This window comes from Aulonocara stuartgranti (assembly GCF_965226115.1).
Source record: "Aulonocara stuartgranti genome assembly, chromosome: 1".
Lineage (NCBI taxonomy): Eukaryota > Metazoa > Chordata > Actinopteri > Cichliformes > Cichlidae > Aulonocara > Aulonocara stuartgranti.
The window spans coordinates 27,827,997-28,084,056 of NC_138939.1; the positions used below are offsets into that span (position 1 = coordinate 27,827,997).

A 256,060-nucleotide genomic window follows, 5' to 3' on the forward strand; every position below is an offset into this window, starting at 1 on the left:
ATGACCTTAACCCTGGGGAAATGCTTTGGCATGACCTTAAGTGCAAATGTGTCTTGGTGGGGGGGATTTTTCCAGGCTGCCCCCAAATAAAGGCTCTCTTGTCATAACTAGGATGAAAACCAGACTATTTTGAGTAAATGCATGTTTGTTTTCAGGAGGACAGAAGTTAGAATACACACTGTTTTCTTATCATACTTGGTTAACAAGCTAATTAAACTGCATCTGAAAACTTAAAACGCTGTCAAAGGAAAAACGAGACTTCCCACTCGTCAAACACCGGCCCCTCCCGGGTTGAGGTTTCACTCCACCTGATGCCTCCGCCTCTTCTGTGAGCTCTCCTCCTGCACCAGTAGCTCCTGTTGCATGTAGAGCTGCTCCGGAAACGCTCCAGTCCTCATATCGACCTGTTTTTACGCTCGAATCGATTTCATAAGCTATTAAGGAAATTTAGAGCGCAACCGTATTTTATTATTATTGGTATGAATGAACTGCATGACCCTGTCGCGCGGATAAGAGCTACAGGTAGGTTTGAACTGATGATTTTTGCCAAACAAACACCTCGTTGGAATACGATGCTGTCCTAAAAGGTAACGCGCAGTAAGACAATGAGCAGCGTTTTTATTTTATTTTGGTATGATTTGACTCGATTAACTAGCAGGATAATTCCTACTGTCGCTTTTTTGTATTGTTTTATTTTTGTAAGTTGAAGCCAATCCTGCACTGTTTGAATACATTGAAGGCAACGTGATAATCGAGTACTGCTTTAACGATGTGTCTTTATAAAGGGAGCACGTTCTCATATCAATCAGTGTCACCAAATGCCACCAAACAGCTTTGGAAGAAGCGGCTAATGTGATCCCTTCTGGACCCTCTCTGTTAGCCATCATGGGATGTGGCACCTCTGTCGCCACAGAAAAGCAAGGGGAAACACTGGAGCAGGGTAAGCATGTGTAGATGGTTTAATGCTGGAGTACACCGGACATTGGGATTTTTATTGCCCCCCCCCCCCCCCCCCCCCTCAAAAATATACTGTAAATGGACTGATTCTTATATAGCGCTTTTCTACTCTCCCGGAGTACTCAAAGCGCTCTATACAACATTCACACCCACTCATACAAGCACTTCTAAACTCAAGTGCTACATTCATACTAAACTAATCATCTAAACTACATTCATACTCCGATGAAGGCATCGGAGGGCAACTTGGGGTTAGTATCTTGCCCAAGGATATTTGGCATGCAGACTGGGGGAGCCAAGGATCGAACCACCAACCTTCTAATCAGTAGCTGATCTGCTCTACCACCTGAGCCACAGCCACCCAATACTATCCCCAGAGAGATTTGTTCCTCCTGTGAAAGGTGGGAAAAACCCACATGCAAAGACGTCACACACACAAAACACTAATTGGAAAGCAAAGCTCATGTGATGTTAAACAGCATATTTATTCGTGCTGTGTAATACTGCAAATTTTGGTATAGATCCAATACTAAGTAAACACTGCCAATGTTACCAATACTAATACTTTTAACTTATAAAGAGCTTATGTAGGGAAAAGCAGCGACTTAGCAAATGATTAACATAATTCAGTGAGCTACATACTGAACAAAGAAGATTGAAGCAAAGTATCGATCCCATCGTGCTTGTACCAATACCGATACCAGTGATGATATCGATTTTTTTTCTTTTAATGGATCCACCCACCTCTACTGTTTCTGGGCCCTTACAGAGACTTTTATTTCCCCTTACTCGAGTACAGGATAGTGTAATAAAGGATTACACATCAGGCACATACAGTTGCTCCTTATTAAAAATGACTGCAGTCAGTTCACCTAAATTGCAGGGTGTACTCCAGTTGTTACTGAGTGCTTGTGTTTATGCAAAGGCATTTTGTAATGCTAGTACTGCTACTACTATGCTTTAGTAAGTTGCTAACCTGTTCTGCTGCAGCAAGGTGATGATAGCTATTTTTTTGCTGCAGTAAATGTGCCTCTGATTTTGACAGATGATCCTTTCCCTCCTTTGCAGTCTGTCTTTTCTTCTCTTTAATGAGTGCTGCTGCTCCCAGAAGCTTGTTTAATTTGCTTAGTTTTCCCAATCCCACTGTTGCACACGACCTCCCTTGTGTCTTGTTATTTCTCATACCGTGTGTGTGTCTGTATATGCTCATTTGCACACAGTTTTATTCAATTACACGTTTCACGTTTTCTCGCTGAATTGTAGTTTTCCCTTCATGCAGATGAACCAGTTAAGACTCCCAGCCCGGCTCTGAGTAAGACCCCGCTCATCCTTAACTGCCAGGCTTTTACTTATGTGGCATCTGTGTTTGTGTGCTTGTCTGTCTGCATTTTTACATTTTGCAAGAGTAACGGAGGATTCCTGTGGCCTGTGGAGTTCTGTAGAACTAAAAAGAAAACAATGGGTAAATAACAGCTAAAGAGTCATAGGCATCTGAGGTATGAGTTGTTGAAGCAGTAGTATGGTTTCATGCTATGAGTGAGCGCTACAAATGGGATGTTTGCTTTGAGTGTGCTGGTGGAGATGTATGGGGAGGTCAGAAGGAGCTTCACTTTCTCTTTGTGGATCTAGAGAGGGACTGTATGAGGAAGTAAGGAGCGGCAGAGAAGTATGTTAGGGTGGTGTAGGAAGGACAGTGAGATGTGGAGTAGGAGTGGCACAAGGGTTCAAGGTAGGGGTAGGATTACAGTGGGGCAAAAAAGTATTTAGTCAGCCACCGATTGTGCAAGTTCCCCCACTTAAAATGATGACAGAGGTCAGTAATTTGCACCAGAGGTACACTTCAACTGTGAGAGACAGAATGTGAAAAAAAAATCCATGAATCCACATGGTAGGATTTGTAAAGAATTTATTCGTAAATTAGGGTGGAAAATAAGTATTTGGTCACCTCAAACAATGAAAATCTCTGGCTCTCACAGACCTGTAACGTCTTCTGTAAGAAGCTTTTCTGTCCCCCACTCGTTACCTGTATGAATGGCACCTGTTTGAACTCATCATCTGTATAAAAGACACCTGTCCACAGCCTCAAACAGTCAGACTCCAAACTCCGCCATGGCCAAGACCAAAGAGCTTTCGAAGGACACCAGGAAAAGTATTGTAGACCTGCACCAGACTGGGAAGAGTGAATCTACAATAGGCAAGCAGCTTGGTGTGAAAAAATCAACTGTGGGAGCAATCATCAGAAAATGGAAGACATACAAGACCACTGATAATCTCCCTCGATCTGGGGCTCCACGCAAGATCTCATCCCGTGGGGTCAAAATGATCATGAGAACGGTGAGCAAAGATCCCAGAACCACACGGGGGGACCTGGTGAATGACCTGCAGAGAGCTGGGACCAAAGTAACAAAGGTCACCATCAGTAACACACTACAACGGCAGGGAATCAAATCCCGCAGTGCCAGACGTGTTCCGCTGCTGAAGCCAGTGCATGTCCAGGCTCGTCTGAAGTTTGCCAGAGAGCACATGGATGATACAGCAGAGGATTGGGAGAATGTCATGTGGTCAGATGAAACCAAAGTAGAACTTTTTGGTATAAACTCAACTCGTCGTGTTTGGAGGAAGAAGAATACTGAGTTGCATCCCAAGAACACCATACCTACTGTGAAGCATGGGGGTGGAAACATCATGCTATGGGGCTGTTTTTCTGCCAAGGGGACAGGACGACTGATCCGTGTTAAGGACAGAATGAATGGGGCCATGTATCGTGAGATTTTGAGCCAAAACCTCCTTCCATCAGTGAGAACTTTGAAGATGAAACGAGGCTGGGTCTTCCAACATGACAATGATCCAAAACACACCACCCGGTGTGTGTGCAAACCTGGTAAAGACCTATAGTAAACGTTTGACCTCTGTTATTGCCAACAAAGGTTATGTTAGAAAGTATTGAGTTGTATTTTTGTTATTGACCAAATACTTATTTTCCACCCTGATTTACGAATAAATTCTTTACAAATCCTACCATGTGGATTCATGGATTTTTTTTTTTTCACATTCTGTCTCTCACAGTTGAAGTGTACCTCTGGTGCAAATTACTGACCTCTGTCATCATTTTAGGTGGGGGAACTTGCACAATCGGTGGCTGACTAAATACTTTTTTGCCCCACTGTATATCACGGTCAGCTCTGAGCCCCTTTTTGTTTGAAGCGGTGATGGAATTGCTGAGAGATGAAGCTCAGGCAGGAGTCTGCATACACTATGATGTTCACTGACATTATGATCTGTAATCAGGGCCGTTGCTAGCCATTTGGGTGCCCTAAGCACAAATGCTTTATGGTGCCCCCCCCCCGCCACTGAAAAAAAAAAAAAAAAACATTAATACTTTTGAATTTCTCAGTGGAATTTGTTTAATTAAATAACAACAAACATGACAGTTAAACAAATAAATAAGGTTAAAGGAGGTTAAAAATACTGTTACAAATAAATACTGAAACAAAAATTGAACATTGGAACAAGAACAAAGAGCCTGGCAATAATGTGTAATTTTTTTTATAAAAAAATAATATATATAATATAATAGTATTATTATTAATATATTTACAAATAGTTTCACAATAGAATTTAAATAAGAAACTTAAATAAGAAAAATAAGAATTTGAACACAAAAGCCACATTCCTTAAGTAACTATGTTAAACATTTTTACAATTCGTTGTCAGAGTATGCCCTAGACTCTAGGGCATACTCTGACAACCAGAAAATGCAGGCGTGGTGTGCCTCTCTAGGGCCTAGAGAGGCACACGCCTGCATTTTCTGGTTGCAAAATCAGCTATAAGGTCATCATATGATAGCTTCTGAGCCACGTCACCATTGATGCTGATAACAGCCAGACCACTTAAACGTTCCTGCCCCATTGATGAACGCAGGTACGTTTTAATGAGTTTGAGCTTTGAAAAGCTTCGCTCAGCAGAGGCAACTGTGACAGGCAGGGTCAGTGCAATACGCAGAGCAATCCACAGATTGGGATATACCTCTTGAAGCTGATTGTCATGTAAAAATGACAGCATTTCCAAAGCAGACGTCTGTGGTGGCAGCTGAGGAAGGTTGATGATTTCCTGCATCATCTCAGGTCCATCAATGTCAGCTACTCCCTTATCTGTCAGTGTCTTTTGTACTTCAGTGGGATTGTTGCAGGGTCTACAATGGCTGGTGGTTGATGTCCAGGGATGGCACTACTACTGGATGGTTCATCCTGTCCTTGAGATCCTCCTTGAACATATTTAAGCATTGACCCTGCATACAAGAGAAAATATTCAGGGATTTTACAGAAATACAATTTTGAATCTACAGTAGGCCTACGAAAGATTGCATTATAAGACTAATAAATTAAGTAAGTCACTGGTACATTTAAAAATTACTAACTATATTTTACATGTATAGATTTTCATAATGGCAAATGGCAATATAAACATGCTGTACATAATTTGATATAAATGCGCAAGTAGGAAATCTATATTACTGGAAGATATAGGTTTCATATTACAGTTTCACCAACAGATGTCGCCCTTGATCTATGAACCTAAAGAAAGACGAGAACTATTTATGTGTTCAGACGTCAATGGCATAAATAAGATATGCGTCTTTATAGATATCCTGAAATGCAGCAACATACAAAGTAATCTTGTCTAATCTGATAATAATACTTGTCTGCATCACTGACCTATCCCAAAGTTAAGGTTAATCAGTAGCATGCATGACGTTAGCCAGCTAGCAACCTGAGGAGGGAAATGCTAGTCTCACGAATCACGATAACGTTAGCAATCGTGTTATCTGAAAACCGTCAATTGAGTGACCATGATGAGTTGCTTTTAGTAGTCCATTCTATATTCATATCCACAACGTAAACAAACTACCCAACATCAATCATTTGCAACATTTGTTAACACAGTATGAACACTGCTAACAGGAGCTATCACAGAGTTGACGGACATGAGCGTGCAAGCAAGGGCTACAATAATGAACTTTTTTTATTATTATTATTTAAACATTGCCTTACCGGCAAGCGACGCCTGAGTTTCATCACGCTTCCTCTTCTTCTTTCTTTTCTCCGCTCCCGACTCCTGTTGCCGTTTCGAGGCCATGTTCAAACAGGTGTTTACCAATTATAGAACAGACCACTGGGAGTGGGGGGGCACCAGGAGGAGACTGGAGACAGGGCACAAAGCAGATTCACCCCTTTTCTCGGGAAAATTGTTTTATGTTGCTTTTGTATTGTTTAACCATATTAATGCATATGATATTTATAGTATTAATATGGTTTACTTTTTTTTTTACGACCCTGATTTTTTTGGTGCCCTACCGGCCATTTGGTGCCCTACGCAGTGTGCGTTATGTGCGTTTGCGGAGCTACGGCACTGTCTGTAATGAGAGGAGGGAGCAGGTGGAGCCTGGAGCAATGGAGGCATGCACTGGAGAGAAGAGGAGGGGAAGTAGGTAGAAGCAAGACAATACGTGTGTGAATGAGAGGAAGAAAGGTGTAACAGTGAAGCTGCAAGGAGTAGAGGTAGTAAAGACGCACAAATTTAAACATTTGGGTTCAGCCATGCAAAGCAATGGACAGCGCACAATGTCAGGAGTGATTTGTGGCCTGCTATGATGTATGGTTTGGAGACGGTGGTGCTGACAAAATGACAGGAGGTGGAACTGGACATGGCAAAGTTGAAGATGCTAGAATTTTTATTAAGAGTGACAAGATTAGAAATGAGTACATCAGAGGGACAGCTCAGGTTGAGTAGAGACAAGGTTAGAGGTGAGGATGAGATAGTTCAGACATGTTCATAGGAGGGATGGTGGATATATTGGATAAAGTTGAGTATGGAGTTGCCAGGCAGTAGGAAAGAGGAAGACCACAGAAGGGTCATGTATGTAGTGAAGGAGGACATCCAGAGGGTTGGTGTGACGGAGGACGATGCTAGGGATGGGGTGAGATGGAGACAGCTAAAAAAGACGTTTTCATTTTCATCTGTTTTCATCTTTGTTTGCTACTACATACACTCACTGGGCACTTTATTAGGTACGCCTTTTGCCCTCAGAACTGCCTTAGTTCTTCATGCCATAGATTTAACAAGGTGCTGGAAACATTGCTCAGAGATTTGATCCATACTGAGATGATAGCATCACACAGTACCTGCAGATTCATCTGCTACACATCCATGATGTGACATTTCTGTTCCACCACATCCCAAGGGAGCTGGGATTTGAGCATTTTGGTATGGTGCGCTGTCTTCCTGGAAGCAGCCATCACAAGGGTACAAATTTTAGCCCTACAATTTGAATGTTTCAGTATGTAGCATGTTGCTATCATACAATTTTTGTGATCCTTGAATTGTAGCCTCAGTTTCCTGTTCCTAACTGACAGGAATGCCACCTGTAGCCTGTCTATTTCAGAGATGCTCTTCTCCATACTTCGATTGTAACCAGTGGTTATTTGAGTTACTGTTGCCATCCTATCAGCTCAAAGCAGTCTGGCCATTGTCCTCTGAGTTCTGGCATCACCCAGAGATCAGCAGTTTCTTAAATACTCAAACCAGCCCGTCTGTCACCAACAACCATAGGATGTTACTTACATCACCTTTCTTCTCTATTCTGATGCTCAGTTTGAACTTCATCAGGTCATCTTGACCTAAATGCACTAAGTTGCTGCTATTTGATTGGTTGATTAGATATTTGTGTTAATGAGCAGTTGAACAGGTGTACCTAATAGAGTGGCTGGTATTTTCTCACATGCTTAGCCTGTAAATAAAAAATACAACATTTTGTTGCAGCTATGAAGGCAGCTGTTTTGATCCAGCGATGGTACCGGCGCTACATGGCCCGTCTTGAGATGAGACGCAGGTACACTTGGAACATTTTTCAGTCTATTGAATACGCCGGGGAACAAGACCAGCTGCAGGTGTCTCTCACTACAGGCATCTATTTTGCAAATTTCAGAAGTATCATAAAGCTTAAACATGCATTTCTTTTTGGTTTTTCAGCTCTCTAGTTTCTTCACTTTCATGCTGGACAACTTCACTCAGCTGAATGGGAATGGGCCAGGTTAGGGGAGAGAATTCTCATATCTACAGCGTAAAAGGGTGTATTATTATTATTATTATCATTATTATCATTATTATTATTATTTTGCATGTCTAAAACTTAGATTTTTGCCTATAATATTTGGAACTGCTGAAGTAATGTTTGCTTCCTTTTGAAATAAAATATAATTTCCTAGTCCTGCTATGTAGACAGGATCTCACTGGGTTTTAATGTATGCAGAAACGACAAACTTATCACACTGTAGCAGCTAAATAAATGTGCCTAATTTTAAGAAACATTCGTTTTCTTATCAGTTGGTGTTTAATGATTGTTCTTTTTAACTTTTCCAACACCCCTATTGTTTAAATTAACACCATTTTGTTTGTTATGCCACTGTACTTTAGATATTTTGATCTAGACAAGGAAACCCATTGCGTATACCCTGTTGCTTAGCAACTACTGTGAATGTGGAGGCCAATGTGTCGGTGTGGTGCACTGAAACAGCTGTGGCTTAAGTGTGTATTGACCCGCTCTTCCAGCTCAAAAGCATAATGTTTCATTGACAAGCTAATCCTCAGGGAAACCCTTTTTTTGCTCATCATCTCCTGAACATCCTCTTCATGGGTTTTACGTTAAGTCTACATAAGGGATGCAAAGAGGCCAGACTCTGCTGTCTCTGTTTACTACGTACAGGATCTGTGTTTTTATATTTGTTTGTCAGGGACACTATAGAGGAAATAACACAATAGGAGAGGGACATGGGCCTCTGGGTAGACATCTGTCCCAGCACTGCTTGTTTGCATAATTTAAAGGCTGTTGGGATTTGTTCTTATATTTGAAACTTCAGTGAGGTCTCAAATATGAGAAGAATATTTAGTATAGTATAGCACCTGTATATGAGATTTTTGTAGTTTAAGACTACAAGAGAGAGGGGGAAAAGCAACAATACACTCCCAGTACAGACAAAATAGAAATTATTGATGATAAGCTTATCATTGATTAAGCCAGAAAAAGAAGAGCTGTGTGGTGGGTGGGTTGCAAAGCAGCTTGCAGATGTGCTGCACCTATAGTCGTGTTAAAGCAGGTTAAAAAGCGCCACCTAGAAAACAGTTTGCACTGGGGTGCTTAGAAGGGCATCAGCTAAGCCATCGTCTCTCGTGAGCTGGCATTAACAACAGTGGATTTACCAGGATTGATAGCTGAGGTTTTTTAAGCTGTTATATAATTTTTTCATATAACCAAATATTGTGCATTCCTGTTTTGGATTTAAAGGATGTAAAGGTGAGGATAGAGGAAAAGGTACAAGATATATACCATTTACTCATTTTTTTTCTTGACAAAGATAAGATTTCATGTTTGTGGACATCTAGCTTTCATTTTAAATAAATTATATGATATGTAAATTGCGTTTCAGACTTGATCTCCCAGCTGCTGGATCCAGTGGTGGACCCATGGTTAGACAGAGAAACCTGCTACAACCTGATCCATGTTCCAGAGTCCTACACCGGACCTAGACTATCATTTCCTCTCTCCGTCGCTGATACAAATGCGCTCCTGAGTGCGTTTAAGGATCAGCAGGTACCAAATATGAGCCTTTCACTTTGTCTCTTAAACATCTGATTGTCTGGTGGTTTAGATTTGGAGTGCTCACTGCTTTTTTCCACACAGACTCTCCATGCCAGATATGTTCTCCAGCTGCTGTATGAGACCAAAAAGCTCCTCAAACAGATGCCAAATATAGTTCACTTGTCGACATCCTACTACAAAGAGATCACTATATGTGGTGGGTCTCAGTGTCTCTTGTTAATTTAAGGTTCAAAATTTTCAGGACCATAAAAAAAATTAAAAAATATATATTTTAATCTCATTGTAGCATATGCTACACTGCGCAGACCAAATAAATGATCTCTGTAGTTTTTAAATGAGAGATGGTGCCTTGTGGTTGTTTAAAAACAGTTGATTGTATCTTACTGGCAGCAAGGTAAGTCCTACTTATTTGCACACTGATCAGCCACTTGACTCCTCTTGCACAGCTTTCCTCCTCCTACCTTTGCATGTCATTAAACTCAAGAATACTTGAGTAACAAAAATGAAAAAACACACACTCATAAGGCTGAGGTGGAGCAATCCTTATGATTAGGGAGTTTTAGTCCGCTTCTGTAAACCCATAAAGCAACAGGACTTCAGTTTCTTGATTGCAGTGACTTTTTTCTTTTGGTACAGGTGATCTGCACGGGCGACTTGATGACTTACTACTTATATTTTATAAGGTAAGGCTGCCCGTACAACAGCTTTCTTAGGCATCATTTGTGCATCATCTACCTCATAGCAATATCAGATTTCATATAGATTTTTTTATAAATAAAAGACTGAACCCTCTGCAGTTAAATCCTAAGCAGTCACTATATGTAATTTTTATTTTTTAATAAATTCTTCTGCCCGTCAGAGAGCAAAGAACAACTAACTGACACGCATCAGTCATTTTTTAGACTGTAGGGTCATTGCAGGGGGGTTTTCTATGACAACAAACCTCAGATGGTTAAATAAGTAAAAGCTGAAGGTCTGACTGTTTTCATGTTTTGGTTTTTCTCAGAATGGCCTTCCCTCTGCAGAGACACTGTACGTGTTTAATGGGGACTTTGTGGACCGTGGAAAAAAGTCAGTTGAAGTGGTTATCCTGCTGTTTGCCTTCCTTTTGCTTTACCCAGACTACATGCACCTGAACCGAGGAAACCATGAAGACCACATAATGAACCTCAGGCAAGTTTAGAAAAGGGTGAAGTGAAAAATATTTACCTGTCTAGGTTCACCACGAACACGAGGAGAATAGCGTATCAGGGTTTAAAGGTTTGTGGTTTTCTTTTTTCAGATACGGGTTCACAAAGGAAGTCATGCAGAAGTACAAGGTAAAGTCCAAATACATGCCATCAGTCTGATTTTATGTCCACAACTCAGTAAGCACTTTGCAGCTTGGTGACTGTCACAGCTGATTGTTATTTTAAATTACTGTTCTCGCCTGTTTGCAGACTCATGGCCGTGAGATCCTTCAGCTGTTTCAGGATGTTTTCAGCCTCCTGCCCATCGCAACAGTTATAGACGGAAAGATTCTGATCGTTCACGGAGGGATTTCAGACCAGACTGACTTAGACTTCCTGAGCTCCATAGAGAGACACAAGGTCAGCGGAATCAATCAGCTTTGGCCACCAGGGGTCAGAAAAAACTACTTTTTACATGCTGACACACTCATACCCACCACACAACAATGTAGCTGTGTGCAGCGTGGAAAAAAGTGGTTTGTAGTTTTATCCGGCAACAGGAGTCAGATTCCTGAGACGCATATCGAGACATGTTGTAGAGTTGGTTCAGCAGCTTCTCGGTAACAGCTGCAAGGCTCAGTTATTGAAAAGTTATTAGAGTAGCTTCTTTCTAGGTCTGCTACTGTGTGAATAGGGGTTAAAATGGGATTTGGCAGGTGGGGAGACCCTAAGGTTGGGTGTCGGAGTGCGGTGTGGGGAAAGGCATCACTTTCCCTACTTCTCAGTAGGGGTGGCTGTGGCTCAGGTGGTGAAATGGGACTTTTACACACTGGAAAGGTAGCGGATCGATCCCGGACTCCTCCGGTCTGTGTGCCAAAGCATCCTTAAGCAAGATGCTAAACCCTGAGTAGTGTGATTCTGTGTGTGATATGTATGTTAGATATCAGTCACATAAGCTCTAGTTAAATTTTATTTGTATGCTACCTATAATCAGCTGGCCTCTGCTACTGTTCCAATATTCACTGCTCCATGTGGATTTAGCCAACTGAATTCATTAAGATCTAAGCAGATGTTTGTGAGCTGGTTGGCTGATTTCCAACCCCTAGACAACATAAAGCTGGTAAAAAGTAGAAGTTAAAAAAAGTGGAATTTGGTGAGTGAATCTAATCAGCACCATAAATCTGGTGTCCTTGATGAAACCAAACACTGAAAACAAAAGCAAAGTGTGCTTTGCAGTCCAACATACAGCATCATTGTGAAGTTCACCTGTTTGTGTGTTTGTTAAACTGTTTGAAAAGTTGCATTTGAAATTCCCTGCATGATTACTCTGTTTATGCTCACTCCTCCTCTATAGCGCTGATTAGATTCTGAATTAGGCCATCATGAACAAACTTTATTCACATCTGCACCTTAAACACATCACAGAGATGAGAGGTAAAACAGGTTGTGTTGATGGTGTAAGCAAGGCCATTTAATTGCTCATTAATCTAAAGTGCCTCAATGCCTTTCCAGACACTTCCAGCCCACTTTAACCCCAGTTTGTGGGCTTTTATTATGGTATCAATCTGCATTCAAGATTGCTACTCCAAGTCCGATTAATGGACTCCTGCTTTATAAAAAAACAAAATATTTATCCTGACAAATTTTGAAGGTTTCTGTGACATTGCAGTGTTTCACGGTAGGATTAGCTGAATAATGAAGCAGCAAACCGGAGGCCAGGTTTCCAGCAGAAGGGTTACAAAAGTAGGAAATTCATGCACAGGGATTAAGAGAAACAAATTGTGAGGGTTCACCTTATTTTGCAGGACCCATACAGAGTAGTTTGACTTTGCTTCACTGTTTGATGCTCAGGTGATGTTCACTAAGTTTCAGTTTCACAGAGCTTTTCTTCTGGCGTGTCTCAGACAAATGCTAAAAGATGTTTAAATGCTTCTAATATGGCAACCTTCAACACTCTGTCCTGTACCTATGCTATTTTATTGTTTTATTATTATTTATTATTTATTTTTATTTTGAATGATGGACTCTTGGTTTTGAAAGAAAATGACACAAAAATAAAATTGTATTTGAATAAATTATTGCATTTATTCTCTTAAAATGCAGAAAGCACAGAGCATGAATGGTCATCACAGGTATTTCAGAGAAGGCTTTAATATGTATGAAAGTTATCATTAAGGTGGATTTTATTGATTTATTTGTTTATTTTTTACATTAAAATACTCCTTTAGTACTTGCTAAGCACTGCACTAAAGATGTGTGTATACCTTTTTTTTCACCCTTTTTTTTTTTTATGTTACTTTTCTGTCTTCACGTTTTGCTGTTTGTCAGCACGATGTTTCCACCTCACTGCTACCTCCCATTCCTTCCTCTTGTAGGTGAAATCAGCCCTGAGATTTCCCAGGTGCAGTTTGGAGCACCTGGACATCAGTCAGTCCTGCAGACAGACCAAAAGAACGAGATCCACAGACAGCTCTCGTCCCAGCAGCAGTCGCAGTCAAAACAAGAACCAAAGGACACCCAACACGAGGTGTGACCGCAGCCCACAGACACTTACATGTGTTTTTATGTAGTAAGGTCCGTGTGCAGTTAGCTCCTGTTAACAGCTACAGGGCCTCTTTTCTACCGCCGTTTGTTTTTTCTCTAGGAAGAAGCGATGCAGGCTCAGCAGACAAGACAGCGCCGCCTCCACCTCTTCCTCCTCCTCGTCTTCCTCGTCATCCTCTTCACTCTGCTCTCCTCGAACCCCATCCTGCCTCTCCCCGCATGCTTTTCCATCTTCTCCTTGCATGCCTTACTCTGTTAATGTCCTCCAAGTGCCTTTCCTGGACTCCCTGTCCTCCGTTCCCCTCCCGTCACCTTCGCAGCATGAGCAGGAATGGAAGCAGGTGAGAGGAGCAGAGAACACATTAACACTGTTTAATAATCCACTCATTTGATGAGCTCCTTCTTTGTCTTGGTCAACACTTTTATCTGCTTTACTCTGGAGCAGATAGTGGATATATTGTGGAGTGACCCTAAAATCCAAGATGGCTGCAGTCCCAACACCTTTAGAGGTGGAGGCTGCTACTTTGGCCCTGACGTCACCCAGAGACTACTGCTCCAACACGGACTCCAGCTGCTCATCCGCTCACATGAATGCAAACAAGAAGGATACGAGTTCTGTCACAGTGGAAAGGTACACAAGGTGCAATCATTTCATTTAAATGTGTCACTAACACTTTAAAATACGGCCAAGACTAAGGGCTTAATTCCCCTGTAATTAAATGGAATTTCACTGCAATTACAATTACAGTTAAGTGTAAGTACCCTCGGGTAAGAGGATAATAAGTAATATTTTTACACAAATTAAAGAAATAATTATACTCTAAGCAAATATAAGTACTCTTTAAATAATTATAATGAATGTCTAAGTAATTTTAAATAGCGCATGAGGAACTTTAAACTTTGTATAACGTAAGGTATTTTATATTAAAGCAATAATTACAATGTAATTACATTTAAGTAGTGCATAAGTAATTTTAGTAGTGCCTAAATTCTAGATATAGTACAGGAAAGGAGATATAAATTACACTGTATGTTATTTTAAGTACTTCTAAAGTAATGTTGTACTGCATCATTTCTTTAATTTTGCTGAAAAACAAACAATATTTTCCCATCTTACATTGTACAATTTAGGGGAACCAGCCGTGTTATGGAGTGGCTTAACTCTGGCTCCATCATAAGGTCACGTAGGCCTGAGAGTTTTCCTTGTAAGTCGTTAAGGCGGAACAGTCATTTCATTTATATTGGAAAAGTAAAAGGACAGTTGAATAATAAAGCATTCATCATGAGCATCAACATTATGAATACTGAGTAAAGATGTAACAAGACGAGATTAATCCACTTCATAATACCGCCAACACCATGAAAAATACAACATATTTACAATGTAAGATGAGGAAATATTGTTTGTTTTTCAGATAAATTTAACAGTACTTACATTTGCTTACAGTATAGTAATTTCCTCTGAAGCACTGACTTGTTACCTCTTATTCTAGTGTGCCTACCTTTAGGTATTTGTAGGTAAATATAATTACATTATAATTTCAAAAAGTACATTGAAATTCCAATAAATTAAAAAAGAAATTCTGAAAAATTCTAAAAAATGTTGTTCACTGTCTAAAGGTTTTGCCTTGTTGAGTCTATTTCCATATTGTAGGTGATCACCATCTTCTCTGCGTCCAATTATTACGAGGAGGGAAGCAACCGAGGAGCCTATGTCAAACTGGGGCGAGAGCTGGTGCCCCGCTTCTACCAGTACCAAGTCAGCCGGACTACTCGCAAACTTACTCTGACACAGAGGTAACACGGGTGTCTGGTGTGTCTGTGTACTGTGGGGGCGATGAAGCAATGCTCAGAGTAGTAGCACTGAAACTAATCATGACAAAATCTTGTGCATAATTATATAATTCTATTAAATGTGTAAGAAAGGTTGGTCTAGGTTAACGTTTGTGTCTGCAGAGTGCGAGCCGCTGAGGGCTCTGCTCTCAGAGCCTTAAAGGAGAAGCTGTTCGCTCACCGCTCCGAGCTGATGGCCGGCTTCCAGCAGTACGACCAGAATAACACAGGTGCTCTCTTCTCACTCCATTTTCTTATAAATGTCATGTTTTAATATTCAGGTTTGATTCCCAGGCTGACATGGAGAGTTTTTACATTTGCACACGCCTTGCTTCAGGTCGTGTGTCAGTCTGCGAGTGGGCTCTGGTTCTGGAGTCTGTACTGAGACTGGACCTGCCGTGGAGGACGCTTCGTCCACACTTAGCCCGTCTGGCACCAGATGGCAGCCTGGAGTATCAGTCCTGCTTCGAGGATATGGGACCAGGCATTCCTCTGCCGCAGGTCAGAAACAAAGGGGTACAAAAGAAACACGTACATTCGCTCGAGAAATGACCTTAAAGGGAAAAGGAGATGAAGGAAAACCCTTAAAGGTCACTGTTTTCATCTGAAGTTATACGCTTAATATAAACATCCCTTTGTCTTATTATACAATACTCCAGTCACAAACATCCAGATTATCGAAAGGCTCTTCACAGCATTTTTTTTTACATAGCAGTTCTTTCTCATTTGCACTTTTAAAACGAGTCCATTTTACTCCTGATCCTGTTCTTTTGTCTACAATGTCGAACTTGTATCTGCGAGGAGGGATTTTGCCCCTAGTGGTACAGTTACTTCTAGCTTCGCAGTACATATTCCCAGCGCTGCTGCTGTTAAACACAGCTGGAAGGACTCCTGTTTTTTATCTTTCAGGTCACTCCAAATTTGGCTGAAACTCTGTTCAGATACAGGACAGACATTGAGATAATATTCAACATCATAGACAAAGATCATTCAGGTAAATGAAAAGCAAAATATCTTTTTCGAGATAATGTTTCAAATAAGCCAAAACTGACTTGTACGTGAGTGATGTTTGTTTTAACCTGTAGGTCTGATTTCCATTGAGGAGTTTCGTCAAACTTGGCGTCTTTTTAGTGCTCACTTGGGAGTTGCCATCGACGACAGTGCCATTGATGACCTGGCCCGGAGTATTGACTTTAATAAGGATGGCAGTATAGACTTCACTGAGTTCCTAGAGGCATTTAGAGTGGTACACAAACTGGACAGCAAAGATCAGCAACTGCATGAAAAGATGGATGAAGAGAAGAGGACAGGCTGAATACTAAACTGTGGAAGTACCAATGTAGGATACTGTAGGATATAACAAAGGACAGCATATACATCTCAGAATACTTGAAGACAATACCACTGGAAGTGATTAGGTCATGATTCATTAGCAGATTTCTCAATTGTGGTTTGTGGGTTAGGGTTAGGGGTATGGCTCTGGGAATGCCGATATCTAAGGCTGATTTAAATAAAGTGATATATCCCTAATTTTATTATGTCTTTTATTGCACCACCAGCTTTTTAGAGGGGCTGACTGTGGAGAAAAAAAAACGTCTTAACAACTGCTGGCTGTAGTAAAATGAATATTTCAAAGAACAGCACAATAGAGTTAAAAACCTTTACAGTGAGCTGATTAAAAAAATCAGCTACAAAATCAGAAGAAGCTCTGGAGGCGTTGTGTACTTCAGGCACTGTTTGATTTACTTTTATTCATTTTCTTCCACAGAAATTAAATTGAAAAATATGCTGCGATTGAAAACGATTGTACAGCTGTACCTAATAAAGTTGACTGAATGTAGGTTTACAAGTATTGGTGTAAAAGATGCTTTTTTTTTTTTTTTTTTTTTTTACTTAACAAAATAAAAATAATATCTGTGTGTGTGTGAGTGTGGACAGGTGTCTAAGCAGAGTGTATGTTCAACTCTGTTTGGCTCATAGCTGATAGAAAGTTCAGCTGTTGAACTTTAATCCCTGTGCTCAAGAAATACATTTAGAAAGAGGAAGAAGTCCCTGGGATTTTCAAAGTAAAATAAGCCCACTGAATGCACTATGGAAAAATGTCTGAACCTTTCTGTGTTGATTGTTACATCAATTTAAAATTCCTCTAAAGTACCTAAGTGCTTTGGAGAGAGGCGCATTTACATTCCAGGTCTCCAAAGAACAAAAACAAAATACACAAGAAGCTGAAAGATGTGTTTTGTTATATTAAATAATTATTGTTGAAAGTAAAACCCACTAAAATGTTTTCAGAATTTGCAAATTGATGATGATCATTCATCTCATGAATCACAACACACTGTTCTTCCCCCACACAAGGTTCTCTTCTAAGTTAAAGATCTTGTTATTGGCATTATTGGCTGTTTTTATGTGGTGTGGTATCAATACTAAATTTTTCAGTAACACACAACACTAATTAGAAAGTCTTGATGGTCACTCTAGAGCAGGCCTCAGAGATTTCAAATCTCCACTGATGTATTAATAATACACATTTGACTGGATTGATAATACTCCAGGGACCAGGAGATAAAAGGAACCGAGATGTCTTGACTGTGGTACTTGTGTTACTGCATTAAAGTGGACAGATTACAAGCACCTTTACTGGAGAGTTTTGGCTGTGGGTGGGAATGCACAGAAATATATTACTTCTAAATCCTGACCTTGCTCCCTGTCACTTATAGAAAATGGATGTGAACTTGTTGACGTCACCTTTGAAATGTTTTCCTGCGAGTGTCTTAAGGTTTACCAGTGCAGCAGCACTTTAGATTATATTTAGCAAGAAAACTAAAAAGTTGAAAAGAGAGCATGTTGAGTATACCGGAAGGATTTGGGACAAAACATGAAGCTCTGATAGGCGAGTAGTTTGTGTCTCTATGAGGGATTGGAACATTGTTACTGCCTACATGTTTAAATTATTCACTCATGCTCACTGGAATGACACTGGCTCCTGGCTATGCTGGCGTGACCACAGTGCACGCATCTGCTGTCGCTCACAGTGGTCCACGGGATCGCTCAGGGAGTTTGTGTGTTCGCTCAGACACATAAAAAATTAGAGGGAACATTGGTTATGTATTCGTTAAATGTCACCTTGGCACACTATAATACTATGTAAAAGTTATATGAGCGCTGTTAAGTAATCAGTATGATTTGATGATTTTTTTATTATTATTTCTTAAATTGTAAAATATAAGTGTCCAGTGGGAGGTCCCTAAATTATTTGTCCAAAACTATAAGATGTTTAGTTAAATGTATTCTTGTCTCCACCAGAGTCCAGAGATGGAGAGTACGCTAGAAACTGATTTGGCATCAGTTGTATACACACATTTTCTCTTCATTTACTAGTTGGTCTAAATAACTATTGTTGGGTTTATCTAGACACAAACCCCGCTGGAAAACGAGACACTCAATAACTGCACGACAAAAGAAGTCAAGACAGAGCTCTGTTGTCTTTGTGGCTCGCGAGGGAAGTCAGCCCAGGCCTTCACCTGTCCTTAGCCAACTTTGACTGATTCCTTCGCTACAGCCCTTTTTATTGTCAACAAGCAATCATTCATGAATATGCAATTACAAATACACGTGACATTCTTAAGCAGTCATATCTGAACAACATCAGTGTCTGTATTCTGTGTGTGTAGGTGCATGTATGTGTGTGTGTGTGTGTTTCCAGCCATACCATACATACACATATGACCTTTCAATGAACTTAAACTGTGTGTATGAGGTATGCAGAAAAGCAGACATAAGCGTCTTGCTAAACATAAAAACAGGGACTTGCAATAGGTCATATCTCAAATGAACATTTAAAGGTGTGAAGTCTTGCACCTCAAGAAACAGAACATGGTCCATTCCAAATGTAACATAGCTCGTCTCTGCACTAAGCTGCACTCTAAATAAAGAAAGCACATTTTGTCAGCACAGACACAGATAAAGGAAATGTTAGATGGTTGAAAATAAATCCTCTGACTGTCCGGCCTTTTCTTCATAATGATAGCCATATTAGGACACATAAAGGCAATGATTATATATCTATATATTTTAGCACAAATGACAATATAAGAAATATCAATTCCAACAACTATAATTATAGAAAAAATAAGGAGTGTGTATTTTTATCATCATAATTATAATTATAATAAATTATTATTATTATCATACTTGCTTAAATTTGAAGCAGTTATATGGTAAAAGGAGAGCGCTTGAACGCACCACGGTAATTTGACAGATTTTACACACAGTATTTGAAAGCAGCACAACTGTGTCGACAGAGCAGCGTTCAACTGCATTTTAGAAGCAAACAACACACAAAAAAGCTAATGTTGGTGAAGAAGAACAGGGACACAGGCCATAGATCTTTTCAGATACCAGTGACATGGGATTTGTAGTGTGCTTATCAGACCGGTGCTTATCAGACCAGTCTCTGGTAGCAGTTAGCGAAAACCTTTACATCACAGTAGCACTGTTATGCTGCCATCTTTCGGGGAAATTATGTCATTACACCGGTATGAGGTTGGGTATAGGTGGATTTGTTTTTTTGCTCGTGAGTTTTTGCAAACAGTCAGAAATGTCCACGAGCTGCAGTGAGTTAACATTTTGCACAAATGTTATTCAAATCCCAATGTTTGTTTGTTTTTTTGTTTTGTTTTTATCACATCTCAGGATTTTAGCCCCTGTCTGAACAACAACATCCTGGTAACGTTTTTATTTTTTATTTTATTTTTTATTTGAATCAAATAGATTTTTTTTTTTAACAAATGTTTTTAACTTTTTCTTGTTTTTTTAATGCTTTACAAAATTTCAGTTATGAAGCACTTTGCAACTTTAAGAAAATAGCTATATGAATATAGCAATTTGTAATACAATATTTATATTTTCAATTAATGCTTTATCTGGCAAGGAATCGTAAACAGTTCCTTGATTTGCATCTTAACAATGACCTTTTTTTTTTTTAGGAAAGATAAAAGGTAACAGTCTTGTAATATCCTCCAGTAACTCTCTAGGGTTGTGAAATTTGCCGTGTGCAAGCATTTCAAGTTCCCAGTAAAAGGTTAAAAGCTGCAAAATAACAAACTTAGTAGGTCTGAGATGGTCTGACTTATGTCTTATATTCAAATCGGGCCTGCATATGACTAGGACAATTTTGTAAGTCTCTAATAAAAGATGGGACTGTTTTGGAAAATGGATATGGTTCTGGACATGCACACTTTGAGTCTTAGATCTTTATGATGCCAAAATGCATCAGCAGCTACACTCCCTTGCTGTTCAATTCAATTTTATTTATATAACGCCAAATCACAACAACAGTTGCCTCGAGGCGCTGTTCAAACCTGTTTGCTAAGAGAAGTTGCTCAAAAGGAAGTTGACTTGGAGGGTGATATAGAAGCTTGTTATAGAGAGTGAATGTGTACGGGTTGCACCAAAGTTCAGTACAAAGAATTACTGTCAAACGTGAATCATGTAATCATGATCTAGTAGTCCATGAGGATTTTTATAGAGTTGGAAATTAGCACAATAAGTCTCCCTTAATCTTTAATGTAGTTTTTTTTTAGTTATATCAGTTCTTCTGTTATACAGAACTGACACCCTAATAGTGACACTGAGCCATCATTAACTGCACATGTGGTTACTCTACTGCGCTACTATTGCAAATAAAAATGTCAGCAAAAAGAGGCCTACTATCATTTCAGCAGCTGGGAAAACAGACTAGACACCCACTGCTAGTCTATGCCAAGGAAAACACCTGGCCAACTTCCACCTGTTGGGTAGTCGTTAACTTACTTTTGCTGTAAATTAATTACTACATTGCAGTCCTTTCTGTGAAACAGGAAAATGGATGTGCATATTAAAAAAGACACATGAAAGCTTTTTTTTCTTTCTTTATTTCACACTAAATGAACAAACCTTTAGTATATGTTGAGGTAAAGTTGACCAGACATATCAGTAGCATAACCCTGGAGATTTGCAGAAATAGACTGATTTTTATCTTTATACACACAACACAGATTTTTAAAAAACTGTTCCCAAACAGAGTATTGTTAGTACTAAAACATAATTGGCTGCAATGAAAACAAAATAATAAAGAACATGGAAACTATCACACTTAAAAATAAATACATGTGTTGTTATGAACGTGGTCATGTGTGAGTGAAAAGCTAATCTGTGGCACAAGTTGTATATTTTACTTGTTTTTCCCACATATCTGGGGAATTATCTCATTAATTACAGCAGAACAATAAATTACGATGTTACTAAGTAAAAAATAGAGAATAACAGCAGAAATTGATTTATGAGGAATAAGTAGTGCACATATGATTGACATTCCTCTGGTAAATGCTGAGCCTGAATAGAACTGTAACATACGATAAATTACAAGACAGACAACAGAGTAAGATTGTAAATGTCATAAACATACGTCTGAGCAGCACGTTCACAAAATAAATAGGTTTACGGTCTAGACTCACAAAGACGAAATAAACTGAAATACAGAGGTCTGCACTGGCAGCTAAGGCTACGATGTTAGAACAGTTATATGAGCGCTACACAGCTTATTAAAGAGTATACTTACAAGCACCGCATGAACAGTATGAGGTGATAAAAGTTAGTTTTATGAAACATGCCTCTTCGGGTGTTTATAGAGTCTGTTAGTAAAACACACCAGTCTGCCCATTCACTGCATCAGGCAGCTGGAACTTGGCAGGAAGTCCTGGACGTAAGTGACTGCTGCTTTGGAGAGATAGGTCATGGTGCCATAGCTACCACTAGGAGCGCTGTCGTAGAAAAAGTTGCAGATTCCGGTTGCTGGGTCCTTCTCAAGGAAATACTCACTGGCGCCGTGGGATTTCTAAAGATGAAGAGGTAACGCAGAGTGAAGCTCAGTGAACGAATACTTGCAACAGACCAAAAACCTTTCTCTGTTAGTACCTGGTCACTGAGGAAAAGGTCATTGGCCAAATGCAAGACGCGATCCACGTGGATGATGCCGCCGATGTTGTCCACGTCTACGTCCGCTATCAGGCCCACAACCATCACCGTCTCCACTAGCAGCTGCCGGTACTCTGGCTGAGGGACGTGGTTCAGCACAGATTCAACCTGCACTGCAAACTTAATCTCTCCTGCTGTCATCTAAACAGAAAACACAGAATTTAAACACACACATATGCAGGAAGTCCAAATCTGCAGCAGGTCTGCGAGTATCTACCTCTCTTGTGGTAGAAGAGGGTAACACGTATCCGTCGATGGACAGACCGTGGCACTTCTGCAGGATCTTCCACACCTTTTGGTAGAAACCCATAGGTACTCTGTTGATGGCACCATCTAGCCTGCGTCTCCTCAGCCACTGGCCTTGCCTCTCCTCCCAGTGCAGCTGGCCGTCTCCTGGACAAGTGCTCACCGGGGACAGCATTCCACTGGGAGTGGAAGGGCTACTGCACCGCTGTGGCGAGCCAAAACATGTAAAAAAGGTTGAAATATTGGAGCACTTTTTTTTTTAGCTCACCAGACCACGAAATGATAGCTTTTCCACCTTTCATGCAGTTATCCATGCATACTGACACTCCATCAAACTTGGCAAAAAAGCACTTTAGTATATATGCTGAAGGACAAGGCTGCTATTATTATATTATTGGTGTTAATGATAAATACTCTAAAGAGCTTACTAACTAGTGTTGTAGCCGTAGTAACAGCCTGATATAGCTTGTGCCTTTACTAATTATCTTCCAACCAGAAATGATACAGTATAATGTTGCAACAGCTGCCACATTGCTTCATTATGATAAACACACCCAGGGTTATTTTTGCCAAGCTATTATAAATGCAGACGTCTCCCAGACCCAGAGATTTATGATCACAAGCTACCCCAGGCTTCGGCCACAGTAGAGCCCGTGCTGATATGAGATCAAATAAAAACGTTATGTTAACGTTGTTTTTAACATAATGCAAAGAATTGGAATCTTGTCTTGATATGTACTGTTTCATCATTTATAAATAGATGAAAGTTATCAATTGAGCTCTAACACACTATACTTGTTAGTTGGGTACATTTGTGAGCGCTTGCTTTCTCATTAAAACCGTTGTTAATAATAATAGATTACAAAATAACAGCATCCTCATCCTTAAATAGGTAAAGCCACGAGTAAACTGTAAGATATCTACATAAACTATGAAATCCGAATGGAGTTTGCTTGGTCTACACATACTTCCTATTGCAACCTTAAAACAAATAAGGTGACATGAAGCAGGCGAGGTGAAATGGTTTACCGTAGAGCGAGGCGATGTGACATTGCTACTCAAGGAAAAACCGCCACTGAAGATCTACACATGGATATGGATGACAGATGACAGAGAACAGTTTGAGATGGTTCACACGGCTGTCGCACTGCAAATATGATGACGCTGGAGCCACACAGAGCAAGGGCATGAGTAAAAATGACAACAGAGCTGCGAAAATCAGCACACGAGAAAGACTGCTGTAAGCAAAACGATAGCTGGACAGGGCTGATCACAACAGAAATCCTTTAACAAACAAACCATGCCAATCCATGACCAAATGCTATAACAAGATGGGTTATGGGGGTGGGGGGAAAACAGCTTAATGAAGGTCTGGACTGGTTCATCAAACTGCAGAAAAGTTATCTGAAGTCCAAGTCTTGTTCTCCTACTGTCATGGGATGGGATGAGAGTCACTCCAGCTATGGATTTAGACTGATTTAGTCATTTAGACCAAGGTCAGAAAAAGTCACATGCTAGATATTATTAAAGCCAACCCACACTTGTAGGGCGAGAGTCATCCAGCTGCAAAAAGAGAAGAACAGTGTCATTACATTCACAGATAGATAGATAGATAGATAGATAGATAGATAGATAGATAGATAGATAGATAGATAGATAGATAGATAGATAGATAGATAGATAGATAGATAGATAGATAGATAGATAGATAGATAGATAGATAGATAAAAAGGCACTTGAAGCAGATTAAATATATATACTTAAATTACAATACTTAGAATTCTATGTCCTATTATTCCCACCTGTTTTATCTCACTCTTTAGCTTGTGTATTCCTGTGCGTTCAGTCTTTGTAGCTCCTGTGTGACCTAGTTCATGGATGGATATCGCAGGGCTAGTGGCTGCAGACTGGATTGGGCGCACTGATGGGAAAAAAAACAGGAGTCACAGATCAAAGATTCAGGATTGTTTAAGGGGAAGTCAAATAAATTTTTTCCTGATTAATCATTTTAAGTAACAAGGTTCCTGATCTGGTGTAGAATACATAGACTCTGTGTGAGAGCAACAAAATATATGACCATGATTATTACAAAGGTGTTCAGCTGTTCCTGAGGGATGAGGGATGGATGCATAGGGAACAACAAAACTCACTGCTTCTCTCCACCCCAAATTCTTTGCCACTGAGGATGTGATGCAGTAGGTTCTTCATGCCAAATGGACTCAGGCTCATCAAACTCTCTGACGCCTCCTCCCCTACAAAGACATTTCAAGCTTTTCATATTGCACACTCTGCAGACTTAATTCCTTTGCTCAACCACTCGGTTATGCGTGCATGTGCATGTGTACGTTGTGTTTGGGTGTTTTTTCCTACCAGAACAGTGCAGGCTGCGAGCTAACTCAGTGGCCATCACTTGCATGATGAGTCCTATCCTGAGTCTGAGCATGTCCCCGAACAGAGCGGGCTGGGAGCGCACATACATGGCTAGATACACCATGATTTCCTACATGACAGACACACACAGTTCAAGGCTGTAAGATTGGTGTGTGAAAAAATTATCAGTCAGTCCAAACGGTGACTGATTTACCTGAGTGACCACTGCTACACTGATGTCCTGACCACTGGCTTCGTAGATGAGGTTGTTTAACTCATCTGGCGGAAGAGGGCTGAAAAGAATCAGGACAGAGACCTTGGATTATTATTGGAAGATTTCTTCAGCCACACTGTTTTACTGCAATAACGGCTTACACTGTGATCACTCTTTCCCTGGGTTGAGGAGGTAGACCTACAGTCAGCTGCTTGTGATGGGAAATCAGATCTGTGCAGGCCTGCAGAAAGGACAAATACATGTGGAATGAATTATTAATAAATGGCCATGGACACTGTTGATCCTGTTCAAAACACACCTATTAGGAACTTCCTAAATCTTACTTGTAGCATGAGTGAGTGACTGAAGCTGTTTGTTGCAGGAGGAATAGGCTAGGTCAACAAACAGTCAGCAATGATTCAACAACACTGGATCAGAACAAGTCCAGATATCTGATCACAGTGACTGATCCACATGGAAGATACCAATGACATGGATAAAGACTGAATATATAAGTATACATGATTTATGATATATGTTTGTAAGGTCAATTTGTGGCTACATGTGGAATGGCATCATCATGCTGTTGGTGGTAGTGCTGTCTTACTACTTAGGTGTCCAAGTCAAGCACATAATCTCTGCTGCAAGTTGCTGACACACTTTGTTTAAAATAATCTCCAACCAGGTGCTAAGCCACCTTTTTCCTAAGACACTGACCTCAGCGAGGACCTCCACCCTCTTGCGCAGTATTCCAGAGATGTACCTAATGAGCCCCCACTCTTTACAGGCTCCGGCTTCTACGTACAGCTCCTCCAACAGTGATCGCACACTGACCCCACCCTGCCCAGGACCTGACAACTCCACCAGCCAATCAGCTCCTCTGCTCAAGAGAACAAAAACACACGACGGGCAATTACAAAAGCAGCATTTTTTAATCAAACGTTTGCTCTACTTTTGTCTTGATAATCATACTTCATCACATAGAGAATGTAGAGGATGTCAGCCTGGTCCTGAAGAGTGGGGCATTCTTTTAGCTGCCTGACCAATGCTTCAAAGTCTGTGTTGCCCTGAGAGTCTCGCGGCAGATGAAGATCAGCAGCAGAGTGTGACTAGTAAAGGAAAAGTGCCAGGGTTAGACAAATGTACTCATAGCAATACTCACGTCATGAGAGAAGTGAGTTTGCTGGTGGAAGGATGTGCTGTGCCTACCTTGTGCTGTTTCGCCTGTGGGCCGTGCTGAGGATGAGGAACATCAAGAAGGTTGAGAGATTTGCGATGTTTGCTCTTGACCGGAGTCACAGGCAGATACATGGAAGACTCTGAAAATACGTGTCATTAAAACGGAGCATTAAAAAGAGAGTCTCTGCTTTTTAACACACTGGCAGCTTATTACAAAAAAATGCCTTTTAAGGTCTCTGCTTTGCTGTTAAACAGGGACCTTTGCTTATTACTGGATTATTATTAGAAAATTCCTTCAATCACAGTTTTTACTGCAGTAACAGCTTGCACTGTGATGACTCGTCCCTTGGGTTCAGGAGGTAGACCAGACCTGTGCAGGTTTGACAGGCTTGACAATGGCTTAGTGTCAAAAAAATCTAACATCAGTCTTATTATATCATTACAGACTCCTTATAAAAGATGGCTGTGATAGGAGGGTGAAGCCAGTGCTCGAGTGCCATAAACCTGCCTGTCCTTCTAATGGCCAGCAGGGGGTGAAAGTCCTTGCTTAATGTGTGACCTCAGCAAACATTTTCAGTCACACTGACACTGTGCTTGTCTCAAATAAACAAAACAACCAAAACGCTCAAGACAAGGCTTCACAAAACAATTGGTGGCATTGTGGTGACCACATCCATCTTTTAAATACACACTATGGTTAGTGTATCTGCACTAGCATGAAAACTAGCATGGTCATTACATTGTTGAGAAACTCACTGGGAACGTTCAGGCCCTGGACCTGCGCCATAAAAGACAGGATGTCTCTTGTGGTATGTTCTGGACTGAAGACATGGTGCTGCCCCCTCTGGATGGGAGGAAGATGGCACTTGGTAGTGGTGCTGTGAAGGAGCTGGGTGAGGTACTGGTCAAATACATCTTCTGAGTCATCTAGAGTTAAATCGAATTGAACCATGTTTACAAACAGGACAAATTAATTGTGCCACACAACTGCTGTACAGTCTTGGACAATAAGTAATTACCCGAGGGACGACAGATATTATACTCCTCTCCATATCCATCATCATCATCGCCTCCATCCTCAAGCAATATGTCATCATTCTCTTCATCCAGGAAGCTGAGACGAGTGTGAAAAGAAGTGGTCTGGACACTGGAGACGTCTGACATCTGCACCCTGTAGTGGTCAGCCACAAACTTTATACAAAAGTCACATCATCTGTTGTTTTAAGCTATAGAGGGAAACAAACCTCGCTCCAGCAAAATAGCCATCCTGTAGTTTCCTTAGAGTTGACAGGATACATGAATCAATTGTTTCTCCATCTTCATCTAGACAGAAAAAAGATGGACATTCATCAGGTAAAAAATTAGGAGCTACTCACAGTTCATGTGTTCAGCAGTGACATCTCCTGTTTGAACATGCAGTCTAAACATCTAAGTTTATTTTTTATATTAGCTTAAAAATACAGTACATTATTAATTATATTATGTAGAACAATTACAGACTGATATGCTTTGGTTATTACCCAGCATGCTACGGGTGATTGGGAATGTGAGCGTGGGCCGCCCTGTCATCCTCCAGCAACAAGAGAGATAGGCCAGTTCGGTCCGTAACATCTCCACAATCATCTGGTTGTCCAGAGCCAGATAGAAATGGTGCTGATCCAGAAACTGAACAAAGGGGGGGCCAAGCAGAAATATAGAAATTCAAATATTTATTGTTCAATTATTAATGTTAATGTGGCTAACATAACAAGGTCACAACATGCCCTAGTTTTACCTGAGGGGTGAATATGTAAGAGCGATTTCGGATCTCGTAGAATTTGGATGTTCCCAGGACACCAATGTGTCTGTACGGCCGCCCACTCAGACTCAGTTTCTTGCTGTTCCCTGTGGCAGAGACACCAGATGGTACTCTTATTTATTTTAATATGAACACACATGCACAGGTGTACACTGTAAGGAAAAGAGTGCTCGTTTACCCAGTCTAACATAGACATGGCTCAGGATGCGAGCTGGCATGACCCTGATGGGCAGAACTTCTGCCATCGTTTGTACCTCGATCCCCAGATCTCTTAACAACTCCTGGATCTCCTCCGACTCTGCTAGAACACAAACTAAAAAAAAACAAACATATAAAAAGCAATTTAGATATTTAAAGATTTTTAAAATATATTAAAATGTTGGTAGTTCAATATCTGGCTGCTCCAGTCTGGATGCCAAATATCCTGGGGCAAGTTACTAAACCCAAGTTGCTCTCCGATGCATTTATTGGAGTGTTAGATAAAAAGCATTTAAGCATAAAAAAGTGCTTGCATGAATTGGTGTGCACAATGGTGCATTGGTGTGTACAAAAATATGCTGACTTTAGAACATCAGAAATGACTAATTTCAGAAATGTGACATTGGTTACTGAAGCTGAAAGTCCCTCTATTTTCAAAGCAGTGTTTAGTTAATATCTTGCTTAATGTACCAGACTTTAACTCTCAGCCCATATCAGTTTCCTACAAATTAATCACCAACCTTGTACCACAACATCTGGTTTGAAGCTTGTAGAGAATCTCCTGTTGAGCGGATCTATCTCTCCTGGTGCTAAAAAACCCTTAATCCGAAAAGAAAAGGCAAGACGAAGCAGAAGATTTATAACATTCGTTGAATGCTTATACGTATAAAAAGTGAGGTGGTTTTTGTGTATTGAATGTCTGTTCGAATACTGCATTATTCCCAATTTGTCTGCCATACACACAATGATAACAAACAGTTGCCTTGTGGCTAGCTAACATTTAAGCTAGTGTGTAGCTCAGGACCTACCTCAGCCAGAAGGCACCCCAAGATGTAGAGTGACTGTCCCCACATGTGTGGCAGCTGACCCATGGCTACCCTGTCTACTGAGTGAGGATTGCTATACTCCTCCTCAACCTGCAAGAGGTACATATTTTTTTGGTATCTTAATAAACAGATATATACACTGAAACAGTCCCTGTCTTTATCACAACAGGTAAACAGAACAGTAGGGAGCAGACAGAGTCTGGAGCTAATATTTCTACCCAACAGATTGACAATGTATGAGTAAAATTAGCAAAAATAACCCTTAGGTGAACAAAACTACAACTTTATAGAATATAGATGATGACAAAAAACAGGGAAAAGAGTCATTCATGGATTTTTTTTTCACATTCTGTCTCTCACAGTTGAAGTGTACCTCTGGTGCAAATTACTGACCTCTGTCATCATTTTAGGTGGGGGAACTTGCACAATCGGTGGCTGACTAAATACTTTTTTGCCCCACTGTATATCTGTCAAAATGTGGAACCATGTTTAAAAATGGCTGTAATTCCTACATAGCTAATGCAATACTTTTGTTAATACTCTTAAAACACACATTCATTTTAAAATATAACCCATACTATGGTGGTGTACAGAGGTACTAACTGCACTAACTGTATCTTGTGCTCTCCGTGAGTCTAGGATACCTTGTCAGGAGGAACAGAATAAAGTTCAGGCACCAACTTAATGCCATTCTTCCCTCTGATTAAAACACCCTCCAGTGCTTCACGGTACTCTTGCACCTGTACAAAAGCAAATTTGTTGTTATTGTTAAAAAAGCCATATCCAAAGTGACTCAATGATTGTGTGAGTACAGCAGAAAGTGCATATGAACCAGTGTCTTTGGTTGCTTTACCTGAACTTGATCACCAGCAAAAATACCATCCAGGATGAGGTAAGTCCAAAACACAGGCCACTCACACTCAATATTCTCAAATAGCTTGAGCTCAGCAGGATCATAATGCAGCCGAGATGGATCCTAGAGAGAAAGATCAGGAGCTTACATAAGCTTTCCTGCAAAAAAACATAGACATCTATACTCTTCACTAAAAAAGAGCACCTCCTCCCTGGGTTCGCTGCTGTAATGCATTTACATGTCCCATGAGCCTTAATACTAGAATATATCACCTCTTTGGGACAACGATATCCGTCCCTGATAAAGCGACAGCAGCCATAGCGACCCTGAAATAAAGCAAAGAGTAGAATTTAAAGAGCGCAGGTCAAAATACCAAACAATATACTTTTCCTTGGCAGAAATGTCCAGCTTGTTTATGCTTTGACTTCACCTGCAGTTTGCTTATGATCTCTGACTTCGTCACGGCCACCAGGTCAGCATCCTCCACAGCAAACGCAGGGAAAGAAGTAATGGACAGAAGACCAGCATCTATTTCCTTTGAAGTTGAAGCTCTTGGCAGCATGGAGCACAGAATAGACTGAAGGGGAAAAACAGCACGCTGAATACAAGAAAGACAAACAGAGGTGATGCTACCATAGCTAAAGGCTAATTAAAAATGATACCTGACAGTGTTCGACTTCATCAGGCAACACATGGATTACTGACTTTGGCCCTCCATGAGCACCAAACAGATCCAGCTCATCTATAGCTTCAAGCGCTGCCTGCAACGTGCATATGCAGATGAATCCCTATATCCATGAATGGACAGTACAGTGTATCATAAATGCTGATAATTATTAAATATCACATATCCTTTGTACCTTAGCCATTCCTACAGAGCTGGCATTGAGCTCAGGAATGCCCTGGTTAGTCTTGTCACCTCGTTCCCACATTCCATAGTCCTGCAGTGGTAAAAATGGTCATGGCTTCATTTCTTTATAGCAACTCTCCAGTACTGAAACTCATCATGGCACTGAAAAGCCTATTCCACTAATTTATCATTAAACTATGATAACAGAAACAAAACAAACAAACAAACAAACCTCTGACTTTTTACTAATAATTCTTTCATTCATTGTTTCAAAAACCTGTGGTTACACTCCTCTGAAGTCAGTCCAAAACCCAGAAGTGTTTCCAAACATCTGGACGTGTTACAGTAGAAGACTCGACATGCACATACTTTGGGAGCAGCTTTTATTCTGTGTCTTTTCATTTAACTACTCATATGTCACCCTCCAGACACCACATACCCAAACAAGACCTCGAAAAAACATTACCCACCGCTACTTTGTAGGCAGCCTCTATGTAGAAGACCAAGTTTTGGATGAAGGCTACCTCGTCCAGGTTGGAAATGATACGAAGACCTGCGGGATAAGATAACAACTATGTTCAGTTCTGTTTGAACAAAGGAAAACTCATTCTTTAATAACATGATGTTACAACACCAAGGCAAAGAAAAGGCAAAAATTATATATATACATAAAAAAAGCAGTCTGCATCACTATTGTACCTGAGGCTGTCATCTGTGCCAGCATCAGCAGGTAAATCGAGGTGGCGTCCACCTGGAGATGACCCCACTGATCATCTCTGACCACTGTGGCACAAGTGGGAGTATCATATTTGGCATGCAAGCAATCTTTTGTACTCTGGGTGTGTTTGAACTTCTCCACCTTGGCCACCTGGAAACACATGACCAAAAACTCATTGTTTTTTGTCTATAGCTTTAGCTAAGTTTATAATGAGTTTCTTCATAAGCTAATCAGCAACGTCAATAATTCCACAGTACAAAGCGACGTCATCAAGTTGTTTGTTTTGTTTGCCCAGCAGTCCAATACTCAAACCCAGGGTATATCTTACCTGTCTCATCATGCACTGCAGAAGCCCCTGCATCAGTTTCACCACACTCTGCCAGCAAACAAAAACAGCTCTATCAGTAAACGGCAAAAATCTCACCGTGATGCAATTTACTTTCTATTTCTAGCAAGCTGGAAAGGAAACAGTTACAATCATCTCTTGTAGCTCTGTGTATTTATTCTCACATTTCCCACAAGAACCCGTGGAGGGGGGCTCGAGACTTTTGCAATGTGCTGTATTCTATCAAACAGGTTAGCAAATTTATCAGCTTGGACTATTAAACACTGACTCAAAGTTACAAGAGCTAAAAATGTACTTAAAAAATTCTAACAGAACTATGAATTGGGGTTTTTTTTCATACACATTAGATAATTTTTAGCAATTCGTTTAATGAATCTTAATCAGAAACTTTTATCAGTGCTGGCCTGATTTTAAAGTTAGACATTATAACACCTTACTCTATAATTAGGGGCAGAGTGCTACTTGTTGATTGATGGCACTCAGTACATGCACTGTAGGTTGTATGTATGGGTGAAAGCCTGTGCATGTTCAGCATGTGCACTATGTTATGTCAGAATGAAATAATCCTTTCCTCTTTCTTTAATCCTCTTCTTTCTAAAGCCTACTAAAACGTTATGATCGCAGTGCTGACCAAAACAAATGTGATTCTTTTATATTCACTTTCACTTTAAGCTATTTAAGAGTAAAACAATATTTTATGTTGAGCTAATGTGATACTTTAGCTTAACTACAGCCCACATTCATTAAAGTTTTACTAAGTATTGCTATCCTCAAATATTTAACCCGTGATAACTGAAAGAATGCACAGGCCCCTTTTTCACTCGCTCTATTTATGTTGCAAACACACCTGCTCCAGTTCATAAGCTTTGGCCTTGTCTTCATCGCGGTCTGCATTCTTCCGGTAGGCCATTCCCAGCCCCCACACCGCCAGGACACTGTAAACATTATCCCTCACCCAGGCATCCTTCTTCTGCGCACTGGCAGGAAGAAGTCCTGTCACTGGATTCTGAAACCAAGACACATGTGACATGTTAACTAATAGTAAAGACAGGGGTGGTGTGAAGGATACAGTTGTGGTCAATAGTTTACCTGCACTCATCATGAGCCTGAATGTGATCATAATTGTGATTTAGGGTTTTGTTTTGTTTTTTGAGAGTTGAATGATTGTACCACAAACACAAATCTTTAACATTTCTGAGGTCAGGGCTTTGGGAAGGCCTTTACAGAAGCTCCATTCCAAAACCAATTCTGGTGTGTTTGGGATCATTGTCCCGTTGGAAAACCCAACTGTGTCCAAGTTTCAACTTTCTAGCTGTTGATCTGACGTGAAGCTGAAGAATTTGAAGATAGTCATCCTTCATTATTCCATCCACTTTGTGCAATGTACCAGTATCATAAGCAGCATTACAGCTACAGAGCATGATGCTACCACCACCATGCTTGACAGTTTGTAAAGTGTTCTTAGGTTTGAAAGCCTCAGCTTTACTCTTCCAAACAGCTCAATGTTTGTCTCATCTGACCATAACATTTTTCTCCAGAGAGTATTTGATTTATCCATGTGGGCTGGTGCAAATTTTGGTCCACCAACGATTACAACAGACAGACAGGACCCAATACACACTTTAAGTCGACGAGGCGTGATTCTTCTTTGGCTATCACAGATTCATAGCTATTATTCTTATATGTGTTATTGTGATCTCCTATGAGCAGAGCTGAAAATGAATGAAAGCATGGTCCCACTGATTACAATTCAAACTGAAATTGTTAAAAAGTATCAAAGTCCTTTGACTGAAAGTTACTGAAAGTTCATGTGTGCCCAATAACAATAATACAGCAGTTGCAGTTTATATTTGGAGGAGCCTGAGACATCAGTGTGTCACCCCCTCCTCTCTCACTAAACATATACCCCGACATATCAGTATATGCTATGCCTGGAAAGCTGATGCTGTTTCCTATCAGCTGAGTACTCTCTGGGTCACAGTTTAGCATAGACAGCTGTTGATGGTGCCTCAATGTGAGCTCAAGAGCCAGGAGATAACAGTACATAGCTTTCCAGTCCTAAGCCTGTTCCAGTGCCTGAACTTTGCCCACACTTTGTTTATTTCTGTGCAGCTCACTTTTGGCTGAACTCTAACCTATATGGGCTGCAAAACATGTCCATACCTAGAATGCTTCTGAAGGAGAAATCAAGGATATGTGCATAACTGAAATCCATAACACTGGGTCCTGGTGTTGTCTCGTTTAAAGTTTACATGACTTAAACGTTCAAATGGACTATAGTGTCTGAAATAATGTATGAAAGTATTTCATATACAACCACGTACATTCTGCAACATCTAAACTAGTACACGGGTAGTAACGCATCAGTAACTGTAATCACAGTATGCAACATACTTCATTTTGAAATAAGTGCTTCCACATTTAGATCTTGAATTATTGCTTCATTCAAACGTTTCTCAGTAACATTGCGCAAAAAGGGGCCCTTACTCCACTCCACCTTTGCGGAAGTGCTCCAGCTTTACTGCGCTGCCTCGTCTCTGGTGCATGTCTGAACTCACCTGATGGCACAGGATAGTCTCCTGGACCAGCCGGGCATAGCCGTCCAGCCGCACTCCTGAGTTACTGCGACTCCTCATCCTCTCTGATCACTGCACACAAAACGACAGTTTAAGTCTCAGCGACCGCTTAAAGCTCGGCATTTACTTCTTTGTAAACGAAGCTTCGAACACCACCGGCTCTCGCTTAATAAATTAGGTAGGCTGTCTTACCAGGCAGCGACCCATCCTCCCACTCCTGTTTCGCCGACTCGATCCCCGCAGAGGCTGCTCTGCTAGCGCTCGCTAGCCGGGTAGCATCCAGCTGTTTTTTTGACGATATCAACACGTAACATTAAGCTTGCAGCATGAATTTTCAGGCACACAGGACCACACGGCCCGGTCAAAGCGCCTGATAAGACGAGTCAGGGCTCGCAGAAGACAGGACGTGAGGTCTCACAAACACAGAGAGGCTGGAGGGCAGAAACGTCTGTGAGCGGCTGTACATCCAATCTGTAAAAGAAAAATACATTATGTTCTTGTTGTTTCCCTGCTCGACGACAGGGGGCGCCAGATCACTTTCGTTCCTTCCACTCCAAGGCTTTAAGCCGCGTATTCACTTTATTTAGAAATGGGGAAAACTGACCGAGTATCCTGCTAGTTTATATGGCTCGTATCACAAACAATAGATTTATTACATGTACTGTTGGGTTTTGGGGGGTTTATATTTTATATACAAAATGTAAATAGTTTAAGTATCTAGCTATTAAAATGCATTCAGCTAGAGTTTCCCTTTATTTCCCTCGATTTTAAAGCAGCATTAAATGAAAACACTCGTTGAGTACCACAGAACTGTACTTTTGCACATTGCTTAAAATGTAATTCATGCATTGTTCTTTGTCCTTAAAGTCATCATCACTGTAAAGAATATACAGTTGGTGTATTGTGTAAATGTTGACAGTATAGACGACTTTTTACGTATAATCTGAGAAAGATATACCAGCAGAAAAAAACACAAACAGACATAAACTTCCCTTGTTGTTTATTATTTATGTATACCAGGACTATATTACTGTGCTGTAGTGCAGATTCAGTATTTTAGTCCAGTACTCAAGTAAATGTATCTCCAGTATATCTTGATTTCAAAATCAGGGAAAGTAAAGAACAGTTAAAAGTACCATTTAATTGAAATATACATAGTTAAATGCATAAAAATATGTGGTCAAAAGATGTCATGGTAATTTGAGGCTTTTTATGATTTCTTCAAATCATAAAAAGTTGTTTTTCCAGGAATGATTGCATAGCGTATGTCTCTAATGGCTGTTAAAAAAGAAAAAGAAAAAGAAAAAACAAGAATTGGGTGTACAAGTTCATAATGATTTTGGATTTTCTGGGGGGACTGGAGTCTATCCCATCTGCCACAAGGCAAGGTGGAGTACACCCTGGACAGCTCACCCATCTGATACACAGAGACAGAAAACCATTCACACACATATAACACCTGTAGGCAATTTAGAATAACTTATCAACTTAAGCCACTAATTTGCAAACCAGCATATCACGCAAACACCAGGATAACATGCAAACTCCACATAGAAAGACCGAGACAGATGATGGATTTGAACCCCTTTCGAACATGTTTTACAGAAAACTGCTCCAACTGTCAAGCATGGTGGTGGTAGCATCATACTCTAAAGCTATTTTGGAATAATGAAGAAGGACTACTTCCAACTTTGTCAACTTCACCTCAATTGGAGATAAATTTATCTGAATTTCAGGACTGGGACCACATCTCCATACACCTCCCTTCTGGATCTCTGTCTAAATATGACCCCCAGACACTACAAGCTGCATTTTGTGTGCCTGACCCTCCCTTCCATTTTCAATTTATATACTTGTCATTAGTACATGGAGATCTGCGTGGCTCAGGAGCCACCACTAGTTCCCTCTGAGGCAAAACAGTTCCCCAAACTGCAGCCTCAATTCATGCTCAAGCCATCTGCCATTATCTATTAGAAATGCTGTCAAAACTAAAATGAGGACGTAGTCACAGATAATGAAATCAACAGCTAGACACAACTGGGTATTCCAACAGGACAATTACCCAAACACACATAAAAACTGGTTTTGAAATTAATAATGCAAGCTAACATTATCCTTTTAGAGCGGTCTTCCCAAAGCTGTGACTTCAACCCTTTTGAAAATTTGTGGACTATGCTTAAAAGCTGGATCCGTGACAGGAAACCAACCAATTTAAATTAACTCCACTATTTCAGCCGAGAAGAGTGTTCAAATATCGAGCCAAAATAATGCCGCATTGTTGAAGCTTGTTAATGGCAACCAAACGCATCTGGTCAAGCTGCAACTGGCAAATGGATAACCAGATATTAGTGGGGGTGTAAGTATGTATGTGAACATGTATGTATACTTTCCACCTTGTGTGGAATTGAGAAATTCAAAATAAATTAAAACTTGTGCACCAGTTCTAGTTTTTTAAAGTAATAAAAGATGCACGCCGTACAATCATTAAACCCTGGAAAAAGAAAATTTCAAAGAAATCATCAAAAATGTAAAAATTACACCGAATCGCAACTATGTTTAGAGTTGGGTCATATATATCGTGAAAACAGTTACTTGGATTAATATACGCTCTTTACTGAACAAGAAGTAAATTTGACTGAGTGGTAACTTTACACACACAGGCAGCCATTGCTGTTTCCTTGTAATAACGTAACGAATAACGGAATCTTTAATCCAATCAAATTTCAGAGCTGTGGCTTTTTAAACCAATCACAGCGCAGCCGTCTCAATCGCTGCTTACCATCGACCACTACCCGCTAGCTAGTTTAGCAACAAGCTGGGTGAGGGGCTAAACCGCAGATACACAGAAGCAGCTTCTTCACTCGTTTTTTTTTTGTGTATTTCGCTGGGACATAGTGAAGTTAGCAGTCATCCGAGTGATTATCTTCACGTTTTGGTCGAAGGTAAAGACTGGTGTTTACTTCTTGTGCATGCTTTAGCTAGATAACCCTTCGCAGGATGGGGCGCAAATGACACGAGACGCGTTGTTGAGGTTATTATGTGGCCGTCAATTAAGATTAGCTGATATTAGCTAATGCAACTTTGTATTAAAACCTCTTCAACGTAAAATATTTCAAGTTGGACACATTCTTAACGGGCGGCTAGGCGGTCGTGTTATCATTGTCAAGAATGTGTGTATTTCCTGTTTGGACGTCTCTCCTTATTGTTGTGACTAAGTCAACTGGGTTATTCAAAGTTTCATACCATGCCAACGTGTTATTCAGTAGTTGCCACAGGCTTGCTGATTGCACCCCCTCTAGCTATTTTAATTTCTCCTCATCTTTCTCTCTCATCGTCAAATAACTCCTTCAGTCGGTGTTTATCTCACTCTTGTATAACTGGACTTCCTCCCGCAGATGCAGTTCATGCTGCTGTTCAGCCGGCAGGGAAAGCTGCGGCTGCAGAAGTGGTATGTTCCTCTGTCAGACAAGGAGAGAAAGAAGATCTCCAGGGATCTGGTCCAGACTATACTGGCCAGGAAGCCCAAAATGTGCAGCTTCTTGGAGTGGCGAGACCTGAAGATTGTGTACAAAAGGTAGGTGTATAATGCAAGTTGTGATACAGCTGCACGCTCTCCCTTTCTATCACAAGTGGCATTTGCACTCAGCTTTTGGTGCAGTAGGTAAGAGTAGATCAGATCCTCAAATGCAACAGCACAATATTGCCCTTAAAGATTAAGTAATGCTTATTAGCACCAACATTTGTTTTCTACAAAGTAACTTGTATTGGTTCACTTGAGTTGAGAAATGGTCAAAAAAATTATTTATTGGGATTTTGTTTTTTAGTGTGCCAGTCGTCGGTTCTCCTCAGGAGGGAGGAGAGTAGTGAGAGGAATTAAAGCAAGATGCGTGCTCCTCTAAATCCCAACTGGTGGGAGCAAACTCCCACTCCCTTCCAGTGCTTCTTCCCTTAGGTTGTGGATTCCAACACACTACACCTAAAGGAGAGAGAGTAATTCCCAACATTAATTACCTGTGTTAATTAGACTCCCTCTCGCTTCTCCCCTGCTGCCTCAAGCAGCACCAGACTACCTGTTGCCATATTTTGAAGCAGTAATCCGTGCACTACAAGTTGTGACTTAAATAAACAGGGGAAAAAAAGTAAATTTGGTGTGAATATTTGTGACTTAAATAAACTGAAGTAGAAATTCATTAGGGAAGTCAGGATTGAGTGCTTTGCCAAGAGATGTCCATATTGGCACATGTGGGATGGGGACAGTTCTTCCAGGGTGAAACAGTGGTGCCTGATATGTGGACTCAGTGCGTTCCTGCTCGCTGTATCATAGCTGATCAAGTGTACTGTTCATGTCAGGCCAAAATGGCTCTCGTCTGACGGCTCCTGAATGGTTGTCCCTCCTTGTTAGCAATATAATAAGGGCTGGTACTTGTGAAGTGCCAGTTTCCAGGTGCACATACTAGTTTTTTTCATTGTTTCAATTTGCGTCTCAGCAGCAGATGGAGTTGGCTCGTGGAAAGGTGTTTTAACTTGTATAAAACACTGTTCACATGACAACAGACATTTATAAGGAAGAGAACTGCGTAGTTTCAGTTCCCGAATTCATGATGACTGTGGTGTGGTTGAAACCTTCAAAAGCCATTAGGAAGAGGATCGTTGACTTCAGGCATTTATGTTTAACTTGTAAATGGCCCAGATAAGCTTCACTCCGACTGTTGTGTAATTTCTTTAGGTCAGGGTATGATCTTATCAGTAGGATGTGTTAACGTTTGGTTCGTTGCATCACTGGTAAATCTGTGGTGGTTTGTTGGGGTGGTTAATGGGAGCTGGTGATTCAGTGATTATTTTGTCAGGCACTGAGATTTCTGGCATCTAGAGCTCACCTTCTGGTGTGTCGTGGAAGCCAAAAACACCTTCTTTTCAAATAATAACTGCCAAAAATCAGAGTAGATGGGGAGATTGCCTGATTTGTCATGAACATATGACTCATAAGTAATGTAAATGTCCACTTTATCAAGGCAAAACAAACAAACAGTTCAGCCACATGATAGTGCAGTATTATACACACACATGCAGTTCAATACACAGGCCTAAATGTGTTGTATTCATAACATGTGATTGTCTGATCAAATATTTGCATGACGGAGCATTTGAACAGGTGTATCAAAAGAAAAGATTGTGAGTGTATTATCTCAGCATTAACTTCCTGCCCATTTTTAAATGCCCTGCAGACACTTGCTGGGTTGTGATATCGCTGCATGCTCTTTCTATCACATTCTGGACCAGACATTAGACATTTTAGCTTGGTGTCTATGCTTCTTTCTTTTTTTTGTGACTGACTTTTATTACCAAATATACACTTAACAGTCTTAATGCATTCCTTAATACTGCTGATGTCACAAATATTGATGCTTTGCATATCTTCTTTCTTCGTGTACTAGATACGCAAGCCTGTATTTCTGCTGTGCCGTCGAGGATCAGGATAATGAGCTGATCACACTCGAGATCATCCACAGATACGTGGAGCTGCTGGACAAATATTTTGGCAGCGTAAGTCGTGTCAACATCACGCACATAACATGCTGATCGATGGTATCAGAAGGGGAAATCTGTTAAAATGTTACTGCAAGGATTTTTAGTAGGGACAGTGTCTCCTCTGATCTGCTGCTATTTGTTGTTTTGTGGACTCTCAGGTGTGCGAGCTGGATATCATCTTCAACTTTGAGAAGGCTTACTTCATCCTGGATGAGTTCCTGCTGGGCGGAGAGGCCCAGGAAACATCCAAGAAGAATGTGCTGAAGGCCATCGAGCAGGCTGACCTGTTGCAGGAGGTACGCTCAGTTCTTCTTCAGCAGATAAATAAATCCATTTGACCTGTAACTATGAACAGGGGGTTGCAATGACGAAGTGTTGATAAACCTATCATGTTTGTTTGGTTTTTGTGGGGGATTTTTTGTTTTCTTCAAAAATCTAAAGGTGTTATCTTTACTGCCAAGTAAGACAAGGAAAGCTAGCAGTTCTTCACATTTGATAAGCTGAAATAAAAACAGACATAAATCCTTTCAAAATGAAACATTGCCAAAATTCAGTAACTTTCTGTTGGTTGCTGGAGCACTGACTTTGTGAAAATAGAATTAATTTTACTCAACAATTCAAGTGTTGATCCAAACAGAAGGCTGGCTTTCTCCACCTTACACTCACCTGCACCTGCTATCATGTTTATTCTTAGGCTGCAGGACTTGATTAATACCTCTTTCTATCTCTTGTGCCAGTGCACTAAAGGACGTTCTGCCTAGGTGGCTGTTTCCAGTGGACAGATTCAGTGCTCTTTGATTTATTTAAAGCAAAGCATGCAGCACTATTGTTATAACAGGACTGGCTGTGCATGCCTGTAACTCACTGTAAAGCCCCTCTGTTCCCATCTTAGATTCAGCAGCTAGTAATTATGACTCATGCACTATTAATTATGTTTTGTAAGAGGTACTTAAAGAACCTGACATAACAGCTTTAAAGAGCACTTGTCTGTCTTCTTCTGCAGGAGGCTGAGGCACCACGGAGCGTTTTAGAAGAGATTGGGCTGACATAGATCAACGTGTTTCTGCCTTGTTTGATTCTCACCTCCGTGTGTCGACTAAGTCCTCTCCTGTTTACCGTGTCAGTGTTGTGTGTGTGAGTGTGGTCACCATCTATGTACTGTACTATCCTGTATTGTCCTTTCAGTGTAGTGCCAACTGTGGTTCTGATGTGTTCCCTATGTGCAAGCTCCCTCACTGTATTCAGCAGCACTTGGCGTACTTCACTCCCTTAACTTAAAACTCCACAGAGAACAATGTAGCACTGACATGAACTCCAGCACCATTAGATAATCCATCATCACCCACTGCAGAGCTGTACATGTTTGGCCTCAAGTGCTTGTTAAGGTGTTGTGGCTGCAGCTGGTGCTTCTCATGTTTTACCATCACATAGCAAAGAATCATGAAAATACAGCACTGCAAAAAATCTTGAACTACCCCTCGATTCTTTATGCTTTGCTAGGAATATTGAATATGGGTGCAGTGGTTTATTGAAACATGTAAAAACATATGTGGAAATACAGCCTGAAAAATTCTGTTTGGTCTAATCATCTTGAGTCTGCAGCCTGAACTCTCTTAAATCAGCTGTGCAAGAAACTAGTGTTCAGGAATAGTTCTGAAAGGACATTTAAAGCTCTTCTTCAGATGGTGCTGTAGATCGTTTTGTCCAGTTTCCTCAGTTTTAAGGCTCCACTGCACACTACGCCAAGATAACAGCTCTTTGGGAATTGACTTGTTGCTGCAAAAGTGCAGTTTTCTGTACTTCAGACTGTTATTTCTGACATTTTTGAGATTCAACTGAAGAAATGGCGAAAAATGGTGTTTGGGTTTTTTTACGGGGTTACAGGCTCCTAGTGCTTAAAGATAAAATTTGAAATTGGTCCTTTGCATAGTTTTGTTTTTTTTGTTTTTTTTTTTTTACACGTGTAGAGATGATGCTGGTTCATCCCATGATACCTTTTTATGCCTCATTGTCTCACAGCCAGTGTTAAGTGGCATAACAAGTTAAAAAAAAACAAAACATATTCATCTGAAAATGTTCAGGTACAAGGGTTGGACTGAATGAGTGAACAAATAACCAGTTCCTATGTTGCATGCTCATATGTAATGGTAATGCATCAAAGCCACCAGCTGGGGCCAGTGCTGTTAAGGGAAACACAGACACTGTTACAATCACTTATTCATGGCTAAACTGAACCCAGTAACTAAAATTACACATTTAATAATCATTGTGTCTGTGTTAACACTTAATACAGGTTTATTTTCTGTGATTCTTCTCTTCAAATGAATCATTTCATATTCACATTTCCAGACTAATTGTTTGCTATATGTGGGTGGTTTCTGTGTAACTAGTGTCACGTTTGCTATACTGTATTTCTGTAGTGTTTTTGACCATCGACTTATTGTCCTTACAAAAAAAACAAACAAAAAAAAACACTGAGGTTTGTAAAAGCCTCTGAAAGTATATCTTAGGTCCAGTTCCTCCCTTAGTGCTGAATTAGGTTAGGATAGTGACCCAAATAAAACCACTATTTTGTGTATTATATAGCTCTGGCTTACTCTTAACGACTAACATATGACCAAAGAACACTGTGTTTTACCTTCTCAGTGGTGTCTATAGGAGGCTAAAACAGCAGAAAAAAGGGATTTATAACTGCAGGTTGATGTCACTGGATGTGGGAATTATTTGGCTACAATAAACCAGTATTATGGAATTACTCCAGTCTACCCAGACATGTTGATCATGACTTTCTTCATGGAGTGGGAACATAAAAACATGAACTGCAGATATCAGGTATATCATTGTAATGTGCAAGGAAACAACTTCTAAATAGTTACTCATCTCAAACTGTATGGAAGTCTTTTTTTCTTATCAAGATCAAAACTGCTGTCGTTGAACACTCGTATTATCAAACTTTGATTTGTGCAAAAGAAATCAGTTTTTGTATTAAACACTGACAACACATTTTTCTTATATTTGAAAGATATTAAAAATAAATGTATTCAAAAAGCAAGGGTTTTTTTGTTTTTATATTTTTACGTAACATGTAGTGCCACAATGAGCATCTTGAAAATATTCACATATGTACACAAAAGGTGTTGACAAGTGCCAATGTTGACTACATTAAAATCATTGCATTTTAAACTGGATTAACGCATCAGAATACAGTGATCTCAGGACTCACAAACTGCAATGCATCCCTTTTTATTCATTTAAAATCCAGATCGGTAAGGCGGAGATGTATCTCAGTGTGCACAAATTTCTAGAAGTTATTTTTAGGAAAATCTGATTTGTAGATTTTAAAATGTGCGCTACAAAAAGAGCATATTTTCAGTGAGGTCACCTCACATTTCCTCGGACTATTCACTTTCACTGTTTTTCTGCGTTCGCTCCATCTCATTTCTCTCTCCACCGGGACTTGATGTTGAAAGGTTTTCCACCGTCTCCTCCCCTGACTCCTCTTTTTCTGACTCTCCAGATGAAGCTGTCTCTTCAGGCAAATGGCTTTTCTTCTTGCTCTTCTTCTTGCTCTTCTTCTTGCTCTTTTTGGAGTGTTTGTGGCGACGATGTGTGCTGCTGTCATCATTAGACTTTTTCTTACTTTTATCAGGTGACTTGGGGCTTCTTTCTTTACTTCTCGACTTTTCTCTCGTTCCCATGTGAGCGACGTCATTCGTGCCTCTACCGTTTCTCTCTTGATCTATACCCCTATGCTCCTTCTCTCTGTCCCTACTTCTGTTTCTCCGCCTGTCTTGCTCGTCGTCTCTACTTCTGCTCCTTGACCTGCCTCTACTCCTGCTCCTTCGCCTGTCTTTCCACCAGTCACTGTGTCTGGATCTGGACGACCGTGTGTCCTCTCTGTTGTGGTATGACGGCCTCCTCTCTCTGCTCCTGCTCCTTCGCCTGTCTTCGTCTCGTCTCCTTTCAGATCTCTCCGATCTCACCGGGCTCCTGCTGTAATGACGCTGCCTCCATGATCGGCTCGAATGCCACCCGTCTCTGTGACTGCCCCTTACACTGCGGTCAGGGGACATGTGCAGGTCCCTGTCAGCCTCCCAGAATTCATTCCCAGGGTTTCGAAATACATGCAGAAAGTTGCAGTGCTTCCCTTTAGGGCACTTGTGTCTGTCAAACAATCCTAAGAAGATAAACAAACAAGCTAAACACTGTGGGAATGTCTTCAAGTGAAACTGCATGCCGTCAGCATTAAAAAGTAGCTCACCACATATGGCATTCTTCCACCGTGTAACAGGTGATATCTCACAGTGAAGCTGCCGGCCTGCATACCACCTCCCATTGAATTTGATGAAGGCATCTTTGCATTGCTCCTCTCTGGAGAGACAACAAGTCAAAGAATGATGTGTTTTCTCTGAAGTGTTACTTCAATTGCAAAGAGACGGGAAGTGGCTGAGTGACTTCTTACGTGTCAAACTGAACATAAACGTTTCCTCTCAGGTGTGGTTCATAGTTACAGCTGACCTATTAGAGGAGAGGAATAGGTGAAATCTATAAATGTTTTTAAGGGGAATAAGTGAGTCTGTTTTACAACACAGACAGGATGACGGGAGGAAAGCTTCTTGATGTCATCTCACCTTAAACTGCAACACTTTGCCGACGCTCTTGAACTCTGGCAGAACATCGTGGTAGAACTCGAGGAAGGACTCCTGCATCTCCTCCTCGCTGTGCTCCAAACAAGCATCGATGTCATAGTCATCACGGCGCGACTCTTCCATACCGAACGTTCTAAACATTCCGCGGATCATCAGCGTTGGACTGGTTTCAGGATACGTATGTTTTCGAGAACATCTGGATTCATAGAGAGAAGACATTCAAATACGTGGGGAAAGGCCACTTTAGTGTCATCGTGTAATTTAACCTAACATAACATTCTTCTTGACAGACTAGCTCCTATTGAAATCACTGGACGCACTCCGTTCATTCAACTGAAAAATTCAAATTCCATCAATTTCCAGTTATTACTGGAGTCTCCCAGGTATCTGTCCTGAGCCGCCTTTTTTTTTCTCATCTCCTTCCTCTTGGTCAAATCTTCCATAAATCGGTTTCCATTGTTATCCCAATGACACCCAGCTCTACCCACATGCCAAACTACCAGCACCTCCCACTCACTGCCCTCTGTGTTTGCCTCCAGGAAATTAAATCCTGGTTCTACTGCAACCTTCTCAAACTACAGTGATAAAACAGAGGTTCTTCTCACTGTCCAAACGTAACAGCTATTCATTCCCTGTTGACAACTCCTTAGTTTCTCCCTCGCCTCAGATTAAGAGTCTGGGGGTCATCCATGCCAGGACGCTTTCTTTTCAAGGGCATATCAGTGGCATGTCAAAACGCACCTCTTTAAACTAGTTTATTCACTCTGATTGCAACTTTGCTCTTAATTTTATAGGATTTTTTGTCTATTCCTATTGTTCTTAACTCTTCTGGGTGAGGTAACCTTGAGTGTTTTGAAAGACACCTAAAAAGAAATGTATTATTATTATTATTATTATGGTTATAATTATTATTATCAACAACTCAGAAGAAACCAAAACCCATCAGTACCTGTCTCCAAATCGACACGCTCCAGTCTTGAGGAAGAACGGACAGTTGGCTACGTCACGCTCCGTTCCAAAGTTCTCAGAGTTCACTGTCACAGGAGCCTCAGGGTTCATCCACGGGCCACCATTATCCAGCTGTAAGACAGGCCATGAGCAATATTTAAACTGTCTTAGTTTTCAGTCTTTTATTAGATTTAGAGATGTTTGCAATGACACCAAAGTGCCGTCACACTAGTTAGAGTAAACTGAATTGAAAGAATTTAAATGAGTCTCTAGGTATAAACAAGTGAAATAAAAAACTTCAGAGCTTCTAAATACCACTTTGAGTAAAATTTAAGGCCAACCTTGTGACAGAAAAGCCCATGAAAAGTCATCAAAATGAACAGTAGGCTCAAATGAAAGTATCTGGCTGAGTTTAAAAACATTGGACAACAAGGCCTAAAGCTTTTATTTGTACACAGCCAATACAAACACTAACATTTAACAATATTAAAATAATATTTTGTCATTAAACCAGGTCTGTTCCAAATCTCTATATTTGGTTAAACAGAAAAAGAAAAAATTATCACACTCCCTGATGATTTGATAGAAAAGCAATTTTTTTTTAAATAAAGAAATATATTTTCCATTTCCTGAGAAGTAACTACAAGTCTTACTGCTAGGGCTGTGCGATATGACCAAAATGTCATATCCCCATATAAGACATCTATCGTCCGATAACGATATAAATCACAAAAGTTTTACATTTTCTGTAAATTCTGTGAATCTCGGGCAGCTCGACTTGCGTGAAGTGTTTCCAGCTGGGCGTTGTGTACCTGGAGTCGAGTGTTTTAGTGCTGTTTAGTTAGTTTAGTAATGAAACTATACATTTTTAGACATAAGTTGTAACAGCCGCCGTTTTCTTTGTAAATATTTATTACACAGTGTGCTGCGGGGAAAAGCCTGTTCTAAAGTTTGAGTCTAAGGTTTATTTTTTAGCACCTGACGGCTCTTTTTTGCTTCTCATCTGCAAATACTCTGCATACTCTTTCACCTGATTCTGTTTATTTTGAAAAGTCTCAACAGGATCTTGAGCTTTATTGTGAAAGGTTTATGTGGAAAATAAACAAGCAGACAGGTCGCTTGTCCGTCTGTAGTGTGGTTATATTAAATATAAGAGAAAGAGAGAACTTTAAGAAGTTATAGCCACTACAGTGACCATCAAAACGATGAAAAGATATTGCCGTAAACAGTTTATTTTGCGACACCACGAAACAAACGACAGCGTAAAATGAAACGATAGACGTTTTTATATCGTCATCCGATATGTATCGTTATATCGAACAGCCCTACTTCCTGCTAATCTGCACATATACAAAATACAATATACTGGAAATGAGTTACTATCATTCTGCGTCTCATTTATTTTCAAAGTTTATTTCTGAAGTCATGATGGCTTGGGAGAATTTCCACTGTTAGTGGCATTTAACTGAACTTTATTTAACTGATTCAAGTTAAGTCCCATTAAAAGACAAATACCAGTAGTATATATGTACTATATGATACTTTGGGGGGTTTGTGGCTAAGACAGACAGTTTTTACTCGTGTTTGTGTGTGTGAATACCTGATTTTCAGCTTCATCCAACATTTTCTGAACAGCCTCCTACAAATGGTGTAAAGACACGGCTGGTGAAAATGTGTAGAAGTCAATATAACTGCAGCATATCTGTTTTCTGTGGGTTAAGACCACGTTCACAGAGACTGAGAGGCACAAAAAAAGTTGTTAATGGGAGGTATCCTTTCAACACTAGTGGAGCGATTTCACAGCTTTCACACAATATAAAAGATACATCCTTGTTGTGAGAGCTGAGGGTTTTCTCTTTGAGTGTATCTCAGTTAAGGAGTAAAATGGTTCAGTCAAGGAAAAGTTGCACAAACACGTTACAAAAGAAACAATCAGTGGGTGAGACATTAAGCCGGTTCATTAGCTCTCAAGATTATGGAGAAGAGGATATATATGTCTTTTTTGTTTCTATCCTCCTGGAGCCCATATCACCTCTCTGTCTCGCTTCTCCTGCTGCTTCTGCTCTTTTTCTTCTTGTTCTCGCCTCTGCTGCGCTTCCCATTCCTCCTTTATCATCCGCTACAGACACAAAAAGACATAAAGACAGTTATTTGGAATTCTTATTGCAAATCATTTCCACTGATTCCACTGTGCTGTCATTTCCATTTATTTTGGTGCCATGAATTGCTTTTTTCCATTTCACCACAAATGCAGCTCTTTTAAATCAAGCTGGTATGGCCATCATGCCTGGACTGTCTTTATCCAGTCAGCTGTACTGGGCATTTATCCCATACAAAAGCGAAATGAAATATAATGTGTTTTTAAATGTAAATAATTAAAAATGCTCAGTAAAATTCTGATCTGAACTGCAGTTTGTAAAAGCCATTACTCAAACAGAACAATGGATTTGCTGGGATCTCCAGTCAATATTTACAGCAGCAGGATGCTGTGCGCTGGACTGAGCTAGACTAAACTGGTCATGTTCACCAGAATAATGACTGAATGAAACAAGCAAGATCAGGCACACGTGCAGAGCTTTGATCATAACAAAGGGGAGAAGTGCCTCCAACATGCTCAAACATTTGACCACACAGTTAATTTGCACTACTGTAATGTCTTTGGTACGCTGCTTAGCGACGGTGGCAACTCTCGAGGGGAAACTTACGGCACAAGCAACATAAAACTTCTCCAGATCATGTTGATTGTAATATGTTAGCGCCATACTGTATGAATAATCTCCATCTCGTATTAACATTTAGTTGACGAGGTCTGCCAGAGTGAGACTGACTCAGAGGCTCTCTCATATACCTTTAGCTACATCTGTACTACATTTTATTCTCTAACTCAATGAGAATTGATTAGAGAATCGATAAGGAATTAAATCCATAATTGATATTGATAACGGAATAAGTAACGCTAAATTCCTGTCAATTCCCATCCCTATACCTCCTCCTCCTCTTTTCTTTTCCTTGCTGTTTCCTCCTTCTCCAAACGCAGTCTGAACTCCTCTTGGGCAATCCGCTCTCTTTCCAGCCACTCTTCATGAAGATGCTGTCTAAAGGTAAATAAATACAAAATCAAACACATCCAGCATGTGCAGCAAAATGGTCTATGCTGCTATCAATGAATGAGCAGCTTCAGAGCAGCGTCAGTATGGCCCTACCTTTCTTCCTCTGCAACATCGTCATCCTCACTGTCTTCATTTACTTCGTCTTCTTCTCCAGGAGTAGGGCTTGCTCCATTTTTTAAATCTGTAACAGAGAAATGGTGGTGAAGAATTTGCTTAACCGCAACTAGACAAATGAGAACAACACAACCTGGACTCATACATCTATCACATACCTCGTTCTCTAGCATGGGCGAGAGCCTGGCGTTTCCGTTTCCTCCTCTCTTTCCTCAGAGCAGCCCTGCGTTGCTTCTGACTGAAGTGAAAGAGATTGAAAACAATAATCACAACAGAGGAGCAGATGATGGGAGACTAAGCCGGGGCTTGCACAGCTCTTACAAGAGAGTGCACCTTAAACAATAAAAGCCAGTGTTCACAGCAGACCCTGTGCCCTGTCACACATAATGATCACTGAACTCTTCCCATCACTGGTGCTTCTGAAGAAGACAGACTTCATGTGCCATTTGCTTCAGTTAGCCATATTACACCACCTTCTGCCTTTCCCAATACTAAAAAAATCTCACTATCTGCAAAGAAAAGGCTCAGGCATTCAAATCGGTTTCTTTAGTACCACCAGACTCATAAAAATGTATCTAACCTAAGGCTAAATTTGTACGATTACGGCGTTTATTTAACAACACTTTAAATGCATGCAGAAGCCACTGTTGTCTACGTGTCTCAAAATCATTACATAAATACGTTCAAAAGACCTACAAAGAAACACAGACCTTAATACAGGAGCTGAAATCACTGGAGGAGTGGACGCTGCCATTGCAGCTAATGGGAGCTAGCTGGTTAGCTTCTTTGGCTAACCCTAGCTGCCCAGTGTAATTCTGCCCGCGTTGTTTGTTCTCGCCAGCATGTAATTAGAAACATTAGAGAAAATCTTCTCTGCTTATACGAAATATTTCCCAGGTGGAATAATTTGTCAAGCTAGAGGCACAACTAAAAAAATGTTTATTGTAAATGTTAGCTACATGCGGAGTTGTTTTGCCTTCTTTATCTTCTTCTTTGTGGAATTCCGGCAGGCAGGACGGAACACAGGCGTATTGCTGCCCTCCTCAGGTACTTCCTAAATGTACATCAAGGATTAAATCCTTACGAGTAGTCCATTTGGGTGCAGAACTTTAGATTAAAAAAAACCTTTAAAACTTCCTAATGATACAAGTCGATTACTGATTTTAGGAGAAAAGTCTTAATGTTTATAATATTTGTCTCAATAAAATAGCTGGAGCAGTCCATCAAAACATGCTTAACAGTTTCCATTTCTTCACATGTGCAATTTCCACAATCTGACCTCCTCCACCTACTGCAGCACCCATACCATAGCTATAAATTCTGCCTTGTGCACAGAAAACCCCTCGGTCAGTTATCTAAGCTTAACTGTGCTACACATCTATTACCAACTGAGTCTTCATCTCTCCTCTACCACCTTAGAAAAAGCTAAATTAGCTTTTGCTCTTTTGTTTTCCTAAATCCTTAAATGAGGTTTTGGTCTAAGACTAAACCATGGTGCTATGGCTATCCTGTGGAACTGGGGGCTAACCCCACTTTCTCCACTCACAACTTCTCCACCTTCTTACTTAATACTGAAAACAAAACTCCCCTCTGGTTTAAACTAAATACTTTGATTTTTAAAAGGGAATAAAAGGTCTGCTCTCTATTCAGTATAATCTATTTTTTTAAGTCTGTGTACAAAAAAAGTCTGTCTACAACTTTATTAACTATCATCAGAGATCATTTTATAGAGCATCTTGATTAACAAATAACAAAATACAGGCCAAATATAATAACACAGCATGTAGCACACAAGAGGATTATAAAAGACGCAAAGGATGAAATAAAGAGGCGGTGCAATGGCAGTACAAGGGCAGGTTTAGATTTCTATTATTTTTTCCATAACTATTATTTCATTTCAGTGCTATGCTTTTCTTCATCACAATTAATCCCATTAAGATGAAAGCAGAATTGTATGAGGGCTAGAGAGCGCCTAAAAGTGGGATGGTGGTGGTGTCAGATATAACGGATGTAACTGTTTAATGCAGGGAGACAGTGCTTGTGAATTAGAACTAGATGTTAAAAACAACAACAACAAACAAACCCCATTTTAGTTAACAAAATAAAAATAAAAACTAGACCAAAAAAATGAAATTAAATGATTTTGTGAACTTGGAAAAGAAAAAAATTAATAGAAAATATGCTTAAGTTTAGTATTTGTTAGTTTGTTACAGATTTCATTGCATTAGCTGTAAGGATTTTCCTAAATTTTGCCCCTGGCATACAATAATAATTAAAATGTAATTGAGGAAACTCAGACTAACAAGGAAACTACTAAAAACCAAACTTAAACTAATCATTTTCAGACAATTAAAACTAAACTGAATCAAGGGAACCCACTCTGCAAACTGACTGAAACCACACTGAATAAAAAAACAAAAAGTTAAAAGAAATTTTAAAAAATTGCTATTAGCTAATAAATACTGTGAAAGGCACAGACACATTAATTTATTTGCCAAGTAGGCACTGTGCAGAAATCTCAGCGACAAACGACAGTTTTGTTTTTATACTATTGTGAGTCATATCAATCTGTTACACAACTCTAACGCACCATTGCCTGCAGTGTAACATTGTGTGTGCCTTATGTGGATGCTGCTGCTTTACACACAGAGATTTTCAATAAAAAGCGGCAGATCAAAAACAGTAGATGGCACAATTTCCATTTTTGTCCATTTCTAGCACCTCCACATAACCCCATGAAGTTTACAGGTGGCAGTTTCCTCTCTAAAATAGCAACCGCTAATAACTGCAAACACAGCAGGAATTTGCGAGTTCTTCGGGCCTTTATTTTAGGCATCTTTGGCATCTGTGGCACTCTCTCTGTCCCCCCGACAGTCTGTCATTCATTTTTCTTCTCTGGCGCTGTCCTGAGGAAGAAGGCGGGCTGTGTGCAGCAGCGGTAGCACAGTGCCTGAGGCACCAGCATGTACAGCACATTGACCAGCAAGAAGACAGGCTGGCTGTCCACAGGTACTCTGTATGAAAACGGTGTCCGTGTGTGAAGAGATGCACCGATGTGGGAGAACTGGGCCTGTGAAATGCAGCAGAGAGGGATAATAAGCATGTGCTTCACAGCTGGTATGTTCACCAAGATTCTTATATAACCACTATATGGACAAAGATCACCTACATATTACATCTGCAGGAGCTTGTTTGACATCCCACTGTGAATTCATAGGCATTACTATGGAGTTGGTCCCTGTTTACAGCTATAGCTTCCACTCTTCTGGCTTTCTACAAGATTTTGAACGGTGCCTGTAGAAATATTTGCCCTTTCACCCAGAAGGGCATTTGCAAGGCCTGACACTGATGTTGGACAAGAGGGGTCGGCTCACAACCTCCATTCTGGTTGATCCCAAAGGTGGTAAATGGGGTTAAGGTCAGGGCTGTGTCAAGTCAAGTTCTTCCACTCTACTTATTTGACCAAACCTTCATGGGCCTTGCTTTATGGCATGGTGCACAGAGATGCTGGGAAAGAAAAAGGCCCTTCCCTAAACTGTTAATAGTCAAAAATGTCTTTGTAACCTGAAACTTTAAGAGTCCCCTCCACTGGAACTAAAGTGTACAGGCCAGAAACACAAGCCCCAAAGCAATCTCTATATAGAAGGGAAGAAATTTCAGACACTGACTTGCTGCACTCAAATTCAGTGAGCTGTTTAGAAGGACCCATTCTTACACAAATGTTTATAAAGGGTGGCTGCACAGCTCAATACTGAACGAAACACCTGAATTCAGTCACTAAAAGGTGCTGCCCAATACGTTTGTCCATACCGTGTATCTTGGTCTTAAATATCTCTTACATTTTTAACAATATTTTGAGCTCATGATGTAAAAAAAATGAATATTCAAAAGAATTCAAAAAGAATTATGAATTTTAGAAAACAAGATAGAATTAGATGTCAGGACCAGGGTTAATATAGTTAACTAAAACCAAACTAAAAACCAAAAGTAGAAAAATGTTAGTTAACAGAAATAAAAACCAAATATTAAAATAACTGCAATTGTTTTGTGAAGTTGGAAAACTAACAAAAATAAAATAAGAATATAGCAGAAATATCCTAACTGAAACTAAACTGAATTTAAAAAAAAAATCAAAACAGAAAATAATAGAAAATAAAAAACTATAATAACTAAGATTTTTAGTTGTTGTTTTGTCCCACAGAATCTCAGTGGTCTGGGATAGTGAGACATTTGGGCACATTATTGTCTTATTATCATGTATTAGTAAATTAAACATCAGTTCAAAGTCATAAATCTTATAGGAAATCTTGTGATGCTAAAGCCCACATTTTCTTGCTGGAAGCAATGATCTATCTACAATAACAGAGCAAGAAGGGCTTACACAGGAAACCCATTTGAAGCATACAAAAACAAAGTAACAGCTGTTTTGGAGTGAATTATTCCTTTACTGGACTGACGATGCCTGCATTCTGGCACCACCACTGATCTTCATATGATTTTCAATCTAATACACTTCTGTCATTTACCTTTTCGTAGAAAGCTGCTGACACATGACATGTTTCATAGCAACCAAGGCTGCCAAAGGATCAACCTTCCTATTTATATCCTGGCTGAACAGCTGACATTTAAGTGAATACCACCAATACCACCATTCCTCTTGGTCTGAAGTCAGCTTCTGCCCTTATCCTGCCGATGAGTGACGCGCCAGCCTGCAGCTCAAACACAATGGCTGCACAACTCTTCCCTTTCCATCTTTAGATGTAAATAGAGCCACTGGAGTCTGTCAGCTCTGAAGAGTACACTAAACAAAGACCAACTTGCAATCACTACAGAGGAGAAAGTTTACCGAACTGGCCAGAAGCCGGCTCTCAGTCTCTGTGTAACATTACATAATCTACCTGGATCTATGATGTCATGTGGGAAAACAAAAGACTGTAAACGACTCTTTCACATGACTTTCATTTTTAAAACCTGGCAACCCTTTCATCACTTACACATTTGGTTTCCAGATATTCGGAACAAGTTAGAGACGTTAGGTGTTTCTAACTTGTGAGGGGCCCCTCATTGTATACGGAGATCAACAGTACCTGTGCCAATGCTCCTGAGTGTACAAGAGTCAGGTCTGGCATCCAGTCACATCCTGGGACCAACAGCCCATACAGAGTAATGATGTAGTAGGGCCCAGAATACAGCATGCTCACCAGCATCTGTCAAACAGAGACACAGTTTACTTTTTTAGATATGTGGCTTAACATTACAGCATTAGAGTGACGTTTTTGGAGTGTTTACTGTCACCGTGTTACCTGTACTTTAGGGTAGGCTGAAGGGTCTTTGAGGTATGGTTCATACTGTTGTGTGTAGTCTTGGCACCATTTGCTGGAACAGTCAAGAACAACCTCGAACACATAACATAACAGTTTGATATGTGAGAGACACCCAACGCTAAGAAAGTAATCTAGAGCTGGGCAAGCCGATCACCATGAGGTTTCTTACCAGGCCTCTGAACACACAGAAAGCCAGCGCTGGAATGAGGTAGATGATGAATACCAAGTCCACAGGTCTGCGGAGCAAGCCTGCCCTGTGAGCCTCCTCGATGTCCTGAGAACACAACAGCAACACTAACATTTGCAGATGCAAAGTATGGATGTGTTTCCAGCAGATAAGACACTTTAACCCTTACCTTGTGGATATAAGGTAGATCGCAGTTATTTCACAGAGGCGGGGTACACCCTGGACAGGTCGCCAGTCTGTCGCAGGGCTAACACACAGAGACAGACACCATTCGCGCTCACATTCACTCCCACAGTCACACCTATGGGCAATTTGGATTAACAAATTAACCTATCCCCACAAACTGCATGCCTTTGGACTGTGGGAGGAAGCCGGAGTACCCGGAGGGAGAACATGCAAACTCCACACAGAAAGACCCCAGCCTGATGCTGATGCTGTGCGGCAGCAGTGCTAACCACCTTGCCACTGTGCTGCCCTTCAGAAAGAAATGTCACCAATAAATGGGCATCTGTTTAAACTTCAGTTATGTTTAAATATATGTACTATCAAAGACATATTTGCCTAACTTATAATGACTCTGAGAAATGTGCCCATACATTTTTTTTGCACTGTTTCTGTGGTGGTAATTACTCGTCAGAATAATCTCACAGACACCTGAGACGGACTCACTGATGGATTGGACTAAGGGCAATAAAAGTAGGTGTTTTCTCTGTGAGAGCGGCGGCGGTCAGGTTCTTACTGATAGCTCAACGTCTCGTGCAGAAGGCTGACAAAAGATGCGGAAGCAAGCCCACACTGACACTGAGATGTACAACAAATGGAGGATGAAGAGAGGGCCAACGTGAGTCCCATACTTTCCTGGGGAAAAATGAGGGGAAAAACTAGATCAGAAATGATCTAGTTTAAATCCCTGTAAGCAAACGGGATATAAAAGTCTCTCTCTGTGTGTGTGTGTGTGTGTGTGTGTGTGTGTGTGTGTGTGTGTGTGTGTGTGTTGTTGGGGGGGGGGGGGGGGATGTGGGTTACCCTACACAGGCTATCTAAAAGCATCCCATTATTTTTAGTGTACTTACCGACAGCATTCCCAAGAATGTAGACCATTGCACGCATGAGAAAAGATCCCACCCAGTAGAGTCCAATAGCTCTGTAATTGTCCCTGCCCAAACCATGTAACAAAGCCAGATGATCATATTGTAGTTTCAAAGAATTAGGTATATAGATACATTATCAAGCTTATCTTATCAAACAGTATAATATGGATGGGATTAAGTGGCAAATATTTTCCTTACTTAGTGATGCAGCTGTGGTGAATAACCTTGGAAACAAGACAGCTCTTACCCCCAAGTTATTGCAGCAATCATAAGCAGATACATGAGATAGTGCACGCAGCCATCCCAGTACGATATCATGTGCCCATGTGCTGTGTTGACATGTGGATCTGCCTGAAACACGATGTAGATTTATCAGTAAAACTGTGAGGAAGTGGGGGCATTCATAATCTGGACACAATAGAGCAACACTTGCCTCTTTGAGGTAAAATGTCACAAATCCATCAATGATGTTGTCTTGCTCCAGTCCAATGATCAGATTCACCACACTGAGGAATGCATGCACTGCATACACTTCACAGATGTATATTTGATATATTAATTTCTAATTAAAGACAGGACAACTTGCAAACATTACGTGCTGCTTTAAAAATCACTGCTTTCTAAATACTGCAACAGGTTTTTATAGGTACAATATGCAGAAAGTCCTAACTCGAGCTTTGATCTGTAATGAACACTTCCCTCGGTCGCTGTTGGTCAAAGCAAGAAACGTGCATTTGAGAAATCCTACCATAAAAAAGTGGATCTACTGGAGCCTTCTTTTTAAGCATAAAACGAGCTGAAATGGCCAGAATAAGAACTGTTGTGCACCAAGCGAAGAAGAAAGCTTCAGCACTGCATGGGGGGAAAAAAGCAGATAAATGATTCTCAGAGTAGCTACTCCTCGCTGCTGATGGCGGAAGTCGGAATTCCAACAGTTAATATGTGAACCAGTTTCCACGTACCTGTTGCTGTAAATGAGAGAATTGAATAAATAGCAGATGGGGATAGACATCAGGGAGAGCAGGAACACTCCCGTTCCCGCAGACGCGCTCATTGCGCACCGAGCGATTTGTCTGAGCGAGAACTTAAAATCTTAAATTAAACAAATCAGCCCCAGAAAATGTTCATGCTTAGCTTGCGAGTCACATTTCACAGGATGGGAGGAAAGTCAGAGTGTTGCCGGAAAAAAAAAAAGAAACTTTGAGCTCGGCTCCCGCATGCATGCTCAATCTTGTCTGGTCTGTCTGCCTGCTCTCCTCTCTCTCTTTCTCTGTTTACCTACACATGCACTACACTCAAACGAGCTTCAGCTTTCAGATGGTGGGGGCGGGCCCTCACCTGGAAAGAAACGTAAAAAAAACCCCGACTTTCTGCAGAACTTAATGTAGTAAATTAACAATTCTCGTGCCTTTCTCTTCTTCTTCTTTTTGAAACTTTTTTTTGCTTTTTTTTTAATCTCTGATTTGATGGAAGTGGCGATTTTTTTCATTCATTCATATTATTCTATACATCCAAATACTAAGCTGGAGGGAATAGTAAAATAATACATATAGAGGCTGTGCAAATGAATTTATATGATAGTCCATGAAAAATACAAAAAATTACAAAATAACAAAATAGGACAGGGACGCCACAACTTTATATTCGTCCTAAATGAAAAATTAAGATGTTTTTTCTCGGGCAGCTTCACTGTGCTTAACAAAAATATATATTATACCATCTGTGAAAAAAACGGTTTTGTTTGTTTGTGTGTTTGTTTTTAACGAAGAGACACTGACACCCCGCGGTCAACTGGAAAACGTCAAGCAAGGATGAGGAGGTTTATAATAGGAAAATAAAGAAAAGTGGATAAAACAAAAAAAAAAGCACAACATACTAAAACATACATTTGGTGTGTAAATTACTTTTGTTCTGAGACTAAATTTAAACCCAGTTGTTGAAAACAAGTATCCAAAGATATTATTCTTGAGAAAACCTAAATTGCATTTTTCACTTTGGCTAGTTTCTTGAAAACCAAATACATGTCAAATATACGATTTAAAATAAGTTATAAATCCATCATTTTGTTTTGTAGCGTCTCTTGTGATTTTTAAACCAATTTATTAAACATTGACATATTTTAAAGAAGAATCTAACAGTCCTGTTACTGAAACCTATTCGACCTGACAAAAGAATAGACAAGCAGTGAGACCATGAGACAACATGACAAAGATGAAGTGGCACTTTCATCCATGTGTTGATAGCTACCACTGGTCGACAAAACGTCAGTCTTCTTTGACATATTTAGCATTTTCTAATCTTTTCTGACTGGGTTAAGTGTTTCACTAGCCAAAAGAAGACAATTACATTTCAGCGTTTTATTTCTTTATTAGTACACCTGCATTTATTAATTCACAGTCTATTGCAATTCACAGCTGCATCTTTTTTCTAAGAAAACACTAATCGTAGCACCGATTTGTAACACTGTTACCATGCATATAGAACAAGTATTACAAACATGTGTTAAACGCATATAAAATATTATTAATCAGTATTTTGGTGGTCCTGAGTATTTATTTATGTCATTTATGTCATGAGCTACAAATAAAAGTAAGATACCCCTTCAGCCATATTACTCCAATTTCAACCCTTTTGGCATAACATTTATAATAAAGTAATCATAAATGATTCTCTTAGTTCACAGAGGGTTGATCTATATGCTTTGTAATTGTTTGAATAACTATAGTGAATAGGGTATTCAAGCAAATATTTGCCAATAAATACTGAATGAGTATTTAGTACGAGGGACAATTTTTAACTTTATGTTTAATAATTAAAAAAGGGTTTTAAAAATTATAGAATACAGCAGCTAATATCTGATAAAAAGTTTACAATTGATGCCTGACCTTTATAAATAAATTTTTAATGGCTTATTATTTGTTTTTTATAAATTACACATGTATTTATTTATTTGTTTACATTTTAAGTTTGAATTAATGCGCCAATTGTGTAATGATCAAAAAATATTTAAAAAATTAAAAAATAGAGTGTAGTGTCTTTTGCTCACACGTCCGTCCACGTTTGAATGTAAATGCTGCTTTTAATAAGAATTTTATTATTTTAATTCTATTCTATTTAACATATTTGCCGATTGTATTGTGCCCAAAACGGTCATATAGATAAAAAGAAGGAAAAAAATCTGTATGTTAAGACACTGTTCAAGTTTTTTCTTTGTTCGTTTTTTTTTTTATCTAGAAGTGAACAATAAAGTTTCAGGACAAAAAAAAATATTTTGGAGGAAGTATACCCACGCCACTTCCGGAGACTCTGTAGCTAGCAGGTAGCTAGTGATGAGTGATGGCGTCTGCTGCGATGGATACCACGTAAATGAATAACAACAAAAACATTACGGCGAGTGCGTGTCTGCGTGTCAATAACGAGGCCGTTTCTGTGAAAGTACACTGAAAAACAGTGTGTCGTTATGGCGACCGGGAGCAGTGGTGGCGGATTGCCGTCAAACCATGACGGTCAGGAGGCAGCATCCAACTCGGCTCATTGCGGAGCACCAGCAGCGCTCTCCAACGTCCCAGCCTCCGCTCCTACCCCGTCCGGCTCCCCGCCCGTCCTCGGCCTTCACCGGGAGCCCATGTACAACTGGCAGGCGACGAAGAGGTCCCTAAAGGAGCGCTTCGCCTTCCTCTTCAACAACGAGCTTCTCAGCGACGTCAGGTTCATAGTCGGGAAAGGAAGACAGGCCCAGAGGATACCGGCCCATAAGTTCGTCCTGGCCGCTGGCAGTGCCGTTTTTGATGCCATGTTTAACGGTGGGATGGCCACGACCTCTGCTGAAATCGAGCTGCCTGATGTGGAGCCGGCCGCCTTCCTCGCGCTGCTCAGGTAGGACAGGTGAACCCCAAGCCCTGCCTGCATTCGAGACCACCTAGTACCACACTATTTCCGGGTGGTAAAAACCTCATGCATACCTCATGATCAAAGTGTACATAAACATTAAAAACAGCATTTAAAAGTTAATCAAAGTCAAGGCGCTTATGTGGCCCACCATATTGTTTTTAGGGGATTTCTCATGTTTAACCCTAATGAAAAATACGAAACCTCGCTCTAACCTACTCTATTAAAAACAGTTTATCACTTATTAATTTGACTTCCTGATTTTAGAGGTCTCACAGCAAAGTGACCTTCAGACCTTTTCTTTCAAATTAAAGAATTTGAAAGGTAAAAACTCAAATACGAACTGCTAAGAAACTAATAATTAGAAGGGGTGGGTGGGGGAGGGTATAGCGATACAGTACAGTTTCACGATATTGTATCGACGCAGGGACACCAAATATCGATATTTTATTAGATGAATGAAAATAAACAGATAAATAATAAGTACATGAAAACACCCTGTAATACTACTCTACTAAGAAGAGGGCTTATCTCCTGCACCACCATCCTAAATTATAATTCTGATTCTGATTTAGGATGGTGGTGCAGGAGAAAATAATGCTAGCCAAGCAATAAATGGGCTCAACTGAAAAAAAAACACAACTATCACCACAAATGATGGACACACTCAGCTGGACAAAGTATATAATTGCCAACTTGACCCCATTCAATCACAGAAGGGCAACATTGATGGATGATTTTAGTGACATTGTTGTTATGCTTGACAATCTCATTTTGCAACAGAAAAATAACTGAAGCACATAACTTTATGTTATTGGATAAAATATATACTTTGATGATATATTTAGGTAATAAATAACTGTATATGTTATTGAAATACTCAGCTTATTGCAAAATGGTAAAAATTACAATTATAGCAAATCATGAGGGAAATATTGTGATAGTATCGTATCTCAGGGTGTCTGGTGATTCAAGCTAATAATGAGTAAAGAACTGTTGTGATTATCTAGAGGACCATTTCAGTTTATGCCAAATGAGTAGTGATGTTTGTATGAACTTGTTCCTTGTAACTCAAAATGTTGAGGCACCTCCATCTTAGCATGGCCTACAAATATTAAGAATTTACGTAGAATAACTATGAAAATGTAATTGTTCCCTTTGTTCTGGTGCCTGTTTCCTCTCTACAGGTTCCTCTATTCTGACGAGGTCCACATTGGTCCCGAGACGGTGATGACGACTCTGTACACGGCTAAGAAGTATGCGGTCCCTGCTCTGGAGGGGCACTGCGTGGAGTTCCTCACCAAACATCTCAGAGCTGACAACGCATTTATGCTTCTCACTCAGGTTACTTTCACTCTCCTCGACTATAGTGCATCCTTTACGTTAAAACTGAGAGATCCAGATGGCCTGGATTGTACTTTCGGTTTGTGAAATTTTTAATGTTGAAATATTCCTTTTAATTCTGCAAGTTAACTTGCTTGGTTTTGAACCATCCTCGATGGCACTAGATATAAATAGTCAGATTTATGTAGTCTACAAAGAGTCAGATTTCTTTAATGGCGGGCATGAATAGGGTTTTAATATCAGCTATGTGTATTTTTTTTTAATGCATTTTCCAGGCAATATGTTAAAAAAATCTAATGAAAATCTGGCATTGCTCTTACCGTCTGTTCAACAGCAGCTCTTACAGTTAGAGATAAACTGTATTTCTTTTAAGTGTGTGTGTGTGTGTGTCAGCACCAGACCACCTCCCAGCCATCGCTGGCAGGACTTTTACAACATTAGCTGTTCTATTTTTGGTTTATGCTGCCGTTTGTTTGGGTTCAGCATTCTGTTCAGTGGCTGGCTGCTGTGCCCTCAGGCTGCTACTGAATCTGATTGGGGGGTAGAAAAGGTCTCAGCAGCAACTAGAACAAAACTATAAACAATACTGTAAATAAGCTAAAGCAACCATATTCTGAGCAGTGTTTTCTTTATTAGCAGTGGTGGTTTGGGAGATTTATTCATTAGCATTATGAGGTTCCACCCAACTTGGATTGTTTTAGTGTTTGCATTAAACTTTCAGTTTTGTTTTTGCTTGTTCTAACGTGTTTGGGGGTAAATTCGATACCCTCCTTTGCTGCGTTCAAGATAAATGACCAGAATCGACACTTACATGGATACTTTTGTGGTCTTGTTACAGGCCAGGTTATTTGATGAGCCTCAGCTCGCCAGTCTCTGCTTAGACACCATCGACAAAAGCACAGCAGATGCAATAAATGCAGAGGGATTTACAGATATTGACCTTGGTATGTGAGCGTTTATGATCAGGTGTTTTCTTGTCCACGGTTTGCATGCGACTTGTTAAATATTAAGACTTCTGTGTATTTGCATGTGTAGACACTCTTTGCGCGGTGCTTGAAAGAGACACACTAAGCATCAGGGAGAACCGTCTGTTTGGAGCGGTGGTCCGCTGGGCGGAGGCTGAGTGTTACAGGCAACAGCTTCCTCTGACCGCGGAGAACAAACAGAAGGTTCTGGGGAAAGCCCTCCCGCTCATCCGCTTCCCGCTCATGACTGTTGAGGAGTTTGCTGCCGGTAAGTGAATCACAGAAATATGAGTTTATTTGCAATGCTGTGATGTTTGCAACACTCTTCTTACCAGTTCAGCCATCACTAAGCATATCCATCATGTTCCTCATGTATAACTCAAACCACAGAAACCAGTTTGATATTCTTTCTTGTGCAACAGGGCCTGCCCAGTCTGGAATATTGTTCGATCGGGAGGTGGTAAATCTGTTTTTACACTTTACAGTAAACCCCAAACCGCGGGTCGACTACATCGACAGGCCTCGCTGCTGCCTCAGGGGGGAGGAGTGCAGCATTAATAGATTCCAGCAGGTTGAGAGTCGATGGGGGTACAGTGGTACCAGCGACAGGATCAGGTGAGCGGAGGCTTGATGGTTGTTTTTTTTGTTTTTTAATTATTAACACTTGATTTTTCTCATTTTCTTTCCATCTCTTTCTCTCTCTGCAGATTCAATGTTAACAGAAGAATATCCATAGTGGGTTTTGGCTTGTATGGTTCCATACATGGACCCACTGACTATCAGGTCAACATACAGGTAACTTCTGGCACGGAGACATAATGAGGTTCAAGAAAAAATACTTACACTGCTGATGAGTGGGTTTATAACTTTTTAGTAGAACTCAGTGTCATTTCATTTTTATATTATTGCCAGCAAGTAAAAAACAAAACAACAACTTTGAAATATTAAAGTGAATTAAAAAAAAAAACACAAGAAAAACAACCTTTTCTAAAATACAGAGTTGTGGTAACACAAGCATCAATCCTCACTTAATATATCTTAGCTTTAAACTATAAGTTAAGTGCTCAGTGTGTAAAATCCCCCAAATTATTCCTCAAGGCTTTTAACTAAACTGCAGCCAGGTCTCTGTAGCTTGCATGAGCATACAGCATATGCTCAAACTAAGAGCTAGCATTGGCCAAAATAATGATGAGATATACATAAGACTGTCCTGCAGCTTTGTATACTGTGTGTCATGTCCAAAGAAATTGGGATGGAGAGTGAAATGTAAACAAAAACAGGATACAGTGCAAATCTCATAAACATGTAATTTATTCACAGAAAAACAGAGAAAAATGTCACATGTTTAAAATAAGAAATTTTTACCACTGAATGAAAAACATCAGCTCCTTCTGAATTTGATGGCAGCAACACCTGTCAAAAAAATTGGGACAAGGGAAACAAAAGAATGGAAAAGTAAGCGCTACTGAGTTCAGTAACATGAGAGGCAGAGTTTCACTGTTTTGCAAAAAACTGCAAATCTACAAATTGTGGGACAATTTCAGAATAATGTTCTTCAGTGTGAAAGCAAGCGAGACACCAGTGTATAATCTGTATGCCTCACTTCCTTATACCAGTATAATATTTATAGTAAGGTAACTGAACCCTGACATTACCCTTGGGTCTTCCTGTTATTTATTACGGTTATTTATGCATCAAAGCTTTTATTCTATAATTACAGGCAAAAAAAAAGCATCGTTTTATATAATACACACATAATACATTAGTTACTGTTATTAATCCTCTTAGCTGTAGAGTCAATCTAGCTAGCTAGTGTTTCCAGTCACATCAGATTTTGCTAGCAGTCCCATTAGCAGGAAGGAAAGCATACATTAGAAATTAGTGGACTCCATTTCCAATCTAAAATAGCCAGTATTGCTCAGTGTTGGTGCTGTAGAGGAATGGAAGAAAGAAACAAAGGCAAGGCGTTAAGGAGCGGGCAACTCATCCGAGTCCCTCACATTAAGGTTACTGCACAGGCTGCTGGAGGTCACCCAGAGCTGGAAAAGATCTTATTTTTTTAAGTAACGTTACAGTCCGCTCACACATTGGCAATAAAGATAAAAACATTGCTTTTATGAAAAAAGCTGAAATAATGTTAAAAAAATACCGGTAAGTGGGGAAATTAAAAATCTGAACACAGTAGTAATATCCTTTCCAAAATATGCAATAAAGATACCAAAAAAGGGTGTGCTGTCTAGATCTGCTTTATGGTAACCTCACTCTCTTTTATTGTGTAATTTATAATTCCTCTTTATATGACGGTTTTCTCTGTTTCCTGCTTGAACACAAGCTTTAAGATAAAACATGGCTGAAGATACTGCGATTGCTAAAAGCGAGTGTTCAGTAGCTGACCTTTTATCTCTGTCAAACACCAAGCCCTGACAAGTGTTTGCCTTTCAGTTATTTTACTAAAAATGCGCCATCAAATGCCAACTGACTTGTTCAGTTCCCTGTATTTGTTAAAAAGTCTAACAGAAGCTTCTGTACACCAGTGAACAGCCCAGGTTCTTACAGTGCTCGGTAGATGTTCTGATTACAATCTGTGATGTAAAGGTCCAAGATTTGCATCATCCCTGCATTTCAAAGTATAGCCTGGGGCCCTTTATGCGTGTGATCCCTCCTATCGCTGCTGCTCATCTAAACTAAACCAAAACCCCAGTCACACAGGTGAAAACGATCGACGACTGAATTCAGCAGTTTAGCGGTCACAGGCTGGTCTCTGTGCCTGTTAACTTTAGTCCCCAGTAAGAAGAGACATAGCTGAATATGTGCTGTGTAACAGTTTATTTCAGGGGGCTTCCACGTTTGTTACAGCTACAGAAATCCACCAGTAAACAGATGTGACACTGATGCTGCCAGCTGTGTAAAAAGTTGATTTAGTTGTTGTACATTCAGTGAAGACTTTCTCCTGTTCCTCTGTAGATCATAGAGAGCGACAAACGCATCACACTGGGACAGAACGAGACAGGTTTCAGCTGCGATGGCACAGCAAACACGTTCCGAGTGATGTTCAAAGAGCCCGTGGAAATCCTACCCAACGTCAGCTACACTGCGTGCGCCACCTTAAAGGTCAGCCCGAGGTCACTGTATTTGAAAACTGAATTGAAGGAATGATTGAAAATGAGCTTAATTTAACGTCTGTCTTTTTAATTTTATAACTCAGGGCCCCGACTCGCATTATGGCACTAAAGGGTTAAAGAAAGTGACCCAGGAATTGGCATCGGGGGCCAAGACAACATTTTTCTTTTTTAGTTCACCTGGAAATAACAACGGCACATCCGTGGAGGACGGGCAGATACCAGAAATCATCTACTACAGCTGAACTCGCTGCAGTGTCATTCAGGTACACTGAAACAAGGAGACCTCGGACTGCTGGGAAGACTGGACTGTTCTTAGTGCCTCACGAGCCTATGGAATAACGAGTGTGTGTGTGTGTGCTGTATGTGTGTATTTGTCTATACGATGTTGGTGTACAGGCATGATCAGCAATGTGGAAACAGCCTGAGTTGTGGAAAAATCACAGCTCTGTTGTCAAAAAAAAGAAGAAAAGAAGCTTTTCGGGGGACAAAGTGTATCATCGGCTATGAATGATCTAAATACAGACACATCCTGGAGACAGGCCTGAGAGCTGTCTGTTTGTTAACATGTGAATCTGAGCTACACGTCAGACTGCAGACAGTTACAATCTGTTTTGCTGATGCATTTATCCAAAGTACAATATTTACATTTTTTATTATTTTTTTTATTGTGCACTGTTTATCATGTATTCAACATGTGTCTGTTCAAGTACTTTGTTTTGGCATTGTAATCACGCTCCGTGTGTGTATGTTGTGTAACATTGCCAGTGGTACATGCTGTTATTTATGACTTCATGTTTGCTTAGAGTTAAAATGAAAAAAGAAGACGGAAAAAAAAACCAGCAACAACAAAATAAACGTTCCAGTTTTATGGGGAAATAAATGTTTTGGTTTTTTTTAATATGGCTTAAAAGGTGAGTTGTTTTTTTTTCCTGTTCCAAACGCTGTGGTAAATATTTATGTACAGTTTATATCATTCCTCTTTGTGTCACTAGGTGATGCCAAATCCTCTACATGCATTCAGATACTACAAAACAGATTAGAGGAGGGGGTTGTGAGACGATCAAGGGAAGTAATCGGCGTCGTGGTTACAGTGTCGTCCTTAATCCTGACGCACATCTTAATAATGCCCAATTATTCTTTGCTGGATGTGCTCTGTTCTTACTCTGCCAGTGAAAAGAAGGCTGTCCTCTGAAAGCTGCGTCTACAGCTCAAAAGATGAAGTGCTCTTTAATTGCATAATGTGCACATTCATATGAAACAGGCAGTGCAAACAAGGCCACTTTAGATGGCTGTGAGTGGGCTTTGACGAGGAGAGTGATCCACGAAGGCTGTCAGGTGAGTCACCGGGACCTGAGAGCTTCTGCTGCCTGCCCACTTAGACGGCCCTCATAAGAGAAAGAACCAAGAAAATCAGTTTGAGGCAGCTTTTTTTTTTCTTTTTTTCACCACCCACGACACAAAACACTCAAGAACCAGGAGGACAGATAGTCCACAGCACTACCAGTCCTCTAATTTTTACCTGTACTTTGTTAAAAAATATATTTTAAAGTCTTCAAAGAACTTAATAAAGGCTTCCTGTTACGTCTGCCACAAACAGGCAAACATGGAGCTTATTGGGAATAACTCGGTCACAAGGATGATTTCTTGCACTTATTAGATTACAAATCCATGACAGGGATTTGTGGTTTCTCTGATGTGTGCGCTTGTCTTTCTAGATGTGTGGGTGGTGTGAGGCTGGTTAGATGGCAGATGAATGAGCCGTCTTTCACAGAGTGAGCCTGAACATGAACACTGATGACAGGAGAGGGGATTTTTCTCTCTGCTGTTTTTTGACAACAAATGACACTGACTGTACAGGACTAAATGGTTTATGTGGTGCTGAAGCATGATTATAATCAGGAACCCCACTTTTAGTACTCAGCCTAGAAATGGTTCCTCTAATTAGTGTGGCTGCAAAAAATGTTGTGCAGCAAAACTCTCACAGTACCAAAAAATGATGCTGACATATGAGCAGGTAGTATTACCTGCATGTGGTTCTTCTGTTGTGAAGGAAGTGAAGTGAAGCAAGGTCTTTACTCTCTTTTCTGGTTTTTAGCATTTTTATAAAAACACATTTTTGTGTTTGCCAAAGACATGCATCATATGTGTATGATGTGTCTGTGGTTACAGTGTGTATTTGTCATTTACATTATGTACCCAGATGTAATTGTGGTAATATAACACACCTAAAGGATGCACACACTCCTGTCTTTATCTGAAGACACAAAGCAACAACAGCAAAAATCACATCAGTGTCAAAACTGAATCAGGAAAACCTGAAATATTTTTCTTTTGGTCAAAAGCTGAGTGTGGTAAGTGTTACACCAAGCAATTTTTAGACTACATCAGTTGAGCCAATTTCCCAGACTTCACGCAGCTTTCTCTACACACAAAATACAAGGGGTTTTACACACCTTTGTTTTCACATTTGTGGCAATAGTCCCTAGGATCTTTTTGGATTTCCCTAAAGGAAATTCAGTTCAGTGATTTGTTTACTCCTATTGTGTCTTGACAATTGTGTTGATTAACTGAAACCACACAAAGTCATTTTTAAGGCTACATTTAGATGCTGATCCTAAAATGTTACCTGGGTCAGTCCAGGTCCCCACTCAGTCACTCATCCTGGATTTTAGCTTTATTGCATGTGCAGCCTATCCTTGTTTGTCAGTGTACTGCATCTTAGCACCTACATTTATTTAAATATTCTCGTCAAGATCCAGCTTTCTCTGTGTGTGTGTGTGTGTGTGTGTGTGTGTGTGTGTGTGTGTGTCCATCACGACTTAACCTGCAGGCAGAATGGATAGTGTGTGAGTGTGTTTGTGTTCACCTACTTGTCCAGCTGGTGGGAGTTATGTAATTTGTATTCCAGTGTTGTGAGACAGTTGGATAATTAATTTTATATATATATATATATATATATATGACTTTAACACTTTCAAGATTATTGAAATTGTGAAAACTCGACCTTCCGAAATGGTCAAGACAGCCGGCTGCTGCCTGAATTTAGTTCTGCCTGAAGTTTCATACTCCCCACTGCTTGCCAAGTGCTTGCTGACATATGACTGTGTGGTGAGCATCACTGAACTGATCCTGCTAAATTGCGATGCCTCTCACTTCATATTCTATTATACTGTACGCAGTGCACGTTTTAAAGAACTCTGAATTTGATGGAGAATACATGTCTGTGCGATTAGAGTGACAGTAGAGCGATCAGGCCGTGCACTCCTCATAGAGAGATGCTGAAGAGGAAAGGAGAAACCGAAATGACACACAACAGCCCAATTTATGATTTTTATATAAAAACTGTTATAAAAATTAAAATCAACATTTCATTTATTTTGAAATTTACATTATAGGGCGTGTTTTTTTTTTTTTCACTTAACAGAAATAGATACAATTGTTTTGCTATTTGTAATTCAAATATTTTTGGTTATTATCTCAAAATTTAACTTTTTAAAAGTTTTTTTTGCAGAATTTTTTCTCAACAATTCAAGTTTGTAAGTCCCAGACCAACCCAAACATTTACATCATTTAGAGGGTACCTCACAAATATTGGAGCTATTAAGCCAAATGTTTGACTTATTGATGAAAGTGGAAGAAAAAAAAACTGTCATAGGCATGTGCCTTCACTTGTGGTGCTAAAAAAAAATCAGTTAGTTCTAACAGTGAGTACTGAAAGTAAAAAATGTACACAAAACTCTCAATTTCACAAATTCATTGTGGCATCTCCACCATTCATGCCTTCATTTCGGACTTGTCGCCTTCATCATCAGATTTTTCTTGAAATTTTATGTTAAGTTTTTTTCCCTTTGCATATTCAACAGTGGAGGAAAATTAAGAGTGTCACTCATAAGAATAAAGATGGCACCCTTTTATTTACGTAGCTAAAACGATGGAGTGCAGCAGCATGCACAACACCAAGAATCAGAGACTGAAGTAGCTCGATAAAATAAATCCATATTTATTTATTTATTTATAACTGTGCATTTCTACCATGTGCTTTTAAAATTTTGACTCATTTTATAAGTATTTCATTCACAGTCAATCAGGAAAAGGATAAACAAAGGCATATTTCCTACATTTAGCTGTTTGGGCAACTGGTTTTAAACAAAGGGACATTTTCTCTATTCACAAAAAATCTGCACCTTTCCCTCTTGAATCGGACTTTTATTAATATTCAACAATGTAAATTATCAGCAGTGGTTCGATGTGCTGCTCTGTAGGACGCTGATGGTTGTCATCTTGAAGGGTAATTGCAGCCTAGACGGCAGTAAGCACAGGGCAGGTTGAAGAATGAGGGAAAATCGTTCCCATTTCGCAGACTGCTGAATCTGAGAATGTCCTTACCCTGAATGAGACAAGAAAAACAGATGGCTCAGATGTTGCATTTTTGATCAACATCAATTACAAACCAGCATCTTTACTGCAATGAAAAGGCTTTCGGTGTAGTTCTGTGTGTCAGCCTGTCCCTCGGCCAATCACTGGTTTGCATGAGGAAGACACAGATGGACTGAGCGGAGCATCTAAGGTTTTGGAAGATGGAGCCATCTTTGGTAACAAGAGAAAAGCCATTTCTGTCTGTATTCCCATGAGAGAAGAAATACATTGAATTTTCATGACCTGCATTTTATTTATAACATGGGAATTTACAATTTGGGCTTTCTACTACATATGCTGAATTTGATAATAACAGCATCAGCTTTTAATTCATGAGAAACCTTTTTGGCCTATGGTTGCTTGCAAAAAGTGGCACCAAAGCTGCTTCTTGTTATGTTTCACATCCACTACTGAATACATCTCTCACCAGGTTAGTAAAGGATCAGGTCTGAATGCTTCTTCCACCAAGTATTCCTAGAGCTGTCTATGTGTGCCACTAGAGTACCACCTGATATAATCAGACTAACAAGCGCTCCTCTGCACCACAGTCCACCGTCTTCACATGGATGACCTGGGCAGCTGCATGATTAAGTTACAGAGTGTGCATTCGGATGAGCAAAGCACCAGGGTGCATTCAAACCTCACTTTGCGACCTATTCTTAATTGTTAATTAAGTGCATATATGATCACGTGGCTTCTAGCTGCACGTGTGCTCGTGCACACAAGGTACACTTGTGCACAGTGTTGTTTGAATGCTGGAGGCATTCATTTCAACACAAAAGAGCAGAGCAGGAGCGCTTTGCCATTTACACACGCTACTCGCTACACGAACACTCTGCACTGTCTGCTGGGGGCTGGCTGGCCCGGACCAACCTTAGCCCCTGCACTCTCCAACACCAGATGTAGGTCGCCGAGTGCTCCGGGGGCTGGGGGATCCTGCGTGTTTGTGCGTGTTTCCGGGGAGGCTGTAGTGTATTGTGCGCACAAGCGCATGTGTGCATGCTCTTCCAAGAGGAGGGGGGGCAGAGTGATGATTGTAGTGTATGAGTTCATCATCAAGGACATGGCCCCCAGCGCACTGTCTCCATTGCTGTCACATTGCATCGTCACAAACAGGCCACATGAAGCCTGACAGCCCGGCAGACCACACCGAGGGCATATTCTTGTCGGTCCCTCACTGTGGCTCTCTCTATTGTTTTCCTTTTCTTACAATCTCCAAGTCTCATCATGCATTACCAGCGTAATAATTGCAATTAAAACATGATGGGATTGATTAGAGGGGGATTCAAAAGGTCTCCACCTGGTACTCAAAGAAATAACAGTAAGCAGCACATTTATTTTCTTAATGTGTCAAAAACTGCTTAACCAGATGCTTTATGCTGCATTAAGAGATGAGTGCAATGAATGTGTTGGCTAAGGGATAGTACAGTCAACACTCTGTGTCACACAAAGGACCGGATTAACATGCTGACCTTTGGATTAATCTTTCTAGCTGTGTGAACTTTATGTTGAGTCTAGTTTCTGAGGATTTCAAAGGGGATGTCAGTTCATCTCAATCTGACAGGCAGTCCTTCTGATGTGATGTGTTAATATCAGCACCAAATTCTATACTACGTAAGCTAAACACATTCAAAGCAGGATTCGAGCACGAAGACCCACTTTTTTGACAATCCATGAAAAGCAAAAACTATCATTAGTGTTAGAGAAGGAAATGTCAGGGGAAAACACCAAATTCTGTATCATATATCCTCTATAAAATGCAGGCACTATCCATCCAGACTGATGACAGAGTGAACAACACTGTGTGGGTCCTTATAGAGTCTTTGCCAGCAATGCCATCCAGAGAGTCATGCTATTAGCAGGGACAAACCATAAGAAATATGACTTTAGCTTACTCTTGTAATAACTTGAGACACTGGGAAGTGTTTGTTCACTGTGACCATAGTAAACTTCAGTAGTACCAGTTTACAAAGTACATCAATTAATGAGCTATATGTGTTGTATGCTCCTTTCATTTTCAAAGCTGTACAGTGGGCCAAACTGGAGTCTCTGGAGAGCTAAATTTTGGCAACTGGGCCTTATGTTTGACACCCATGCTTTAACACTTTCAAGATTATTGAAATTGTGAAAACTCTGTTTCGACCTTCCGAAATGGTCAAGGGAGCCAGCTGCTGCCTGAATTTAGTTCTGTCTGAAGTTTCATACTCCCCACTGTTTGCCAAGTGCTTGCTGAGTGTGGGTGGGTTTCTCTTTATAATATTGCATATAATTCAATATAATGTTTTTGTCATATATACTGTGTTTCCATGTAGGCTTAAAACTTTCCTTTTTGATGAAAACCTATAATAAGAGGTGGTTCCCTGAAAAATCCTTTTTTATGATGCTATAGGCCCTTCTTTTGTGGGACCTCCCACAGTGCACCTATCATCTTGGCTTTGCTCTCTTCTCGTTCAATGTAAATTAATTTGATTGACGACTATTGCAGGTCATTCACTTTGGATAGTTTTTGCATTGTCCCCTCTCTTTCCAGAGCCTGTGCGTCTGGTTCTGGAGCTGTGTGTTCCTAATCTTTTGTTTACTGGCACCACCAATCTGCTCAGTGTTTATTGTTTTTCAGCGCTCATCCTTTCTCTCTCCGCTCACCCCAAATGGTCAAGACAGCCGGCCGCCCAGCCTGAATTTAGTTATGACTGAAGTTTCTTACTGCCCACTGTTTGCCAAGTGCTTGCTGGGTGGTGATGTTTTGGGTTTCTCTTTATAATACTGCATATAAAATCTGCTGACCTTGATTTGTAAACTCTCCTCAGATTATACTTTTATGATTTGCCAAAGCACTGATAACAAAGAAAGTGAAATGACCGTGAAAGATGGGAATATCTACACTCCTTCCCTGTGCCACGTAAACACAAGTCTGGAATTTTTAGATATTTCTCTGTAAATAAACCCCTACTTTACTTACTGATCTACTCTGCACAAGACATCGCTGTGCTGTGAAGACACAGCAGTCTCGGGTGACAACTCTCTAATCTAAACTGATTACAGTGGTGATGGCAGCGTTCTCCACAGTGTGCCAGTTTCAGCACATCCCCCACGCACTTACGGCCTAACCTCCTTCCTCCCTCCCTCGCTTATCATCACAGCTGATTGCACTGCTGAAGTTCAAATGAACTGTTAACCCTGTCTTTACCAGGTCCATAAATAGAAAGCACAGAACTGAATCCAGGCAGTGATGAAACAGTGCGGCGATTTGCTTGCTGCTTCGCTGGAGAGACGGCTAATGTGTCCAAAGCCATCTCAATATTGGTTTAGCAAATTCACAGTGGTCCCAAAATCAAAATTCCTGGAATATACTGATTGGGTTATTTTGAAATGTGTTTGAATACAATAAAGATATAAGCCTGGACCACTTATTGAGGAATTTTGCAGTAAGGTTTCGCTTATTTAGTGTTAAAATGTGAGCTAATCTTTAACAAAGGTCATGAACCCAGCATGAAGCATGAACCCATTACTTTCTGATTATCCTACACTGGGTTGCTCATTTGTTTCAGAACTGATAAAAAGATTTGATTGTCCGTTGGACTATTGAAGACTGGAAGATGGTATTAAGGACTGATGAATCAAAATGTGAAATCTTTGGGTCATCATGCAGGATCTTTGTATGCTGTCGGGTAGGAGAAAGGATGTGTGTTGCATCAACTGTCAAACATGGAGAATGACGTGTGATGGCCTGGGGCTGTTTTGCTGGATCCAGGGTCAGTCACTTGTACGAAGTGAGAGGCACCCTGAACCAAAACTGCTACCATATCATTTTGCAGCACCATGCAATGCCCTGTGGTATGCACCTAGTTGGTTATGGGTTCATCCCACAGCAAGATAATGACCCAAAACATAAGTCCAAGCTACAACACAACTACCTCAGGAAAAAAGAACAAGATGGTCCTCACTAAGATAGCTGAACGGGTGTGTGTGTGTATACACGCGCACACACACACACACACACACACACACATTATGAAAAACTATTTATATGGTATGTAACACAAGGTCAGTGATTCTTTGGTGTTACAACCTGAATGAGCTTAGTGCGACTAAATGAAAGAAAGAAAATAATAAAATAGCATACGGTAGAAAAATGAAATATGTTTAATGCAAACAGACCAAAGGCCAATATCTGATCTTATCAATTTTTGAACTTTTAGACACATCCCTATAAATTATCTCCAATAAATTATTAGCAACTGTTTCTGCTGGGAACAAGACTCTTTATTAAAAAAAAATAAAAATATCAAACTACATAACTCAACCCCCCCCCTCCAGAAATCTCTTGTTTGTTTTTTTAATTTAGTTTATTGACAGCAGATTAGTTCTTAAGTCTACATGTCCTTGCATAACATTCTGACACAGAAAACTGAAGCTGTGTTGCTTACACGTTTTCGCTGCAAATTCTGGTTTAGTGTTTGTTACAACACTGTACCACACAATTTTATACCAAAGCATATAAAACAGTAGCAGAAAATAAACAAAACAATGCTCCTGTGAAATTTCAGAGCAATAATGTGCTAATGAAATTATACGGCAGCCCACAAACCCGAGAGAAACAGTCATTTTCAGTGTCAGTGTGAGCTCCACTGCAGAATACTGCAAATCTATCTCCTGTTAAGACATCCAAATATGACAACAGGGCTGAGCAGTGTGAAATAACATGGGAAAACATTACTGTGGTTAGGTATGACGGGGGGGGGGGGGGGGGGGGGGGGGGGGGGCTAAGTGGAAGTCCAGCAGATTCACACAGTCCCATTTACCTGCCAGGAATTTTAATTTGGAGAGTAAAAATCAGTGCATCAAAAATAAAATGATAAACACAAAAGACTTTTTTTGTTTATACATTGCTCATCTTGAATCACTGAAAGAAATATTAGTTGCACACTCCTGCATATAGTACTACAATGTGAGCTGAAAGACTACAAATACTTTAAACACTTGTAACACCTGAGAGATTACAAAAGAGATCAGTAGCGATCATGATGTGGTCTCTGATGGGAGACGTATCCCTGGTTGGAGCTTGGCCGCCCTGAATAAGACCCACTTCCATGACCCCAGTGCCGGTCTCTGTCTCGGTCTCGCTCTCTGTCTCGGTTTCTGTCGTGCCAATGTTGCTGTCCACGATCATCTCGTCTCCAACCGCGGTCTCCTCCCCATCCACGTCCTCTGTGACCACGGTCATGGTACCTTGATGATGACATAAAATTAACAAACAACAGGCAGTGATTGATAGACATTAGCTTAAGTTGTCCTCAAACTACTATGGTATTGTGAGTCGTGCTTACTGGGTTTCTCTAATCTCTCATCACAATTTAAAAATAGATTTCTCATTTACAAGAAGGTAAAAATACCAGGAAACTCCTCCAGAAACTTCCGTGTTAATGCTGGGATTTCAGTTTTATGAAGGCAGTTCACTTCTTACTGGGGTACATCGCCATGGCAACTTATTCTACCAACCTAACCTGCAGGCTATGCTCCAGATTAGATATTAACAGGTCCAAAATTACCACCTATGGATTAATCGGTTCTCTGGAAAATAGCGTCAACATTCCTGGAAGATCCCTCTGACCTCTGTGGGCAGACTGTATTGGGGCCAAGTTTTCTTAAGAGCATAAAACACAGATTTTGAGATCTAGCCTTATTCCTTGATTTTTGTGTGTGTGCCATTTTCTACAAATATTGGAGAATTTCAGTACACAATTATTAATGGGGTCACACAACACATTTATGAACCTTACATCAAATTTGCTCACAGACAAAGCTTGCATCTGAATTACAAACGAAACTAAAACCATCTTACAGACACTACATTAATTTCATTGCATAACAATTGTAATCCATCAGATGTATTCGTTACAGCAGACTTATAATTTACAGAGCCCTCATTTTCATCAGCATTCTTTTGTGGCTCCTGGAGGAGTTTAAACAGATATGCCCAGACCTCCCTTTTTTTAAGTCACCTCCTCTAGCCCTTGTGCTGCGACACTAAGGTGTTCCCAAGCCAGCTGAGAGACAAAGTCTTGAAATGACTAAAGAAATTACTTGTCCTGGGTTGGCCCTGGAAACTCCTCTGTAGGACATGCTCTAAACACCTCACCTAGGAGGGAAACTAGTCAGATGGTTGAATCACCACAACTGGCTCCTTTTGATATGTGTGAAAGTAGCGGCTTTATTCTGTGCACCACCTGAATGATCGAGCTTTCATCCTCTCTCTCAGGATGGAGGAAGTTCTTTTTCACCACTCCACAAATCACCACCTTATAACAGGGGAGGAGTTTGTGTGCTGTCTCAAGTAATTTGCTCCAAGTTGCAAACTGGTCCTGGGTGAAGGGCAGAATAAATGAGTCTGTGTTGGTTCACAGTCACACAGATCATTGGAGTCCTGTGTGGTTGGTTGGTTGGGGGGGGCTTGCGACTGGGTAGATGCTGCCAGTGCCATGCCTTTCAAAATATATCAGCGGTATCTCGAACGTACTTCATAGTACACTGTCCAGATCAATGGTATAGTGGAATACTGATCTTTAAGGACAGTTTCACCCCTCTGACTATCTTGCTGTCATTTTTCAGTGGAAAACTGCCTTACTTAATGAGAAGTCTTTTGCATTCTTCTTTACTGGTTCAGAGCATCTAAACAGAATCTCTCATTCCTTATCCCAGCTACACGATGGTTAGGGGAATTCTCCTTAATATTTTCTAACGCTTATCACCTACATTACAGCGGTGTTTCTATCATTATCGCTTCTCTCAATCGTTAGCAGTTTCGCAATGACAAAATGAAATCAATAAGCAGCCCTACCGGTTATCTCTGCCTCTCTGGTTTCCTCCCCCACGACTCCTCCAGTCCTCCACGATGGGAGGGCGGTCTGCAGGACGGTTTAAGTACTCCTGGTACTCCTGATCCTCCGAGGAGAACCTGTGTGCGAACATCTCCTCGTAGTTCTGCTGGGTTTCCGCAGTTTCGGTCATTCTGTGAGCACACAAATTATTGAAATACTTAATATCACAGAAAAGCTGCTATCGCGGCGTCGTGTTTGTATTCCCTGTTGGTCTTGCTAAACCGCGTGTTCCCAATAAGATAACTATTCTGGACAGTAATAGTAGTTATCCAACATATAAACAACGAAAAATAAAACTAGATTAAAAACAGTTACATCTCTGGCTTTGAAAAAATACCTTAATGTGACAAGTACGTCGTTAGCTTTAGCGACACTTTCCACTTCTGAAATTTCAGTGTCGTACGTCGCTGAAATCCTTCCCCCCCCGGAACAAACCTCTACCAATTTTAACGGTTCTGGGAGCGCGCGCACCTGCCAGAGATTAATGAACGTTACCTGGCAGTTAGGGGATAGAAGAAAAAAGTCCAACAACCATTATGAAAAGATTCAAGACCTATTAATTGACACAATTACATGCTAATAAGTGGCGTAGCGAAGTTTGCTTTAACAGTTATTCCGCTTAATTTGGGAGAAAGGGCAAACTGGTGGAAGCCAGCACAGTGAATGGAAACATGTAAGTGCATCAGATTTTTATTTTTTATTTAAAAAACCGTCGGGTTTAACTGAAAATTATTTCATTTTTTTTTTGTTTATGACTAAAAAACTCCAGTCTGGCCTGAAAGTCCATCTAAAACCGCAGACGCCACCACAGATATGACAGGTTTAGGAAACAGTGGGTGGCTGAAAGGAGAAAGCAGGTGGAAGCCGCCCCGTGTCGCTGCTGCTGCCGTTGATATGAAACAGCCCGTTGTGGAGGAAGAAGCTCAGCGTAGAGCAGCGAAATGCAAACATTAACTTAACTCACCAGCGCCGATTGTTTGAAGGCGGCGAGGGAGAAGCCACGCCAAGGTGGGATTCACACCCGCCCATGTGAACAGGAAAAACAAAGGAGGAGAGGAGGAAAAAACTTCCTGAATTGAACAGGCTTCTGTGAGACTGAGCTTGACAGCCCGGTGAGTCGAGTTTGCGAAGAACTGCTCTCTCTCTCCCCCATATCTCAGCTGTCTCTCAGCGGCAAGAGGACTTGTTCGGAGCTGGCACACGGGGTTATGAACTCTTTGGACCGCTAATCATCTACGGACTGCGCTTTTGAAACATTATTTTTCCTCTCAACCCAGCCAATACATAACCTTCAGATTAAAGAAAAAAATAAGGAGTTGTTCCTCAAGTCCGCGGCAATGGGGTGAGTAATCCAGAAAGCGCTGCCCTTCAGAGCGCCTCTCATGACACCTGCGCTGACTAAAAATGTGTTTGTGCGGCGAAAAGACGGCAAATATGCCCCCAGAGCTGCCCGTTTCACCTGTCAGCCCTCAAATACATTTAATTCTAAATATCGCTGATTTCAAGCGCCAGGTTGTGAGAAGATCACCTCTGTTTTATTGCCAGATTGTGTTGCAATGTGGGGAAATTAACGAGGTGACTCTTGTTGGACTGTCAGTGAGACTATTCAGATGTGTGTATATGTGTGTGTGCGGTGGGGGGTTGATGCCATATTTATAATTATGGATTTATGTTTTATTTATGAGCAGAATTTCGAAAGGATCATTCTTGAGTGCTCCGCTTCTTCCTTTTCTTCAGGATAGGAATATGGTTTGGAGAGGGTTATGATATGGAGGTGTCAGAGTCAACACTGCCCACTAATGAGGAGAGATGGTGGTACTTGTGGAAGTGTGTATTTGTACGTATGTGTGTTGTCCACAGTACTGGAAGTAGTGGCGTGTACTCCCACAGTAGTTTTACATGGTACCGTACAGTATTTTGCCTCTATACTGTGGTATGAATGTTGATTCTGTGGCTCACTGCCACAGTTATGCAATCACCATCTCTCCCTCTTTCTGCACATCTACATATATCCCTGTCTATGCTTTCCAAGCAGCTGGATTGTTTTAATTTCACACAAAAAAGGGAAAACTTTTCAGACTTAAACCTCATTCTAGATCACTTATTTATTCATTTATTTATTTTAGGAATTCTTCCACTTGTAACACACAAAACTTGGATTTATGGAAACTATGATGTGAGGCGTGAATCACTAGCTGCATAAATGCTCAATTATGTAATGAGTACCACCCCATACCAAAGTGATTGCTTTTCCTCAGTATTTTAATGCGTAAGAAACCAGTTCAACAGTCCTGACTTCCTTTCGCCAGTTTGGTGTACTCACCCAGCCGGTTTCAAAGGACTCAGCTGTGTTGTGTCATGAAACTGACCCATGCAGTGGATCTGTGACAAGCATGGCAGCCAGGCCAAAGCAGGAGTTCCCACCTACTCACAGGCACAAAAGTTCCCTTTTTCTTTTCTATGTTCACTCAGTGCTAAGCAGTGGTGTCACTTGTCAGCTAAATACCTTTTTAAGAAGGAGGGCACAAATGGCTTCTATGAAATTTTATCCCACAGGACTTCCTTGAAACTACATTGGCTGCCTTTGTCATTCCAATTAGTTTCGGGGTAATCAAATGTTGCTTGTATAAAAAAAAAAAAAAAAAATCTTAAAATTCCTTTTTGCAATACCTGAGCAGCAGTGAAAAATCAAAACTATGGAAGGCTGATAAATCCAATCTCCTACACTTGATTCAGTATTGTTGCTTTGATGCATTTGAATCAGCAGCTATTACAGCAGTGATTGAATCAGCATGTTGTGACTGTGTTAGATTGTCTGACCAGGAGTCCAAATCACAACTAATGAAATTTACTCTCATAGAAGGCAAACAAAATATTTAATAATAATAGTAATAGCGAATCAAATGTGAGAACTGAAACTGGAAACTTTCTCCTTAAGAAATAACTTAATGATTGTTGCTCATTACGCTGCAACTGAATGATGGAGATTACTGATGAATCTGCAGTTTTCTTGTGTGTTTGTGTAAAACAAGACCCAAAAAACAATGCCTATCACATCTTAAACCTTGAAGTAACTGGACTAAATTAAAGAAAGGGGAGGGGAATTCTTTTGTTCGCCTTCCAATAATTAGCAGATGTGTTGCTAATTCTGCAGTGTATATATTACTACCTGAGCACACCTGCTAATGATGCAATGTGTTTTGCACGAAGCAGCAAATCAACAGATAAGAATGAGTCTGTGTTTGGTGGAGGGAGCTGTAGATCATTTGTCGTGTGTGTGTGTGTGTGTGTGTGTGTGTGTCTTTGTCCCTGAAGCTCCTGTCTCCTAAATGAAGTTATAGATTAACTATAAGTCAGACAACACACACATTAACGCCCTCGATTTCTATCTTTACGTGTCCCTTTATTACCATATTTCTTTGAGCAAATGATCTATCAGTACCCTCTTGACCTTGAGACACTTTTTGTTGTTCATGCCATTTCCACACGATTTATTGAGTATATACTGTTACATATTGGTCCAAATTGTAGCATTGTATGTGTGCATTTGTATGTGTACGTCATGTGCGGCATGTCCTAAAAAAGAATAAATCAAGCCTATGTAATTAAAGACTGGTGAATTGGAGAGGGGGAGGAAATTCAGACGGTAGCACTGGGAAAGAAAGCGATGAGAATTCTGTTTCTAAGTACAGTTTTGCAGCTTAAGGGCTGCATCTCTGGAATTATTCCAACATAAAGCCTAGATTGCCTGAAAGCCCCTACTGAATAGGCAGCCACACAGACAGCAATGCAATCAGCATATTGCTATTTAAAGTAAGCCATGCTGGGAGCAGGCCTAACACAGGGATAGATGATAATCTCCTGGCTGGCCAGAGAATGGCATATAAAGGTTTAACACTCATTGATTAGGCTCTGTGACATGTGACGTGACAGTGGGTCCTTTGGCTGCCCTGACAGGAGAGTGGACTGTAAGCTTAATCTGAGGCTATGTTCTCCATCTGTGTCCGAAGGCTGGAGGGGATGGCTGTAGAGGTGCAGTTGGGGAATAGGAGCAGGTCTTACTGTTAAAGAATCATGTGTAAATGAAAGGGGACAGGCTGATGGTGGATTGGACGTCTCATCACCAGATGGTTGAAGCCTAGGAGGCCATCTGCTGCCATGCTGTTCTTCTGTGGAGACTTCCTCACTTCCTTTTCCTTGGAGCGCTCACATTACGTTGGGCTCTGTGTCCTGCCGCCTCAGTGTGGTGGAGGGAGACCTGCTGTGGTGGCTTGTTTGATTCTGGCCTGCTGCCTGTGTTGCATGGGACACACAGTGATGCCAGACCTGGCATTGATTATGAAGGTCATTGGTAAAATGAATAAAACAAAGTTTACCACAGTCATGCCTAAGACAGAATGTTTTCTACAAAATTAAAATATCCTGCATTAAAGCAATATGTAAAGATTATTTTACTATTTTTCCAGCTGTTTTTCCAATTTGCCAAAATGAGAAACAGCCCGATTACTAAAGTTATAATGTTTCGGCCCTCAGAGCCTGATCATGATCTGTGGAAGGAGTGGGACAAAATATTAACAAGTGTTTTATCTTGAGATCATCAATCGTCGATAGCATGGAGCCAATTATAGATACTTCTATTGAATATGTAGGTGGACTGAACTAATTTCCCTGACAAAGGTGGACTGTGTATTAAAGCAAGAGAGCTACCGTAATTAACTGATTTTAATGCTAGTAAACAAACCAAGTAGCATAACAGCAGCATTTACTACTCTTCAGTTGCACAAATGTCTTGATGTATGTTTGGATAATTGCCTCGCGACGCATCAAACGTTGTATGCCTAATTGTGGATACCGTATTGCAGTACTGAGTTACAATAGGCACGGGAGTTAAATAGTATCTCTCATGTATATCAAATTTTTACTATAGCTTTATAGAGATTGGAAATTCTGGTAATACGGGAATTTTTTTTTTAGTAAAATAGAAATGCTTGTAATTAGTCAGTTTATGAGCAGTAGTGTTGAATTTGGGCTTATTTTGCTCTTCCCTCCTAACGGTTGTTTCTTCCTGCACTGGATAGTGTAGTGCAGAAGAGATGCCATAAAATAACCTTTAACAGTGACTTAATGCGAGTGGTTTTAAGCTGAGACATCATGCTCCTGTTTTGTAAATGTCAGGAGAAAGAAAATGAAAGCATAATATAGAGCTGTAGTTCTCTGCTAACTAGACCTTGAAGTCTGTTATTGCATACAGTATATATATATACAGTGGCCTCCTTTGACCTGTTGACATCATTAGTTGAGCAAAGTGTTTGTTGCAGGGAAAGCCCAGGTGGTTTAGTAGTAATGAACCCAGAGAGAATTTCCTCCGCTGCTTACTTTGCTCATTCACACAGACAACACGCCGTTCTCGCTAATAAGGCGGCGCCGCTCTCCATCAGGACCCGCAGATAAAATATAACACCATGCCTCAGCGGTGCTCACCTAACATGCAAAAAAAGGATAATGAGAATCCAAGTTGATGATTTCTAGTGTTTTATGCTTAGCAAATTAATACACTCATTTCTAATTTTCCATATTCATGTTGCCACATTTGAACAGTACACCTTGTGACACAGTTTTTTTTTTTTCATATGGGAAAAGATGTCCTTTTGTTACTGTGCTACACTCTAAAGCCTCTTGTAATGTGGAGTGCTACTGACAGGACCAGCAGAGAAAGTGAGGAAGGATAACTGCTCCCAGTGAGTGTTTCTGCAACTTTACCGTGGATATTTGACAAGTGAATAATGCCCCATTTGTCACTAAAGTTCTTCGAGCAGGCAGCGAAATCTGCATATATATTTTTTTTCAGACCACATAGGGACAAGGACAGCACTTTATACTTACTCTATGAGTGATATAATGAGCTTAAGTAACTGGGGTAGCCTGCTGATTGTCCTGCTTTAGTGCCCGTTTCATCAAGAAAACTTTCACTGTGGTGAAATTGTCTCTAAAGGAATAAAAAAATAAAATAATAATGGAGTAAAAGACCAAAAAAATAGTTTGACTTCCTAATGTTGGATGTTTCTTTTTATTAGTGAGATGGTTGCACAGTTTGTGTTCACATCAGGCAGCTGAGCATAATGTGGTCCAGTCTCTAGAGGATTCAAAAGGAATGAAATATGAAGTCTCACTGGCAAAGAGACTAAAGAGGTTATCTTATATTATAGGTTACTATTCTCAAACATATTGTTATGCCTCTGGAATTGCACCCATGTAAAAGTGACTACTTTATTCATCTCTTGCACATTTAATGCCCGAGACATGGTGCAAACCCAGATAGCGTGTGGTGATGCCATCTCTCTAACCTATTTAGTGAGCGATCTGACACCTTTGTAACGGTACTGCAGGCTAGAAAAAATGACACTGAACTTTATAAAGAATCGGGCCTTACTGTCACAAGTGATCAACCTTTCTTTTTTTAAGATGTGAAAAATTACCCAAATATGTTTTTACATAACCACCCTTGGCTCCACATTTAATTTTCAAACATTACCACCTTGTGAGGTTAAACTGTCACACAGGTTTACTGCAGTGATACGAGCTTCCTTGTGTTTAGTGAGACACATTAACTTTCTGTAGGGATGTAAAGAATGCAGTTCGCATAGCTGAAGCTGCTGACGCAGCAGATTTCTGTTAAACCAGTTTCAAAGCCTGTTTGAGTGACGTTAAATGCTTTAGCGTTTAACCTCAGATTTCTAAATCCTCTATCAGACCGAGAGCTCGATGAGCAAAGTTTGTCTGTGGGTGCGGTAAGCCCGGAGTGGATTCCTATACTCAGGAATCTGGACAAAGCTGTTTGTCTTTGTTACTGAAAGAAAAACATGCCTGATCTGCACAGATGTAGCAGCACACAAGTGCAAAGTGACTGCAAGCGCTTGCATGAAAATCACCATCCCAGGCTCCTGTTCAAAGATAGAAGCTGTCTGCTGTTTATTCACACTTCCTCTCAGAACACCATGCCATCCTGTATCATCTTAAAATGTCTTTTTTAAGCTGCATGATAATCCTTCTTAGCTGTGTATGGTGTTAGACTAATCGCTACCTACCTAAGTTATAAGTTTTTGTGAGTTATTACTCTCAAGGCAAGATTGTTTTTAACCCTTTCATGCATGAATTATGACAATCTCAATCAGGATTTTTATTCACCTTAGGCATGAAAAAATAGTTTTTTGAGCTTCATTTTTTAAAAAATGTACTTTTCAAAGAGTGTTTTTTTTACTTGTCCACTTACGTGGACAACATCACCTTTTGGAGTGGGTGGCAGGGTATGGAGTGACACATCAGTGTCCAATGTAGTGGTTTATGTGCAAGTATACCATCAACACTGACTCTGTGAAAGGCTGATACAAGAAAACAGCCTTTGAATAGCTGTCTACTCTAGTGACCACTATGTGTGAAAGGGTTAAAAATGCATGTATTTATAGGTGGGGTACTCTGAGTAGACGGATCTGTCTGTCAGCTCACTTTAAATCTTATTGCTGGTACACAACAAACACGATTGCTGCGTTATCAGTGTGTACAGTCCTGAGGTGCGTATGTAGGTGTATGTAAGCATAGACAGTGCAGTCTAACTCAGACCTGCACCCCCACATAGAAACACACACACACACACACCTGTAAATTATTCAAAGCACCAGATGGGGACAGAGAACGCCTGACAGGCAGCGGGACAAAGTATCCAGTGGTCATAGTCCCAAATGTTGTCGTCTTTTTTTCTTTTCTTTTTTTCCTCATTTATTTTTTTATATCTAGTAAAATCAATCAACCTAATGCTTTTTATCTGAGAAAAGCAGATCAGACAAATCCATTAAACAGTTGTGTGAGTGCATCCATGTGTTCAGCAGCGGCCTTTCACTCCTCCTTCCCTTGCCAGTCTGAGCTGGCTCGAGACACTGGCACTGCAAAGGTCAGCGCGTGTGGCTATGTAAAGCGACAACAGTGATCTGTATAATGGGTTTTGTTGTTCCCAAAGCAGATGAAGACCGAGATTAGGCTTAAAGGGGACAGTGAATTTATTAGGCTTTCATTTCTGTGAGAACCATAATCCCAATGGAAGTAAAAGCTTTATTAGCTCATGAATATGTGCTGCCTGCCAGCTTGTCTGTCTGACATTATTTTCACCGGCAATTCATAACAGTGCATTAAAGTATTTCTGTCCATGAGACATGTCACTTTGCCCGTTGCAGTGAAGCTTTGCAACAACAATGGGACCATCTGTACCCTGTTAATCAAACATGTGTACGCTTCTCAGCATGAAAAATTGTTTGTTCAGATTTTTAAATAAAAAAAAAAAAAAAAAAACTCAGATGATTTTGATTAATTTTCCTAAGCACATCCCCGTGCTTAAAATGTTCAAAATTGATTTGTTGGCATCACATTACAGCAGCTGTACCAGTGTATCTAGCTCAGAACCATTACATATGTTTAAGGAAGGAAGATACCAGCCCAAGAAAATGAATGTAATGAAACAGTAAAAAGGGTTATAACAAAGAAAATATAATGCAGTAGAAAAAATTGTGTGGTTCTGTTGTTGTGGTGGTTCAATCCCAACTGCTCCAGTTTGGTTTGGGCAAGATATTGAATTTAAGTTTTCCCCGATGCGTCCATAAGATTGTGAATGCTAGACAAAGTCTAGTCTTGTTTGAATGAATGTGTGATTGGGTGAATACAGCTTGTAATAAAAAGTGCTTTGAGTGCTCAGAGTAGAAAAGTGCCATAAAAGTCCAAGTCCAAGTGATAAGATTTTGTGGAGGCAGATAAGTGATATGTAAACAATGTTTTAGAAGCACATTTGGGATTTTACAGAGAATAAAATTATCATTAAATCATCACTAATTATCAGAGGACAGAATGACTCTTATAGATGCTTATAAGATGGAAATGGTGGTATTTTGATCATTTTTCTTCAAACTGGCCATGACTGTGTTTGGGTGAGCTAATGCTTGTGCTGGCTAGCTAGACTAGTTATCGGGATTCAACTCTACTCATTTTGATATTAAGAGGAGATGCTAATTTAAGCTAGCAAAAACACTATATTAAATCTACTAACCAGAAAAACTAACAGCTGACTCCTTTTTGTCTTTTACTACCTGACACTGATTAAGAGAAATCCGCATGTGACTCAATGCTGCCAGTCCCACGAAGCCTCAACACAATTTAAACTGATGTGTTTTTAAAAATAAATTCACTCTGTGCAGTGGTCACAAACAGGTGGATTTACTATAGAGACAGAAAAACAGACAGCCTGAAGAGACACGTTTCGGCTGTAAAGTTGAGTATTTTAACCTGGGATTCTGTGGGGGTGGAGTGGCTTTTAGAGATATCCTGAAGTGCCCATTTGAGGAAATGACAACTTAATTTTTCTGCCCTGGAGTTTGATGTTGGCTTAAGATATGGCGTAACATACAGATCATCCTTGAGGGCTGTTCATACATCACAGCATCCAAATTTCTGACTCAAAAGGGCTGTTTTACTATCGTTGCAGTCATTACACACTGTTTGCTGCTACAACTACACATGTTTCTTTTCCAACTATTTATTTATAAGTGACTTATGTATGTATGTATGTATATATATGTGTATATATTGTACTATTCTTAGTTAGCGTATTGTCTGTCTTGTCTTAATGTTGGTTTAAAATGGAGCACTGTAACAAAAAATAATTTCCCCCAGGGATCAATAAAGTATTCTGATTCTGATTCTGATTAGAGTTCAGCGTTTAGTGCATTTTAGCCAGGTCTTAGCTTTAGATGGAGAATTGAAGGTGAAATCCAAAACAAAAGACTAGAATCTACAGTATGGGCTTGTGTAAATGTGTGGGTCCGACACACTATGGACCGCAGCAAAATACATGTAATACCAGCAAACATTTTGTTCTCCCTGTTTTCCAGGAACGTGGGAACGAACTGCACTGTGCTGTGCTTGTACTGTAGCTCACTACTCAAGGCATCAATATGCTTCCACTGAAGTGCTCTTCAGATGGCTGAACAGCATGTGAAAGCCCACTTACTCCCCGATGTCAGCACTGAGGGGGGGCTGCAATCCAACATTTTCTTTATTTTCCTAAAGCGACAGTCACAAGAACACCCATTTCATACAACTGATGATCAGCTGTAGATTTGTTTTTATTTTTTCCCCAGAGGCTTTATCCCCCTTCTTGACACAATTACTTATGTCACTTTCTGTTTCTATAACCATTTGCAATGTTTTGGATGCCTTTGAGGAAGGATTGTTCATGAGTGTGTTATGCATGTTTGCACGGTTCATTGCATTTCACTCCTCTGTGAAGGCACAGTTTTCACAATGCATTTGACTGTGCCTTGTGGGACAGAAGCACTTTTGGTGCCAGTTGGAGGTGGTTGGAGGGCCCTTGGAATTAAAGAAAGGATAACAAAATGATCAGTATGTGCTCAGAACAAGCTACTAAAATATACTGCAATCAGAATAACAAAGCATTGACAACAGTCAAGTTATTTGTACCAAGCAGTGGCATCTTTCTAATCTATATTTTGTCTCTGAAAGTATTTTTTAATTCACATTTTGATTTCCAACAAGTACTTTGAATCTGTCTCCCCACATTCTTCAGCTTGTATCCATTATTAAGTTCTTGAGGTGTCCTATGATCCCTCTCATCTCAGCCACTCCACTTAATTATTCCTCACTCTTGGAACGTTATAGAGGAGTATTTCAACCACCTGCACTCGCCTTTTGAAATGAGAACCTCCAGTGGAAATTTTAACCCTCCTGAGTCCAGTCCTTTTAAAGCACTATCATTAAAGAGAAGGCAGACTGTTTTTTATTACTTTTTTGCTTCTAGCGGCAGTGCTCTTTCAGTCTTAGGTTTCTGCATAGTTGCCTTGAAACACTAAAAATGGATGGTCTGCTTTCAAATGGAGTTTTTTTTTTTTTTTTTTTTTAATATTTATTTATTTTTAACCACAAGCTTTGAAACTGTGTAATAGTGTAGTAGATACCGATGTGTTCTTTTTACTGAACCCAGCGATCACAATGGCTTGAAATTTAATTGATTTACAGAGTCATGTCTATTTTAATACAGTGTCACCTGAAGATCACTCAGTGTCTGCATTCTTTAAATCGGGGAGTGTCAAACATACGGTCTGGGGCCCAGAATTGGCCCGCCAAAGACTTTGGAAAATGTGAAAAGGGGCATACATTTTGGACTTTTAACTAGTTTTAAAGTTTTTACATTTTTACATCTTACCGTACTGATTTAAAAACCTCTGGGTCATTCATACTACACCAAAATATTAAGTAATAGATGAACATTTAAATGACAGTTTCTGGCTCAAGAGTTGGCAGTTCGTCTTGTAATCGGAAGGTTGCCGGTTCGAGCCCCGGCTCGGACAGTCTCGGCCCTTGTGTCCTTGGGCAAGACACTTCACCCGTTGCCTACTGGTGGTGGTCAGAGGGCCCGGTGGCGCCAGTGTCCGGTAGCCTCGCCTCTGTCAGCGCGCCCCAGGGTGGCTGTGGCTACAATGTAGCTTGCCATCACCAGTGTGTGAATGGGTGAATGACTGAATGTAGTGTAAAGCGCTTTGGGGTCCTTAGGGACTAAGTAAAGCGCTATACAAATACAGGCCATCAATTTTGGTTTTATTTCATGTGTTTTCTTTGTACTGTTTTTATTTCAGCGTGGGGTTCAAATTATTTGCAAAAGGTTAGGGTTTTTTTCTCTTCTTTTTCTCCTCTGTTAAAAGCTGTGAAAGCTGAAAATCCACTTCTTGTCTTACTGAGTCAGGCTATGTTTCCAGGTAACAGCAGGACTGTCATCGGAATCATAAAGGTGTGTCTGTGGATGTCATTGAGAGGAGGAGCATTTGTATTTAGTCTGCGGTCATTCAAGTTTAACAGCCGCCTTGATCCTGCTCCTCATGCTGATGCTCTTCTGAATCACAAGGGCGGTGTGCAGCTCATGGCTGAGAGGCAGATTACTTCACTCCCACGGATAGATGACATGATTTTGAACTTTTCTCCATCACATTTATTGCTGACTTGGGTTTTATACATTTTATTATTTTATTTTTTTTTAAGTCGAGTGTGGTTTCACCTTTTCACTTAAAAATGATTAAACTATAATGAGGCTGTAAGAGATTAAAAATGGAGAGAGAACTGCTTGAGTATAATGACAGAGACGTGGCAGTAAAACTGGGCTGGACAAAAGCTTAACTTGAATCAGCTTGTGAATACTTTCTAAAAGTGGACACTGAAATGAGTCAGAGACGGGCTCAGCAGAGCTTTTATCTACTTATAATTCCCGTAATGAGTGGAATCCATTTTACCGATGTTTCCCAGTACAGTCGTTTGCCGATAAATCCTAAGAATCCCCATTAGTTTACAGGTTTAATATCGGTGTTTTATGGATAACGTGCTACCATTCAAGCTAAGCGAAGTAATACAAAGCAGTTTTCTTTGATTATAAAAGATGACTCATGATGATGGCAAATGTATGCAAAATCATAATTAGGAATTAATCCAACTGATGTTTAATTCAGTGCCTTGTGCTGTGCAATATATAAACTGTTCAACAAAACAAAAACTGCTTTTGGATGTGGGTAATTGCAAATGTGACATGATAATAACATACTAAGAAAATGGGCAAGCATTATGTGCATTATCAGAGTGACATGTTGCCATTAGCACTGTGCATGTTTAGTGTAAAAACTGTTTTGACAATGTGATCACTTGGTTAGATTAACATTGCATCCAGTAGTAGGAAGCTGGTGTGAGAAAAGTCAATTATCTGACTGTGGTGCACTAGAAAAATCTTTCTCTAAACACATAAAAGTGCACAGTCCAAACATCTAGTGTGTTACTGACACCTATGAGAGGGAAGGGGGGTGTTAATGTGCTAATGGCTTTGGGTTGCCATGAGAATTAAGGGTTTGTGTTACATTATCACCTGCCTGTCCACACTAAGACTCTCAGGACTCTGCATTTCTGAACACAAAGCACACGGTCTCTGCAGACTTTATGTGATAAAGCTTTTATTCACCCTATAGCTCTGTTTGTGTGTGTTGTGTGTGAGAGAGATTTGGCTCGTTTATCAGTGGATGTTATCTTGAGCTGTAGTTCCATGTTGTGTCTTATCTCAATCGCCCTCTAATATCGTCCCTCTGCTCTGTCTTCTGCTCTTCAGGGAGCAGCCGATCTACACCACCAGGGCCCATGTCTTCCAAATCGACCCAACTACCAAGAAGAACTGGGTTCCTGCCAGCAAGCAGGCTGTCACTGTCTCCTATTTTTATGACAGCACGCGTAACAGCTACCGCATTATCAGTGTCGATGGAACCAAGGTATGTGTGTGCATATTCTGTATCTTTGTGTAACAATATCAATATCAATAACTGCCCTCGGGAGACATGGAACGAGAGAAACACTTAATAGTATTGAACAAAAGGTGCTGCCAAGCATGTCAGTATTGCATTTGCTGCTCTCACTGATTAGCGTTAGTCCAACATGGCAATGTTTAAGGTTTCCTGCAACTCCTCTGCGTTTGTCTGAATAATTTGATATTAAATTTATTGCACAATGACAAAGAAAAAGATGACATCAGCTCTATTTGAGGTCACAATATTTAGCAGTTAGAATTGTTGTATGATTAACTCTTTACACCTTGAAAGCCTACTTACTGGGAGCAGCCCTAGTAACAGGAGGCTTGAGGTCAAACTTCATCTTTATGGGGAAAGCGTCAAAGTTTAGTCTACTCATGTAGTGCTAAGCTGAAATAACTGTCTAACCGGACTGGCTGACACCTGCAGTTAGGTCCATAAGTGTCAGACAGTGACACAGTTTTTCTAGGTTTGTCTCTGTGCATCACCACGGTGGATTTTAATGATCAAATGATCAAGATGTGATTGAAGTACAGACTTTTAGCTTAAAAAAGGGGTTTGACAAAACCATTGCATTAGCTGTTCAGTAATTAGAGTCATTTTATGCACAGTCCCCCATTTTCAGAGTTTCAAAAGTAACAGTTGACTGACAAGTTGTTTCATGTCTTGTCAGGCTTGTTCGCCATTTATTCCATGACAAATTAAGCATTCTGGAGTTGATTCAAGTATTGAACTTGCATTCAGTTCACTGGAACTGTCTATGTGAGAGTTGTTGATGCAACTGAAAGAAACCAGATTAGACCTCGCTGGAAGATCTCCAAACGTGTTGGCGTAATTCTGAAATAAAAATCTTTAGACAGATGAAGACGCGTTTAACCCGTACCCGAATGATAGGAAGGGAAATCTATGAGGTAAGGAGAGAAACATGATCTGACGCACAACACTTATTCTGTCAAACACACTGTTATAGTATGGGCATGTATGGCTGCCAGTGGAACTGGTTCAGCAGTATTTAGTAATTATCTGACTGCTGATAGAAGTAGCAGGATGAACTCTGTAGTGTACATGGCTGTACTCTCTGCTCAGATCAAAACTGATCCCACGGTGCTTCACAGTACACAAGGATAATGGCCCAAAGCATACAGTGAAAGCAACCCAAGAGTTTCTCAAGGGAAAGAAATTTGATATTTTTCAATGTGCACGTTGGTCACCTGATCTCAGACCATCAGAGCACACTTTGGAGTTACTGAAGACAAAACTGAAGGCAGAGACACCCACAAACAAGTGAGAGTCGAGACCTGGCAGAGCGCATTCACAGCATGTGGTGACGAGCATGGGTTCTAGACTTCAGGTAATCATTGACTGCAAAGGATTTTCATCACCATGTTAAAGACTTTTCAAAGTTATTTTAGTTTGTCCAATTACTTTTGAGCCTGTGGAAATGAGGTCATGTAAAGGTTGGCTGTAGTTTAAATGTAATAAATAGACTACATTGAAACAGACTTTCTATACTGTCGCTGCATTTGGTACTGCTACAGTTTAAACTGTGTATACTTGTTATAGCAATGTTAATTGGAGACCTTAAAATTCAGAATTGCCCATTAAACAGTTGTACTTTCCATTAACTGTATAAACATACATCTAATAAAATATTTTTTAAAATTAATGCAGTGTTACAGTTCATAAAATAAAAATGTTCGTGTTGACTGTCCAATTAAGGGAGGAAAAAAAAGTGTGAGCTCTGCATTTTTATTTGCCAGCTGTTTCCATGGATTTAATGTATTTAAAAGCACACACAGCACATAAAAATATGAATATGGGACACACATTGATGATTTCTGTGCTTACCTAGGATCTTCTGCCTAGTTAAACTGTTTCCAGACATGGAGCTTTGCAAAACAAATATGTTAATCATAACATTAACTTGAATAACTGCCATGTAAGTTGAAATATTAGCAATCTTCCCCTCTAATAGATTAACAAGAGTATCAAAGAGCTGCCGACCTGTGGAGTCACAATTAAACTCAATTATCTGTAATTTCATGTCATCAACAAAAAGCCAACAGTCGTCATACTCTGAGGGTGGTAGAGTTTTTAAAGACTGGCCACACTGCAGGGGGAAAGTGTCAACTTTTGCTTGTGTTATAGTGATTTTTTTTTTGTAGTTGTGAGCATAGTGCTAAGATTAAATAATACAAGTGATGATGGACACCACTTGAATTTGTCTACATCCCATATTCACACAGTCTTCCTCTGCTTGCTGAAAAAGTACATTATGCGTTTCCATGGCGATCAGTTTTCTGTCTGTGTAGAAAGCTAGAGGAGCCTCAGGACAGCGATATTCCTCTGTTGACACTGTTAGGCAACCACATTTCAGAGTCTTAAATCAAATAGTTTACCTGCAGAGCCACTTTAGGGTGGGTGTGTTGACAGATGTTTGGATTGGTTGATAGTTTCAATTCTCTGCTTCGGTGAAAGGATTGAGGAGTTAAGATTATCAGCAGGCGATGAGTGGCTTTCTCACAGGAAGTCAGCATATCGGTGTTGAGTTTTTTGCACAGCAAGCATGTCCTGCTGTCTTCTTAGTGCAAAGCATGTTTTTTTGTTGTTTTTGTTTTTTCTTTTTGTATGTTTTTGACCATCTGGCTCTACTGTAAAGAGCTTGTGTTCATTCTTAGAATTGTAACTCACTTTTCTGGGCAGTTTAAGCCTCACAGCACAATTTTAAGTAAAAGAAGCATCGGTTCTCTTCTCCAGCAAAGCATTGTTGAGTCAAGCTCTGCTAGCTTCAAAGCATTGAAAGCTTTCTTCCTACAGCTACAGAGGCAAGACTTTAATGTGTTATGTCATCAGCCAGCACTTATGGATCTGCAGGGATGACAACAGCTGACAATAGATTACTAAACTATATCTACTACTTCATGTCTGTTTTATTTGTGAGAAAGATAATGGGACTATTATTTATTCATGTCTAAAAGCATCAATTTTTGTCCTCTATTTCCTCAAGGCCATGAGTGCTCTCTCTCTTCTCTCCCTCTCCTGTCATCTTTGTTGTTGTCCTCCTCCTCCTCCCTCCTCTGTAACCTTAACAGAACATTATGTGTCATAAAATCTCTGCAGGGAACCGCTGTACGCGAGGTACAGGGAAAAGGAATTTCTCAAATGTTATCGCAATTTAAAAGGAGCAGACTCCTGCTGATTTTAATTTTATCCTCCTATCCATTTAATTTAAGTGAGTCAAAGTGATGTCGATATGAGCAAAGTAACCAAAAGCGAAGAAACGTTGAGTCATGTCAAATAGATGTTAAATATAGTTTCTAGTTTGCACAGTTGCTGCAAGGGAGACAGGTCTGTCTAGAAGAATTCTGTGCTGTTGCACGCACTAACTATGACAGACCATCAGCTTGTATTCATCCACCTATGATGTCTGGGCAACTGGCTGATGATGATATGGCAAGTAGAGGAGCGCATCAGCACTTTTGACTGTCGCTCAGCCTGCATCGTGCTTCTCATGCAACGATGTACCAAGTGCTGTGACAACACAGTGAGGACACATCTAGCTGTACTTTATAAATAATTCCCAGTATGATAACTTTGTGAGGTAATGCCTAAAACACTCAGTTCTTTTTAGATTTATCTTTCTGACACTTCATTAAGTATCTTCTTCTTTTTTTTTTTTCTTTTTTTTTTTTGGCACAGCCAGTTTCTAGCACTAACGTTAAAGCTCATGAGCTTATGAGTTTGGCTTGTAGGCTAAAAGACATGTCTCCGCCAGTAATAAGAATTCAAATGAGCTTTTTATTCATCAAATGCTTGTGTAATTTAGTAATTTCATTGTATTCATTCACTTTGTCTGCTTATTACAATGTCTGTTAAGCCAGGGCAATCTTCATTGCATGGCATACCCTCCTTTCTCTTCGCTGTTCCTGTCAATCGTCACTTTTGACTGTTAAATACAAAACTGTCAAACAAATATATATTCTGCTACCTAGCCAGAGCTCATTAATGTGCTGGGAAATGTTGGCATTCAGCTGCTTTGCCCATACCAAGGAAGAAAGGAGTAAAAAAATTTCCAAAACCTGAAGGTTCTGAAATAATTATTTTATTAAGTGCTAAGTATTCTACAGTGCTACCAGTGACATGTTGTTTGTGAAAGTGGAAAAATAAGGGTTAATTGTGCTGGAACATAAACAAGATGATCAGGTTTATTCATTCTTTTTAAAGTTGTTTTGGTCTTGCCTAAACAGCATAGTTTGTATCAAACTATCAAAAAGTCAAGTTTTCCTGTTATCATCAATCTGCTCATAAAGAGTACACTAAGTTTTTTTTTTTTTTTCTAATTTTCCTTTTTTTTGAAGTTGTGAGCCATAAATGTTTGTTTCCATCCAAGAACAAGAAAACAAAAAACTAACACCCTCCCCGATAAACCTGGGGATCTAGGGGATATGCACACTCCACCTTTCAGTGTCTGGTACGTCAAGCTAGTCGATTGGATATTGTGCTGTATGCCCAGCTGTCATCAGAGAGAATGCACTGGGCTGTTATCAGTCCCAGCACAATTATCCATAAGGATTATGACACAGTTGCACCAACCTTTTATAGTGTGAAGTCCCAGCATCAGCAAATTCTGTATTGTAAACAAAGCTGCAGATCAGTGACTCTTTCAACAGGGGAAACAAACGAGGACAGGAAACATAAAAAAATAAATAAATCTAAAAGCACGCATTTGAACTTTTGCCAGTTAAAAAGCTGCACTTCATCAGACAACTGTCAAGACTTGAAGCATAAATACACAGAAGTGTTGTATTTATTGTGACTCAAGGTACAAATACACCCTCTATTCAGGCAACACCTGGATTTATAGGTCTGCAAAGACCTTGTGAAGGTCTTGGCTTTCTCAGAGATCAAAAGCTACATTCGGGATGTTGAACTAGCAGACTTATTAATTCAACTTTCTGCGTCATAAACATCAGCAGATGTACAAAACAAATATAATTCACACAAAAACTGTAAAAAAAAAATACATTCTGCTAAGTTGAGTTAAAAGTGGTGTTAGGTAACCAAACTTGCGTCATCACCACCGAGGAACAGTGTTTTGTTTTTTTGCAGTTCTTAATATATGGTGAGATGAAATGCATCAGGACATTAAAGCAGTTGGCAGACATACAGAAATACTGAACATTTTTTCATCTGCATCACACCTCTACCTGATGAGCAATCGCAATTTTTCCACTTTGCTTTCTGGTTTAATGACAGGACATGGCAGACTTTGTCTCACCTATCATTGGCTGTGTTTCAGATATACCACAGCATCATAATGACTATCCTCACTGCGCATTTGTCACCATAATTCAGATTTTTATTTTTTTGTATGTCCTTTTAAGAAAAAAAGATTCCTTCCTGTTCGTCCTAATTATCAGTAGATAACTTCAGCTGGTGTTTTTTTTTTTTTTTTTTTTTCCTTTCCAACCATGAAAAAGTCATCTGGTATTTGGTGCTTGATAACTGATCTCTCATGTTCTACATCTCCTTTCCTAATCACTGACTCTGCAGATTCTGTGCACTCTGCAGACACCTAATCGGCCGAGGAAGCTTTCCCTTATAACCTCCTGGCTGTCTCTGAGTTTCCAGCTGACCCTCAGGCCATTAGCTTGCCGAGCTTCACTCTGTGCCTCCTGTGCCACTTGATCCACAGCCCGGCTCACCATCCACACAGCTGCCAGCGTCACTCTGCACCCCCTCCCTTTCCTCCGTCACACCCTCCCACTCTCTCATTGGCTTGCTCACTGGGTCGTTTACATATGCGTGCCAAACATACAGTCACAGGTCTCGTGGGGGTAACTTTGTATCCCATGTTACATTACAGATGATACTGTAAATGCAATGACTGAGCCTTTCTCTGCAGATACTTTTAGTTCAGTAGGTATAAAGTTACAGGTATGTAGTTTAATTAGTCTCAGTGTTTTTCTTTATTAATATATAGTATAAAACAGCAATGAGATGTATTCAAGATGGCAGAAAATAATGGAATAGTTTGACATTGCTTTGTTGTTTTGGTTTTAAAAAAAAAACAACAAAAAAAAACTGGGAGAAATAAATCCCTCTTGCCTTCAGAAATGCCTCATCATGCAATTGCTGCAGATTCCTAGGCTGCAGGTGATGATAATCTCCTGTTCCAGGACATCCCAAAAGTTCTGTGGGTTTAAGATCTGTTGATATGTCACCACACAATTACACAACCACCAGCAACCTGAACCAAGGCTGGATGGCTTTCATGTTTACACCAAATTCTCACCCTACCATCTGAACGTTGAAGCGGAAGTCAAGACTCATCAGGTTAGGTGACATTTATCGATCTATTGTCCAACTTTGCTGAGGCCAAGCAAATTATAGCCTCAGTTTCCTGTTCTTGGCTGACAGTAGTGGTATCCGGTGTAGTCTGTAGCCCATCTGCTTCAAGGGTCGATTTGTTGTACTTTCACAGATGTTTTTTTGCTTACCTTGATTAGAACAAGTGGTTATTGATATTGTCTTCACCTCAAAGCAGTCTACATTTTCACCCAGAGAACTGCCGATTACTCGCAATTTAAGAGTCCACATGCCGATTGTACGTTTAATTATGAAATAATTTTATGGTAATGAATTTTTTAAGAAAACTTAGCGGGGAGTAAAATGTTTGAGAAGCACTGACTGCGTTCAGGTCTTTGTACCTGTAGTGTGTAGCTTCAGTGGTATAAACGTCATCATGCTGTGTTTCAAATCTTATAGCAAGAGTTATCTTGCATTATGTTTTTGTTTAATAAAATTAAATTTAGTGAAAAAAAATTTTCTACCTCTTAAAAAAACAAAACAAACAGAATTTCTCCTAATTATTTTGAGAATTATCTGAAACCATTCATCACACACGAGATAAAAAAGAGAGGATTATTATTCCAAAGGAAATTCACATTTTATACGCCGCTGGTTGCAGACATTTACTGCGTGTTTACCTAACTCCTTCCTTTTTTCGCTTTATTCCGCAGCAGCACTCCACTTTTTCCACAATGATCATTAAAGTTTCATCTTATCTTAACACTTCTCTTTGAGCCAGAGTTATGAGCCCTGTTAAATATTCACTTCACTGCTAGAGATGAGACGTAGGAGTGTTGTTCAGGCTTTACCCAGGTTCCACTTCAGGGGAAATTGGGTCACCTTTGTTTTGAAGAAGCCTCTGAAAGAGTGATGATTTTTAAGATCAGATTAGCAGTGCCTTGGTAAATTGCCAGTCTCCTTATAAACCCTTGATGTGGGAATGATGCCTGCATCAAAGATTGCAGTTGTAATCTTTAGCTGTGTTGCCTGATGGTCGTCTTTTTTTCTTTTTTTTTGTTCACCTGTTGTGATCTTTCTCCCTAGGCGCCATTAGCATTGATCTAAATAGAGGACAAACATTAATTGCGTACTAATGATCCTTATTCCGCTCGCTCAGGCTCCTCTGCTTTTTGGCTCGCTGTGTCCAGTAATGATGTGGTATAAAGAGTTTTAACACCTCAGCCACTAAAAAGATGGAGAGGGAGACAGTGGGGGCGTAGAATGGGACACGAGTCTGTCAGCAGTTTAAATCCTCAGATCCTGTATTCAGAGCCATGTTGCTATGAAACAAGGGCTGCTCTGCCATTAGACTGTCTTCTATTGTTTCTTAATCGTTGGGATAATTTGCGTGTGCTGGTTTTAAGTTCTGTTATATCTCTGTAGTGAGACTGGGTTTGTGTGCATGCAGCAATAAATCAAAGCTGCTTGTGTTTACATGCACATCTAGCATCACAGAGGATCAGAGTTGTCTATATGAACTAGAGCAGGGCGATATGGCCAAAAATATTTATCACGATATATATTTGAAAATTTGCGATAACGATATAACCGACGATATAATTGATGCGAGACAAAATACAACTCCACAACATTACTAGCGCAAAAAGACAACCTTCCATTTATTTTCACTTAAACAAGAAGCTGGTTTTTATGTACATTAAAGCTTTATAAAAATGTAACAGTGCAAATGCAAATTCCTTGCTGAAAGTTTAACCAAAAGGCATTTCCAGTAGAAATGGGCTGACATATCCTGAGCATAACCATGTATAATATCCACTGAAGTTAAAAAGAGGTGCTTTGCAACATTAAACTGCAGTGTGCAGTACGCATTTTTCGGACCATAAGGTGCACGGGATTATAAGGCACATTAAGCGAAACAAAGCAGTCAGATAAATCAAACTTTATTAAACTCATTCTTCTTGCTTCCTCCACTTCTGTACCATTGATTCATTAATGTTGAATTCTCTGGCAGCTGCTCTATTCCCATGTTGTTGCAGTATATTAATGACTAACCTCGTATTGTGGATGGATTATCTCAGTTGTTCTCCTGACTGAAGTTTGGTCCGTTTACAGTATCCTGCCATGCGATTGCATTTGTCTCTAACCATGAAGAACCTTCACGTTAACTTTTATAAGTGGAAAAGTGTTAGCTTCACTGTTTATGTTATGCTAACATAGCTGTGTCGCTAGCGATCACGTAGCACATCATTATATACCAGCTAGCCCAACTTCAGTAACCCTACAAACGTCAATGCTGTTTAGTTTCCTGTCTTCATTTATGTTGGAAGTGATAGCAGAGCTGCACGTTTGATTTTTTTCAGAAATCTCTCTGTCAGAACATGCTATATCATGCTTAGGTAACTAGCGAAACTAGCGAGCTAACTTCCGCTAGCTTCCTGCTAACTTCTAACTCCGTTAAATGTAATAACTTTTGTTTTCATGGATGCCTGGAAGTTAAACTTTATAGTTACACCTGGTAAAGCAGCAATGCTGATCGTTTTATTAAAGATGAAAGAATTTAGACAGTTTTTAACTCTAAGTGATGCTGCAGTGTTGTTTGACCTGAAGTATACGGAGTTTAGGACCCAGATTACTCCCAGATTTAAGAGCATCTTAGTCCGACAAATATGACAATAACAACGGCCGCTTGCATGTTCTGCAAAAAAATGTGCTTTGTCGTGTATCTGACGGACAAACACCAAACCAGTTCCACATCACTGAAGTTGCACCATTTTTACAAACCAATTCTGGTTCATCTGTTTCACTCAACAATCGGCCATGTGCGTATGAAAACAAAGGCACTGCGCATGCGCGTTTTACTCCCATTCTATCGCGATATTTCATTTTCCTATCGTTGCCTAACATTATACCGGTATTACCGTGAACGGTATAATATGGCCCAGCCCTAATATGAACTGTGATGCGATATACAAATCGGTGAAGTCAGGCTGACATGGTGTTTAGACACGTGTTGCTTTCTTCACTGACACATGCACCCGTTACAATTTTAGACTGCAGCAGATGTTTTCTGGCATCTGAGTTGCGGCATGGCTACAACAGGTGAATGGATACTGTAGATCATTGGTTAAATGATCACCAAGCAATATTTGTTTGTGCGGACCTGCCATAACTGTGGGGGACTAGTCCAACCGGAATAGTATGGTGGGGGGAGTTTTGTTCTTCCGGGGCGGTCTGTGTGTTTTGTCATGTGCTGGAGTACGCATTAAAAGTTTTACAGCGGACTAACATCGAGAGTGATTATTAGCTCGTCGCATCACACGAGAGTGCTACAGATACCATGGCAAATATAGAGACTGTACTTCAACTGCTTAGAGGTTAGCGGGTCAGCAGTCAGTGTTTTTCCATTTGTGTGTGCTTTTTACATTTGCATGTAAATTATTTAGTGAACAAAACTTTATTTGTAACTGGGGAATGAAACGAGTGAGTTGAGAGAGGCAGCGGTCTGCAACTATTTTATTTAAATCAGTATCACAAAGTAGTGGAGGTCTTTTGCGTGGAGCTGAATATGCAATAAAGACTTTTGCAAATAGCTCAACCTGATTGCTGGTGTATGATAAATCCTTAACCAAACCTGATGTTAATAAGCTTTAGGATAATTAATCCTGGATAAATGGTAGTGTTGCATCAGGAAGGTCATCCTGTGTGAAATCTTTGCCGAATCAAAGGTGCAAATCCATCTTCTGTTGTGACCCTTTAAACATTAAGGGAACACATGAATGTCCCACACAGGTTATTGGAGTGTATTAAAAATGGTACGTTTGATTCACGCGACAATGTCGAAACTTTAAAACTCTGGGTTGACAAAGTGTTTGCTATTCAGCATCCTAAATTATAAATGTGGAAACCTTGTATGCCCTCTGGTTTAACAATAATCAAAGATTAGTACTCTTTAAGCTGTGAACACATAACTGCTATATATTTCAGAGACATGCTTATAAATCTGCTTTTTATATGATTTATTATTTCTTTTAAAATGATCCAATATGCCGTGTGTGGGCACTGGCATACAGCCATCAGCATATTACAGGTGTAGTCTGGTGTGAATGGAGCTACAATAGAGGATTGTCCTTTATTAAATTGGTGGGCCTATTTATTATGTGAATGCAGCTGCTGGAACAGCTTCTGTAATATGTCTTGGCTGAATGAGACGCATAATTTTCCAACCTCTGTACTGCTGAAATCCAACATCAGTTATTTTTATGAGGAGTGTCAGAAAGACCTGAGAACTATGCTGGGAGGATTACACATGACTCTAACTGTACTCTGTATTGATAACAGTATGGTCTCTTATAGGCTTAGAAAATCTATGTGTTATTTCCCAACAGGTCATCATCAACAGCACAATCACACCCAACATGACGTTCACCAAGACATCACAGAAGTTTGGCCAGTGGGCCGACAGCAGGGCCAACACAGTGTTTGGATTGGGCTTCGCTTCAGAGCAGCAGCTCACAAAGGTGAGAGGTTTTTGTAGCAGATCCTTCATAAAGCTGATGGATGGCTCATTTCCCCTTTCGTTGATTCTCTTTGCTGGTTCAAAGTAAAATCCAGAATCACAGAATCAATTTAAAATGTTGTATAGTTAACCTGCTGAGCCCTTATTCTAACGGTCAGCCTCTCTGACATAATGATCAGGGGCTCTTAACTGTTTTCAAGAGGGGATCATGCTTTGAAGGGCTTAAACTGAATCTGTGTTTTGGTTTTTTTGGTTTTTTTTTTTAAATGGTTAGCTTTTCTTTATTATTAATGTTATTGTAGTTGTTGATGTATTATTATCATTATTATTATTATTATTATTAATAGTAGTAGTAATAGTAGTAGAATCTGTGGTAAAATCAAAGTGTGGAAAAGTGCAGCTTTGTTATCAGTTAAAATTGGTAGAGAACTGGAACGATCAGATATATATTTAAGGGTACTGCGGATCCTCACCATCCTTAGATAATGTTTAAAAATGAACCTCGCCTTGCCACTAATAACCACAGCTTCCTGACATATCTTCTTGTACTTTCAGTTTGCTGAGAAGTTCCAGGAGGTAAAAGAACAGGCTAAGCTAGCAAGGGACAAATCTCAAGAGAAGGTGGAGACATTGAGTAATCACTCCCAGGTAAATAATATCTCTGTGCCGTATGAAAGTCTGATTCATTTCATCTCCTTGGCTTTCCACCTGTTTCATCTACAGTCAGTGTGTTGGCTTCCAGAAAGCTTACAGGGCCACAGAGAAAATGAGAAATGATTTCACAAACACCAAATGATACACTTTCTGTGTTTAGAAATGGCTTCTGGCATAATTATGTATGTAAATATGTTCAAATATTAATGGATCTCGTGTTTAAATATTACAACGGAATCGTGGAGTAGTGTGAGCCGTCATGAATAAGAGGTCAAAGATCGTCCTTACTACCTTGCAGGCACAATAGTAACTTAGAGGATAAGGAAGCTATAAACAGCGACAGTAAATTTGCTCAGATCTACATAAATGATAATGATAGTTAGTGGTTCATGCCACAGTCACCCACAACTAACATGCCTGCTTTCTACTCGCTCTGGCTCCAGGTGCTAAGGATCAGCCCTGAAGCACACAAAGCTTCTGGCCCATATGACATGATAGATACTGGCAAGCATTTACCCTCAACCCTTGGCTGTCATAGCTGACGTCTTCAGGGTGTTTTGCCAAAAGAAGCCTAGGGCCCTTTTTCAGAGAGCAGGATTTCTGAGATAGAGTTCTGTCTTTTAACCCATGAGACCCTTTTAGGTGGCTGCATGTTAACCACAGGCCTCCTTAAAACCTGCTTTGAAACAAAAGTTTCCCTCAATTTCTCAGTCGGAATCTGGTCGTGATACACCCTCAACCAACCAGGCATCCAGCATTAATGGGACAGATGATGAGAAAATCTCTCACGTCGGTCCGGAGGCTGCTCTCCTACAGAGTGAGAATGAACGTCTCAAGAGTGCAGTAGAGCAGAGGTAAGATTTTTATTTCATCAACTTAATGTGAAATCATATGTGATTAAATCCTGTTTCAAATCTACTAAATATCAGTCTCAAGATTCACATCCCGGGCTGCATCAAAGTGCTTATATTTAAATTTGTATTCACCAAATGAAAACACATTTTCCAACAATTTTCTTTTTTCAGTTTTTAAAAAAAGAATAAAAATAGAAAAATCGAATTGGAAACAGCTGGTTCAAACAAGAACTTTCATACTGTGTGATGATGCAAACCAACTAAAACACATACTTTATAACTGATTTTACTTCTCTGCAACTGTTTCATCACAACCAAATAAATAAAAAGTAATAAAAATTCACACACTGCTTGGCCTGCAGCTGCTGCTGCTGATGCAAGTGCTGTATAAACTTTTCCTGTGGCATCAAACAGAAACCACACAGGTGTTTGAAATCTGGCTGTTTGAATGTAAAATAAGTAGATTGGACACACTTCAGTGAGACAGGTACTGCATAATTATGGCATGACACTCGTCCAATCGAACAGCTTGCTCAATATTTATTATATTATACATATAAACTACTATATTACAAGCATGCAAGTGTGTAAACCCAATCCAGATCATATCAGCTCTTGATCACACTCATGCATATTAAACTGTGCTCGTATGTTCTCTCTCTTTATTTTATTGCTGTTACTTAAAGCAGTAATGACTCCAAAAGGGCTCAGAAAGCATATAATCCAAAGAGTGATGCTCCTCCAGTCCACCGTTTGGTTATTTGGGCTTTATAATCCAGATGTAGAGTGTACAAATTGGTAATTGCATGAAATGCCAGATGTGATTCCAGATGAGATTAAAATGACCCTGGGCCCCGGGCCATCAGAGTCAATTAAAACCACAGTGAGGAAATTGGGGGAAAAAATAATAATAAAATGAAATCCCATATCATATTGGATTTATTTGATCCAGATGTGCGGGTGGACTGGAGGGGATTGCAAATTTTTACTGGCAGCAACAGACCCCTAAAAAAAGTAAGAACTACATTAACATTTGCATGAGTGGTGTGGATAACAATTCATTTTTACAGATCTTGTAGTTCTCATTAATTTCCCTAGAAAGAAACTGACAAAGTTGAAAAAGTCACTGCAAGTTGGTACTAATTACACAAAGGCCACTGCAGCCTTTCCTGCTTAACCTGCCTAACCAGCTGAACTATAGCGGTGCCGTTCTTGGCATATACAGTGGGGCAAAAAAAGTATTTAGTCAGCCACCGATTGTGCAAGTTCCCCCACTTAAAATGATGACAGAGGTCAGTAATTTGCACCAGAGGTACACTTCAACTGTGAGAGACAGAATGTGAAAAAAAAATCCATGAATTCACATGGTAGGATTTGTAAAGAATTTATTCGTAAATTAGGGTGGAAAATAAGTATTTGGTCACCTCAAACAAGGAAAATCTCTGGCTCTCACAGACCTGTAACGTCTTCTGTAAGAAGCTTTTCTGTCCCCCACTCGTTACCTGTATGAATGGCACCTGTTTGAACTCATCATCTGTATAAAAGACACCTGTCCACAGCCTCAAACAGTCAGACTCCAAACTCCGCCATGGCCGAGACCAAAGAGCTTTCGAAGGACACCAGGAAAAGTATTGTAGACCTGCACCAGACTGGGAAGAGTGAATCTACAATAGGCAAGCAGCTTGGTGTGAAAAAATCAACTGTGGGAGCAATCATCAGAAAATGGAAGACATACAAGACCACTGATAATCTCCCTCGATCTGGGGCTCCACGCAAGATCTCATCCCGTGGGGTCAAAATGATCATGAGAACGGTGAGCAAAGATCCCAGAACCACACGGGGGGACCTGGTGAATGACCTGCAGAGAGCTGGGACCAAAGTAACAAAGGTCACCATCAGTAACACACTTCAACGGCAGGGAATCAAATCCCGCAGTGCCAGACGTGTTCCGCTGCTGAAGCCAGTGCATGTCCAGGCCCGTCTGAAGTTTGCCAGAGAGCACATGGATGATACAGCAGAGGATTGGGAGAATGTCATGTGGTCAGATGAAACCAAAGTAGAACTTTTTGGTATAAACTCAACTCGTCGTGTTTGGAGGAAGAAGAATACTGAGTTGCATCACAAGAACACCATACCTACTGTGAAGCATGGGGATGGAAACATCATGCTATGGGGCTGTTTTTCTGCCAAGGGGACAGGACGACTGATCCGTGTTAAGGACAGAATGAATGGGGCCATGTATCGTGAGATTTTGAGCCAAAACCTCCTTCCATCAGTGAGAACTTTGAAGATGAAACGAGGCTGGGTCTTCCAACATGACAATGATCCAAAACACACCGCCCGGGCAACAAAGGAGTGGCTCCGTAAGAAGCATTTGAAAGTCCTGGAGTGGCCTAGCCAGTCTCCAGACCTCAACCCCATAGAAAATCTGTGGCGGGAGTTGAAAGTCCGTGTTGCTCGGCGACAGCCCCAAAACATCACTGCTCTCGAGAAGATCTGCATGGAGGAATGGGCCAAAATACCAGCTACTGTGTGTGCAAACCTGGTAAAGACCTATAGTAAACGTTTGACCTCTGTTATTGCCAACAAAGGTTATGTTACAAAGTATTGAGTTGTATTTTTGTTATTGACCAAATACTTATTTTCCACCCTGATTTACGAATAAATTCTTTACAAATCCTACCATGTGGATTCATGGATTTTTTTTTCACATTCTGTCTCTCACAGTTGAAGTGTACCTCTGGTGCAAATTACTGACCTCTGTCATCATTTTAGGTGGGGGAACTTGCACAATCGGTGGCTGACTAAATACTTTTTTGCCCCACTGTATGTTTGCTTTGTAACAAATGTTTGTACTTGTGCTAAATCGTTAAGATGAAACTATAAAATAATTATAAAAAACTAAAGTAAATGCATGGATTATTATTTTCTGACTTGTTTTGTTTCTTTTTAATGTTTTTTTTTTTTCTCAAAGCACCAGCTGAGAACAACAACCACACTGCATAAATGTCACTCTACAGTGCTCCCTTTGTATATCTAAAGAATCTGAGGTTATCTTGACCAGTTCACTTATTAAAATTCCTTTGGTAAACTAATAAAGTCCAAATTTTGATTGCAGAGCTCTTTTCAGGAATTATCCTAATAAACAAACCTACAAAATCAAAAAGTCATAATTGAGAATTTAATACAACACTGATATGAAACAGTTGCTGAAGGAAGCGCTTCACTTCATATAAGGGCATCTAAATATCTCTAGCTTCTGGATGTAAAATTGTCTCTCTGTGTGCATTTTCCCATGCATTCACAGAACTGTTGGATTTTGTTTTTGTTGGAGAGTGTCACAGCAGTGAAACAGCAGAGGACTGCAGAATGCTGCGATGCCAGTCTGTCCACATTTGATGATAGAGCAAAACACTTCAACCCAGCCATGCATAAGGAAGTGGGGACAGTGATGCATACTAAATATACATCACATATCTCCCCATCCTTATCGATAAGATAGGAATACACTCACTGTGATATGAAAGATAACAAATCACATGCTGGTGCCAGTTTGTTGGATTTGGGGGGAATTTTATCTACTTCTAGCTTAAATTTTTGTTTCTTTTTTTTATTGTGGTCTAAACATCTCTCAACAGCGTAATGTGCAGCAATACTAATTAAGTAGATGTGTCTGGAAGGAGTTTGTAGAAATATGTTCCGTGTTGGCACTCACAAGCTTTTCAAAACGGAGTGGTTGAAATAAAATTTTACTTCCATTAATAACTCTCCTGCTGGATCTCTTTCTGTCGCTCCTGTCTGACAGCAACACCAACGCCAAGAAGTGGGAAACAGAGCTTCAGACTTTAAGAGAAAATAATGCCAGGCTGGTGGATGCACTGCAGGAGTCTTCAGCTAATGTAGAGAGCTGGAAGAAACAGCTTAGTGCCTGCAAGGAGGAGAGTGACACGCTCAGGAACAAGGTAATACACTCATGCACTCCTACGGGGAAGTTGAACAATGTAGACTAGCCCATTGATTGAGGAAAAAGTGACATGTTTGATAAACCGTTTCCGCTGCTTTAAAAGAAGAAAACTCTATCACAAACTGCACACACAGAGTTCTCTGCCACGGGTTTGGTCAAAATCTGTACAGAGCAAAACACTGTAGGTACTGTACATTTCATTAGCTTCTGTGTTGCCTGCAGTCTCAGTCTGCTAAAAATAGAATCATTTTAGTTTCATAATCAACGTGGGCTGTTTCTGCAGCTGGGCTGGTGTGGTACCAGTGTTATTCTCTAACCCTTCCTTTTTTAATTGTTGGTATCAGTTTTGAAATTGCCATTATACTCTACAACAAATCCAGGCTTCCGCTTAACAAGGAGGAATATGTTAAAAAAAAATCTGATTAGCTTAAGAAAAATGCCTAATTTTTCTTTTAACTCCCCCCCCCCCCCCCCCCCCCCCCCCCCCCTCTGTATTTTAGATTGCTGAACTAGAAGCCCAGTGCAATGAAGCCAATCAAGAGAGACAGAAAAACGCCCAGCTGACCGTGAGGGTAAAGGAGCTGGAGGCTGAGCTACAGGACAAGGAGCAGGTGAGACGTGCATCACAATGGTCGGTCTGCAGAGCTGCAATGGAGAGTTTGTTTTACAAACTAGTTCTAGTGCCTTTTTATTTCCCCGAGGAAGTGATTAGGCCTCAATAGGAAATGTTAGATTCTGCTTTGGGTTTTGTGTGGATTTATTTTTTTTTAATTTTTTATTTTTTTCCAATTTTAATCCCAGACAGCTCTTTATATTGCCCCGTTGTCTCAATTTGATTGATCAAACTGTTTTGGGTTTTTTTGTACTGTTAAAAAAATTAAAAATTAATCCACTCTAGTCAAACCTGAAAGAAACCACCTTGTGTCTCCTACATTAATCATCCATAATCCAAACTAGCCGACTGTCAGCTCAGCACGGCCTAATGGCGCTGTTCTTTCTAATGAGGATGAACTCTGTGCGACCACGCGGCATTTTAACCTTTGCTTATTGCTGGTTAGATGCCGTTTTCTGACCGCAGACAAATTAGAACTGACTTCTGCCAATCTAAGAGTCTTGCTGCCCTTTTCATCAGCGACTGCATCTCCCTGTCGATGCCAAGAAAGGGAGACGCAATCAGTAATGTGTGAAAACCATAAGTAGGATATGTATGCATTTTTATATACTTCTGGTTTGGGGTCATCTGTGCATCTGTCTCATATAGTGCAATGCCCTCTCTTTCAATTCAGTGGCAATAACAGCTTTACTGTGTCCCATTCAGATCGCCTGAGGTAAAGAGTGTCTGGGATATTCTAGTTTACCACATGGCGGCCAGAGTATTAATAGAACGTATAAATCATTCCTTCGAAGGCGGTATATATTTTACACAACAAGAGGAAGGGAAGTAGTTCAAAGAGCTGGAGCTGAATTTGAAAGATGATGAGCAAAGAATGGCATCCTTTGGGAGCTCGGCTTTGCCTTTCTTGTGTATCCTCCATAACGCTGTGAACACCGACCATGGGGTCTGCAGAGAAAGTCTCCTTGTGTGCACAACATTGCTGCCGCAGGCGGCCCACAGAGGCTCACCTGCACAGTGACTCACCCCCTCCCTGTCTAGAAATCCACATCCTCATCGCCTCAAACTTAAAAGTGTGCCTATGAATTATTAAGAGTTGACTGCTGTGACCCCTATGCTGGCCAGCAGTGAACTAACAGAACAAAGCCGCTGCAGGTAACTACAAAGACTCAAGCAATTATTACTTGGCGAAAATGTGCTCGAAGCGGTAACAGATGCCATGAAGCCGCATAGTGTTTTGCTTAAAGCAGGGAGGAGGTTTTCAGAGCAGTAACTGAGATGTTTACCTGAGAAGGAGACGGAGGCATGATCACAAGGCTATCTCTTGATCTTGATGTCCTTTTTGCCTTCTTTGTACCACTTTGACCTTTTTTCATTTTTCCTGGTTGGCTTATTTACAAAGGATGGTGCACCTTAATTAACACTGACATAAAATCATGACTGTAATTATGTTCCAGGGTTTATGCTGGGCATCACACTTTTTTTTTCTTCTTTTCTTGGCAAGCAGTTAATTACTGGCTTAAATGTCCCGTTTTATCTGGGTGCTGTTCTTGTCAGTCTATCTACATACTTTTATACAAAAAAGCAATTAAGAATGATTTATTTTAAATTTCAAAGGTCCTTCAGCTAAATAACTTAGATTGTTCCTAAGACCCTGACTGACATCGGAATCGCTGGATTTTACATTTTTTTATTATTAACATTATTCCCAGGAGCTGGAGAACTTGAGGAAGCAGGCAGAGATAATCCCTCAGCTCATGTCGGAGTGTGAGAGCATCACTTCGAAACTGCAGGTACGTTCAAAAGCACCCGGCACAAGCCCTAGTTTTTACCCCCCCTCAGGTGTGATTTACTGCAGAGTACAGAGACCAGGCTGAGAGTTGTCTAGACCTAACACACACGTGAGGACACAATGGCTATCACAGCGAGCTAACACTCGGGCTCTGAGGCGTAAGCAGCGCTTTCAGATGAAGGTAGACAATAAGAGTTGCTATTCATCATTCTGCCTGAGGGCTGGTGACACAACATTCCTATCACGTGTCTCACTAACGCACATTGTCGTCGTTACTGTATCTAATAATAAAGGTCCGTCCCCAGTACAACGCAGAGAGGATTATTGCCTCTTTGAAAAGGGTTCTTTTTTTTCTTTTTTTTTCTCCCTCTTCAGTGGAACAGAGATATGTCTCTGTCACAGCTTATTAGTTTCCTGCTGGTGCAGATTTGATCTGTTTTTGCTATAAAAACAGCTGAAGTAGTTTGAGAGCTCTGCTCAAAGCTTTAATGATCAGCTCTTATAACATTTCTGTAGGTGTGTGGGTTGTGCCTGTGAGAAGCCTCACGTCTTCTTTGTAACAAAGGGCACCTGTTCTTCAAAGCTGACTCCTCGCTGAATAATATCAGACTTTCTGTAGAACTAGAAGAGCCAGGCTCTTTGGATCACCGTGTGTCCTGTTAGTGCCAAGTCTGACATGAGCTGCATTGATACTGACGCTCATGTCGCCCTGTGCTGACTGACTCAGATCGGGATTTTTATCGTCCAAGCTGTCAGTGCATGTGCTGCCATTTCAATCTGGGCATGGAGTGATGAATAAAACCAACAGTGGCATGCCTGAAGTTCTTGTGCTTTACAACGCTCGACGGCATGGTTTGTCTCTGCAGCAGCCAGCTGGGTGAAAGACAGCAAAAATGGCTCAAGCCGGAGTTTATCTAACCAGTTATCCAAACTGAGAAGAGGCATAGACGATGGGGTTTCTCCAATACCTTTTGTCCAACTATGGAGCCTAAAGCTGAATTTGACTCAATTTAGACAGAAATGCTGTAAAAAATTATCTTTGCTGGTGCAGAGTTGATGCTTTAAAAAAAAAAAAAAAAAAAAGTCTACCTATTCTACCCCTGTGTTTGTGGTTACGGCTGCCCTCTATTTAAAGATGACAGCCCTCATGGAGATCAGGTTTCAGGAGTCAGCTGGAACATAGTCATGCAGGCGCAACACCCTTTTAGCACTCCTATTTTAAATCCCTCCCTTCATTGCTATCTTCAGCATTATTAACATGTCACTCGTGTTGCCTGTTAGTCTGAAAGATTCACTTTCATGTCCCATTCACATATGCAAACACGTTTCTTTCACATAAATGTTTTCCCGTCCCAACCTACAGCAAGTGGATCTCTCTCTTTGTGTAGCTGCACATGCAACATGGGAAGGCTTTTGTTTGTTACTGCAAGTGAAAAAGCTCTTGCTCATTTCAGCTCAAACACACACAACAAACCAGCTGTGCTGATACATCAAATGTTAACGTTAATGTTTTCCCGACATCTTTCCACAGGCTGCAGAGACAAGAAACAAGGAGCTGGAGGGGAGAATAGAGGGTCTTCAGCTGGACATAGACGACAGCCGACAAAAGCAAGGAAACATGAAGATCGAGCTGAAGAAGTTGATGGATGTTCTAGATGGAAAGCTAGATGAGCTGCAAGAGTTCAGGCAGGGGCTGTCTAAGCTGGGTGCTGATAACTGAGGAAAAGTAGCACTGAGCTAAAAGGGTCGGAGGTCAGGTACGAAGGATTCACTACAGGGCAGAAACTGTGTGGCACCTATTCCCCCAAGGTGACGTCCACACAGACACAATTCAGCTTTGGCTTCTAATAAACACTACCTTGTGAGAAAGATGTTTTTGAGAGAGGGAGAGAGAGACTGGCAGACTAAAAGGAGGGAGGAAGGCCAGTGCACTCCACCAAATGGCTCGATTTCGTGTGCTGGCATTGCAAAACTAAATCAAGAGTCACACTTTGAGCTTACTTAACCGTTTCTGTGGGGGAAAAACAGGTTTAAAAAGCCGGTGGTGGGTTCTTAGATTCTGTCCATCTGTCTTTCTTCTGTTTTGTTTTTTTTCCTGAAGGCAGCACTTCTGCACAAGGAAGTCTGAGCTTAGAGTAGAGGAGGGGACTTAAAGGGCTAAAATGAACAACAGAGACAATGCTGCTCAGCATCACTCAAGTAATAATTGGTGTTAATCTTTGTGTCCCGCTCGAGAATTAAAGATGAAATCTTTGTACAGGCTGTCCTCGCTGTTGCCTCTCTTCTATCTCAGGTGTGTTGGAAGACAGTTTGTACTTATTAGATTATATGCACATATGTGACAAATGGCCGTGACACAAAGTGCCTCCAGGTGAGCTTAAACCTACCTGGTGAGGAGAACTGGCCAATCGATGACCATCACCATAATAACAACTTTTCTTTTTTCTTGTTGAGGAAACCTGAAGATGCATTAAAATTCTTGCTAATAAACTGAGATGAAAAAGGAGACAAGCATGCACACCCCGAGGATGTTAATGAGATGAGAAACGTAAATGATGAAAGCCATGTTTAAAAATAAATAAATTAAAAATAAGAGCCCTCAGCTGACTTTATCAACTCTCTTTTATGTAAACACTTTTTTGATTAGATTAAAGAAGGAAAAAACTTTTCCCAGGAGCTTTCCTTCCAGAACAGCCAGAATAATTTTGGGAACCCCGTATAGCCATGAGTGTAGTGTTTAAAGGACTTTGTGTGTGCGCGCAGTAGTATTGCTCATTTGCAGAACAAAGATGTCTCCAAGGCTCTCGATGTGCTTCCTACACACTCGGTTTTTGTTATGGTGGTGGTTATTTTTGGGTGAGGGGACTCGGTGCTGCTCGATGGGTGGATGATGTGAAAGTGTACTTCACTTTAGATGGCATGGGGCTTTTCACTAAAAACTTGTCAAAATTTTGTTTTGTTTTGTTTTTTTGCAAGGGGAGAGGGATGTTTTATGCATTTATTTATTTTTGGTGCCTCTCTACAACGACCATTTCTAGAACGTAAGAAGTAAATCAACCTTAACCTAATGTCTCCACAGGTGTACGATAACATATTAAAGAAGTCAGGAGGTTTTCAGGATGGTGCCACAGCTGCTTCTAGGAAGTCCATCTTGAAACTTGCTCCATTTGAAATCAAAGGCACATGTTGTAGTGACATATTTACTCTGTAATACCGGTACTAAGTTTTTATTTTTCATCAGTTTCAATCTTGTCTTAAAGTTGAGATATCGAATGAAGGGATTTTTTTTTCTCGCTTTTTTCTCTTTCTGTTTTGCCCTCCTGTTTGTAACTCACCTGAATCTGGATAACACGATGTATGATCCTTCCTTTTGAACCGATGCCTCTTGTGCACTTTTGTGATTCCTGTTCAATATTGTACAATAGAACTGACAATTGGTAAAATTTAGTTTAATTACACTGCTGAGTTAGTGTCTTTTCTGTAGGGGGATACATTTTTGGAAAGGGCTCCACAGAGAGAAGATGGGAAGTTTCCCTAATACCTACTTAGCTGCATATTAGTGCTGTGGGTTCTGTGTAGGAAACTTAAAAAAAAAAAAAAAGAAAAGCTTACAAACACGCTGCCTGACATTTTATAAGTCTTTAGGCATTTTTCCTGGACGAGAAGCACAGAGGAGGTGGAATGAACCTACAGTGCCAGAGCTGAGTCCCGTCGAGCACAGAAGCTCCGCCACCGCACGATTTACATACCACTAAATATAGCTGTAATCCACGCATAAGCAAAGCAGATGAGGTGGGATTCAATCAGTCAATGATGTATCAATTTCTGAGATTAGAACAAATAAAGCACATAAAGATAAAAGCTGGTTTGAGGACTGATGGAAAACACCTTAAAACGTCCTCCGAGCTCAGAGAAAATAACTGCAGTAGTGGATCAGAGGACAGGTTGCCTTGGTAACTTAATCCTACTGACTTTTATTTTTCTTGTGTAAATAACTGTGTGAATGATGGACTGAGGGATGTACCAGTTTTACTTGGTTGATTTAAAAAAAACAAAAAACAAGAAAAAAAAAACAATCAGACCCTTGGAAACTGGACTCCCATTTAGAGTCTAATTTGTTTTCACCTTCAGAGATCAGCTGGTTTACAAGGGGGAAATTAATCAATACGCAGTTTAAGCACCAATTTAGTGTTAAAATGATGGGATAATTGACCAATTAATTCAGTCAATTGGAAATTAACTGCTGTAGGAATGCAGCTATGATTTTCACTGCAAATTACTCGGACTTTTTTGATGAATCACTTTGTTTATTATATGAAATGTAAAAGGAAAAAAAAGTCAAATCTGAGACGTTTTGAAAAGACGTCTTTCGTGCAGCCAACAGTGCAGAATCCAAAGACATTTGAGTGATTCAAAAAAGAGAAAACTGCTACAACTGAATAACAACCAACAATGACATTATTTAAATGAGAGACTCCGATATGGAGACTCCTCATTTTTAGAATTGTTTTTGGTTCAGAGTTTAGTAAAGTTCAGACAGCTGTGGAAACACCGTAACAGACACGTTACCAGGTTGGACCTTCAAAACTGACTTCATTCTTCATGGAACCGATTCAACAAGGTACTGGAAACATTCCTCAGATATTTTGCTGCATATTGAGTTGACACCATCACACAGATTTGCCGGCTGCACATCCATGATGTTCCACAACATCCCAACGGTGCTCTGTTGGAGCAAAATCTGGTGACTGTGGAGGCCATTCGGGCACAGTAAACTCATTTTGTTCAAAAAAACAGTTTGAGATGATTTGCGCTTATTGATATGGCACATTATCTTGCTAGAAGTAGCCATCAGAAGATGGGTACACAATATTCATCTGGTACTGAGGGATTTACACCACTACCTTGACCCACTGATAGGAGGCGTTTGTTAAATTCGGACTCCATGAGAATTTTGCTGCAGAAATCGAGACTCATCGGAACAAGCAACATTTTTCTAATTTCCTGTCGTCAAGTTTTAGTGACCCTGTGTGAACTGTAGCCTCCGTTTCTGTTCTCAGCTGGTAGTTGTTGCGCCTGGTGTGGTCTTCAGCTGCTGAGGCATTTTTGCCAAGAGAACTGTCGCTCATGATTTCAGCACTTTTCAGCTCTTTTTTTAACACCATCCTCTGTAAACCCGAGAGATGGCTGTACAAGAGTGCTACTTTCAAAGTTACTTTCTTCTTCATTCTGAGGCTCAGGGTGAACTTCACCAGGCCGACCTGGTCATGTCTGGATGTCTAAAGGCTTTGAGCTGCTACCATGCGACTGGCCAATTAGATACAGTATTTGTAATAATGAGAAGTTGAACAGGTGTACCCAACAAAGTGGTCAGCAAATGTATATTAAGTTAAACAAAAAAAATGGTGTGGTGAACATTTTTTACTATTTTACTAATTTTATGAACAATTTATTTTTTAATTAATGTCACATGAATACACATGAATGTCCTTGAGGTCAGCAGATAGGTTCCCAGACTGTTTGCAGCCTTACTGAACACCTGAACACTGTCAGCCAGAGTAACAAACTACACAATGGACCGCCATGAAAGCAGGAAATCTGGGTAGATATTCATGCCCACCTTAGGATGAACCCTTCTCACCTAAGTCACCCTTAAGTCTTTTTGTTTGGCGCCACCAGCAGGTCGCCATTTTGACCATATATCTGACACGCATACTGATAATGATCTGCTAAATGTCAGCACTGCTTTAAAGTTTCAACTTTCAGCCTCGCTCCCAATCGATTCTGGTAGAGCAAAAACGGCCTCTCGTTCTCTCTGCTGTCATCGCTGTCTGACTCTCAGCTCTCATTGTGTGACTGGTGACAAGTGGGCGAGTTGGTGAAACATCAAGAGACTATGCTGCTCTGTACATGTGAGCGAGAGAGCGAGCAAGAGAGCGATATGGCACTGCAGGCCACTACCGCTGACACTTCTTGTTGCCATAGTAACAGGCTGCTGAAATTTCTGTTTATACTGGATGGAGGTGTTCGTCTAAATACCCCCGTGTGCGCCTTCCCTCCCACCCCGAGGTGCGTGACCCGTCTCCACCTGAATCGCGTGGATGTTGCAAACAGATTGCACACAGACTGACAGCAGCCCCGCAAAAACGGTGGCTTCTCTTAAGTACGCAGAGCTGAATAAACTCAATCGCAGCTGGCTGGGGATGTCTGAGCTGTCACTGCAGGAGACCGATGTGTGAGAGCGAGCGCTGCCAGAATGGACATTACTTCGTGACTCATCACTGTGGGCTTCATCCACCAAAGCCCACTCGCCAGGGGTTCACCGGTGCAGGTCTGATGTGACTTTGTTTAAAGATTGAGGGCCTGGGCACAGGCAAGACTTTGGAGATCGGGGACCAGCGTGAGCAAAGCAAGTGGCAAAGAGCTCAGATGAATGTATTTGAATGAAAGTGGAGGGAAAAAGGAACGCCAACGTTTGATGACGACCTGATGCCTCTTAGTTTATTATTAAAACACAGCAATGCAGGTGTCGGCCTCGAACATCATTAACTCATAAAACTAAAATTGAATTCATCCTGTAAAGCATTTAATGCTGCTATCACACAGTTTAACTGTTTGACAGGTTCAGGTAAGGAACACTTGTAAAGATTGAGGAGGGAAAACCCCCCAAAACAAAGCAATGTGCTGTCACAGGTTGAAAGGTCAATTTGCCTTAAACAACAGGAACCTTTCCCCCATTTTCCTTTTCTTTAGATCACACAGCGATTTGCGATGTTTTTTTTTTTAATCCATTACTTAAATTAAAGCCTAATATTCTCAATTTGTCTTTGTGTATTTCACTTCGAAAGTGCCCTTTGATTAATCCTAAAGCGGTCCCAAAATTCTGACATGAGAAGGGGAAAATTGCGGGCAGCGTGAAACGGCCTGCAACGCAAACAGCGACAAAGACTTCAGACACGCAGGCTTTGAATGATTAACAGCGCTGCCTTCACGTGGCTGTAGCCTTACTGGGGTTAGGTTAAATAAACAATTGTTCAAATTTAATTACATTCAAAATGATGAGATCAGACCGAGTGGTGCGAGCGAAACGACAATTTGCGTAGTGTTGTCTTCACCGCCCGCAGCACAAGCTCCCACCCCACTCCCCCCCTGCTGTGTGACACTGTCACAAAAGGCCTTCGGGCACAGATTTAGGAGAAATTCAATAATTAGAGGAGCGTTAAAAACAAAGCGGCTCATTCGCTCTCACTGGGATTTCTGAAAATTGGAAAGTGTTTTAGAGGAGAGTAAGTCCTGATTCTGCCGCTCGCTAGTTAGTTGCAGTGTTGGATGTATTACAGCGTTTCAGGGCTACAAAACAAAAGCACACACACATACACACACACACAAAAGGGATTAAATGTGCAACAACTTCAACAAACTGCAACGTTTAAGTCTGAGGAGGCGTAATCCTGTTCTTGTCAAACAAGCAGCTTTTTTTTTTTCTTCTTGTTTTCCGATGGAAAATTGGCAACAATGAGCTGAAGCTCATAACTGTGAGGAAGACTGAGAGGAGCTAACATAAGACGGCAGCTTCATCGGCGTGAGTGCGCACGCATTCTCAGCTATCCCAGTCTGCACTGCGTCCCTCTTCGTCCCCTCTGTCGTCCTCATCCGAATCAGCCGCCACCTTCTTCATCCTCATCATGGCGGCCTTGATGCTGCGCTCCAGCTCGTTGTCTCCGCCGCTCGGGACTTCTGCTCGTGCAGGAACCACCTACGCAACGGCAAAGAAATACAGTTCACATTTTAAGTTAGCGCCTGCTGTGAAATCTGTAATCAGTACCAAAAAAGTAGCTAATAACATTATAGTAGAGAGCTACATAGCAATGACCCCGTTGGGATAACACCCGACCCTGGAACTAGAACAGCTAAATGTATTCTAGTCTGTTATAGCATAGGTTTTTACGTATGCATAACTGTGGCTCCACGGTGCAGCAGTTTAGCACATTTGTCTAATATGTGAAAGATCCCTGGGTCGAGACCAGAAGGAGACACAGATCCAGCCTCAGGGGGTCACAAGCGAGTGTACTCCCTGTGCTGGACCCAAGCCTGGATAAATGGAAGGATTGCATCAGGAAGGGCGTGTGGTCTAAAATCTGTGCCAAATCAAATATGTGGCTCCATCCGCTGTGGTGGCTCCTCGGGAAATAAGGGAAGAGCCTAAAGTATGTTGCATGTATACTTGTGAAAGTTGATTCTGTTGATCTGTATTGTAGGGTTTGCAGTGGGTGAAGCGCTGAAGAGGTCACTTGGCTAACATCATCCACAAAATCAACTTTCTGGGCTTATAAAGGAGACGTCTGCATTCTCATAAAATAAAAAAGGAATTTACACGCACAACCTGTGAACAGCTTCATCGACCATTTGTTTAAAATTAGAAGCAAAATACCCAATTTTAAATTTACTAGCACTGTTCAATAATTCACTCCTTTGCTGCGCTAAAAAAGAATCCACACGGGGGAGCTGTTTGTTGTGCACAAGAGTGCACTCAAAGTTCCCATACAGCATGTCTCCTATCAAAAATTAGGACGTGAACGGCTTTTTGTGACAGCTCCTATAGCTTAACTACCTCACGAATGTGTTCTTCACCATTAATAGTCGGTCAGTAAAAAGAAATATTGTACACTGAGAACAAACGAGGTTTAATTTATGTGATCCACGTCCACAGCAAACGGCTCATAGCAAAAATACCGGTGGTCCTTAGTGAAAATGAAACTCGTGTCACATTTACCTAAACACCGATGATCGCATATTACACAAACACAAATAAATTGTGCATTTGTTAGGTAGCATTTTCACATGCAGATTAATTCTTTAGTAAAGACTGATATTTGATATTTGGAAGTTTTTTTTTTTTGGGGGGGGGGGGGGGGGGGTTGACACAAACTGAGCCACACTGGCTTTTTTTCCCCACAGGTGAATAACCAACTGTCATCACATTTTTACCAAGTGACACATGCGGTGATGCAATCGTTCTGCAGTAAGCTAGCCGATCAACGTATCAACATCTCACCTTCTTCAGGGTGACTCCCTGTCGGATGGCAGACATCAGACTGCTCCTTGCGTCCCCAGTGGGGCTCGGCGTGCTGGCCGCGGGGACCTTTCGAAGCTTAATCTGTCCACGCTGTAGCGAAGCCAACACTTCGTCCATGGTTCCTACAAAAATACCAAAGTTAAAGGAGAAACACTGTTAAAGTGTAGGGGAAGAAGCTACACTGCTGATGAGCTGGTTCTTAGCTCGCTGTAAGAAACATTATTGAAACAGTTTTGTTGAGTGTGCTCCGTTTCACATGATCTTATGAAAAAGAAGCTCTGCTGGACGTTAGAGTCTCCTTGGAGCAGACAGCGTATATAACCAGGACCACTACTGCAGGTAAAATGCCTCCTCTGGCCCTGTGAGAGAAGTTAGGAATTTAGGACAGAACACTATGTGCAGACACACACACAACCTTCCCAGCAGCCAAACAAAAATCACGTATCCTGCTCCATTCTTTTATTCTTCGTTGGTTTTGTTGGACATGAAGATCTGAATGATACTGCACGTATTTCACCCTCACCTATATTTTGTTTGAGCGTGTTCTTGGCTGGAAATGGAGGGCCCTCTTTTTCACTCAGAGGCATCGGGGCATCCTCTGATGAGGGCGACACTCGGGGGGGAGGCAGCAGTGACAGTGGCGGTGGTGGTGGTGGTGGTGGTGGCGGAGGAGGAGGAGGGGGTGGGGCTGTTGGGGGAGGGGGGATGGCCGTTGGAGGAGGTGGCGCAGCGTAGATTTGGACAGGCATGTCTTTCAGCTGCTGCTTTTTGGCTGGTTTCTTGCGCCTTGGTGCGGGTCGGATGGAGGGAGGGGGTCCTTGAGAAGAGGGAGCAGGGCTGAGGCTGATGATGGACATCGGCTGCGAGGGGCACAGGCTTTCTGGAGAAGACGGCGAAGGCCTGGACTGGGGCGCTTTCAGGATGTACTGGCCCGGTCGCTTCTGGAAAAAAAAAAAAGAAGAAAAAAAAAAACCCATCAGCTGAAGCTCATGCATTAATGTTTTGTTTTAAACAGGCATCTACATGAGATTTAAAAAAGTGGCGGCAGATGTGCATCAAAGCCCCGCACAGTTAAGCACGGACGTAAAAGCTGATCGTTTAAATCAGGGATGTCAAACTCGTTTTATAATGTTGGCCACATACTTTGATCCTAAGTAGGCTGGACCTCCACTTTCTGTCAATGTAAGGTTAAACTACACATTTCATTTCTCATGTATAAGAAAACTAAGTGTAATTTCGGGGGTGCGTCAGTTTTTCTACATAATTAAGAAATACTACTGTAAATAAATGAAAGAAAACTGGCAGCATGACTCCATAGGCTTAAATGATATATAATGGGATAAAAATATGAGAAATAAATGTGTAAAATTCAATGAAAACATCTGTTAGTGCAAACTGTCCTGTGATTAGAAAACAGAACATTTTTTGTTAATTGAATGTCTTTTTTTTTTTTTTTTTACAGATTTTCTTAGCAGATACATTCATCTATTTCTTATTTGCCTTAGAGTCTGTATAAATGGCTATGGTGGAGGTCTTTATTAGTTTATTAGTTAGTTCTCCTTCATATTTTCCAAAGCTGTCCAATGGGCCACATTACAGTCTTTGGCAGGACGATTCTGGCCCTCGGGCCTTATGATGACACCCCTGGTTTAAACAAAATAGTCTCACCACAAAGGCTTCTCAGTTCTGGCTTAAAAAGGACCAATTTCGACTGAAATACATAATAATTGGTTTGATTTTCCTGCTCACTATGGAATATACAGATGTACTGTCAACAGTGAGCAGAGCATGTAGACGCTCATGAACAAGAGGACACAAGGGAGTGATTTTAAACACAAGAATCAGCCGTCTGAAATCTTGTGGGTGTATTTGTGTGCAGGTGGAATGACATCACAGTGTTGGACTTTCTGCGTGTGTTGCAGAGAGAGAATTTCCTGGGGCCAAAAACTTGTTTCGTAGTGACCTTTGACCACCGAGATCCAACATCATTGTTACATCTGGTTGCCATGACGCCCTGACACAACCACAAATGGGATGTGAGTCTCCACCTGGAATTGAGCCAGCAACCTTTTGCTAACCATGCACATTTGTTAACCACTACACTATGGAGGCATTAAAAAAATACCAAGAGAGCGTTAATGTGGGGTGGCTGTAGCTCAGGTGGCAGAGCAGGTCAGCCACTAATCAGAAGGTCGGTGGTTCGATCCCAGGCTGCCTCCTGGCTGCATGCCAAATATCCTTGGGCAAGATACTAACCACATGTTTGCCTACTGGTGGTGGTCAGAGGGCCTGGTGGCGCCTGTGTCCGGCAGCCTCGCCTCTGTCAGTGCGCCCCAGGCTACAATGTAGCTTGCCATCACCAGTGTGTGAATGTGTGTGTGAATGGGTGAATGACTGAATGTAGTGTAAAGCGCTTTGGGGTCCTATGGACTAGAAAAGCGCTATACAAATGCAGGCCAATGTTTTGTTTTAAAGCAGGACCATTCATTCAGTCACATGAATCAATGGAATGATTTCTAGTAGTTTCTGACCACTCAAAGTGCTTTAAACTACAAGCCCCCATCTTCTTTTTCATACATATTCATCCTGTGCACATGAGCGCTGCATCTACCGATTTAGAATCATCAGTTAATCTAACATGCATGTCTTTGGACTGCTGGAGGAAGACGGATAACCCCAGGAGGTTTGAATCCTTAAATCGCCCGCTCGGCCTTTTTCTCGCTGTGAGGCGACGCAATGCCAGCCACTGCACCACTGTGCCGCCAAATGATGTAGTCATCATCATTACCCAGTCATTATTACTGATGCAGGGCTCTCTTCCTGGGCTCGTAGCTATTCTAGCAGCACTGAGGTTGCTTCAGCTGAATACTAATGCCATTCTTGATTAGGTGTTGACAATGGCATCGCTAACATGCTAGTTTAAGGTAGCGTCTAAGTCTTTTTTAGCAGTCAGCACACTGTAAAGGAGAAGCTGATAGAAATGTCATTAGTTATATTTATATTTAAAGTTAAAACAGAGTCTGACTGTCACACTGAAAATATCACTGGGTCACTGAAGTTAGAAGCCAACAAAGAGCAGTCGTCCACGCACAGTTTGAAGCTCTGGTGTAAGACAGCTCATTACTAACAAGCCCGTCCACAGCCACAGCGCGCCGTCATCAGGACTTCCTCCGACGCGAGGGGTCGAGTGGCTAATAACTGAGCTTTTATTTTTGAGGTGAACTATTACATTAAGAGGGTACGATGCAGCGTCCCCCCGGGTTTTATTAACTCGGAGAGAGCTGCAGGCGAAGGCAGAGCAGAACGAGTGAGAGCGCCTGACCTCTCTGAAGGATCGTAATCGGCTCAGAGTTTTCTCCCGCTCCTTGTCCACCCACTCTTTCCTCCTCTGCTCCTCCTCCTTCTTCTTCTCTCGTTTCTGCAGACAACAGAGGGAGACACTGAGAGGCACAGGAGAGAAACAGCGGCTTTCATTTGCGGCTCCAACAACCTGGCTGACTTACGAGGTGGACCTGGTGATGCTGGTTGAAGACTATGGAGCTCTGTTTTTCCACCAGGTGCTTCTGCTCATGTGCATCTGTGCACTGATCCTAAAGAGAGACAAAACATATCACTTAATCGCTCGAAAATACATTTTAGTCTGTCAGAAATTAGCGACTGTCTGAGCAAACGGTTAAAAAACTTTGAGAAAATGCAACTGCAACACATCCGGATTTTATTTGGAGGCCGTTATTTGTAATTTTCCAATGCCCCTATTTTTTTTAACTGCATTCCCTCCCTGTGAATTACTGGAATTAACTATCGAGAGTCTTTAACCAGGCTGCCTTTGCCATTTTTTTTGCTCTGAGTAATACTTTTTTTAAAATCAAATAAGCAAGCAGCCAACAAAAGAGGAAAACATGCCAAGTGCTTCAATTACTATGTCAGCTAAAAATAAACCAATGTAGTAAAAACATTTTAAAAACCCAGCATTTGGCACACGAGGCAGGCGGAGATGTGCCTTTGAAGGATCGATACATTTTTCCTTGGACAAAAAACCCCCAAAACGCTTGAAAGGACCACAGAATATGAAATGATTTCATGTCAGCAGCACTCGCACACACCTTTTTGTTACGCAGGTAAGCTCGGCGGGCACAGATGTTGCCCCTCTTGGTTTCCAGGGTCTGTAGGCGTCTTTTGAGCTGACTGACAGCTGGAGGGTCTGGTTGATGAATACCTGTGTGGACCATGCTCTGCAACTCCTCCGGATCCTCGCACACATCGTAGTACACCACCTCCTCCTTCAGCTCTGAAACACAAACGCAGCCCAGTCACTCCTACATGTCTTCTGTTTATATGGCATCCTCTCCAGCTGTACGTCAGCTGTCGCATCCCATCAGACAACCTAAATAACCAGTGTCATGCCCACTGCTCACGAGCAGCACAGGTAGTTGTCACAGGTAGTGCCAAGGTTACTTTTGTGCCAACTGTAGTTATGCAGCTTACGTGAAGTTAAGAAATCTGTTTACTTCCTGTTTAGGTAGCAAACTTACATCTGATTAAGAGTAAGCGGCTTAACGTTGGTAAAATTACTGCTAAATTATAAAAGCATCTCCTCAGCTGCTTATGAAACGTTCTGGGTCTCCTTGGCAACTGCACTAATTGCAGTATTTGCATTGCAGTAGCTTTCTCCTTATTTACAGAACATCATATCTTCCTCAGTCCTCCAACTTTATGTTCACGAATAACAAATGACAGAGGGCGCGCTGCTGTTTCTTAGCTAGGAAACTACACCTGAGAGCTGTAAAGGTAAATATGCCCACAGCCAAAGTCACCACAGACACAGACAGCAAGATGCACACGCAAACACCTTGGAAGCAAACATGCCCCCTCCCGCGAGGAACAATTAGAGAAACATTTACACGAACAAAATACAGCATTTCCCAGAAGGCACCTCTTTTCCACAACACACTGCCTGACAATCCAACACATTATAATGCAGCGGGGAGGGGGGCATTGTGTAATGTGTCATTTTAATCATAACTGACACAGAGTCTGAAGGGTGCTGAATCAGCGCTGTGGGAATTGTAGTGTTGGGATATATCGTAAGATGCGTTTAGAATATTGGAAAAATTCTATCCTAATATGAATATATTTGTTTAAAATTTCGATAGTACAGTGGCAGTATAATGCCCTCGTAAGTGGATATCAGGCCCTTGTAGAGCAAAATTCAGTATTTTGGTCTAGACAACTCAAAATGTGATGTCCACATATGTGGACGCCAGGTCCTAGAAGGAAGACCTTCAGAAAGCCTGGTTGCTCAAGACTGCTTCAAAAACAAGAAACTCTGTCACCGTGGAGGCTCAAGACTTTTGCAAAACACGTGTATATATACCCAAAATAAATCTGCTGTACAGCACAGCTATGTAAATGTGAGGATACCTTTAATCTGTCGTCTCAGGGTGTCTATCTGAGCCACCAGGAGCTGCTCTTCATTTTTCAGGATTTCAAACTTGGCGTCGTAGAGTTCTAGCTGGGTTTCGTAGAACTGCAGTTCCAGCTGGTCCACAGTGTCCTGCTTCTGGCCGTCCTCAAACGCAGACCTTAAATCGGCCCTCTGGCCTTGGGCTCTCACGGAGAGGTTCTCCAGCTGCAAGGCAACGACAGAAAAATGTTACATCAGCCCCGCTGAAAGGATCATAGCGGTCGTTTGTGGGGAGAAAAAAAAACAAAAAACAGTCGTTTGTATATATACAGTGAATACTTTGTGAGGCAAGTGCTACTTTTTGACAGCTCGCTACCTGTCCTTGAACATTATGATCAAAATAGGCTTTGCTTTCAGCCACGCTACTGGCAAACACACACACACACACACACACACACACACACACAAAAGATAAATCTGACATAAAAAATTAAGCATTTGTGATGAACTGCCTGTCTGAAGACAGTTTAATCTCTGCAAGCTTTCATGCTGTGATGAAATGAGCTGAAACCAGCAGCTACCTGCAGCATGTGCCATGCATGAGCTTTTGCATTCAAAGCATTCAAAATACAGCCTTAAAATGCTCTTAATTATGTCGAACACAAATACACACACTGCTGGAATATGACACAGCTGCCACAGAGACTGAAGCGGTACACTCACGCAAACATCTGGGATACCCGCAGGCATACTGGCACGCTCTAAAGAGTCACCGAGCTGTGTTGCCACCAGCGCAAGAGTTTGCGTAGGTGTAGCTCGCTGATCTCGTTATGAACACTCGCACACAGCTGCAGATGTAAAGGCTCGGGTTGATTTCACAGTGACGGATGACGCCAGCGTCCTCAAACCTGACTTTTTTTTTTTATTATTTAAAAAGCTTAATGGGATGGGAATGCAGCCGTGTGAAGGTAAAGGTGTTGCGGTTGTTCTCCTTGCTCTTTTCAAGAGCTCAAACGCACAGCATGACCCCCGTGAAGCAGCAAGTGATCCGGTGCCATACCATCCCGAAAAATGCCGTGATCCTGACATGAGAAACATCCTCCTGGTGCAGTCACACATTTGTGTGTAGCTGGCATATTTTGAGTATGCATATATGCACCCAGACACACTCACTTATTCATGCGTGGAGGGGGGTTTTTTGTGATCGGGATGGGGGTGTATTGAGGGGATTCTCTATGTTTTCAGAGAAGCTTTATAAATAGATCAAAAGGAACAGAGCAGCCACAGACTCACATCAGACTGGAGTACCGAGTGAATGATACATGAGAGCGAGTAGGCACCGTGTCACATCTCTACTGACTTACAACCACTACAAAAGCAGCGTTGGCCTTGGCACGGAAATAAAGACATGAAAGTCTTACAACTGCACCACACTCTAGTAAGATGTTACCGAATGTGCTGAGTCATTACAGAACCACTGGAAAAGCAGCTGATACTAATGGAAAAAAAGAAAGAACGAAAGATAAAATGGACACGCACCCTCTCCTTGATGCTGTCTTTCTTGCGGCTGAGGCACATCTCGGTGGCTCTCATGTGCTGCAGGGTTTCTTTGGCCAATAGGAAACGGAGTTTTTCCAGCCTGGGAGCCGCTGACGCCCAGGCAGCGGGTCCAAAACGACACTTATCCTCCTCCATCTGTTTCACCATACCTGGAAATGTGCACAAGGAGCTGTCATATATATATAACGGTTATAATTTTTTCCTTACAAGTGTGAAATGAATCCCATAGCGTAATCATGGAGGCTTTTCTTTTAAAACCATTTCCTCTGAAAACAATCTTTTTGGAGGTTTTGATCATTTACACATTTCATAATTAACCGAAACATCCACGCAGATATAAACACAGCAACTTATACCAGCCAGAGCCTTTGAAGTCTGTGCAAAGTAGGTGACAGTGATGTCCTGAATCGAGGCGACTGCATCCTCTGCTTTTTTTCTCCACTCCTCCGCCTCCTTTTCCAGAGCTGCAATTCTCTTAGGACCCAGTTCCTCAAACTCCAAAGACTTCTGCAGACAACCACAGCAAGCAAAACGGTCTTTACTCAAGGGCTTACCTGTCCGTAAGAAGTATGTATTAACTGTGCATTCATGGGAGCTTTATTCATATTTGGATGAGTGTAAAAACAAATTCTGACCTCTCTTTTCCCTCTAAGTGGACATAAATATTTTCCCTACACCACGCTCACTTTTTACATGTCATTCCCCTTGCTTTCTCCCCAATTTCCTGATACTCTTTACTGTCCTATCAAAATAAAGGCTAAAAATTCCCTTTAAAAAATAATGTTCTTTAACCTACATCACAGAGTTTGAGAACCACACTGGACATAGTGATGCAACAGGTCAGTCTATTCATGAGTGCTGTGTGTGGCTCAGCAATAACAAATGAACCAGTTAAGAGTGAAAGAGACCTTTATGTGATCACTAAAGGACGTATCGGTCAGTGCTGTGCAAAAGTCTTGAGCCAACTCTCATTTCTTTATGTGCTTCCAAGGAGTCAGACTTAGAGAAGACACCTAACAATGCCGCATGAATTACTGAAGCATGGACCAGTGTTTACACAGAAGAGACAACTTAGTAAAAAAAACATTTTATTCACTGTGCTATTAGCTGAAGACTTAGCAGCAGCTCAGCATCATGTACAGTGTGTCCTTAAAAAGACTGGGTAAGTGGAGGACAAAAGAAGAAGTGGCAGGTCTAAAATCTGTCTACAGCAGGTAAACAGCATGTGGAAGTCATGTCTTTAAGAAACAGGAATACATCCAGCAAAGTCCTGACACAGGATCTGAGAGATCCTTGTGATGTTTTAGTTGATCCATCTACTGGTCAACGAAGTAAAGAAGCGATTCTTAAGGAAGGGAAACAGGGAGAAAAGGCTGAGGTGTGCCAAACTACATAAGAACTAGACTGACAAATCACTGACAACAGATCTTAAGGAGTGATGAACCCAAATTTGACATTTTTGGTTCAAATCACTGTCAGTGAGTGTTTACAGCCATCTATAAAACACAGTGGAGGCTCCATCGTGGTTTGGGGCTACGTTTCATTCAGGGGCGTTGTCAAAACTGCTGGAATTATGAACACAGAAAAGTACCATCACATTTTGGTCCATGTTATCAAGAAAGCACCTAATTGGCAACGCCTTCATTTCTCATCATAACAATGATCCCAAACAAACTGTGAGTGCAGTAAAAGTATACCTGGATAGAGAAACACATAATAAAACACCATCAGTCACAGACTGGCCTCCCCAGAGCCTGGACCTCAACTTTACTGAAGCAGTGCGGGATCAGCTTGACAGACAACAGAACAAAAGGCAGCAAACATCCAAAGAAAAGTTTTGAATGTCCTTAAAGAAGCCTGGAGAATTATTCCTGAAGACTACTTAAAGAAATTACGAGATTGTTCAGGCTGTGTTGAAGAAACTTTGTACAATTCTAACAAGCTTAAAAGTCAATCTCTGTTTTTGCCTCACATACTGTATATTTTAGCTATGTTTATATGTTTTGATAAATCACTGCAATATTTCACATTTTCCTAGCAAAATATAAAGAAATGAGGGGGTGGCTCAAGACTTTTGCACAGTATTGTAAAATCCTCCCTTTTTTTATTTTCATCAAAATCTTAAATTTCTGATATTAACACTAAGTACATCCCCTGCATATAATCGTGTAAAACATTCTGACAACGTGTGTATTTACAAGGATGTCCATCTTGTAAAGGCAGGCCAGCTCTCTCATGTCCCTGAAAGGCTGAAGCAGGTACTGGAAGAAAGTCGTGGCGACAGTCGCCAGGTCCTGGTAGGCCTCGTCTTCTTCCTCGTAGATGCTGAGCAGCATGACCATCCTGTCAGCACCGCTGTGACTTTGTAGCAGCTGTGGAGACAAAAAAAAACTTAAACACCATGATCTGGGTTTACCCTGAGCACACAGCTTAGTTTTGCTCTGTATGACTTTTCATACTCAGAATGAACCAATCCAATCCGTGCCAGCTAACACAAGAGTCGATAACTAGGCCTTTCAGAATACAACTTGGGTGGGCTGAAGGTAGACTTGTGAAGACACTTCAAGATGAGGTTAGTGGTTGAACACCACGGGGATTCTTGGACCTGGTTCTGCGGTGTTGACCGCTGAAGTCAAACAAATTCAGGTATTAAAAAACATTTTATGTGAGAGTGATGAAATATTTGGAACTGAGACTTTTTTTTTTTTGGAGAGTGAGATCTTGGTTAAGAAAATGTTAAATCGCTTGGATTCAAAATATGTAAATAGTTGGAAAATCAAGTGTTATCTATGCCCTGACATCTTCCAGCATACAATGGGAACAATGTTTGCTTTAGCCATTAAAAACAATCAACGCAGCACAACAAACCTGCATCTGAGACAGCATAAGCAAAAGCTGGATAAGATGTCATAAAGGTATCATTTACAGCAGAACCGTAACAGTGGTTTATGTAGACATAATACCGGCACCGAGTACAGATTCTGATACATTTATTCTACTCGTAGCGGTGCCATCAACAGTTTTTCTTACAGGTCCACTTGCTCGTTGTTTCTGTGACCAATTCTTGATCAGAACCTTACATCTGTGTAAGGAAACAAACCAGCACAACAAGCACATTTTCAGCTCAGCGAGCTACATCATGATGTCTGTGGAAACAGGTACAGTGTGGGCATGTAAAAACTCAGCTACCATAACTCAGACCACATTATTTTGATAAAAGGACATGATAAGCTTGGAGGCATGCATTCCAGCGATCTCCAGTGGATCTCGAATGGAACTAGATTTCTGTTTTGATGTCAAGCTGACGTATTATGCTCTTCAAATGCTTCATTGGTCTATTGGCTGTCATTTGACTGCTTTTACTTCCATTTGCATGTGAAACAAACTAAACAGAGCTAAAGGGTCAGATTGCAGGTTGAAGCAGCAAACAAAGACCAGTGCTGGTGGTGTTGCAACATCTAGAGCCTTGGCTGGAACAGCAGCTGTGGTTTGCTGTGTCATGGTAGACCTGATTTAGGCTCACACCACCACTTAGAGGTGCTAATATGGCAGACTAGACCTTTAAACTTCTTGGGATTAGAGAGCATGCAGTCTTTCTCAGACTTCAGACTTCAGGGACTCATGTTTCTAAGGTGTTGTAAGACTTCTATCATAGATGGGGCACCAAACAGATACAGGGCCAGTGTTGCTGATACCGATGCCAATACTTTTGCCCTATAAAATGTAGATTACAAAGGGGAGAACAGTGTACCATGATTACTGATTGATTCATCATTAATTTACACATTCTGAACACATTTTAATGACCACTAAATCACTGTGATTTTTACTTTCCACATTAATTAATTAATTAACACAAGGTGTTTGGAAACTGATTTTCTGGAGACCTGGAATGTAAATGTGCACATTTATTTAACAAAATCCAGTGGGCATACTGCACTTAGGGAACAAAAACAGTCTCAGTCTATCGCGTTGGTATCGATATTAGATCGATCCGCCCACCTCTACGCCTCACCTGTCTCAGGTGACCCTTGGCCCTTGACATCTCCTCCTGCAAGCTTTTCTTTTTGAACTCCTGTAAATTCTCAAAGTACTCCTCGACATCTCGGTCATCCTGTGCGAACAAGGTGTCGAGAACGATCTTCCGTCCGCAGAGGTCAATAGCGGTGCTGAAATACTTCTCGAGTTTCCTACACGGGGTGTCATAGTCCTTCTCCTCGTCATTGTCTGGACCTGATCTCCTATTCAGGAAGAGCAAGTCCCAAATGTTGCCCTCTTCAAACTCCGTCAAATCCGGGAAGCAGCCTCCCAGGACGTCGGCCACGCAGGTGAACTGCTGGTGGACGTGCTTCAGATCGCTGACGGAGAAGAGTCCTGCCCAGCTCATCTGAGGGTCGTCGGCGGCAGGCTCGGATTTGCGCTTCTGCCGCTGTAACGTCCGGTTATGGCAGGTGACGGCGAACTTACACTCGATAACGTTCCACTGTACGATGAAGCCCAGTTTAAAGGCCTCATCTTCCTCAAATATGTTGCTTTTAACGGCCACCCACCCCTCCAGACTGTCTAGCCGCTCACACTCTATGCTGTTCATCTTAAAAAGAGATATTTCACCCTGGCCGAGAAGCTGCTGGCTCTGTTTACAACGTCCGCCATTTGTGTGACGTCAGTTGCCTTCACCAGCCCCGGAAGTTATCGGTCAATATGAGCTAACGGTTTTGCTAACACAGATATCTACCTTTTAAAGAATACGCTGTTTTGACAAAGAATGGTAACCACGAAAAACCTAGACTGGGTCACTAAGAGCAGGCGGGTCCCATTACAGAAATGTCTAATCCAATGCGTTTGATATGTCTTAAACTAAAGTTTACGAGGAACCTTGAATGCACCATAAGCCTCTGGTACTGCCTTTAACTTTGACCTTTAAATCACATGTTCGGGGATTTCCAAATCCTAAAAATTAAAGCATTTAACTTTTAGTTGTTGTTCCTTTACAATGTCAGCATATCTCAGACCTCTGCAGACTTTCGACCACGTTTAATGAATCTATTTCATTAATAACGAACTTCCTGTGTAGATGTTTGGCATGCCTGTGAAATGTGAGCAAACACAGTCCCATCTATTTCTGTCACTGCTGTCCTGCCGGATACTGCTGCTGGCCTGAAAAGGCTGTCTAAGAACCAAACGGCTCCCTTAAATTTTCAGGTAAATTTGTTATCAGCTGCTTGCTCACTATAGCAGTTCTGCTTTGTTAAATTCTCCTCCGATGCAGTTTCAGGACACTAACAGATACTTAAGCCTCAGTCCTCGCCTGAGTCCTTGTCATCATGGACTTGTATGAGATCAGAGGAGGCAGGCTGGGTGTAATTGCAGAGGAAGCCGAGCTCCAGGAGTTAAGCAGAGAGTCTACTGCTATGGAGACCTACAATGTAGGCTCACCTCCATCTCCCACTGCAGCAGAAGATGGAAGTGATGGTGAGGAGGATGCTTTTAAGGAGGGAGAAACTGAGGTGAGGACACTAACTAACTACCTATGTTCAGCCACAGTCGTCTCATTGCATTTAATCACTTCTCTGAGAGAATGCCAACACAATACAGAAGAGTAAAATAAATAGCTGAGTGAGGGGAAACATCTGATTAAGATACACTCATAGTAAACAGCAACATAAACTCTTAACTGTTACCCCTCATTGTAGTCTGTGTTGCAGGTTTGAATTAAATGTGAAAAGAGCTCAAGCTTGCGTTATGACTGCTTTCAGGGGGAGATCATCTTGATTCGCGATCAGCTGCAAGAGAAGGTTGCAGAGATGGAGAGCTTTGCTGGTCATCTGGAAGAGATCTTCCTTACAGTGGAGGTACTACTCAAACGTCTAGTCTGATCTCCTTTGTTTTGACATAACTTTACTGTTTTATTATCATATGAATATGCAGAGATGCTTTTTTCCTTTTTTTTTTACTCATAGACAGTAATAAAGTCATCACAAGCCCATTTTATTACATCAAATTGTTGTTTTTTTAATTTGTTCTTTCCTGTAAAACAAATGTGTTACACTCTAACTCTCTCATATTATTGCACGTACAGGAGAATTTTGGCCGTCAAGAGCAGCACTTGGAGCAGCACTACAATGACGTGCTGCAGACACTGTCTCAGCGACAGGATGAGAGCGCGGCAAGGTTGGAGGAGGAGAAGAAGAGTAAGCTGGAAGCCCTGTACGGTCAGCTGCTGGCCTGTGGTCAGGCACTCGATGCCTCCAAGGAGCTCATCGAGACAGCGCAGGAGGTCTACCGCAGCCAGGACAAGAGGCTTCTTTTGAAGGTGATAAATGACTCCACTGGATCATATTTGCAGATGGCCCCAAAAATAAATAAATAAATAAAACATGGCCAGCTAATGCAATTGTGGATATGAAGCATTGATTAGCATTTATTCATTTATTTATTTTGCTATTGAAATTACTTCTTTGGATTTTATTGACAGACAGTTATGCCCACAATTAAAAGGTAAGCATGAGGCTGCACAGTGAGTCTGCACAGTGTGACACTGCAGGTGTGATATTAAGAGATCGAGCATCAATAACATGTGAGATTTGTCTTCCCTTTAGTTTCAGACTTTAGTTTTATTTAACTTGATATATTTTAAAATCCCAGTTGAAGGTCCACTTACTGAACTTAGCAAATAAAAACAAAAAAAGAACCTTGAACCTAGCACAAAAAGTAAAGAAATTTGTATTTGGTCAATTATTTTATTTATTTATTTATTTTTGTAAGGTTGCTTCCTGCCAATAGACCTATACGTTGGAAAGCCTGTTTATTTCCCCTTAAATGTAGCCACATTTATTAGGGAAAATGCATTTGTGGGCTGAGCAGCAGAGTTGAGTATGTGGGTCGCGCCCGTGAAACACTTGCCAAATTTCCTCTTCCAATACCAGTCAGCTTATTCTGCTACTGACTCTTGTTTGGTGTAGTTTATTGGACTGGATGATTAAAGTCTGAAGAAACAATTTATTCATTTAACAAACAGGGCCCTGAGTAGCACGTGGAAGATCCACACACAGCCACAACAGCCTGGCACCTCCTCCTCATGCTGGTCACCAGCTTGGTCACATGCTGCTGTGGGACGGCATCTCAATATGGTTGTGTTGGCTGACTTGCGACAAATGCTGTTAAACTGACAATATGTCTTGTTTCTTCAGACTTCAATCATTCATATTCATTCATGGGCACAACCCACAGACACAACTCTGCTGAACAAACTCCATCCACTGTACAAAACATGCTTGCATGCTTGATGAAAAGCACGTAAAGTATTTATTTTATGGTCAAATTTTGAACATTAGCCTGATAACGCACTGCACGTTTTTTAAAATCAGGGCTTTTTTTTGTTCTGTACCACACTAGAATCGAGGAGTTTGCCAAAGACGAGGTTGACCTCACGCTGTCTACATGTCTTGAATTCAACACACCGCTCGCTGACCTGTCGGATGTCAAAACCATGATGGACTCGATCAACGTTGTTCCAGGTCTGAATCTACAAATCGCCTCCTCTGGTTCACTTTCCGCCTCCTTCTCTGTCACTTGAAAAATACAAATCTAGCAACACGCCGTGTCTTGCGTCACTGAAAATGAGAATCCTAATAATAGGAATCACACAGAGGTGTCAGTGTTGAGCTTCAACCAGAACAGAGCTGTCTTAACATTTAGATTTTTGTACTTTAAAAAGACTTCTTGATAACTGTGCTGAATTTACAGTGAATCTCTATCAAACAACCCCCAGCTCCATCTGCCCCAGTAATCAATCCCCAGATGCCCAACTCTGCCACTCAGACATCCCTGCGCGTGTGCTGGAGCTTGTTCTCTGATGACACAGTGGAGTACTACGAGCTTTACTACAGGCCGGTGCTGGAGGATACACCAGCAGACAGCACCTTCACACCGCAGGGTATAAACCAGAGACGCTCCCTGCAGATGTGCACTGCATGATAATGTCACCATCTGCTGCTCAACTTGTATCTACTGATCTCCCTGAAAATATTGCGATCTAAAGGTGTGCTCATCTTTTTGTTTTTTTATTTAAGTGAGCAAGGTAACGTTGAAGGAGACGCACTGCACTGTTGCAGATTTGCTGCCCAATGCTCAGTACGAGCTCTGGGTGACGGCTACCAATACCACAGGCATCAGCCCAGCCAGCGAGAAGGCCTTATACATGACGGGTAACAAATGTCACTCTCCAACTACGTGAGGAGTTCTTAAACTTGTGGCAGTTTAAAATAATAATAGTTCTGCCACTTTCCTCAGCTTTGCAATCACTCCAAAGTGGTGTGTTGGTGGGAATAAAAGTCTAAATCCTCTCTCCCCTAGTGCCATCACCTCCAGTGATTAAGCAGAGGGAGTGCAGTAGCTGTCCAGAGGCTGCTCTGATCCGTTGGGAGTCAGGAAACACCAACCCCGTAGACTCCTACACGGTGGAGCTCAGGGAGATGGGTGCAGACGGCACAGAGAGCAGCATTACCGAGTAAGAGGTGTTATTAACGAGACCGATTTGGCAAGCTCAAAATTTAACCGTGCCCTCTCCTTGAAATCTGTCACTTTGAAAAGGCCACGCCTAGAGTTAAAGTTAAAATAGCTCGGTAAAAATAGAAGCGCTTGGCTGGAAACGCAGAGCTTCAAAGACGCAGTACTCCGTGATATTAGGCTCCACTGGCTTTTTCCTTTGATAAGGCTTTTGCTTCAAAATAAACAAGCTGGTGTTAGTGCTTGCCTGGGAAGTTTTGTTTTTTTGAGGTCCCATGGATATAGAGCTGCTGAATCAAGATGCACTCTGTCCTAGAAAATCTATTCTTAGCTTCAGCCCTTGCAGTGCTGTTGGCCTCAGCTAGAATGCTGTGCCCACATTTGGGGTCATTTTCATTTCTTATCCAGTCGCTCTGGAGAACACTTTAAACATTTATCTGTGCAGTAAACTCTCTTTTTATTATGATTTTTTTTTCAAGCTAGACTTAAAGAAAATGTTCAATTATGAGTATATACAAATATAAGTTTCTGTTTAACCACCAGAATTTCAAGGTGATCTTTCAGTGATTTATGTTTTGGTAACCATACACAATAAAATACAGTTCACAAAGTGATCAGTGTTCTGCATTTACTATATATTTAAAGGAAGACGCGTGACCCTCATGTCTCAATTACAACCCCAGGTCTATTGTAGCAGTGCCCACCTGTCAGTGTCTGATCCAGCTGCAGCCAGGACAACGTTACCTCATCTCTGTGAGAGCGGTCAACATCGGAGGGCCCAGTGACAGGAGTGAACCAATTTCTATCACCACGACAGGTGAGAAACAATTGGGATCAGCGTTTTCATTATGTTTTTGGCTCACTCATAGGCGGTATGGACCTTATCGTTTAAAGCAGAACAGTTATGTCTGTTTGTAACTTTAAGCATCTACTTGTTGATCATCCCCATCATGTTTGAGACTCCTTTCGCTTAGAAAGAGCATATAAGTTTATTTATTGTTAGCCTTGTTTAAACAGAGGTTGCACGATTAGAATAAATCAATCTGATGTCCTGTGTTTAAGCCGTAGCTTAAATAAATATACCTTCTTACTACATACATGGATTCAGGCAGTCTTTGCAATCAAACACCCATTTACCTGTGCAGGTACATTTTTCTATCTCCTGGAGGACACTGCCCATCCTTGCCTGTCCATCTCTGAAGATGGCTTCACAATCTTTTATGGAGATGAAGAACTTCCCATAAGTGCCATGGCCTTAGATGACAACACCTTTACCAGGTGCGAATAATGGGAACCTTGACTTATAAAGATGACTCTATACACTTGCAGATGTTTAAATGTCAGTGTCTTTACAGATGTGTAGCTGTCCTTGGGGATCTGATTCCAGTGCGAGGAAGGCATTACTGGGAAGTTGAGGTGGATGATGGGACAGAGTTCCGGATCGGAGTTGCCTATGAGGACACAGAGAGGAACTCGTATCTTGGGGCCAACAGTACCTCGTGGTGTATGAGACACATCCTGAGTCCATCCAGGTAGCAGTCAGTACCAGCCAGGGTTCTTTCATCAGCTTCACTGCTGAACACCCTGTGATGTCCTGTCAGTACTCTTTACACATTAGTACTCCTCCAAAATAACTGCACACCAGGGATCCTATAGGTAAACTATGCCTGTGAACAACGGTTTAGCAAATATACAAAAGCACAACTGCTGAACTGCAAAATACTTGTATCCGATTGCTGTAACAAAGTCCCCATATATTTCATCTTAATCATCTCAGTTTGAACAGCGTCTGCGTGTTTTCAAGACAAGTGCTGTAGTAGCTTTGGTTTTCTGCTCAGTCATTTTTCTTAAATATACTTGTTCCCTGAAAAGAAGCAGACATTTTCACAGGACTCCACAGACCTAATAGATGCAGACTTTTCCACCAATCTGATAGCAGAATTAACATGCGGATCCTCTGAGGGCCTACTATTGCAGTTCTCAGAAACTGGGCCAAGACTTTATTTTTAGCATTCAGAAATTTTCCCTTTCCTAAGCAAAAAAAAAAAAAAAAAAGTGCATCCGTTCTGTGTGAAACTAAGCCCATTGAAGGGAGAAAAGCCCACAGCTGAATATCTGTTACTTTATAATAGTTTCTATGGCAACTCTTCTTGGAACAAAGCAGGACAGATGAATTATCACATTTAGCGAGTCATTCGCAGCAGCATATCACACGAGCCCTGAATATGGCTCCCATTGTGGACATCTTCTTGTTGATTCTGCCTACGCACAATTTAACAAGCACATTTTTCATTTTCTTTAAGCTGCAGCCATTTGAAATCCTGCTGTTGGCTCATTATTCAGCATCTGCTTTCCTAATGGCTGACAGAGCGGGAAAATCATCAACAGTATGAATAAAATTGCTTTTTGACACACTCAATAATAATGCTTCTCCCTTTGTTAGGCATAAATACGAGTTTCTGCACAACGGCTGGAGTCCTGACTTGAGGATCACTGTGAACCCCGTACGGATTGGAGTGGCACTCGACTACGACAGAGGGACTCTGTCTTTCTTTAACGTAAATCTGGAACAACATCTGCACACCTTCCACTGTCACTTCCAAAATTACGTCCACCCCTGCTTTAGCCTGGACAACCCGGGAGCGCTTACTGTACACAACAGCATAGAAGCTCCTGAATACACATTCATCTGACATCAGAAGTATCAAGAAGAAATAAAAACCCAGGCAACAAGGACAAAACAATTATCGACTTTAATACTTACCAAAGAGCTCGGTGACATCGAACAAAACCAATGTTTGTAACGCCAATCTCCATTAAAAACTGAACTTTCTCACTAAAGACAACACACTGCTTTCAAATGTTTTTATTATAGTATTCCATGGGAACAGGCATACACCATTTTCCAAGATAAGAAAAGGTTTCACTAAATTGTACAATATTTAAACCACCTGTGACTGCAGCAGACTTGAGTGTTTAAGTCCAAAGGGGGAAATAAGGAGCTGTCTTTTCTTTGCGCTCCCACCAAAAAAAAAAAAAAAAAAAAAAAATGCATTTGAGAAAAAAAATGAAAGGGGGAAAAAAACCAATTGAAATTATAATACAACTATATTCACATATGTAGAAGGAAAGTCCACCCAGAATACTTCCACACACTGTATAAAGTGGCTAATGATGATGTGTTTGAATTTGCAATCAGATCACTATTTCATAAAAAAATAAAATGAAAATAAAAAACCCACAAATGTAGCCCAAAGAGGTGTGACATTTTAACATAAATCCACACTGACGCTGAAATAGTTCGCATCTAGACTTCTATATTTACATTTTCTACATAGGCAGCAGAAAGTTTGAATACGCCCCCCCCTTACTTTACTCCCCCCCAAAAAAACCTTCTATTTCCACATGTGTCCTTTTTTTAAAAGCATGTTACGAATGCTGTATGAAGACCGATGGGCTTTGAAGGTTGGCTACCTGATCTAAAAGGTATGTCAATAGTAAAAGGGGTACACAAACTTTCAAAGAACTGTCTCCAAGATCCTGACAGAGCTTAAAATTAAAAATGCATCTGTTCTGAAAAACGGAAGAATAAAAAGGACTCTCCCCTGCTTTGTGCGAAGGCAGTTGTCAGCAAATATATTTGTCTTTGTAGTAAATGTGGTGTAACATGCCAGAACAGTGTATGATACAAGGGTGGACTTTTCCTTTGATGCGGTTTGAGTTTGTGAAACTTGCTGATCTACTGAATGTGGTCTATGAATGTCCTGGACAGTGGGGATGGGACGGGGCAGAGGTTATGAGTTATCTGTCTTACTGCTACGGCTCCTCTCCTCCTCTTCATCGGAGGAATCCCCTCCATAGGGCACTAACCCTGATGTATCACTGAACACTTTAGGCTTCTTCTCGCACACCTCGTCTTGAACACCTGCAAGAGCACAATAAAGGAAAAAAAGAAAAATGGAGAGAGAGAGAGAAGTAGAAGAAAGGTGGGAGATATGAGCAAGAGAAAAAGAGAAAAGAGAAGGGGAGTAGACAAAGCAGGAGAAGAAAACAAAAAGGAAACCCATTGAGGAGCCCCATATTAGCGGTGGTTTTTGAGTTCGTTTGATCCACAGCCAGGGGGAGGGAAGATATCAAATGAAACGGCAGCAGATCACACATCCATAACAGGCAGGTCCAGGGACACATGTTGAGAGAGAAAACAAGGGAAAGACAAAAAACATATACAAGAAGAGCATGTTAGTGAGTTTCACCAGCGGAAGGTTTCACACAGGTCTCCACTCCTCCCCCATTGCTCCACGGGGGGGAGATGCCATTTCATGTAACAGACAACACCACAGAAGAAATATCTGAGTACTCAGGCTCTCAGAGTATTAGGAAATAAAGAACAGCATACCCAATGACGCGGTGCTGCTGGGCAGACTCGCTGGATCATCCGTCACGGCATCTCTTGGCCTTTTGCGTGCAACAGCGGCGGGAGCCACGCAGGGAGGTGGCGGGGGAGGCATCAGAAACCTGAACAGAGAAAAATATGAATATCTACGCTACACAAGACTCATGAAGAACAAGGGAAAAACAATGATCTATGAGCAGACCTTTCTACTTCTTTCTCCTCGCCAACACTGGGTGCAGGAAGGGTGGACTCCTGATGAGTTGGACCCTCTGGAGAGATGGCGTAGGGCTAAAAAGACAGAACATTCAAGCCTTTTTACAAACTTTCAAAAGAAAAAGCTTGTCTCAAAAGAAAATTATTTTAGCATGTGAAAACCTTGGAAGACACTCAGAGCTTCCCATTTGCTTCAAGTTATTTTGATACTCAGCTAAGGCTGCAACAAGATCCAGCAAGTTTGCTCACTTACAAAGAAATGAACAGTTGCTAATTTTTATGGTAGTTCCAATGTAATGGAGAGAAACCAGGAAAAAAAACAAAACTATTCAATAGACTATCCCATAAAACCCGGATCCCACAGATAGGCTGTGTGGCACAGAGATGACAAATAATTACTCCTGATCTCATTCAACTCATTATGTGTATCAAGCAAACCTGTCCAGTTACTTCAATTTAAACCTGTCCACCATCATGAGCAAGACCAAACAACAGTGCAAACATGGTGACAAACTACAAAGACACATCTTACTACTGTCAAACTATACTTTGAGATCAAATATTCATTTCACTCATCTACATGTAAATCATTTCAGAACTTTTATGCAGTTTCTAAGTGAGCCAGCTAACAAATTCAAGCAGGGGATCAAATTAATATTTCCCCCGCTGTATAACACAGACCTCTTGCATGGACTAAGGCATTAAAATCTTTAATATTCTATTTTAAAATATCTGAATTTAAAGGCAGATCTATAGTAGGGAGCAACTAGAGAGAAATCTGCTTATAAATTACAACCCAAAGTGCTTTTGATGGGAGATAATAGGCACTACAGCTTCAATAAAGTTTGTTTTTGAACTGAGCACTGATAAAACATGATCAGATTTTCATCCAAGCCAAAGTTGTGGCCAAATGCAATCAAACAAAAACAAAAAACCCCCAAAACAAACCTGTTGTACTTTTCACATCTTTACTGAACAGTAATCTAAGGTTATCTTCCTAATTGGAACATGTTGTTAGTACAATACAATTTTATTTATATAGCACATTTAAAAACCCGAAGGCACACCAAAGTGCTTCACAGTAATATGGAGAGTCAGCATAAGTCAATAACAGGGTACAAATCGGGCACAAGCACAGACAGCATAGAGGCACTAACAGACCAGAAGAGTTAGATAAATACAAAATCTGCTAAGAAGACAAAAACAGCAGTAAAATTAATAATAAAATAATAAATTTAATAAAACTTAAAAGATTTAAAAGTGTAAAATTTAAAAGATTTAAAAGGGTATTAACTGGTCAGGAAAGCCAAGTCAAATAGATATGCTTTTAATCTTGATTTAAAGGATTGGATAGTCCATGGCTCGAATAGAAGCAGGGAGGCTATTCCAAAGGTTTTGTTCAGCTGAAGCAAAGGCATGATCGCCTATGGTCTTCAGTCTAAACTTAGGTTGGGCCAGGAGTAATTGACCTGATGATCTTAATGCACGACAAGGAGTGTACAGATTGAGGAGGTCAGTGAGGTAGCCGGGCGCAATGTTATTCAGGATTTTAAAAGTGAGTAGCAAGATTTTAAGCTCAATGCGATATTTGATTGGTAAGCAGTGTAGATCAACAAGACCCGGAGTAATAGGGTCAAATTTTCTAGTTCCAGTAAGAAGGCGAGCCGCAGCATTCTGAACGAGTCGCAGCCTTTGAAGAGAGAACAGTAGAGAGAATTACAGTAATCTAACCTGGAGGTCACAAAAGCGTGGATAAGTTTTTCCAGGTCCCTGTGTGGTATATAATGCTTAGCTTTAGAAATCTGGCGCAGTTGGAAAAAAAAACAAAACAAAAAAAACCAAAAACAGATTTAACTACAGATGATACTTGCTTATCAAGCTTAAAGGAGCTATCCAAATAGACACCCAGGTTACGCATAGAATCAGAGAGACAGTTAGCTAGGGGCCCCAGCAGGGCAACAAGCTGGTCTCAAGGAATATGGCTGTCGAACACCGTAACTTCAGTTTTTTTCTCATTTAAAATGAGAGAATTATCTGACAGCCAATCTTTAACCTCTCTCAGGCAATCGTACAGGGAGTTCAATGATGCTGACAAATCATCAGTCAGTTGACGATAGATTTGAATGTCATCAGTGTAAAAGTGAAAAGAAATATTGTATTTTTCAAATATGGAGCCCAAGGGTAGCATACACAAAGAGAATAATAGAGGGCCCAATACAGACCCCTGGGGCACACCACAACAGAGAGGGGCAACAGAGGAAGAGTATCCTCCCATCACAACAGAGAAGGATCTATCTGTGAGGTAAGAATTAAACCAGTTAAGGGCAGAACCCTTGATGCCTACAACATGCTCTAGCCTCCTCAAGAGTATATTATGATCAACCATGTGAAAGGGTGAAGACAGATCCAATAAAACTAAAACGGCAGGGCGACTAGAGTCAGCAAATACAAGAAGATCATTATAGACTCTTAGAAGGGCCATTTCAGTGCTATGGTGTGGCTTAAAGTCAGACTGGTATTTGTCAGTAATATTATTTGCAACTAAGTAAGCCTGTATTTGAAGACAGACTGCTTTCTCTAAAATTTTTGATAAAAACGGAAGTTTCGAGTTTGGCCTATAATAGGACATACTTTAACTAGGGGTGCAACGATACACAAAATTCACGGTTCGGTTCGATACTTTGGTGTCACGGTTCGATATTTTTTCAATACAAAAAAAAAAAAAATGTTCATGCCTTTTTAATTTGTCATTTATTAAAATTATAAATATATATTTTAACTCAAAAGTACAGTTTTTAAATTTAATGTTGCTGAAACAACAAAGTAATAAAAAATTTTTTTTATCTGATCGAGAAATCACTCATCTTTGGAAAAGAGTTTATTACAGAGAAATGGCTCTTTCCAAAATAAAAGCTATACTATGCACTTCTTCTGGGCTATACTCTCAGCAGCATATTAAACATATCAGGTCCCCATAAGGAGAATCATGTGCTAACAGCTGTCTAGGGTAAAGTTTGTAGCATGCGTGCTTGTTGTTTTTGTCTGCTTCCACTTGTCTTTGCACTAGGATGATGTCGGAGTAAATGTGCAGTCATATTCGTTGTGTTCCCCACTAGTGCTGTCAGCGTTAATCTCGTTGAAATGACGTTAACTCCACAACACCGCAAATCTCCGTTAACGAGCTACCGTGGATCGCCCCGTGCATGGGGCTGGACGGCCAACACGTTAACGAGCTAACTGCGCTAACACACTAGTTCCCACCATGTAATTAAGCATTGCGTGGCACATCCAACATACTGTTTTACTTTTGTCCATGACGTGCTGACCTTCAGGGTCATACGTCACATGAAAACCAAAATAGTTCCAAACGCCAGATCTGAATGAGGGTGGGGGAGGTTCAATTTGCCATGTTGCAACGACAGCTTAACTTCTGTCTCACTAGCTTGCCCTGCGCTCAGTGAATCTGCGTTCGACTACTCTGCCTAGGCTGCACTGTCGAGTGCAGATCCACTGAGCGCTCAACACAGACAGCATCGTCAGAAGTAAAGTTGATAAAATAAATGAAAAATTTTGTATTGTTCGATACATATGCGTACCGAACCGAAAGCACTGTATCGAACAGTTCAATATCGATCCGAGTATTGTTGCACCCCTAATTTTAACACACACTTTTTCCAGCATGGGCTCTAAATGATCATGCACATGTAGAGTGGAACTGCTGGTGTTTTATTAGCACAATAGTGATTGCCTATATTTCTGACACCATTGAAAATCCGAAAACACAAATAGCAATGGCAGAAGTCACAGATCCCCTCCCCGTATTAATCTTTTTTTTTTTTTTTAAATTAACACAGTGATACAGATGAAACTAATGTCTGTGATCAAAAAACACTGCTTAGCTCCGTTTGATGGCCATTTGTATTACAGACAATAACTTTCAGCTTAAACACTTGTGTAATTTGGTAAACAACTAACTGGGAAAACAGAAAGCAAAAGAGACGGTCAGTATTTATGCTGAACAAACTGAAACTAATATTTTCATACAATAATTTCATGAGCTATAATTATGTGTAATTCTGTCCAATGTTGGTTGTTTAGCAGTGATGCCTGAAGCTTCTCTGTTTAAAACCAGATGGACTAATCAGCTGCAATTCAGACAGGTTTATCGGTGAGTAATGGTCATGTTAAAATGGGCAGAATTATCTATTAGTGATATGTACAGATGTTACTTTTCAGCTAACCTTTTCATCCTTAGCCCCCTCCTGGAATTGATGCTTGGGACTTCCTGAGTCAGGGGGGGTATTTAAAGATCCTTCAGGCTCCACTGTCTCACTGCTGCTTGGATCCTTGGGTAGGGCAAAACCAACACATACACATTGATGCTGCCACAGGACTTTAAGAGAACTAAAACTCCTCCTAAAGACCTCGATGACTTTCATGTCTTATTGCACTTCTAGTGTAAACTTGCACTGAAACTGGAAACTGATTAATCTATTCAGTGGTTTTAGCTATATGATGTCACAGTTTTTGATGGCTCTTCCAACAAGCAATTAAAAATGTAGCACTCTAAATCAGCTGACTAATAAATGGGAACTTTAAGTAGTGGCAGCTTTAGACTTTTATAATTACCTGAACAAGATAGGGATGCGGTTTCCTAGGACACACCGGATACTGAACCATTGCCTGAGAAGATGGAGGGTTTGTCGACAAGTTAGAATGACTTGGGGGACCATTTGCCTTACTCCAATAACCAGTGGCTCCTGGATACGCTGAATAGCCGCCAGCATACCCATTTGCTGGGTAGTTATACCAGGACCCCTGGCTAGAGTAATTGCTATTAGGTGGAAATCCATGTACTGCGTATGCTGAAATGAAAGTATAGAACCCTGAGTTAATAGCACATATCACATGGATCAATAACAGGGTGTTTTGACAACTGTGACCTACTATTTCAAGCAATTGCTGAGCCACTAAAGACGTCACGGGAGGATTAATTACCACAAGGAGAACGAAGTTAGTCAGTACCTTACATTTGGTCACCCTGTTGGAATTTGCCTGTTTAGTTACAAGACTTAAGAAGAATACTCACACTGTGTCGAGCCCGTGGCTGTGTATATCGACACCATACGTGCATGCTCAGCTCTCACCTAAAGAATGAAAGAAACATTAAAATGATGTAATGAACCAGACAAAACTGCAGCTCTATAATCAGAAAGTTTTGTGGGTAGGTGCAGAGCACTCAAAACCTATCTCTGGAGATCAGGTGGTTCACACTACCACTTTCACTTTTGGAGGTGGGTATCAGTGAAAACTATACGCTTTAGTAGCTTCACTTTCTTACACCTCCTGTAAGACTTTCATGCAATACAAATCCCCTCTGACACAAATACAGTGATAACAGTGTGTACTTACGGTTTCCAGGAGACTCTCTGTGAGTTTCTTTGCCGATTCCAATCCAGCTGCATTTGGGTGGCTGTAACAAAGGTCCATTGTTAAACAGGATGTAACAGACTTAGTAAAGGACTAAAGCCACATATTATCATTACATAGACCAACTGTGAAGCCAACACTGTGCCATAACCTTTAAAACTTGTGCTTAATACGTGCTAGCTCAACTCACTGGCAAAGAAAAAACAAAAATAAGCTGCTAGACTGTTGGAATAGCAATAGGAAAGGTAATTTACAGGATTTACGTCATTAAAACTGTTTTTCCAGTTTCTACAGAAAGTTTTGTCTTTTCAAAAAGCAGAAATCTCCTTGGATGAATTCTGTGCCTCTGGATCTCTCCCACATCAATGGTCTGAAGAGACACAACTCTGGCCTACACCTGAACCATTTAGCACATGCTGCAGATGCGCAGTGTTCATCAGGTTAGTAAAACTAGCAAAAGCCATGCAGCAAACGACCATTCATCTGCAAGCAGGGCTCTAACACTGAAACCACACAGCACATACTGAATGTGTGTATATGTCATTTAACGACTCTTCCAATTAGAATGAACATACCTGATGTAGACATAAAGAGGTTCAAAGGACTCTCGTTTCGATGCTTGTTCTATGTAGCCAGAACCTTTTCCTCTGAGGAAGACTCGAGCTCCCGTCTCTGTCTGGATGTGACTCAGGTACGAACCTGCTGGACCCTCAACCTTTTCTTTCACATTGAATGAAGGCAACGCTTGGTCCAGACCCACAAAAATCTTTGTGTGCACAAAACTCTGAAGAGAAATAAAGACATGGTTACCTTACCAATACCATGTACCTTATGGCTGTTTAGTGAAATCATGCTTGACATTAGGCAAAAGTGCTTTGTAAGCAGATGCAGTAATCCAAGGCTTTTCACTGTAGACCAGGGACGTTCTCTCTGCTCCTTAATTTTGGAGGCAGGTATCAGTGAAAGCAACAGTCTCCACTTGCTTCACTTTCTTTACCTCCACTCCCAATAACCTAGTCTGCATAATTAATTTTATATTTCATAACCCTAACTTTATCTTAGGTTTTGAGTAATGTAGCATTGTTATACACCCAAATAAACAATCATACTACTGTGTGTCCCTCAGTTTACTGCCTGACTACAGAATCTTTCTCACTAAGCACTGTTAGTCTTGAACCTTTGGTTACAATGTACAGCTTATCTGTCTTTGTCCAATACTTAAGGAGACATAAATAACAAAATTAAAGATCAAGTTGTTGATATTTAGGGTTTGATGAGTTCACACAAATTTGACTTTATTTTTTAATCATCTGCCTACCCCTAAATGAGGAGCTGCTGGTCGATGACCCTGGGCTGGCACTGAAGTGGTATTGGGCATCCGTGGCACAGTAGAAGGAACGACAGGTCGAGGCGGCTGAGGGTAGAGAGTGAGCGGTGGAATTACAGGCACCTGCTGTCCCCCCGAGGCTGCTGAGGTCCTCATCACATCCTCAGAGATGATCTCCTTTATCCTGATTACAGCCTCTGTTGCAAAGAAAAGTGACCAATATTTGAGCATCTGCCACATCAATTGTTACATGCTGTGACATTTGTGAATTACATTAGATGATGTCAGCCTCAGCATATTAAGCCAATAAAATGTGCTACTTACTGTTGACTTGTTCTTGGGTCTTTCCCTGAACGTGCAAATACAAAGGTCTTTGTCTAAAGGAAAGAAAATCGGTCATGGACAACATTTTACACTCTTTATCACTGCAAAACTCATTAATTCAGGTTTGTCTGTTTACTTTTATTAGATGAACTTCACTATTCTAGTAAATAATTAATGTAGATTTTCTTAAGACACAATATGCAAATGGGTGGGAAGGGGGGGGGGTCTACTTTTGCAGAAACAAAGTATTGAGACTTGAAACACATACCCTGCTGCTATTCCCTTTTCAGTTTCTGTCATGAAATGACCTTTTGTTGAAACGATGGCTCCACTAAACTGTCGAATCTGAAAAAGGTAAAAGAAGATTTTAAAAAAGAAAAGAAAAAAAAGATATTTTAAGAGACAACTTGTTTTAAAAGTTCTTAAAGTGTGACAAAAGTGTTAAATGGAACACTGCTATGGTCACTTTCCACCAACCTCCTCCTGTGTTTTGCCTTTAGTAAGAAGGTCCCTGCAGTTGAGTGGTACATCATTTATGTCGACTTCAGTGACCACCATCTCTTCTGTAACAGCTGGCACAGGCACACTTGGAGGAGTCTAAAATATATGAAATAACACAGAAAACTTAAACTCCATTAATAACGACAAAAACATACATGATACAGTTATTCAAAGCAGCTCTCTAACTGCACACCTTTGCAAGTAATGGTGGAGGAGTCAACAGCTTTCCTTTTGCCATCAACATAGCATTTATTTTAGCAGCCATTGCTGCAGCCATTTCAACTCCTCCCTGAGGAGATTTTCCTCCCGTTTCTGGTGCCTGGGAAACTGTGCTGTTTGGTCCAGAAACGACTCCTGACAATGAGATAGGGTGGGCTGCATTTTCACTGCTCTTCTGCTGCTGTATGTCTACACTCTGTTTAGGCTGGGCTGGCTTATCCCAACGGCTGGTTAGGCACCTGAAAAAAAGATATACTATAACATATAACATACTATAACTATAATACTATAACAATCCAAGTTTATCAAATTATTTATTGACAGTATTCCTATACCTAACGCTTTTTCATCTTTATTTCTTCCTAAATGTTTTCCATTATGTCTTGGGAAATACTTTGTTTTGACACGTGTTACGCAAATAAAGTTATTATTATTATTTGCCTAAAATAAATATAAACAAAAAACAACTCCGTGACGTCAAATAAAAGGGGACTAGGTATTTTAACCTAAGGACAGCCTGAGAAATACTACATGAGCACCCATATTACCACTGTCCAAACCAGTCATTGGAATTTAAAGTATCGGCACAACATTTTGTCTGTGCTATAACGATCTGTTTAGATACCGTACACTAATACATTGTGGTATCACAAGACAAATTGCCTAACACTTCGCTGATGATGCTAAACAGTAAACGTGGTGAATAGCTGTTTATTTTAGCCAATCGTATTCCGCGTTACTAGACATCTGTCATACCGGTGCATTTCAATGTTTTAACAATCTTTCGTGTGTAAAATCTGTGGATTCTGGTAACGGTAGAAGCTGTTAGCTAACATATTAGCAAATAAGACGGCGTTAGTCATTGCTAAGCTATCAGACGCTGAGAGCTAAGCTAGCTAGCTATCAAGTTACGATACGGTTTCACGAGTTTTTCCAATAAAATATAATTTTGGTGTACACTGAACACATAAGCTCAGAGTAACCCATGTATGTTGTTGAATTTTTTTTAGCGTCAAATAACACCCTGCAATCTAACTTTTACTAACAGGCCATGGTAGTGCTGGCAGTTAGCAGATTAAGCTAACAAACACTAGCTTACTGTCCGGTGAACTCTGCAGTGTGGCGTTAGCTTGTGTAACGACTACTCAGTTCTAACAAACTAAACAGACACTCACGGTGTTTGCCCCGTCATTCCTGAAGACATAGCACAACTCCACTAAATAGATAGTAAATTGATACTAGTTTTCGGATACAGTACAAAAGCTACACGGCCTTAGCCATCGGTCTTCTTTCTCTCCTGCTCCGGCGATTTCTTCTGACGACTTGTCGCAAAGTCTGACTTGGCGGAAGCGGAGCTGTCCTCGTGTTCTGGAAGAGTCTCTCTCACTTTCAGTACGCTTCATAACAAATCAAGGCTCACCTGGTTAACGTAGCGTTATGCTAGCCTGTTGATTTAAAATAAAGTAAAAGAAAAGAAACACATTAAAAAGTTTATTTTTTTCTCCCCCCAGCATCTTAAACCAAGGACAGCGCGAACACAAAGCGCTTATTTTCCCATTTTGCATGCAATCTCAGGCCGAAAGCATCAAATACAACATGTCTGTCTTTTTGTACAGTTCCGCATTTGCTCGCGTTGCGTACCTTATTGTGTCTACAAGAGAGACATTATGAAAATTTAGTGCCATATTTCTGCTGCCAATATTACCACGCACAAACCGTCCTGTCATTGTTGTGTGTATGCTTGTACCTGCAGCTCAATGTTTAGTGCCTGTATATAGTAACCAGGCAATACATCCGTCAGACAGGCTATATATGGGTCAGTTTTGTTAAACAGACAGCTAGTATAACTGTACTTTAGGCACAGACAGTAAGAACTGGCAGCCTTCATGCATTTCCTTTAAGGACTTGGAGACTATGTTCAATGTAGCCAAAAAAAACAAAAAACAACCCCATCCCACACATATTCACCTGTTCACACAAACAGCATGGATTAAGTGTGTGTTATGAGCAGTTTCTATAGAAATTAACAGTTTGTAACACTGTTAAAGAGGAAGAGGATGAACTTTAAATGACCCGTGTTTATATTTAGCTGACAAGGATCTCTAGCAGCAGCAGTGTGACTTATTGACTCCCATGTGCTGGGAAAGAAGTTGGAAGTTGAACTACATTGTCTGTAAAAAGGCAAAACCTTGAAGGGAGGAGGTTGTGGTGGATATATGGGTCGGCTAAGTGATGTAAACACTGAAGACTGTTGTTTATTTTCCATTTCCTACCAACCAGCAAGACCGTGTTCTTTCTCCAATACCTCAATGAAGCAGCTTAAAAAAATAATTAAGGAGTATGTACTTTGAACCAGAGTTAAAAAGTCCCGTTTTAACCATATGTGGGAGGATCAAAAAGAAAATGAAAATAAGAATCTTACACGTGTCTTATTTTTCCTCGAGGTTTGTAGATTAAAAAGAAAGTGCTACAGAAAAAAGTAGCCTCAGTCACATGTTACTGTGTTTGTTTTTTCACTATTTTATACTATATTGAAGTGTGTCACACGGGGTGTTATCCGGCTGCCATGTAGTTTGAGATGCTTCACAAAATGTTGAAAACCTTTTATTTAAATTAAGTCAAAAGAAAAGAATAAACTAATGGAAGTAACCTGAAGAGGCAGACACAGAGTCTTACTGCAGGCATGAAATAAATGAGCAAGTCAAAAAGAAAAAAGGCATTGAATCATAGACATTAAATATATAATTGACATTATTTTATTTTTCATTGAATAGTTTCTAATTTTTTTTTCCGTGCCTTCAGACCAATGTGTATCAGAAGGAACAAACAAATCCCCTGATTGCGTGTACATTTCTGTCATTTGAGAGAAACAACGATAATCGTGGTCAGCGCATCTTGTTAACCACCATTTGCTTAGCTGTTATGGCATTTAATATACTGTTTAAAGAGGAAATATTCTTAATAAGCGACAATCTTTAACATATATTAGTATCCTAATCTGAATCCAACCTTGAACAAAAAGCTGTTCCCTGGGTCTGTGCAGAAGGATGTTGGACAAGTGGCCAAAATAGAATGATGTTTGATCCAAAAACAAAGAAGAAGAAGAAGAAAAAAGAAAATCAATACAAGGTGGCCTCCAGGAGACTGCTTAAAGACAGTGATAGACAACTCTGCGATCCACATCCTTCTTAACCATTTAGTTCTCTGTATACATGCTCTGCGTGACCATCCCATTCAAAAGTATTCAGATAGCTATAATGGTTGATCTCTTTTGCTGCAAATCCAGTGTAAAATTCATTGTCTATAAAAATATTGAGATTTCCTTGAACATAACCTTCTGACTATGTCATAATAAAAACTCCAGATGTCTGTTGCAGTTGCACAGTGGGATGTACTGTATAAATATTGTATAAAATAAGGCAGTCTTTTCAGTAGGATAAACCAGATACAAAAATTTCTGGGAGACAAAATTTTTCAAGTCCAAAATGTTTTCACATATTTCTGCTGTTGTCAAATGTCGAGCGGTTTACAGCATTAAACCAAGAGCAAGGGATTGTTGCAGCAATGAATACACCCACGCACTCGCAGCAACAACCAAAACACACCCACACGCGCATGCGCGCGCACACACACACACACACACACACACACACACACACACACACACACACACACACTCCCGATGATCAACAATAACAGCTTATTCTCCAATGCAACATCCCATCCCTGGACAAATCACTGAGACGTAGACATTTCTAATATTGTTTACAGTGCAATACAAAAGTGTTCATTCAAACTGGTACTGTACTTTTGATAAAAAAAATTAAAAAAAAAAGTTTAATATGGTAATGCTTCATATGAATAATAATTGTGAATTTTCGAGAGTTATAGTAGTATTTGTCTTCATTAGCTTTGGCTTTTCTCGCTCTTCATAAATTCATTTTGTTCTCGTCAACTAATTCATTTAGGAATTTTTATATAGAAAATATGGAACATCTTAAGAAAAATGTACACACCAAATCATCTGCAGTTAGATACCTACGATTGTGATGTTGAGGTTTTTGTCTCTCAGCGGTGGCCTAAGAGAAAGGTCCACCGCCCCCAACCCATAAAGAAAGCATCTCCTCTCACATGTCTACTAAGATAGCTATGTGTCAACTTGGTTGGGTTTCTCTCGGACACGTGTGAATATTGCCCCAAAACAAAAACAAAAACAAACAAACAAACAAAACAAAGGAAAGCAGTGGAGTGTTCTTTCATGGTGTGACCTCCAGGGGGTTGAAAGAGCAGTCCTGCCTTGCTGCGAGCACAGGAATGGAGGTCAAAAGTGATTTCACAGCCTGGTTTGAAAAGATACATTTTTTCATCCAGACCACGCTTCCATCGAGTCTTTTCAGTAAACAAGCAGTTTTTACTCAAACAACAACTTCACAGGCAGACAGGAGTGCCCACGTGGCGATCGGGGAGGGACGGGTGCTTCGCCAGAAGACCGCTAACGACCCTCTTTCAGTCATGTCACTTGACCAGCTACACTGTGATTGCCTGAGAGGCACAAGAAGTTCGTAAGGATGCTGCGTGTCCGTGTCTGTTTGTCACAGTTCGCGTACGACAGGCTCGTAAAGCCCGCAGCATTACAGCTGCAACTGCCTGTCAGGAAGGAAGTCCTTCTGTGGTTCTCTGTATGGACGGACATGTGGACGCTCGGTGTGCTACGGAAGCAGGAGAGTGAAGGCGAGGAAGCCCCTTGGCTGGCTGGGCTGGCAGGGAGAGAGAACCCCCCCAGCCAAGAGAGAGAGAGGAGGTCTGCCTCAGATTACAGAGTCCCAGGGCACAAACACTGCAGCACCTACTCGGGAGGTGGTCGCAGGCTGTGCAGCTTCCTCTCATCCAGGCCTTTCCAATACTTGAAGTTGTTGTCCAAGTGCTGCATAAGATTGGGGAGGTCTGCAAAAGCTGGGGAGAAGAAAAAGCAAGATCAAGATGAGGCTTAAAGATTACATTTTGTTTCAAAGATAGTACGACACATTTATATTTAATAAACATCTCTATCTCACTGTCACAGTATAAAAACAAGCAGCAGCATCTGGTGCTGAAAAATGAAGACAGCGGAACGTGACAAAAACTGCTGTTCCTCCGACGGCCACTTTGGTTCTACCAATGGCCGAATACCCAATAAAAGTGATGGATCAAATTAATATTATTATTATTATGAGAGTCATAATAAACTGAATCTGCCTCGCTATAGTTTCATGTCATTTCTGCACAAATAACCAATACTTGCAATACAGACGTGTGTGTGTGCACGGGCACACAGGAAAAAAAAACAGAAAAGAGAATGAAACCATAATACTGACGTAATCCACCATTTTGGCTCTTCAGCTGTCATCCCTCCACTCACATGCATGCTAACTAATTACAGGGGGATAAATCAGTTAGCGTTGTATGTCGGCACTAACTTTAATTAGATAGCGCGAGTCGTAAACCAGTCGGAAGGTCGGTGGATCGATTCCCCGGCTACTTTTTGGGGTCCTTAGGGACTAGAAAAGCGCTATACAAATACAGGCCATTTACCATTTACTTTTCTCTGAACGTCAAAGCATCCTCGGGCAAGATACTGAACTCAAAGTTGCCCCTGATGCATGCACTGGAGTGTGAGTGTATGCATGAATGCACTTAGGTGGAGGGGAAAAAAAAGTGCTTTTATGACAGGGTGAATGAGGCTTGTAGAAAAGCACTTTATAAGTAATAATTTACCATTACAGAAAGTGAGGAATAAACTCCATTTTTTTGTCCCCTGTATGTTTGGGGCACATTATGGAGAATTAGTAACCTCCTCTGCCCCCAATGGTGTGTCAGCTGTCGGCTTTGACACGGAGAAAAGAGCACGATTGGACTTTAGAGCAACCTAATTGCCACTTGAGAGTGGTTCTAAACAACTGAAGCATCACAGCCCACCCCAAGTGAATAACCTCTTGGTATACAAGCAGATATAGAGCACGGCTACTGCTACAGCAGCCAATGCAAGCTGTGTCACCAAGTGAAGTCACTGAACTAGTCCTCTCAACTGTGTTTGTGGTTTCGGTGCCTTTTGCAGCATTTTTTTAATGATTATCTGATAATAACATGGCTGTGTGAAAATGTAGGACTATTTTATTTGTGAGTTAGCACTAATTAGAAGACATCTATGTGCATGCGATGCTCCCTAACAGTCTACGGGCGTGCCAATCCATCCAAGCTAGACAACACTAGCAAGCTTACCAGGATGATAACATCTATAGTGTATCTGCCTACAGTATGAGCCTTTGGATTAATTTCTTTACAAGGCAACAAAAGGCCATGTTTGATGGCACCAAACACCGAGTATGCTTGCTGTGATCTAATAACACTGAGAATTTTATTATGGCAGTGAAAGACAAATGCCACCTAATCACATTACAGCGAATAACTGAACCTCCTACGAATATTGGTCCTGTGCATGCATAGGAATTGACACAAATATAGATATAAAAGTACTTTTTATGTCATGCTGTGCAGACTTACCGTCCCATGCATCAAACATGTCTGTAATGAAGTAGTCTATGAAGGAAATCTGGGACTTTGGGATGCTACAAGTGTTTCTGTCAAACACAGGCATGACCACCGGTAGACCTTGTCTCTTCTCCTCGTCAGTCTGCATCAGAGATAAGAGCGCAAGGAGTCATCAATCCCAGTAAACACATTACAGCTGCTTCCTGCTGGATCCATTTCCACACGCATTCAACACCATGTTATTTTTTGCCCCTTCTAATCACCTGTGCAAAATACTCCTCTGAGATTCGTCCAGCCCATTCTATACAGAGCTCCTGAGGCCTACATGGATTGGATATGTCTGCACATTTAATCAGCATCCGCTTGACAAGGATGCGATTCTCGGGGGATGTCAAGACGCTTTTGACAGATTCCTCATCGTTGTTTCCCTGTATATAAGGAAAGAAGAAAAGAAAAAGCAAACATTTACCACAAAATAAACTCAAATTCAAGTTTTTAGTTAAAATCAACAGCACCTTACAAGTGTACTACTTCACGAATAACCTGATATGTCTTTACAAAGAGCAGCCCTGGCAGCTGATAGGGTTTAGTCTTCTAGACGTTTAATTATGCGTTACACTTCCATGTAAATGAGCACAGCAATCTTCATGAAGTCACAACATATGGGTTGTACTTTATGTTACAAGACTGAATTCACTGAGAGTAATGTTAAACCAACCTGCAGAAGAAGATCCGTTTCCCCTAGCAGAGTTATTTTATTCCCGATCTTTGTGTTTTGTCTTACAGTCAAACGATATGTTTTTCCCTCAAGGCACTCTTTTATTAACCAAACCTGACCTTCATCACATTTTACATCAGACACAAACGCACAAGCCCTCTAAAAATCCTACACTTAAAAAAGCAATACAGCTTTTAAATGTCTGTGTTGAGCATTCCACACAGGGATGAGAAAGATGGTAGCAAGTTGCAAAACTCTCCCCCCACAAAGACATCTGTACCACAGCAAACACCAGTATCATCATCTCCCTAAGCCCTTAAGACACTGTGGCTCGCTTACTGTTGGTGTATCATTATCTGGTTTATTTAGGGGGGAAAGGGGAAAAAAGGGAAATTATATTTCCTCACAGGTATGAAATCTATATTAAAAATCATTTGAGAGTGTTCCAGTTTCATTCTCACCCCATTCTCCTCCAGAGCAGCCAGTGGTTTGTTGATGCTGTTGACAAACTTGTTGACATGCTCAAAGTGTTTGGTCATCTCAGTTGCGAGCACCATGTCAATGATGGCCTGTCGTAATGTTCGATATTCATTCCTTGAGAGAAAGTGTTGGCAGAAATCACGTGGGTAAGGGAGAGAAAGACGGGGAGAAGTGAAAACAGAGAGTGAGATGACAGTGTGGTAAATAGCCTGGAAACCCGTGTGAACAGTTTTCCCCTTCACTACAGTGACAGTGGCCATGAATGAATGCTTTGTTCACCTTCCCCCTTGGAGGGGACCAGCAAATGTGAGCTATTCTGTTTTGGGACTCAAATCACATTACTACCCTGCTGCTGTCAGCACACACAAACACACAGTATCACTTTCATCAGTGCATAAGGAGACTTAAGTCCTATGATACTTCAGATCATGTGCGTGTCTCAAAGTGCTTCCATATGTTAAATATAATGAGCCTGACCTTGCATGTTGCAAAATCTAAAGATTTTGTAGAGCGTGCAAAAAAAAAAAAAACGTAAAATAAAATACCTGGAATCATGGTTTATCTGATCAAAAGTCAGCAAATTCACTTAAACTGAAATAAATAATTAATCCCAAAATAGAAATTTAGTAATCAGTTTTCCAACTCTGTGCAAGCAAAGGCTGTGTGGCAAATATTAGTCCTTTGAGCACACAGTGACAGCAGATTATACTAGACATCAAGCTGTCTAAACGATAACTAATTTAGGCCTTGAGGCTTCAAATGTAGCTACATCCTAAAAATTCCTCCTCTTAACTCAGTTATTAGGGAAAAAGCTTAAAGTCTGGACACCTAATACATTTATGTTTGGGGAACTTGTGGTGTTTTACAGAGCTGCTGGCAGTAAAAGCAAGCGCACAGACGGCCACATCATAAATCTCCTACCTTTCTATGTTTTTGAAGATGTTGCACTTATCATCTCTCGTGGTGATCTGGAAGGCCAGTGCGGCATGGTGACTCTCTAGTACAGCTGTGTCATTATAGAGGATGGCCAGCTCGCTTCCTGCATTGCAAAGGAAGCTGTTGGTACGGCCTGGGTGGTCCACATCGTGCACGGTAGCAGCAATCAGGGCGGCCACCTCATCAATGGGATCCAGACTTTGCTGTTGGTAGAAGCCAATGAAGTTAAAGGTTGGCATTTGAATAGCCTAACCGTTATCAGGTGAATGATAAGTTATACTAACAGTTGGCACAGTATAACCTTCTACTATTATAACATTTATATAACAAACATTTCCATCTTTGTTCAGTTCTCTGTCAAGATGATCCCACACTGCTTTAACAATGTTGAGATCTGGGGTCTGGGGAGTCCAATCCATGACTGATATTGTTCCACTGTGCGTTCTTCTACCCAGGTTTGCTTTTACTGCACTGGCAGTGTGCTAAAGATGAAGCCAATGTTTCCAGCTGGTTTTGCATAGAAGATCTGAAAGCATTTTCAGATTTTATAATTCCATCAGTTTTATATTCCCAACAACATTTGTTGAGATTCAGCCCCAAACCATCAGAGAACCTCCACCGTGTTTTATAGATGGCTGCTCACACTCATTGTTGTACCTCTCTCCTGACCTCCTCCGTACACACAACAACAATTTGAACCAAAATTTTCCAATTTGGATTCATCATTTATTAAGACCTGTGGTCACTGATTTTCATTTCAGTTCTGGTGTAATTTTCTTCCCGTTTCCCTTCCTTAGGAAAAGCTTTCTTGACAGCCACCCTTCCACTGAGACCATTTCTGATGAGACTTCAGTGAGCAGGAAATGAATCAACTGAGGATTCAGATTTATCTCTCAGATCGTTTGCTGGATTGGTTCCTCTTTCCTAAAGACATGACTTTCAAAAACTGTTCATCTATATAGTGTTTTTAGGGCTGTCATTTCTTCTTTTGCCTCCCATTTGTCCAATTTCCTCACATTTTTTAAGAACATTTCAGCAAACAGTTCTTTGGGAATCATCGTGTTGGTGAGGAAAAGCTATATGTCCATCAAACTGAGTTATCTTTGATATTTTTCATAGATTCGACTGAAAAAGTGGGAAAAAATATTGTTTTTGTGACAGACTGCTTGCTGACTTGTCTGTTACGTGTGGACACAATGCTGGTTCATTGCTTAAGCTAGATGCATTTTTATGCTGAGCTGATTCAAAGGTCAGTGTTAAATGGAGTAAAATATGGCTGCTGTAAAAATATAAATAAAATAATATTGATAAAAATAATAACACAAGAAAGTCTGACTCCTTGGAAGCATAACAGAAAGAAACGAGGAGTGGCTCAAGACTTTTGCACTATTCTTTTATCAATACACATTTCATGTCTAATGCTAGCCAGAAAACAAAAATCATTTAGTCTTTAAAGCACTTGGTTTTTGGGTTGTTTTTTTTTTTTAAGCTTTGTTCTACTTTTGATTTGAGGTATATTTAACACATTTAAAGAGTATGCTATACAACAGTACATAACAGATTTTAAACCTGCTAACCCTGCAGATTTCAAGGGATTTATTAACCATGGTGATATAACTTCACAGTTTATGGGCTAAGCCAATGAAAGATCACTGCACTGAGTTCAGAAATAGACTGTTTGGTAAGCAGCTTTAGCCACTGCACATCACCCAACAGTTACTGAGCTACTGACACACATGGACAAAACCAAGACTTTTTAGGATAAAGTAGACTCAGACAAGACAAGTGACACCCAAGACCGTGCTGAGACTTCTGTCTGACTGTGTTACCTTCCAGCATTTAGTTACTTGTAGAGGTCTGGGTCCAAAAATCAGAAATGGTGAACTCTTGCAAACAAAAGTAGGGCAGGCTGCTGAAGCTTTAAAAAACTATTTTATCCATCTATAGCATCTGGTTCTGACCGAAGATCATTCAAATAAACCACAAGTGAACATTGTTTTTAATTCTAAATGATACAAGTAATTAGGAAATATGAGCTTAATTTGTAATATACTTTTTAAAACTAACATTATTAATTTACCTTGACCCTCTCTTTGCAGAGAAAATAGGCCGTTGCATGCAGGACATCAGCTGCATGGGTAGAGTTGTGGTAGGAGTTACTCGAGTGGTAGTTCGCTTCAATGACTTGTAGCCAGGAGCGCAAAGTGGCTTCAGGGCAGTTTAGGAACTCACAGACCCCAAAGCGGGAGAAGATCTTCAGGCCCAAGTAGGTCAGAGGCCTGTGGGATGATTGAACATGAAACTTTAACACAAGCTGTCATCGCGAGTCTTCTTTTTATTCCCCCCCCCAAAAAAACACACAAATCAATCCTGCAGCATTAAACAGGTTCAGCCTCACCGTTTCAGGGTCGCCGCCTCCAAGTTGAAAATGTCAAAGTCCCAAGAGTCCTCATTCTCCATGGTCTGGGCGATTCGAGGGGGGATGTCGTTTAACGACAGAGGAGTTGTCAGGTGACTGGGGAGATGGTGGGGCTCTGTGAGGAAAAGGAAGACATGACAAAGGAGGAATTCAAATGAAGAGGAAAGGGAAGAAGGGAACTGGATGTTGTTGTTGTTTTTTTTTTTTTTTTTTAGAGATTCAGGCAGTTGAACAATATAAGATACAAAATACACAAAATGTACAAAAATATATAATATACACCCAAGCTGGAAAGAAAATGTAATGAAAAATCTGTACTCTGTGTCACAATTGCATTATGCATTTTGTAAACTCACGTTTGGTGGAAAAGATGTATTCATTTCCTGACAACCTGCGTAAACCATCCTGAAAACCAGAAACAAAGAGCTTTAGGGATTGCAGGTGGAGAGAAAGAGTTGAAAAAATGCATGCACAGAATGAATAAATCCATCCTTTAGCTTTCTTCAGAGCGCAACTTGAAGACTTCAGCTCATTGTCAGGAGCACCAGCATCACCTCTATAATAAATGCTGCGGCGTACTGTCAAAATTATCTGGAGAGTGAAACTCTTAGGATGCTCTGAGTTTACGCTTGCATTAGATGTTATATAAAAGTTATCTTTGAAAATTAAGCCATTTGGAACGAACACACACACACACACACACACACACACACACACACACGCGCTCGGACTTTAAAGAAATCTGTGCCAGATCAGCCTGAACATCTGGATTCAGCCATCACAGATGTTTTTAGCGACTCACAAAACAGCATGAATGACATGAATGAGCCACAAGTCAGGAGGAATCTCCATGCCAATAGTAAATATAAATAATAAAAAAAAAATTAAAAATGTAATATTATCTACACACAACCTATGAGTCATTTTAATTTGGTAGTTAAAGAGCCAGTAAATCATTAAACCAAAACAGCAGTCCCAGTAACCCATGTTCAAAAGATGAACGTCAGCTATCACCTGCATTTAATGTGATTTAAATAAGAAGCAGGTGGTTGGATTTTGGATTGGTCTCAACAGCTCTTTAAGGAAGTGCAAAAAAGAAAGAAGAAAAAATGACAAATGTAGAAATAGACCTGTTGTTCCTGCCTTTATGAGTGTTCTTCCATCTGTGCTGCGGTGACACAATGTTTTAAAGGCCATGTTAAGCCGACAGTTCGCACCACTTTCCCCACTCGCACAAAGAGGGATGACATGGCCAAATTGAGCTTATTAATGACACCAATACGCAGTCAAAAGAGAAACATATTTCTGAACTGACCGAGTCAGAAATAACACTGTGATAAGTTATGTTCGCAGGTCAGATAATCTGCATCGAATGATTTCATCATGACATTTGTCTTCCTCTGGGCATTGATGCATGCTGTGATAGCAAATGGAGCTTATCAGTGGGGTAACACTTCATCACCCAAATAATCAAACACGTGGTGAGAAGCGTAATGATCCGGCTCTGCTAGGACTGATTTGTACCAGCTGTGATGAATACACTGTGTGTTAAGAATTTGAAAGGTAATTTACAAATATTATAAATAGCTCTTGAATGGACTGCCATGACATTTTGGACACAATGCGGATCAGCTGGCTTTCCCTGCTCGTTAACAGGACAGCCATGCAACTCAAAGCAAAGCCTGAGTCGCCATAGCACCTTGAGCCCTATCTACATATAAAGCCGTTCACCTGTTGCCCATCACTTTGTAGCAGTTGGTCTGTCTCTGCTCAACTATATTTCAAATTTCCCAAGTCAGCCAAAGTCAGCATGGCCGACAAAGGCACGATCGACACATTGATGGAAAATAATAATTTAAAAAAAACAACACAAAAGAATTCATCTATAACATTATGTACATCAACTTTCAAGTTCTTTCTCCAACTCGCCAGCAATGAAAATTACTGACTTCTATCATCCAGTCATTCCCATGCTAGATATATCTACTGGGTGTTGGTGAGTCCATGGGTGTGTGTCACACAGTGAAATGTTTACTTCACAAGTGAAAAAGGAAGAGGAGACTGGCTCATCTTTGACCCCCGCATTGTCTCATGGTGGCGTTGCCTCTGCTACATGCTGGCTATTTTAAGACTTCTTCACCCAGAAAAATGACAGCTCCTCTCTTAATGTTCACTGGGCGGTTTAAGTTCAGAGCCAGCATCCCGTTCACCGTAACAAACTGGACACCTATCATTTCAGCAAAGCAGAAATTCAGCTAGGCACCTCATAAACCAGTACGATTGTGTATAAATAATCTTCTAATCACAGACACCTCATGGTTTTCGGATTCCATTAGCTTTATCACCTATGCAGAATAAATCTTTCTGGCGAAGGACCAACACCTCTATGCTTTTGTGTTTCCGCAGTGGACATATATAAGTAAAGCCATGCTTATTCATCGGATCCAAAGAACAGGATGTTTCCAGGCCTGTGGAGTCGAGAGGAAAAGGTTCATGTGTGCAGCGAGAGAGAGAGAGAGAGAGAGAGAGAGAGAGAGAGAGAGAGAGAGAGAGAGAGAGAGAGAGGGAGGGAGCGGGGGGAGAAAGAAAGGGTGGGGTGGGCTTTCCTCTCCAGCCTACAGGAGCACAAAGGACAATCTAACACTTCCTCTGGAGTTGTTGCCAAGACTGCCAACTTGGCACTCTTTCTACTTCTGTTCTTCACCATTGCTGTCTGTGAGTCGCTTTTTGCCTCCCGCTCTCTTACAGTCTCCCAAAATACGAATTGATATATTTGCAAAAATACGAGGGCCACATTCAAGGACGTTCCCAAAATGCTTGCTTTTACGTTACCACATCGTGGGCATTCATAGTGCAGGTATCCTGGCTATTCAAGAGTCGTCATATAGGAACTGATTCATTGGCAGATGGAGGAAACGGGTTGTTTCAAACTTCTTAAAGGATCTGCGACTTACCGTCATCAGCCCGCCTACAAGGTCATTTGTGTGGGGATCTTCATCCTTGGTTCCCAGCTGTGGAGAGTAGAGCTCAGTGGTCCTTAGAATCTCCAGTACCCGATCCAAGGCCTCAGCAACAGGCATAGGACTGCTTTCCTGTGCTGCATTAATGATGTTGATTACCTGTGTAATGAAATATTGTAAGTATTATCATTGTCATTATTATTATTATTATGATGTAGTATATACAGGAGAGGTAAAAAGTCCCCCTGTAAACATGATGATTATTAATGACATGTACGTTGAACCAAGTACAAATAAAATAAAGAAATTCTTTCAAAATAATCATAAATTCTCCAATAAAAGTGTGTTTCAAACAATGCACATTAAACTAGCATCACTTTATTTGGGCCATTTGAAAGCCTCTGGGGCCAGACTAAAAAGGCTCTGTCCCTTGTAGTTTCAGGCATACACACGTGTAAATTGGAAAGAAAAAAGGGTCACAAATACAGCTAGATGACTCATTGGAAATGTACAAATTTTGTTTATTTGTGAAAAGTAAATGGATCCTCTGTAAAAAATAAAAACAATAAAAACCAAACAAACATCAGTTTCGCAGATTACCAGCGCACTCCTCTAGCTATAATACACAATGTAGCGTCACAGCAGCAACAATTGCTTCTCTACAATCACTGCGGATGTCTTTCATCTTTGGCACACCTGAATGCTCCAGACCAGTAAACCGCCAAAACTGGGACTTCAATCTTCCTGTGTAAGAAGTAAGCATGCATGTAGGTTTTCTTTTGTTTTGTTTTTCACATGCAACCTTCTGCATTTTGGCTTAGTTTTTGTTAAATAAATACTGCTACCATCTAATATGTCACGTTTTGTTTTCCATCTGGGGTTGTGTTTACCAAATTTCAAAACCTGCTGAGGAACAGATAATTCTTTATCTCCTGATACATAGTACACCCTCTGTCAAGGTTGTACTTTCTTTTTCATATGTCTGTATGACCTGCTCCTGCTCAGTAACTAATAACAGTACAATATCAAAATGTTTCTTTAAGTAAATTAGTATTTAAATAGGAGTTCAAAAGCAGAGATATTTTCATTTCTACTCAGAAGGTTGAGGCGGCTTTAGCAATGGGCACCTATGGGCGAGGTCAGCAAACATGTGCAAGAACAGAAGTTCCAGTTAATTCGCTTATACACACATATAAACACACACAGTACCCGCAGTTCTATCAGCGCTTTATTCTGGTGAGGATGACGCCTACAGGGACTGACTACACAGTCAAATGATACAGCAGAGGAACAGCAGTGTGTCATATGACCCATCCCTGGGGACTTTTTCTGTTCCGACTATCCAGCCTGCAAACGGCATAAACCAGTAAAACAGCAGGTCATTCCCGTCCAACATGTTTTAGTGTCTTGTGCATAAAATCTGGTATTTTATCAGCTTGTCTACTCTTAACATAGTGTGTGTGACCTCTACACTCAGTGCTGGTAGCTCTTCGAAAAGTGCTCATGGCAGTCAAGGCAATTTTTATAATCCAAGAGTTCAGTCATGAGATCCAAAACATCAAAACAAAGTGCTAATCATATGATGGAGGCTGACAGGGACAAGGAAGGAAATGTACCCACCTTAGTGATGGGAGCCTCTATAGTCATGGAGTGGATACGAGCCATTGACGAGTGCCTTCGCTGTGAGCTCCCTGGAAGAAGAAGAGAGAAAAAAAAAATCACATTGATTTTCAGCAAACTGTGAAAGTTGTGTAGTTCAAGCACAAGTTAGGTAGGCAGCAGTTTTCCCCAACCACTTTCTAATTAGTGTGTTTGTGTGTGTATCCAATCAACAATTGATGTAAACAGACAATAGGGAATGTTTCATAAGCTGACACGAAACGCCCAGAGTTTCCATCATCTGTCTCCTTTCACGCTCACCATCGCTCCCTCGAGATGTTGTGGATCTTACATCCAGAGAGCCTTTCCTCCGGTCTTTGTGCTTACTGGATTGTATGTCTGGGGAGAAGAAAACACCTTTCATTAGCAAATGCAGGCAGACAAAATTGAGATGTGGCAGGAATATGACTGATCTTTGGTTAGAGGAAGAAATTTCTCAGTATGTAGAAATCTGTACTTTTATCCATTTTAAAAAAAGATATAATTTTATTTCAAACATGCAAATATAATTGAAATAACAACAGAAAAAAGAAGTGTGTGTTTTTAAGGCAATGAAGAAAATGGTGTAGCTTGTTGATGGGGTTGTAAACTGTTTTAGATCAACAGTAGTCTATCAGGGGAAAAGATCTCATCATGTTTTAGCTACACAGAAAGTGCTTTTGGATAACACCCTCTTGTTTGTTTATTTCATTAATTATCATTGAATTTTATTTGAATTTATCAACAGTAGGAACTTTCCCCCCGTTTGTCTGTATGCTAAATGTCACTTGCACTTTCCAGTAATCTGAAAGAGTTCACCAACTTTTACTTGTAGCTGTAAGGCTTCCCAGACAAGAAGGAAGATTTTCAAAATCAATTTTTCGCAGTGAGCTGGTGACGCCAGCACAGGAACGATATGATCCCCGTTTTGTTTGCCTGTCAGAAGTCAAGCTGCTGCATTTTGATATCGGTTGCAGCTGTGAATTGGCCTTACACTTCAGTCCACAATACAACGAGGAACAATAGTCCAGTTGAGAGAAAGTGAAAATATGAATGACCTTTTCAAGGTAAACAATCATTCCTCGTGAGATATTTCTCAGCTAGATAAAGCAGGACTGCACACTCTGTTAATCTAAGGTTTAAAGTTTGGGTTGTGATTATAGAAAGCAATAATTTTTGCTGGCATGGTGCAATATATTTGCTAAAATATTTCCAAAGTAAGACTTCACAAAACTCCCAAATGCATGTATTCTTATAAAAAAAAAAAAAAAAAAAAAAAAAAAAAAGCACTGTATGTTGATCTTTCTAATGACCAGCAGCTTGGCCATCAAATCTTCGAACCTTGTGTGACTTCTGGCACAAATTTTAACTGAACAGAGGATATGGTCAGCATTTAATGGACCTCACCTGTCTGAGACTCTGCCTGCACACGTTCACTGGATTTATCAGTCTGCATGGACAGAGTGGAAAAGCAACATGATGAAAAGCAAAAAGCTCACATCATTCTTCATTAACAACTAGAAACACATCTCACCTTATTATTATCATTTAAAGGCCTGTTGATAGACACATAGTGTCTGATTTTTCTGTGAAAGACAAAAGCATATTAACACAAAAGAGAAACCTAAACTCAATAATCATTACAGTGTAATCATTCTGTTGCTGAACAGGTCATTTACATTAAATCAGACTACAGGAGCAAGATTTCCAAAACATCCACTCACCCTCCCTGCCCAATTACAGGTGTGATCTTCACATTTTGCTGAATGCTGTCTCCATTCTTCTTTTTGGCATAGTAGATCCCCTGCCATTCCTGGAAAACATAAAAATAAGTCATGTGACCAATTATTTAACCATTTATCACAAAAACTGAAAATATAAGACTTGAAAACATCCGATAAATAGGTGTGGAGCTCGGTTGGTGTTTGCGCTGCAGATTAGGGGGGGAGGTGGGTCAGTGTATGTCAGATGGCAGCCACTTGCTTTAATGGGGAAGGGGCACGCTCCTGGAGTCCAGTGCTCTTGTTTCATGTCACCCCCCCCACACAGACTACCTTAGTAGCTTGAAAAGACCCTTCCTGCTGTTAGCCTGTCTGCGACTGACCTTCGCTCTCTGTGTAGTGAGATTACAGCACAGGCATCAACCGCTGCTCTTATGCACATGAAACGGAGGTACTGGATGACCGGTGGTGCAGACTTACAGCACACACATGACATGCCAAAACTGTATATGTATAACCAATCAGAAATAAAGCTCCTCACATATTGCCTGATGAAATTAAGTCTGTGATGAAGTAAACTACATTTAAAAAAAATGTGTATGACCTGAAATGTGAGATGCGAACGATAAAACGATTTGATAAATGCACTTTACCTTTCCTTTGCGTATGCAGGAGTTTATCGTTTCAAGGAGATCAGGCTTATTCTTCTCACTTTTAGGCACTTCTATTATTTCCTTCCCTATTAGCTCGCCTTGTTGGTAGCCCATAATGGACTCGTAGGCAGGATTCACATACTGTCAAGGAGAGGCAACAAGAGACTGTTGTCTGCTGTTTAAAAGATGGACCATGAGTTAAGACCACTACCTCTACTGATACAAGATACAAAAGTCTTGAGCAACCCCAATTTCTTTATATTTTGCCAGGAAAAAAGTGAAACAGGTGGAGCAATTTATTGAAACCTGTGCAAACATACATGGAAACACAGTATATAAAGGGAAAAACAGAGTTTATACAGTTCTAATGAGGCTGAAAGTCAATATTTGGTATGACCACCTTTTATCCTTCAACACAATCTGAACTCTTAAGGCAAGGCAAGGCAAGGCAAGTTTATTTGTATAGCACAATTCAACAACAAGGTGATTCAAAGTGCTTTACAGAGACATTAGAAACAAGAACAAATAAAAAGCATGATTTAAAATTGATTAAAACAAGCAAATAAACTAACTAACTAATTAACAAACAAACAACAAACAACAGTATATAAAATCAAAACAGATAAAATCAGAACAGTAGATAAAATCAGTAGTTAAATGTAAGTTTTGAAATTTAAGCTTAAAGTGTGGATTTGGTGCTTTATTCAAATGCAGCTGAGAACAGGTGAGTCTTCAACCTGGATTTAAATAAACTGAGTGTTTCAGCTGATCTGAGGCTTTCTGGGAGTTTGTTCCAGATATAAGGAGCATAAAAGCTGAATGCAGCTTCTCCGTGTCTGGTTCTGACTCTGGGAACTGATAAAAGACCGGATCCAGATGACCTGAGGGATCTGGATGGTTCATACTGGGTCAGGAGGTCATTGATGTATTTTGGTCCTAAACCATTCAGAGCTTTATAGGCCAGCATCAGAACTTTAAAGTCTATCCTCTGACGGACAGGCAGCCAGTGTAAGGACCTCAGAGCTGGACTGATGTGGTCCACTTTTTTGGTCTTAGTGAGGACTCGAGCAGCAGAGTTCTGAATGAGCTGTAGTTGTCTGACTGATTTTTTAGGTAGACCTGTAAAGATGCTGTTACAGTAATCAAGCCTACTAAAGATGAATGCATGGACTAGTTTTTCCAGGTCCTGTTGAGACATCAGATCTTTTATCCTTGATATATTCTTGAGGTGATAGTAAGCTGACTTTGTTATTGTCTTAATGTGTTTTTCTAAGTTTAGGTCTGCATCCATCACTACACCCAAATTTCTCGCCTGGTTTGTGGTTTTTAGATGTATAGATTGAAGTTCTCTGGTGACCTGTAATCGTTTTTCTTTGGCGCCAAAGACTATTACCTCAGTTTTGTTTTTGTTTAGCTGGAGAAAATTGTGGCACAACCAGTCATTGATTTCCTCAATGCATTTACCAAGAGCCTGTACAGGGCCTCGGTCTCCTGGTGACATTGTGATATATATATTTGTGTCATCTGCATAGCTGTGATAGTTTATTTTGTTGTTGTTTATAATCTGTGCCAGTGGGAGCATGTAGATGTTAAACAGAAGGGGTCCCAAGATGGAACCTTGGGGAACTCCACATGTGATACTTGTCTGCTCAGATGTGAAGTTACCTATTGATACAAAGTATTTCCTGTTTTCTACGTATGTTTTGAACCAGTTTAGTACAGTTCCTGAAAGACCTGTCCAGTTCTCCAGTCGTTTGAGTAATATGTTGTGGTCAACTGTATCAAATGCTGCACTGAGATCCAGTAAAACTAAGACTGACATTTTTCCACTGTCTGTATTCAGACATATGTCATTAAACACTTTGGTCAGAGCGGTTTCAGTGCTGTGGTTCTGTCTAAAACCTGACTGGAAGGCATCGTAGCAATTATTCTGTTTTAAGAAGTAACTGAGCTGTTGAGAAACTGCTTTTTCAATGATCTTACTTAAAAACGGGAGATTTGAGATCTGCCTGTAGTTGTTCATTTGTGTCTTGTCAAGATTGTCCTTTTTCAGTATAGGTTTGATTACAGCAGTTTTTAGTGATTCTGGAAACACACCTGATAATAAAGAAAAGTTGACGATCTGTAACAGGTCTGACTCTAAAGTCTTTGAGACCTTTTTGAAAAAACTTGTTGGCAGGACATCTAAACAGCAGGAGGAGGAGTTCAGTTGACCTAAGATGTCCTCCAGGTCTTTGCTGTTAATAGGTTGAAACTGTTTCATGGTGTTTAAACAGTTTTTTGGTGGACACAGTACATATCCTGGATCTGCTGTTGATGTACCAATTGCTTGTCTAATTTTTTGGATTTTTTCAGTGAAGAATTTGGCAAAGTCATTGCAGGCCATGGTCGAATGAAGTTCAGCTGCCACTGACACAGGAGGGTTTGTTAGCCTGTCAACTGTAGAAAATAAGACCCGAGCATTATGGCTGTTTTTAGTGATGATGTCAGAGAAGTAGGACCTCCTTGCATTCCTCAGTTGTAAATTATAATTGTGAAGTTTCTCTTTATAAATGTCATAATGAACCTGGAGGTTTGTTTTTCTCCATCTGCGCTCAGCTTTCCTACACTCTCTTTTTTCATTTTTCACCAGTGTGGAGTTTCTCCATGGAGACTTTTTCCTTCCAGAGATAACCTTCACCTTAATGGGAGCAATAGTGTCCATTACATTTAACATGTTAGCATTGAAGCTATTGACGAGCTCATTGACTGACCCTCTGGGCAGGTCAGGTGTTAATGGGAAGACCTGGTTAAAAATTGCACTACTGTGTTCAGTTATACACCGTTTTGTGATCACTGTTGTTGATATATTTGTGTGGGCTGAGATTTTACTTTCAAAGAAAACACAGTAATGATCAGACAGGCCCACATCAGACACAGTAACCTTTGAAATGCTCAGGCCTTTGGAGATCAGTAGGTCAAGAGTGTGTCCTCTATTATGTGTGGCCTCTGTTACATGCTGAGTCAGCCCAAAGTTGCCCAGAGTGTTACTCAGGTCTTTAGTCCCTTTGTCCTGAGGGTTGTCCACATGAATGTTAAAATCCCCAGCAATAATTACACAGTCAAAATCAACACAGATCACAGACAGCAGTTCACTAAGGTCATTAAAAAAGTCTGTGCAGTATTTGGGAGGCCTGTAAACATTAAGAAACACAACTTTGGATGGGGCCTTCAGCTGTAAAGCCACATATTCAAAAGACTGAAAAATTCCAGGAGATAGCTGCTTACATTGAAATGATTCATTAAATAAGACAGCAACCCCTCCTCCTCTCCTGCTCGCCCTGACCTCACTGATAAAACTGTAGTTAGGAGGGGTCGTCTCGATGAGAACAGCTCCACTATTACTTTGGTCCAACCAAGTTTCAGTTAAAAACATAAAATCAAGGCTGTGCTCAGTGATTAAATCATTAATTAAAATGAATCAAAGATGTCAAAATTTGATTGATCACTCTATAAACACTGATTTTCAGTCCAGTTCTTGGTTAATTTTTTCCCCTCCCATTTCCCTCCTTTAAGAATGGCCTTTTATAATCATAATTATAATAGGTTTATTTATGACTTATTATTACCCCCTTGAAAAATAGATTTCGTCTTTGCCTTTTCTAAAGGACATGACTTTTAGATACTGTCCATCTGCTGTAGCCTTTTCTTTTAGGCCTTCTTCTTTCTTTCTCCTCTACTTATTGAGTTTCCTCAACTTTTCTAAGGAAACACTGCACACCATGCCAAGGTAAGCCAAATCTTTGGTTTATAGGTCTTTGGGAATCACCCTGTTAGTGCAAAAATAATATGTCTGTCAAATGATGTAATCTTTAGCATTTTTCATAGATTAATTTAAAGAAACTGGAACAAATTATCTATTTTTTGCAACAGGCTGCAAGTAACAAAGTTCCTATAGACATAATTTCAATTTTTTAGATGTTGAGTTGTCCAGTATGTGTATCCACAACTTTCAAAAACCCTGGAGAATTACTGCTCAAGAGCACTTAAAAAAATACAAGAAAGTCTGGATTCTTGGAATTAAAATATAAACAAATGAGGGGTAGCTCGAGACCTTCGCACATACTACACATACTACTGTATATGTAAATATGAGAACACAGGCTATAGTATTATGGGTCATTCAGATGACAGGAATGAAAACAGGATCTTAAACAGGAGAGATTGTGAAAGGAAGAAACCGGAAGGGAAGTTCAGGAAAAGAGAGAGACAGACAAAAATTGAGCTAGAAGCAAAAGTTTATCAAAAGCCCACCTGAATAACTTGATCTTCAGAAGTGATCTCTATGGCCTCTTGGCTTTGTTCTAGAGCTGTGAAAATAGCATTGCCAGCCCTTGTGTAGAGACACAACAGCACCAGAATTATTGTTAAGAAATGCAAAAGTAGCTTAACATTTACCAACTTTCAAGAAAAATGTAGCAGGAGTTAAAACTGGGATTGAAAGTCAGCATGTTCTTTCCGATGCCTTGCTCTCAGTGCATGAGCATTTAAATAAGGGCACTGTGTATTTAACTACAGCACAGGACATCACACCGATATGGCGTGACTCACCTCAATTTGAACTGTGCCCGCACCTCTCCATGCTCCAACTGTAGCAGCTCATTGTAGCAGGCCATCATATTGGCATTTTCCACATATCTCTGAGAGTCAGAGCAACACAGGTAAAAGGCAAAAAAAGAAATCCCACTTGCAATTCATGCACAGTCCAAATCTGGACTCCGGCCTTATATACCGATAGATTAAAACGCATCAGTACATCAATACGCACGCATTTGGTAGAAGACACACATTTAAAGACAGAGTCACTCACCCTATTAAAGCCAGCATTGATCAGTGGCATCACAGAGGCTTCCTCTCTGTCTGGCCTTAAAAGGAGAGCACGTGTAAGCACCGAAACATCGACAAGACAAACAGTTGTTTAAAGAACATCAGAGGGTTACACGGACCTGCTCCAAGCCAAGCATTTTCAATCATTTCAAACAGTGACGAAAAGGAAGAAAGAGATTACATACCTTTTCACAACGGCGACTATCACAGTGTTTTCTGAAGAGTTTACTGCTCTAATTGACCTGAATGTAAACAGAGGGAGCCTTTTAGCTGGTAAGCAGGCTGGTGGAAAAGCCCATGGCATCAAATCAATGTATTTTTCAGTTTTTCACGCTCCGATTCTCGCAGGCAGGCAGAGCCCACTGGTGGAGCTCTATGAGCGGGCAGAGGCCTCTGAAAGAATGCAGTGTACAGGGCCACTCATCCGCCTGTGGTTTTCCCCAGCCAGTGGTCATAAAGGCCCTTTAGTTCCCGTGTACACCGAACATATGGATCGGCCAAAATGAATAGGGTTAACATACACGCTGGGCAGGGCAAATGAATGTTTGTCAATGTGTTTTTGGTTTGAGCAGAGGCTAAAGATAGAGAGTGGTATAGGCAGTCACTGCTCATTTCTCAGTGACATGACTCCACTAGGTAGCACGCAGTGGTAGCCGGGGAACCCAAAGTGAGCTGGCCATTTACCCCCACATAGAGTCATAATCACCAGTGCTGTACCAAATGCACTGTAACACATGAAAAGTAGTTCCATAATTGTTCAGTCACAGCCCTTAGAGGACAGCCACTAACAAATTCACTTCAGCTGTGCTGGTTAAAACAAAAATCACAGCGTGATTAAGTAAATTTATATGCACAACTTTATCTCGGTCCTACGATCTAGAGTGCATAAAAACAATTTACAAAGCATGTCTAAACAGTCTGCAAAAAAGTAATGGAAAAAGTTGATTAAAAAAAAGAGGTGTAAATGATGTGAAGCTAGTGGAAACTGGGTATAAACAGCTAAAATAGCAATAAGTCAGTGGCTCAGTAAGTAATGGCCCGAACAAATGGTCACAGTTTACGAGGTAGTGATATTTGAATGCAAACTCAACTCCTGACTGGTCAATCACTGATAGCTCAGCTTAAAAGTATCAATGTTCATATCACCAATAATGCTAAATGACATCTAGCTTTAAAAAATAAAAAAAAGAAATGGCAAGAGGAATAGATACTTGACCATCTGCAAAGAGCTGTGCGGGTATACTGGACAAAACAAAGCTGCAGATCACTACACCGCATCACTCAAAGAAACAGATGATGGGAGAGCTTGCTTACCGGCATAGTGCTTCAGCGTCAAAGTGTCTGGAATGTCTGTGGTCAATGATGACGAGGTCATGATGCTTCTCCAAGAAGCATTCAAGAGCCGACTCCGGCGTTCGCGCCATGCTGCACCTGAAGTTGGCCTTCTCGCATGCCCAGCAGAAGCCATTACTCTGACTATCCTCTTTGGCAAAAACTAAAAGTACCTGCAAAAGAGACACGGGTAAGCACATATGGTAATATAAAAGACATCTAATAGTACCACAGTTAATATTCCAGTGTAATAATAAATGAGGAGGGGTAAAAACGAACACATTAAAAGAGTCTCCTAAGTAAGAAATGATGTATGCAAACAGATTTTACACTCTGTTTGCTAGCATGGACAACAAAGACAAAAGCACGCAAGTGGCAACCTTCGGTGGGTAAATGATAAGTCTACATTAAAGTGCCGGACACTTATTAAACATCTCTGCTGTGTAAAATTCATCGTGGCTTATATTTACGAAACATTAAGGACCGAGAAGTGGCTGTCAGTCCTGGTTCTAAAAGTAAGGTGGTGCCAGCCATAGTGCCACCCTCAAGGTTTTGGAACAGAACTTCAAAAACCATTGAGTGACGCCATGATGGATTCAAATATTATTGGGGTTTTTTGTTTTTTTTGTTTTTTTTACTAGTAATTGATATTATCCAAATAGTAAGGGAGTAATTAAGACAATACCATTATATAAAGTCTATGGACTAAATCTACTGTGGCACTCAAACATCTGACCTAAAGAATTGTGATAATGATTCTGTTGATTCATATAATCAGTCTCTTTTTTTTTTTTTTTTTTTTTAACAAAGTGAGTCTATAAAATTATGCTCTACTGGTTGGATGTGTGACAACTACAGAGTAGCTGCATTATTAAAAGGAATCTGAAAAGATTTATTGCACAACCCTGGAGAAGTCCCGTGCAAATCGTCATGAAGTTGTGATTCCATTAAGGAAATTAGATTAATCACAAATGATGTACCCTGGCCCTATATCATCAGTTCTGTAGCAAAAAAATAAAAAAATAAAAAAAATAAAAATGGCTACAGGGATTTGGGATCCGAATTGTCAAAACATCACTGTCACATTTGAATGACACATGCAAATGACCACAATCAGCCTGCAGTGTGACCTCAGGTCTCCAGTGGGTAGGCCCTGATTGATCAGCTTGTACTCAGATGCATGAGATTTTCTTGTCTGCTGCCATGAGCTATAGCACAATTAATCCCGGTGGCCTTCACTGGCTGTGGGCCCCTCCACCAGTCTGCCAAGGCTGTGGCCCAACGAGCTGCTGCTGCTATCGTCAAACCTGAGAATAGGCTCTCTCTCTCTCTCTGCCACCGTACTTTCAAATAACCCCATTACATGCGCAAATACTGGACCAGAGCATTAGGCCTGCCTCCAAGAGCAGTGCCGCACTAAGAGTAGATTCATGAGTCACCCTCTCAAACAGACGTCATCTCCAACTGTTGGCAGGGAGCAGTGTGAACGTAAAGAAAAGAAAGCTTGTTCTGCAGTTTTAAGTTTGCATCACACCTGTAAGGTTGAGTTAGGATACAAAGACCTGATTTTGCTGAGAAAAGTAGAAGCTCTGTCCTCCACACAATGAGGGGATAGAGGATTGGCTGTTTGGACAGTTGTCTTTCTCATTCATGCTGACAATTGGCATGGCATTATTTAAGTAGCAAAACATAGCCTCAGGCTCGAAGCACTGAGTCCTTATGTCTGAGAGAGGTGTTGCCAATCCAAGCCATATTTCTCATGTGAGCATTTTTCCTACAAGCGGCATTAAGTGTCCGGGTCATAAATACATCACCTCTGAATCCTAGAGCTATGTTCGGTACGCACAGGGAATTAGATCAGAATTCCACATTGGGATGTTGGTAGAAAAGTCAACATTCCTGCAGAGCTGGAAGAACGGGGCAATATAGGCCACGATAAGGTCTGCTTAGGGGATTCTTCCTGGGCCTAGACAGATATGCCTTGCTTATAATAACAAAACCAGTTACAGCTGATAGGGAAAAATAAAATCTATAATCTTAAAGGACATTTAAAGAAAATTTTTTTCTGAAAATCAGGATACCCTGCTCATGCTCCAAAGAGTCAGATGTACCAGAAAGAGAAAGTAGCAGACAGACAATGACATCCAGAGGGGAAAAAATAGTTTGAAGGGGGTAGCGAGCGGTTTGGCAGAGTCTGATCACTCAGTCTAGAAAACATCATTGTTGAAAACAGAGGGCCCGGCCAGATCCTGTGGACCGCGAGAAAAGAGGAGGAGCAGAGAGGAGGAGGGAATGACAGGATCAGCTGTGAGTGACAAAAACAGGAAGGGGATATCTCTCTACCTCGCTTTCCTACTGTGGTCACTGTGGAGCGCATCAGACAATGAAGCAGTCTGTGCACTTATATGTGTCATTACAATGCACGACTTCTAATATATCCAGCACCTTCAAACCATCACTGTTATGAGAATTTGTTGCAATTTTATTTTTGTAAAAATGCACCATGTTACATGCTATGCCCCAGCTGTGCAACTAGTCTATTTTCATTCATGCGGTATGTCTGAGGCTTCGACATGAGTCCTTTAGTCATCTCCATTTTGGCCTTTTAAAAGAGGGTGTGACAAGCACAGGGTGACTCTGACTAAGAAGCCTGGGGACAATGCAGGTTCACTCTGATCTTGTAGCCACACCCTAAAGCATACATAGCTTAACCTTGTATTCTTTTGTATGCAGAGCCATGATTTACTAGCAACTGAGAATATCATTTCATTATTTCATCAATACATTTGAGCGCTTTCTTATAGAGATTTCCTGCATGGCGTCATTGCAACCAACAGTTACAGGGGTTTCCTTAAATGTTGCTAGGTAAACTTAGTTGCACCTTAGGTGCAGCACCAAAAACCTCAATCTTATTGCTTTGGCTGTTAGCAGATTTCTGTGATCACCTGTAGTTTGCATAAGAAATGCAGACTTATTTGCAAACACTTGCTAACCACTAGCAGAGCAGTAGCAAAAAATAGAAACCCGAAATGGGAAATGTTTGCCTTCACATTAAAAACAGTGCCTCAGCACTGCAGCAAACATGTTTCAAGGTTTGTGTCACACTTTTCAGTTTCACTACTGCCTGAAGAGTAGTTGGCAAGTGTTTGCAGACAAATCAGTGTCTTCCATGCAAACTATTGCAACATGCTAGCAACCAAAGCAATCATAGGTGGTTCTTCGCCAACTGGCAAACATAAATTATTCCCTAGCTTTCCGCCATCAGGGGGTCACGATCAGTCTCTAGGCCCATGTGGCTGGAGATCCTACACTGTCATACGTCCAAGATGGCGGACAGATATACATCATGCGACTGTAAAACCTTCTATACAACTGGACAATTACTTTTTGGGACCAGATGAGTTGCCCCCTGCTAGCTACTAGCAAAAATGCAGTTTTAAGGCATTTCTGCAGCCACTTCACTTTATCCTCTTTTCATAATCCGTGTATGTTCTACTGGGTAGAACGACAGTAAATTCTTATTTCTGCTTAAACAAATCTAATAAAAACAATAAAATAAATGTCAAAACCCCTGAAGAAACAAAAACAAACAAAAAGACCACACCACACTGCGTAAATGGCTGAAAGCTTGACGTTTCTGAGGTTTTATACAACAGCAGCGACATATGGCGAGGGAACGCACACGAACTGTATAATGACCCACTGAACATCTGAGAATGTCGGCAGCGATGAAACCGGTCCATGGACCCTCTGTGCAGCTGTTCCATAATGTGCATTGTTCATTATGGTATGCTCTTCGTCACAAATGTTTGGCCTTGTTGCCTTGACAACCCAGGGGTGTACTGCACACAATAGGCCCATTAACAGTTTTAATGCCCATCTCTCCTCTTTTCGAATCTTTGCATGGGACATGCTGTGGGGTCTTTAAGAATTTCCACCAAACTCCAAGCAAAAGTTTTTAAATACTAAAATACAAAAAACAACTCCACCAAATATTCACAGTCACACCAAGTTTTGCTTTACAACTTAGCTAAAAGCTTCTTAATGAATGGACATGAATATTTTCCTGGAGCACTCGTGTTGTTCGCGGAAGGCCTTCAAACACTCAAGCACAGGAGCGTCAGTCATGTTAGTTATTGTTTTACGATACCTGAAGTGGGTCTTTAAATAACTTCATTGGTCCGAATTGCACCTCTGTTAATGTGGTCTGAAAGATAACAAAAAGAATACAGGCATTAGAAGAATATCAGAAAAAAAGCATTTCACTCATTCAGTTTAAAATGGTTCCATAGATCCCAGTAATTTCCCAGAAATAAGAAAGTTAAGCAAAATGTCACACCTTTATCTTTTCTTCTGGCCTTAATATTGCAGGAAAGCACTGACATAAATAACTATATTCATTGTTACAAGCTGACCATGCATACTTAACCAAGAAAAAAAAAAATTGCTGTAATGCCATAGGAATGTATCACATATTATATGTAAATATTATTGTTTATTGATTCACAGACAAAGAAATACACTGCAAGTGATCCTAAATGGTGATTTCACTTATATTTTGGCTCATGAATAAAAAATAAATAAATCATTCACTGATACTGTTTCATATGAAAACAACAGATCAGGAGCTTAGCCTGTTTAAAAAAACAAAACAACAGTAACTCATTTTTCTGAAACACATTCTCATCAGTTTAAAATTTTTATAAGGAAATCTAACAAAATTTCTAAAAGGTATTAAAGTATGAGCTATTAAATATAACAGATATGGCAACATGTTGAAATGTACTTATCTGACATCTCATTAAAGACAGCAGTGAAATATAAACAAGTATTTTCTCAAGTAATATTTTCAGTTGACGCTACATTTTACTTCTGTTCAACTAGAAATATAACACTACCTCTAACCCTCTTTAACATTCACACTATATCTTTTAACCAATTTTGATTTTTCTTAATTAATAATCAAGATACTTTTTAAAAGAAAAAAAAAAGATTTGCAAAATTTGGAGTGCAAAACCTTTTTGCACTCCAAAATTTTAAATTGCATAACCTTGTATTGTGTTTCTATATAATTGGTATTACATACCTGCATACTTCTCTCATCACCAACTCAATTAAAACAAATGTTTGAAATTTAGTCATCCAATTTCTCCTAAACAGGAGACTTGAAAGAACTTTTTTTTAAAGGACAAATATCACACTGACAGGTTTTTCACTCATTACACTTTCCTTACATGAGCTTTCTCATTTCTGTCTGCAAATAATTTAGCTTCCTTCCTGCTAAATGGAACCCAGCTCAGGGGTTAGTAACCATAGCAACCAAGCCCCTTGCGGACCGCCATCCCTCTAGAATTCCTCTTCTCCGTAAACAATCTACACATGTGAGGAGGAATACAGAGAGGAATTTCAGAGTGTGCTGGGCTGCAGTAAATCACTTCTTGCTAAATTGTAAGCCTTCTGAAAGCTCCATGAAACAACAAAGAGGGGGGGAAGCTGATTAGCCCTGGGTTGTAGCCAAACTGACATCATCATGACACTAGGCTGTTTGTTGTAGCTGACCACAAACAAGAAGTATGGGACCAGAAAGGCTACAAGCTCTGTGATGCTCTGTGATCATCTGATCTTTCACATGAACTAGGATCTGGTAGCAAAATAGCCTGATGTGGTATGCGCACACATAAAGAAGTGTCCAGCTACATTTTTGCACAGTCATATAGAGACATCATAAACCCATGCTCTTCTAGAAGGGTTTAGCTCAACAACATCTAGTTTATTTTGTTGCTAGATTTCTTTGCCCTCATGCCAGAGCAAATAACATCTTCTGCTTCAATCATTTCATTTTGCCATGAGAATGAACCAGAACTCTCTCTCTTGTTTTGATTGCAGCTGGGTAAATGACACCGAGATGCATGTAAAGTACACAGTACAGCGCAAAAATTACCCCTCATTTCTTTACATTTTGTTTTTAAGAAGCCAGATTTTCTTGTAATTTTTTAAAAGTGGTCTCGAGCAACAGTTCTCCAGACTTTCTGAAGGTCTTTCAAAGTTTTTCTTTGGACACTAGCAGCTTTTTCACTTATTTCCAGTCCAGTCTTTGTACCTGACCATTTTCAGGGGAATGGTTTTTTTTGTTTTTGAAGCAGTTTAGCACTGGTCTATGAATTATTCAATCATTAAAAAGGCATCTAACTCAAGCAATAAAGCAGTGCTGGGTCTACACATAACAGGCAACCTAGGTTAGAAATAATATACATAATTTGTTCCCATTCCTTTAGTTGAATCTGTCAAAAATTTGACAGCCATAAAATACAATTTTTCAACAACAAGTGAGTGATTAGCTGAAAACATGGTGTGTATTATAGCTGTAAAAGAGGAAACTGGGAAACTGGACAAGTCTCATCAGAAATGGTCTCAGTGGAGGGATGGCTGTCAAGAAGTAATTCTCAAGGAAGGGAAACATGGAGTCTGAAAAGTCTCAGGTATGCCAAATTACACAAGAACTGAAAATAAGTGCCAACAGTTCTTATAGAGTGGTGAATCCACATTAGAAATTTTTGGTTCAAATTGACATCAGCATGTCAGGAGAGAGGAATAACAGTACATGAGTGTACACTGTAAATATAGTTTGAGGCCACATTTCAGTCAGTGGTGTTGGAGATTTTGTCAAAACTGATTGAATTATGAATGAAGAACATTCAGATTTTGATCCAACACCCAATAGTATATGGAAAGCTTTTGATTGGCAACATTTTAACTTTTCAGCATGACACTGATCCCTAAAACACTGCCAATACAGTAAAAGTATACCTGGATAGAAAAATACAATTTAACACTGTCAGTCATGGATAGGCCTACCCAGGGCGCGGACCTCAACATTATTGAAGCAGTGTGGGATCATCTTGACAGACAAGAGAACAAAAGGCAGCCAACATCCAAAGAAGAGCTTTGAATGTCCTTCAGAAAGTGTGGAGAACTATTCCTGACAACTACTTAGAGAAATGACAAGAAAGCTCCCTAAGAGAGTTCAGGCTGACTTTCAATCTCATAAGAATTGTACAAACTAAATTTCTGCCTCATATGCTATCTTTCAATAAATCATACAGTACTATATACAACTCATTTAGTGTGTAGCATTTGGCTATAAAGTATCCAGCTAGCTGAGGCGTAGCACAAGCAGTAACACACCAGAGTCTCACCATCCCGGAGAGACTTGTCTTCAACTGACAATGATACAACAAATACAACTGCAGCTGAGATTGTGTAACTCACAAAGCCAGCCCTAGTCTCTCTCTCTCTCTCTCTCACTCACACACACACACACACACACACACACACCTGAACCAGTCTGCCAGCCTCTTCAGGCAACATACTTCTCCTGTACAGTACACAAACGCACGCACTGCAATGAATCATTCAGACAAGCATTTGCATCCCGCAAACATCATGTTGGCCCTCAACCAGGAGCAAACAAAACAGGGGAAGTGAGTGAGCATATAGGCCAGGCAGCCTGGCAGTACAGACACAGTGTGCGCACCCAGGTAAGCAATGTCCCGCCCTATATGCTGCCGCGTTATACCAGTCACACTGGGAAATCTGTGTTTGTGTCAGAGTCTGTGCCTGCATGTGTGTGCGCGCATGCATGCATGCATGTGTACACGGGGCCTTCATGATGATATTATCATGTCATCTCTCTACAAATCTTAATACAAATTCCTGCTGACTGATTCAGAGACACAGTTATTAGACAAAAAAAAAACAAAACCTAAGTGAATGGTTCAAGTGTTTCTTTCACATAAATATTGTTTATTAATATAAAAAAGTTTTCATTATAATCAAATGTTAGAGAATATTTTTTAAAAAGCTGGCGGGTTATTTTAATTACCAATAAGTAATTATTTTGCAGTAATCTGAGAAAATTCTATTTAGGATTTACACTGGGTAAGCATTAAATAAGGGATGTTATATTAAAGAATAGGTAATGGGTTTACCTATTCTTTACCTATCCTTGAAAGCTGTCACGATTTGTGCTTTATTGAAGTATAAACCACAACTAAATAAACACATAAATAAGCCGTTATTTTAGTTTTAAGCACCATGATCAAATCTTATCCCTCAATATTTTCAGTATGTATGGCAATCTGTAAAGTTATTGGAGTAATTTTTCAGCCAGACACGCAGTGGTACCAAACACTGAGTCAGCAGCACACAGTGACTAAAGCAGCTCAGTACAGATGCTGAATTAATGTAGATCAGTAACATCATGGCCAAAATCTGATACACTCAGCCCGGGTCACATTATGTCGATATACGAGCATGAGCAAAATCAAATTACAACACACCAGTTGGCACATGGTGAACTTGGAATCTTCAGGCCCTCTAACCCACTTTGACAAGTTCCTAAAAAAATTTTTCACTAAAATTCACAGAACTGCGTCTGTTTTTTCATTCACTGAGAGGCCATTTTGCAGGCTGGCCACTTCAAAGAAAGTTATATCGTGTGATATCACACCTTTTTGTTCGTTTGGGCCAATATGACCAAACATGACAGCTACTAGGCATCTGCAGTCATCTAGAGAAGTATTTAAGACAGTCTGCAGTACCCCTGATTTTTTCTTTGTTTTAATCTATGGGTAAACCTACATTGCAAGAAAATATACAATGAATAAAACACATTTTCAAAAACCACCCCACCACTGTGACCATTTATACCCAAATCCTTTCAAACTGACTTCAGATCAGTGTATACACAAGCACCTACTGTGAGTTGTTTTAATAACCGTTCAGCTGTCAACCATAGACAGCTACTCAGCTACCATGATTTCACCCACTGGCACCGAAATCCTGTTTTGAAGCTTTGAAGTCATAGGTATATAAAAGTAGGGTCTGAAAAATTATGCCATAGCATAAAGAGAAACGCATAAGTGCCTTAAACTTATATTTTATCTGAAGACCACCAGATGGCTGTAGCTGTGGTTGCTTAAAGAAATCTACGGAAAACTGGCTTTCTGTCTCAACTTGTGCCAAACATTTCCTGATGAGTTTATGGGCTCAGGTTCTTGGTAAAAGGTAAAATAAATAAAATCATACTTATTTTGACAATCTTGGTCGCACTAAAAATGAGGATCATCCATGCTATAAGTTGTTAGCCAATGAGCAAACAATTTTCACAGTCACACATATTTACTGATTCTTTTAATGTGAAAACCTACACATTTCCTGATTTAATAGCATTTAATGGACTACAAAGTGAAACCACAGGAAGCTGTTGTTTTACCAGAGCTAAAAAAAGAACCTGTAGGTGGTCATGATGGGTATAAAACAGAATATCCATCACATGATTAGATAAACCATCTGTCTCATAATATGTAACACATGGCTAACCCTATTGGCCAGTAGTTCCTAATAGCTCACCAACTTATCTCACCGAGTGCCTACCAGAGCATAGCATGAAGCCTGGGATGGACCCTCTCATGATTGTGATCTTGAAATATTACAAGAATCTAGCTATTGCACAAGGCAAGTCCTGCTGCCACTTTCTTTTGATACACCTAATGTATTTACGTAGTGGGGCTGCTTCTGACCCTATATCCTGCTTCCAGTGTATCCGGCCCTATAGATCTCCTCCTCCTCTCCTCCAGACCACCAGCTCTTCTGTCTCAGACACACACACACACACACACACACACACACACACACTCACACAGACTAGACCATACACACTGGGAGAGTGGCTTTCCACTAAAGTGAAAAACAGGAAATTGGATGACATTGTTCGGTGCGCCGACGTCAGCAGTGAGAGATACTGTAGAAAGAGTAAACAGCTTCCTCCACCCCAGAGCTGGGACCAGGATGCAGGGAATCTTGGGATGCCTGCCCTGCTCGTACTTCTTAGAAAAACGGCTACTCCATAATCTCCAGATCCTTCGCTTTGACAAGCCCTCTCCAGTTAACGTGCAGCTAACACTCTCTCTTCGTTTCACCGCTCCCTCAAACCACTTCATCAGTTCAGGAGTTTATTCCTTTTAAAAACTTCTCTACATGTGGTTAAGTAGAATATGATATGCCTAGCTGATGGCACAGTAACATAGGATGAGATCAGATTTCTTCCTTAGAAGTGTTGGGCCTCACAACCAGTGGTGGGGTGTCATGCGTGTGTTTGTGTATGTGTACGTGCATGTTCCTGTCTAAAAGTGTGAATCAAATGGAGATGAATCAATGTACTTGATTAGGACTGATTAAGGGCAGCAGTCCCAGCCACAGGTGTGGATGCACACTATGTACCAGACAGACACACAGTCGGACACACCAACCCTGACACACACTCAGCTAAGTGATGGGCTAAATGGCACCGCCTGACACATCAACCTCACCACATGCTGAGCCACTCAGATAGTATTGCTAGCTGCCCATGCTGGGTGTGTTACCTCAAAGAGAATAATTCACTTTCATGTGTGGCCACTGCCTATAGATCTGCCCCGAAACCAAGAGTAACAGAGAAGTTTCAAACTTGTGACCATATCCAGCTGAGATGAATCGACTACCAAGCCGATATTTAAAACCTTTAACAAATTCAGCTGAACTAAATCGAAATTTCTTTAAGTAAAGTACCAATGCACAAAATATGTAATAACAACCAGCCTGGTCTTAAGGAAAAGGGCGTAAAACACATTAGTTTCTCTCATTCCAGCAGCATATCCTTTATTAAGAATGGTGGTCGACCAATCTAAGGTAACTAGGGTCTCTTAAATAAATAATGAGTGATTTATCACCACATCCTGTCTCCTGCTCCACACTTTGTTACGCTGTCAAAATAAAAGTGGTACAATTCGTATTATTTTTCAGTAATGAATAGATACAGTTTCATCACTATTTCACAAGCTGTCATATAAAATTTTATGAGAAATTCACCTAATGCCTTCAGTGTGTGGCTCAGTGTAATTGGTCTCCATGAACACAAATTCACTTATTTTATGACTATTTCAAAGACTTTCTTGAGACTGACATGTTAGGCAAATTAATAGCTTTACTTATTCGTGTACTTTAACAGTATCCATCCATATAGTTCCCACTGATAAGACATCTGAGGCCTATCAGTCACACAGGTCTAAATACCGGTCAGCAACCGCAAACGTGTAATCTCCAGCTGTTTGATGAGTGCTTGATAGCTGAAATCAGTTGCAAAAAGGGTACTGGACCAAAAACCTCCTTTTGATTGTTTATGAGCGTACAAAATTAGAGAAATGCTTTCAAAGTAAAAGTTCTGCTGCACCCAAAACATTGTAAAGTAAAAACTTTTACTTTGAAGACAAACGGTCTTGTGTTGCACTTTTTTTACAGTTTCACTGCAGCTCGGGGAGTACTGCGTGAGTGTTCGTAGCCAAATTGGCGCCTTGTGAACAAACTACAAACGACAGATCAGAAAAGTGTCAGATGACTCATCAATGCTTTTCTCACAACCAACAAACCTGAATACACAACCACAGCCATAAACAATAAACTTCCACAACAAGCTGCACCTATAGTACTTCAGAAAACTGGGAAACACCGTGGTGGAGAAAAAAAAAAAATGAAAATTATGATATATAATCTTCAAAATTCGTCAAAAGCCTTCAGTACTGGTATGATATTATAACTTCCACTCTTTCTTTAATTTTTCTGAAAACATAGTGTCTTCATCTACAGTGCAGTGAAAACAAAAAAAGAAAAAATTGCTCCCGTCCCAATTTTTTGGTGTTTTGCACATTTGTCACACTTAAAAATTTCAGAGCAAACAAATTTTAATATTAGACAAATGTAACCCAAGTAAATGCAAAACGCATTTTTAAGTAATGTTTTCAAATTTATCCAAACCTACCTGGCCCTGTGTGAAAAAGTAACTACCCCCCAAAACCTGATAACTGGTGGTTCTGCCCTTGGCAGAAAGAACTGCAGTCAAGCGTTTGCGATAACTGGCAGTGAGTCTTTCACATCACGTTGGAGGAATTTTGTCCCACTCTTCTTTGCAGAACTTGCTTTTATTGAGACATTCAGAGGTGGGTTTGCTGGTATGCTTTTGAAGTTCTTTAGATGTTGTTTTGAGTCGATGAGCTCTTAGAGGTTAATCAGTTAATTCATGATTCATGGGCACGATTACTTTTCACGTAAACCCAGGGGAATTTGGTAAACCCCCCCCCCCCCCATAATAAATGAAATCAAAATTTATAAATGCATTTTATATTTATATTTATATTTACTCAGGTTATCATTGTCTAAAAAAAATTGTTGTATGATCTGAAACAGTTGAGTGTGACATATTTCATAGAAATTAAGAAGGAGGCAAATACTTTTTGTACATGCAGAGGTTAACAGATAAAAACTGTCCACAGTGTGAATTCTTTTGTTGCCTTATTTATGGCACATGGATCCATCCCTTTGCACTCTAGGATAAAATCGTGTGTTAAAAGCATTTTGGAAATCAGTCTAGCTTAATCCGACATTACATCTCAAATAAAAGACAAATGAATTTTTCAATTCATCCATCAGGTCCTTCATTGCCTTATTATGCTCAAAAAGTAATAAAACAACCACTGAATAAGATAAAAAAGGACAAATAATAAAATCACAAATGCAATTAATGTGCTAATGTAATTACAGTCCATCCTTTCTGAAAAATAACTACGCCAATGTGTATTCTGGCTCTGTCCACATGTTTTATCCACAGTGACCAACCCCACAGTCAGCCAGGCAGAAGACTTTAGTTGAGTCGCTGGCATGAGTGAGGGAAACTAGGCCACTGTGGATCGGTTTGTCCCAGAACATCCATGCTTTCTCTCTGTCTCTTTCTCAGTCTGGCAGAACACACACGGAGGAAAGACCAATTGCCTGAAACAAAAACTATGTCCAGCAAAGTACACACACACACACACACACACACACACACACACACACACACACACACACACACACACACACTACATGAAATGAATAATCACATTCAACTAATTTTCTTTCCATTCTTTAGATATATGACGGTGTGACTCACATGCAATGTTGAGATTAACAATGCAAGCATCTTGCATTTACTATGCAAATTGTTCAGTTATGTGTTCATGACAGGGCAGAATAAGCTGCCACAGTGAATGAATATAAATTTTACATTAACCGATTAATTTTTTTATCTCTCTTTTTTTAATTCTTCTCTAGCCTGGCTACGAAACTGATGATAGTTCTCACTATTCCTACCTTTGAATGGAAACCAATTTAAGGTCATCCTCCAACTAATAATTAGTATTCATTAATTGGCTCTTGGTGAATTTTAAGAATAAATCTGTTTGCAGGAAAATAAAGAAAAACAGAGAAAAAAAAAAGGGTTCACATTTACATCACAGTGAGATGTAATGCAAGTCAAACCATGCTATTTGGACAAACGGGTAACTATTAAACATCTTTCCATTTAAAAAAAAAAAAAATTCATTACTTTAATAGGTTATCATAAACAGATTAATGTAGTTCTTTCAACTGCAAACTGTTTAAAAATCTTAATTACACCATCTTATTTTCCTAAAATAATCAAAATCTCATATTAAGTGATAAGAGATGGTCTCCAACTATCCAAAATAGTGAAGATATCTTTGTGAAATTATGTGCAACTCACAAAGAGCTTTACAAAAAAGTTCCTAAGGACCCCATAAATCTTAAAAACTAGATATCATTTAAGGCTCTGGAAATGAGGTCACTGTTTGAATACCACTGTGTGAGTACCATTACATTCAAGATTATAAAAAATGAGAAAAAGACAAATTACAGAAGCTTGTGGTTAAGCTAACAATAGAATTGTACCCTTAGAGTAGATATGTAAATTAAAAACACGACATGATGTTAAAATCACTGGTGGACCAAGTAAATTACATTGATATTCTCATTAAAATGCAAAGTTCTGCTGGGAAATCTTGGATCCTTGGGTTGATATGGATGTTACTTTGACATCAACCTAAATGTTACTGCAGGCCAAGCGCACCCTCCATCTCAGTGGCCTTCCCAGTGGCTGCTCAGTGATCTGCACCACATTAAACCAGAGCTTCAGTGACGTAGCAGCTTATTTGCCTCACAATCTATCACAATTCACAGACTGCAAAACCACAATTTTGCAGAATTTGGGTGATGACCCATTAGATGATCAATACAACAGGGAGATTAGCTGTTCTTGTGAATTGTGGGCAGGTATGACTTCACTGTCTTTTTTGGCCAGACGAGCTAAAGACAACTTAGCAACTACAACTTTTACCCAGCCTCCAAACTCTCAGGATCTTTAAGTACTCAAGGGATAGGCCTGATCCACAGAACCCAAATGAAGCTGCTGATGTCTTGGGTCAGGACCCCAGAGAAACCCTCAAATGATTCTCTCTCAGAGAATACTGCCTTTCCTCACCAACGGTTATTGAATCGTGATTGCTACAAGTCACCAAATATCAACAGTAGAGTTGGATGTCTCGAGACCACTTTTACGTGGTCTTGGTCTTGTCTTGGTCTCGCTGTCTCGGTCTTGCTGTCTCAGATCGACATAGTGGTCAGGAGATTTGGAGCCAGCAGTATGACACACAAAGTAACGTTCCATAATGTGTCCTGCGCAAAAGCATCAGCTCTAAGAGCCGTGCTTAGAGAGTGCTTTGTAGTGAATCAGAAGAGTCGACTCCCATTGAGCGAGAGCCGGCTCCTCACTTAATTTCCTTTCGCTGCTCAGCTCTCACATAGTGGCTCAGCTATGCTCCAATCCCTCCACATTGTGGCCAATCACATGCGAGGATATAGGATAATATCATTATGTGAAAAACAGAGAGGGTAAGAGACGCAACAGTCAAGTGGAGCGTGCGTCTGTCCTCTCAGTAAGTGAGTAGTAGAGTAGTAGTAGACAGCGGTGAGGAGGGCTGTGCGAGTGCATCGCAAAAACACATAAATATGCCTGACATCCGCAAACGAAGCAGCATCTGGCTGCAGTTTAAAGACTTTTTTTGTCTCGGTCTCGTCTCGACTTTGGTCTTGGTCTTGTTCTCGATACCCTCTGGTCTTGGTATTGTCTTGGTTTAGGCGGTCTTGACTACAAGTCTAATCGACAGTAATCCACAGCTCTGGTCACCACATCACTGTCAGAGTCGACAATTATGATAACAGCGTATAGTATAACAGGAAGCATATGAGCCAAGGTTGCAACTCTTCTGGATATTAAGGGTGCAGCTTAAGCCTACAAGTGGTCTAATCTATCCTTACATGCTAAATAACCACAAGCAAAGGAAAAACAACTGCTGCCTTCCATTTGAAGCAGAAGCTTTGATTTCCAACTTTGAAAGGTCACACTGTGTCACAAGGGTGTCACAGTGCCCATAAAACTGTAAAACCTGGAACCTGTGCTTTTGTGCATGTGTGACTCATTAAATAAGCCATGCACAGAAATGACCATTGCATTGGACTGCTAGTGACCGATGAATGGCTCTACCTAGCTAGGAGTAAAATAGATCTTGTATTTCTTGATATTCTGTTTTTACTACTGGAACTGCGTCAGCTCGAGAATGACGTGGCTTCCATCTCTGAATCCGACTCATGATTTAAATGTAATGGAGCATACATGTGGAAGATGCCACCCTGACTCATTGATGAGAAGGGAGATGAATTGACTGATTAGCAATTTCCAAAAAAGCGATATTAAAAAAAAAAATGCTATTATGCTTTTCAGACCAAGGGAGGAATGTTTCTAATTCAGCGACACACCTGAAAGACCGGCATCCAGACCTGTTCAAAGGGGTGAAGGAGTTTCAGTTTGACATCACAGTATTATCCTTCCTAAATGTTACCATTTTGTTTGAGACAGCTGACACTGCTGTTGTGAAATCAACTATTTTCTGTAAGTTCAGATGCTAGCAGCTGTTAATGTTATACAAGTGCTTAAACTCACATCATGTAGCTAACCTTATATCTCAAAGGAGCATCAATAGGTTACCCAGCAAGCATCCTCACAATTTAGTCTGCGTCCTGTCAACAAAATATAATGGTTAAGATTTTAAATAAGCGGTCTGCGACCACCATTCTAGTAATTTTTTCATTTACTTAAAATTACTTTCCCATCCATCCATCCATCCATCCATCCATTTTCATCCGCTTTGTCCGCATTACTGCAGCTGCAGCCCCAATCCGTCTGTCGATCTCCGGCTCCCTTCTCCCATCACTCGCGAACAAGACCCCGAGATACTTGAACTCCTCCACTTGGGGCAGGAACTCATCCCCGACCCGGAGTGGGCACTCCACCCTTTTCCGGCTGAGAACCATGGCCTCAGATTTGGAGGTGCTGATCCTCATTCCCGCTGCTTCACACTCGGCTGCGAACTACTGGGCTATTACTTTCCCATAAATGTTATTATTTTTTAGATTTACATGTTTGAAATGACCCCCCCAGTTTAAAATGATCTAATCCTGTCCATCGTAATACTATTTAATAATAAAGGAGTAAAGTAATAATGGAATTTATAATAAAGTATTTTATGTTTAAGTACGTGAGATAAATCCCTTAGTATTGGGAGGGACAGTCATGTAGTTCTAATGATATTGATACAAACGACTACATTTCTGGTGTTATGACATTCCTCGTGCACACCTCCTACATATTAGGGCCACTCTTCCCATATTTTATGTCAATAATTTGCCATCTAGCATCATATCTGTCAGAGCATCACTTCTGTTATGCAGCAATCACAATACAAAACAGATTTTTTCACACCCCTTCAAATACTCGAAATTTTGTACCCTTGTCCACTTCAGTATTTCCCCCGTTGCTACCATCTTATTAAAAAGTGGTGAAATTACTCAGTTGAATAATTTGACAGGAGAGAGTGAGAATAGCTTTTCTTCCTGATCTGTAGTGTTAGCTAAGGAAGCTAGCAGCAGCTAGATAATTTCTTTGGTACATTTACAGTAAGTAAAGGTAAGTATTTGCTCTGTGGAGGGAATTCATGATGGCATGAATTTAAAGACTGTGGTCTAAATAAATTCTGAAAATGCTGCTTGACGTCAAGTTTTAAAAACCTGACACCTGAAATGCTTTTCCTGCAGTGTTGTGAATTACTGCTTACACGTGCTGTCCAAAAAAACTGAAACTTCTAATCACACACGCACACACATTCATTGTTTTTCGAGCGGGTGCTTTCAGAATACACCCTGACCTTTATTCTGTCTGCAGTGAAATCTCTCCTACCTCACCAGATAGTGCGGAAACTCAAGCATACGGGAATGTGCACACAGACACGCACACAAAGGGAAGACACTGAGAAACACACAAGAGACTGAACTTGTCCTGGAATTCAGTCCCAAACGCCTTTGAGTGACGTCTGTGGTTTAAAAATACAGAGTTTGCAGAAAACGGATAGGTTACTGCATCCTTTGTGACCTGTCCCTGTTTCTAACTGGTGTTAGCAAGCAATGCTTCAGATTTCCCAGAACCCACCGGGGTTGTGTGAACTGCTGGTCTAGTGCGATGTCTGTCATTTACAGTGTCTTTGCAAAGTCAAAGTGAATGCTGCATTCCCTCATTTCACGACGTGCCCAGGACTGCCTGCATGCATGCATTCGCTGTATCCATCAGAGTTTGTATGTGATCTGTGCAACACAGCGCCAAGGAGAGTAACTGAGGCTTGGCTGAGCAGCAGCTCATTCCGTCAGGCCAAGTGATGAGGGTTGTATGAGGAGCAGAAAAGAGTCGCATTCATGAAACTTGGAGAGAAACACTTCTCATGGATGTTTACTATACTACTGCATGCCAGCAAAGACAGATCACATCGACACAGGTCGACTTTTATGCATCTCCTGTGGCTGGACTTTTCTAAATATGTCCATTTTCCAATCATGTTCCATCATTTCAAATCACCCGAATACACGTAAGTTCAAAGTGTGCTCACACTATAACCACACACCATCTGTTTTTTTTAGGATCCTACAGAACCACAAGCACAATCCAACTTTAAAAAGTTCTGATCTTTAAAGGCAGCATCGACAAACTAAAGAGGAGAAAGTGTATAAGATCAAAGAGTGAACGTGGTCATTTATTTATATAGGAGATATTTAAAAATAATAATACTTTTTTTAAAAAACAAAACAAAACTTCAGTACTTGAAATATTTCAGGTTGTAAAACACCATATCTCACACAATGGCATATTTGATTACACCTTCCCTGCCTCATAAATAACTGCTTCTTTCAAACTGCACAACTCCTGTTAATGTTTTCCAAACATGTTAAATATTGTGTTTTTGTATATCTACCACCAGTGCGTGACAATTAATTAAAGACAGACCCACAAGAAGCTGAGCACTTTCTCCTGCGTTCACCTTCAAGGTATTTCTGTCCTTATCTAGATTACCATGAAATCCCTGTAAGACCTGGTCAATCCTAAGCTATCCAGGGCTCTGGGGCAACCAAAACCTCCCCTTCTTCCAGTGGCCTACTTCAACACTAGTACAACTACACCGCAGGCCTGTTTTACCTTCCCTTATGTTCACATCTACTCTTCCTAAATAACCCCTCAATTTTATTACACGTTCTTCCTTTCACCCCCACTATCATTTATCAACTGTAAATCCTCTACTTACAGCACCTGTCATCAGTGTGTTATCTTTACTGTGAACCATGTGTGACTATTGATCAGGTGTGTGTTATTTTTATTCCTCCCTCTCAGTCCAGGTAAAGCCAAAGGCCAGTGAAGCAGAAGGACAGTCTAAGTTGGACGCTGCCCGGTCCAGCGACACTACAGCGTGCTGTAATCTTATCGGGAACCTTTCCATAGCAGTCAGCCCCCCCTCCTTCTGAGTCCAGCCAAATACATGACAACAAGTCCAAACAACAGGCACCACAAATAAGAATCGGGAATCATTAGTGTACAGTAACTTTCGTGCCAGATCCATACCCAACAGTGCAATCTTAATTACCACACCGGCCCCATGGCCTAAAGAGCGGATTAGAATTTGAAAAAAAAATGCACTCCTGCTCCGTCTGTAACTCTGCCTGACTCTAGCCCTCCAAAACAGCTTATATGTTAGTAAAAATATCAGAAGTGGTTCTCCTGGGCTCCTCAGATAGCTGGGAGAGCATTAGATAATCACCAGACCCCCCTCCGTCTTCTTCGCCTGCTAAAACAGGACCACTGATGTCACTGTTGCATGAGGGATTAGTGAGCGACACGGGCTGGGGCTTGGCACACAAACTATACTGGAATCACAGACAAACATACACACAGAGACACGAAACGCTGAATAAGGATGACTGCACGCCAACAGAAACATTAAAGGGAGTTTGTAAGAAACACAAAGACATGCGGCCCAGTGTACCCTTAGAAAATATGCAAATACAGAAATGGGGAAAAAAGTTTAACTAGACCGACAGCAACTTCCCGTCTGAAGAAAACTAATATTGTTATTGAATTATTTTAGAAATCACGTTTCCCTTTGTGCATATTTTAATTACCACTGTAAGGACCATTAAAAGAAGCTTTACTCCTAATAAAAGTCTAAATTATTTGGGTTTCACGCAGGGGCGTAATTTCCAGGGGGGTTAGAGGGGTTATGACCCCCTCAATAATCAGACCCCACCAATATAACCCCCCCAATAAAATTATGAATTATCTTGCATAAATAGGCTGTTGATTTTCTTTACTCATTTCAGGTATTACCAGCAAAATAGTTGCATGTTTAATCATCTGGGAATTTACCCAGATTTATTTATTTAGACAGAGATATTGACCCCCCCAATGTTTAGTACAAAGTTACACTGATGGTTTTATGACCACATCCCTGGAAACACTTTCAACTGGTTAATTCTCAAAATTCAGACCTAATCAGTTCTGGTGGATGTCAGATATTTCACTGCACCTTTCAGCTGCTTGTATCACTGAAACCTGAGCAGGTTTTTTCTTCTTGCGTACTAACGCTGGCGTTTCAACTGCTTTCTTTAGGAGGCCATTATAAAAGGAAAGATTTTAAAATGTTTATACTTACATACGCTCAATACTGATTTAAATGGAGAACTGGAGATTGCAATTTAATCTCCAGCATGTCATGATGTCATTTACATTTAGAGAGGATTTAGTACATCTAATACACCCTTTTCCATCTTGAAAGTGCATTCTGCACAAAACCCATTTCACCTCATCCAATATTGCTGGTAAATAAATAAATAAATTTATTTGCAAATGCATCGTATCATTAAACAGAAACCGTTTAAGACAACACATGTGTACAGAGAAAATTCTTTCTAGCGATTAGCAGGTATTTCTAGGGCTTGCCATTTTCCTACGCACCCAAGATGCCTGATAGTAGGTAATGAGTGATGTGACGCAATATTGTTAGGTAACCAGTCAAAAAGGTAACACAAAATCTCTCTTAACTTTATGTGACTGATTATTCTTCCCTACACGTTAAGCAGAAATTGGTTTCTTGTATACAGATTGTTGCTACTTAAGGTAGAAAGGCAGCCTTGCAGCTCTTCAACATTCCTGACTTTGTTGAAGCAGAAATATCTAGAACAATATTTCACAACTATAAGCAGCTGTTCTTGTTGCAATGCACACAGTAATACAGGCAGTCTGTGGAGGAATGTCATTAGGCAGGTGCAACAGGTATGATAAATGGCACGGGTTCTCGTGAACATCACGCAGGAATGTTTCACTTGTGTCACTTCTATTAGAACCATGCAAACATGCTCCACTGTCATCAATGACTTTATTAGGGTGTGTCCTTTCATAGTTTCCACTGAATCATTTTCTACTCTCCTAAAGTGTCCAACAGGCAGTCTTAGAGGTAGTTTCAGTGACTGTTTTCAAACGCTGTTTTTATGAAACCGAACTGGTATGCGCCTGGAGTAATACAGTCTATCTTGAATCAACCTTATCACCTCAAAGCAAAATAATATGAAGCATAAAACCACTGTCAAGTGTTCTAGCAAAGGTTGTGCCAAAGTGTCCTTCTCTGACATGCAAAATTAGATCAACTCGATAGGAGAATCAGAATGGAAAAATTACTTTAATATTTGGGTATATTCATCTTGACCTTTAGGAAGAAAAGGCGTTTTTGACATATCAAAGTTTCCACAACTTAAACTTGAATTTCTCTGGGGTGGGGGTGTTACGGTGGAGCTAACCAATAGTGACTGGCTCACTCCATGTTTTTGAAACTTAGCTACAAATTTTATTTGCATGTCACGGTCGAACGGTTTGGATTACTACAGCTCTGTTACAATCAAGTAAGACTTTGACGGGATCAGTTAGTCAAAAGAGATGATTTGAACTTGCCTATAAAAATCAAAAAGTTAGTCGGGCGTTCTGACTGAATTTCTGCACCAGCCTACATGTGTTGTTACAAGCACGCAATGGACACTGCAAAAACAATGTGCACCATCTACACTCCGCCCCACCGACACTGTTAGGGCTATTTCAACTGAGGGTACAGTGCATCTCAAGAGCAAAAGACAGAATAGACTCCAGAGAGCTCTGCATCAGAGTTAATGTCCCTTTAAACAAAGGAGGAGGAGAGCAGCGCTACTTTAATGGGGTGCACAGCAGGTGAATGAGTGTCTTGTGTGTTTACAATAAGCTGAAGGCCTTTTTGCCTTAAAGCTAGTCAGCTCAGCAATTATTTAGTGAAAAAAGGCAGCAGAAAGAAATCAGTGCCTCTGGAGCACTTTGATTGTAAAATTATTTTTATATCAATTGCCAGGTTTTTGCAATAAAATACCCATCAGGTTTACAATTCAACACTAAATCTAATAATTTTTGGTGCTTTGTATATCCTTCCCCAGAAGGAAACCTTCCAACAGGCAACATTCCTTCAGTTTCTTCAGTATATTCTGGCAGCGAAGACAGCGGTGTGATGAAGCGTGAAAATGTCCAAAGTACTCCAGTAACCAGTTGCTATTAACATGGCTGTTAGCTTTGTTAAGATGATGTGCTGTGTGTGGTTACATCAGGACACAATCACTACGAAAGGCTCCATTCCAGAGCAGATTCACTCCTGTGGACACGGACGCTGTCCAAGACTGATGACACTGGGGTGAACTTTTCCTTTGGAAGAACAATGATGCTGTGTTTTTACACTATGTGCTTTTCATAATCGCTCATAGGTGTGGGAGTGGGACTTCAAGAGATTAATGTGTAATATAGAGGGTCACATGTGACAGTAGTGTAGTATCCTAAACATTCATTCACATGAAGAAAAAAAACAAAAAAAGGTGGTCTAAGCAGAAAATGGTGATAATACTACCAAGCCAACAAATAAACTAGGCAAGATAAGGTTAAAGAAGAGAGATGGCGCAGAACCTTAAATATACAGAAGAGCATTTCTAATACTGTGACTTTTTAAGGAATCTTTATGGACTAGCTGTTGATGGCTGTAATCAGTCCTCTCACAAACAGCTATTTAGTCTAACATAACATAAAGACAGGCTCTAGCCAGAAGTAGCCCGTCTTCTGGCCGCCCCTCTAAAGCTCAACAGTTAACATGTTGCATTTCAAATAAATGGTAAAGTTGTGTCAATGATCAAAGCCAAGAAATACTCCATCACACAGTCCACAGAACCACAGCTCACAGGTTTGACCCTTTGGTTTTGAATCAAATAAGCAAACAGCGTATAATGTGTTAATTTGTAACCTTTAAGGGCGCCGCTAGAGGTTTCTAAAGTGTCAAACCTGTCCTTTAAATCCTTGTAAATGGTTTTCTGTTTGAAAATGTGTCACAAGTTAAAATGCAGCACTCCAATCATTAGGCTCACGTTTGCCACAACATGCAGAAACTATTTCACCTGCCCTGCCATGCCTCAGTGAGGACGAGCATAGATACTTTGTGCATTCAGTATACTGCTATTTTATGTACAGGCGGGAGTGTACTTCACTGAGAATATCACATTATTGTGATTTTTAACATTTTACAATAACGTATACTATAGTTGGTCATTATCAGTTTTATCCAATAAGATAACATTATCTCACTTCTGCTTTTTTTTTTGTCTTTGCTGCAAAATTAAATTGCCAGGCATATTAACATTGTCGCTAAATCCTGATGGAACTTCTGCCACATGACAAAGTCAGTCTGCTAGCAGTCGGATATCAGTCTGCAACTGAATGGGGTCAAATTGGTGATTTGCAGTGTAAATGGTCAGAAATCTTCCATTTATTGCCCATCTACATAGACAAAAATTTACAAAGAGAAATTTAGCAGAAATTCAAATTGAACTATCATATTTGTGCTCAGCAGCCTTCCTGTTCAATAAAAATATATCCAGAAGACAACCAGCTACCGGAAGTCCTTTCGAGTTGTGCTCACTGATAAAAACTGATTCTGATGGAAGGATGTTGGAAACCTGCCTGCATTTAAAAATTAAACAACAATTATTTGCACACCTTCAACAATCTCTCTGAGAGTGACTGCAGTCAGTCCAAGTCAGATTGCAACTGTTTTGCAGAAAGGTTGCCTCATACCAGGCCAGATGAGCAATAGCCTTGGACTCAAAAGCAGTCATGAGTGCACAACACCCTCAATCTGCGGACAACCATGGTTGCGGAATGTGAAAAAAAAAATTCAACGCAATAAACAGACAGTCACCGATTTTTTTTTTTTGTAGATGCAAACAGGCTGCTGTCCCATTTCTACTCGTGTGATGGAGCCGTTAACTTTCTCTGAGTTAGGAAGTAGTTTTGTCAAGCTAAGTGTTTCCAGTGTTGGATAGTTTTTCGACAGAGCCGATTTGATCAAAATTTGCTCGGCTAACAACATCTCAGGATGATGACACATAAGATAAGCCCTGTTGTTCATAGTATTCCCAGAGTATTTTAATTTCCTTAATAAATATCTACGGTATATTTGATTTACGTGTATCAATGTGATATTGCCACGCAAAATATACTGCATCAATTTGTTTCCCCACACCCTTGTCTGACCGCGCAATTATTGTCAAATAACTGTGATTCTGCTGCACTACGAATATTGGAAAGTTAAGTGTGAAGTGAAAAAGAAATGATGACGCCTCATTCTGCTCCATCCCCATGAATAAATATGATCGACCGATCAGGACAAATGACATCAGTGATAGTTGACACCTAAACAGTCAACAGACCAAAGCAATCCTAAAATAATCTGTTTCCAGCCCAGCCAGGCCTAAAAGTCTGGATGCTTGGAGAACAAGTGGCATGACTGCATAGCCAGAGCAGATGCTCAGACCTTAGAAAGCCCAGAAGCTGGGAGAGGCGCATTCAAGGAAGAGCATGAAAGGCCACCAGCGGACCAGGGCCCACTCACAGCTACATTCCTGTGAGCTCCTGGAAGAGCGAACAGAGAGCGCTGCAGCAACATAAACACTTGTAGCGCCTCGTTTTGGAAGAATACCATTTCAGTAATCTCATGAAACTGTCACATGCCGACCTTATGATACTAAATTCTAAACCTGGAGGGGGAGCAGAACAAGCTTTGAATGTGGCCTTGCTTGTTAAGACCAGTTTAAAAAAAAACAACAAAACAAGAAAAACAATGGGAGGGTCTGTTTCACAAGTACACGTAACCCGGTATACACCCCACAAGTAAGGAAGTCCTGTGAGATGAAGAGACCCACTGTAGCTACACCTAAGGTGACAAAGAGATTTATCATTTTATCTTAATTTAATTTAACACTCAGGGTGACACTATATGAAGTGTTGTGAGCTGCTTAATGTTCAAGAACAGAGTGGTTGTGGGAATTAAAATGTATGAATACTGTAGTACATTTGGCCCTGAACTCTTGGATATCTAACGCTATGCAAACATGGTTGATAAGCACTAGAGCGCCCTATATATCAACCAGAGGAGTGTGGTTGTGCCATGTGCCCCATCTTGCCTCCTCTGAGCTCCTTCTGCTCATGTGCTAGTGGAGATAAATGACATAGCAAAAAAACCAAAAAAAAAAAAAAAAATCCCCCCCTTGCTGCCCCCTTACTGCCCTTGCAGGCACTCCAGACAGGAAGGGAAACACAGGGACACTGCAGCTGACATTTTGTTTGAATAAAAGATAAAATAAACTTATTAAAGAAGCTTGCAATTTTCCTTTTTCATGCCAAAGTTTAAAAGAAAAATTACTGCAGAAAAAGAAACGTTAGCTTGACATGTGGGGGAAATACGTATGCGTCCTCGCCTGCCAAGAGCTCAGTTTCATATCGGTCAGTTAAATGTGAAACTACGGTCACAGGCTGGTTGGCTTATCTTGACACAGGGACTGGAAACAGGGAGAAACTGCTCATCCAACTCTGTCCAGATGTAACCAAACCCATTTACCAGCACCTCTAAATCTAACTGATCACCGAGTTTGTTTTGTTTTTGTTTGTTTAAATAATGCTTTATAGCACAGGAACTTTGCCCCAGTGGGATTCAAACGGCCAGCTGTGGCAGCACGCCAGGGGGGAGTGCCATGCTCTGGGCTATAAAAGACCACTGTACATATACGCATGACATCTTTGATAGACACGGATAAACACAATCCATCATTTGATCCATACAGCAGCTGTAAAGACAAAGAAAACAGCGTGAATGCTGAAGTCAACTGAACATAGATGCTTCTGAGGCTGCTCAGAGGGAGACCAGCAACTATTGTGCATTCAGTCGTGTGCGATTGTGGCAATGAAGGCAGTCAGAGAGAATTTGAAGAGTATCACCTAAGAAGTAAAAGGTATATAATTTAAAAAAAAAAGAAAAAAAAAAAGGTCCATGTCTGATAGCCAAAATGAAAGACAGAGAGAAGGAGCCCATATCAGTCTCTTTCCTCTCAGGCAGCAGAAAAAGCACAGTGGATTAATTCATCACCATGCGAAGCCTTTGCCCTCCTCTGGAATAAATTACCCAATGACTCTCAACTTGGACTAAACACACACAAACTTGGCCATAGAGAGCTCGCACGGAAACGACAGGAGCGAATACTGACAAATGCAGACAGTGTGCTCAGGTCGGCGGTGGATCAGGTTGGTGTTTCAGATAAGCAGCAGTTAAATGTTTCTCAGCCGACAGGAAAGAAAACCTCATGTGCCCGGTCGCCCGCGGGGATGGGAGGGTTAAATGACGAGGGGGGAGTCTGAGGTATAGCCTGAGTGATACCACTTATGCTAATGCACGCAGAGGCTGGAATCAGGCAGTAAGCAAGATGGCATTGCTTTCCACACACTTGTAAGCTTAGCACCCTTTACTGCCCTTTTTCATTCATACTAAGAGGTAACCGTGAAGCTGATTTTACATTTGCTGATCTGGGAGTGGGGGCTACTTGATTTCCTTGTGTGGGGGGCAATCAGACTGGAAAAATCAAGGCCAGATAAATGATGTTGTGTTTGGCTAAGGCCTCTCTTTCTCTCTGTTTAGGCCAACACACACACACACACACACACACACACACACACACACACACACACACACACACACACACACACACACACACACACAGCCTACTATCACAGGACCTTGTACTTGAGCCTTATCATCACTAGAGCAGCCCAGATGGTAACGTACCCTTGACAATAACTCACATCACACTCCCAAACTTCTATTGAGTCCTTCTCATGCTGTAGATGCCTGCACATGTTCTGATCCTGCCTCCCTCACTCATATGTAGATATAAAACAAAGTAAGCAGAGGTACAGCGCAGATTTCACATTTGCCTAACACAGTTTTGCAATGAGCTAAACGTGTACACTGCTGTACTTACTGCCAGTTGTGTGTTTATTTGAAAGAATATTATTATCCTTCAGGGCACGAATGCGTGTGTTCTGTTCAGAATCACAGTGATTCAAAGCCGAAGCCCAGAACATATAATAATAAAACAGAAGAAGTATTTGACATTAAATTGTAGTGATTTATATGTCAATCCAATGTACTTATAAAAAAATAAATAAAATAGGGCTGTGTCACATGAAATGATATGAAACATTCATCATCTCAGGGATCTATTTTACAGTGTAAATGCTTTCTTGCTCATTAGGTCTATTCTTCCAAATATTTTCTGAATGAAATGCAAGAAATGAGTGCTTTTCAATGATATTGCCTGAAAAACTGCTTTATTAAATCAAAGTGCTGCAGGTGTCTGTTATTGGTCTTTTTTTTTTTTTTTTAAGAGACTCCCCCCCCTTTAAAAAAAAAAAGAAAAAAGCTACAACAATCAGAAGTGGTGTGGATTCCCGAGGCTTGAATGCATCATGGCGAGCTAACGCATGTGTGGTTCTTAATGAAAAGCAACCATAAAAATACTTTTTCTGTCCATTGTGGTAAAAATAAATCCGGCCGCTCTCTCAGAAAATGCGCGGCGGATCTCGGCAATGACACCTTACAGAGCAGGAATGAACATTTCCAGCACAAGAAGATTTGTATACCATTAGTCTAACTCAATCAGGGAACTAATTCAATCAGAGTCACAGTGGGCGTTTTGACGTGGGGGCATCTGTCACACAGACTTCTCACTGCATCCTGGGGTGACATTTGGCCACAAAATTCAGCTTGACAGAGGCCCTCAGATAGCCCGCGGCCTGTCGGACAAGCGCACACTTTCCCATAAACACACAGATACACTGCTGCACTACTAAATTCACAACATCCCACCTTCTTCTTCTTTAAACCAACGCTTTGTGCTTACAGACGCCTGCAGATCTACACCAAAACAATACAGTACAGACCAGCTTTGACTGCATCATAAATGTGCCACCAATGGACTCTTCAGAGACACGATGACAGCTCCCAACGCTATATTGCTCAAGTTTTTATGCTGACGAGATTACGCTTTTAACCAGCACAAAAACATAAAAAAAATGGATCTTTATGTTTCAGTTTGCTGCAGATAGTTACACCTATCTGACCCCAAAACGCACGTCTTAATCTGAATAACAGAAATTGTTATGTGCATGTGTAATCTCTTACACAACAAAAAGGCCAAAAACAATCATCCTGATTAGAAACACCTATTTAGTCCCTGAGTGGAAGCAGGCACGGCCTGTTTTGTTATATTTAGTGTAATTATTATTGGTCCAATACACAAATGGGACTGTTACTTTTTTTTGCCAGTGATGAAGCACTTTCAATGAGAGACTTTCTGGTGTAATCCTACCGCCATCCTTCTCATTACCCACTTTCCCCACTTGTAGCGCAAAGATCCCTCTGCACGGTCAAAGTGGGTACTGATAGCTGTTTGTGTAGGTTTTTGTGCATGAAGTTTAGACAGCAATAAGATTTCGCAAGAGAGGACATCCTACTGAAAAGCATAACTGGTGGAAAGGTGAAACAGAGGCCAGAGCTAAGTCAGCTGAAAACAGCTGAAAGAAGCACGTTTGACAACATGTTGCTGCCTTGTGCGTAGATTTTTTAGATCTGTCAAGTCCAGCACTTCACAGAGTAGATATTTAAGGACTCACACACACACACACACACACACACACACACACACACACACACACACACACACACACACACACACACACACACACACACACAAAGAGTGCAACAAATATTTGCGTCATCCTGAAACCTCAAAGAGAACAACACCTCAGGGTAGCGCGAAGGGCTTTCGACCCTATGACCTTCCACTGAGCGTGGCCTATTTCCTCTGAATTCAGAAAAGCAGCAAAATTGCAATGCCCTGCATGGAAATGTGTATTTGCAACAGGTCATATATTGTAGTGACTGTGCCTGTTGGTCTGAAGAGTCAGATTTCTAATGGCTTTGGAGTCATCCCCTCTCCCGTCTCCATGGATTTGTGTGTATTCCTTCTTTAATATTTCTATTCAATAACCTTTTTTAAGTAAATAGACTGTAGTTTATAGAGCAGAGGTTTTTTGTTGAACAGCTTTAGACATGCATATACACAAGCAACTGACTCTCTCACACACATAGATACACACATGCATACATAGTGGATCTGTGTCTGTGTAAATGTAAATGAATGTAGAGTCCCTCACCTTGCAGCTAGGGGGTTTTAGGGGTAGTCCAGAGGCAGGATTTCCTTGATGCTGAGTGGTATTAGTCTGCTGGGGTGAGTGGGAATCCTCGGACTCTTTTCCACTGTGGTAGACCACCCTATCAGAGATATGAATACTTGAAGCACAGCCCATGCTTCAACCCACTTCAGCCTTTTTTTTTTTTCCTTTTTGCGCAAGTGCTTTACTTTGAGGCTACAAGAGTGTCATTCGCCCTCTTTTTGTAATCTTAAAGTCCACTCTTCCTCCTAAGGTTCATACTTTTTCTTTGTTGTTTAAATATAGGCTACATATATATAAATATATATGTAAATATCATCTAGGCCACAGCAAAGCCGGTTCTGCAATTGCTCTAACACAAGGCATGAATAATATATTTTTCTAACCCCCACCCCCGACCAGGAAGCTGATTTCCTCCCTCTGTTTTTCACATGAAGTTAATTGGAGAGCTTCAATCAAAGCAGCTGTCTTGTCCTCGAAAACTTGGATTCCGTTATTCTTCCGCTGCTGAGATCCCCATGGACGATTTATTTTATTTTTTATTATTATTATCCCTCACTCCGGCTCCTCTTCTCGCCTTCCTCGTACCACATCATCATTTTCTCATTTTTCTCTCCCCCCCCCCCTCCCCCCTTCAACTTCAGTGTTATCAAGTAGGCCTAAGACACACCATGCAGTTCCCCCCTCCCCGGCCAGCTTTCATGCAATAGTTTTATCCATTTTTTGCGGCCAAGGTTTCATGTGTAGTCGTCCTCCACCACCTCGGAGCCATCAAAAACGATGCCTTCTCTCTCTCTCCCCCCCCCCCCTGTCCTCTCCTCTCCTTCTCTTCAACAATCCGGTTGCCCACTTCAGCTCAAGACACGGGCCCATAAACCGGTTCTCACGACACTTTGCTCCAGTCCTGAGCGGTTCATCATCAACAGGCTGAAATATTCACACTGCAGAGCGTTATTCTGGCCAGTGGCTCCGGTGTCAAACAAGCTTCGTGAAGCATACTGCCCGACACAACACTCCATTTATAAGCCCCAAATCACCAATTTTAGGACGCGGAGAAATCTTGGTGAATGGCTCGCAATCTCCATTCAGGCATCCGCTGGCCGGCTGAGGATGATCCGACTGATATAAGAGCTCCAAACCCGGGTGCAGTAAAGAGTGTTAGCAGGCTCCGCGATTTTCTGTCATTCTGGAGGAGGAGGGAGAGAAGAAAAAAGGATGTAAAGGCTGTCAGAGAGTAATGTTGTGAGGTACCACCTCTGGAGAATGCGATCGCTCTGAGAGAGAGACACAGAGAGGGAGAGAGAGAGAAAAAATCTTCCCCCCCCCAAAAAAAAAAAAAAAAAAGGACCGCTCCGTGTCCACAAGTTTCAGATCCGAAATCGGGCACGGCAGGATTATTTGAGGTTGTCGAGAGCGGAAGTAAGGCAAGATCGAGCTACATAATGCTGATTTAATGTTTGTCTTTTCTCTGCCTTTTCTGGCGTTTGCCCTTCCAATTCTTCAGCACTGCTTGACAGCGGCACATCCAATAAAAGCACCCGCAAGGATTGACCTACAGCCTTTACTGACGTTAATGCAAATGAGCTGCGCGCAGCCAATCAGAGGCGCGCTCGGCGCCGCTGGGCGGTCCTCTGCTTTCTGTGGGAACTTTGAAAAGAGGAAAAAAGAGCCCTGGCCAACCAACGCTGAGCTGGCTGCAGGTAGCCTTACCTTTATTTATTTATTTATTTCATTTCTTTATTCAAAGCACGTAGCACATGCAAACCGCAGATACTGTGGCTGTGGATGAGTATGTCGCCCTGCTGAATCTGGGAAAACACATTTACAATTTTTAATACACAGGAAAACGCTTGAATGCACATAATGAAGTTGAAGTCTATGCAAATATGTCTGAAAACACACACAAAACACACTAATGTATATCTAAATCCATTAAAAGGCTCTGTAATGAGAGATTATCACACTGACGTTGTTGCTGATAATGAAATGTTAAGCGACCATGGGGCGATTTTTTTACATTTTTGGTTAATATGATACACATTGTGCCACATAGTTTATAATAATTTTTTAAAAAGTAAGACCAACTATCACAACTTTAAAGAATTTATTGCGTTGCTTAAAAAAAAAAATCCAAATATGTTTTTATATTTATTCTTTTATTCTCACATTTTACACTTTTGGCAATGTTTGTTCCTGATGAGCTGTTTTATTTTGTGAAACTCATTCGCTCACCTCTTTGGCAAGCTTCACTAACTCCGCAGCACTCCACAAAGCATATTTAGGGACTAAAAAACAAAAACAAAAAAAATGCAACAAATGTCTGCTTCATCCTGAAACCTCAAAGAGAACAATACCTCAGGTTAGCGCGAAAGGCCAGTGACCCCACGACCTCCCACTGAGCGTGGCCTAGTTCCTTTGAATTCAGAAAAGCAGCAAAATTGCAATGCTCTGCATGGAAATGTGTATTTGCAACAGGTCATATATTGTAGTGACTGTGCCCGTTGGTCTGAAGAGTCAGATTTCTAATGGCTTTCAAATCATTCCCTCTTCTGTCTCTTAGGCTTTGTGTGTATTCCTTCTTTAATATTTCTATTAGATAACTTTAAAATACTCAAGTACTTAAAGGCACCCGACACAAGAATATCATGACCATAATATGGTCTGGTACTTGTGTAGGACTTTTTCTACTCAATTTTAGCATTTCATTCACCAAAGTGCTTTTTTCGATGCCTAATTATGTTGCCGACATGGTGTATCTGATGCCCTCGTGTTGGCTTTGTTCCTACATCATCGTAATAATGTTGGTCCAGGATCAACATCGCAACTTTACTGACCAATCATGTTGTTGTGATGTCATAACTTTGCAGTGTGTGTGGGGTGTGTGTGTGTGGGAGGGGGAGTATTTACGTGTTTTCTTTATTAAAAAAAAAAAAAAAATATATATATATATATATATATATATATATATATATATATATATATATATATATATATATATATATATATATATATATATATATATGTATATATTGTCAGCATGCCAGTTGCACGCTCCCTCATTGCTTGTGGCATCTGTGGCATTTTGCTGTGAGACAAAACTGCACATTCCAGGGTGGCCTTTTGTTGTGGGCAGTCTGAGGTACACCTGTGCACTACTCATGATGTCAGATCAGCATCCTGATGTGGCACACCTGTGAGGTGGGATGGATTATCTCAATATGGCAGATGTGCCCACTACCACACATTTGGACTGATTTGTGACCACTGTTTGGGAGGGATGGTTATATTGTGTATCTGGAATGAATTTTAGGTCTCTACGTCCATCCCATGGGGAATGGGAGCAGTAACAAAGGTGTTGCGTTTATATTTTTGTTGAGTGTATATATATATATATACACTCAACAAAAATATATATATATATATATATATATATATATATAATCTGGTTTGCTAGTGATCATTTTTTGAGAGCATTAGCTAACCTCTTGGCTGATGCTAACCAAATGCTAAGACAATGTCACTGGTCAGTTACAATGTTGGTAACTAACACTAAGACAGGGATATCAGATGCACTGGGGGCAACTCGTGATACAGTATCTTACCCAAGGATACTGTGAAACATAGGCTAAAGAAGACGGGGATCAAACTATCGACCTTTTAATTAGCAGACAAGCCCCTTTCCTATGTTGCCCCTGCAAATCCTAATAATAGCATAAACCCATGATGTTTAATGTTTTTCATCATTATTCAGCTACTGAATAAGGGTATGATATAAAACAGTAAACAGTCTGCCTTGTGTCATAAGCTTTGACTTCAGCTTTTGAACAGCTCTGAACGTACAGCTGGCCAAAAACAGACCTCAGTGCATGCTGGGTGCTCTTCATCAGAGAGATGAGCAGCTAGGGGCTTCTTATAGAATCCGCACAGCCTTACTGTTAATCCAGAGTACAGAGTTCTTTACACCCTTTTTATTATTATTTACGTGTTCTGACTCAGTTTTATCATAGCATATGTTTAAACTAATTTTGTCTCAGTTTCAAGGTTTAGCCTTTCTCTTTTATTTTGAAATTCCCTCATCTTTCATCCATATTGTTTTACTTCCTGCCTTTGTGTTTTTCCCTTCAGCTTTGCTTGTTACATGTGTCTTTTATCTAATCAACCCCTTTGTGTATTCATAGTCCCGCTTCTTGCCCTTTGAACTATCTGATCGTCTTTGTGCTTCTGGTGACGACTTTCAGCGCTTCCAGTCTGTGATATGTTTAGATTTATTTATTTATCTTTTGTTGTACTTTAGTTTCTTTTTGAACTGGAGGCAACCTACTGCTAGCAGCACAAATATGTCCGAAAATACTCTTAAGGCAAGGCAAGGCAAGGCAAGTTTATTTGTATAGCACAATTCAACAACAAGGTGATTCAAAGTGCTTTACAGAGACATTAGAAACAAGAACAAATAAAAAGCATGATTTAAAATTGATTAAAACAAGCAAATAAACTAACTAACTAATTAACAAACAAACAAACAAACAGTATATAAAATCAAAACAGATAAAATCAGAACAGTAGATAAAATCAGTAGTTAAATGTAAGTTTTGAAATTTAAGCTTAAAAGTGTGGATTTGGTGCTTTATTCAAATGCAGCTGAGAACAGGTGAGTCTTCAACCTGGATTTAAATAAACTGAGTGTTTCAGCTGATCTGAGGCTTTCTGGGAGTTTGTTCCAGATATAAGGAGCATAAAAGCTGAATGCAGCTTCTCCGTGTCTGGTTCTGACTCTGGGAACTGATAAAAGACCGGATCCAGATGACCTGAGGGATCTGGAAGGTTCATACTGGGTAAGGAGGTCATTGATGTATTTTGGTCCTAAACCATTCAGAGCTTTATCGACCAGCATCAGAACTTTAAATGGGTACATGGACAGATGGATAAATATGGAACATGTACAATAAAAAGTGGCACTTTCAAAAATCACTTTTCAGGTGATTGGATGATTGAATGAATATATCTCATTGCCGGCTTTTACATCAAACTCTTGCTGAAGTTCGTCAGTAAAAGAGTGAAGACATCTTTTAAGAAAGTGCAAATATACGTTCTTCTGTGATTGAACAAATACTCACCATTTCTAGTAACTACTACAGCAGTATTAAAGGAACGTTTCTGCCATCTGCATGAAAATGATAACTAAAAGAGGAAGAAGAATGAGGAGGAAGAGCTGTCAGTTAGTGTGTTAGTCTGTCCTCAAAAGCTGAAACATTTTTATATTTAGTTTCTTTGCATTTAATCACCACTGACAACCTCTTGCTTCAGACGGAGGGCCTGCAAAAAAGAAGAAGAAAAATCATTGTTTACTTATGTGCAGTGTTTATAAGTGGATAGCTAAATTTAGACGAGATGTGCTGCTCTAAATAACAAATGTTTCAGTGGAGATTTGTTGCACGTGAAGAATAAGAAGGAGGGCAGTAGCCAGAGTCCAATGAACTGACACTGTTCAGCTGAAAATGAGCAAGATGCAGACAATAAAAGTATTAGCAGTTGTGCTAAGTTGGTGGGCTCGCAGTACATCATAAGAAGAAGACATTTCCTATAAACCACCAATAGCATCCTTTCAGTAGAAACATTTCCCTATACACACCCATCATTTAAACTGGGTGCCTTTGAGTGTGCCGACTGCAGACTTTATTAAAAAATACTCTCAGATAAACTTGGCTTCACACGTGTTTTCTTAGCCTTAGGAAAGGCCCTGACACATACTCATAATAGTCCTCCCCATGACAAGTAAATTGCGTTCTATGTGTAAAATTGGCAGCGTTCCCCTTTAACATAGTTCAGTCTGTGTCTGTGTTGCCTTTGATGACAGTGAGCTTCAACAGGCTAAAAGCTGTCCCAGAGCCACAAAATGCTATAATGCTAGAACATGGCTGTATTGCACTCTATCACAGATTCAATATTAAAACCATCAATTGCTTTTTGGAGCTTTTTTTTTGTGCAGCATATTATAAGAGTTTGCTCAGTTTCCTTAAGGCATGGCCCACAAACAAAACCCAGCCTCAAATGGTTTACAGCCTCAATAAAAAAAGGAGAAAAAAAAGCAATGTGAAGAATGTAAGTGTTATATAAATCTACGTCAGAGATTTGACAGATGAGAGCACATAAATGAATCCGGTGACAGATCATGCTCAGTTCTTTATAAGCTGTCAGTAACAGTGGCTGCATTATTCATGAAGAGATGACATGTTTACTTTACCTTATTTACACTTCTCTTATTTATGCATGTTTGGCTCTCAGTTATCACCATTGTACTTTGTGCTGCCACATGCTTTAGCCGGGACATCGTAGGACAGTGAGGCTGTCATTTCTTTACGTTTGCTTCACTGTTAAACTGCGTGTTTTGTCTACATGCTAAAGTCCTGAGGTTGTCAGCGACTGTGCGTTGCTCAAGGAGCAAAATTCCTTTTTGCATTTTATATCTGTCGAGTTAACTCATCTTAGACATCATGTGATTCCATTCAGCGTGGTAGCACACTCACTGGCCACTTTATTAGGCACACCTTGCTAATACCACAGCTCCCTTTTGGGGTCAGAGGTGCTTTCATTCTTCACGTCAGAGGTGCTTTCATTCTTCACGTCAGAGGTGCTTTCATTCTTCATGCTACAGATTTAACAAAGTGCTGAAAACATTCCTCAGAAATATTAGTCCACATTAGCATGATAGCATCTCACGGTTGCTGCTGATTGAGATCTGGTGACTGTGGAGGCCGTTTGAGCGCAGAGAACTCCTTGTCATATTTAAGAAACGAGATGATTTGACCTTGGCGACATGGTGTGTTATCCTGCTGGAAGCAGCCATCAGAACATGGTGGTGTATAATACTGGCTATACAGTAAAAATGGCGCTATATGTTACTAACAGGGCCAAGGTGTGGCAAGCAGCAATCCCCGACACCATTACACCACCACCACAATGCCATCAGACCAGGCAACATTTTTCCAATCTTCAGTTGTCCAGTTCGTAGCTTCAGTTTACTGTTTTCATCTGACAGAAGAGGCCGATGTGGTCTTCTGCTGCTGTAGCCCATCTGCTTCAAGGTTTGAGGTGCTGCATGTTCAGAGATGCTCTTCTGCGTACCTCGACTGAAACGATTGCTTATTTTCTTGTTCCTGTCTGTACAAAACAGTCTGGCCATTCTCCTCTGACCTCTGGGATCAACAAGGCATTTTTTTTCTCTTTTTAAGACCATGTAGATGTGTAGATGGCCTTGTGGGAAAATCCCAGCAGATCAACAGTTTCTCTACCATGCCACATTCAGTCACTTAAATAACCTCTCTTCCTCATTTTGATTCTCAGTTTGTACTTAAGCATGTTATCATGACCATGTCTGCATGCCTGGGGGAACTGATTTGCTGCCAAGAGATTGGCTGATTACATATTTTCATTAACAAGCATTTGAACAAGTGTACTTAATGAAGTGGCCAGCGAGTCAGGCAGTAACACCAAGGAAACCTCTGTTACTCTAACCTTATTGATATTTTGCAGCTTTTTAAAACTGATATATCCATGTTATATTCAAGGATTGAGACACTAAGGTGCATTAAGTAAATTAAAACAACAACAATAACACAGAGTTAATAATCACTTAAATCAATCACCGGTTTCTGAATAATAGACCAGCTAGCAAAATTGTTGTGAAATTTTATTTCATAATTCATTTCATTAGTTTTCATAACGGCATTACATACTTACACGCCCCTCAAGCAATGATTTATCTCACAGTGACGACACTAAAGCGACAACACACCATAACATTAGAGGCGGCTCCTGTAAGCAAAAGAAAACAGGCTAAAAAAAAATATGTTAAAAACATAGTCTGACATTTATGTTTATCTTTCGAGATAAGTTTAAAGTTGGTCTAGAATACCGATGAATGAAAATGAATTTCTGCCCAGTCATGTCAGTGATTTGATTATTATGACATAACATTTATCATTTCAAATGGGAAGTGTAGCCTTGCAGAGGTTACTTTTTGGAGGCTTTGTAAAGTGTGTAAAAGATGTTAAATAAGAACTGAGAATTGCTCCACTTGGGCCATATGGGTTTACTGCAACTGATTTCATGCTCGACATTACTTTGTGTAAGTGCCTGATATCTGCTGAAAGGCTGTGCGTTTGACTCTAAAGATTTATTCCACGATTCTTCCACTAGGAGGCGCCAAAATGATAAATTTTCCAGGATAATGTTCATGTTTTCTTAACAAACTATTTTAGTTTTTAGGACATCAAATCAGAATAGGAAGTGAGAATCTCTCCAGACCAGTTATTATGTCACTTTGGGAGTGTAGCCCAAATATTTAGATAACGTATTTCAGTTGGCCAACTTTTTACCACAAGTGAAACATTTTTAGGGATCTTTTGGTTGTCTAGAGATTGGAAAGTGCGCTCTGTTGCTCTCTACTGGCAGCTCCTGTAAAATAAGCATTTAAATGAAACTGGTTACGTTTTGACCCATGCAAGTTTCCAAACAAAGCATGAATATTATCAGGCAATAATATTAAAAAGGCAGAGGAATAATGCTCAGCTGCATCATGCCTCAGGTGATTCTGAGACAGCTCGGCGGCTGCGTCTCAGGATGTTCAGATGCTGAGAAAACTGCTTTATCATTTATTGTCTTCACGTGTTGTACTCGCAGAATCTTTGTGGTGAAAGTGAAAGAAGTTGTTAAAGCACACCTTTAAAGCAAAAAATCTTTTCTTCTCCAGGTTAAGGACAGTTTTCTGAATGAATCCTGTTCTTTATAGTCCATTTTATAAATTCTCCAGCATATCAAGCAAACCAACTTCCTATATAAAAGAAAACGCAGAGCGATCACAGCTGGCATCCTGAACCATGGCTTAATGATTTACATTATGGGGGACTTCATTTACGTCCCCCAAAAATGGACACGGCCTGACGAAACACATAATCAGGCTCACTGAACAACATGCTTATGTACTTACAGCCGGTTCACTGGTGCGAGCGCTTTAAGACATTGTTTTGACTTCTTTTCATGTGCAACCTTGAGCCTATATTTAGACTGTGCAACCAAGGGCTGCTCCTAAAGTGCTTCAGCTTCTCATGGTCACATTTGTCATTCACACGTGAAATTGGGTATAATTCTCTATATTAACATGTTCATCCACGCATTAGTGTTTGGTTGTGTCGGGGCCATCGGATGATGAGAAAAAGTTAAAAGAAGGTAAAGTTAACTAAAAAGGTGAAAACAGGAGAGTATGCAACCTTCTTAGCAAGCTTTACAACCTTCTCGGTTTGTGCATTAGACAAATAAGGGCCCCTCAGAGCTGAAAACACATTGAAAAAAAAAAAAAGCTGTGCTGGCTGCCACAGAAGTGGGTTTCCTTGCAATGCTGTTGTTTTGGTTTTCATCTTTCCTCTTGTCTTCATCGGGTAACGTGTCATGTGAGCCTGATTAAATGCTTTCACAATAAGGTTGTCCAATACACCACTACTACGTGTTGCTGGAGTTTTGACCTTTTTAGACTTTCTCCAGTCTGCAGACACCTTAGAAGCATGTAATCGATGTGTGTGCGTGTTTTCCTGAGCGTGCACGGCCACCTGAAAAAGTTACTTTTTACTCAGCCTGACCTCTGCAGTGTTGCCATCCATTATAAGTAAGAGTTATGCATAGTATTTATGGTGATGCAAATGCAAAAAAGTACTTTAACCTGTTAAACCTGCTATCGGCAGAGACAAGACGCTTAAACCACCACTCAAGTGACATGAGATTTGCTGCCTCCCTGTGTTATTTAAGACTACTTTTTTCTCACATTTTACTTTAAAGTCGCTGTTCAGATGTAATAGTGTTAATACTTATATCTATCCTGATGGACCAGAGACCATTAGAATATGTCATATATTCCTGATATTTTGTACTATTTACACCACTGTGGATACCCCCCCTCCCCCCCATGCTCCTGAGATATCTTACATTTTCACTGCTTTATGTATTTGACGAGTATAAACTGAGCAGCCGGTTGTTTCTGAGCCTAAACTCGTCCTCAGATAAGAGGAATTGAGGAGGTGAGTGTTGTGCTCCTGCTTACAGTGAAGCCTGATCATTACAACATCCCAATCAATTCTCCTGTTTGGAGACAGTTGCAGTGGCAGCTGCACTGTTGCTCAATTAGGCAGCTGTACAAACAAGCAGCCCATCTGCACGGGTCTACATAGGATCAGAAAAAAAGACACACAGTTGAGCAGCTGCATAGAGAAGTGACTTGGCTCGAAGTAAACCTCTCCTGTTATAAAATATGTGTGTGTCTCACCACAGGCACCAGGTCCAGCCTGATAGTTTGATCCAAACCACATTGAGACAAAGGTGAATCAGTTACGAATCCAACATGATTGACAAATTAGTAAAGTCAGAAAGCTGGACATGGTCAGGATATGTCTGTGGATGGTAAACAAACTGTTTTTTGTCTTGTCTTTGTTGTCAAACGCAGCGGTTCCTAAAAATGTTAACTAGATTGAGGAAATTGAGGATTTAGCCTCCTAACAGCACAATTACAGCAACTGCCAAACATCAAAGGAGATTACTTGAAGATCTTTAATGGTGTTCAGGGTCAGCATCAAATGACTTCAGATTGAGGTGGTCCTGCCATCTTGCACGAGGTGGGAAGAGCACAGACATGGTAAAGGCTGCACATGCCGTGCTGAAACAAAGACTGAACAGTCTTAAAGTTCGAGAGTAATAAATGTACTTAGATTGAAAGTGAGGGTGTTTTAATCACGAACAGCAGTTGACGACCTGGAAATGTGATCCTGCTGCCGCAGGCTGTTAGAGCCAAGCACCTGATGTTCTTTGTCACTATGTCATCTTCTCAGTGTAAAAGTAATGCCTTAAATATCTTGCATGCTGAGGAAAACAATTTCATTTGCTGAAATTGGCCATTACATATTTAATTCATGACTTGTTCTACTTTGCATGCAGTGCTATCCATTTAGCTAAGATCTAAAACTTCTTACACAGTAACAGCATTGTTCAGTCCCATAAGAAGAGCGCGGAGAGGTGAACACATTTTAAAACACCGGCTTTTTATTTGAACCCGAGCGAAAAAAGAATAAAAGAAAGGAATGAGTTAATTACAAAGTTTATGCAATATTAAAAGACAAAACTGCAGTTTACAGAAGACAGTGCCAATGTCCACAAACTACAATGTTAATCTAACATGCTCATGGTTATATTCCAAGATTCTGCCTTTTAAATTAAGGTAAATGAATAAATGACTAAAGCAGATATTATCATGTTTTTTTCCTTTACAGTAGTTTCTATTGGCAGTAGTCAGGTTTACATAATAATATATGATGCAATGTTCCACTCACTGACAAATCAGCCTGGTTAATGTTTACAGACTTAAAGGTGTTACAGTAAATGTGGTGCCACATGCACTGGAAACTGCGGTGCCATTTATCAAACAGATGAAGGGGTCCCAGGTTCACGGGTTTGTGTTACCCTTAGTGGCCCTCTTTGCTCAAGCTAATGTGTGATATCAGCAGTAACAAAGTACGCATGTGCTCCAGTACTGCATGTAACTACAGTACAGTTAAAAGTTTGTTTTTGGAGTTTTCAGTTTTAAGTCACTTTATGCTCCAACTATGTTTGAGAATCTAACCGGTTAAAGTTTCAACTCAAAACACAAGAGCACTTTTTAAACTGCTTGTGTGTTTTGTAACATCGGTCAGGACCCTGATGGCATTAAAGCCGCTAACACATTAATCCGTGGTGAACATGTAAAAGGGACCCATAGTACGGTACAAGGAGTACTCCATGCTGAGAATAGTCCTATAAATTCACTTATGTAAAAAGATTTTTTGCAGAACTTTTATTTGCAGTGAGGCATCTTTAACTTGTATTACCAAAATACCAGTCAGCTTTTACAGCATGGGCTCTTGACACTGGTGCAGTGGACGGTTGATTAAGATATGCAATACTGCAATACTCTCCAGTTTATAATCGGAGGTACCGGTATATCAAATAGAATATAATGTATAATTAAAATGGAGTTTGCATGCTCTCCCTGTGCCTGCGTGGGATTTTTCTCCCACAGTCCAAAAAATATGCTCAAGTTATCTTAATTTGTTATTATCTAAACTGCAGGTGTGAAGTTGTATTTTTACTCAGGTGTAAATAGAATTTGTATTCTATTTTTATCCTATTGTATATTTTATTCTACTGTATATAGTATTTTATTTTATTTTTATTCTATTCTATTCTGTACAGTATTTTATTCTTATTGTATTCTAATTTTTGCTATATAACTTTTGCACTGTCCACTTCCTGCTGTGACAAAACAAATTTCCCACGTGTGGGACTAATAAAATATCTTTTTTTTATCTTATGTGAGAGCGAATGGTTGTCCAGCTCTCTGTGTTAGCCCTGTGACAGACTGTACCCTCATGATGGATGGATGGATGGAAACACAAATACAGAATCACAGCTGTGTCACACAACTTGCTTTAATTTATTAACATTGCACATTACAAAACACCACTAGCATTCCTCTGCTGAGCCACAATGTCCCTTTAATTTATTGTTTCACAATAAATATCAAGACAGGCTAATGCCTTACATCCCACCCTGTCAGCGGCAAAGGAATAAAAAAAACAGAAATCTTCACAAGAAAACATCTTCCATCTTGAAGACACAAAAAGCAGCCAAGCAGTTTTAATGAGAATGACTACTAGCATATAGCTGGCCCAGATTTGCAATAGGAGAAAACAGCAGAGGAAAAAGGTATACAAAATCTGATATGGATCACATACTTTCATGCATTTGGGAATTGTTGGGAAAATCCAATAAAGAATACGGAAAATATAAACAGAACATTTTTCCCCTCTTTCAATAAACTGAAGTTAATATTGTTTAATGACCTACGTAAAAGTTGTGTACATTTATTTAAATAAAAAAATGTTTTGGTTTCTTCTTTTTGAAAAAGGTAGGATTGTGGTTTTGAGGTTTCATGAGGAGGCTTCCCTCCTCCTGTGCCCTAGTCTGATGACATTCACATACCAAATTGTACCTTGTCCTCAAAGCTTTGGCGTTTGATGTAAAAGCCATAAAAACTTCAACTTCACAACAGCCAGGCCAGAAATGCAGTTATTATTGAGATCACTGATTCAAGTGATGTTCATTTTTTTGCTATTGAGATTATCCAGTATATTCTAATTGTCTCCAAACAAAGCTGTCTGCAAAGGCACTGTGATGTGCAGCAATGTCAAATCAAAACAATCCATAAATATTCGTTTACTATATAAAGACACAATCCGGTAAAGGCTTCGGTGCCACCTGTCTTCGTTATTATTATCCATCATTTGTTTTTGCCAGTTTAAAGAATTAAAACTTTGAGTTTCAGCAGGCGACACCTGAATACACATTTAGAAAAAGATAGGTTTAAAGATCGCCTTTTTGTTTAGGAAAGTTTCAGCCTTTGTTGACTGATGGGTTAAAACTGACTGATAATAAAAAATGGATTATTGCAGTGATTCCGGACTGAGGCTTTATATTCAAAGCTCAATAAAACTGCCTGTTTCTGGCAAGGCTAGTGAAAGTAGGACTGCAGGGTACCACGGCGGCGGACATCAGTTGTCCAGCAGTGGAAGCCACCACCCAAGGAGTTGGCATGGCGAATGTTCACCTTTATGGTCTTGATACCTGCATTTAAACACACACACACAGTTATGGAGCATTTTTTCTTATTTTTTGCTGAAATTGAGTTTACTAAAAATAAATAAGGTGGTGAAGGTGGGGGTGCTTATAGAGGCTCACCGAGGTTCTCAAACATTTTCTGAATGCTGGTTTCATTGGCGTCAACCATGACACGCTTCTCATCCAGCATCAGGACATTCATGGACAGCCATTTGGAGGACATCCACAGTGGGTGGTCTGCTCAGCAAGAGAGTGGGGTTTTTTTCAGTAAAAAAAAAATAAATCTAAATATCATCTTTTTTTTGTGAGTGAAAGAAAATAATTTTTACTTTGAGTACCCACCATCGGGAATCAAAGGTATTGGTGGTTTTACAACTGTCCAGCCAGCCTTCTTGAACATGTCTACCTGAGGGAAAAGACAAAGAGCACTGGTAAGTTTGGGCCACTCTGTGGTGGTGGTGTGTACAAGTGTACCCAGAAGAGGGCAGCACAGCACTTCAGTACCTGGCGACATGGGCGATCAGGGTTTGACAGCACGAGTCCTGGCCCGATGATGTTAAACGTGGCATCAATGTGCATGGGGTTAGGGTCTTTGAAGGAGATTATGTGGACCTTGTAGGTTGGTGCCAGATGACGGCGCATCCACTCAATTCCCATGTAGTTTGTAACCTGAATAAAAAGCAGTGTGAAAGGAGAAGTTTCAGGAGCTTATCCAAGCTTCACATTCATATTCAGAGAAACATTCTTTTTTTCTGTAAGTGCAATGGATAAAAGAGAGATCTATATATGCGTGTGTGGGGGTTTATTGTGCATTTTACTACCATTTCAGCAGAAGATATCACCCATAGGATGTCATAAAATAAGCAAAATATCCTTCATACCTGGCTCCTCTGAACAAAGAGGTCCGTCCCAGCTCGAATAAAGTCAGCAGCATCGAAGCAGGGCTCGTGCTCCGTGGTCACAAACTTCCCCTGAGCAGCTAATTTGTGCCTGTCTTCCACTGTGCGGATGGGATAATCCTGAAAGGCACACATAAAAAGGATTTACACCCGTTTTGAGATATAGGAATAGCCTGCTGTCACACTATCATGTACAAAGCAATAAAAAAGTTGATGCAAAGAGGTTTGGTTTGCTATAAAGAACATAGACAAGCTGTTTAGGTGTTAATGCAACTTTGACTTAAGTCCTTGCCTTGAGAAATGACCACCTGGCTATGTTATAGCTCCCAAACTAAGGCCTCACCTGATCATACAGATCGTCGGCCATGGTTGGTTTAGGAGCAGTGGTCCACTTTGCACCTTTTCTGAAGTACTCCTTGATTAAAGGTCTGTAGGCTCGGTACTCAAAGAAACGAGCCCTCCACGCCATAGGAGCCTCGATGATCTCGTTTCCCACCACTAAAAGGATGTCTCTGGGCATGGCCGCATACATTCCTACAAGAGGGTCAACAGCAGAGAATTACTTTACAATGACTCATTTATAAACTGCAGTGTGATGCATTAACACCTTTATGTCACACATATTTGTCACACACATATTTCTGTCTTTTTACCTGATGAGGTGAAGTCTGGTGTTTTGTATTCCACAGACCAGTCGACGGGTTCTGGCCTCTTCACAACGACGCCCTCGTGACGCAGAATATTGCACATTTCTTCGATCTCAGCAACTGCTTTTTTCAAGTGGTCCGCAGGAAAAGACCAGCCCCCATACTTCTGGTAGAAGGGCCAGTACTTCTCATATGTGTTAGCCTGATGAGAGGTTTGTAGCATAACAACATGGAGTCAATCTGACAGCTGAGAGAAATGACAAGGATGCTTTGAGTCAAAGCATCTTCTGACAGCATTGCTTACTTTCACTTCCACAGTGAAGGGAGGCACGTGGGCATTTTCAGCTCGCCCCACAATCACCTCCTCCAGAGGGTCCCATTCATTGTAGCTGCAGACTGGGCATTCCTGAGGAACCGGCTCAGTAACATGTTCCTCTTCAACTACATGCTGTGGCTGTGCAGCTGCTGCACTTGAAGTGCTTTGCAGGGTCTTCTGCACCCATCCGTTCAACGCCCGGCCAAGCTGATGGAAGTGAAAACACATTAAGATTTTTTTTTGTATATATATTTTGCTGAACAAAAATTTCATGTACTTTTGCATAAAATCTTTGGATTTAATAGATCTTGTTTTCCCCTTTTGGATCAGTTCAGTACATATTTACACTATGTGCAGTAACAGATCGGTCTACATGAAGTTCCTATTTAGTGGTGTGTTTATTTTTATTTTTATTTCAATGCCCCCAGCTCGCGTAGAAAGCGGCTGATCTGTGTGTTAACCGATAACACATTCAGGCTCCTTGGTTTCAAAGCGAAAAAGCTTCCGTGAGGTTGATTGGTTTGGTGCCAAAGTACACGTTTTATTAAGAAGCCTTATCTCCACCGATAGCCTCTACAGTGTGGCCTCCGCTGGCTCGGGAACAGCTTCAGTGTCACTGAGTTTGAGAGCGCATCTGTGCCAAACAGCTGTTCACTGTCACTCAGGCAACCAGAAAAAAAGCTTTGTCAGCAGTTAAGAAAATCACGCCAGTCACTGGAGGAAGATTTCTTGGAAATAATCGGTGCAATTACGATTTATGCACTGGATTTAAAAAAAAAAAAAATCCCCTCAGCTTCATTTCTGCAACACAGTCTCCTCCAAACGGGGTCATTATGACTGCTTCGGCGCTTCTAGTGTTAATTAGACAAATAACAAATGAACAAAGCAATGAAGTGCAGCGGCAGATGTGAAGAGAAATGCCAAATTTAATCATATTTTCACAGTTTATTCGCTTTGACTGACTTGTGCTTTATAACAAAAACGCTGCTTAAGAGAAAAGAGAGAGTGAGCGAGCGCGAGAGAAAGACACAGAAGACATTAAACCACCGTAATACCAACCATTGCTCCGATCAGATGGGCAGCCTCGGCCCCCCTGCTACCTCCTCTCAGGCATCTTACTCGCAGCATTGTCCAACGTAATAGTGAGTGTGTCAGTGGAATCAAACGGCAGCGCAGGATCCACTTCTCAGTGTGCTCATGAATGAAGTCTCCTCAGCTCAAAGCCAACTTTATAGCTGTGGGACTACGTGCCTCTTAGGCCATTGGTCGCTTTTGTGTTGTGGGGCAACGTGACTTGAGGAAAAACGCGTTTCTGAAACACAATCCCTTACGCCAGCACATTCTTATCAGGTGGACCAGCGCCGTTAAAAGTTTCCGCGAACATCTGAAAAGCGCTATTTTGACTACAGGCTTGTAGCGGGTTTGTGCATGATGCAAACTTGTTATCTGTAAAAATATAGATTCTCATGTGTGAGCATTATTATGATTTTAAAAAAGAAATGAAAACGATTTTTGGTACTGCAGTGCAGTGGGGTGCATCTTCTTTGCTTCGGCACACAATGCCTCAAAAAACAAATAAAGCAAGCAGCCCACCACTGATTTAAGATTTTATTCAGCTATTAAACGAGGGTTAAAATGATTCTCCTTTTAAAGATCCTTTAACCCCGCTTATTGTTCCAATTACAAAATAAAGGCACGAATAGTGAAAAGTGTTTTAAATTAAACAAAGTGAAACTAGTACGTTGTTGCCAGCTCTTGAGAGCAGTCCTACTCTTAGCGGCTAAGAGGATTAAGTTTGTCGCGCATGCTCTATAAACAGGGGTGCACATAAGTGGGCCGCAGGTGCGCATTCGCTGTCCAAATAAAAGACGCGCACCAGATAAGAAGTTGCAACGCGCGTTTGCGTACATATAAAAGGCACTGTTTTTGTCCGCTAGAGTGGGATTTTCAAGGCATATTCTGCACCACATCATTTGTTTGAAGCCAGCTTACCCCCTGCAACTTTTCCGAGAACACGCGCTTCTTTTGCGGTTCGGACTCTAACTGCGTGGAGTGTGAATAGTGGACCCAGGTGCAGACATTCTAAAACTCAAACTTAACTGATGATGAGCTGTTTATTAAGGCAGACAGAACAGTACAAAATAAAAGGGCAAAAACAATGCAAACTAAGCAATAACCTAAACTGGGTAAACTAGAAAGGAAGCACGAACTATGAAAAACCCTGGCAAACAGAAAAACAAAACTCTAAACATGGCAATGATAATGAGCGCATATATATGAAAACCTGAACGCAGGACTTGGCATGAGAACAACACAGACGATCCGACAAAGACTGAATGAGAACGCACAGACTAAATACACACAGGAGGCTAATGAGAGAAGTGGGAACACATGGGGTAAACAGCTGACACACATGAACATAACGACGTCCCAGTGGAAGAGTAACATTAGACACGATGAACAAAGGAACACAAGACCTCTTCAAAATAAAACAGGAAACATAAGACGCAGACATGACAACCTGAACTTGACAACGTAAGACAGAGACATGAAACACACGAAGGGCAAGGGAGACTTAACAGGGGTGGAAGACACAAGGGGAATCTAATAACAAAGAACTAGAACAACCTAGGCGTGATAAAAAATGAACTTAGAAAACCTGAAGGGCTTAAACATAAACTAAAACTCAAAACGCTGGGTCAAAAGACCCAGGATCGTGACGCAAACGCACGTACACTCCTGTCTATAAAAGCAATAAAATTGCAAGATGCCTGTTGAGATCAGTATCAATCAGTCATTCACAAAGCTCCTAAAAGTGTGAAAACAGGAGATGGCATAATCAAAGAGGTTGGCTGGGTCACCACATGCTTCCCTGGACTGTGCTCACACGAGTTTCACAACCTGGAGACCTCAGTGACCCCGGATATTACCTCGCTCTCTAAAAAAAAAAGAAAATCTCTGGCTGATGCCCAAAGGATATGCTAAGATGATGCCTTCAGATACCCACCCCAATCCCCTCTATCCCTTTGAGACAGCATCATCTACCAGTCTAAAAAAGTCACAGACAATTTTGTGACAAGGTATTAGAAATGCATTGGCATGTCAGGCTCCATTCATGCATTCATTATCAAAAAGGTGAGGGAAAGCACTGAACGAAGCAGATAAATACACAGCTGGTGTACAAAGTACAGCGAGTCCCTGAAGTCTGCCTTATGGTAAAGGAGAGGTAGTCTAGCACGTACAAACTCAGGAACCTCAGTATGGTCTTTTTAAAGCATGCCGGTTATCTTTAGAAGGCTTTTGTACCTTTGGACAGACCAGCCCGCACACTAGCGTAATACATACCAATCAAGTATTTCTTTTTCTTTTTCCCTGACCTCATTACCCCTTTGTGGTTGTCAGATGTCTGTCTGACCTTGGTACCTTCATGTACACATAATCCCATCATTGATTGCTATTGTACATACTGTCTGTATCTTTGAACTCCTCCAGTAAACACCCCACCTCGACAAACTTCAGAACAGGACTTTGGTTTAGTTGCCAAAAGTATACAGAAATGTTTCTTTACCAGACTCCTTAAAAATGTAGCAATCCTTAATATCAATCCACATTTTCTCTGTGCAGATAAATTGATATGATTGTGATAAAAAGACGACTGCAGACTGTAGCCAGCCTAACTAAACAATGACTGGATTGAGTTTTACCAAAGTTCTTCTTCAAGAAAGTCATCTTGGGGAACATATTTTGAATACCCTATTTAAACAAACTGTAATCCTCTGAGGTCGAGGGTTGAGGTTGACGTTTAGGCAAACTGTAAACAGTTTCTAATGTGTTGCCATTTTTTCATCTCCCATGATTGATGATGATGATGATGAGCCCATGAAAACTTTGGAAAACAAGTTTCAAAAGGCAAAAATTCCATTAGTTATTAGGGCTTAGGGTACTTTTTATCATTAAAGATGCCAATGAAAGAAATAAATGTCATATAAGTTATTAAAAATATTTTTTAACATCTTCTTTGGCATGAAAACATTTCCCTTAAAATCTTTACTCATCTTTTACATGTTCACAAATCTGCACAATAGAGCCAAATAAGAGTAACCAGCAGCATAAGAGTGTGAACATTATTTAATATTCAGTTGTGATTTCAATGTTTATGATGTTTATGAAGTTAGGGGGAAAGTAGAGTTATTCCCTACCCAGTTCTCTTTTATATTTTTCTATCTTAAACAAGATGCTGGAAAGTGAAAGCTTCAGCAGCAGCAGACTGATGACAATGAATGAAATTTGAATGCCAAAAAAGAAAAGAGCGCCACCTGCAGGAATTTTACAACAGTTTGCAAAAATGTTCAGACTAAATGAAGAAAAATCCACAACAGTTACAACACAGACCGACAGAGAGCTGAGTGTTTAAACTTTATGTGCATGTGTGTGAGTATTTTTGTATGAATATGCAACCATTAGCATGCAGCATGTTGGCCACAGGACCAGAGGCAAAGATTAACAAAGTATCAAATATCAGGTCACATAAGATAAAGATTCAGATAAGCAATATACCTAATTTTATAATAATACAGCAACTATAAAAGACTAGACTAGTCGTTCCCCAAACGTTTTTCTTTTAGCAATGAGCAGTAAATGAGTGTTCCTGTCACAGGCTGTAATAAAAAAGGACGTAGTCACCTGGACTGGAAGTTCAACCAAATACAGGAGTAATTTATACTTGTATTGTTTCTGAAGTATGGAGGATTGTTGGGAAATTAATGCATGTATTTACAAAAATTACAATTTTTTTTTTTTCAGTTAGGAGTACCACCTGGAAATTTCAGAATTTTGAGTTTTTGGTTTAGACCATATACGGGGAGAAACAGATACTTTGTGTTTTGGTGCAGCTTTTATGCTCAATCCAGCATAAAAGCTGGTTTTTCATGACATATAAATGTTCAAACATTGCCATGAATCAGAGATGGCGAAGGAGAAGTCCTGTGTTGATTTGAGATGGAATGACCCAATATTCTGTGAGCAGAACAAGGATTGTGTCACTCATATACTCACTGGCCACTTTATTAGGTCCATTTTGATAGTAAAAGGCTGAACCCCCTTTTTTGCCTTCAGAACTAACTTAATTCTTCGTGACATAAACGAAGGTGCTGGAAACATTCCTGAGATATCCTCATCCATGTTGACATGATAGCGTGACATAGTTGCTGCAGATTTGTCAGCTACACATCCATGATACATATCCCATACCATAACACCACCAGCCTGAACTGTTGATACAGGCAAGATCCATGCTTTTATTTCATTTAATCTAAATTCTGATCCTACAGATTGACTGCAGCAGCACTCATCGGACCAGGGAACATCACTCCAGTCTCTGCTGGCTTCTGCTGCTGTAACCCATCTGCTTCAAGATTCAATGTGTTGTGCATTCAGATGTATTATTCTGCGTACTTTGGTTGTAATAAGAGTTTGTTTGATTTCCTGTTGCCTTACGATCAGCATGAAGCAGTCTGGAAAGTTTTGTCTGACCTTTGACAAGGGTAAGGTATTTTGGGCCAGAGAACTCATTATGTAGTTCATCTTTTTTGAACTATTGGTGTAATCCCTATAGAGAGTTGCATGGGGAAATCTCAGTAAATCGGCAACTTCTGAAATACTCAGATCAGCCTATTTGACACCAACAATCATGACACATTACTTTTCTTCACTATGCTGATTCTGAGCTTGAACTTCAGCTGTCTATATGCCTAAATGCACTGAATTGCAGCCACGTGATTGGCTGATTAGATATTTGCTGGTGGGCGTACATTCATCATGTGACTCCATGGATGGCGCTTAAGCCTTCATTGATAACTCGAGTTTAACCACCAAACTGAAGGCTATATAAACAAGTGGTATAACTTTATTTGACTCCTTGACTAATGATGAAGCTTCAGTCAGGATACAAACCTTAAACTTGACATCTACCCAGTGAACACCATCCGCTCAAACAAGATGTTATGTTGTGTAGCACGTACCCACTTCACCCCTCACATGCCTCGTTAGAAACGCCCATAAGACTTTGTTATTCTCCAAAAGTTGCTGTCAGTTGTCTGTCAGCTACAATCTAGAGAGCACGTCCTACTTCGCGCGTTTCATTGGCGTCTCTTACAGTAGCTGCTGCTGCCGCTCTCACTGACATGATTCCAAGTACTTGTTTTTCTTATGAATCTTCGCATTCTTTGAAACAAACGCTCCGCCCCACTCAGCAAAACCCTCATCTGCAACACTCCCCATTTTGCAGCAGGGCTTCACATTTTTCTGTCCAAGCTTTAAAAAGAGAGAGAGAGGTCACGATGGAAATCTATATTTCAATCATTTTAGCAAGTCTGCTCATCATACCGTTTGTACTCAAAACCTTTTCCCCCTATGTCTGGATGGACATCGTGTATTTCGGGGATCTAGTGCGTATTTTGGTAAAGTTTGTAGCGAGGCGCAGAAGGAGACCTCTCTTCTTTGTTTTGGACCGTTTTTTGGAGCAGACCGAGGCGCATCCTGACAACACGTTCATAGTGTTTGAAAATGAAAGCTACACATACGCTTGCACAGATAAGAGGAGTAACAAAATTGCAAACGCGCTACAGTCTCACGCTGGGTATAAAGGTGGCGACACCGTCGCGCTTTTTATGGGGAACGAACCCACCTTCTTGTTTACCTGGCTGGCTTTGGCTAAACTGGGCTCCCCTGTAGCTCTCCTCAATCATAACATCCGCACCAAGTCTTTGTTGCACTGCTTTAATTGCTGCAAGGCGAAAGTGTTGATAGCAGCCGCAGGTATGCCTCCATGTGCTTGCTTCAAAGCTGTTTTTGTTGTTGTTGTTTTTTTTATTTCTGCTTTTTCAGAAGCTCAAATAGTGTAAACCAACCTTTTATCTTTTGATCCACATAATTAGGTATTCAGTACAGATTTTGATTAAACCTAGCTGTAACTTTGAACTTGTGGAGTTGGCTTGGTTTTCCTTGCCTCCAACAAGGCTTTGCAGTAGAGGTGAGATCAATTCATATATTAATAGTACTGATACCAACGCTGATATTGGTCTCTGATTGATACTAGTGCAATAGGATTGATGCTTTGTTTCTATCCACTTCAGCCCTGAATTATGTGAAATGAAGAAAAATATACATCCAATGTGCTGTAAAACCTGGCTATTTTATTTGTAACCTACAGCACTTTTAAACAGAAGCTGACTTGAAATGCTTTAGAGACAGGCATGTTTACAGTCCAGGGCTAAAAAAACCCCCAGTTTCAAAACACGTGGAAAGCTGAAAGGTCTGTTTTGTTGTGTTAACTTATTATTGTGAAAATTAGAACCATTGAAATTTGTTCAAAATTTGCTAAATTAAAAGTTGATATCAGTATTGGTATCAGGATTACTGGCCCTGTGTTTGCTTGGAATCAGATCGATACCAAAGTTTGCATTATTGCACGACACTGCTTTGTTTGTCCTGCTTTGCCTTATGAATGTGCTTTATGTGCCTTTCCAGAACTAAAGGAGGCCGTGGAAGACGTGCTGCCCTCCCTGATAGAGCAGGGTGTCACTGTCCTCCTGATGTCCAAAAACAGTGACACGCCTGGAATCCAGAGCTTCTCTGATGAAGTCGAGAAGGCATCGGATGACCCCATCCCTCGATCCTTCAGGTCACACATCACATTCAAAAGTCCTGCAGTTTATATTTACACTTCTGGAACCACAGGTACGTGGCAGGACTTTGTCCTGTTGATCCCATTAAAAGTGTCGTTCAGTTTCAGAATTTTGCGGCTTGTTGTGTTTCTGTAGGTCTTCCTAAGGCAGCTGTGGTCAACCAGAACCGCATCTTAACAGCTCTGGCTGTGTTGTCATCAAACGGGGTGGTATCTAGTGATGTCTTCTATCTCAACCTTCCTCTGTATCACACAGCTGGATTTGTTGTTGGGTTCATTGGCACGATTGAGACAGGTGAGGTGACTGAGCAGTAGCTGTGAGTTAAAGTTAAAAATAAGACTTTGTGAGAGCTGGGTTCATCCTCTACTGAGATAACAAGCGCTGTTTAGTTACATACATTTCAGAGTTTGTCAAACAACAGAGACATCTGCTATGTACAGAGGTTAACGTCACTTCTATTATTGACCTCAGGAAATTCCTATGCTGTCAGGGGAAGAAAGATATAGTAAAAAAGCTGTTGTGCATTCAAATTCAAACTGGAGCACAGCAAGAGAAATTGAATCTGCACTAAGGGCTGCACCCCTGTACGACCGTGAGTCCATGAAGTGGACTGCATTTGGGCTCCAGATGTAAGCCAGTAGTTTTTAATGCAAACAAGTCCAACAATCCACATTGGTTTGCAAGAAAACTGGTTGCAGGTAAGGCATTTTGTATGTTAAAATCAAGAAAAATGAAGCAAAACCTGGTTTTATTGTACAAAAATGATTGGATTCATCTATAATTAGAGTAGGCCTTCACACAAACTTAGTGCATAAATGTAATGGACAGTTTTTCGTCAGATTCAGGTTCACATTGCTGCCATAAAGTACTGACACACAGTAGAATCTTTGTCTCCATGTCTGATGATTTTATAGTTTTAATCCATGGATTAAGTGATTAAGAACATTCTCTTACTTGTGCTGTAAAGCTAAATAAACCACCCAAATCCCAAATGGATTAGCTAAAACAAATGCATCATCACAAGCAGTTGATTTCTCTTGAACCACAAGTAGACACTGACTGCGCTCCCTGAAGATCATGCAGATCCATGAAAGCTCCTCACGTGAGCTGAGAGTACACAGCAAAAAAAAATATATATATATAAAAGTATAAGTGAACTAATTTCTACTGAAATAGAAGTGATCTCCCTGCGCCATCTCTCTTTCCTGTTACCCTGGTAGAATCCAAGTGAAAGAGTCTTTTGTCACTGTGAACCTGTAATCTGAACAGATCCTATGAAACAGCTTTTTTTCCTAAATAGGCTAAAGTTCACAAAGCTCTTATATGTTTGACTAAGCAGCCACGTTGCACACTTATTAGTAAAGATTCAGCACTGCCCCGGGCAGTCACTGTTTTGTTATTTAGCACACGCAGTTATGCGGCACTGAATTTAATCCTATTGGATTAGATGGAGTCACTATTTCCATAATGACTTAATTGCCTCTCATTTCTAGATGAATTTGCATATGCATGCATTTATTTATTCAAGTGTAATAATGTAAATTTCTGTCTTGAAGGATCAACTATAATTCTGAAGAGGAAGTTTTCTGCCTCTCAGTTCTGGGATGACTGCAGGAAACACAACGTGACTGTTATCCAGTACATTGGAGAGGTGATGCGTTACCTCTGTTGTGCACCAAAGGTAAAATGATTCTAATAGGCGCCCACTTGTAACAGTTAGAATGTAACCGTGCGTTTGCAGTCAAAGCATTTTGAAGACTTACAGTATTGTGTAACTAGGACACAGACAGAGTCCTTGTGATCGTTTTTGTTTTCTTCCTGTGCAAAAGTCTCAAGCCACCAAAATGATTAGGTGCTGCTGAATAGGTGTATTTCTGATTTTTGCGGTGATGATTTTCTGTTGGCTTCATCGGGTGAGGGCCTCCAGCTCGCACTGGAAGGGTTCGCAGCCGAGTGTGAAGCAGCGGGAATGAGGATCAGCACCTCCAAATCTGAGGCCATGGTTCTCAGCTGGAAAAGGGTGGAGTGCCCACTCCGGGTCGGGGATGAGTTCCTGCCCCAAGTGGAGGAGTATCTCGGGGTCTTGTTCGCGAGTGATGGGAGAAGGGAGCCGGAGATCGACAGACGGATTGGGGCTGCAACTGCAGTAATGCAGACGCTGCTCCGGTCCGTCGTGGTGAAGAGGGAGCTGAGTGTAAAAGCGAAGCTCTCGATTTACCGGTCGATCTACGTCCCTACCCTCACCTATGGCCACGAGCTGTGGGTAGTGACCGAAAGAACGAGATCGCGGATACAAGCGGCAGAAATGAGCTTCCTCCGAAGGGTGGCTGGCCTCTCCCTTAGAGATAGGGTGAGAAGTTCGGCCATCCGGGAGGGGCTCAGAGTAGAGCAGCTGCTGCTCCACATCGAAAGGAGCCAGCTGAGGTAGTTCGGGCATCTGACAAGGATGCCCCCTGGGCGCCTCCTGGGTGAGGTTTTCCAGGCATGTCCCACCGGGAGGAGGCCCTGGGGCAGACCCAGGACACGCTGGAGAGATTATATCTTTCGGCTGGTCTGGGAACGCCTTGGTGTTCCCCCGGATAAGCTGGAGGAGGTGGCTGGGGAGCGGGAGGTCTGGGCCTCTTTGCTTAGGCTGCTGCCCCCGCGACCCGGCCCCGGATAAAGCGGATGAAGATGGATGGATGGATGAATAGGTGTACCTCTCCACACAGATTATATATAATATAAAATTTGGATTCATCACTCCATTAAGACTTGTCACCACTGATTTTCAGTCTAATTCTTTTGTAATTTTCCCCCTTTTGACCTTCCTTAAGAATGGCTTCTTGACAGGCACCTTTACTCTGAGACCTTTCTGGTCAAAAGTGTAAAGTGTAAAGTGTGCGTGTTAGTCCCCATAGGGAAATAGTTCCTCTGCATTTAACCCATTCACCCAGTGAAGCAGTGGGCAGCCGCCAGTGCAGCGCCCGGGGAGCAGTGTGTAGGGACGGTACCTTGCTCAGGGGTACCTCAGGGTAGCCGTTCAGTGGAGTCGAACCCCCGACCTTCCGATCATGGGGCTACCACTCTACCTACTGAGCTATCCCTGCCCTGAGCTATCCCTGCCCCGGTCAGGCTTCATTAAACAGTAGATGGATCAACTGAAAGGTCAGATGTACACTACCAGTCAAAAGTTTGGACACACCTTTTCATGTAATGTTTTTTCTTTATTTTCATGACTATTTACATTGTAGATTGTCACTGAAGGCATCAAAACGATCAATGAAAACATCTGGAATTATGTAGTAAACAAAAAAAAGTGAAATAACTCAGAACATGTTTTATATTTTAGATTCTTCAAAATAGCCACCCTTTGCTTTGATTACTGCTTTGCACACTTTTGTCATTCTCTCGATGAGCTTCATGAGGTAGTCACCTGAAATGAAAAGTCAAGGAGTTCCCAGAGACGCTCTTGTTGGCCCTTTTGCATTTCACTCTGCGGTCCATGTTGTCTCATTCCAAACCATCTCCGTGACTGGAGGCCAGACCATCTGGTGCAGCACTCCATCACTCTCCTTCTTGGTCAAATAGCCCTTACAGAGCCTGAAGGTGTGTTTGGGGTCATTGTTCTGTTGAAAATAAACGATGGTCCAACTAAACACAAACCAGATGAGATGGCATGTTGCTGCAGGATGCTGTGGTAGCCATGCTGGTTCAGTGTGCCTTCAACTTCAGTGTCACCAGCAAAGCACCCCCACACCATCACACCTCCTCGTCCATGCTCCACGGTGGAAACCATACATGTAGACACCATCCGTTCACCTTTTCTGTGTTGCACAAAGACACGGCAGGTGGAACCAAAGATCTCAAATTTGGACTCATCAGACCAAAGCACAGATTTCCACTGGTCTAATGTCCATTACTTGTGTTTCTTGGCCCAAACAAATCTCTTCTGCTTGTTTCTTTTCCTTAGTAATGGTTTCTTAGCAGCTATTTGACCATAAAGGCCTGATTCGCACAGTCTCCTCTGAACAGTTGATGTAGAGATGAGGTGCTGTTAACTTGCAATTTCTGAGTCTGGTGACTCTAATGATTTTATCTTCAGCAGCAGAGGTGACTCTTGGTCTTCATTTCCTGGGGCGGTCCTCATGTGAGCCAGTTTCATCATAGTGCTTGATGGCTTTTGTGACTGCACTTGGGGGCACATTCAGAGTTTTAGCAATTTTCCAAACTGACTGACCTTCAATTCTACAAAGTATTGATGGACAGTCGTATCTCTTTACTTTGCTGATTGGTTCTTGCCATAATATGAATTCTAACAGTTGTCAAATGGGGCTGTCAGCTGTGTACTAACCCGACTTCTGCAGAACACAACTGATGGTCCATTAAGAAGGCAAGAAATTCCACAAATCACCTGTGAAGTGAAAACCATTTCAGGTGACTACATCATGAAGCTCATTGAGAGGAGGCCAAAGGGTTTGCACTGCTGTCATCAAAGCAGAGGGAATCTAAAATATAAGACATATTTAGAGTTATGTATCAATTATTTCTTTGCTATATAATTCCATATATCTTCCTTCATATATTTGATGTCCTCATTAAGTAGCTACAATGTAGAAAGTAGTAAAAATAAAGAAAAAACATTAAATGAGAAGGCGTGTCCAAACTTTTGACAGGTAGGTCCCATGTTAGGTTTTTTGGTGGATTTTCTTTCTTGTTTCTCATGGGCATCATTTTCAGATAGTTCTGTTGACCTTCATTTGTCCAGTTCCCTCAGATTTTTTTTTTAAGAACACACTGCACACCATCCTCAGATATGCCAAGATTTTAGCTAATAGCTCTTTGGGAATCCCGTTTTGGTTCAACTAAATAAATGGGAACAAACTGTGTTTTGTTTTTGTTTGTTTTTTTGACAGACTGCGAGTAACAAAGTACCTAAAGTTAGAAGTTATTAGTTAGGTTGTTTTGTCTACTCTGTGTAGAGATGATACTGCTTCATCCCTCGTGCTAGGTGTCCTTTTATGCTTGAATGATTCCTATGTCAACAAAAAAACCAAAAGAAAAACAAACAAAAGGAAAAAAAGAGAAAATGGTCAGGTATGAGGACTGGCCTGAAAATAAGTAGAAAAAGCAGCCAACGTCCAAACAAACTATACAAAAATGAGGGGTAGCTCGAGACTTTTGCATAGTACTGTATTCCAGTTTCTCCCGTGTTGTAGAAAAGCCTCCGCAGCACTGTTTTGATAATGTGATCGCTGAAAGTGGCAGAACTCGGCTTCTTAACTGAAACCTTATGAGGGATTTAAGGTGGACTTCTTCGTACTCAGGGGTGTTGAAACGTGAATAGATAAGGCCTTTAAAGTAATATTATCTTGGACAGCATTTATCTGGACTGTACCTGCTTTTAACATTTATATTTGATGCAATAACTTCAATATCTGCTGCTGAAAGTCACATTTGCAATCATTCTAGCGTCTGCAGCTCAAATAAACTCGCAGGAGTCGCTGGCTGGGATGCTTACGGGCACCACGCCTCGTCTCTCTCAGATACTGTAAAACTTGCTCTTCAAGACAGCTGCAGAGGCAGAATACTGGGAACTAGTTGCAGCAAGTTGCTGCTGAGGCCTATCCAGTCAGAGATAACTTTCCAAATCTGTACATTCCCAAAGCTCAGCACAGCTGGCTTACCAAAATAGAAATCGTTAAATCTCAACTATCGGGTTCCAGGTTTCTGCGCCAGTATTTGCGGGGTTCTGAACTGCAGAACAAGAATCAAGCTGTTGTTTAAAATATCACCACTAACTGCATGTGTTTCTGATATTTTCAATATGTATTTGTATTTATTTAGATCTACTGTAAACAGTCGTGTATGCCATTCAGAGTATCCAGTTGCATCACATGAGGCACAGTCTCATTTTACTGCGTGACCCTGCACGAGCCCGATGAGGTGGTTTGTCTTTATCTGGTCACCTCTAGGAATAGATGCTGGCCTTTACTTAAGACGGCCATATCAAGTAACTTTGCATACCGAATCTTCTTGTATCTAATTTAAGGGTCAATTTTATTTCAGCAAATGATATTTCTTAGAAATTACATGTACAGTACTTAAAGTGCCGAGTACTGTTGAATCCAACTGAAATTTTTTTGTTGTGAGTCGGATTCTCACATACTTAGAGATTAGGAATTAAAGGGCTTATTAGATGTCTGATGTCTTTTTAATACAAGACATCAGTGTGCTCATAAAGTGTGCAGTCTTCATTTCTATTCTAAAAGCCCTTAAAAATGTTTTTGATTAGTTTCTTTTGTTTTAGAGTGAGCTGGTACTAGTGCTGCTCTGTGGTTGATACATACATGGTGTATTTATCTTTTTGTATTAAGGGCGAAAGATCATCAAAGATGGCGATTTGCTGAGTGCCCATGGATACACACATTTCTCGGCTAGTTGTTATCTTACCCGTGGGGGGCGACCGTGGCTCAGGGGGCTCTCTGTCCTGGTCGTTGTGTCCTTGGGCAAGACACTTCACCTACAGCCTACTGGTGTTGGCCAGAGGGGCTGATGGCGCGATATGGCAGACTCACTTCTGTCAGTCTGCCCCAGGGCAGCTGTGGCTACAACCGTAGCTGCCTCCACCAATGTGTGAATGTGAGAGTGAATGAATAGTGGCATTGTAAAGCGCTTTGGGTGCCTTGAAAAGCGCTATAGAAATCCAATCCATTATTATTATCCAAAATGGCAACTTTAAAAACAAATTAACTAAGCTCATGGATAGCTTCTTGTATTTTGGATGTTTTCTTGAATTGGACACTATGTATTTCTACTGTGCTTGCAAAAAGACTCACATTCTTTATTTCTTATTTCAAACTACAGAAAGACAATGACAAGGACCACAAAGTAAGACTGGCCATTGGCAACGGCATCAGGGCAGAGATATGGAAAGAGTTTCTTAACCGCTTTGGGAACATTCAGATTCGAGAGTTTTACGCCTCCACTGAAGGAAATGTGGGATTTTTGAACTACGTGGGGAAAATTGGAGCTATTGGACGAGTCCACTTTTTTCATCAGGTAAAAAAAAATCCCAACAGCAATCATTCTTTAATGTTATATGTATGGAACGTTTTCAGATTTACTAAATATTTAACAGATTGTCTATTAAAATAATTAATCTTTGAAAAGTGTGCAAGCAAACCTGACAGATTAGCACGTGTTATAAATTATCTTGATTTTATGAACTATTGAAAGTATTTTCTTTATTGCAAAAAGAGATATTATGTGCGTAGATAGTACTTTTTATGTTGGTTTAATATTGTATTGAACACATATTATCATGTTCGTCCTGTAGAAGCTGTTCCCTTATACCCTTGTTAAGTATGACACAGAGCGAGATGAGCCAGTACGAGATGCTAACGGCCTCTGCATTGAGTCGCGCAAAGGTAAAGAATAACTGCAGTTCTTCTTTCGAATGGCACATCCATCCATTAATTCATCCGCAATGGAGCCTGGACTCTGTCCCAGCAGACACAAACTCTCTGCAAGTTACGTGCATCTTCTTCACTTTTCTTTTTTTAAAGGTGAACCAGGACTGCTGGTGTCAAAGATTACAAACTTGGCCCCATTTTCTGGCTACGCGCAGAATGAAGAACAAACTGAGCGGAAGAGACTTCACAATGTTCTCAAGAAGGGCGATCTTTATTTCAACACGGGAGACCTGATGAGGATCGACAAAGATAACTTTATTTACTTCCAGGATCGAGTAGGTGACACATTCAGGTACTGAACCCACCATGATTTCATTTGGAAAATTATTTTTGTTTACAGAACTAATTTTCAGGTTCATGCTGAAGCATTAGCCTTATTATTTAATTACAAATGAGACTTCAACAAATGGATGAAACCTGAAGAGGTGGCTGACTTTCCACTGCTAAAAGCATAAAATGCTTAATTCTAACGGGCTTTATTAGACACAGTGAGTGAAATAATTATTTGATTCTTTGCTAAATTTGTTAAGTTGGCTCGTTTAAAAGAAGAAAAAAAAAGAGAAATAGAAGAGTCTCAATTTTTTCATGGTATTTTCATTTTAATGGAGAAACCAGAATACCAGGCAACTATTTAGGGAAAAAAAAAAAAGGTAAAAATTGATTTTCATGTCATTAAGTGAATAAGTATTTCATCCCCAAGCAAAGCATGCCTTATGCCTGAGTTATGCTTCAGCACGTAGTCTACGTCATAATGCCATAACCTTCCATGTAACCTGGCGTGCACCTGCAGTCTTCAGCTTGTAGGGTTTCTGATTACGTCATAAATTACGATGTACTTTTCCTGCAAAAGTCTAAATTGGGCTTTAGTATTTGGTGGAGTAACCCTAGTTGCCAACCTACAGTGAGATGTTTCATGGATGATGAGATCTAGATTTTGTGGCACATGGCCCTGTACATTTGCCCTTCAGTGTGGTGAAGTTAGCAGCAAAACTGTCCTAAAGCATAATGTATCCACCTTCCCTGCTTGACTGTGGGGATGGTGTTCTTTGGCTCAGATTCAGTGTTTCTCTTCCGTCAAACATAACTGGTCAAGTTCATGCCAAAGAGTTCAATATTGGTTTTATCGGCTCACAGAACATTCACCCAAGCCTTCTCCTAGTCATTTAGTCATTGTTTACTGGAAAACTTAAAATGGTCCTGTACATGTGCCTTCTTGAGCGGGCACTGTAGGATGTCAGTCTATTATGGTGCAGTGTGTGACTGTGTTCCCAGATGTCTTCAGATCATTAAGAAGCTCCTCCTGTGCAGTTTTGGACTAATCCTCCACCTTTCTCAGGACCGTCCTCATCCCACAAGGCATAATCTTGCATGGTGCTGCAAATCAAGGACGACAGATGATCATTTCATGTTTCTTCCATTTCTGAATAATTGCAGCAGCAGTTGTCACCTTCTCACCAAGCGTCTTGCTAATGGTCTTGTAGCCCATACCAGCTCTGTGCAGGTCTGAATGATGTCCTTGTCCAAGATGTCATTTAACAGTTCTTTGGTTTTGCTCATGGTGGTGGACAGGTTTAAATGGAAGAATTAGATTCTCTGGGCTAGTGTGCTCACACACATAGAACGAGTTGAGATCAGGCGTATGTGGAATTGATAGAATCAGTGTGTTCACTCAATGATGTTCAAATCAATTTCTAACTATTATGTAATGTGTTTTTTTTTTTGTTGCTTTTTTGTTTACATTTTGTCTCTCTACATGAAGCTCAAACTAACATTAAAGATTAGAGACTGATGTTTTTTTTGTAATAGAGCAAACTTACAAATTCAGCATGGCATCGATTAATTATTTCCCCCCACAGTATATATGAATATGAATGCTGCAAATGATGTTTATTTAAAAAGGAAAAAAGTTGAAACGAAACAATTTATTATCCTGGTTACGTGTTTTATAATCAGCCTTTTGCTGTGAAAACACAACCCATGATTCTTACACAGCACTCTTTTCAAACTAGATTTCTTTTTTTTGTGTTTATTTTAATTACACAACCCGACCGTTAACAGTAATACAGCAGTTTTGTGTTGACAGCAGATTTACAATTGGTACAGTAATTGTTTTATAGGACATTTACTTGTTGAGAAGGTTTGTTCACAATACTTGTCAGGACTTTTTTTTCTACATGGATGAACTTGCACATTTTAGTTTCGCCTCTGGTATAAAGAGCCCTGCAATAGACATGAAGTTGCAACTTGTGTGAGCCCACAGGTGGAAAGGTGAGAATGTTGCCACGACCGAGGTGTCTGACATCTTGACGATCTGTGATTGTCTCAAAGAAGCCAACGTTTACGGAGTCCAAGTGCCAGGTGATTGTTACTTTCTCTGTATTTTTTCAGCTCACCATGATTTCTATAAGAATATCATCACCACCTTTGTTTTGCTATGTAGGCCATGAGGGGCGGATAGGGATGGCAGCTGTCACTCTGAAGAAAGAAGTCCAGTTTGACGGACGTAAAATATACAACCATGTGGTCAGCTGCCTGCCCTCATATGCACGTCCTCGCTTTATAAGGATGCAGGTAATTTCATTTTCTGTTTCAGTTTAGGATGAAACACCAGGCATATTTTAATTTTTGAAAAGAAACAGAGTAATCATTGATCCAATATTGATGATTTCTTTCTGTGTAGAGCACTGTGGAAGTAACTGGGACTTTCAAACAGATGAAGGTAAAATTAGTGGAGATGGGATTTGATCCAGGACGTATCCAGGACCCTCTTTACATCCTTGATGATAATGCCAAGAGCTACGTACCACTGACAGCTCAGATCTATCATGCCATCATATCAGGAAGCACGAAACTATGAGCGGGCTCTCAGTTTTCACCAGATGTGCAAGCTTTTTGGGTAATTGGTATTTTTAATGAATTAACTTCCAGCTCAGGGAAGAAACACACACTTTTCAATAATGCTCTAGTTGGTTAAATCACATTTTTTAAGGCAGCACGTGGGACTCTGTGTACAAGGGGCGGGGTTTGTCACACTATAAATGTGTATTTACTCGCACGCTGACTTCTGTTTATGCATGTACTTTTTTTCAGTGTTGTGTTCATGTGTTATGGTACGACAATTGTGGTGAAGAAACACTATGGATAGACGGTGTAGTTTACATACTTTATTTCATACTTATTTTTTATGTACTTCACAAGAATTATTTGCTTTTCTTCAAGTGATGAGTACCTCATGATCATTTAATACTTACAAAATTATATATTAAGGGGAATGATATTAATGCATTTTATAATAATGTGTCAGTAACTGTAAATGTGCGTTGCTTTCTTCAGAATTAAAGTTAAGCCAGAAGCAGTTTTCGTGCTTGTGCTTGCTCTGATTTTGCTCACTACAAAAATTTCAGATGTGACATGCAGAGGTGGGACCAAGTCATTGTTTTGCAAGTCTCAAGTAAGTCTCAAGTCTTTATCCTCAAGTCTCAAGTCAAGTCTCAAGTAATGTCAGGCAAGTCAGAGTCGAGTCTCAAGTCACTGGTGTAAAAGTCCAAGTCAAGTCACAAGTCTGAAACTTTGAATTTCAAGTCCTTTCCAGTCTTTAAAAAAAAAAAAAACGAAAAAATAATGTTGCAGTTATGCTAAATGTAAATATTAGACCATGTAATTTTAAAATCTGTGTTTTTCTCAACACATGACAAAATAGTGAACTTAGAAAATATACACAAATTGTGAAATTGCACCTCTTTAAAATGCAGCTCAATTAAACCTAGCTCCAAGAATAATTTTCACCGACAGTTCTGAGATAAGCTGCATGTTATTCTTGGATGCGCTTGTAGGACCAGCTTTAAAATCGCATGACAAAAATATCATACACATTAAAAAAAACTGTATCACCAACGTAGCCTGGACAACATTTGCTAGTTGGATGAAGTCAGCTATCTCATCGTAGCATATTTATATGCATATTTATAATCATACGGTTCTTGGAGTGAGCGCATACGATCATGAAGTTTAGTAACTTCAGGTCACTGCAACAAGCCCAGGTACAGTTTACCGACGGATGGGTAGTAGTAGTAGTGGGTAGTAGTGGGATGGGTAGTAGTGGAAATAATTTCTGGTACCCATCACAGAAATGTAGCAGTGACAATAATATTGTATGCTGTAATCGTACTGGGCAATTAGTGATACAAAAAACCTGTTTTATCCTGTGAATAAAAGTATATGTTTTTGTCAATGTACCATAATAACAGAAGCGAAACGCAATATTGTGTCAGGACAATTCACTATTTATGCACAATAAATAAAGGAGCATAGCACGACAATTTCTGTTCAGCGCCAGACTTGCTTGTAACCTATATCACCAATTATGTTAAGAAAAATGACGCATTAACTACAACAGCAGACTGACCTTCGTGTAAATGCTTGGAGCAGACTAACCTGTGAGCTGGAGTGTTCTGGGACGTTATATTTGGTCTTTGAATGGCTGCAATCCAGTCGCCTCTTTGTTACTTTGGAAACATGGCTCGAACAATTTCTCTTCAACGACGTAATCCGATAACAACCGATCTCTTTACTCGTCGGCTTCCCGTGGCTGTCATTCGACCGGCTATTGCAGTTAATAATACAACAGCTTCTTGACATTTTTGTGTTTCTTTTTATGGCTGTATAACTGATTTTAATTGAAAGCCTGCGTGCGCTAGTACCGCTTGCCACGAGTTCCCAGAATCCTTTGCGGTTCTACCCGTGAATGACGTCACATTTTCAATCTCTATATAATATGCATGTTAAATTTTATATTTGGGGTAAAATATCAAGTCTTTTCAAGTAAACCGGTTCAAGTCCAATTCAAGTCCCAAGTCATTGGTGTAAAAGTCCAAGTCAAGTCACAAGTCTTAGAACATTTTTTCAAGTCAAGTCTAAAGTCATAAAATTAATGACTCGAGTCTGACTCGAGTCCAAGTCATGTGACTCGAGTCCACACCTCTGGTGACATGTGACGTGGAACAGTCACTAGGTGGAGACAAACACTGCCTGAGCTTCACTCCTCAGTGTGGTTGAAACAGAGTAGCAAATCAGCAGTCAGTAAATTAACTTCAACATCTAGAATTTACTCCCTTTCCTGACTGTGTGGGAACCACAGATCCTGGGTTATCCTCACGTTCAGCCACAAAATGTGGCTTGGGTTTACCAAATCATGAAAATCAGCACCAGACTAAATGTGGGGGAGGGAAGGAGGGAGGTTGTCTATACACATACATGCATTTCTGCACATTTTTTCTGAAAATGGAGAAGTACCATTTTCAAGGACAGGATGGGTGAAAAAGCAGCCAATGCTTTATTACTGTGTAACTGTTGTGTAATGTTTTTTCTGCCTTATCTGCTTTTATGTTTTTATGATCAGTTGGTTGTGTTAAAGGAAGGTGGCTGGAGAGCCGCACAGGAATCTTTGATGTAAATCCTCTGTTAATGTTTTCAGCTCATTATTTGGCAGCCACTGGACAAAACCCACTTGACCTACCTGTCTTTGCCAAGTGTGAAAATTGCAGAAAAACAAGACCATAATTATTCCACTGTTCATGTTACTTTTGGAAGCACTGGAGTGCAACTCATGGAGATCAGATAGTCCCGAGCTTGAAAGTGTTGAAAGGGGTGTTACACTTTCAGCTCATCCAGCAAAACGAGCTGTGGTGAGGCATCTAACTGTCTGTCCATTTGTAGTTCACAAGAATCACAAATATCACAACTAGTGGTCAAAATTTAACCAAACTTGCTCACATTAATCACCTAATGGGTTCTCATGGACACTGTGCTGAAGCTCAAGGTCACATTTATAATCTGACAATCTGATTACTTTGATCCGAGCCAGAGTCATCGAGAGTTTTACAGGCTTCATACTGACAAAGGTGTTATCCAACATCTGCCACACACACTAAAAGTAACATGGTTCAGACAAGGAGCCTTCCTGACACCTTTCTTTGAGTTACGACAGTAGCATTCCCTGTAAAGCCATTAGATTGACCAGTAATTAACAGATATTGTTAAATAACAGTGCACATAAGCATGTTTTCCGATGTTTACACTTTACACGTTCTATACCTGGCCCAGGTTTCAAAAATCCCTATTGTTTATGCATCAACTTGGTATTCCATTTGAATCATGGGTGGAAGTTTGCATTTGGTGGAGCGCCATTAGAATAGAACCAATGTTTTCAGGAACTCGGGAGTTCCCTGACAATATCATGTTTACTCGTTTTCTAAACCCAGAAAGCACACTCAGGCAACAGTGTGTGAGATGCAAGTGTTTATTTAGAAAGTGCTGAGAGGAACTGAGAATCTCGGAAAAGGCAACACAGTGTTAGTTTGTTCACGGAGATGGACTCATCTTACATCCGGAGAGGGAATATGCTGGTGTGCAGACTAGGTGAAGAATGACCAGGCCATTGAACTTTCAGTTGGTACTGAGTTCTGCAGATAATTGTAAGGCTGAGGTGTTTAGGCACAATACCGGCTGGGACCTGGAAGAGCCATGAGGCTGAACTGGTAAACCCTTCAGGTGAGTGAACATGGTGTGTGTCTGTGTGCTGTAGTGAAATCAAAAACAGTGAGAATACTGAAGAAATACAAAGGCACAGATGGAGCAAATCTACCATCATAGTGAACTGTACGATCTGACTGGGAATCACAACCACAGCCTAATGGTAGATAGGGGTGGGCAGATGGACTGGACTGGTCGCTTTTCTACTCTTCTGAGCACTCAAAGCGCTTTACACAACTTGTGCATTCACACCCAGTCACACAAGCACATTGTTCTAAGCGCTTTCTAAGTAGCATTCACACACACACACTCATACTCCGATGGATGCATCGGAGAGCAATTTGTAAGACTGTGACCTGATCAGATATCACTGGACTTCTCCACTACTATGAAATAAAACATGTTAAGTAAAAAGTGAATTCTAACAGTTTGAAAGTCCATCCATCCATCCGCTCGCTTCCGCTTATCCTTTTCAGGGTCGCGGGGGGCGCTGGAGCCTATCCCAGCTGTCATAGGGCGAAAGGCAGGGTACACCCTGGACAGGTCGCCAGTCTGTTGCAGGGCTAACACACAGGGACAGACAACCATTCACACTCACATTCACACCTAGTGACAATTTGGATTAATCAATTAACCTATCCCCACAAGCTGCATGCCTTTGGACGGTGGGAGGAAGCCGGAGTAGCCGGAGAGAACCCACGCAAACACGGGGAGAACATGCAAACTCCACACAGAAAGACCCCGGCCTGATGGTGGAATTGAACTCAGGACCTTCTTGCTGTGCGGCAACAGTGCTAACCACCGTGCCACCGTGCTGCCCCAGTTTGAAAGTCATAGGGTTATTTTGATAATGCATTTTATTGGCTTATTAACAGATAACACCAGCTAGTTTGTGAAGAACACTATCTCCTTAAAATGCTTGATATCATCCTATAAAATTATTATTTGAAATGATAATGTAACGGAGCGGAAAGGCTGATTATGCTTCCAAGATGGTTTGTGTTTTTTAAAAGGAAGGAAACCTTCCTCAAAGCGGGCAGAGCAGTGGAGCCGCCGAGGGAAAAGCACACGATACAAAAACTGTAGAATTAAAAATATAATTTATTATATTTAAATAGTTAAAAATATAAAATGAATTAAAACAACCTTGGCCAAGGGAAGACACAATAAAAATCAATAACACACAACATTAAAAGTCCAGTGGAATCCACCACGGCCTAAAAGTCACAGAAAACTAAGAGGTCCAGCGTAGTATTAAAAGAGGGAAACCCAGCGGAGTCCTCGCCTTCCTCCCCGCATTCCACGTCCTGGTGCACTGAAGAAAGGGAGGGGGCGGCAGTCACCATTCCTTTGGCAGTTTACTCTATAAAAAGGATAAGTCAAAGACTTACCCGGGTGGGCAGAGCTCTCAACTCCGCCCGCCGCTTCCTCAAACTGCAATCGGCACCGCGGTCTCACTGCTTCTGTTCTCCCGCAGTGCACGAGCTGGCTCTTGTCGTTATTGCCACCAGACTGCCGCTACGCGTCTCTAGTCGCTGGTCATCTGCCTTTTTTCCTCTGATCGTTTCCCCTTTCCAGTCGCTGGTCGTCTGCTCCATCTGATCATCTCTACTCTCTGATCGTCTCTCGCTCTCCCCTCTGATCGTCTGTGTCTTTCCTCTGTCTGTCTCGCATTCTCCGTGTTCCATTTGCGTTGAACACCGGCTCCAAACCTCTTATGTGTCCTTGAGCACTCTGTAAATTACCTTTTCTTTTCTCTCAGGTGTGTCCAATTAGTAAAAACGGGGGAAAAGGCGGAGTCTCTCCAGGACAATTTGCCGGCAACTAAAACATGCAAACTAAATAAAACACTGCACAAAAATATAACCAATGCATGCAATATAAAAAATAAATATGTACACTTCACATTAAAATACAGCACAGCAAAACAACGTCCGTCCTTCCCTGGATGACATCAACAGCATCTTTTTTATTTTAAAATTGAAAGAAAATTATAATTTGCCCCATTTAGATGTTTTAAAGATGGATTGCTCTAATACTTTGACCACCTTTTTTCCCTCGTTCACCACACTGTGCAAACGGTACATGCATCCCTGTGCTTAGCTCGCTTGCTACCAGTGTTGGTCAAGTTACTTGAAAAAAGTAATCAGTAACTAATTACTGATTACGTCCCCAAAAAAGTAATCCCATTACTTTACTGATTACTTATTTTCAAAAGTAATTAATTACTTAGTTACTTTTTAAAAACACGATTTACAACCTGAAGAGGTGATAAAGCGATAGATCTTTCAGCCCAATTCTACTTTTTCTACATAATCCCTCATACAAAATGTAATCAAATGGAAAAGTCTCTTTTTTTTAACTTGTTTTATTAGTTTTAATCTTTTAACTTTATGCATCAAGCAAAAATTTAATTATATGCAACATTCTCTGACTTGAATAAATTAGTTTAACATTTAAACCTATTTTCTGCACATTCCAGCACATAAAATAAAATATTTTTTGTGTTTACACTCACTCTTTCAAATAGATGCAAGTAAAACACAGCAGAAAATAAATAAAGTCAAAGACTCAGCAGTCCTGTTGCTCTATTTTCACATGTAAAGCAGGACTACGGTAGGCGGAGGTTTACCCTGGTGCAGGTGTGCCGAGGTCAGTTGATATATCTATCTATCTATCTATCTATCTATCTATCTATATATATATATATATATATATATATATATATATATATATATATATATATATATATATATATAAAATTAAGAAAAATATGTATTTAAAAATTCTATTCCTCAGTTTTTTTAAATACTTTACTACTGCTACATCGAGTTCATGTGATTCCTCCCCAGCCAAAAAAAGAAGAAGAAAAAAAGAAAGAAAAAGGAAAAACGTTAAGAAAGAGACTCACAAATCACAGCAGGCAAAGGGGGGTGTCGTCCCATTTTAACCCCTCGAACTCTCAAACTCGTTCAAAGTTCAGGAGGCGTAAACGGAAATGATCCAAGGGCTGGAGTCCGTTGAAAGGTGATGTATGAATCCAGCAGCAGGTCTGACATATTCGTCTTTTTTAAAAAACAAAAATGCTTGCATATATTTTGTGCACCGCGTTGGCAGTCTTGCCCTTACTGATTTACTTCCGGAATCCTTATTTTTTGAAAGATTTAACATACACATTTATTTCCATTTATGTCGGTATACGCATGAGTAGAATCAAGAAAAAGTTTTACAGTATTTTAGATCGTTTTCTGGACAAAGTGGCGGAGCATCCGCATAAGAAGTTCATAGTTTACGAGGAAAGCTCCTACACGTACAGCCAAGCCGACAGAGAAAGCAACAAAGTGGCCAGGGCTCTGTTAACGCATGCCCACCTCAAGCAGGGGGACACGGTAGCCCTCTTCTTGGGCAACGAGCCGTGGTTTGTATGGATGTGGCTCGCACTGTCCAAGCTGGGATGCACAGCGTCCTTCCTCAACGTCAACATAAGATCCAAATCCCTGCTGCACTGTTTCTCCTGCTGTGAAGCCAAAGTCCTGATCGCTGGCGCTGGTAAGCTGCGTAAATACTGCAGTAAGCTGTTGGGGTTTGTTTTAATGAAATTAACTTTAAACGTGCGCATATCTTTCGTTTTTTAATATCACGTGATCATATTGTCTAATTCATTTAAAAAGATCTTTTTGTATCTCTGACTATTTTTTTTTAATCTGGGAGGTTTGGACTGCACTAAAGTTGCATGGGTATATCTTATTAATTTCACCATCAAATAGATCGACTGTTTATTAAACACACATTTATGTAACCCTGTAATGACTGATCAGCACCTCTTTTCTTTTTACCTCCCTCGCTCTCAGACCTTCAAGGAGCAATAGAGGAGGTGCTGCCCACTTTGAAGCAGCAGGGTATCCTTGTGTTTATCCTCCGTGAGCACTGTCATGTGGACGGCATCGAAAGCTTCTCTGACAAAATTCAGATGGAGTCAGACGAGCCCCTGTCCCGTCAGCTCAGGGCCAGCATTAACATCAAGAGTCCTGCGGTGTACATCTACACATCAGGAACCACAGGTAACCTCGAGGGCTTATCTGGCCTTGACTTCTAATCTATGTTCATACAATTATCATGCAGAGGTTGAGTAAAAGGATGACAATAAAACTGTACTACATCTGCTCTTATAGGGCTTCCAAAAGCAGCTGTGATTAACCATGAGAGGGTATGGATGCCAGCTTTTGCCCTGACCTTTGCTGGTGTGCGCTCAGACGATATTGTCTACATATATCTGCCTCTGTACCACACTGCTGGCTTTCTTATGGGACTTTGTGGAGCTATAGAAAAAGGTAACACATAAAATATTACCAAAAAATAAAACCACAAATCAAGATTTCACCTGAATTTATTGCAGGTTAAACCAACATATACATGACCTCAAACTACACCCGCTTCTATAGTTTGTACTTTGAAGTCCTAAAGTTCGCCTTGCAGAGTTTACAACACTGAACTCTTAGCATGAAGCGGCATATTTGCTGAACTCTGTATCTTTCCATTTTTAGGCACCACTGTTGTTTTGAGAAGCAAGTTCTCTGCCTCCAACTTTTGGAATGACTGTAGAAAGTACAATGTGACTGTCATCCAGTACATAGGCGAGGTTATGCGCTACCTCTGCAACACACCGAAGGTAAACACAAGTTTAAGGTGTCTGTGAAGGTTCTCAGTCATCCAGGTCATCGTAGTCAAAGGAGCTTGCAAAGAAAAGCGTCTGGACTTCTTTAAGTTACTTGAAGACGTTTCACCTCTCATCCGAGAAGAACTGAAGAAGCTTCTCGGATGAGAGGTGAAACGTCTTCAAGTAACTTAAAGAAGTCCAGACGCTTTTCTTTGCAAGCTCCTTTGACGAGTTTAAGGTCATAATTTACTAATGACGATATTGGGATATGCATTAGAAGCTCAAACTGTTTTAATGATTTCTACCAACCTGCTTCAGTCAGGAGCATTGTTTCTTATGGTCATTGTTTATGTTCTCACCTCTCCTTTGGCCTTCTTTTAGAGAGACAATGACAAGGATCATAAGGTCCGACTGGCCGTAGGGAACGGAATAAGGGAAGACACCTGGGTTGAGTTCCTGGAGCGATTTGGGAACATTTGTATCCGTGAATGCTACGGAGCAACTGAAGGGAATGTTGGCTTTATTAACTATGGTGGGAAAATTGGAGCTATGGGCAGAGAACATTTTCTCTACAAAGTAAGATGTAGATTGGGAGATATAACCATGTGAAAAAGAAAGCACACCCTCTTTCAATTCTAAAGATAATTAGTCCACTCTTTTTTACAACGTCATTCTAGGCTGTTGAGGTTTGGGAGCATTCATTTATGCATTGATCTATTAGGGTCCAATCACATCATTTCAGTGAAGTTCAGGTCTGGATTTTGACTTGGCCATTCCAACTTTTTTTTTTCTGTAGTTGCTCTAAACATTAAGTCTGAGCTTGAGGTGATTTTACTTAAACGTCTACTCCTGGGAAGACTGAAAACTGTTTTGATCTTTTGCCACTTGTGAATAATCTTCTTACTGCAGAATGATGGATTTCCGATTTTTGGGAAGTTGCCTTGTAACCCTTCCCAGACTGATGTGCAACCAAAATTGCTTCTATAAGATCACTGCTGATGTCTTTCCTAATGGCATCCTGTTAACACAACACTTAAGTGCTCCAGACCAGCAAACTGCAGAAATGTCTGCTTCCTTTTTCCACACACTGCTTCCGCATTTTGGCTGAATCTTTGTTAAAAAGATAATGACAATGTAACATCTTGTGTGTTGTTACTCGTCTGATGTTGTATTTACTTGATTGTAAAACCTATTCCAAACCAGATTAATATATTTTATTTTGTCTTGATGCATAAAATCTTTGAAGTGAAGAGTGGGTGAAATTTCTTTTTCACATGACTTTTCTTGTTTTTGTTTTTTTCAAATGTTTGCTGGTGTATACAGCCTATATAGTATATGCAAATTATATGACTAACTCCTTTTTCTCTTCAATGTATCTGTAAACTGTTTCAGATGGCATGCAAATATGCCCTCATAAGGTTTGACACAGAAAAAGAGGAGCCAGTCAGAGACTCTAGAGGATTTTGTATTGAAGTCCCAAGAGGTGAGCCTGTTTCCTAAAGTGCCGTCTTGCCTTTTAAGCTGCTATTTAAACGTATGCTGTTACTTTTACTCGCAGGAGAAACTGGTCTGCTTGTGGCAAAGATTGGAAAAAGAACACCCTTCAGTGGCTATGCCAAGGACAAGCAGCAGACAGACAAGAAGAAGCTAAGAGATGTGTTCGAGAAGGGCGACATGTACTTTAACAGTGGCGACCTTCTAAAGATTGACGACGAGGGATTTCTCTTCTTTCAAGACCGCATTGGAGACACTTTCAGGTCTGTGAAACATAATAAATGAATTTGACAATCTGGGTGAAAGGTCAGGACAAGGAGTACCAGAGAGTGTTTTTGCCTTAAAGTAGACATGAAACACTTTATTCTGCAATAAAAAACTGACATAGATGTAACACTGTCTGTGAAGCTAGATTTAAAAAAATAAGTAAAGCAGTAAAACCCTCATTTTGAGATATATCATTTCAGAATTACAGACATTGTGGTATTATATCTGTTACAGGTGGAAAGGAGAAAATGTGGCAACCACGGAGGTGGCTGACCACCTGCTCGCAGTTGACTTTGTTGAAGAGGCTAATGTCTATGGTGTGAAGGTGCCAGGTAATAATGACACTAAAAGCAAGATTATTGTGATGTATGTCTCATAAATATTACAAACATCTTTTTTTTCCAGAATTCTAAGAAAAAAACTCAGAATTCAGAAGTTTTTTCTTGGAATTCTGAGATTAATCGCATATTTCTGACATACTGAGGAAAAACTCTGAATGTTTGGATTAATGTCTGGATTCTGAGGGTATTTTTTCTTCTTTTTACTTTGACCTTCACTGAATAGGACATGAGGGAAGAATTGGAATGGCAGCGCTAAAACTGAAAGAAAATATGGACTTTGATGGCAAAGCTTTATATCAGCATGTCAAAAACTACTTGCCCAGCTACGCAAGACCACGCTTCGTTCGCATACAGGTAAATAAAGTTCAATGAATGATCACATTAAGATATATCTGCATACATCTTAGCAATAATCCCGTAACCATTTCATTTTTCTCTGGCAGGATGCATTGGTAGTGACGAGCACCTTTAAGCAGATGAAGGTGAAGCTGGCAGAGGAAGGTTTTAACCCTGCTCTCATCAAGGATCCTCTGTTTTACCTGGAAGACAATAAGGGCTACATACCCATGACTCAGGAGTTATTCAACTGCATTGCAGAAGGAAGACTCAGGCTTTAAACGAGTTCAGCGCTGATTTTTTTATTGTCAGTCTCAAAAACATTAGTGTTGATTTATGACAAACAACATTTACATTGTGGATATACAAACATATAATGGCATGCATTTCATTTTTTTATATTTCAACTGTTTAGTCTGAAATACTTTCTTGTTTTTAAAATGATTTTTATATGAGTAAATCCCATATCGCCGACACTGTTATTTGGTGACTGTGTTGGTTGACTGTGTGCTGAAGCAAACTGCTTATCAATCAATAGGTGAATTATTGTGTGGATGTGAGGTACACTTTGTGCTGGTTTTGGACTCGTCAGAGGAGTTTAGGAGCAGTGGAAGTTTCCAGTGGCGTAGGAGGGGGGGCTGTGTTTGTTACGGCAGAGGAAGACATACAGTTCACTCTTCTGCAGGTGGAGGGTAAGTGCTTTTGAGCTGCTGGAGAAACCTTCAGAGGGCAGCAGAGCTGGTGCCGACCACACTGCACCCACTGGTTACAGAAGCTGGGAATGTATGAAAGTATTGTTGCAAAATATGAGAAGTTGTAGAATAAAAAGGAACAATTTGTAGAAAAAATGTGAACGTGTACTTTGAAATTTCCACCTGTACATATTCTTCTCTACACACTGCACATGTGTTTTAAATGTAGTTACAGAAAAAAATATTCACAAATGTGTTGACTGATAGACTGATACTTTTGCAACACTGTTTGCGAGGAATGTGTTGCAAAACTTGTAACTGAAGGGTGGTCGGGGTTATAGGGGATTGGGGGCGGAGGGACCGGGAGTGGAGGTCAGCCAATGAGAAGGCAGGAGACAAAGAGGCCTCATTCTCTGCTCTGCCACGCTGGATTTACAACCACATAAGTGAGTAAATCAACATACACAGAAATCCCTCATTCCTTATTAGCAGCGGCAGCAAAAACTGGAGTAAAGACAATTTTAGCTTATTGTAACGGTGCTAAGTAGTTTAAATAAATACCAGTATAAATTACCTGATCAGTGTTCTTCCTTGACATTAGCGTTTGTGCAGTTTTTTGACAGACATTCCGACCACGTTCCAGAAATGTCTTTAGAATGTCACCATCATCACCTTTCTCAGGTCCATTTGGGATTTAAAGGTAACTTAACTCACTCTAACAATAACAAAAACTTTGCACTGAGTCATTATGTGACGTATACGAGTAAAATCAGAACATCTGTCCTCTTTAACTCATAATAAGAATTGAAATGAAGAGAAGATATATAGATATGTATCATTCACAACTCTTCAACTTGTGTTTTATTACAATCTTCTTAATCCTTTGACATCTGGATGTGTCCTTTAGGTCAGTGGCTCTCAAACTAGTGGCATGTAAATACATGTGCGTCATCAAGGGTTGAGCTATGGACAAATATTTAAGTCGGTCCACTTCATCAAGAAATGCAAAAGCCAAATCGGCTAACATTAGAACATATGACATACATCAGTTTTTGTGAAGACATGTGTGTGCCAACTAAGACCTTTTGCACATACAACAACAATAAACCGTGGTTCACTCCTAAACTCCAACATCTTCGTAAGGCCAAGGAGGACGCCTACAGAAGTGGTGACAGGGCCCTGTACAAGCAAGCCAGGATCACACTGACCAAAGAGATCAAAGCAGCTAAAAGGATCTACTCCCAGAAGCTGGAAGAACGGCTCTCAGCCAACAACCCTTCGTCAGTGTGGAGGGGCCTGCAGGAAATCACCAGTTACAGACACCCCCCACCCACTGTTGAAGTAAACAAAGACCTGGCCAACGAGTTAAACACTTTCTACTGCAGGTTTAAGATGGACAGACTCCCACGCCTCACCCTCCCCTCCCCAGAGACATTGCTTCAGACATTGACCACCAACAGACCTTCCACCTCTCCCCCCTTCACCCTCCCCATTCCAGACTCAACGACCACCACCACCCTCTCCAATCCAGACTCAACGACCTCCATCACACCTCTCACCCCCCTTTCCTTCTCCCTGAAACTCAGAATACACACTGAGGATGTGAGCCGACTATTTCAGAAACAGAAGCCCAGGAAAGCCCCCGGACCAGACACCTCACCCTCCTGCCTCATAACCTGTGGTGAACAGCTGGCTCCCATCTTTACTCGCATCTTCAACAGATCCCTGGAGCTGTGTGAAATTCCCTCCTGCTTCAAACGCTCCACCATCATCCCTGTTCCCAAGAAACCCACCATCACAAGACTGAATGACTACAGACCTGTCGCCTTGACATCTGTGGTCATGAAATCCTTCGAACGACTGGTGTTAGTCCATCTGAAGGATATTACAGGCCACCAGTTGGACTCTCTGCAGTTTGCCTACTGGGCAAACAGGTCGGCAGTGAACATGGGGCTGCATTACATCCTGTAACACCTCGACCCCCCGGGAACTTATGCCAGGGTCCTGTTTGTGGACTTTAGTTCGGCTTTTAACACCATCGTGCCTGAACTTCTCTCTTCAAAACTCTCTCAGCTCAGTGTGTCACCAGCTACCCGAGTCTGTCCTGTGCTCCTCCATCACAGTCTGGTATGGTGCAGCCACTAAACAGGACAAGAGCAGACTGCAGCGGACTGTACGGGCAGCAGAAAGAATCATCGGCGCCCCCCTGCCCTCCATCCAGGATCTGTACCTCTCAAGAACCAGGAAACGGGGCGGAGGGAGATGGCTGACAGCGGACGAGAGTAGACGTGTATTCGTGAGCTCCCTGCGGTAGGCCCAGGAATCTATCTTTATCCTGACTTGCCCTCATACAATTCCGGACCATAGCAAGAGGCAAAGTTACTAAGGAAACTTCTGTATGGCAAGTTATAATTTGCGACACTCAAAACGAAAGAAAACGGCTAAAACTTCAGGACACCTGCACACATTGGCAACAAGAAATATGGCGGATGGGGAGGAGGAATTGCCAATTAGCAAATTACTCAATGCTATCAAGGAAACTAAAGAGGACCTCACGAAACATATTGACAAAAAAACGGCCGATATACAAGCAACCCTGACGAAAATTGAATCCTCTCTTAATGCGCTTTCCGAGCAGGTTGAGGAGATGGAGGCGCGAGTGAGCGCAAACGAAGACGACATTAAAGATGCACACAACCGTGTCGATAAAATGGAGAAATTGACAATGCAACTCAAAGACAAAATTGACGACTTGGAGAACCGCAGTAGAAGGTCCAACCTGAGGATACTGAACATCCCTGAGCAAGCAGAAGGCTGCGACGCTGTGGGATTTTTGGAGAAATTTATACCATAAATCCTGGGGAATGATAACTTCACCTCACACATTACCCTTGAAAGAGTACACCACGTCAGGAAGAAGTCTGACAGACCACGGCCCCTCATTGCTAAGTTTCTGAACTTCAGAGGCAAAGAGAAAGTCCTCCGACTGGCTAGAAGTAGGGGGGAGATGACGTATGAGAATAAGAAAATATCTTTTTTCCCGGATTACAGCGTAGACCTGCAACGCAGAAGAGACGAGTTCCGTGACGTGAAACAGAGGCTGCGAGAGAAGGAGATTGAATATGCTCTGATGTACCCAGCGCAACTTCGCATCAGGCACCAGGGATCTATCAAAATTTTCCCCACTCCTGCTGAAGCACAACGTTATCTGAAAGATCTTCCGAGTGAGTAGACTAAAGTGATCTAATTTGATTTCAACAAAGCAATTCGCTCTTGTACTCTCAGATGAGAAGCCCTCCACTGTTAACTTTGGGGGTGGGGGCGAAATGAAGGGAAAAAGACTATAACATCAAGCATTGACATAGAAACTCTCCATCCTCCACTTTTCAGACGAATTGGAGATATGATTTATAGTAATCCAGTATTTGATAACTAATATAAATATTTGCTCGTTTCTCAGTTAAAATAATGTGTACGAATTCATAAAAGTACAGATTTTGTGTGCATTTATGATCATGATATCAACCCCCTACTGGATGAGTGTGATTACATCTTGATCAACCAGTTTATTTGTCCCTTACACAGTTATGTTCTGTATCCGACTGTAAAAATTTAGTACTTTGCTGTAAATATCTCACCAAGAGTGGCTAAAGTTTCAACCTTAACAGCTGCCTGGGCCACCACTATTGTTTAGCTGAATTACCTACCTAATGTGGTTTTGTTATAGGGGTTTTATGAGGCAGGTTTTTATTTTAACGTTTTGGGGTTATGTATGGTCTCTTACCAAAGATTTTACTCATACTTACGCAACTGTTCAGATAGCTCCCTGGTCTAGGCTGTATCTTACTATTATACCCATGGACAGAGCTTCACCACATCGAAACTCAGAAAAGCAGGAATGTGTTCAGAAATCCCCAGAGTTGAATACCATGACACGTACCTGTCCAAGACATTCATATTAAAAAAAAAACTTAAATTAAGGGTCATCTAACTTGTATATCTTGGAATATTAGAGGGATTAATTCACCTATTAAGAGGGAAAAAATGCTGACATACTTAAAGAGGCAGCGTGTAGATGTCGCTTTTATCCAGGAGAGTCACCTCACAGACGCTGAACATTTAAAATTACGAAGAGATTGGGTAGGCAATGTTTTTTACTCGTCATATACTTCCAAAGCAAGAGGAGTCACCCTGCTTATTAATAAACACCTGAACTTTCAACTAAATTCAGTTGAAAAGGACAAAAATGGCAGATTCTTACTTGTAGCTTGTGAAATAAATAGAAATAAGATAACTTTGATAAATATATATGGGCCCAACTACGACGACCCTTTATTCTTTAACAACTTAATAATGAAAGTGGCTACAATTGAGGGCCAGTATATTGTGGGTGGAGACTTTAATTTGGTCCTAAATCCCTCTTTGGATCGGTCCTCACCCAAAACAGCTTCACTATCCAAGGCAGCAACAGCACTGAACCAAGGTATGAAGGATATAGGCATAATTGATGTGAGGCGAAACCTTCATCCAGGCCAGAGGGACTTCTCCTTTTTTTCACCAGTACATAATACACACTCTAGAATTGATATGTTTCTTGTACCACAAAATATGACGGCAACAGTGATAGATTGCTCCTACTTAGCAACTACTTTTTCAGACCATAATCCCATTAAACTTTCCTGGGCTACCAATATGTTGCAAAGTGCAACCCACAGGTGGAGGTTTAAAAATTATATGCTAGGAGACTCTGATTTTATTTCATATATGAACACTAATATTGAAATTTTCCTAGATGCCAATTCAAACTCCTCTTCACATGCCAATATTTGGGAAGCTCTCAAAGCCTATATGAGAGGTATGGTTATGTCATACGGTGCCAATAAGGTTAAAAAGGTTAGAGAGAAGATAACTAAATTGGAGATTGACATTAAAAACTTGGAGCAGGAATATATTGCTACCAAAAAGGAAGAATACCTCAATATATTAACAAAAACAAGGTTGCAATATGATAATTTATGCACCAGCAGAGCAGAAGCAGCCATGGCCAGAACTAGATATCACTACTACGAATTTGGAAACAAAACAAGTAAACTACTGGCCTGGCAAATTAAGAAAGAAACATCTGATAAATTTATACGGACAATGTTAACGGAAGATGATAAACTTCTTGATGAATCAGCACTCATAAATGCCGAGTTTAAACGGTTCTATGAAGATCTGTATAAGGAGCAAGGGATCGACAGTACTGCTGCAAAAAGATTTATAGATGGAATAACCCTTCCTAAATTACATAATGAGGACAAAGAACTGCTTGATGCAGATATATCTGAGATGGAGGTTCTTCGAGCCCTCAAGTGTTTACAAAATAATAAGACCCCTGGACCAGATGGATTCCCAGTTGATTATTAGGCTTTTTCTAATAAATTATTGACACCACTTACAAATATGATTAAAGAAGCTTTAGAAAAAAATAAATTACCAGAATCATTGGAAATTGCAACAATCACATTACTGCCAAAACCGGGCAAGGACAAACAGAGATGTGACTCTTACAGACCCCTCAGCCTCTTAAATGCAGATTTTAAAATATTATCTAAAATAATTGCACTCAGATTGGAGGACATTATGCCTAAGATAATAAATACCGACCAAACAGGCTTCATTAAAAACAGACATGGAGCAGATAATGTGCGACGTTTGCTCCATATACTGAACACTGCTCAAAAAAACCAAGACCCACTGCTAATAATCTCCATGGACGCTAATAAAGCATTTGACAGGATTGAGCCAAACTTTCTATTTCAGGCAATGGAAGCCATGGGCTTCGGAGAAAAGTTCACCCGCTATGTTAGGACACTTTTTAATGCCCCCAGAGCCAATATCATAACAAATAATGTGCTCTCAGGCACTTTCTCTTAAACTAGAGGTTGCAGACAAGGTTGTCCAAGCTCCCCCTTGCTCTTCGCGATTGCGATCGAACCACTAGCAGTTGCCATCCGTACTAATATCTGGAATCAAATTTGGCACAAGTGAACGTAAACTTTCTCTATACGCAGATGACCTCCTACTGTATATAACGGACCCTCTTAAATCAATTCCCTCTTTAATGAAGTGTCTTAAAGAATACAGTGCAGCCTCAGGATACAAGTTAAACTATACCAAAAGTGAGATTATGTTATTAAATATACAAGATAGCCGTATTAGAGCTCTTACTGACAGTGGTGTAATAATGGATTTACGTATTTGGGTATACAAATTGGTAAATCCGAGGATCAAATATTCAAACTAAATTATATCAAACTGTTGGAGCAAACCAAACTTAATATTCAGAGATGGATGGATTTTCCATTATCTCTTATAGGGAGAATTAATGTTATTAAAATGAACACTTTACCTAAGTTTATCTACTTATTTCAATGTCTCCCTACAAATGTTCCTAAAAGTTTCTTCAAAGAGCTTAATAAACTCATAACTTCTTTCATATGGCAAAAGAAAAATCCAAGAGTCAAACTCTCCTCACTACAGGCCCCATATTCAAGGGGAGGACTTAATTTACCAAACTTTAGGAACTATTATCTTGCCTCCCAGTACCGATCAATTTGGATCTGGCTACATGCAGAGAGGAGTGAGGTTCGATGGGTTCCAATAGAACAACATGAGGTGAACCCCATACCATTAAAAGATGTTCCATTTTTAGGTACAAAAAAATGTCTATCCAAGCTCACAAACAATTTGATAATATTAAACACCTTCTGTGCCTGGCAGGAATCCCACTCACTTCTGAAAATAAATATCTCATTTCTTAGAAGGACACCCTTATGGGGCAACCCTGATCTCTCTCATCATATTGCTGACCCAATATTGCGGGGATGGAAGGACAGAAATATTCGAACTGTTGCCGACTTATACAATAATGATACATTTATTGACTTTCAACAACTAAAGGAAAAATTCAAACTCCCAGGACAAAGTTTCTTCAAATTCCTACAAATAAGAGATTGGGTCAAAGAGAAATCCAAAGGATTATTCCCCGAGATACCTAAAGAAACTCCTCTTGAAACGCATCTTTGCACCAAACCATGGAAGTCAATAAAAGGAATAGCATCTTCTATATATACTATTATCAATGAAAAGTTACCTGACCATAATAAAGCATCTATAAAAAGAAAATGGGAGACAGACCTGGGCTATGTCTATGAAGAGGTAGAATGGCACCATTTATTGGAACAGGCACAGACCATGTTAATTTCTACAAATCACAGGCAAATGCAATTTAATATATTTCATAGGATATATTACACCCCTTATAGGTTACATAAAATTGATACTAATTATTCCCCCAAATGTTTGAGATGTAAGGTGACAGATGGTGATCTCCTGCACATGCTGTGGAATTGCCCAGTGATAGAAGAGTTCTGGAGACGGGCCATTGAAATAATCTCAAGAGTAATGGGGATCCAAATTGAACTGGACCCAAAACTATGGATTCTAGGTGACACAGGTTCTATAAATGTGAATTATCATAAGAAATATTTTATTTTACTTGCGAGTACTGCAGTGAAAAAATGTATTTTGCTACATTGGAAATCTGAAAACGCTCCAACACTGAGACACTGGATTAATGAGCTAGCGTCCTACTGCACACCTGAGAAGATATTGCATAGTGTAAAAGGGAAATATGGAACCTTCGAAAAGATTTGGGGCCCCTTCCTGTCAGTACTACCGTCTTTGGACCTAACAGATCATAGAGATGACGCAAATCCCCCTGGGTCTGCCTTGAGTTGATCCCCGGTTAGGCCCTCCTGACTCGATTTCCTGAATGCTGCAGTTTTATCTTGTGGGATGTTGATTCCTGTGCATGAGAGTTTCTATAGATAGGTGTAAATATGGGCTGTCTGGATACACGAATGTGATGAGGTTGAGAGCCATACAGGGGTAAAAGGGTGGGGGGATGGTGGGAGGGGTTCACATGATGTGTTTTCTGTTTTGCTCACTTTTTTTTTTTTTGAATCCTTTTTTTTTGTTTGTTTATGTTTGTTTTAAATTTCTGTAATGATCAATATTGTTATTATTATTATTATTATTATTATTATTATTATGCCTGTATTTTCTGTGTTTGGTTTTCAGATGTTTGAGGTTATCCTTGAAAGGCATAGATACAAGAGTGTGCACCTGGGAGTGCTTCTGTGGTCACAATGGCCTGCCATGCTGTGGTTATTTGATGATACTTGCTCTGTCCCATAGTTGTGAGTTTTCTGTTTGTTTGTTTGTTTGTTTGTTTGTTTGTTTGTTTGTTTGTTTGTTTTTGGGTTTTTTTTTTTTTGTTTGTTTGTTTGTTTTTTGCTTTGTGTGTCTGTTTGTTTTTGTTCGTTTTCCAATTTAAAAATGAAAATAAAGCTTAGAGAAGAACCAGGAAACGGGCAGGGAAAATAATCACAGACCCCTCACACCCTGGACACAGACTTTTTGATCTGCTGCCCTCTGGCAGACGGTACAGAAGCCTGCAGACCAGGACCACCCGACACAGGAACAGTTTCTTTCCCCTCGCCATCTCCCTTCTAAACAGTTGTAGTATTCATTCCACCTCATTTCATTTCTGTATTTTATGTATATAAGTTTAGATTTACACAGCTTTGTGTATGTATGTGTGTGGCGGAGGTGTGGTCCCGGGCGCGGCTGCAGGGGAGGAGTGGTGCAGTGAGCTCAACGGGGCGGTGCTGGAGATGCTGGTGAGAACAGCTGATGGCGATTTGGACTGATGGTGGTTTCCTTCCCTTTTTATAGTGAGATGGAGAGGAGCGGAGGGAGAGGGAAATCAGCTGGGACCGACAGCTGTCAGACTGTGTTCAGTCATAAACCAGGGAAAACTATAAATAAATGTGATAAAGACCTGTGTGTGTGTGTGTGTGTACCTGTGTGTAGTGCATTTCACAATGTGTATGCATGTATAATGTATATATAGACACGTGTGTGTGTGTGTGTGTGTGTGTGTGTGTGTGTGTGTGTGAGTGATTTAAATTGCTGTGCTTGAGAGTCATCATCTACCGGAACCAAATTCCTTGTATGTGTCTGCACATATACTTGGCCAATAAACACAATTTTGATTCTGATTCTGGTATGACAGTTACCTGGAGTTTGTGTTTATTGAGAATGATGAAGGAGGAGTGAGGGGACTTCCGGTGTCATGGTGGCGAGAGTAGCAGCATAAACAGGAGCTCCTGCATCGATAGCTAAAATAATCCGCAATTCAAGAATATAATCCATTAAAAGCGATTTTCCTCTCAAGAATAATGAGCGGAGATAAAAATAAGAAGGGACGAGCCCCAGGCCGAAGCTTAGAAACGCGACTTGAGAGTAAGACAAATGAGGTTACCGCCGCCACAAGCAGGATCGAGGAGGTGGGGAAACGTCTGGAAAAAATGGAAAGAAACATGGTAGGGAAGGAGAAATGGGACATTGGAGTGAGGGATGCCATTGTTCAGCTGCTGGATAACCAGAGGCAGCTCCAAGAGAAGGTTACGGATTTGGAGGGGCGCTCACGCCGTAATAACATATGGCATCCCTGAGAACATAGAAGGCACCTCCATGCTAAGGTATGTGGAAAGCATGATGATAAAGGAGTTGGGGGACGGCGTGGACTTGGGCAGCGAGAAGAACCTAGGGATAGAGAGAGCTCACCCCGGCAGTGGCGTGTCCAGCGGGGTGGCCTGGGGGTGCACAGGCCACCCCCCCAACCAGACTGGCCACCCCAGGTGCCACCCCGAAGCTAAAACAATAAAATTTAATGAAATATCAAATGTATGATTATGGTTTCACAGTGAAGCTCAGATATCCGAGGGTAAGTGAATGCAGCACCGGATTCTGCACTATGAGCATCATGTTAGCAAAGGTAGGAGAGCCAAGCACGAAAGACAGCACCGCAGAAAACATTTTTTCGGCGAAAGATTAACAAGTTAACATAGCTGGACTAGCCATCGGACATTTGCACGGTGGGCTGATGACTTATTATTATTATTATTTTTTGTAATGGCATGAACAATGAGAGGTGGTGGATTGGCCAGATGCTGGCCGATGTGTAAAAATAACTCAGTTGTTTGGTGGTGGCTATGATGGAGCTTCCACAGAAGCAACAGGTGGATGAGGGAAGGTGAGGCAGGAGGAGAGACCCGAGGTGGCTGCCAGTCCAAGTGTCAGGTGAAGTTATGACCTGCAGTCTATCTGGGTCCGATATAAAACAAGTTTAGGTGCAGTTTATTTTCGTTGTGCTGACTTTTTACAGTCAGTTACAATACCTCATACTGCATGAGCTAGCATGAGGAGTTTCTATACAGCTGTTCGGTTGCTATGATGTTACTGATAGTGAACTTTGTTTTATTCATAAGGTTAGTTAGTAGAGTTGCCAACAGCTCCTTAAAAAATGGAATGGTCCCTCATTCAGAGAAAATATTGTGTTTTGTATTGAGCTGAGAAGAGACGCAGTTTGTCCCGTACTTCAGCTAGGATGGAAAAAGACACAAAGCTGGAGTTATTCTGTCTTTACAGCTGCCTCTTCTATTGCTACTTCAATCATGAAACTGATCAATGATCAGCTGATCGTCTCTCTTGTTTGTTTATCGCCCACTTTGCGCCAGAAACAGGAAACCAGCGGATGTCGCGCTAAACAACAGCAGCACGTTTAAGCTTGATCAGCTGTTGTTAGAATTTATTTAATATTAATTTCTACTATCAGCTGATGTTTGCTGGAGCCACAGCTGTAAAAGCTGCTGGTCATGATGTCGGTTTGGATATGTGGTGAGAGGGAAACATGAGGATGAAACCAGGAGATGTCCTTACTGAATCATCAGAGCTGAACAGGTGATGGAGAAATAGGTTTACCCTTTAGGCGACATGAATGAGTTGAAGGGAAGTTATGAACTGTTTCTGAGAGACAAATAACACCAGGATCCTTTTCTAAGTAGCTGACAGCTGGTAACTGTGCAGGGGCGGCTCTAGCAAAGTGTTGCCAACACAAATTCCCACCCGAATTTGTGTTGCCACCGACCGTATACGGTCGGGTGGGAATTTGTGTTTCATGTGTTGAAGAGATTTGGGCTATGTGACAGGTTTATTCAATGTATAAGAATGATTTATATGTCTCCAACAGCAAGGATCAAAGTTAATGGAAGCCTCTCAAATCGGATAACACTACAACGTGGCTGTAGGCAAGGCTGCCCGTTGAGCCCGCTGCTCTTTAACCTTTTCATTGAACCGTTGGCTCAATGCATCAGGGAAGAGACTCGATTGGAGGGGGTTACAACGGGGAATGTGGAAAATAAAATTTTCTTGTATGCAGACGACGTGCTGGTAGCGCTAGGAAACCCGGAAGAGGGAATTTCTCTGCTTATGGAAATACTGGAAGAATATGGCAGACTGTCTGGTTATAGACTAAACATTCAAAAAACTCAAAGCTTGACATTCTTCTTTAACCCCTCAAGACAATTGGTAGCAAGATATAGATTCGGATGGCATCAATCTCAAATGGAGTATTTGGGGATCCTGCTGACAAAAGACCTTGCATTGTTATATGAAGTTAATTATAACCGGGTGAACAAGAAGATATATGAAGATCTGGAGAGGTGGGGTCTGCTCCTCCTCGATCTGGGCAGCAGATTTAGAGCAATAAAGATAACAATTTAGGGAATGGGATATGCATTGCTCAAGATTTGTATGGGGAAATAAAAGGTCGAGAGTGAAATATGCAACAATGCAGCTGCCTGGTGAGCGCGGGGGGGCATGGCTCTACTGTGCTTTGAGGATTACTATCTGGCTGCCCAGATCAGACCTCTAGTGTGCTGGTGTAACTTTAAGTTTGAGGCAAAATGGAAGGACATTGAGCTTTCTTTGATGGATTTCCCAATACAGTCTGTTCTGGGGTCTCTTGAGAGTTTACCACAGGCATATCAGATGCAAAATTTATGTGTAAGTTTTTCCCTGAAAAAATGGGCAGATGTGATTAAAATTTTTGGTCTTAATAGGGAAATAGGGTTGCTGGGATGGCCAGCGTATCTCCCACGCTTCCTTCCAGCATTGTTAGACCATAAATTCAGGGAGTGGTCCAGGCATGGAATCACTGCGATCTGTCAGATAGTGAAGCATGGGGAGCTGATAAATTTTGAGGACGTGTCAGATTTACGAGATCGGCAGGGAAGATTTTTATCGTTACCTACAGGTTCGGAGCTTCTTCCAGAAGGAAATTAGAATGCTTGACGCAGATGCTAGTGGTGTGATCCAAATATTTATGGATGCTTATGGTGAGAACATTATAAGAGGTACTATAGGCAAAATGTACAGAAGTTTTACAGTTATGAAAAAGACCTCAACAAGATATGTCAGTCATCGATGGGAAAAAGAAGCAGGTATAACTATCTCAGAGGAAGATTGGTTGCGGATGTGGAAGAATGTGTTATCTACCACAAATTCTTTAACATGGCGAGATTTTGGATGGAAGAATTTAATTAGATTCTTCATCACACCAAAGTGGAAATCCAAAATAAGTGGTTCAGGCGCTTCATGCTGGAGGGAGTGCGGGGAGGTCGCTGCAGGTTGCTTCCATGTCTTCTGGTCATGCCCTAAACTGAAGACCTTTTGGGAGGAGACTAAACAAATGGTGATGGATGTGCTAGAAGTAACACTGGACTTCTCCTTTAGTACCATGTACCTTGGGAATATCCCTGAGGATATAAATAACAGAGACTCATACTTACTGAAAATAATTATGGTTGCATGCAAAAAGGCAATTACTAAGTGTTGGTTACAGACAAACTGATACCTCTGTAATGCAGAGAGACAGCTGCGAATTTGTTTGAATGGAACATGCACCTGT

The 256,060-nt window shown here is 40.6% G+C and overlaps 15 protein-coding genes across 34 annotated transcripts; 7 read left to right on the forward strand and 8 right to left on the reverse strand.

The window, feature by feature from the left end:
- The first annotated feature begins 310 nt into the window (after window positions 1–310).
- ppef1 (protein phosphatase, EF-hand calcium binding domain 1) lies at window positions 311–17,047 on the forward strand. 11 transcript variants are annotated; one of them, XM_082542338.1, is made up of 19 exons: window positions 311–522; window positions 786–940; window positions 2,237–2,269; window positions 7,777–7,904; window positions 7,987–8,047; window positions 9,441–9,604; window positions 9,695–9,809; window positions 10,250–10,296; window positions 10,620–10,786; window positions 10,896–10,932; window positions 11,053–11,202; window positions 13,158–13,309; window positions 13,427–13,667; window positions 13,772–13,957; window positions 14,981–15,123; window positions 15,283–15,389; window positions 15,497–15,660; window positions 16,069–16,153; window positions 16,245–17,047. In XM_082542338.1, the coding sequence occupies exons 2-19, from the start codon at window positions 886–888 to the stop codon at window positions 16,472–16,474; spliced, it is 2,265 nt and encodes a 754-aa protein (XP_082398464.1). In that variant the 5' UTR covers window positions 311–522; window positions 786–885; the 3' UTR covers window positions 16,475–17,047. The 11 variants fall into 11 exon arrangements, with proteins under 11 accessions (XP_082398464.1, XP_082398467.1, XP_082398471.1 ...); XM_082542341.1 differs by having other exon boundaries at window positions 810–940; XM_082542345.1 differs by lacking the exon at window positions 2,237–2,269 and adding an exon at window positions 2,362–2,419 and having other exon boundaries at window positions 810–940.
- A 4,017-nt stretch (window positions 17,048–21,064) lies between these two features.
- phka2 (phosphorylase kinase, alpha 2 (liver)) lies at window positions 21,065–34,856 on the reverse strand. 2 transcript variants are annotated; one of them, XM_082531878.1, is made up of 33 exons: window positions 34,544–34,856; window positions 34,334–34,423; window positions 32,623–32,781; window positions 31,758–31,805; window positions 31,411–31,579; window positions 31,182–31,264; window positions 30,722–30,802; window positions 30,524–30,622; window positions 30,292–30,438; window positions 30,134–30,187; window positions 29,862–29,984; window positions 29,653–29,748; window positions 28,991–29,098; window positions 28,703–28,781; window positions 28,162–28,296; window positions 27,960–28,069; window positions 27,706–27,850; window positions 27,430–27,508; window positions 27,205–27,356; window positions 26,942–27,112; window positions 26,216–26,325; window positions 25,979–26,115; window positions 25,724–25,886; window positions 25,168–25,247; window positions 25,007–25,085; window positions 24,793–24,922; window positions 24,573–24,674; window positions 24,225–24,343; window positions 23,962–23,985; window positions 23,452–23,505; window positions 22,394–22,627; window positions 22,117–22,317; window positions 21,065–22,036 (listed from the first exon to the last, which is right to left on the reverse strand). In XM_082531878.1, exons 2-33 carry the CDS (start codon window positions 34,409–34,411, stop codon window positions 21,863–21,865), a joined length of 3,723 nt encoding a protein of 1,240 aa, XP_082388004.1. In that variant the 5' UTR covers window positions 34,412–34,423; window positions 34,544–34,856; the 3' UTR covers window positions 21,065–21,862. The 2 variants fall into 2 exon arrangements, with proteins under 2 accessions (XP_082388004.1, XP_082388005.1); XM_082531879.1 differs by lacking the exon at window positions 23,962–23,985.
- A 2,245-nt stretch (window positions 34,857–37,101) lies between these two features.
- On the forward strand, window positions 37,102–42,643 carry LOC309704763 (AP-1 complex subunit sigma-2-like). The gene is made up of 5 exons (XM_082530167.1): window positions 37,102–37,293; window positions 37,747–37,925; window positions 39,787–39,895; window positions 40,039–40,176; window positions 40,884–42,643. Exons 2-5 carry the CDS (start codon window positions 37,747–37,749, stop codon window positions 40,929–40,931), a joined length of 474 nt encoding a protein of 157 aa, XP_082386293.1. The 5' UTR covers window positions 37,102–37,293; the 3' UTR covers window positions 40,932–42,643.
- Window positions 41,811–49,852, reverse strand: zrsr2 (zinc finger (CCCH type), RNA-binding motif and serine/arginine rich 2). Its single transcript, XM_082530157.1, has 11 exons — window positions 49,412–49,852; window positions 48,860–48,939; window positions 48,681–48,768; window positions 48,464–48,572; window positions 47,510–47,596; window positions 47,078–47,116; window positions 45,479–45,609; window positions 44,512–44,725; window positions 44,343–44,398; window positions 44,142–44,251; window positions 41,811–44,057 (listed from the first exon to the last, which is right to left on the reverse strand). Exons 1-11 carry the CDS (start codon window positions 49,453–49,455, stop codon window positions 43,279–43,281), a joined length of 1,737 nt encoding a protein of 578 aa, XP_082386283.1. The 5' UTR covers window positions 49,456–49,852; the 3' UTR covers window positions 41,811–43,278.
- Window positions 49,853–51,161: 1,309 nt separating this feature from the next.
- LOC309706471 (transmembrane 6 superfamily member 1-like) lies at window positions 51,162–58,499 on the reverse strand. Its single transcript, XM_082533038.1, has 10 exons — window positions 56,266–58,499; window positions 56,052–56,155; window positions 55,733–55,834; window positions 55,551–55,650; window positions 55,286–55,368; window positions 54,952–55,070; window positions 54,195–54,299; window positions 54,005–54,097; window positions 53,789–53,908; window positions 51,162–51,771 (listed from the first exon to the last, which is right to left on the reverse strand). The coding sequence occupies exons 1-10, from the start codon at window positions 56,355–56,357 to the stop codon at window positions 51,580–51,582; spliced, it is 1,110 nt and encodes a 369-aa protein (XP_082389164.1). The 5' UTR covers window positions 56,358–58,499; the 3' UTR covers window positions 51,162–51,579.
- Window positions 58,500–58,606: 107 nt separating this feature from the next.
- Window positions 58,607–65,520, forward strand: LOC309706463 (BTB/POZ domain-containing protein 1-like). 2 transcript variants are annotated; one of them, XM_082533014.1, is made up of 8 exons: window positions 58,607–59,179; window positions 60,379–60,535; window positions 61,374–61,479; window positions 61,571–61,768; window positions 61,923–62,115; window positions 62,208–62,295; window positions 64,465–64,611; window positions 64,706–65,520. In XM_082533014.1, exons 1-8 carry the CDS (start codon window positions 58,764–58,766, stop codon window positions 64,862–64,864), a joined length of 1,464 nt encoding a protein of 487 aa, XP_082389140.1. In that variant the 5' UTR covers window positions 58,607–58,763; the 3' UTR covers window positions 64,865–65,520. The 2 variants fall into 2 exon arrangements, with proteins under 2 accessions (XP_082389140.1, XP_082389141.1); XM_082533015.1 differs by having other exon boundaries at window positions 58,608–59,179; window positions 61,986–62,115.
- Window positions 65,521–73,158: 7,638 nt separating this feature from the next.
- On the reverse strand, window positions 73,159–76,988 carry LOC309704444 (RNA guanine-N7 methyltransferase-activating subunit-like protein). Of its 2 annotated transcripts, none has more exons than XM_082529596.1 (3): window positions 76,881–76,988; window positions 75,877–76,047; window positions 73,159–74,267 (listed from the first exon to the last, which is right to left on the reverse strand). In XM_082529596.1, the coding sequence occupies exons 2-3, from the start codon at window positions 76,044–76,046 to the stop codon at window positions 74,048–74,050; spliced, it is 390 nt and encodes a 129-aa protein (XP_082385722.1). In that variant the 5' UTR covers window position 76,047; window positions 76,881–76,988; the 3' UTR covers window positions 73,159–74,047. The 2 variants fall into 2 exon arrangements, with proteins under 2 accessions (XP_082385722.1, XP_082385721.1); XM_082529595.1 differs by lacking the exon at window positions 76,881–76,988 and adding an exon at window positions 76,254–76,355.
- Window positions 76,388–111,467, forward strand: homer2 (homer scaffold protein 2). Of its 2 annotated transcripts, none has more exons than XM_082529574.1 (9): window positions 76,388–76,589; window positions 89,112–89,268; window positions 100,002–100,133; window positions 100,688–100,780; window positions 101,498–101,640; window positions 105,446–105,602; window positions 106,105–106,215; window positions 107,930–108,010; window positions 109,541–111,467. In XM_082529574.1, coding segments are annotated over exons 1-9 (1,065 nt in total). In that variant the 5' UTR covers window positions 76,388–76,587; the 3' UTR covers window positions 109,730–111,467. The 2 variants fall into 2 exon arrangements, with proteins under 2 accessions (XP_082385700.1, XP_082385699.1); XM_082529573.1 differs by lacking the exon at window positions 76,388–76,589 and adding an exon at window positions 77,152–77,258.
- A 3,016-nt stretch (window positions 111,468–114,483) lies between these two features.
- Window positions 114,484–128,725, reverse strand: whamm (WASP homolog associated with actin, golgi membranes and microtubules). Of its 2 annotated transcripts, XM_082529486.1 has the most exons (11): window positions 128,065–128,725; window positions 126,248–126,421; window positions 124,406–124,556; window positions 124,029–124,198; window positions 122,507–122,714; window positions 121,189–121,373; window positions 120,589–120,675; window positions 120,408–120,503; window positions 117,609–118,026; window positions 117,065–117,207; window positions 114,484–115,765 (listed from the first exon to the last, which is right to left on the reverse strand). In XM_082529486.1, exons 1-11 carry the CDS (start codon window positions 128,638–128,640, stop codon window positions 115,610–115,612), a joined length of 2,364 nt encoding a protein of 787 aa, XP_082385612.1. In that variant the 5' UTR covers window positions 128,641–128,725; the 3' UTR covers window positions 114,484–115,609. The 2 variants fall into 2 exon arrangements, with proteins under 2 accessions (XP_082385612.1, XP_082385613.1); XM_082529487.1 differs by lacking the exon at window positions 114,484–115,765 and having other exon boundaries at window positions 117,207–117,444.
- A 50-nt stretch (window positions 128,726–128,775) lies between these two features.
- Window positions 128,776–135,405, forward strand: fsd2 (fibronectin type III and SPRY domain containing 2). Its single transcript, XM_082529531.1, has 13 exons — window positions 128,776–129,251; window positions 129,319–129,556; window positions 129,806–129,901; window positions 130,129–130,362; window positions 130,525–130,547; window positions 131,445–131,566; window positions 131,821–131,985; window positions 132,122–132,256; window positions 132,405–132,558; window positions 133,241–133,374; window positions 133,703–133,835; window positions 133,913–134,089; window positions 135,001–135,405. The coding sequence occupies exons 2-13, from the start codon at window positions 129,374–129,376 to the stop codon at window positions 135,248–135,250; spliced, it is 1,806 nt and encodes a 601-aa protein (XP_082385657.1). The 5' UTR covers window positions 128,776–129,251; window positions 129,319–129,373; the 3' UTR covers window positions 135,251–135,405.
- Window positions 135,406–135,408: 3 nt separating this feature from the next.
- On the reverse strand, window positions 135,409–146,770 carry LOC309704412 (KH homology domain-containing protein 4-like). The gene is made up of 14 exons (XM_082529542.1): window positions 146,140–146,770; window positions 144,939–145,203; window positions 144,722–144,841; window positions 144,513–144,589; window positions 144,245–144,297; window positions 143,912–144,117; window positions 143,169–143,377; window positions 142,576–142,636; window positions 142,253–142,310; window positions 141,793–142,028; window positions 141,405–141,509; window positions 137,153–137,238; window positions 136,954–137,072; window positions 135,409–136,482 (listed from the first exon to the last, which is right to left on the reverse strand). The coding sequence occupies exons 1-14, from the start codon at window positions 146,166–146,168 to the stop codon at window positions 136,352–136,354; spliced, it is 1,755 nt and encodes a 584-aa protein (XP_082385668.1). The 5' UTR covers window positions 146,169–146,770; the 3' UTR covers window positions 135,409–136,351.
- Window positions 146,771–147,704: 934 nt separating this feature from the next.
- pde8a (phosphodiesterase 8A) lies at window positions 147,705–199,738 on the reverse strand. The gene is made up of 22 exons (XM_082529478.1): window positions 198,170–199,738; window positions 173,366–173,422; window positions 169,198–169,388; window positions 168,069–168,125; window positions 167,867–167,921; window positions 167,608–167,696; window positions 167,311–167,389; window positions 163,018–163,158; window positions 162,368–162,456; window positions 162,178–162,229; window positions 162,051–162,093; window positions 160,926–161,003; window positions 160,626–160,696; window positions 159,000–159,164; window positions 156,402–156,450; window positions 156,025–156,160; window positions 155,707–155,905; window positions 153,612–153,829; window positions 152,672–152,804; window positions 151,756–151,920; window positions 151,505–151,634; window positions 147,705–149,917 (listed from the first exon to the last, which is right to left on the reverse strand). Exons 1-22 carry the CDS (start codon window positions 198,320–198,322, stop codon window positions 149,811–149,813), a joined length of 2,457 nt encoding a protein of 818 aa, XP_082385604.1. The 5' UTR covers window positions 198,323–199,738; the 3' UTR covers window positions 147,705–149,810.
- Window positions 199,739–210,676: 10,938 nt separating this feature from the next.
- On the reverse strand, window positions 210,677–215,822 carry gatm (glycine amidinotransferase (L-arginine:glycine amidinotransferase)). 2 transcript variants are annotated; one of them, XM_082529554.1, is made up of 9 exons: window positions 215,734–215,822; window positions 213,730–213,948; window positions 213,432–213,627; window positions 213,122–213,312; window positions 212,761–212,898; window positions 212,384–212,548; window positions 212,222–212,285; window positions 212,000–212,116; window positions 210,677–211,885 (listed from the first exon to the last, which is right to left on the reverse strand). In XM_082529554.1, the coding sequence occupies exons 3-9, from the start codon at window positions 213,526–213,528 to the stop codon at window positions 211,773–211,775; spliced, it is 885 nt and encodes a 294-aa protein (XP_082385680.1). In that variant the 5' UTR covers window positions 213,529–213,627; window positions 213,730–213,948; window positions 215,734–215,822; the 3' UTR covers window positions 210,677–211,772. The 2 variants fall into 2 exon arrangements, with proteins under 2 accessions (XP_082385680.1, XP_082385679.1); XM_082529553.1 differs by lacking the exon at window positions 215,734–215,822 and adding an exon at window positions 214,801–215,710.
- A 3,383-nt stretch (window positions 215,823–219,205) lies between these two features.
- On the forward strand, window positions 219,206–232,235 carry LOC309704383 (long-chain fatty acid transport protein 2-like). The gene is made up of 10 exons (XM_082529504.1): window positions 219,206–220,557; window positions 221,269–221,478; window positions 221,562–221,720; window positions 222,983–223,107; window positions 228,273–228,467; window positions 228,745–228,835; window positions 228,974–229,172; window positions 231,141–231,238; window positions 231,321–231,451; window positions 231,561–232,235. Exons 1-10 carry the CDS (start codon window positions 219,924–219,926, stop codon window positions 231,735–231,737), a joined length of 2,019 nt encoding a protein of 672 aa, XP_082385630.1. The 5' UTR covers window positions 219,206–219,923; the 3' UTR covers window positions 231,738–232,235.
- Window positions 232,236–238,040: 5,805 nt separating this feature from the next.
- Window positions 238,041–243,377, forward strand: LOC309704385 (long-chain fatty acid transport protein 2-like). Of its 4 annotated transcripts, none has more exons than XM_082529513.1 (11): window positions 238,041–238,063; window positions 238,264–238,960; window positions 239,263–239,472; window positions 239,584–239,742; window positions 239,956–240,080; window positions 240,450–240,644; window positions 241,461–241,551; window positions 241,627–241,825; window positions 242,064–242,161; window positions 242,394–242,524; window positions 242,614–243,372. In XM_082529513.1, the coding sequence occupies exons 2-11, from the start codon at window positions 238,495–238,497 to the stop codon at window positions 242,785–242,787; spliced, it is 1,848 nt and encodes a 615-aa protein (XP_082385639.1). In that variant the 5' UTR covers window positions 238,041–238,063; window positions 238,264–238,494; the 3' UTR covers window positions 242,788–243,372. The 4 variants fall into 4 exon arrangements, with proteins under 4 accessions (XP_082385639.1, XP_082385640.1, XP_082385641.1 ...); XM_082529514.1 differs by lacking the exon at window positions 238,041–238,063 and having other exon boundaries at window positions 238,218–238,438; window positions 238,644–238,960; window positions 242,614–243,377; XM_082529515.1 differs by lacking the exon at window positions 238,041–238,063 and having other exon boundaries at window positions 238,220–238,438; window positions 238,792–238,960; window positions 242,614–243,374.
- Window positions 243,378–256,060: the final 12,683 nt, after the last annotated feature.

Coding starts and splice junctions, on each gene's coding strand:
- ppef1 (XM_082542338.1), top strand. CDS start 886: ATGGGATGTGGCACCTCTGTCGCCACAGAAAAGCAAGGGGAAACACTG. Junction 2,270..7,776: donor GACTCCCAGCCCGGCTCTGA/GTAAGACCCCGC, acceptor ATTTTGTTGCAG/CTATGAAGGCAGCTGTTTTG. Junction 13,958..14,980: donor AGTTCTGTCACAGTGGAAAG/GTACACAAGGTG, acceptor TCCATATTGTAG/GTGATCACCATCTTCTCTGC.
- phka2 (XM_082531878.1), bottom strand. CDS start 34,411: ATGAGGAGTCGCAGTAACTCAGGAGTGCGGCTGGACGGCTATGCCCGG. Junction 32,782..34,333: donor AGACTATCCTGTGCCATCAG/GTGAGTTCAGAC, acceptor TCTTGGTTTCAG/AATCCAGTGACAGGACTTCT. Junction 31,580..31,757: donor TGCAGTGCATGATGAGACAG/GTAAGATATACC, acceptor ATGTGTTTCCAG/GTGGCCAAGGTGGAGAAGTT.
- LOC309704763 (XM_082530167.1), top strand. CDS start 37,747: ATGCAGTTCATGCTGCTGTTCAGCCGGCAGGGAAAGCTGCGGCTGCAG. Junction 39,896..40,038: donor TGGACAAATATTTTGGCAGC/GTAAGTCGTGTC, acceptor GTGGACTCTCAG/GTGTGCGAGCTGGATATCAT. Junction 40,177..40,883: donor AGGCTGACCTGTTGCAGGAG/GTACGCTCAGTT, acceptor CTTCTTCTGCAG/GAGGCTGAGGCACCACGGAG.
- zrsr2 (XM_082530157.1), bottom strand. CDS start 49,455: ATGGCAGCGTCCACTCCTCCAGTGATTTCAGCTCCTGTATTAAG. Junction 48,940..49,411: donor ATTTCAGCTCCTGTATTAAG/GTCTGTGTTTCT, acceptor CTTTCACTTCAG/TCAGAAGCAACGCAGGGCTG. Junction 47,597..48,463: donor AAAGAAAAGAGGAGGAGGAG/GTATAGGGATGG, acceptor TTGTGTCTGTAG/CGGATGATAAAGGAGGAATG.
- LOC309706471 (XM_082533038.1), bottom strand. CDS start 56,357: ATGAGCGCGTCTGCGGGAACGGGAGTGTTCCTGCTCTCCCTGATGTCT. Junction 55,651..55,732: donor ATTTTACCTCAAAGAGGCAA/GTGTTGCTCTAT, acceptor TGTTTCAGGCAG/ATCCACATGTCAACACAGCA. Junction 51,772..53,788: donor ACTCAGGAGCATTGGCACAG/GTACTGTTGATC, acceptor TGCATTTCACAG/GCCCAGTTCTCCCACATCGG.
- LOC309706463 (XM_082533014.1), top strand. CDS start 58,764: ATGGCGACCGGGAGCAGTGGTGGCGGATTGCCGTCAAACCATGACGGT. Junction 61,769..61,922: donor TGTTGAGGAGTTTGCTGCCG/GTAAGTGAATCA, acceptor CTTGTGCAACAG/GGCCTGCCCAGTCTGGAATA. Junction 64,612..64,705: donor CTGCGTGCGCCACCTTAAAG/GTCAGCCCGAGG, acceptor TTTATAACTCAG/GGCCCCGACTCGCATTATGG.
- LOC309704444 (XM_082529596.1), bottom strand. CDS start 76,046: ATGACCGAAACTGCGGAAACCCAGCAGAACTACGAGGAGATGTTCGCA. Junction 74,268..75,876: donor CAGAGAGGCAGAGATAACCG/GTAGGGCTGCTT, acceptor GTCATCATCAAG/GTACCATGACCGTGGTCACA.
- homer2 (XM_082529573.1), top strand. Junction 100,781..101,497: donor CATTGAGTAATCACTCCCAG/GTAAATAATATC, acceptor TCAATTTCTCAG/TCGGAATCTGGTCGTGATAC. Junction 108,011..109,540: donor GCATCACTTCGAAACTGCAG/GTACGTTCAAAA, acceptor ATCTTTCCACAG/GCTGCAGAGACAAGAAACAA.
- whamm (XM_082529486.1), bottom strand. CDS start 128,640: ATGAACAGCATAGAGTGTGAGCGGCTAGACAGTCTGGAGGGGTGGGTG. Junction 124,557..126,247: donor TTTACAAGATGGACATCCTT/GTAAATACACAC, acceptor GGTTGTCTGCAG/AAGTCTTTGGAGTTTGAGGA. Junction 118,027..120,407: donor GATTACGATCCTTCAGAGAG/GTCAGGCGCTCT, acceptor TTTTTTTTCCAG/AAGCGACCGGGCCAGTACAT.
- fsd2 (XM_082529531.1), top strand. CDS start 129,374: ATGGACTTGTATGAGATCAGAGGAGGCAGGCTGGGTGTAATTGCAGAG. Junction 129,902..130,128: donor AGATCTTCCTTACAGTGGAG/GTACTACTCAAA, acceptor TTGCACGTACAG/GAGAATTTTGGCCGTCAAGA. Junction 130,363..130,524: donor ACAAGAGGCTTCTTTTGAAG/GTGATAAATGAC, acceptor TTTTATTGACAG/ACAGTTATGCCCACAATTAA.
- LOC309704412 (XM_082529542.1), bottom strand. CDS start 146,168: ATGTCTTCAGGAATGACGGGGCAAACACC. Junction 144,842..144,938: donor CTCCACCATTACTTGCAAAG/GTGTGCAGTTAG, acceptor CATATATTTTAG/ACTCCTCCAAGTGTGCCTGT. Junction 141,510..141,792: donor CGCATCCCTATCTTGTTCAG/GTAATTATAAAA, acceptor GCCCTACCCAAG/GATCCAAGCAGCAGTGAGAC.
- pde8a (XM_082529478.1), bottom strand. CDS start 198,322: ATGGGCTGTGCTTCAAGTATTCATATCTCTGATAGGGTGGTCTACCAC. Junction 167,697..167,866: donor TCAATGCTGGCTTTAATAGG/GTGAGTGACTCT, acceptor TCTGACTCTCAG/AGATATGTGGAAAATGCCAA. Junction 155,906..156,024: donor GAGGCGGCGACCCTGAAACG/GTGAGGCTGAAC, acceptor ATCATCCCACAG/GCCTCTGACCTACTTGGGCC.
- gatm (XM_082529553.1), bottom strand. CDS start 214,869: ATGCTGCGAGTAAGATGCCTGAGAGGAGGTAGCAGGGGGGCCGAGGCT. Junction 213,313..213,431: donor ACCAGACTTCACCTCATCAG/GTAAAAAGACAG, acceptor ACCCTCTTGTAG/GAATGTATGCGGCCATGCCC. Junction 211,886..211,999: donor GAAAATGTTTGAGAACCTCG/GTGAGCCTCTAT, acceptor GTTTAAATGCAG/GTATCAAGACCATAAAGGTG.
- LOC309704383 (XM_082529504.1), top strand. CDS start 219,924: ATGATTCCAAGTACTTGTTTTTCTTATGAATCTTCGCATTCTTTGAAA. Junction 220,558..221,268: donor AGTGTTGATAGCAGCCGCAG/GTATGCCTCCAT, acceptor GTGCCTTTCCAG/AACTAAAGGAGGCCGTGGAA. Junction 223,108..228,272: donor ACCTCTGTTGTGCACCAAAG/GTAAAATGATTC, acceptor TTCAAACTACAG/AAAGACAATGACAAGGACCA.
- LOC309704385 (XM_082529513.1), top strand. CDS start 238,495: ATGCTTGCATATATTTTGTGCACCGCGTTGGCAGTCTTGCCCTTACTG. Junction 240,081..240,449: donor ACCTCTGCAACACACCGAAG/GTAAACACAAGT, acceptor GCCTTCTTTTAG/AGAGACAATGACAAGGATCA. Junction 240,645..241,460: donor GAGAACATTTTCTCTACAAA/GTAAGATGTAGA, acceptor AAACTGTTTCAG/ATGGCATGCAAATATGCCCT.